Source organism: Papio anubis, chromosome 9 (genome assembly GCF_008728515.1).
Source record: "Papio anubis isolate 15944 chromosome 9, Panubis1.0, whole genome shotgun sequence".
Classification (NCBI taxonomy): Eukaryota; Metazoa; Chordata; class Mammalia; order Primates; family Cercopithecidae; genus Papio; species Papio anubis.
Window position 1 is genome coordinate 113,249,342 of NC_044984.1, and position 282,412 is coordinate 113,531,753.

The 282,412-nt window shown below is 44.0% G+C and overlaps 2 protein-coding genes and 1 long non-coding RNA gene across 4 annotated transcripts; 2 read left to right on the top strand and 1 right to left on the bottom strand.

The window, feature by feature from the left end:
- Positions 1 to 22,606: 22,606 nt before the first annotated feature.
- On the bottom strand, positions 22,607 to 39,651 carry LOC103876107. Of its 2 annotated transcripts, none has more exons than XR_635195.4 (4): positions 37,845 to 39,651; positions 37,662 to 37,750; positions 35,159 to 35,239; positions 22,607 to 23,932 (listed from the first exon to the last, which is right to left on the bottom strand). It is a non-coding gene; the product is annotated as an uncharacterized LOC103876107 (long non-coding RNA). The 2 variants fall into 2 exon arrangements; XR_001893177.3 differs by lacking the exons at positions 22,607 to 23,932; positions 35,159 to 35,239 and adding exons at positions 35,574 to 36,971; positions 37,384 to 37,469.
- A 23,706-nt stretch (positions 39,652 to 63,357) lies between these two features.
- On the top strand, positions 63,358 to 243,581 carry SRRM4 (serine/arginine repetitive matrix 4). The gene is made up of 13 exons (XM_003907233.5): positions 63,358 to 63,912; positions 185,318 to 185,464; positions 197,450 to 197,536; positions 199,789 to 199,860; positions 203,137 to 203,163; positions 204,965 to 205,015; positions 208,053 to 208,151; positions 212,607 to 212,763; positions 227,338 to 227,642; positions 232,717 to 232,920; positions 234,122 to 234,232; positions 234,839 to 234,979; positions 237,061 to 243,581. Exons 1-13 carry the CDS (start codon positions 63,782 to 63,784, stop codon positions 237,380 to 237,382), a joined length of 1,854 nt encoding a protein of 617 aa, XP_003907282.2. The 5' UTR covers positions 63,358 to 63,781; the 3' UTR covers positions 237,383 to 243,581.
- A 15,660-nt stretch (positions 243,582 to 259,241) lies between these two features.
- On the top strand, positions 259,242 to 277,743 carry HSPB8 (heat shock protein family B (small) member 8). Its single transcript, XM_003907234.4, has 3 exons — positions 259,242 to 260,260; positions 267,614 to 267,677; positions 276,701 to 277,743. Exons 1-3 carry the CDS (start codon positions 259,894 to 259,896, stop codon positions 276,858 to 276,860), a joined length of 591 nt encoding a protein of 196 aa, XP_003907283.1. The 5' UTR covers positions 259,242 to 259,893; the 3' UTR covers positions 276,861 to 277,743.
- Positions 277,744 to 282,412: the final 4,669 nt, after the last annotated feature.

A 282,412-nucleotide genomic window follows, 5' to 3' on the forward strand; every position in this document is an offset into this window, starting at 1 on the left:
AATGTGAGACATATAACATGCTCCAGGCACCAGAGGCTATTTTAGACAGATCCATTTCTGGCTTGAAAGCTAGGGTCAGAGAAAATAGGGATTAGTTCACATATTCTCCTCGATCTTTGTGGCTGGATTTCCTTTGTTTCAGTTGGATTCTTTCAGTTGCAAGACACAGACTCCTTCAAGTTACCGTTTTAAAAAGCAGTTTATTATTAGGAGCTGTGAACCGTAATTAGAACTGGAAAGTTGTCAGCACCTACGGCTGTTTTAGGAACCAGTCTCTCTTTCATTCTCTCTCTCTTGTCCTCTCTAATTATTTGTTCGATTCTCCTTTCTCTCGATTATGTTTTCCCTCATATTCTTCTTTTTGGCTTATGTAGAAATTCGTTTTATTCATGATTTTGCCTGCCATGCCTCAAGGTGTCTTTCCATCCTCAGCCCTTATGCTATCTCAGTTTCCCAGCTTAATAATGCTCAGTACTCCAGAGGAATCTGATTGGCTAAAGAGATCTTTTCATCCCAGATGATACAGGTCCTAAGCCATTGGCCACAGGTTGGATCCATCATACTTGGGTCACAGAGTCCATACAATGCCCCAATTGGCTGGCAAGGTGAGAGGAGGTTGCTGAAGCCATAGGGGATGTGAGAGAGTTTCCTTAAATGGGTGTATGGGAATAAGCACTGACTGACATCCCTATTCCTCTCTTTGCTCCTTCTTGTTCCTTTTTATAGACTCTGCCTAATAATGGATTCAGAAACAGAACTTCTTACCTTTGTGGCATGTGAGTGTTGTCAATTAAAGGTAGAAGACAAATTTTACAAGCCTCCAATTTGTTTCCTGACTTGTGGGCCATTGGAAAGTCACGGGATTTTCAGACACGGTATCCCTGCAATATCTATGAGGTTTCCTCTCCATGTCGCTTGTGACGTTGGGCCAGTCTATAGAGATAAGGGGTGGGGGGACTTGTGACTGAGCACCCAGGCCCCCTGGGAAATGAGACAGAGAAACTGGGTTCTAGGAGGACTTGTATCAGGAAGGTCTTTTGAGAGCTGTTAGACATGCAGGATCTCTACCTCCCTACTGGAGGTTAAATTTGTTGGAACCTTTTATTTTACTGGAGGCTGAAGGGGAAAAATCATTATCTAAAAGACACAAGCATACGCATGTTTATAGCAACACAATTCACAGTAGCAAAGATATGGAAACAACCTAAGTGCCCATCAACCAATGAGTGGATAAGTAAAATGTGCCATATCTACACCATGGAATACTATTCAGCCACAAAAAGGAGCAAAATAATGTCTTTTACAGCAACTCAGATGGAGCTGGAGGCCATTTTTCTAAGTGAAATAACGTAGAAATGGAAAACCAAAGATCATATGTTCTCACGTATAAGTGAGAGCTAAGCTATGCGGATGCGAAGGCATAAGAATAATGTAATGAACTTTGTGGACTCAGGGGGAAGGGTTGGAAGAGAGTGAGGGATAAAAGGCTACACATTAGGTACAGTGTACCCTGCTCAAGTGACAGATGCACTAAAATCTTAGAAATTATCCATAAAAACTTATCCATATAACTAAAAACCACCTGAACTCCCCCAAAACTATTGGAATTAAAATTAAAATAAAAAATATATATATTTTACTTGAGGCTGAAGCCAATCAAAAGAGGCACAGAATTTGTTTCCTTTGGCAGCTCTCTCCAGTTGGCTTTTCACCACCTCTAGGGCTTGTCATCTTCATGATTCTACACTGAAATTTCTCCCCCTCCTTTTTCTCACTAGGCATTACATTCGTTTGGGTTCTTTTCCTTGGAAGAATCTAAGTAATAAGTGTGATAAATTATCTGTCACTGGAAGAGAGTTTGAAAGCCCAGGTGACGTTCACCTCTTGCCTTACCTCTTGCTCCTCAATTCAACAGCATCAATTAGAGATCCTGTAAGCTAATCGAGAAACAGATTCAGGCTAATTTAAGCAGAAAGTGAACTTATTAGAATGATATTAGAAGGATATTGGATCACAGAATCAATGAGAAGGCTGGAAAACCGCGTGCAGAAGAAGAAAGGAATGCTCTGATATTGGCAGTGTAAAGTGGACCACTTTCTTGAAAGGGTGTCACTCTGGAAGAAGTGGTGTCAACTGCCTTTTCCTCCTTATGACACTACACTCGAGATCCACAAAAGCTACATCGGGAAAGGGCTGATTGGTCACCCTTGGGCTATAGACTCTTGGGTGGGGGAGGAAAATTGCCTTGACTTTCGGTATCATTAAGACTACACACATCAAAGGAGAGGAAATTCTCCCAAAAGAAACTGTAAAACTATTATGAAAGCCAGAGGCAATGGATGTGGGGCGGAGGTGGGGGGCATACCAAAAGCCAACAAATGTTCTCTTCTCTAAACCAGAGACTGTAACAGTGGGGATCTCAAACAACAGAGGTGATGACAGAAGGATGGCAGAAGGCCGCCCCATTCAGATCACATCTTATCAGCATCAGATCGCATTTTGTCAGACACTTCACACATTTTAAGAATTGAGTGGTGTTCTTTGCTCCTAAGACAGTTTCTGTTCACTGAAGTCAGTCCAGCATGTAATCGGAGCAGATAGACATCTACAAGCTGCGGTTTGGTGAATTCTTAGGAGCACCCCCCAACACTATCCTTTTTGCCTCTGGTCACTTCTTGATGCCTGGAATCACACTACACTTGAACCATCTCTTTAGATTCAGTAGTGCAATCTCCAATCCCTGTATTCAAATGGCAGATGCCTCTAAGAAGAGCAGGATTAAGAGTCCCTAACATCTGAGATTGGACACATTTTTAGCTCAAAAGCATTAAATCAATTCAAGAGAACAAATATTGATCATCTACTGTATACCAGACACTATGATGTGTGCTGGCATTTAATGGCAAACAAGATAGGAGTCCCTGAACTCACTGACCTTATGAACTAGCAGAAAGGATAGACACATCAAAATGCAAGGATAATACAGTGATAAGAGCTTTGAGAGCACAGTTTCCTGGGGAAAAAGAGGGGAGTCAGAACAGAAGAGGCAGGAGAAGAAAGGGGGAGTTTTGTGACTTTTTTGGAGTGAGATGAAGCTCTCTCCAAAAAAGTTCACTGCCCTACCGTCTGCTAAGCACTCTCCAGGGTGCTGAAACACCTCAGCAGGGCTGTTTTTCATCTTCCCCTTCTATTGGAGCTCAGTGTAAGAATCTCAGCACAATCTCAGACCTGACACCTGCAATTAGCACTTTTGGCAGAGCCATGTGTTTAAAGACAAGTAAGAAAACCCTTGCTTATTCCAGAGGCTGCCTACCAGCATGGGGTACGATGACCCAGGCTGTTTTACCCAGCTGTTTCCTCTATATCTTGCAATCAAAGATTACTTTAATATCTTTTTCCTTCTACCAGATCATTAATTCTCATTATTTTGGCATCTAAACATTTTTTCATGAGCATCAGACACTGGGTTTTAGAGCGAGTGGCTTCAAAGAATGAATCTGTCAAGGCTATGATATATGAGCTTAAATCATTTCTTGCCTGTATTTTTTAAAGGAACCCATTTCCCCCTTTTCATATTCCTCAAAGCACGAGGCTAATGTGGTTACAATAACAAAATTAGCTCATCACTTACTAACTGTTAATTTAATTTTTAATTGTCCATTAAATCAGGCTCTGAGCTGTTTATATTTTAATTTTTAATGTCAGGGAGTTAAATTGCTTTCCAAATGAGGGTTACAAGAGAAGGCTATTTCTGACTCTCAAAACAAGTGAAATCATGTGAAGTCATAAACATGATGCTGCTATTTTCTGGGGAACAAGGCAGAGTGTGGACAAAGCATGAGGAATTAAGATAATCATAAGTATTTATTGAATACTCACTATGTGCCAAACTCTGTGCTAAGTGCTTTAGATGCATTACCTCATTGATTCCTTAATAAATTATATGATGTAGCTTTTATTCTTACTGTCATTATATATATGGGAGAGCTGAGGCTCAGAGAGGGTAAGACATGAACTTAAGATTCACAGCTAGTAACTAGTTGAGCAAGGAACTGATCCAGTCTCTCTTAATCAGATTCTAGAACTTTGAACTAGAATGCTATACTACCTTGTTTGAAGATGTTGCACTGAGGAAAGGATGGGAAAAGACATGAGGGTGGGAAGATAGTGTAGAATAATGGGAAGAGTGAGACCTGAGAGGGATACTTATGGACTCCCCAAAGCCAACTCTCTGGGTCTCAGATTAAGAATTTCAGCCAGGCTCAGTGGCTCAAACCTGTAATCCCAGCACTTTGGGAGGCCAAAGCAGGAGGATTGCTTGACCCCAGGAGTTTGAGAGCAGCCTGGGAGAGATAGCAAGACCCTGTCTCCACAAAAACCAAATACATAATAGCCAGGTGTGGTGGTGCCTGTCTGTCATCCCAGTTACTTGGGAGGCTGAGGTGTGAGGATCACCTGAACCCAGGAGTTTGAGGCTGAAGCGGTCTGTGATTGCGTGCTGTACTTCAGCCTGAGTGACAGAGCAAGGCACTGTCAAAAACAAATTCAGGCAAGATAATCTAACAAGTCTATTTAGGCTATTGCATTCTCAAATTCTGTAACATTTCACCTGTAGCCAAGTGCTATTACTAGCTGAAGTTCTCGTGGCCAGAGAAGAGGTTGGAGCTGTGGGCATCCCTGCTGTCAAAACCAGAGAAGCCAAAGTGATGCCTCCTCCTTGGTCCTTCCTCTAGTTCTTTGTGGGACAGAAAAGAATGGTGGAAGATGAGGTCCTATTGCCTAGCTACTTGTACAAACAGTGTTGTGTAAGCCTGTGTGTGTGTATGTGTTTGTGTGTGTGCATGTGTGTGTGTGTGCTGAAGTTCAACAATAAATACGGGATGTGGAAAGCCAGAAAAAATATTGCAGAGGAAAGAGGCAGAGTGGGCAAAACCTACATCAGCTTCTGAAACTATTATTTCTTTTGAGAGTGCCTCTCAGGTAAACTTTGAGAGTATCTCTAAACATCCCTAGGAGGGGCAACAATTCAAGCTAACCCACAACTGGGAATTAGATGAAGGCTAGCTGAAAACTAAATAAATAGCTTCTCTCTCTGTCTCTGTCTCTCTGTCTCTGTCTCTCTCTGTCTCTCTCTGTCTCTCTCTCTCTCTCTCTCTCCCCCCCCCCCCCCCCCCCGCCATTTTCCTCTCTTTTTTCTTTCATGCTTCCTTTTTCTAACAAACACTGGGCATTCTCTAATTTAGGCACTGCGTTCAATGCTGTGGATACAGTGGTGCAAAGGGTAGCTCTATTCCTGCATATTGGGAATTTACAGTTTAGAAGTTACTCAAGAACAAGGCCAGGCATGGTGGCTCATGCTTGTAATCCCAGCACTTTGGGAGGCTGAAGCAGGTGAATTACTTGAGGTCAGGAATTCGAGACCAGCTTGGCCAATGTGGTGAAACCCCATCTCTACCAAAACAAAAAACCAAAACAAACAAACAAACAAAAAATGAGCTGGGCATGGTGGTGCCTGCCTGTAATCCCAGTTCCTTGGGAGGCTGAGGTGGGAGAATTGCTTGAACCCAGGAGGCAGAGGCCGCAGTGAGCTGAGATTGCATCACTGTACTCCAGCCTGGGCAACAGGGTCTTCGCCCTCTCATCCTGAGTGAGTCAAAACTGAAAGAGAAAGTATATCATTGCCAGAGAGATGTCATCAGTTTCACAGCTTTTCCAAGATCTGATTCTTACATGACATCTTAGGAGCATCACAGCACAGAGGTGAAGCGTATGGACTCTGGCGGCAGACTCCGGGGGCCAACCCTGTCTGCCCTCTTTCCTTCAAGCTCTTGGACTTTGGGTAAGTTACTTAATCTCTCTGTGCCTCAGTTTCTTTGTCTGTGAAATAGAGATAATAATAGCTTATACCTCTGAAGGTTGTTTTGGCATTAAATAAGTTGATATTTACAAAGTGCTTAGAAAAGTGTCTGGCATGTCATAAATGCTAGGCCAATGTCTGCTAACTAGATAACTGTTCTTTTGCATATCCCTACATAGATTGTGGATTAATAACCAAGCCTACACTTAGTTGAATTCCTTTTGGACTTTCTTACATGCTGGAGGATCTAAAAATAAGAAGGAAGTAGGGCTTTCAAGCTAACTTCTGTTTTTCTTCCCTGACCCATTATAAGCAGGCTCCAGCCACGACCAGCCTTACTCTGTACCATTAGTGCCCAAGGATATTTGTTTCTCAGAATTCTTGGAAACATTACTGGACAGTCAGGTTGCCTGGGTGACATGGATCATTTCCTCGTATGCTTGATACCCTTGGCCCAGATTTTACCTTCTGGGAATGAAATGTTTATGCCCTAAACCATGCCCTAAATGAAGAAGTTATATGTATGTAGCTCGTACATGTTCAGGAATATTAGTCTAGTGGCAAGCCTGCCTGGGACCCCAGATGTCTCCAGCTGTCTCTGTCCTTAGGAGAACATTAGGAAAGGTCTAAAGGAATAAAAGGACAGAATAAAGCCAATATTCTGACCCTGTCTCCTAGAGCACTTTCAGGCCCATCCAATGGCTTCTGATAAACAAGTGAGCCCTAATAAGAAACAAGAGGAGCAGTCAATGAAGCTTGGAGGTGTTGGCTAAATTCCCACTGTGATTAAATTTTATATTTTACCCTGGGCTGGGATGGTTTCCAGAGATCAGTTTGTGAAAACAGCTATATTGAGCCAACTCTGTTTTCCTAAATAACCGAAATTCAGAGCTCTCTTCTGAGTTGGCAGGGGCTGAGAGAAGAAAGGTCTCTCCTTGGTGAAAAACATCTTGGGGTCTGATACCATTTAGTTTTCCAGATTATTAACAGAAGATGTGCAGAAAAAGACATGTGCTCAAACCAGAATGATCTAAAAGAGGGACCATGGATTTAGGGCTGAGACATCCTGAGTTTGAGTGCTGGCTCTGTCATTTGTTAGGTGAGTGTCTTGGGCAAGTCACTCATCTCTTTAAGCCTTATATTCCTCATCTGTAAAATGGGTATGTTAGTTAGCATAAGCTAGTTATGCTATGGTAACAAAGAGCACCTCCACCCCCAAACCTTGGTGGTTTACAGAAACAAATATTTATTTCTCACTCATATCATATTCTGGCTATAAAGCAGAGCTCAGCTATGGTTCTGTGGCTCCTTTCCATGTAGATTTTCATTCTGGGGTCCAGGATGCAGAAGCACCTGCTTGCTATCTTGGCTTTGAGACTAGGGGATAAAGGGTGATGGCAGAGTCATGCAAGATCTCTTAAGCTTTTGCTCGGATATACTCTGTAATCACCAGTGCTCATATTCTATTTGCCTTGGGGTTAGGAATGTTACACTTTTCCCACAGAAAGGCAGTGTAAGTTACATGGAAGTTAGGGGTCCTATACCAACTCTCTTACAGAGAAGACAGCAAATAATTTAGAACAATAATATGGCCTACCCCAGTGGAAATAATAATACTTCTTCTTCACAGGGTACTTATGAAACCCAAATGAAATCATGCATATGAAAGTTTATTACAAACTATAAAGTTCGCTGTTCACGCCACTCATTCTCTTTAATGCCAAGCTATCCATGGGTCTCATAAAGGCTGATTGGAGACATATTGTGTGTATATCTCTATTTGTATGGAAATCTATTTGTTTTCAAATATACTTCCCATTTATTTTGAGGTGATTATCTCAGTATCAATTTCACTCCACATAGCCCTCCTTATAATGGCCCAGAATCCAAAGAGTTTAGTTTTGTATGAAGATGAGTGTTGAGCCCAATATTTCAGAAATTTGTGATAGAGAATTTTGGCATTGCCTGGCTTTGTGTCACTAAGAATGACAGACTCTCCTAAAGGGAACCAGGCTTTGTTAGTTGGAATTTGACTCTTCATTGCCAACTACTCATTGATAGACTCTTTGTTCTTACCACTGGAGAAGACATTTACAGAATCATGTCAGAGACTGGCACAAATCCCCATGGACAATTGAAGACCTGGAAACTGGAGACCTGGAAATTTAAGAAGAGGATTGAGAAACATGATAACACTAGGAAAAAACTCATTTTGACATATCAGAAGACTTCATTAGTTGATGAATATACCCAATAAATTATATTGCCTGTCTGCTATCTGCTAGGCAGTTGGTATTCAAATAATTTGTTTATTAATTTGCTCATTTATTTATTTGACAAATATTTTATGAACATCTGCTGTGTGCCAGGCACTGTTGTAGGCACTGGGACTATATCAATGAATAGAACACTCAAAACTCTTGCCATTAGGGAGCTGATCTTCTGGGGATAGAGGATTCGGGATACACACAATGAATAAAACAAATAAACAAGGAAAATATGTGGTATAATGCCATACAATTAAGAAAATAAGAAAAGAGGATAGGAAATGTTGAAAAGGGGGCTGAAACTTTAAATACGGTACCCAAAAAGGGCTGGCTGAAAGAGTGCTATTTGCAAAAAGACCTGGAGGAGACGAAGAAGGAAGCCTTGTGAAAGAACAATCCAGGCAGAGGGAATAGTGAATGTGTACTCTCTGAGGCAGGAGCATGACCCTGGCATGCCTGAGGAACCGTAGGGAGGCCACTGGGGCTGGCATGGCATGAGCTGGGAATAGAGTAGTAAACGATGATTTGAGGAAGAAACAGGTGGCCATATCATATAAAGCCTTGTAGGCCATTTTAGAAACTTCAATCTTTTTCCAAGTAAATGAGAAGCCAAATGTAAGGTTTTGAGAAGAGGATTAACATGAACTGAATTACGTTTTAAAAGGTTGCTGGCTGCCATTTTGCTATGGATTTAAGGGTGGCCAGGACAGAATCAAGGAGGTCTTGTTACAAGGCTGATGCAATAACATAAGTGGTAGATGATGGTGGCTTAGACAATATTAGTAAATGGTGGTGATATTGGGTGGTTAGATTTGGAGTATGTTCTAAAAGTTTTAAAAGTACAGCTGCCAATATTTGCACATGAATTAGATGTGAGTTGTGAGAGAAAGACAAATAAAACAGAGCTCTTCTCTTCATGGGGTAATAGGCACCCAAGCATACAATCATAAAGCAGATAGAAGTGTAGGGATAGAGGTACATACAATTCCTTCTGAGGTACCTAACATAGAACTGAAGAAGGTATCTCAGCCGGATTTTAATGGATGAGTGGGATGTTCCCAAGAGAAGAGGCTCTAAAAATGGTGTTGTGGTTTGAATGTGCCCCCTCCAAAACCCGTGTGTTGAAACTCAATGGCCAATATGATAGGATTAATAGGTGGGACATTTTAGAAGTGATTAGGTCATGAGGGCTCTTTCCCCTCACTCATGAAGGGGTCTAGGTGTCCTCATAAAAAGGGCTTGACAGAGGGGGTTTACTCTCTCTTGCCTTTTTGCCTTCTGCCATGTAAGGACACAGCAAGAAGGCCTTCACCAGATGCCAACACCCTGATCTTGGAGTTCTTTGCCTCCAGAACTGTGAGGAAATAAATTTCTGTTCTTTATAAATTACAGAGTCTGTGGTATTTTGACATAGCAACACAAATAGAGTAGGACAAATGGTATGTACAGAGAAGTAGAAGCCACTCAATGTTGGTGAAGGGAAAACTGTGGTTTAGAGGGTGCTAAGCCATGAGGCTAGAACAGTGGTCAGAATCCAAACTTTGGAGGATTCTATAGGCTAACTTGAAGAACTAGGACCCCTGGTTGCAGATGTTACACTTTTGTCTTAGCAACAAGTGACCTGGTCAGATTTGAGTTCTCAAAGGGTCCTCTGCTGCAGTGTGAATAGTAGATTGGAGGTGGTGGCAAAAGGGGAGGCAGGGATGCAAGTAAGAAGGGGGAGTGAGGTTTGACTCAAGGAAGAATTGTGTTGAAAGACTTTGACATCCAGTTCTCAAAGGGATCACAGCCCTGAGAAGGAGCAGGATAGGGTTTTGAGGCAGGGCTCCAACGACTGTACTTACTGGCTACACGACTTCCTCCCATGTAGTAGAGGCTTCCCGCCCTTTTCAAGAACTTATAGTGAGGTTTTGCAGCATTCACGTGAATGTTGGAGAAAGTGACCATTTTGGAGGGCAAGGGACAGAAACCCAACTTAAGCTATAATAGCAAGCAGCATGAAAGAATACTGGAGCAGTCCCATGTCCATTTCTTTCAGTTGCTTACCCACAGTAAGAAAAGCATTAACTTTCTCCAAATATCTCTTCATAAAAAGCAAAGATAAGACATGATTGGCTGTGTTTGGGTCACATGCCTACCCCTAGACCAATCATAGTAATTAGGAAAACATAGAATGTGATTGGCTTAGACTGCATCTTATGATAACCCCTGTGGACCTGGAAAAAGTGTCCTTTCAAAGAGAAAGAGGGATAAGGAAGCTTACCGGGTAGACACAAAACAGCAGCATCCATATAGTTTGAAGAAAGCTCTCAGGAAGGATGTTGAGGGAGAAGAGATGACCTGTGATTGAGGAGTCAACACTAGCTCCACGGTTCCTCATCTCTTGGCTGACCGTGTAGGCTGTATTAAAATCACGCAACTATCATTCAATTCCAAATTAAGCAATGAGCTCTCAAACTGTACAGACTTTCTTAGGTAATTCTCTATGCCAGAATAACCTGCCCTTCTCAAACTTGGCCTCATCCTCAACATAAATGTCTTCTCCTTTATGAAATGTTTCTGTCATAATCAAGGCAGATTGATTCTCTCTCTCCTCTGTGTTCCTATGGCAGTTCATTATACCTCTGCTATAACATCTGGGATGTTGCATTGTACTTGGCTGCTTACTGTCTGTCTACAAGCTTTGCCTTCTAGACTGTGAACTCCTGCAAGATGATGACTGTGCCTCATTCATCTTTGTATCCGAGTTCCATGAACAGTAACAGGCACATAATAGACACTCAAAAAAGATAGCTCAAAATGGTGATTTTCTTTTTGTGTGTTGGGACTGGGTTTGTGCAAAGTCAGCATTACTTACTGGGCATGTAAGATGGAATGTTAAATATTCAGAGTGAATACATGGTGTCTGTCATCAACTCTTCTTTTGGAGAAATGCCTTGCTTCCTCTTCTCTGCTTAATTTATTTTCACCTGACTAATCATACCACTGCATACCCCTGGCCACAAAGATTGAATCAGACATGAGTCCATGACTCCAAATGGGTAAATTGGGGAAAATATTTTCTTTCTCTGTATCATATATTGCAAGCTTGAGATTTCTGTGGAGCAATATTGCTGTCAACTGCAAAAGCCAATAATGAAGCCAGACAGAGAAAAGCTGTTTCAATAGAAGAGGAGAGAGAATAGAGAGAACAGGAGGAAGGTGAAGGGAAGTTGAGGGAAAGAGTTAACTGGATCCAGCTAGCCTAAAGCATATGCAACCCTAGGACTTAGAGTTACATGAACAAATAAATACTCTTTTTGCTAAAGCTGAATTCATTTGGGTTTCTACCGTTTGCAACTGAAAATGTCATAATTAATACAGTATTACATCTGCTTCTTAGAGAGGCACAAGTCCTTTGGCAATATAAAAGGCTCTGTCAAGTCCTGCAGGAAGGAAACTGATGTTACCTTGTTTTCATTGAACCAAGTATCTCCCAAATTTGTTTGATCACTAATTCCTTTTTTCTAGTAACAAGTATTAATATCTGCAGGGTCTACTACTTTTACATTTTGTGAAATATTGGCTAAAACATTGGCTACTTTAGATTAAGAGAGCATACACTTAATAATGTAAAATGAAGTGAACTAGTGTTCACAAGGTGTAGATTCATAACTTAGATCAGCTTAATTGGGAGAGCTGATATCCTGAATTAGGGGAAATCCTCTGTCCCCAGAATTATTTGTAACGCTTAAGTTTATAATGGTAGTAATGAAGTAATAGTAGTATTAGTAATTATTACTGCTAATTAATTGCTACTCTAGTAATTAAAACAACTAATATTTGTCAAGCACTTACTATGTGCCAGACACAGTGCTAAGAAATTTACACCAATTATCTCATTTAGTCCTCACCTGTAAGGCTGGCATTATTATATTTTACCCATGAAGCAAACAGGTCAGAAAAGTTGAATAACTTACCCAATGTCATAAAATCAGGACGTGAAGGGACCAGTGTTTGAACTCAGGTCTGGTTGATATTGGAACCCATGATCTTTGTCATTGCATGTTCATGCCTGTGAGCTTGAAAATAAGTCATCTAACTAGATGCACTGGTCATCTCTGATAACTGTTGCTTAATTGGCACACATACATTTCCACCAAGGAACCTAGTCAAAGAAACTCCTCACATTTTAACATGCACATTTTACACTACTCACTGGCCAAAGCAACTCATGTGGATTATAAATAGGGGCTGCTAACATTATATTATGATTTGTCTCCGTGCTCTTTTAATAGACCTAGTGTTTGCAGCTCTATAGAGATGCAGAACAAATGAGAAATTTTGAAACAACAACAAACTCGGCTACTGTCTGAACACTGCTATTTGGAGGGTGAGGCTGTGTTATGAGCACAGGAACTGACATAGCTGGATTTCTTATCTGTCGATAGATGCCGATTTGCTAACATTGCACTATGGCATTGCAGTAAAAGCCCCCACTTGCAGCACAAGAATCATCACTCAACCCTGACACTGACGAATGACCGTCAGAGCTTAGTGTGACTGCTTCCTGGTGTGGGAAGGTCGCTACCTGATACTACCAGTCACTACCAGCCACAGTGAGGAGCCAGGTGCACCTAGACAAGCAGAAAGGGAGGCTGTGTGTGTATTAGGGATACAGCATTTAAAGGGAAGGACCCTGGATGAGAAGTCTAGGACTTGGAATCCTGGCTCTGTCATCTGCAAGTTGAGTGACTTTACTGAGTAATCACCTAATGTCTCTGGGCTGTAGATTTCTCCTCTGGAAATGGAGAAACAGAGTTTGCATTTGCCATCTGAGAAGGCACTTGTTGTCAGAGTGATAAAAAATGTGTTATGTGAAAGCACTTTTTTTTTTTTTTTAAGACAGAGTTTTGTTCTGTCACCCAGGCTGGAGTGTAGTGGCACAATCTTGGCTCATTGCAACCTCCGCCTCCCAGTCTCAAATTATCCTCCTGCCTCAGGTTCCTGGGTAACTGGGACTACAGGCGCATGCCACCACACCTGGCTAATTATTGTATTATTATTATTATTATTTTTTTTTTTTTTTTTTTTTTGAGACGGAGTCTCGCTCTGTCGCCCAGGCTGGAGTGCAGTGGCGCGATCTCCACTCACTGCAAGCTCCGCCTCCTGGGTTCAAGCCATTCTTCTGCCTCAGCCTCCCGAGTAGCTGGGACTACAGGCGCCCGCCACCGCGCCTGGCTACTTTTTGTATTTTTTTAGTAGAGATGGGGTTTCACCATGTTGGCCAGGCCAGGGTGGTCTTGAACTCCTGACCTCAAGCGATCCGCCTGCCTCGGCCTCCCAAAGTGCTGGGACTACAGGCATGAGCTACCGTGTCTGGCCTGTGAAAGCACTTTTAAAACTCTTAAGTGTCTATAAGGTATAAGGTGGTCACACACTACATTATTGATAACAGTTATCTGGGGGAAGGGCAGGGAGGTGTAGTGAGATGTTAAGAATCTTTAAAAAGACTAAAAAAGATAAGATTTTTTAAGTCAGCTGTAAAAAATACATCATAATATGATGCCATTTACATAAAATATAGATATGTGTGTAGAAAAATATACGGGAGAATATTTTCCAAAATACTAGCAGTTTTAGGTGGCATTTACCTTTTTCCATTTACTTTTCTATGTTCTCATTTTTACAATGGACATGGATTATTTATATGGCCAGGAACAAAAAAAGAAAGTAAAACACCTCTTTTCATTTAGGAGTTGCGGCAGACACAGAGATACATTGCTCAGATCTCCCTCAGAGAAAGCACTGGCTGCCGAGTTGTAAGAAGTGTGGTTAGCTAACAGCCTTCCACTGTTAACTCCTTCAGCATTTGAACCAAGGTCCTGTCCTTCGAGAGGGAAGCTCAAGCCAATGGCTAAACATGAGAAGGATAATAGGTCCCAGCTATTTCCATTCAAGGTAGACTCATCTTTAAAAAAAACAAAAAAAAAGCTTTATTGAGATATAATTAATATATAAAAACATGCACATATTTAATATACAACTTGATGAATTTGGACATATGCATATGCCCATGAAACCATCAGCACCATCAAGGTAATAGGCATATCCAATACCTCCAAAAGTTTCCTTGTGTTCCACTGATTTCTTTTTCTTTTTTTCTCCCTTGAGACTTAGTATATAACTCAATTGGAGCATGCATCACCTTGTATTAGATTATCTGCTTTAGTGTTTGCCTCTATTTCACTAGGTGGTAAATGACTTAAGGGTAAGAACATGTTTTATTTGTATTTGTACCACCAGCCCTCATTTATAGCTCAGAGTGTGGCACATAAAAATTGCACAGTAAAATTTTGCTGGATGATTCTGACCTCATAAGTTATATATATGGGCTGGGTGTGGTGGCTCACGTCTGTAATCCTAGCATTTTGGGAGGCCAAGGCAGGAGGATTGCTTGAGGCCATGACTTCAAAAGCAGCCTTGGCAACATAGTGAGACCCCATCTGTACAAAAAGCAAAAAGAAAATAATTAGCCAGGCCTGGTGGTATGCACCTGTAGCCTCAGCTACTTGGGAGGCTGAGGCAGGAGGATCACTTGAGCTGAGGAGGTCAAGGTTTCAGTGAGCCATGATCATGCTACCACCCTCCAGCCTGGCTGACAGAGCACAACACTGTCTCTAATAACAACAACAACAACAACAAACTATATACATGCCTTAGCAGAAGCTTGGAGTTTTTTTAAAGAGTGAAACCTAGCTTGAAGAGATAAAACTGTATTCGCTCATATAAATACAAAATTTAGATGAAAATAACTTCAGAAACAGCTGAATATACCCGTACAAACAAAATCATCTGCACTCAGTCTTTCTCTCCATCTTTCAGCCCTGTTTTGTTCTCTGTTGTCTTCATTCTCAGGTGGGCTCTCCAAGGACATATGCTGCCTTAGGTATATGTCCCTCCAGTCAACCAATCGCAAGAGAAAAAGAATAAATATTGTGTACTATCCCCTTTCACAGTACTATAAAGAACTGTCTGAGACTGGATAATTTGTAAAGAAAAGAGGTTTAATTGACTCACAGTTCAGCATAGCTGGGGAGGCCTCAGGAAACTTATAATCATGGCAGAAGGCAAAGAGGAAGCAAGGTGCCTTCTTCACAAAGCAGCAGGAAGGAGAAGTGCAAGCAGAAGAAATGCCAGACACTCATAAAACCATCAGATCTTGTGAAAACTCACTCCTTATCATGAGAACAATATTGCGGGAAACCACCGCATGATCCAATCACCTCCCTCCAAGTCTCTCCCTAGACACATGGGGATTATGGGGATTACAATACAAGATGAGATTTGGGTGGGGACACAAAACCTAACCATATCATCTTTATTGATGGTCCCAGTAAAATTCCAGAGTCGAATCTCATTGAACCAGCCTGGGTCACATACCCATCTCTGAATCAATCATGATGGCCAGTGAGAATATGCTGACTGGCCACACCTGGGTCTTGCATTCATCCTTGGAAAGCAAAGGGGTATGAACCCTAACAGAATCACAACCTGAGGATAGGAAAGAGGGTGGATTACCAATGCTCTCATCAGAAGAAGGGGAATGAATACAGGTCAGGCCAAACAACAGATGTCCGTGGTACATGTTAGGATTCCACACTGGGGATACCAGCAAAGAAAAGACAGGTGTGATCCATTGAGGAAAATGCTACAGGCAAACACCAGATGCTGGAAGCCAGATAAACAGGGGAGTGAATCTTCTTTTTGCAAAATTAATCCAACAGTTTTCCCCATCCTTTTCTTGTACAGTGCTCTATTACATTTTTGTGTTTACCTTCAAATTATCAAATGCATATCTGTATATGAAGACATATATTCCTATGCCTTGGGGAAGTAGGTAAGGTATTAAGTGAAATTTCTTTTAAAGTAAAGTCACTATTCTATAGTGACACCATGCTCTTTGTTTCCTGTCTGATTTACCTAGTAGGAATACAATGGGGACATGCAAATCCCGCCCCTCAGCCCAGGAAGGGACAGGATAACTGACTCCATTGTAGCACAATATTTATAAGATTAATCAAGAGAGGATTTGCATGATCAAAGTTCGAGACACTGAATTCAACAAAGTTCAGTAGGCATCTTTCCTGTAGGACTTCTCAGATACTTTAATATGCTAATCATCATTGAGATATTCCAGGAGGGACACTGGGGATGGCAGAATTTCCCGACTTTATTATTTTTTTTTCCCAGCACTGAACACTTTCTGAAAAGTGCATATCACAGGGTATGTGTTACGAGGAAAACATTTTGGGTTGGCTCTATAATACCATTATTTTAAACATTTTCAAAATTCTAATGATAGAATTTGATCATTATATAGAACTGTTAAAAACTAAAAATGACTTATATTTTGTATGTGGCAGACCATTGAACGTACATAGGCACAGCTATTAAACAATACCTCTATTTTAAAAGAAATTTCATTGGGTTTATATGGGCATAAACATAACCTCAAAAGGTGGAAAATCCCTTCTTCTTGCCAGATTCCTTATCTGGGAATGTGTCATTAAATCCTTTCCAATCATACCCCAGCCTTATTAAGTTCCAATCTCCTCTTCATTCTCCTTCCCATCCCAAAACACTGATATTTCCATTCTTTGCCTTTTTCCTACCTGTTCTTGCTTCCAGGCCTTTGCTCCTCAGTTTCCCCAGCCTGAATTGCCTTTATCTCCAGTCCATTATATCACACCAAATAGTCTACAATCCACTCCTCTATCCTTCCCCACCTTGGCTCCTGTATGCCAGATTATAGCTGTGTGGGCAGGGGGCACAGCTACTAGAGAAGTGTCTAACTGTATGTGTATGTGTTGGGATGGTTCATGCTTGGGAGTCGAATCCAGTTGCAGGAAGGTCAGGAAGAGAATGGCTCATAGGGTTCTGCTTCCTCTCTCATACTCCTTTCTCTGGCTGGGGAGACACTGAAACAGCCTGGGGAAGCAATGAGCTATAAGAGGAATGGATAGGTGATATGGTTTTGCTGTGTCCCCACCCAAATCTCACCTTGAATTGTAAGAATCCCCATGTGCCAAGGTTGGGGGACAAGTGGAGATAATTGAATCATGGGGACAATTTCCCTCATACTGTTCTCATGGTAGTGAATATATCTCATGAGAACCGATGATTTCATATATGGAAGTTTCCTGCACAAATTCTCTTGCCTGCTGCCATGTAAGACATTACTTTGCTCTTCATTTGCCTTCCGCCATGATTGTGAAGCCTCCCCTGCCATATGGAACTATGAGTCAATTAAATCTCTTTTCTTTATAAGTTACCCAGTCTTGGGTTTGACTTTATTAGTAGGGTGAGAACAGACTAATACTATAGGGACTGCAAAGTGTGTGAACTCTAGTCTTACTCTTCTGCCTCTTCCTGAATATGTGACTTGGGGTGAATTGTTTTCCTCTGTGGGCCTTCAGTTTTTCCCTCAGTAAAATGACAGATTTGGGATAGACCAGTGATTCCCATACCTAGTTGATCACTGGCATCATCTGGAAAGCTGGTTAAAAATATATTTTTTCTGGGCTCTAATCCCTGACTTTGGGTGATGACTGGGAATCTGAACTTTAACAAACTCATCCAGGTGTAGGTAACATTAGACTAGATTATTTCTAAGACCTTTTTCCCAAACAAAGCATTGATAAATATCCTGTCTATCTTGGGGTAGTGGAAGTCTCTCTTGCCATCCTCTCTACTACTGTGGTTCTGATGAAACTGTCAGTCACAGAACTCTATTGATGATACAAACCTGTCCAATCATAGGACTATACTCCTCTGGTCACTGGAAAGGACCCATGAGAGTCAAGTGACCAAGAAAAGTCAATCAGAGCTTTTCCCTAGCACTTTTTACTTGGAGCTGCAGGAGAAATAGCCTATTGGCTAAGGTCATGGAACTCAAGGGGTATTATCCAGAGCTTTCAGGTGGCATATGCCCTGCCAAGTGGAGAAAGCCTTTCAGCAGCAGTAAAGAGTGAGGCTGAGCAGAGAAAAGTTGAAATAAGATGGATAGAGTCAGACAATCCTAGGAACCTTCAGTTTCTCATGTCCTGAGAACTTCCCTAATTTCTATGATCTGTTCTGTGAGTTACTCCCTATTCTGTGAACCAGTAAAGCCTCTTTCTGCTTACATCAACTAAGTTTGGTGTCTTTCACTTGCAACTAAGGATTCTGTGGCAAAATCAGGATTATATCTGAGTCTGACTCCAAAGTCTGTATTTCTAACCATTGTCCTATCTTGTACTCTTCCATGGGAACAAACATAACAAATTTCACAGATGTCCCTCCATTCCCTGCAAAAAGTCCCATGCCCTGCAAACAGCTTCAATGATGTTTAAGGTCTTAACCCTCCTGCATGAATCTACTGCACTCTTTTCCTCCTCCTTTTTGCTCTTATAACACTTTTTTTTTTTTTTTTTAACAACTCTTTTGCTAATAGTCATTTACTGCAGTGGACCATAATTTCTCATATCTGTATTAAACCTTTGTTTAAACTTTTTTATTTTGTCTCCTCCATTAAATTATAACTTCCTGAGGGCGGAGACCATGAATTGTATCTTTGAAAACAGATTTTTGGTTGGGCAAAGTGGTTCACACCTGTAATCCCAGCACTTTGAGAGGCCGAGGGGAGTGGATCACTTGAGTTCGAGACAAGCCTGGCCATCAAGGCGAAACCCCATCTCTACCACAACTACAAAAATTAGCTGGATGTGGTGGCACACACCTGTAGTCCCAGTTGCTTGGGAGGCTGAGGCAGGAGAATTGCTTGAACCTGAGAGGCAGAGGTTGTAGTGAGCTGAGATCTCACCACTGCACTCCAGCCTGGGCGACAGAGCGAGACTCTGTCTCAAAAATTAATTAATTAAAATAAAAAATAAATTAAAAAAACCAGACTCTTCACCATTATAAGCACAGGTGTGATCAAGAGTGTTTTGAATAAGACACAAGGGCTTCGGTTCTAATCTGTTGTGCCAATTCGTGAATGGGATTTGAACCCAAGAAGGGAGGTCCTCAGAGCTTGTGTGAGTTTGTACTATGTCATCCAAAGCCACAGATGTGATGGATTGGGGACCCCAAGGAGAGAACACCCAGAGAAACCTGCCTGTTGATTTGGGATGATTTGAAGGAAGTCACTTTCCTCTGCAAAAGCAGCCACATCTTCCAGCAGCAGGCAGGATTCCCCAAGGAAACAGAGACCTAATTTATACATCTGGCAGACAAGATGTTAGTGGAAGTACTTAACCTTGATTCCCTTGCCTCACTTCCCTAGAACGTCGGGAGTGATGGAAGCTGCCCTCCCAAGATCCAGAGCTCAGACCCCCAAATGATGTGCGTCTCACAGCCATCCAGAGCCACTGCTCAGGGGGAATCACTCAGCCTGACTCTCCTCTCCAGTCAGAGATGAACCCTCATTCCGGGAGTCAGAAACAGAGACCCCAACAAGCCAGGGACCTGGTCCCTGTCCTCAGCAAGTCTAGGATCTATTTGAGGACACAGTTGACATCTGCACATGAAAACCAATTTGGAATATTTATAAGGCTGCCCAGTATGCTGTGTAATCAAGCAGTGCATGCTGAGTACTGATAAAGACACCCCAGTCTTAGAGCAGGAAGAAATCTTACACATTTGCCAGTCCAGGATCTCTGAATGGTGGCTCATGGGCTGAATTTGACCTGTAGATGGGTGTGTTTGAGTTATACTGTGGTTTTTTTTTTTTTCTTTTCTTTTTTTTCAATTTTACTATTCTTTAAACAGGCTTTTAAACTTGGAGAGAATTTATATAAAATACAGATTTGAGCTTCTCTTTAAAATTAGGTGATCTGGCAGCTTTACAGGCTTACGTTCCTGCATGGTCACATCTGGCTAGAGCTAAGCAGAAGGTGCCCTCTCAAGAAAGAATACACTCTACAATTTGCCAGAGTCCTCACCAGTCCCTACTGCCTCCCCGATTCTGAGGCTCAGTGTCATCTGTTACGTGTTGTTGCATGTGCACTATTGTTTTTCTTATAGTTAAAAAAAATCACTCTCTATACTCATTTCCTACCCAAGAGAGAACAACCTCAAGTTTATCAAGAGGATTGCACTTAGCTTGTTTCTCTTGCATAAATAAACCTCCTTGTGCATTAAGCTCCTGAATGTGTGGTCCCTGGTTTCTCCCAAACCCTATATTTGAAGAAAATGAGGTTGAGAAAGAGGAAGAGACTGAAGTTTGGCATCATGGAATGAGCTCTGAGCTCAGTTCAAGTCAAGAGGACTGGAAGCCTTGGTCTAAAACCCATCAGTAAGCATGTGATGACTATATATACCTGGAAAGTTTGTAGGCTTACATTCTCTCTGAGCCTCAGTTGGTCCATCCATAAAGTGGACTCAAGAATAACCATCCTGCTATAACAAGATTTCTTAGAAAAAAAGAATAACCATCCTATGGGGTTATTCTGAGGATTGAAAGATGTAAATCTATAAGTACTTTACAGACTATAAAAGTGTAAGGAACAAGAATAGTGTGCCCATCAGTGCTCTGAATGTTCTACTTTTATAGTTTGTGTTTAATTTGGGTCCCACAGCTCCTGCCATTGGTTTACCTAAATCCTTGCAATTCTGAAAAGAACTTTTAGTCTTTAAGACTTTTATTTGCTTCATCTTCTTTATGGGTAATAGAAAAGTTGTATTCTTGGATCTGCATCATCTGTGTTATTACTTACATACACAGATGTTTTTGATGCCTCTTCCAGGGAATATTTTTGTAGATATTTCCTGAGTTATTGAATCAGAGGAAAAAGCAAATGATCTCTTTCTATGGCTCAAAATAAGAATGATAGGTGATAGTTCCAGAGCTGTTACTATAGGCCAGGCATCATACAAGACAGACTCTTCACATTCATTTGAACTTCACAGTGGCCATATGAGGTGTGTCTACCAGGAATTCATTGCTGAGTAACTAAGTAACCAAAATTTAGCAACTTAAAAATTGCAATAAATTTGTAGTGCCTCATATATAGTTTCTGTTGGTCAGGAATTCGGGAGTGATTTCACTGAGTGATTCTAGCTCAGGCTATCTCATTTGGTTGACATCATCTGAAGGTTTGACTGGGGCTGGAGGATCCACTTCCAAGGTGTTTCACTCACATGGCTGGCAAGTTGGAGCTGGCTATTGGCAGGAGGCCTCGGTTCCTTGCCATGTGGACCTCTCCATAGGCCTTCTTGAATATGCTCCTGACATAGTGGCTGGCTTCCCCCAGACTAAGTGATCCAAGAGAGAGTGAGGCTAAGGCTGCAGTGTCCCTTATGGAAATCTCAGAAGTCACACTCCATCATGGCAGCAACATCCTACTGGCTGTGTAGTTCAGCCCTATTCATTTTCAAAGAAGATTACATAAGAACTGAACTTTCAGGAGAAGGAATTAATGGAGGCTATCTTTGAGGCTGGCTAGCACAGTCTATTATTCTCATATTTAAAAGACAGAGTAACTAAGGTTTAGAAAGATTATGTAACTTGTCCAAGATCACATGGATAGTACTGGCAGAGCTGGGATTCAAATCCAGATTTGTCTATTTGAAACTAGGCAAATGGAAGCCCTGAACCACTCAGCTCTACTGCATCCCAGATATTTTCAAAACTGTAAAGCACTATGCAAATAATTCTGCTATTTGATAGAATATTCCAGGAACAGGTATGATTTCATTGGTAAGTGAGAGATCATTCATTTACCTACTCATTCATTCATTTTTCCATTTAACAAACATCCATGGAATGTTTCATTTTTGCTAGGATCTGAGATAAATGACTTGGCTAAAATCACATAGCTGACAAATGGCAGAGTAGGTCACAAACCCAGGTCTGTATGACCCATAGTACTGTGTTCCTTCACCACCTAGATGGTTGCTTTGAACTTATTTTATGTCTTCAGAGCATCTTGGTGAAGTCCAGAGAAGTGAAGTGACTTCTCACAGTCTAAGAGAATAGGCTTTAGCAAATACCGGATTTCTGCCTCAAAAGAGCTCTATGCCCTAGAGCAGAGAAACATTCAGACCTGCAAGAAAAACTCAGCTGTTGTCATGATTCAGATCTCACATTGTTTGTTTAATGGGAATTAGGTCTGAATCTCAACATATTTGATATGGTCTGGACGTTTTGTCCCCACCAAATCTCAGGTTGAAATGTGACCTCCAATATTAGAGGTGGGGCCTGGTGGGAGGTGTTTGGGTCATGGGGGTGGATCCCTCATGAATAGCTTGGTATGTTCCTCATGGTGATGATGAGTTCTTTCTCTGAGTTCAAGCAAGATGTGGTTATTTAAAAGACTGTGGCACCTCCCTCTTCTCTCTCTTGCTCCCTCTCTCACCATGTGACACACCTGCTCCCCCCTTCGCCTTCCACCATGACTGGAAGCTTCCTGAGGCCCTCACCAGGAGTGGCTTCTGGCGCCATGCTTCTTGTACAGTCTGCAGAACTGTGGGCCAAATAAACCTCTTTCTTTTATAATTTGCCTAGTCTTAAGTACTTCTTTATAGCAATGCAAAATGGACTAACACAATGTTCCAGGCACTAAGCAAAAATATTATCATGTTAGTGTTTAATGGGTATAGAGTTTCAGTTTTGCAAGCTGAAAAGCATCCTGGAGATAGACGGTAGTGATGGTTGCACAACAATGTGAAGGTACTTAATATCGCTAAACTGTACACTTAAAAATGGTTAAGATGGTAATTGTATGTTATGTGTATTTTACTACAATTTAAAAAATATATTGTTGCATTATCTAATTATGTCTTGAAGACAGCCCCAGATGACAACATGTCTTTTGGAAGAAGAAATCAAGGCTCAGAGATGCTAAGTCACTTGCTCAGTATCAAATAGCTGAGAACCAGAGCTGGAGAATTGAAACCTAAATCCTTTCTACTAAAATACATAGTGCCCTTTTCTCTTGCTCCTGGTTTTGCAGCCAAAGGGAGGCCAGGTAACCATTTCACCATTGCTAGGGCAGCAATTTATCAGTCACTGAACGCCTTGGGAGGCAATTGGCCTTTATGGTCTGCAATCAAGCTGGGGAGAAAGAGCTGAGGCTCTGGGCTCCTTGACCAGGGACAGCTGACTTCAGAGCAGCAGTCTGCAATGAGCTAGTTCTCGCAAAAACATCCCAGGTGTGCCTTGGCTGCACAGCTGGTATAATTAGCTAGCCTGGGAACACCACAAAAGATATTTACAGGTCCAACTGCTGTTCTCAAATATTTTCCTGCACCAGCTAGGCCAGATATTGTCAGTTTTTAAAACTCCCTGAGATTCTGGGATTATTTTTGTCTAACTCGTGTGTGGGAAGGGGTTGCATGTGGCAGTACCATTACGGGCCCAGGCAAGGAGCTGGGAGCTGACTCGGGGCTGTCCCAGTCTCCCTCCCTTGCCTTCCGAGCTCGGTGCTTGTACTTTCCACCTGTAGTCTCTTGCTGGGAAAAGTGACACTTTAATTCAGAACAAGTGAAAAGGAGGCTCCACTTGGCTTAATGGGAAGTGACCAGGGAACACATTGGATTAACCAAGGGAGATTGTAAAGTGCTGTGTAAATATCAACTGCTGGACCACTGTGGGTGCGAAGGCATTTGAGTCCGTCTGGAAGAGGCACCAGCTTCCCGAGGTGAGGCTGAGTTAGCAGCTTTGCAACCTGCTGAAGTTTGGGACTTGCTAGGTGTTGTCTGAAACAGGCAGGCTCATTCTGAAAAGAGTTTTCTAGCCTTTCTGGGCCCTGCAGGCGCTTCTTAGTGATTTGCAGGAGTAGGAACCCTGATCAAGAAAGAGAAGAAGAAAGTTTTATTTGGGGAAGACCTATCAGGAGCCAGGGCTTGTGCTGTGTGCTGTCACACAGAGGTGGCTAACAGCTTCAGAGCTGCACGTGCCCACCTTTGAACCCTGCTTCTGTGTCTTGCTAGGTCACCGAACTTGCGTTTACCACTTAACCTCTCTGTGCCTCAAGTTCATCATGTATAAAAGGGGGTTAATAACATCTACCTGATGAGTTTGTTGGGGGAATTCGAGAGGATTAGCCTTATGCCTCACACATAGTCAACACCCAGTGCACGGAATTTGTTATTTCCATTGTTTATATTGTCATCTCCTGGGGTCATGATTCCAGTGTTTATGGGGAATAACCAGTCACCAGTAGATCTAGAGAGATGCATGCAAGGTGGGTAATTTTCAATATTGATCACCTCTTTTTTTCTCCTACAGCAAGAGCCAGCAAACTTTTTCTGTAAAGGGTCGTATATTAAACATTTCTGGCTTTATGGGCCAGATGGTCTCTGTAGCAACTACTCGGCTCAAAAGCAGCTACAGGCTGGGTGCATTGGCTCACGCCTGTAATCCTAGCACTTTGGGAGGCCGAGGTGGGTGGATCACCTGAGGTTAGGAATTTGAGACCAGCCTGGCCACCATGGTGAAACCCCGTCTCTACTAAAAATACAAAAAGTATCTGGGCATGGTGGTGCATGCCTGTAATCCCAGCTACTCTGAAGGCTGAGGCAGGAGAATTGCTTGAACCCGGGAGGCTGAGGTGGCAGCAAGCCGAGATCACACCACTGCACTCCAGCCTGGGCGACAGAATGAGACTCCATCTCAAAAAAAAAAAAAGGCCGGGCGCGGTGGCTCAAGCCTGTAATCCCAGCACTTTGGGAGGCCAAGATGGGCGGGTCACGAGGTCAGGAGATCGAGACCATCCTGGCTAACACGGTGAAACCCCGTCTCTACTAAAAAATACAAAAAACTTAGCCAGGCGTGGTAGCAGGCGCCTGTAGTCCCAGCTACTCGGGAGGCTGAGGCAGGAGAATGGCGTGAACCTGGGAGGCGGAGCTTGCAGTGAGCCGAGATCGCGCCACTGCACTCCAGCTTGGAGGACAGAGCGAGACTCCATCTCCAAAAAAAACAAAAAAAGGCAGCCTGCTGGGTTTGGCCTGTAGGTCATAGTTTGCAGACTCTGGTCTTACAGTGATTTATTGGACTCTTAATACCTGATCACTTTTCATTTTATTTTACAGCTAGTGGTAAATGTGCTTGATGTTTCATTTGAACACAAGCTCCTTGAAGTCAGCATGTGTTCCACAATGTCTCTCTCTCTCTCTCTCTCATTTCTTTTTTTTTTTTTTTTTTTAACAGTCAGGGTCTTGCTCTGTCACCCAGGCTGGAGTCCAGTGTTATGATCATAGCTCACTGCAACCTCATCCCCCTGGACTCAAGTGATCCTTCCACTTTAGCCTACCAAGTAGCTAGGACTACAAGCATGTGCCACTGTACCCAGCTAATTTGTTTTTTAATTTTTTTTTTTTTGTAGAGGCAGGGTCTTGCTATGTTGCCCAGGCTGGTCTTAACTTCTTTGCTCAAGCAGTCCTCCCACCTCAGCCTCCCAAGGTGCTGGGATTACAGGCATGAGGCTTTGAACCTGGCCCATAATTGGTTTTGTGTGTTTCTGATTTTCTCTAAATGAGGAACTCAATACATGCTTCCTCATTGGATTATCACTGTGGGAGGCTTCAGGACAGTGAAGTGGTTAAGATCACAGGAGTCAAAGTCATAAATGCCTAGGTTCAAATTTTGGTGACTTTGGTCAAATGACTTCACTTCTCTGAATCTCCAGAAGAATTTTTGTAGTTCTCCAACTATAAAAATGGAGATGCACAGAGTACCTATTCCACTGGGTTGTTGGAAAGATTGACTGAGATGATGAATATAAGATTCTTAGCGATGTGCCTGGCAAGTAAGCAAATACTTAATAAGTGTTAGCAGAAGGGACAAATTCCTGAACCAGAACAAACATACGCCAGATACTCAGTAAGTATTTGTACAATGCCATTTATGAAGCCTAGGGGAAAGTCTCTCTCTTTCTCTGGGCCTCAGTATCCTCATTTGTGGACTGGTGATAAGAAGTTGTACTGTGGGGCCAGAGTGAAGATGTAGTGAGACGGTGTGGTTGAGAACACTTAGCAAATCATACAGGTTCTCTGATGACACAGCTACTTTTACGGGTATTGTCTGCAGTATCCTCTGTCTCCTTTTTATCTCCTTAGTAACCTCCAGCCCTCAGCTCTCCCTCCCCTAATTCTTTTTGACAACGGTTTATCTACCTTGGTGCTATTGACATTTTGGGCTGGAGATTTGTCTGTTGTTTGGGGCTGTCCTGCGCACTGTAGGATGCTGAGCAGCATCCCTGACCTTTACCCACTCGATGCCAGAAGCACCCTCTACCTCCACCAGTTATGACAACCAAAACTGTCTTTAGACGTTGCCAAATATGCCTGGAGGGAGGTCAGAAATGCCCTCTGCTCTGGTTAAAAGCCATTCCTTTAGTACAAGCCTAATGCATATAGCAAGGCAAAATTTGGAAGGAGGAAGAGGTGTCTGGGGCCTTCTGTGCTGCAGAGATACATGGAGAAATGATTACTCCATCTGCAGGGACTTTGCAAAGTGTGGCCTCGGACAAGTGTCTTAACCTTAGACAAGTGTCTTAACCTCTGCAAGCCTCAGTTTCCTCATCAGTACATTGGAGTAAAAATTCCCACACCCCAGGCGTTGTGGTGAGGACCCAGTGGAAGAGTATAATCACAATGAAGACTGAATAAATCATAACTATTCCTTTTATTGTGTCTTTTGTTATGGTTATTGAGGTATGATAAAGTTTCCCTCTGCTTCTTGAATTTCAGATTTCATTTCAGCATTCATAGCACAGTTTGCAAACTGAAATGAATAAACTGGATTTGACCTTCAGATATGTTTTATTTGGCCTTCGATGTGATTAAAAAATGTTTGAATTCTTAGCTTACATTTAAATGTTGGGAGATTTTTGTCTAGAATTCCAGATTTGGGGCTTTTCCTAAAGAAGTGGGGAATTGGCCAGGGCTGGAGCTGGTACGTGCCACCCCCTTTAGATAAGGTGTGTGCTCTCCTGTTCCTCCAAAGCCTCGCCAAGCTCATTTCAACTTAACTCTATGGCATTTTCCTTTTGATTCCTACAGGTATTTGAGTTTGCAATCCCTCAAAATGTTTTTGGAGAATTTTTTCCAAGGCCCTCAGAGTTGGTGATTCTTATCCAGGTTTTTCTATTTCTTTCTTTAAAGCTGAGCCACTTGTGAGGTAAGGGCATGTCACTTTCGATGCTCCACCTAACCTCAATGTTCCTTTGACTTTCTGACTCTTGACAGGGAGCCAAGGTGGGACCATCTCCAAACCATCCCTTCAGTCTGGGGTGCTGTGCGGGGATTTGAGTCTCTGCCACCCCCATTCTGTTATATGTTCCCATTTTCCTGACCCAAGTCCTCCCCCAATCCAATCTTCACCCAGCGAAACCAGAACTGTCAGCTTCTCAACAACCGTTTATCAGACGCAAGGAAATAACAGCTTTTAACCACGCTTGAAGACTGTGATCAAATTCTGAACCATTTCCAGAAGTGCCCCTTGGGACCCAGGGGGAGACGTGGTTTCCATGATAACAAACTCTTTGCTGTCTCCCGTCTCTGGCCTCTAGGAAGGGAAGCAGATCTTACCTCCCTACGGTGCTAGAGGAAATTTAACTACAGAAGCTGGCAGAGGTGACATATACAGAAACAACAGCATCACCTTGATGGAGACCTGTAATCAAATGTGCTGTCCATGACGGCAGATATAATGGAGAGTCTTGCAGCCCCCTTCCCTCCAGACACGTCTTCCAGGTTTGCCTGGGCCAGCGTCCAAAATGGAGAGATGGGGGAGCTATGACTGGAAGAAAGACTCAAGTTCTTTCCCGACAGGATTATAGCCTCTCCTTCACGCGATCTTGGGACTTAAGTACTTTCCTGAGAATTATTTAAAAACTAAGTAGACAAAAGAAAAAACAGAAAATGAAACTAGGAAAGGCTTGGGAGGTAGGGAAGAGGCTTCCTTCATTTAAAAAAGATGATACATGCAAATTACTTACAGGCTCTGATATCAAGAAAGCACTCCACGTTTGTGATATTTATTATCCTCTGATTGGCTGTGCCTCAGAGGCTACAGTGATAACCATGTCAAACTTCTACTGAGTTCTTAATTTATGTTCATGATCATTTTTAATTCTCACAACAATCTTATCTGGGCATTGTTATGGCCATCTCAGAGATAAACTGAGTCTCAGACTGGTTAAGCTTGCTGAGGTCACAAAACCTATTAGCAGCAGAATTTGGTCCCAACTCCAGTCTGTCTAATTCCAAAGTCCACGGTCCTATTCTACCACATTACACTGTATGTCCTTATCATAGTCTGAGTAGAATCAGTGTTAAGTCTGCAGGGAAGTGTAGAAGAGCCTGTGAACTTCTGAAGTCAATGGCTATATCTACCTTATCTGTCATTTTATCTCTCAAGCCTAGTGTAGCACCCAGAAACATAGAAGGTGCTCAATAAATATTCATGGGATTAACGAAAGAGCAATGATTAATTCAAATAGATGTATTTTTATCGGTGGGCTTTCAGGCAGGGTAAAGAGATGTGTTTGTATTGTAATTGTCTGTTTAATTGTCTTTCTCTGCCTCTTAATTGTGAACACCTGTTTCTGTGATGGTGTCTGAATTCATTTGTTAGGGCTGCCATAACAGAATATCACAGACTGGGTGGCTTAAACAACACAAATCTATTTTCTCACAGTTTTGGAGGCTGGAAATCTGAGATCAAGGTAACAACAGTTTCATTTCTTCTGAGACCTTTCTCAGAAGTCAAATACTTACCTTGTAAGATGGTGATAAGTGCTAAAGAGAGAGCGAGAAGAAAAGCAGATATCTTTGGTAGAAACATGTTTCAAATTTGAATGTAAGATGATGTTATAAAAGCATGGGTCCCTGTCCAGTGATGAGATCTTGGAGGGAGGCCTCCAACTATGGTGAACCACCACACTCCAGATCTACCTATATACACACCCACCCATCCACTCATCTGTCTACCTGTCATCTATCCATCATTGATCCATCCATCTATCCCCTCATCCACCCATCTATTCATCCATCCAAGTATTTTACTCCTTGACTGGAGACAGCCATCTTCTCACTGTGTGCTCACATGGTTATCTCTCTGCACTTGAATGTATCTGGTGTCTCTGTCTGTGTCCTAATCTTCTCTTCTTATAAGGACACCAGTCATTTTTAATTAAGGCCCACCCTAATGACCCCAACTTGAACTTAATTACTCTTTAAAGACCCTGTCTCCAAACACAGTCACATTCTGAGGTACTGTGGGTTAGGGCTTTTAAATTGGAATTAGGGGAATATAGTATATAATTCAGCCCATAACAATGTCTGTTTTGTTCACTTTCATATTTCTAGAACTTCACAGAGGGTCAAGTGCACACAGTTGGATAAGTAGGTTTAATTAATGAATGAAGGAAAGCATAGAAGACAGAAAAATGGATACGGAGGATGGACAGGTGTCATATGGATGGATGAATAGATGGGTAGATGAGGGGATAGATGGATGGACTGATGATAGATAGATGACAGTAGACAGATGGGCGGATGGGTGTGTGTATGTATGGATAGATCTGGAGTGTGATGGTTCACTGTAGTTGGAGGCCTCCCTCCAAGATCTCACCAATGGACAGGGACCCATGTTCGTATAATACCATCTTACATTCAAATTCGAAACATGTTTCTACCAAAGATATCTGCTTTTTTTTTTCTCTTTAGCACTTATTACCATCTTACAAGGTAAGTATTTTACTTATATATTTTGTTTATTGCCTGTCTCTCCCAACTAAATCCATGAGGACAGGCAGGAGCTTTTTTCTCTCTTAAGTTCAGTGTAAACATTTTTATTATTTGCTTATTTATTTATTAGAGACAGGGTCTCACTCTGTCACCCAGGCTGGCGGGAGTGCAGTGGCACAATCATAGCTCACTGCAGCTTTGAACTCCTGGGCTCAACTCCTCCTGCCTCAGCCTCCTAAGTAGCTAGAACTGTAGGCATGCCCAGTTGTCTGTCTTTTGTACTGTTCTATTCTTAGAACCTAGAACAAATTAGTCACACAAGATGTATTCAGTAAATATTTGGTAAATGAATGCATGAATAAGTTAACCTCCTCCTATGGCCCCCATCTGGATACTTCAAGAGCCAGTGGAAGACTTTCCTTTCCGAGAGGCCTTTTCTGACGACCCAGTTTGCAGTAATCCTCATGCTTCCCCAGAGGTGGGAAGTGTGTTGGGCTATTCTCATCAGGTACTAATTATTCATTTACATCATTAATGTGCCTTGATTGGTAAAACAGCTTGTATAACTACAAAATACAGATTCAATCCCACCCCAAAATGGACTAAATCTAAGTATCTAGGTGCAGGACCCTGTATAGTCCTCCCCCAGAATATTCTAAATTACATGGTTCTCTAATCAACTTTGAGAAACTGTGTAATGGGGAACCTGAGGTCATAACTGCTTGAGAATTTAGTCAAGTTTTCTGTCTTTATTTCTTGCAAACAGCCACCTGGTAACTTTCCCTCTATTTGTCTTAGAAGGATTTGATTTCCTCTCATAGACATGTACAAACTATGTCACATGGAGACCTTTTCTGATTACTGACAGTGGAGTGGGAAAGGGAGTTGAGCCCCCACAGATTTTGAGAAAGTCCACATCCTTTGGTGCTTCTGTTACAAGGTCTCAAGTGTGGGAGCTGTTACCTTATAACAGAAGTGAACAGGAGACCAGGTTCTCAGGGCAAAGGTTGCAGATCCAAGGGCAAAGGCCCCAGGGTCCAGCTGATTTATGTCCTTGCTTTTATTAACACATTCCCTCTCTTCCCCACCCCCTACCCATGGGTTTACAAAGTGGGTGGTTGTGGTATTATGTTGGGAAGAGGTTAGGGAATCTTTCACTGGGGAAATAGCACTTTTTCTTCTTTGTTGTCTTAGATGTGTTTGGAAACTGACTGGGAGCTCTTATTTCCCTCTTTCTCCTCCTCCTCTGTCTCTTCTTTTTCTGTCTCCTCTTCCTTCATCTCCTCCTTCTCCTTCCAACAGCTACCATATATCGAGCACTTAGCATAGGCCTGCCTCTATATCAAAAGTTTTACAAGTATTGTTCCATTGAATCCTTAGGACAATCATTTGAGGTACAATTATGACCTTCCCCACTTCCCTTTGTTGTTGTTGTTGTTGTTTTGTTTATTGAGACTGAGTCTCGCTCTGTTGCCCGGGCTGGAGTGCAGTGACACGAACGTGGCTCACTGCAACCTCTGCCTCCCAGGTTCAAGTGATTCTCCTGCCTCAGCCTCCCAAGTAGCTAGGATTACAGATGTGCACCGCCACGCCCAGCTAATGTTTTGTATTCTTAGTAGAGATGGGGTTTCATCATGTTGACCAGGCTGGTCTTGAACTCCTAACCTCAAGTGATCCACCCGCCTCGGCCTCCCAAATTGGTGGGATTACAGGCGTGAGACATCGCACCTGCCCCCACTTTGCTTTTAAGGAAGCTGAGGTTCTGAAAGGTGAAGTCACTTGCTTAAGTTTACACAGCTTGTTACAAGGCAGAAATGGGATTCAAACTCAGTTTGTTGATGCTAAGCAAAGCTTATGCCTATAACTGTGACACAAAGACAAATAAATCCAAATGCCTACATGAGATGCTTAGATGACAAGGAGTGGTGGAGACTGTGGCCAACTGAAGAATTCCTACCTTGGGTAAAGGAGGCTTTTGCTACCCATCTCCATCTGAATATTGCCAGGTGCATGGGGTTGGGGGCAGTCTTCTGATTTTTCAAGATTAGCTGGAAATCCAAATCTTTATGCAAAAATCTCTTGCATAAAGATTTTTTTCTCTTTTAAATGTCAGCAACTAATTGATTTTTTAATTGTGTAAGTCAAACATGCCTACAGATGGAATTTAGCTTGAAAATTACCAATCTGTGACCACTGCTTGAAACAACCACTAGAGTGCAGCTCCCATGGGCATGGAGCTACAATCCGTGACATCCATCCATTGGCCCCAGCTTCTGAGAGTCAGATTAATCTTTGTCTTCTTGTATGTTATCTGCTGACTCACAAAGAGCTATGGCTTCTGTAAAAGGAGAAGACCCAGATACTCTCAAAATAATATCTTGTGGAGCTGCATTGTCCAGTATAGCAGCCATCAGTTACACGTGGCTGTTTATATTTAAATTAATTGAAATTAAATAAAGGATAACATCCCATTTCCTAATGTCACTAGCCACATTTCATGTGGTTTGTGGCCACTACGTCAGGCAGCACAAATCAAACACATTTTCATCATCACAGAATGCCTTACTGGATGGACAACCCTATTGAGAATCAAACTCTGGACCCATCCCTTTTCTCTGCCTTTTATCTCCCATAAAATACCTCTGCAGCCTGGGCACTGTGGCTTGTGCCTGTAATTCCAGCACTGTAGGAGGCCTAGGCAGGTGGATCACGAGGTCAGGAGTTCAAGATCAGCCTGGCCAATATGGTGAAACCCCATCTCCACTAAACATACAAAAATTAGCTGGGCATGGTGGCACACACCTATAATCCCAGCTACTCGGAAGGCTGAGGCAGCAGAATTGCTTGAACCCGGGAGGCGGAGTTTGCAGTGAGGTGAGATCATGCCACTGCACTCCAGCCTGGGTGACAGAGTGAGACTCTGTCTCAAAAACAAACAAACAAACAAAAGCACCTCTGCATGCCCCACCCTCCCAGGGAAATATCTGCTAGTGACAAAGTAACTCACCTGGAAAGAGAAAAGGAAATAATCTCATATATGTTAATGGGAGAAAGCTAGTTGATCAGTCCACCTTCCTCTCATAGTAAATATGGACATTATTAGTGTCCTTCTGGAGACTTTTTCCTGTGCCTCATTAGTTCAGAAGAGTAATTCTTGGAAAGCATTTCAGAACAGACAGATGAGCAGCAAGCCCTTGGAAATGATTTTTGAGGGTGCACAGTGCCAGCTCTCTACCCTTGGGAACTCCCACCCTCATGCTGTGTCTACTGCTGCTTCTGCAAGGACATCAGTGTAGTAAGTTAGTCCATGTTAGTCCTAGCTCAGTGATGGCAAGGAAAATTAAATGGAGGCTCTCAAATGCATCAAAGAGGAAAGAGTTCTTGGTGGGAATGTAGAACAGCTAATAAAAGAAGACAAGCTTGAAATTAATGATGATTCAAAAATGCCAGAGTTACCAAGGCTTTTTTAAGTAGTCAACGAGAAAGACAAAGTGCAGAAATTGGAACATTTACCAGACATGAAGAAATTGCAAGAATAGTTATCAGCCAAGAAGTAATTAGAAAAGACTTGGATGAGCTGGGGCATCTGCAAGGTTGGCAGAGAGTAAGGCATGGATATAAAGTGAAACTGCCAAATTGCCCCATGATTCAGGACCTGGTGGGTGGGGAGCCAGAATATTAGGGGAAAAGGAAGCCAGAGGAAGGGCTATCTTTGCAGAAAGTTTTCTTAGGATAGTTATCTGGAATTGTAACAAGAAGACTTAATGAAGAATTGAAGTGAGCAACATAGAGAAGTAAACCTTTTCAGAGTGGTACAAAACTAATTACAGGAGACACGGAAGACTCAGTCAGATGGAGATCAAAGTGTCACCTTTATTATTGATAAAAAAGCTCTGCTGGAGGACACAGCTTGTGAATACTCTCCTGAATTGAATTTATCCCTCACTCCAACTTCATCCAGACCAGTAGGACAATGCCTGATCGTCTAACCTCAGAATGCACACTTTCTGCAGGCAAGTGGATCCCAAGAGAGTGATGACTTAGATGAGTGCTTTCAGTTTCTTCTTCCAGATGCACCAAACAAGTGGGGCAAGAGGTCAGGAATGTCACTCTATTGGAGGTCCCTCTATAGAGAAACATAAGGAATGGGGAATAAATTCCTCCTGTTCCATCCCCTCCCCCAACAACATCAGATTGTTTCAAGAAAATGGTATATTGAATATGAGAAAATAGAAATTGTGAAGTCATCAGAATTTGAGGAAAATATGTAGGGCTGCCTGCCTGCCTGGAGTAGTCAGTCTCTCTCTCTCTCTCTCTCTCTCTCTCTCTCTCTCTCTTTCTCACTATCTCCCCCCTTACTCTTTTATTTCCTCATTACTAGATTTTTACGTGAGTGGACTTTACACTGAGGTCCTGACTCAATCAACTTCTTACTGCATCTGCTTTTCTTAGATTATCACATTGACTCTATGAGTTAGGTACTATTATCTCTCCATTTTACTGATGGGAAAACTGAGGCTTAGGGATATTAAATATCTTGTCTAAGTCACTCAGCTAGTAGGTGGAAGAGCCAGGATTTGAACCCAGGCTTGTGCCCTTGTCCACTCCACTCCACTGCTGCCTCGGGACAGACAGAGAACCTGACTGGTTCAGCCTCTTTTTTGTTTGTTTGTTTTCATATCAGACCATGAGAAAAATGTGTGGGTCCACAGGTATTTGGAGACTTGTCCTATTCAGTGGCAACTAAAAGCCCCTCCCTTTCTGTGTTGCCTGTTACAGACACAATACAGGCATTGGATGTATAATACAGACACAATACAGGCATTGGATGTATAATACAGACACAATACAGGCATTGGATGTATAATACAGACACAATACAGGCATTGGATGTATAATACAGACGTAATACAGGCATTGGATGGTCGAGAGAGCAGCTCTAAAGTCAGACATATCAACATTCAAATTCAAGCTTAGCCAGTGACTTGCTATGTGACCTTGAGCAAGTCACTTCTACTCTTTGGGACTCAATTTCTTTGCCTATAAAAGGGCATTTTTCCCATTTATAAGAATTCAGTGAGCTACTGAGTGTTAATATTTAGCAGAGCAAATGTGGAATGAATGCATTTTGTTGTTGTTGTTGCACAGGAATCAGAATAAGGAAGGTTAAACTTTCCATTGTTTGCCCAATTAGGACAAACCTCTTTGGGCTGCTGTGTTTTCACCTATGGTGTTCCTCTTACCTACACTGTTCTTCCCTACCCCCGCCAACTCCCCCAGTTTGATGACCTCCCACTTGTCCTTCAAGACCACTCACCTTTCTGGAGCCTCCTTAGACTCTCCCAAGCAGAATAAGATGCTCCTTGTACACATCTCTGCTAGGTCCTTCTTCCTTTTCCTATTAAATATTATGATGAGCTGGTAACTTGCCTCTCTTCCCAACTCCCAACTAGGCTAGAGCTTTTAAAAACTCGACTAGGTCTTTCTTCTTTTTCCTATTAGAGTTTCTTTGGTTTTGGCTTTTTTTTCTTTTTTCTTTTTTTGAGATAGAGTCTTATTCTGTCACCCCGGCTAGAGTGCAATGGCATGATCTTGGCTCACTGCAACCTCTGTCGTCTGGGTTGGAGCAATTCTCCTGCCTCAGCCTCCCAAGTAGCTAGGATTTATAGGCATGTGCCACCACACCTGGCTAATTTTTGTATTTTTAGTAGAGAGAGGGTTTCGCCATGTTGGCCAGGCTGGTCTTGAACTCCTGATTTCAGGTGATCCACCCACCTTGGCCTCCCAGAGTGTTGGGTGTGAGCCACTGTGCCCGGCCTAGAGTTCTTAAAGTATGATTTTACAATAATATCACAACTTTTCTGTCTCCCCAGTTTCCAACTAGGCTAGCTAGAGCTTTTCAAAACTAAAGAACCATGTCTAGTTCACCCAAGTGTTCCCTCATTTCACTTGGGCAACGTGTTAAATGCTCAAAAAATGTTTGAGTAAATGGATACTTAATGTATTAGTTATCTATTTCTGGTTAACAAATCATCCTCTAAGACAACATACTTCTGATCTCACACTCTGTGGGTAAAAAGTCTGGGTATGTTTTAGCTGAGTCCTCTGGTTCTGGGTCTCTCACAAGACTCAGCTGGGAAAGATCCACTTCACAGACTCTCTTATGTGGTTGCTGGCAGGACACGGTTCCATGTGGTTGCTGGACTGAGACCTCAATTCTCAGTTGAATTGTTGGCTAGAAGCCTTCCTTGATTCTTTGTGATATGGGTCTCTCCACAGAGCATTTTACAACATGGAAGCTGCCTTCAACAGACTGAGAGCAAGAGAAAGGACAAGAAAGAGTGGCTGCCAAGAGAGTGCTAAACAAAAGAGAGTCATGTTTCTTGTAACCTCATCGTGGAAGTCACGTGCTATTACCTTTGTCGTACCCTGTTCATTAGAAGCAAGTCACTATGTTCACCCTGCATCAGTGGGAAAGGATTGCCCAAGGTTGCAAATATCATGAGGCAGGGATCACTGGGAGCCACATTGGCAGCTGCCTGCCATGCTTAGCAAAGCAGAGGGTAACCAAAAGGAGAAAGAAGAAGGAAAGGAAATACCAAAGGGAGGGGATGAGGAGGGAACGAGGAAGAAGAAATAGTGTTATCCACACAATGGGTGGGTTCTAGCACTTGTTGGGTGATGGCCCAACGACCACAATCAAAGAGGATTTAGCAAGGGGGTTTTATTACTTGCAGTAATAAAACAGTAAATAAAGAAAACAGGGGTGATAGCTCCCAAAGCAGTGCCTTCCTGAGCTGGGGGCTGAGTCAGGTTTCATAAGGATAGGGTAATGAGATGTGATCTGATTGGATCTTGCAATGAGGTGATGCCAAGAGGAATGATCTGACTGGCTTCCACCATGGGGTGATTCCAGAGCTCGATCTGATTGGATCTTGGATTCTGCCACGTGGTGTCCATGTCTTAATTCAGTCCCTGCTCCTTGGTCTGAGCACTTAGGTTCCCCTTGTGGTTGCATACTTGGTTTATCCAGGCATGCTAATGTTATGTGACCTTCAATCTGGGAGTCCATGGCAGCTAAAAAGAAATGACTCTACACCTTTGTTACATAACAGTTGACTCAGATTGGTCTAGTGCAGTTACAGTAAGAAGAAAGAAGAGAAAGGAAGCAGCAAGAAGGAGATCAGTCATAAAATACTATGCATTTGCTGTGTTTCCAGTAAGGTGATTTGAGACACAGGTGCCATGACATGGCCCCACCCCATGGGTGTCTGTCAAGATGAGAAGCCAGAAAACACACATAAGGGATGATTATTGGCAACTCAGGGTCATGGGTGGGGAACACTACATGGTTCACCAAACCTTAAATGTTATGAGATTAAGATTAGGGTGAACTTATTGGGCCTGGTGTGCTAAGAAAGCTGAAACTTGAACTGGGGCTTGTAACATGAGTATATTTGGGATAGAAAAACAGAGTGAGGAACAATGTGGGAGACTGCTTAGAGGTAAAAGACTTCTTAAAGAAAGGGGACTCCAAAATACCTGCCATGGAGGATTCTAGGAGGCTTCCATTGGGAGATGAGATTGCAGAAGCAGATGGAGATCAGGCTTTGAAGGCTCTTGAGAGTCTATGAGATAATTTTGAACTCATTTGGTGGACAGCTAGGAGACTGTGAAGGTGGTTTGTGAGATAATTTTGAACTCATTTGGTGGACAGCTAGGAGACTGCGAAGGTGGTTGAGTGGAGGCAGCGTGAGGCAAGGTTAAGCACAGAAATTTGGAATCAGGAACACTGGCTTTCCAATCCCTCTGCCACTTACCGGGTGTGAGAAGCTCTTTGGTCAATGTAAGTTCTCCAAGCCTCAGTGTCTTCATCTGCAACATACTAATGTCTCCTTCATGGGTTTTTCTGAGGATTTAATAAATAATGTATGTAAAGTGCTTAGCGTAGTGCCTGTCACCCGATGAGCTCTCAATGACAATAATAAAGTTATTATTGTTACCATTATTATTATTTCTGAGTTGGGAATGGGACACATGGAGAGAGATGGAGAATTTTTTAAATGTCAAAGTCTTCCTCTTAGTGGCAGACCATTCATCTGGCCCCTTCCCTTGTCTCTTCTTGGTTGTGCACCATGACAGATGAGCAATAGGGACTTAAAAGTGACAGATGTGTCCGTCCAGGACAAAGAGGGGAGGGCCAGAGGGAGGTAGGGTTGAGGAATGACCTCACAATGCCTGGAATCATGGTCAATGGAGCTGCAGAGGTTGAAGGAACTGTCTTCACAGAAATGTAATTCTGAGGCCAAGCCAAGGGCAGAGTTCCCAGAATTTGCTTGGGGCACTGGTCCCGCAGTTCTCATTTGGAGGGAGTGGTCTGATGTGGATTCTAAAGACAGGAGGGTCCTTGGAGGTCAATGGGATGGACATCCCTCCTTGTACTGTATTGTTATTCTTTGAAGGAGGTTGCTGACCTGAGCAACTGGATTAGGGACAGTTGGGAGGGCCTTGGACTCAAGTAAATTAAGTTTTTGAGCTCTGTGATGGTGAGGTTCAGTCCTAGGTGAGCTGGGAAGTAGAAAAAGTTTGTTTTCTTTTTAAATTCCTCGTTTTGCACCCCCAAACACCTTTTTATTCAGATAAAATATCTTTCCAGCTATGTCTCATGCTGTAATTCTTTCCTCTCTTCTTCTTCCAGTGAAAATTTACCAACCCTGGATTACATTCCCTGCAATTCTGCTTTTTACTCATTTCATAAAGCAGTGGCTCTCAGACTTGTGAATTTCAAGAACTAGTGCATTTTTCGTGTTGAAACTTCCACATTGAAATATAGAGAGACAGTGATATAGGGACAGATACAGAGATGTGGATGTAGCTCAATGTAGAGATTGCCAACTCCTTATTCTTTCAAATACCTTTAAAAATTGTTCCATAAATGACATGGTTTTTATTTAAAAAACTCTAAACAAATAAGAATAGTCTCAAATAAAAGGCAATCCTTTAAATATAATAATTTTAGCGTTGTAAGAAACTCTCTTACATCGACTTTATTTTTTTGCACCACGGACTATCATTTAGAAACTGCCGTCATAGATAATTTATGCCAAGGTGTTAATGGCTTGATAACATGTTCATTTAGGAAATATCCAGCTCCTCCTATGTGTCAAGCCCTGTGTTAAATGCTGAACCTGTGGAGATGGAGAAAACTGGGTATCTTGAGGTAAAAAAAATTTAGTCTGGTTGGGAAAACATTTATAAACACTGATGCTGATACCAATGCAATACCTCAGAGTGTGTGGGCTTTTCTAACAGTTTAGACAACATTCTTTAAGTGTTCGGGAGGGCAAGATGCAGGAAGCCTCATGACTAAGTAGGAGTTGAGGGAGGGCACTGCAGGCAGAAGGAACTGCCTGCTAGAGAGTGTATGTCAAGGGCTGTCATTTATCCAGGAGTTACAGTGTGCTGGGTGCTTTAATGTCACCTCATTTCAACTCAGCAACAACTGTATAAGTTGGATAGTAAGACTCTCATTTTATCATAAAGAAGGTTTAGGAGGGGGAAGTCACTTGCTGAAGATCATGTAGTAAGAGACAGGCATGGGGTTTGAATCTAGCCCTTCCTGATGTTAAAACCTATGTATCAAACCACCCCAGTGATGTCCTCCAAAAGCTTTAAACGGCTCTCTGATCTTATCCATACCCACCTGTACTGCTGCATCCCCCATACTGTTTACAAGAAAACGAAACAGGAAATGAGAGATGTAGTTAAATTGTCAGTAGGTAAGGTTGCCAAACAAAATATAAGATGCTCGTTTAAATTTGAATTTCAGACAAACAATGAGTACTTTTTTTTTTTTTTTTTTTTTTTTGAGACCGAGTCTCACTCTGTTGCCCAAGCTGAAGGGCAGTGGCACGATCTCAGCTCACCACAAACTCCGCCTCCCTGGTGCAAGTGATTCTCCTGCCTCAGCCTCCTGAGTAGCTGGGATTACAAGTGTGTGCCACTATGCCCGGCTAATTTTTGTATTTTTAGTAGAGACGGGATTTCACCATGTTGGCCAGGCTGGTCTGGAATTTGTAACCTCAAGTGATCCTCTCACCTAGGCCTCCAAAAGTGCTGGGATTACAGCGTGAACCACCGTGCCCAGCCAAGTACTTTCTGTTTTTTAGAGTAAGGATATTCCAAATGTTACATGGGATATACTACACTTTTAAAAATAATCCTAGTTCACCTGAAATCTAAATTTAACGGGTGTCCTATATTTTTATTTGCTACATCTGTCCACCTTTTCAACAGGACAACACCTTTGCCTTTATATTCCAACCAGAACTTTCAAAACCTAAGAGTAATTTACACAAAAAAGTTTCTGCCGCCCACGAAAACCCAAGTTCTCACATTGCCAAACTGAAGCTGAATTTCAGTGAAGCAAGATGGACTTAGGTTTGACCCCTCCTCCAGACTCTCAAAAGTCTTTCTGAGCAGTTTATTCATTTTGTTCAAGAATATGACTTGCTGTATGGAGAATGTCATGGAACAGACTGGTTTCCAATGTCGCGATATCCATGGAAGAAAAATGGGGGAGAGCACACGAGTTTTCAACCTTCCCAACTTGAGAATTCCACAGTCCTATGGGGGCTTTTCAGGGTCTGTCATCCCCATCCCATTTTCTCTCCTAGTCTAAGAAGCTGAAGTCCAGCATTGCCTCCCAGCTTGAGAATCGCTTTGTAGGCACTGGCACACCTGACCCATTGAGAACGGGGAGGGAGTGCACTTTTAGAGCACTTAACAGTGACAAGAGCTTTCCTTTATTCTCTTCTCCCTGCTATTTGACAAACAAAAGAGTTGTTTAATCACAGAAAGCAGACAAGTAGAGTTTGTTTTTATCTTGAGCCATTCACTAACGGGATCAAATTTGGGTTGCCTTTGAAGAAATGAAAAAGAGTGGCTTCTTTTCCTTCTTCTTTCCTGTTCCATCAGCTTCGAAAAAAAATAAAAAAGTCAGCAATTATTTGAAGAAAAGATGCTTACGGACATAGAAAGTTCCCTATTGGTTAGAGATGCAAAATCAAACCTTTGGGCTAATGCTATCCAAGAAGCTGTTCAATATGGTTTTATTCTTCTTCTTCTTTGTTCTACTATGTTTTTGCAAGCCCTCTGATGCAGGGCTTCACATTTTTTGCCATCTGTCTTCCTGGGGCTGCCTAGAATGGGGGGGTTCAACAGCTAGGTTAATCTAAAGGTTTCTTGGAAGTGTAGGCTAGTGTATAGTGAGAAGGAAATATAGTGACAGAAACTTTGCATATGTTGCCTCATGTAATCCTCACAATAATACTAACAGATAAATATTGTTCTCAGCACTTTATAGATTAGGAGACAGGCTCATGAAAGTTCAGGCAAGATGAGGTAACATGAAGATTTTGGGGAGTCTTGGCCTTTGGGTGAGAGTTAGAACAAGCAGGCTGATTCTGCTAATTTGACATCCACTGAAATACTCCATTGACTCACCCTAGTTGAACTCTTTGCCTTCAGAATTACTCATCCTTACTCTAACAATATTAAACCCCAAGCTGCTACTGTAATGTGGGTAGTTTTTTTTCTCTTCTCTTCACATGGGATGATGTAGAACAAACGAAAGTCTTCCCACCTTCCTGACAGCTCAGAAAGAATAAGCAAAATAGAGCAACATGTTCATTGAAAAATAGATATCAGGTTCTCCAAGAAAAAAAAAAAAAAGGAGAGAATAACATACTGGTGCTGGTCAATGATGGGGTTCACTGACCACTTTGGAAAAGTCCCAGGATTCTAGCACATGGAGTGCACCTGCTCACTAAGTGATTGAAAACATCCATATAAAGCCACCAAGGCAGGTTTCAGAAACCTGCCCAGTACAGTCAATTCCCTTCTGCAATTCTTTTCCACCGTACTATGGGCAACAACCTACTGGTCTACAAGGGTCATATCCTCAGATACAAAATGACAAGTTGGATCGGGAGTAAGATTAAGGTTGAGGTGGAGACAATTCAGGTGGTAATGATCAGCTGTGTGAATCCACGTTTTTATTCAAATATTCATGTAATCACTCAGTAATATTTATTCAGGCCCCACCATGTGCCTGAACCTGTTTAGTGTGTTGAGATTATAGCTATGAACAAGACAGATGTTATCTGCCCACAAGGAGTGTTTACTAGTAGATGAGGGGAGTGCAGATAGCTTTGAGTGATGAATTACATTATGTATTATATAATTATAACATGTGACAGTTGTTTCAAAGCAGCTCTGGGTGTGTGTAATGGGAGGGGGGCCGATGTCACGGGGGAGTCAAGCTAGTCTTTTTCTAAGGGGGCAGATTTTGAATTGAGATCTGAAGGATGAGTAAGAATTAGCTAGGTGAGATGTGGGTGGCAGTGGGGGTGAGAATGAACATCCCAGGCAGAGACAACTGCTGTGCAAAGATTCAAGGGGGAAGAAAACAAAAGCGTGGTGAGCTCTTCTTCTATCACTGCACCTTCTACCCCAGTGTTGTGATATTCTGTTGCCTGCACAGAATGAGCCTAACAATGGAGACTCCCAGGGGTTCTTATCTATTTGGGGATCTAAAGTCCCTTGGAGAGTCTGATGAAAACGCAATGGTTTTATCCCAGGATAATGCACATAGACATATAAGCACAATCTTTTCAGGGAGTTTATTGACCCCATAGACCTCGGGCTTCAAAACGAAGTACACATGCCTGAGTGGGACATTTGAGCCCCTTATACTTCTCCAGACTCTTCTCTGGCTGCATCCCCATTTCCAACACTCAGGAACTGAGCTACTTCTGGGAAGAGGCTCTGTTCTCTCTGACTCTTGTGTTAGCTGCCTATTCTCTCTCCTCTGCCTGAGACCCCCTCTGCTTCCAGCCACTCTTCTGGGGCTCATACTTATCTTTAAAGGCTCAGCTCAGCCATCGCTTCCTCCAAGAATTATTTCATAACTCCCTCAGACTGGGCCAAGGATCCCCCTCAAAGGCTTCCCCCACTAAAGTGATCCCTCGGTATTCTGCGTTTCACCTGTTTTATGGTTTGTCCCCCTCCTACAGGACTGTGAACTCCTTGAAGGCAGGGGCTGTGGTTATAACTAGACCCTCAGTGCCTAGTATAACACTGTGCCCTAAGAGATGCTCAGTAAATATTTCCTGAACGAATGAATGGAGTGTGCTAATTCTTATCCCCAAACATTCACTTCCTAGTCCCAAAGCTTGGATTCCTACGTGACCCAAACCCCCCTGCAATGTGAGAACTGAGCCTCCAGCTGACTCCCCATCAACGGTCTCTAGTTCACGATGATCGTTATTCTTAGGCCTTCTATTCCCATCTCTCTGAGCAACAGGAGCTACTGTGAAGTTATTTGCATCAACTAAAGTCCACGCTACAGCAACAGGCCCTTTGCCTCTTGTAGGAAACTTTGTAGGTTTACTTCTGTTATTGGATCACTCCCTTTACTCCAGCACCCAGTGGACATCTTAAACATTAACATCTAAGGACATTATTACTTCTTACTGACATCTACCACACACTTAATCCAGATCCGACCAGCCCTGGGGTAGTCTTTTTAAAAAACTTTGTTCCTCAAAGTGTGGCTTTGGCACCAGCACACCCTGGGAGCTGGCTAGAAATATGGAATCTCTGGCCCCACCTCTGGCCTGCTGAACCAGAAATTACATTCTAATAAGATTCCCAGGTGATTCTTGGAAAGCACTAGAACACACTGTTTCTCAAATTTGATGCACCTTGGAATCATCTTGGGCGCTTAAAAAAAGAGGGGGGACAGGCACGATCTCAGACCAAGTGAATCAGACTCTTTGGGTGTGGAGGTCATGCATCAGTGACTTTAAAACTGTCTAGGTGATCGAATGCGCCACCAGGGTCCAGAAGCATTGGGATGAGATGATCTATCAGCATCAGCAGCATCAGCACCATTATGATATCAATTCCTATGAGATAGGTACTATTATTGCCCCATTTGACAGATATGTAAACTGAGGCTCAGAGAGGGGTTAACTCTTACCATAAGCGACAAAGTTGATAAGTGGAAGAGCCAGGAATTTGCACCCAGGTTTGCAGCCTCCATCCCAAATCCACACTCTTCACAAGCAAGTTTTTCTACCTCCTGCTGTACTAAGGCTCGAGCTTGTATCATGGGTGGGCATCTTATTCCTCCAAATTTTGCTTTTCAGCTATTTAGAAGCAGGCCTTTCTTTCCTAGGACTAGCCCAGAATTCTGAAGTCAGAACATTCTCATCAATTTTCATTGCTTCTTAACTTCTCCCAAGACGTAGGTGCCTTCCCTCAAGCACTTGAGCAAAAGTGTTCTAATTTTATTCCTATCCATTTCTGGACTTATTTCTTCCACACTACTCTGCCCACCCAGTCTCTTAGGTTGGCAGTTGTAGAGACATGAACATTTTTGTGCTTGGTCCAGTATTGGAAAAACTGACTGCAGAAAAAGACTCTTGCCCAGGGGATACCCAGCGCCTGTCACTGGCCTTGATCGTGACTCTCTGGTTTCTCCCCTCTATCTGTTATTATCCACTGAGATTGACAGAAAGTCCAGGAGTCCTGTTACAACTCTGCTGCCTCCTCAATGCTGTGTGACCTGAGAAAGATCCTGCACCCACTCCAGGCTTCAATTTCTTGACAGTTAAAAAGAGGGTTCAGTTCTTCAAAATGTTAACCATAGAATTACCACATGATCCCACAATCTCACTCTTAAAAGAATTGGAAGCAGGGACTCAAACAGATATTTGTACACCAATGCTCAGAATAGCATTGTTTACACTAGTCAAAAGGTGGAAGCAACTCGAGTGTTCATCAACTAATATACAGATAGGCAGAATGTGGTATATCTATACAATGGAGTATTATTTAGCCACAGAAAGGAATCAAGTGCTGAGACATACTACGGTGTGGATGAATCTCAAAAACATTAATTTTGGTAAAGTAAGCCAGACACAAAAGGACAAATATTGTATGACTCCACTTACATGAAGCACCAAGAATTTTAAAAAAATTATAGAAAGGGAACATAGAATACAGGTTACCAAGATCTGCGGCAGTGGGTGCTTGGAAGAGAGGGGAGTTATTATTTAATGATAGCTTGTTTTGCATAATGAAGAAGTTCTGGAAATGGAACTGGTGATGACTGCACAATGTTATGAACATATTTAATGCCCTAGAGTTATACACTTAAAAATAATTAAAATGGTAAATTTTATGTCACATATATTTTACCACAACAAAAGATGCAAGTATAAAGATTAAATAGGTGAGTCTATAAGGTTAGTGATCCTGTAAAGTTAACTTCAACTTTCTAGGCCTAGGTAAGAAGCCACTGATTTTGCTATTCATTTCTATTTTTATTTTATTTTAATTTATTAATTACTTTTGAGATACGGTCTCACTCTGTTACTCAGGCTGGAGTGCAGTGGCATGAACACAACTCACTGCAGCCTCCACCTCCTGGGCTCAAACAATCCTCCCGCCTCAGCCTCCTGTGTATCTGGGACCACAGGCACGTGCCACCATGCTGGAGTAAATTTTTTATTTTTTGTAGAGATGGGGTTTCATTTTGTTACCCAAACTGGTCTCAAATTCCTGGGCTCAAGCAATCCTCCAGCCTCAGCCTCCCAAATTGCTGGGATTACAGGCGTGAGCCATTATGCCCAGCTTTGTTTTAAATATACTTACTCAGTCCTCACCCCGCCTCCTTCTGGGGCTGGCTGTATCACATCCAAGGCAGTGTTCCAAATGCTTACCTCTGTTCCAATGTGGGTCTTTCTCACCAATCTGTGGCAACGGGAGGAAAACACAGTATGGACAATGCTGGGAGCTTGTCAGCAAATGAGATTTAGCCCATTTAGGAGCAAAGTCTTTAATTCTGAGATAATGTCTTTCACTTCCCTACATTTTGGGTTTAAAACGTATTTCCTTTTGTGAAATGATCATGATAATTTATGACAGTTGATTCTCCCAAAAAAATTGTCTATGCTTGACAGAAAAAGTGACAGCCTCTATTTATTTAATGTATTTACATTTAAAAAGTTATGCTTGTTTGTGGAAACCCAATATCCAGGGACATTCGTTCTAACTTAGAAAGAGTCAATATCCTGAGAAGGATGGATGGACTGAGGGACAGAAAGTTCAATGAGACTTTGAGCAATGGCCAAGGAGAAAGAGTTCGTTACTAGTCTCTAAGTTTATGAGGCTCCCCGCAAATCATACCTGCCTTCCTGCTCCCCACCCACCTTCTTCATCATTCTCCTTCCGTGGTTTGTCTTTACACACTTAATCTACTTGGGTTGCCTGCCTTCTACTTGCTGGTTTTGACCTCTGAGTTCATTTTGAGTCTACTTTCTGAATTACTTCTTCCCTTCTCCTTTTTACCTCACCTTATTGTCCTGGAAAAAAAAAAAAATTCAATGCCTGCCTCTTTCTGGAAGACATCCCAGGTAACCCCCCTGGTCCAGAGCATCTATTTTGATGACCATTGTGGGAATTCCATGGTGAGAGTTGCTGTGGGCTTTGTGCTTCCTTTATTCACTGAGTTTGCTGACTGAAAGCACCTACTATGTGCAGAGTACTGCGCTAGGGAAGTGGTGATACATAGGGTGAGCAAGGCAGACTGTTTTCCTCCTTTGTCGAGTTATGATTTAGTAGAGGGAGACAGGCAACAAATACATACTAAACAGGAAGATTGCAGGTGTGGATAAGAGCTATAAGAATAAACCAAGCTGATGGGAGAGGGAAGCAGAAGGACCACTTATTGTGGGGTGATCAGAGGAAGTACCATTTGAACTCAATAAAGAGGAGTTCATATTTTAAAAATCTGGAGGTAGAATGTTTCAGGCAAATGCAACAGCAAACACAAAGGCTTAGAAGTAGTAACAAGCTCAGCAATTTTGAGGAACACTTATGAAGCAAAAATCCAAGTGTCATGTCACTGCTCGTATTAAAGTTCCTCCAAAGCACATTACACTAAAGATAAAATTTCAATCACATCAGGCTTCTCACGATCTGGTTCCTCCTCTTCTCTCCAACCACACTTCTGACCACTCAACCATGAAATTCTGTACTCAGTGTTTTTCAAGCTTAAACTTGAATTAGAGCCACCTGGAGAGCCTGTCAAAACACAGATTGCTGGGTTCCATCTGTAGTTTCTTTTGCTGTGCAGAAGCTCTTAAGTCAATAAGGCTACGGTAGCGCCTCGGAATTTGCATTGTCACCAAGTTCCCAGGAGACATTGATGCTGCCAGCCCCGACTCCACTTCAAGAAACACAGCATTACTGTAAGCAAAGTGAGTTCTGTTTTACCTCTGGGTCTTTGTACATGGTGAGCTCTCTCCCTGAGGTGCCTGCACCCTTTCCCTGCCTCTTTGGCTTGGATCACTCATACTTTGGGTCTTAATTTTCCCTGATTGCACCAATACAGAGAAGAATTCTTTTTTCGTGCATCTCCTCAGCCTTCTAAGTTTAGCACTTAATATCACAGATTACTCCACCCACACCCTGGATTGGAGGCAGAGATCTTTTCCTACTGCTTTGTTGAAACCTCAACACTTGGTATAATGCCTGGCACTTAGTCTGTGCCCAATAAATTTTGTCAGTGTGTTATAATAATTAGAAAGGGCACGTGATTTGAGTTACTTTTTTTAGCAGTCAGCCACACTCTGTCCGTGGTTTGGGGCCAGAGCCATATTAAGTGATCCACTTAATATTAAGTCGGGCTTCACTCAACTCATGTGGAAACCTACCGATCTATCTTTCCAGGTCAATGCCATCTTCCTTTCTTATTTATAAGTTTCTGCAAGCAGGGAGTCTAGCCATCGTTTCTGAATTTCCCAACCTCCTCATCTCCCAGGAGACCCCATCCAGCCCCAGAATCACCTGGTCTTCCGGCCCTCTGGTCACTGTCACATTCTTCATGTTTCTCAGACAAAGGCTCTTTTTTTTGTTTGTTTGTTTGTTTTTAAATTATACTTTAAGTTCTGGAATACTCGTGCAGAACACGCAGATTTGTTACACAGGTATACATGTGCCATGTTGGTTTGCTGCACTCATCAACCCGTCATCTACATTAGGTATTTCTCCTAATGCTATCCCTCCCCTAGCCCCCCACTCCCCGACAGGCCCCAGTGTGTGATGTTCCCCTCCTTGTGTCCATGGGTTCTCAATGTTCGACTCCCACTTATGAGTGAGAACATGTCGTGTTTGGTTTTCTGCTCCTGTGTTAGTTTGCTTAGAATGGTGATTTCCAGCTTCATCCATGTCCCTGAAAAGGACATGAATTCATCCTTTTTTTATGGCTGCATAATATTCCATGGTGCATATGTGTCACATTTTCTTTATCCAGCCTATCATTGGTGGACATTTGGGTTGGTTCCAAGTCTTTGCTATTGTGAATAGCACTGCAATAAACACACCTGTGCATGTGTCTTTATAGTAACATGATTTATAATCCTTTGGGTATATACCCAGTAATGGGATTGCTGGGTGAAATGGTATTTCTGGTTCTAGATCCTTGAGGAATCATCACACTGTCTTCCACACTGGTTGAACTAATTTACATTCCCACCAACAGTGTAAAAGTGTTCCTATTTTGCCACATCCTCTCCAGTATCTGCTGTTTCCTGACTTTTTAATGATTGCCATTCTAACTGGTGTGAGATGGTATCTCATTGTAGTTTTGATTTGCATTTCTCTAATGATCAGTGATGATGAGCTTTTTTTAATATGATTTTTGGCCACATAAATGTCTTCTTTTGAGAAGTATCTGTTCCTATCCTTTGCCCACTTTTTGATGGAGTTATTTTTTTCTTGTACATGTGTTTAAGTTCCTTGTAGATTCTGGATATTAGCCCTCTGTCAGACAGATAGATTGCAAAAGTTTTCTCCCATTCTGTGGGTTGCCTGTTCACTCTGATGAGAGTTTCTTTTGATGTGCAGAAGCTCTTTAGTTTAATTAGATCCCATTTGCCAATTTTGGCTTATGTTGTATTGCTTTTCGTGTTTTAGTCATGAAGTCTTTGCCCATGCCTATGTCCTGAATGGTATTGTGTAGGTTTTCTTCTAGGGTTTTTATGATTTTAGGTCTTATGTTTAAGTCTTTAATCCATCTTTAATTAATTTTTGTATAAGGTGTAAGGAAGGAGTCCAATTTCAGTTTTCTGTATATGGCTAGCCAGTTTTCCCAACACCATTTGTTAAATAGGGAATCTTTTCCCCATTTCTTGTTTTTGTCAGGTTTGTCAAAGATCAGATGGTTGCAGATGTGTGGTGTTATTTCTGAGGCCTCTGTTCTGTTCCATTGGTCTATATCTCTGTTTTGGTACTAGTACCATGCTGTTTTGGTTACTGTAGCTTTGTAGTATAGTTTGAAGTCAGGTAGCATGTTGCCTCCAGCTTTGTTCTTTTTGCTTTGTATTCTCTTGGCTATATGGGCTCTTTTTTGGTTCCGCATGAAATTTAAAGTAGTTTTTTCGACTTCTGTGAAGGAAGTCAATGATAGCTTGACGGGGATAGCACTGAATCTATAAATTACTTTGGGCAGTATGGTCATTTTTATGATATTGATTCTTTCTATCCATGAGCATGGAATGTTTTTCCATTTGTTTGTGTCCTCTCTTATTTCCCTGAGCAGTGGTTTGTAGTTCTCCTTGAAGAGATCCTTGTAAGTTGTATTTCTAGGTATTTTATTCTCTTTGTAGCAATTGTGAATGGGTGTTCACTCATGATTTGGCTCTATTTGTCTATTATTGATGTATAGGAATGCTTGTGAGTTTTGCATATTGATTTTGTATACTGAGACTTTGCTGAAGTTGCTCATCAGCTTAAGGAGTTTAGGGCTGAGACGATGGGGTTTTCTAAATATATAATCATGTCATCTGCAGACAGAGACAATTTGACTTCCTCTGCTCTTATTTGAATACCCTTTATTTCTTTCTCTTGCCTGATTGCTCTGGCCAGAACTTCAAATACTATGTTGAATAGGAGTGGTGAGAGAGGGCATCCTTGTCTTGTGCCATTTTTCAAAGGGAATGCTTTCAGCTTTTCCCCATTCAGTAGGATATTAGCTATGGGTTTGTCATAAATGGCTCTTATTATTTTGAGATACGTTCCATCAATACCTAGTTAATTGAGAGTTTTTAGCATGAAGAGGTGTTGAATTTTATCAAAGGCCTTTTCTGAATCTATTGAGATAATCATGTGGTTTTTGTTATTGATTCTGTTTACGTGATGGATTATGTTTATTGATTTGCATATGTTGAACCAACCTTGCATTCCAGGGATGAAGCTGACTTGATCATGGCAGATAAGCTTTTTTATGTGCTGCTGGATTCAGTTTGCCAGTATTGTATTGAAGATTTTTGCCTTGATGTTCATCAGGCATATTGGCCTGAAATTTTCTTTTTTTGTTGTGTTTCTGCCAGTTTTGGTATCAGGATGATGCTGGCCTCATAAAATGGGTTAGGGAAGAGTCCCTCCTTTTATATTGTTTGGAATAGTTTCAGAAGGAATGGTACCAACTCCTCTTTGTACCTCTGGTAGAATTCAGCTGTGAATCTGTCTGGTCCTGAGCTTGTTTTGGTTGGTAGGCTATTAATTACTGCCTCAATTTCAGAACTTGTTATTGGTCTATTCAGGGATTCTACTTCCTCCTGGTTTAGTCTTGGAAGGGTGTATGTGCCCAGGAATTTATCCATTTCTTCTAGATTTTCTAGTTTATATACATAGAGGTATTTATAGTATTATCTGATAGCAGTTTGTATTTCTGTGGGATCAGTGGTGATATCCCCTTTATCATATTTTATTGTATCTATTGGATTCTTCTCTCTTTTCTTCTTTATTAGTCTGGCGAGTAGTCTATTTACTTAATCTTTTCAAAACACCAGCTCCTGTATTCATCGATTTTTTGAAGGGTTTTTCACATCTCTATCTCCTTTAGTCCTGCTGTAATCTTAATTATTTCTTGTTTTCTGCTAGCTTTTGAATTTGTTTGCTCTTGCTTCTCGAATTCTTTTAATTGTGATGTTAGGGTGTCGATTTTAGATCTTTCCTGCTTTCTCCTGTGGGTATTTAGTGCTATAAATTTCCCTCTTAACACTGCTCTAGCTGTGTCCCAGAGATTCTGGTACGTTGTGTCAGATGTAGGTCCTTAAGACACCACAGACGACTTCTACTCAGCATGACAAACGGCAGGTGGGATGGTTAGGAGCTGGACACTCAGCCAGAGAGCTCGGTTCAGTCGCACTGGATGTTGAATATAGCAATACTCCAATTTAACTTGGTAAATAGCTTCTCCTACGATCTCACTCCAGTGCCCACCCGCTCTGCATGACCTGGCCACTGCAACCACTTCCCTGGGACGCCAGCTGTCCTATACCCAATATCCATCTGATGGGTCAGAGCCATGCCATATGAGTTTGTTTGTTTTATTTTGTTGAGACAGTCTCATTCTGCAGCCCAGGCTGGAGTGCAGTGGTACGATCTTGGCTCACTGCAACCTCCACCTCCCGGGTTTAAGAAATTCTTCTGCCTCAGCCTTCTGAGTAGCTGGGATTATAGGCACACACCACTGCACCCAGCTAATTTTTGTATTTTTAGTAGAGGCAGGGTTTCACCATGTTGGCCAGGCTGGTCTTGAACTCCTGACCTCAAGTGATCCTCCCACCTCTGCCTCCCAATGTGCTGGGATTACAGACGTGAGCCACTGCACCTGGCCCATATGAGTTGTTAAGTGCTTTGAATATTACTCCTGGATAAGAGCATGGGCTTTGGGCTCAGAAAGACCAAGATTTAAATTCCAGCTTTTCTATCTACCACCACTGCGTGACCTTAAACAGACATTTTATCTCGCTGAGTCTCAGCTTCATCATACACAAAGGATGGATTCCAATAAGAGCTCCCTCACTGCATTGGTATCAGAAGGGAATGAGATGACATTTGTACTTAGTTCCAATGCGAGGCACATAGGAATCATTCAACAAATGCTAATTTCTGCTGTTATTAAAATTATTGTTATGAATATTCTCAGGAAAGAAAAATACAAAGAAGCTACAGAATGTCATTCCTAAGAGGATCCTCAGGCCCAGGAATTGCAATGGTCAAGACGGAAAATATATATGCATAAAAAAGCCTGGATGAAATGCAATTAGGAGTGGTGGGGTCTGTGGCAAAAGGTGAACATTTTCCATACCTATAGTCATTCATATTCTCTATTCTTAAATACATTGTGGCCATCAAACAAAAAACACATCTGTAAGCCAGGTTCATACTCTGGGTTGCCAGTTGGAGACCTCTGAGAGCCTAACCCTTTAATTGTACAGATGGCAAAACTGAGACCCAGACTTAGCAGTAAGAATTGCCTAAGTTCAATGAGGACCAGAATGCTGGTCCTTCAAGCCTTCAATGCATTGCCCAGCCTCTCTAAAGTCCCCCTTGAAGGAGATTAGATTGGTAGTTATGGCTTGTTGCTCATATTCCTGAATAAATAGATCTAGGGAATCCTTCATAAAGTCTAATTGAAAGAGATATTTTTTAAAAAGCATTTATCACCTTTCTAAAGACAAAATTCTATGGTACTTTCATTATAATCACGAATACATCCTCCTCCTCCCCTGCCATGGAAAAATAAAAGAGAAATGCACTCTAGACGTTTTGGCTGTCTGACCTCAGACAAGTCCCTTCACTTCTTACAGAGACTGCTTCAAAGGGTCACAGTGAGAATTAAATGCGAATATGTACATAAAGCGCTAATACCAAAGAGGAAAGATTAAACGCTCCAGAAGTTATTCTGGGTTTTTGGGTTGTCAGGAGCTTACATAGAATCTGGTCTGCCTGTAAGGCAAACCAAGTTTCCAGGAGGAAAATGATGCATTAACAGTCGTGGTCACATCACAACACTAACTATCGATTTGTTCACTAATTACTTCTGCAACATCCAATCTGGGGGCAAGGCGAAAGCGAGGGTGCTGCCGCAGAGAGCTTTCTCCCAAAGCCCCTGGATGCAGAAGACACTCGTTTTCAGTTCTGCCTCCACATCTTCTGTGTACAAGGGCATATGAACAGGCTTGATTTTCTCTTCCTTGTCCTTTTTTTTTTTTTTTCTCCCAAACCAAAGGTCAGTTGCCTTTGTCTTCTGCTTCAAAGCATTCCAGGAGAGAATTCTGTACTCCTTTCAGTAGAAAAGAGTAACAGACAAGACAAAGCAAGCACATTCAAAAGTTGCAGCCTGTCTTTAAAGGCAGAAGGCACTTGGGGCTATATATAATATAGACACACAACACACACGCACACACAGACACACACACACACACACACACACACACACACAAATAAGACGAGCCATGACAGATAGAGAGATGCTTTTAGATATAAAACTGGATTCTTTTAGGCAAGTTTTTTTTCCACCTTCCTGTTTATAGGAACAGAGATTTGCACATCCATATTTGACTATTACAGCAGCTTCATACAACAGGTGAGATGCTCACAGTGTGCGTATGTCACATACATGTTGTTTGTAAGTAAAGGAACTAAGCTACGCACCTCTACACAAAAAGGTTGTCGAGTCAAATGCTAGAAGCACCCTTTCTAGCCTGGGCAAAGGAAATCTCAGGCTATTACAGATAGGTAACAGGGTGCACACAAATGTTAATGGCTCTAATACTGCTGTAGGGTCTCCATAGTATCTTTCTGTCACTGATGCTCTTATATACTACTTATGCTTTTAAAAAATGGAACAATTCTGAATGAGGAATATTTTTAAGTGAAAAGATAAACCACAAAAAATGTTTAAAATTACCTGAGGAGAGGAAGAAAATAGGGTAGACGGGAAAGCATGTGCAGGCTTGTCTAAATATACCTTCTTAGTAGTTTTGACTTCAGAGCCATGTAAATATTTTACATTTAAAGAAATAAAGTTATATTGAAAAGTAATCCTTAAAAATCAAAAGTAAACAAATAAACTTCAATGCAATCCCATTCCAGTTGACTTTAATACACAGTCCTTTGAATATACATCCAAATAAGAGGCAAAAAAGAAAAAAAACCACTTTTAACTGAATTCAGTAATCATATTATGGAGGTAGGATAAGTATAATTGTCCTAAAATACGTGTGTGTGTGTGCACGCGCACGCGTGTGTGTGCTGTGGGATAAAGAAATGAGTAATTATGTGGGTGTCACTAAATGTAGATTGTGAGCATATCAGAAAAGAGACACAGAGGTACAATTTATGAGGTTAAAAAGAAACCCTTAGCCCTTATTTTAACTAGAAATACAAGTTAAAACTCATGATATAGTTTTGGTCTTAAAATAAAATTTCCTAGGTCTGTATGCTAAAAAAATCCTAGAAACACTGACCAACTAATCCAGTAATGATGAGAAACTCTGACACCTGTTGAAAGGAATCATTGCATTTTGGAGAAATGGCTGATTTCTGGTCTGGGTCAGGAAATGTACAAGTTGAGCTTGGAACAGCTTGACATATCAGAAAGTGAGAAAGCCACTGAAAACCTTCTAGGTCATATCAAAGGATTCAGGACCCAATTGAATAGGCTCTCCTGGCTAAAGGTGGAACAATTAAAGCATCAATAAGAATAACAGCAATTTATTGAAGCACATACAATTTATTCAAATCCGAGTTCATTATAAGGATTAAAAATGGCAACAGCAAATAACCAATCAACTCAGTAGTACCTTAGAAGGATACTAGTAGCCCAACCCGTTATTTTATAAACTAGAAAATAAAAGGGAAAGAGTCAAATATCTATTCTGCCATTTCTATAGTAATGGTGCTCTGAGGTAACCAAATAGTTGATGAGAGATATTTCTTTATAGGAGTATTCCAGCTAATACATTAAAGATAAATGATAGATTAGAATATCACTCTTTTGCAACCACTAGTAAATTAATAAATTAAGCAGTGATCTTCGGTGTCAGCTAGCATCACAAGAAAAGAGAAAACCATACATTATTAATCTCCTGGTAGATTTTCTTTTGAACCTAAATCTGATTAAGCCTCTAGCTTACCACCACTTAAAAAAAAAAAAAAAAAAAAAAAAAAAAGGATGCAGAGAAACATATTATCAATGTCACAGACTTGCAAAATCAGCAAAATACAGATTATGGAAAACTCTGCTAGGCAAATAATCAAGTTTCTTATGAAAAATAAAGAAGACGGAGGTAGAATGTTTGTGTGCATGTTGGCAGTGGCAGAGAACCTAGGAATTAAAAGATACTTTAGGAGATCTATCACCCAACCATGAGGAATGGGTCCTATTTGAATTCCAATTCACACAAACGAGCCAATGAACAATAAGCAAACACTTAAAAGGCAATTGGGAATGGAGGATATTGACTGGATACTTGATGATATTCAGAAATTATTGTTAATTTTGTTTTGTGTGATGATATTGCAGTTATGCTTTTAAAAGGGAGTTCCTATTTTTTAGAGATGCACCTTGTATTTACAACTGGGGATAATGCAATGTCTTAGACTTGCTTCAAAATAATTTAGTAGTGTGGAAAGTGGGTGAGGGTACCAATGAAACAAAACTGACTCTGTATTGATCAGTGTTGAAATTAGACAGTGGGGACATAGGGGCTCATTATGCTAGTCTCTTTATTTTTATGTATGTTTTAAATTTTTTATAATAAAAAAGTTTTTTAAAACTGATTTACTTCATTACTTAACAAATTTTAGCTAAAGAGGACATTTCAGAAATGAAAAACCAGTATCACATGCCAGTGATGAAAAATAACTATAGAAATAAATTCAGTGAAAGCAAATCAAGGTTATTAAATTGTAGTTGTCCAAACCTCTGAATCTGAAGTCACTTTCTTGTTGAAAACTAAGTTCTAAGACAGGTTCAAGACATTTCAAGAAAATCAAGATGTGAAGATTTACTTCTGGAGGTAACCCAATGGCTAGAAAAGAGAATTGAAAAAGAAATAACTTTCTCACATTATGATCATGTATTCCAATGTTATTTGGTGTGCTTGATCTGCCTGGATATCACCTAAAACATGCTTGGGGCAGGGGGACACCACTAGGGTTCCAAGGCTCCTTCCTTTGAGAAATAATGATATAAAATAATTGGCTTTTAAAACTGGGTGTAGTAATGGTGATTCTCTCGTTTTGCATTTGAAAGAAAGATGAGCCTCATTTAAAAGGAAAATGAGACTCAGAGAGTATAATTTCACTGCATGCAGCACAATTCCAACATTCTGCCTCCATTTTTTTCATCCCTGTGTTCTCTGGGCTTCAGCCTCTCCATTAAGTGCACCCAACTCTTTCCCAAGGTGTGGTCTTTGTGCATACTGAACTCTTCTGAAATGCTGTCTCCCTTCTTCACTTGGCAAATGCCTCTTAGTCTTAGTTGAAACTTAAATGCAACTGTCTTGGACAGACTTTACCTCTTCACACTCAGTAAATTCTCTTTACACTTAGTAAATTCTCCAGCTATCCAGTTTTACATCGTCTTCTTTGAGGCATGGTTAAATTCTCCAGCTATCCAGTTTTACATCGTCTTCTTTGAGGCATGGTTTTTTTTTTTTTTTTTTTTTTTTTTTCACAATGTGTAACGTAACTAACACCACCCTCAACTGGACTGAAGAGTTCAGGAGAGGAGGACCCATTTTTGTCCCTGTCCAGTTGCTATGCCTAATACACACTTGCACATTGAATGAATGTCACTTCAGGATATAAAAAATCATATTAGAGGCAGTATATAAGAATGATGAAGGGCTCTGCAAGTCAGACTAACTGAATTCATATGTTGGTTCCACCTTTTACTAACTGTGTGTCCCTGGGTAAGTTACTTAAACTCTCTGTGTTTCAGCTTATAAAATGTGGTTAATAGTAGGGCCTAATCCATAGGGTTTTGGTTATTAACTCATTGAGCATTCAATGAGTTAATATTTGTAAAGTACTTAGAAAAATGCCTGGCACTGAGTACTGTGTAACTATATAAACATATATTATTATAATTGCATATTATTACTGTTATACATACTACATAGAATATACATAAAATACAGTGTTTTTCTCTCACCAATTCACAGTTAAGTGAATATATACAATATCAGTAAGCACAGTGTGAATACTATATTGTCATGGGTAATATGAGTATAAAATCATGCCTCATTTCCTGCGGGACTGGGTAACTTGAACATTAGTATAGTTTCATACTGCATAGGGAATCTACTCGTTAACACTGGCATTTATTGAACTTCTACTAGGTGCCAATTCTATACTAGGCATTGGTGACTCAAATAAGAAATAGACATAGTCTGTTCTTTCAAGGATCACCCAGTCAATACTATGACAAGTAACTCTAAATAAATCATAAAGTATACCCATGACTCAAAGGAGGGACAAGAGAGGAAGATTTTATTATGGATATGGAAGGCTAGCAATGCATCTGTTAAGATTTCTGAAATAATGTGACTATGAAGTATCAAAAAAGAATAGGGCATTTTCAAAAGGACAGAGATGTCAGAGGGGTTTGTTTTGCCTGATTTGGAGAGTTATGGAGTAGAACGGGGTATAAAGAGACACGATGAGCATTGTGAAATAACTGGAGGGTGAAGTTCAAGGACAGACAGAAGGCAAGCACCAGATCATGAGAGCTGTAATGCAGAGGGGTTAGCACTTACCCTACTAATTTGGGGGAGTCAGTGCAAGGTTTTCAAGAGAAGGAAATTATAAACCAGCCCTGAATTTGAAGGAAAAAAAAATTACCTAGAGAGAAGAAGTATAAAGGATGGTGAATTGCGGAAGGTGAATTCTTGCAGCAGGAAGGCAGATTAGGTGGCTGGTACAATTGTTCTGGGAAGGAATGGTCCCTTTATTCCAGTGTTGATTTTGAGCATCTCTCTCCTTCTCCTCCCACTGAGATTCTTCAGTTTGGTTTTCTTCAACAAAATCAATATGGTAGCCTTGGAGACTCATGTCTTGTCCTGCCAACTACCTATAAAATACCAGATTGCCCATATTAGCGTAGTACCAGGCAAGTACTCTTTACTGTTGTGTAGGAAGAAGGTGGAGGCTCTGAAAATAACATCCTTGGTAGCATAAATAGATATGCAGACCAAAGGGCAGATCTACACATGGACACAATATATAGACAGGATGGATACATTTGTACACTCACCTAATGTTACACTTTTCTTATAGTGTTTCTGGAGGTCAGTATAGCCTATACTTTAGATTAAGACATATCTGAATTTGAAAGCAGACTCCTCTACTTGCTAGCTATGTAACTCTGGGCAAGTGATTCTACCATTCAGAGACTCAGTTTCCAAATCTGCAAAATTTGGATGATGACGGTTCCTTTATCATAGAGCTGTTGTGAGAATTAAGTGAGACAATGTTTATCAAGGGTTTAAGCACATGTTGTGACTAGAACATAGTAACATATATCTGATAAGTGTAGCAATTATTATTGTCAGAGACAGCAATGAATCCATCTGTCTTGTAGAATCTTGAGATCTATGCAGTCAGAAGGAGGCTTTCTGGTTTATCTATATTAGTCCAGGAGTATATGAAGTAGTGTACATGTGTGTTCCGGAAGAGGAATGGACAATACACAACAGAGGTGGGATTCAGGTTAGACATAAGGTAAAACTTTCAAGAAGTGAGGATGAAAGGAAGAAGTCAAATTGGGAACGAAGAAGACAAGAAGTCAGGATTGATCAACCTTGAGTAGTGCAATCATATTTTTCTCCCCAAATAAAGAATCTTGTAATTTGGATGGTTTAGCACGATCTTGTTTAAAGACATAAAGACAGATGAATTGGTCTCATTATTATATTTCCCATCATCTCAGTAATTATTTGAATCTTTCACTGTTCCCTGGACTTTTAGAAATGGGTACAGACTGTCAAGTTCTCTGACGCTGGTAAATAATGGTTGGCTCCATTGTCCTCAGAGAAATTGTGGACACCGAAAGATTAAGAGATTTACCCAAGGTATCATGGTAATGTTAGTGAGGTGGGATTTGAACTGCCTCAGGAGAAGGGGTAGCTAGTTCTCTGAGCTGGAGGTGCTGTATCTTTGGATCACTAGGGAGAATGATGCATAAGAATCTTCTTAGTTCCTGCTCTAGAGTGCCTGGGTTTGCAAATTTTAGAATCATTTCTCCCTGCTGTCCCCTTTTTCAAATGAAAGAAAAATAACAATCAGGTAAACAAACATTCTCTAGACATGGATGGCAAATTGATTTTATCTGGAATGCCAAGGCCAACCTATTAGTAGTGGCTATCTAGAAACTGTGTGTTGAGAAGGATTCTGAGGGTCAGTCTGAGAAAGAGTATTGTGAAGGATCAGTGATGCCTACCATCAGTAAAGCACAGTGGGTAAGAAATAATTGTGCCGTAAGTTTATATTCTTTAACCAGCATATTAATAAGTCCTTGTTTATGGGGTGGGCTGGCTTGCATCTGGGGACACAGAAAGCAATACCATGAAGGAATGAGACACAAGATAGTTCTATTTTAATAAAGTGATGGAGGAACTGGAGTTCACGTTATATTGGAGAAGCTGGACCTAAAGTAGAAGTCACTGTGATAAGATGGAAAGGGGACAAGTGTTAGTCAGTGAGGGCCCAGAAGGTGAATTAGGCTGCGAACTGCTTCAGGGAAGGGACTATGTCTGGTTTGTCCTCGAGCCCTCCATGCCTGGGACGGTGCCTGGCCAAGATGCAAGATTGGGCATCAGTTAATGATTATTGAACTGAACATGGGCTGACTTAACATACTAAGAGGTGATTATTCAAAGATCATCAGCAAGAAGAGCTACCATTGAATGGTCACTTGCTATAAAGTGGACAATTTGTTAAGTCCTTTACAGGTAATATTTCATTTAATCTTCCCAACCACTGTGTGGTATCTCCATTTTTGCAAATGGGGAAACAATGGCAGGGGTTAGTTATTAGCCCAAGCTCATCCAGCTAAAAAGTGGCAGAGCTAGGCTTCATTTTCTCTAAATCCTTAGGCTGGGCTTTTAACCACTTGAGTAATTGATATTTTTGAGTAAAATGTGTTTCAGACACCATTCTATAAACTGTATGTATGTTAATTCCTTCAATCCTCACAGCTAGTTCATCTAAACATATTATTTATAATCTTTATAGAATCTTCATGAAACCCCATCTCTAAAAATACAAAAAATTAGCTGGGCTGTGGTGGCAGGTGCCTGCAATCCCAGCTACTAGGGAGACTGAGACAAGAGAATGCCTTGAACCCGGGAGGCGGAGGTTGGTTGCAGTGAGCCGAGATCACGCCACCGCACTCCAGCCTGGGCGACAGAGCGAGACTCTATCTCAAAAAACAAAAAAATCTTCATAGCATTGATAAAGAAACTGTGACATAAGCAAGTGAAGTCTCTCCTCCAACATCACACAGCTAGGAAATGGCAGAGCTGGAAGTTGAAGCCAGGCATTCTGGATTCCAGGTCCTGAACTGATTACTGCAGACTCCCAATTTAGGAGCCTCAACCCCAAGTGCTTCTAAATATGTGGCTCAATGTTATCTGATTTATTTTTAAATGCAACTCCATCCTGATATGCATAGTATCCCACTCCGTCCTCCACTCCACCAAGCAAAAACAGAAACTGTATTTTTCACAGATTTCCTTTGCTTCCTACAGGATCACCCCAGGGAAGTCACTTGGTCATCCTCAACTTCTTCATCTTTAAAATAGAGTAAGATCGAATAGCAGGTCTACGTTTTTTAACTTTTATTTTAAGTTCAGGGGTACAAGCGCAGGTTTGTTACATATGGAAACTTGTGTCATGGGGGTTTGTCGAACAAATTATTTCATCACCCAGGTATTTAGCCTAGTACTAATTAGTTATTTCTCCTGATCCCTCCTCCCAACTTCCACCCTCCAAAAGACCCCAGTGTGTGTTGTACCCATCTATGTGTTCATGTGTTCTCATCATTTAGCTCCCATTTATAAGTGAGAACATGTGGTATCAGGTTTTCTGTTCCTGTGTTAGTTTGCTGAGGATAATGACTTCCAGCTCCACCCATGTCCCTGCAAAGGACATGATATTCGTTTTATGACTGCATAGTATTCCATGGTGTAAATGTGCCACAATTTCTTTATCCAGGCTATCACTGATGGGCATTTAGTTTGATTCCATGTCTTTGCTATTGTGAATAGTGCTGCAGTGAACATACACATGCATGTGTCTTTATAAAAGAATGAGCAGGTCTACTTTTAGTTCTTTGAGAAATCTTCACACTGTTTTCCTTAGTTGTTGTACGAATTTACATCCCCACCAACAGTGTATAAGTGTTCCCTTTTCACTGCATCACTGCATCTACACCATCTATTTTTTTTTTTTTTTTTTTACTTTTTAATAATGGTCTCTTGGGGGTAAGGTACTATTTGGGTGACAGGTATGTAAAAGCCCAGACTTCACCACTATATACAATTCCTCCATGTAACCAGAAAACACTTGCACCCTTAAAGCTATTGAAGTAAGATAAATAAATAAAATGGAATAAGAGCAGCTTTCTCTCCCACCTCACCTGGCTACTATGGGATTTTAAAAAGGCAATGTCTTGCAAATGGGAGCTCTATCAACATTTTAGGGATTAGGAGCAGGAACACAGCTGGAAGATGTTGATTGATCTTGTGGGAGTAGGACCCCACCTACCTCTCTCCTGCAGGTGACTCAGTTCATACCCTAAATGTCATGACTAGGGTTAGTTTTAAAGATGCCAGGCTACTTAAGAAGCCAGCTCTAGATTGCATTGACAATGATACCAACTTCTGGATGGGAAATGGGGGTCGAGCCCAATCGGGGAATGGGGCATTTGGGGTGCAAGGTAAGAGGGAGAGGGAGGGAAGGGGCTAGCCTAGTCTCCACTTTGCTTCACCTCCAACCTTCCCAGGCCTGACCCCATCTCTGGGCCCTCTCCCCCGGCAACCCACTTAAGAAGCCAGCAAATGCACCTCTCGTCGTTGACCAGAAGGGGTCACTGCAGAGCGAGCAGCGCTCTCAGGCACTCAGATAAGCGAACGTAGGCATATCTAACACACACGCTTCAAATGTAGATACTCTTTGGGACGGGTATTCATTTACTCCAAGGATCTTTCTTCTCCTGCCCCATCTTATCCTCTCTGTCGGCCTCTTTCTCTTCACCTCCTAGTTACCTCCTGTTCCTCTTCAGAGAATTTCTGGAGTTCTCATTGTTCCCCCGACCCCCTCGCCTCCCCCCCTACCCTGCCCTCATTGGGTCCCCATTGCTATCTGCATTAGCAAAGAGCAGGAGTTTATTCTCGCTGTGACTGGAACCCAGCACCAGGGGCTTGAAGGCCTTTAAGACTGATTGAGGCCTCTTTCCAGGAATTGACAACCTGGAAAGTGGAAGCCGGGGTGGGGCGGCGTTAGGTGGGAGATGGGGGAGTAGCAACTCTGCTAAGATTAAAAGTCTTCCAGGAAGGCAAGGGCTGAGGGGTCCCGCCACAATATCTTTTTTTATAATGAAAACCCTGGGGGGGAAACAAGAGTCATTCTAACCAGATCCTGTGTGTCTGGGGTTGATCTGGGATTCTAAACCTCCACTTGCTTGGGATTACGATTGAAATGTGAGGCGGTAAGAAGATGGGGAGGAGAGAACGAAAAGTAACTATCCCCTTGCTAATCCTCGAGATTTTCCTCTCCAACCCTCCCATTAAGCGCTTTCTTTTCCAAAACGTGCTCCTTTCCCGAGACTAGCGGCATTAGGAAAAGTGGCTGCAGGCGGATTCCCCAGGAGTGGATGGGGCTGGGGTGGGGTGGGAGGGGAACTCTTTCCTTTGGACGGGGTTGGCGGCGGGGGCGCTGGGCAGGCCGGCTGTGAAACACAAAAGAGGTACCCTTGACAGCTCCGCATGCACAGATGTAACGCTGCGCCCCTTGGCGGGCGGGGGCCCGGCTCGGCAGATGGCGAGAAGCCGAACTGGTGAGGGATTGTCGATCAAATGGCACTTTCTGGGTGGTGAAGACCTTGCTAACCCCTGGCTCAAAGAGGAACGCTCTGTACCGGCCTAGGCCGTCTCTGCCAAAAGTGAGGGTCCGGTGGGGGCCGGCCGGGGTGGATAAATTAAGTTTTTTACCCCCTTCCCCCCGCCCCCCCCCCCCCCCCCACCCCCGGCAGAAGATCAGCTACAAGACTTGTGAAGGGGCTGGGAAGAAAGGTGGCCTGGCCCCAAGGGCACCCAAGAAAGGACTGAGGAAGGCCGGCGATGATGGGAGAGAAGAGGGGCCTGGGAAGCAGGATCTCCTGCCTGGCGCAGATTGGGGTGCCAGGATGGCTTCTCAGAGGGGTCAGCGCTGCAACTCGGTCGCTGCGGGGCCCTGGTGACAGGCGCACGCCCCGCCCTTTCTCCTTCCAAGACCTGCGGGCTTTTGTTATGCAGATGGCGGCAGGAGGCTGAGCCTGAGGAGGAGGGGGTTGGTGGGGAGGAGGAGAAACGGAGAAGGGGGAGGAAAGTGCAGCTCGCGCGACCAGCCTCCTCTTCCAACGTCACATTGTGCGAGAGACAAAACCCGGGCGCGCCGGAGCTCACACGCGCACGCACACACATCCGACCCCGTCGCCTCTTCTCTCCTGGCGCTGCCCAGAAAGCCAGCCCTCCCTTCCCTTCTTGGGGCGCAGAGGCTCAGCCAGCTCAGAGCGCAGCCAGGAGCCGACCCAGAAGGGCGAAGAAAACCCGGCGGACGAGCCTCCTTTCTCTGCTGCCTGCTCGGACTGGGGCGTCCCATCCCCCGCCCTGAACTCCGATCTCTCCCACCCCACCCCTCTCTGGGTTTCACCCGGACAGAGCCCGGAGCTGGGTGTCGCCCCCGTTCGGAATCCACGTTTCAGCACTTCGGACAGCGCCCCGGGCGCCCCGGCCCCTTTGGGTTGGCGATGGCGAGCGTTCAGCAAGGCGAGAAGCAGCTTTTTGAGAAGTTCTGGCGAGGAACCTTCAAAGCGGTGGCCACCCCCCGTCCCGAGAGCATCATTGTCGCCAGTATCACGGCCCGCAAGCCGCTGCCAAGGTAATGATCTCCTTCTTAAAAGGGGGGATCCCGAAGGTCCCCCTTTCTGGCCTGTGCCCTATAGCCCGGAGGGGTGGATGCAGGCAGTCGGGCCAGGGCGCCTGTCTTTTCCCGTCACTACTCGGCGGCTCCCGCTGAAACATGGGAACTCATTGCTTGTGTGAGGTGGAAGATGGTGAGAAGGGACAGGAATTCTTTGTGGGGGGAGCAACGCTCAACGGAACCCCGTAGCTCCTATTCAAGAGGTTTTGCTACCTGAGGGTGGACAGTGCAGGTGGGGTACGACTTGACTGAAAAACTTTTATTGGTGTCACAGAGTCCAGAGGGCAGGTGGGCCAAAGAATGGTGGATTTGAGGAGTTTGGGGGGTGTTGTACCAGAAAAGGAGAATTAAGCCAGCTCAAGCAGCGTTCAGAGATAGCACACATTTCCATCCTCGGCTCGGAAGCTAGCGAGCTTTGAACATTTTTGACAAAAGCCCATATGCTGTTGCCTCAAATACACCCAAAACAGCACCCTCCTCCATGCCTTTCTGGCGGCTGCTGCTGAATTCTCTCCTCTCCAGCATCCAAAACCAAGACTCTGAGCTCAGGAGTCAGGGAGGAGCCTTCCAAGATCGTGAAGATGATCTTGGAAGAGTTTTATTTTGTTTTTCTTTTTTGTTTTTTTTTTCCAAAAAGAATCTGATTGCTTTGAACTCAGGGATGAGAACAGATCCTTGGATGGTGGTAGACATGGTGCTGATGGAAGGAAGAATAAGGGAAAAAATGAAAGAAAGAGGGGAACAGGAGGTGGGGTGAGAGGGAGAGGAGGTTGGGGGAAAATAGAAGCATTCCGAGACAGAGAAAAATCCAATTCTTTTCATAAATCATTCAATTTAGAGGAGTTTGAGAATGAAAGGAAGAAGGCTGTGCCTTCTGTCAGGGAAAATCAAGGCAGTATGAAAACTCATCTTTTGCTGGTGTTGGATGAGTGGTTTAGTGGGAGAAAGGAAAGAAGTTGACCAGGGGGACCACTTGGAAGATTTATTAATCCTGGCAGTCTGCATTAGGGAGCAGATTGAAAACATGTCTGCAAAAGTGATTCGGACAGACTGAACGTCTGTTCTGGCACAACTGATTCTGAACTTTCCAGTGGGTGTGAGGTGGAAGACGTATGGGGAATTACACCTGAAGAATCAAAGCCAGACTGGAGAAGTTTTCCTCTTCACCGTCTTGTAGAGGATCACACAGGTCTTTAGAGAAATGGGTGTCCCATTTTAGGAATGGGTGGACAAGCAACACAACAGGCCAGTAGCGTGTAGCAGGCTGCAAGCTGAAGCAGCACCAGCCAGTGTTTGCAGATGGGAAGGAGGGGACACCCACCCACCCACCGACACAGGCTGGAGAAGGGGAACAACAATACCAAATGCCGTTAAAAGCTGATGCTTCTCTGCTTCAAGGAAGGTTCTTTGTATAGAGTTTTGACGTCAGTGGTTTTATCTTCCTGGGTTTCTGCTATCTATTCCACCTTTGGAATGTACCTACTGTTGGCTAATCAGGTGCTGCACTGGCCAAAGAAAATGCCCTTGTAGAAGGAACTAGAGGAAATTTCACTGGAAACTAGAAGTATGGCATTTAGTCCAGAGTCTTCCATCTATTTTAGGGGTACGGGGAGAGGAAAGCGGATTCCTGGTGGTGTTTTGATTCAAGAAAGCACACCTAATGTCCACCTTGCTTGGTACTTTCCACTTTTGTCTGTCTGTCTGTTACTTTCCTGCCCTTTTCTTGGTCATATTTGCAATCACATGAATGGCGCACAAGGTCTTTCAACCCTCACGCTTTCTGCAGCTTTTTGCTAATTCTAATGTAATCCTTTTGAGACTTTTATAATACTCCACTCCCCCTCTGCAACCAGTATCATTTCGCTCTTGGTGCCTTTTCATGTCGTGGGTCTTCTTTGCCGTAGAAACCACCCCTGGGGTGAAAGCCTGAGCCATAAGCCCTCGATTTATTTCATGCTAGGAGAATCCTGTGTAATACTTCTGTAATAGGCGTGGCCTCTCTGTAGAACAGATTCCAGTTTTATAACTGTTACTCCCGGTTTGGGGTAGAGAGTGAGAAGGGAACATTTGTTTCCAAGTCCTCAGGAAAGGTTGGATTGGAGTTGTCTTTTAACAGACCAGATAAAACCTGAATCATCCCCATTCTCACCCAAGGCAGCCACATCCAGTGACATTCAATTTCCACTTCCTTTTCAACATTCCACACTTACTTAAGGGTGAAAGTACCATGTTTCCAAAGCTGAGTTCTCAAGAGGAAAGAAGATAGAGGCATTGGCACAATATCAGCTGTGTTTTGGTGGCTTCCTCTAGAGGCAATCTGGGGACTTGGTCTCATCAGAAATGTTGTTTAGTTCCATGAGTCAAGCCCAGATCACAGTCGGCAGACCAACACATGTAGCAGTCTGCAGGGGGATGGCAGAGAGTGAGTGGAGGAACAACTAGTCAGTCCTGTTGGTGACACACTTAATATTTATTTATAGATGAAGGCCACCCCCCTAAATAAACTTCCTCAGGATATTTTAAGTCTATCTCTGAAGGTAATTTAGCACCAGGATAGAAACATGTATTCAATTCATTGATTTCATAGCAATATGCATACATCATGCAACTGCAATCCAAGCAACCCCCTGCTTAGTCTCTCTTTCTCCTCTCCCCCTCTGTGAGGCATACGTGGTGAGGCAATATCTTTATAATGTATCAAATTGCAACCAGATGTCTGCCTCAAATGTCAGAACAGTATAGCAGAGTGGGAAGCAGTATATCACAGTGGTTAAGAGCTCAGACTTGAGTATAAGACAACCTGGATTCATGTCCTGGTTCTATCATTTACTAGTTGTGTATCCCAATCAAGTAGTTTACCACACTGAGCTTGAAAATAGAAATAATAACAGTAGCCCCTCAGACAGCAGGTTGTAAGGATTGAGTTAGGTAAAGCTCTACCCCTGTGTGTGGTACATGGTGTTGTTTAGTAGACGTTGACTCTGGAGCAAAGCGTATAGTGGCCAAAAGGAAAGCAACAACTCCTCATCGTTGGATTCTCCATGCCTACCCATGTCTCCCCCAAGTAATGCTGACAATTTTTATTGGGATTTCAACTCCTGATGGACAATTACATTCAGATGAACACACATGAGGCAGGGTAGAGAGTGGTCCCATAATCCTCGTCTCTGAGAAAAAGTTAGTTGCTTTCTGATCTGACTGTTTCAGTTAGGGAGTTGGGGATAGTACATAATTATCTGGATTCAGAATTGATTTGGTATAACATTTCCATAGAGCATTCTGCTGGTTTGTATAGAGAAGATCAGGTACTGTCAGTCTAAAGAAAGCTCAAACTCCTTGAAAAATCATAATTTTAATCCCATGGTTTCATCAAATCTACAGTGACTGTGTGATTTATAGTTTATATCAAAATGTCTTTAAGAATGAAAGAGGGTGTCATTAGTAATTATTCTAGGATGGAAGATCTAACAGAGATAATCCCAGGCAAACCAGGATGTAGAGTGGTCCTTGTCAAACTTTATCTTCCAGCAGGCAGGGAACCAGCATGAATTGCTAAGACATGTGAATCTCTAAAGTGTAGAGAGCCACCTCCCTTTTATCCCCACCCAAGAAGGGTAGTCGTTTTGCCTGGCGTTAACTTGTTTCTCTTTTGTAATTGCTTAGTCTAGAAAAGTTTGTACCTAAGAAGTTTCAGCTCGGCAAAAACCTAGTGCTTAAGGCTAGATCAAACCACAATATGATTTCATATCACCATATCGACAAATAGTAGCAGCTAAAGACTTAATGAACATGTAAAAATCATTTGAAATTAGCATATCAATTGTTTGTGGATGCATGAGTGTTAGTAAAGGACTAGAAAAGAGATCCTCTTAAATAGAATGCACATTTTCCTTACAATTCTTTTAGCAAGCTATTAATTTTCTTCGAAAATCCTTTCTACGCAGAATAGACCAGAAGCAGACTTCAGCCCAAGCCCTGTCCAAAGGGCCATAAATTCCAAACTATTGGAGATTTTACTGCATAAAGGGAAACTGTAAGGTGGAAAAAAAAAATGCCTTTGAACCATTTAATTCAAGGCTCCCCTTGGTGCCAAGAGATCAGTTAGCATGTTTGTGCTGACTTGATCACCAGGAGCAGAGTGAGGGGCTGTTGAGAGGTGATTTTCTGACAGCAGCCTGTGGTTAAGAGCCAATGTACTGAGGGTCACAGAAAATGCTTGCCCTGGTGGTGAACAAGCGTTTTTCTCTAGGAAGGGAGCGTTATTGTTTGGGTCAAACCTTTCGCCTTTTGAAAGGCGAAATTTGTTGAATGGGATGCAGGGGTTGGTTGCAGGGGTCATTTCTGACATTCTGCTGTGTTCACCTGGCAAACGTGCTATCTTAGAGAAGCAGGATGTGGTAGATGTTCAGCGAATGTTGGATGCATTAATTAGATGAGTGTGCATGGTTCAAACCCAGCAACAGATTAGCTCTCTCCCCACCCCACCTCCAATTCTGAGACACTGAGGCTTCTGATCAATGCAACTTGAAAGACACACACACTACAAATAGATTTGACTCTCCCTGGTGTCAGAATGAGGTTCCCTAGATAGAGGCATCTGTCTGGCTGGGCAAGTAGACATGTTAGCCAGTATGAGGGCAGGAGGTTGGACTAAATGCCACTTGGATGTGCTTTCCAGGCCTGTGAGTCTCCATTACCTCCACCCCTGCTCCAGGCCACCATAAAAAGGGAACACCCCTAAAACCCTAACTCTTTTAATAGGGAAGGAAGCCCGGGTCATGTGCCTTCTTCTCCACGAACACTTCAGGTGTGCTGCAGAAGAACAATACATTAAAAAAAAAAAAAAAATCCCATTTTTTTTTTTCAGAGTGGCTGGATTTACCTTCCTGTGAAGTGGAAGAATTCACAGGGGCTTAGCAAAACTAGAGCTCTTTAATTGCTTGTTCCTAAGACTTTCGCTGAAGTGTGAGATGAAGAATGATGAAGAGTTTGAACTCTGAAGTCAAATCTATCCAGGCTCAAATCTTTCTTTGCTACGTGCAAACTCTAGGACCTGCTAGTCACTTCACCTCTTTGTGCCTCAGCCTTCCCACCTGTGAAATACTCCTCTGTTGGGGTTGTAGTGAGGAGTGAATGAGATAATTTATATAAAGAGCATGGCACTGTGCCTGATACAAACCCAGCTCTGCATAAAGCAGATGCCCTTGTGTACTATGCCGGGGTTACCCAACGAGATGCAGAGAGGGGAGATGCTAAAGCCCCTTACTACCTCAGCTGTGCTTGTTCAGTAGTGATGCTTGGGTTCTGTGGATGGACTCCTGAGCACTCCAGTGCTCTGTATTCACTTTTAAATGTGGTTTTGGGGCTCCCTAAAGAGCCACTGGAGATCGGTAGAGCTGTTTAAAACATTTGACAGACCCCAAGGGCACACTAATCAGAGGAAGTGTTTTATTTTATTGGTTGCAAATGCTTACAGGCTATGAGACTTGGCAAGCAGCTTGACCTTCTCAATCTCAGTTTTCTCATCCGTAAAATGGGGCTAATAATAGCAGCTCCCTCCAAGAGCTGCTGTGAGGACTGGATGAGCTAATTTATGGAAAGTGCTACTTGGCACCCAGTCAGGGCTCCATCAGTGTTGGCTCTTGCTATTAATAATAAATGATAGGTTTTTTCATTACTATTTGCCAGGCCCACTGGGGAGAAAAATGTTGAACGTCCTCCTGTGAGGGCCTCAGAGTTTAGTTGCAAAGGTAGATACAACGTAAGTACATATTTCATAAGGCAGATAGTCTTCTTAGTTTTTAAAATTTGTTTTTACATAGTAACTCCATATATTTGGGGGGTACATAGTGATGTTGTGATACATATAATGTACAGTGATCAGCTCAGTGTAATTAACATATCCATCATCTCAAACATTTATAATTTCTTTCATTAGAAACATTCAGTATTTTCCTTCTAGTTATTTGAAACTGTGAAACATATTATTGTCTTAAGTACGATAATGTAGAGAGAAATAAAGACAGAAGAATGTAAAAAAAAAAAACAAACAGCGGAGGGAGAGACGCTTGATGAAGCTTGGAGTCCCTTGCTTATAGTCACACAGTTATTTTTAGTTATCTGATCTGCAAAATGGGGATGATTCTTCTATTTCATTAACTTTATCTACAAATGCAAGGGATGATCAGAAAAAATCAGACCTTTGCCCCCAGCAGGGTCCTGAAGACCATTTCTTTTCCCAGGAGAAAAAGCAGGCTAAACTCTCTGAGAGGAACATTAACTGCTAGGGAATAGTAAACGCTAGCGGAGGGGAGCCGTGGAAGGGAGCTGCTCATATAACATAAATTTTCCAGCTCAGGATGCAGTCTCTGGCGTGGACTATTAGGCTTCTTGTCCTTCATGGACTAGCTCTGGCTAATAGGAAATCCAGTCTGCATTCCACAAACAACCACCAGTGATGGGGGGATTATAGCGAGCCTGCAACTGTTGAAGATAAAATTAATCACAGGGGAATTAATACACAAAGTGGAAGAAGCTGCACGTTGGCTAAAAAAAAATTAAGTTGTACTTTCATTCATTTATTCAGTCATTCAACATTTTTATTGAACCACTACTCAACGTAACAGTGAACGAACACGGGAACTCCCTATTCCCATGGAGGAGAAAGACAATGAATGAAGAACCAAATAAATAAATGAGAGCTGGTGGTAATGCATTCTATAAAGAAGAATAAAGCCAAGGAAAGGAATAGAGGGTAAGGGAAGGAGCTGCTTTGTTGGACAGCATGATTAGGGACCCAAATGGAGAGGTGAGCTGGGAGAATAAGTGACAGAAAATTGTTTGAGGCAGAGGGAACAGCAAGTGCAAAGGCCCTGAGGTAGAAGGATGTTTGGTGTATTTGAAAAATAGCAAGGAAGTCACTGTGGCTGGAGCAGAGTGAGTGAATGGGAGAGTGACAGAAGATGATTCCCAGGATGCAGGCAGAAAACAGATCAAGTGGGGCCTTGTAAGCCAGTTTAGGAAATTCCGAGGTCCTACGCTGGGGGCAGAAGGTGGTCCCAGTGGGGGGTTCTTGCCGTAGGCAGAGTTCCAGGTCTGATCTGCTTCTCTTGACTCATCTTTCCTGACTCTGATGCAGCCAGTGATGACTTTGAACAGCAGTATCAGAAGCATGTCTGGGCCCCTCCATGTGTTATGGACAAGCATGAAATTACAGTCTCTTGACTGTGATCAATCAGATCAGGAAACTTTACAGACGCTGTTTAGACTTCCAAATAGCAGTGACAGATTTTGTTCCCACAGTGCAAGGGTTTGGTCTCTCATATTCATGCATGCAAACCTAGACTATCCCTTGGACCCAGTAGCCCCCTCCACTGCACACACTGAAGCTACAGTCTGCTTTTTCTCTCTCTCTCTCCCTCTGTGTATCTCTCCCCGGCACCCATCTCCCTACACCTTCCAGCCCTCCACTCCATTTGAAATTTTGCTGAGGGAGCTCCCTTATGCTACAGCCAGTGTGCGAAGCTCCGTGAAATAGAACACTGAATTAAGATGTCATAGAGACAAAGCCAAAACAAATACAGGAACAATGCTGAACCCTAAAACAGTCATTAAGTAATTCATGTCTACATGTGTCTGTTCAAAACAAATATTAAGATCTTCCGGACGCAAATATTTCTCATTCGGAGAATCCCCTGGTTGCTGGATTCCCAGAGCTTAGATGCCGCTGTCGGACAGCTTTGCTGAGTACAAACACCAACAGATCACTGTTCTCTGGCTTCATTAAAAGTTAAGCTTAGGCAACTGAGCAGGAATTTAGAAGACAGTTGCCACTTCTGCAGAAAGAAAGGTGCCATTTGGGCCTGAAGCGTGCATCCTCATGGTGTGTGTGCATGCTCGCTTTTGGTGGGAATGTGTGTGCTGAGAGCCTGGTGTTACTATGTGCCTCGCCCTGTACTGAACATATTTCCTCTCTTATCCAGTTCTATCCTTATAATAATTCCAGAATAGAGGTGTCTTCAAGACCCTATTTTACGGATGAGAAAACGGAGGCTCTCAGAGTAGACATGACCTGCTCACAGACGCATGGCTGGTAAGAGTCAGAACAGGAATGAGAACCAGAGCTCTTAATCAACATGTTTATAGGATAAGACACTTTGCAGAGGAGGAAAAAATGATATGAGAGAGTGGAGGTAAGCCCTGGGAATCCAGCAACCAGAGGAGTCTCTAGATGAGAAACCTTTGCATCTGGAGGATCTTGTTATTTGTTTTGAACAGGCACATGTAGATGTGAATGGCTTAATGACTGTGTCAGGGTTCGGCATTGTTCTATTTGGTTTGGCTTTGTCTCTACGTCATCTTAATTCAGTGTGTGCCCACGATCACACGGTATGTAAGTGATGAAAGCAGGAGCTGAATTCAGGTCCGTCTGATTGCAAGTATATTCTTCTTTCCTGGCTGGACTTCCTGTCACTGTGGTTTGGGTTTTAAGGTTGGGGGTGTTTTTGTTTTATTTTGCTCATCTTGTTTTATGTTCAATCAGCTTAGGTGATTGCCATTGTTATAATCCCATCTTATACCACTTACAGCAATACTGCTTTCCTCTCTCCTTGCCCCTGTTATCTGTTATCCACATAGACCCAGAAGAACCTCTTTGAAAAGCACATCAGACCATATAAGCCCTCTCTCACTCCATCTAAAGCCCTCTATCACTTTCTCATGTTTGTGTTTTTTTGGTTTGTTTTTGTTTTGAGACGGAGTCTTGCTATGTCGCCCAGGCTGGAGTGCAGTGGTGTGAACTCAGCTCACTGCAACCTCTGCCTCCCAGGTTCAAGGAATTATCCTGCCTCAGCCTCCCAAGTAGCTGGGATTACAGGCACCCATCACCACATCCAGCTAATTTTTGTGGTTTTTTTTTTTTTAGTAGAGACAGGGTTTCACCATGTCGGCCAGGCTGGTCTCGAACTCCTGACCTCAGGTGATCCACCCTCCTCAACCTCCCAAAGTACTGAGATTACAGATGTGAGCCACCATGCCTGGCCCCATGTTTAAGTATACTGAACCAGCTCCCTGCCATGGCCTCTAGCCTCTTCATGGTCCAGTTCCTGCCCACCTCCCTGAGACCATTTCTAAAATGCCACCTCTCACTTCCTCTGGTTTAGTTGTATCTTATTCCTTTTAGTTACTCACATTTCCCAGGCTCCTTCCTGCCATGGAGCCTTTGCACATGCTGCTAGGAAAGCTCTTCCTCTCCCCTGGTGCCTGATTTATACCTACTCCACTTTCCCGAGCTCAGAGCAAATGCTATTTCTTTGGGGAATCCTTCCACAATGCTGCATTCGAAGTCATACCCCTCATTACAGACATTATTTTCTTATCACCATTTTCAACATGTTTGTAATTGTATGTGGACTTGGGTGATCATTGGCTAAAGTATGCCTCTCCTAATGGTCGAGGCATCGTGAGGAGAGGGACTGTGACTATGAGCTCCTTGCTGAATGAATCTCTTTCCCCAGAGGCACGACAGGGGCCAAACACATGTTGGTAGAATGCATGAACTGTAGCACTTTCCCCTCAAATCACTTTCGCACCTAATAGTCTGAACCATATGGAATTGCCAGTATTCAAAACCAGCAATGTTATTTCCTCTGATTCATAGGAGAATTGTTTGAACCACTGGGGCTGGAGACCGTGCCTGTCTCATTCCTTGTGGTATCCCAGCACCTAGTACAAGTGGCTCAAGGTTGGTAATCTTTAAATATTTGTTGAATAAATTGTTAATGAGGACAATACGACCATAAGCACACCGTACAGATGAGAAAACTCAGAGACCTACAGAGGTGTAGTATTAGAATCGTAGAACTAACAGGACCTTAGGGATCACCCAATCTCATTTTACACGTGGAGGGCTGAAGGATAGGTTTGATAACATGTTTAATATATTGGAACCATAGTGCGCACATGTAATTTGTAAACAAATACACATGTATTGAGGTTTTGTTTTCAGCATTTCTCACTGAGAGAGATACGAGATAAAAGAAACTTTGGGGTCCATTGATCTAATTCAGCTCCTCTTTTAGCAGAAAGCAACACGAAGCCTGCAAAAAGAGAGAGATTTGCCTAAGGTCTGTAGCCTGTAGGTGAGCTCTGGATTCAGAGAAGTGATGTTTGCCCAGCGTCAGGGCTCTTGTTTGAACCTCTCTGCTGCAACCAGGTGACCAGACACTGGTTCTCTCTGGTGACCTCACCCACGCTGTGAGACATGACATCCCTCCCCCTCAGGGTCTCCTGCAGCACCTGCTGCCCACCCACTGGTCTAGGGATCCTGTCCATCCGCACCCAGCCTGTGCCTAGCAGAGCAGGTGAGCAGCTCTGGGTGTTTCTGGAATCAGATTTCAGAGCTTCCAGCTGATAAGGGGCTTTTGTTTGGCCAGTGTTTTGCCCCAACCTCCTGTCCACAGCCAGGTGGCAGGTGATTCTGGGACCCAGCCCACACCCGGAAGGGGTAGGTATCTGAGCAGTGGTGCAGGATTTATCATATGGATGGTTGTTTGCTGCAGGAATGAGAGGCCATAATCATTATAGCACCTTTCAATGGTCAGTTCTCTATAAATCCTCATTGCCTCACTGTGGCACTCAGTCTACTGTCAGGATGAGAGGGCAGCCGGAGGGGACCTTCAGAACTCAAATATAGCATCTTCATTTGATAGATGGGGAGACTGAGGCACAGAAAGAGCACAGGGCATTCCACATTGCATCAGAAAATTAGTGCCAAAGCTGTAGCTAAAATATGGGCTGCTTGGCACCCAGTCCCAAGACACCACACTGCTCAGAGTTCTCTGGGGAAACAAGACAGAAAAATCAATTTATTCACATTTTACAAATGGACTAATGAGGCTCAGAGATGTGAAATGATTTTCCTAAAGTCACGCCATGAAATAATGATATATCATTATTATTGTCACTGTTAAACAGTTACTATTGATCTTGTTTGATCCTCAGTAAGTACCAGTGTTATGTCCATTTTAAAGACGAAGAAACTGAGGCTTAAGTTCTTATAAAGACCTGGAATAAGCTCCAGATCTCTTGACTCCAAGTTCAGTGCCCTCATGCCACTGTGGGGCAAGATTTCTGACCCCCAAGAGGTTGTGCACTGAGCGGGGATCACCAGGCAAGGGTGGGAACGGTGTGACTGTCTTTAATCACTGACCCAGGCTGCACTGCCTTAAGCAATCCCATTCAATCCCTCTCATTTCTGTTCACCCACAGAGTGTGCCAGCATCACGCCTTCTTCAACTGCTCTCTATATACTGTATCTTTTTCCTGCATGGAGAGTCTCTTAGAATGACATTCCTCTTAATGGCCTCGGGGGCATGGAGGGATTGGAGTGGGCCCCCAAAATCGAAAGGGGAACCCAGAGATCAGTAGCCTTAGGAAGAAACACCATGTACCCCATTATGGAAGGGACAAGACTGAGGCAGAACAGGCCCCAAACTGCAGAGGGAAGAGTGCATGCGGGTCAGGAAACCTTCTTTCCATGGTGGGTGCTGGTTATATGTGGCCCCCAAAGAAAAGACACTTTGACAACTAGAAGAAGTAGGGGTGGCCTCAAGATTGCTGTAGCCCAACCCTCCCTAACTCTTCATTTTACAGAAGGAATCTGGCCCAGAGTAGTCAAGTCACTTGCCTAAAGTCTCACAAGCAATCAATGCCATTGACAATAGGTTCATTGTAGGGCACTTGGGGGTTTTTGGAAAGAGAAAAACTAGTATGATTGCTTTCTGCTGGGTGCTATAACACATGCCTGCAGCCCCAGCTACTCAAGAGGTTGACACAGAGGATCCATCCCTTGAGCCTAGGAGTTCTGGGCTGAAGTGTCCTATGCCCATGGGGTGTCTGCACTAAGTTTGGCATCAATATGGTGACCTCCCAGGGGCTGGAAACCACCAGGTTGCCTAAGGGAGGCTAAACCGGCCTAGGTCAGAAACAGAGCAGATCTAAACTCCCAGGCTGATCAGTAGTGGGATCGTGCCTGTGAATAGCTACTGCATTCCAGCCTGGGCAACATAGCAAGACCCCAACTCTAAAAAAAAAAAATAGTAAAAATAAATAAAAACTAAAAACGATTGCTTTTCACTGACCACTCCTATCCACACCCCAGAACACCGGCCGTTCCACCTTGGCTCTATAGCATTTATGTCCTTTTAACAAATCAACTGTCTAACTGTCCCCACATAGTGGTTTGAATGCAGGAGCTAGAGGCTATGATCTAAGTGCTCCTAGATGCTTTTAATGTTTTCCAGGGAAGCTCAGGCTGAGGCTTCCACCACAGAGACTCCCAGCTTGCGACGTGGGCAAGATGCCATTTCAGCCACCCTGATGTTTACTATCCTTACTCCAGTTCTTAAAAGCCTTTTGCCTTTCCCCTCCCTGGAAAATAGTGTGCTCTGCATTCCCACCCCTCCAATCCTCCAACCTAAGGAAAGCATCAACTCCCAGTCACCAAGCAAATGTTAGTTCTGACGCATGCCAAGGGAGGGGTGTTGTGTAGTTAGAAGAGTTCTGGCTTTGCAGTTAATGTGCTTGGGCTTGAATTCTACTCCATCACCTAGTAGCCGTGTGACCTTCGGCAAATCCCTTCACTATCCTGAGCCTCAGTGCCCTCCTCTGTAATATGGGGACAAAAGTTCTTAACTCGAGTGGTTGCTGATTCCTGGTATGACTGAGTATTTGGAATGGTTGCCTTTGGCCACTCAGGCTCATGTTCAAAAGCGAGTCAGTTTGATGGTGGTGGTGGAGTGAGAAAAGACACTGGGATTATACCCCTGATGAAGAAGACTAAACCTCACAGTACATGGGTTCCATTCTCTGTTATGCAGATGGAGAGAAAGCCTCAGAGAGGGAAAGGCATTTGCCCAAAGTCATACAGTGAATGGGAATCCAGGTCTCCTCACCCCCAGAGTTCACTTCTCTGCCTCGGTGACCTCATAAATGTCAATTTTTCAACTTCTTCATCTGTCAAAAGGATTAAAAATAGTTACTAACAATAGTTTCTGACTACTTACTATATACCCAGCACTGAGAAAAGTGCTTTGTCTGCAATATGTCACTTAATCTGCTCAACCACCTTTTGAGGTAGATACTGTGACAATATCCATTTTGTAGATGAGAAAATTAAGGATCAGAGAGGTAAGTGATTTGTCTAACTTACACAACTACGTAATGTCAGAGCCAGAATTTGAATCCTATGCTGCTAACTCTCACTAACTCTTCCTGGGAACACCTGTTCTGCCAATCTCCTGAGATAAGGAGAGATGATAAAACTTAGGAGCACCATATGGAAACTAGGAAATTCTTGACAAGCTGTTTACATCTTCCAATATGTGGCTCCATTCTGCTCCATCCCAGTGCCACAGTGGCACATCAGAGAGAATGTGGCTCAGGATGTCTGTCCACTTGCAATGCCCTATAGTTCTATTTTGGGACTTGCCAGTTTGATGCTACATTAATGTAGAACCCTTTCCGGAAACAAGTTTCTCTAGGAATGAGAAAAAGACAAGGAGAATAAGTGTTTCTTGAGTGAGAAATTTGGGACTTCTAATTGCAGTGCTTACCCCAGGCTGACCCAGTTAGGTGCAGCCATTATGCAATCATGGTTATTCTTCAGATGCACAATACTTTATGTTTGCTGAGAACTTGATTCATGCATCTACCCATCCGCCCATCCATTTATCATGCATTTACTCATCATCTATTCCTGCATCCATTTGTTTATCCACCACCACCTATTCATCCATCCATCCACCCTTTATCCATCCATCAGTCAAGCAACAATTGAGGCATTTATTATTTCATTCACCCATCCATCCATTTTCCAACGTTTTGTCTATTCATCCATTCTACAACTATTTTCTTTTTCCTTTTCCCATTCATCTACCCATCCATCTACCCATCCATCCACCTCTGCATCCAACCAACATTTATGGAGCATCTAATTTGTGCCTTTCTTCACCATTTCCCCATCTTTATGGTAAAGTTAGATTTATTCATTTCATTCAACTGACAGTAGAAACTAACTACCAGCTCAAATTATTTTTTTCAAGACCACACAGGGATAGTTAAACCTGATCTTGCAGTCCTAGTTCTCTCCAAAACACCTATAAAACATTGTGGGTCCAAAGAACCACAGGAATCTTGGGTTTGTTTTTCTTCTCTGAGGTCTTTTGCTGTGCATATTTAAATAATCATGCATATTCATTTATATCAGAAACAAAGGATCACAACAAATGCTGTGACCCTTTTTCACTTGTGCAAAAAGATTTCACATATGCAAAGCACAAAAAATAAAATTTTCTGTATTCTCAACTTGCTTTCATTTAGGTATGGGAGACATGTTTATGAATAGTGACTAGAAAGCAGGGCAGGAGTTAATAGTATCAAAAAGAAAATTAAGGCCTAGGCAGGTAAAGTGACTTGCCCAAGGTCATAAAAGTTAATATAAATGCTGTGTAATTTAAAATAACTTCAATTCCTAAACTAAGCTCTCTGTTAGGCAATTTATAGACAGATTTCACTGAATCCTCACCCCAACTCTATGTAATAGGTATCATTGTCTCCATTTTAGGGATGGTAGATGTGAGACTCAGACAGTCTAAGCAACTTGGTCAAGGTTATCACTTCGTAAGGGTCAGAGTTAGCACAGGCGTGCTTGCTTCCACAGTTTTCTCTTTCATAAAACTTTTCCCAGAGTCAAGGTATGGAGTAGAAAATGTCACCTGTGAGGCCCAACTGTTCTCCTGCTTCTGAGTTTCTAGGTGATTACTTCAGTGGAAGTCCATCCCAAGACGGGTTCAGATAGAGGAGGAAGGTTCTGCACAGAGATGAGGTGGACCTCAAGGGGATGAATGGGGCAGTGGTGGAGTAGCGATGGTCCCAGCCTGCACTGGGCAATCATTCAGAAGAATCAACCAGCCAGGAAGTGTCTTCTCAGCAGGAAGGTTATCCATGAAGAGGAAAAACCCTTCAAGACAAGGAAACAAGAGATATTAGTTAACCACACGTGCTCTTGACCACAGCTCAACTCAAAGGTGGCACCCCAGAGGGGCATGAACTGAGTCGCTGGAAATGAGGAAGGTGTTGGGAGGAGTGGGGTAAACATTCTCTAAGCACCAGATTTGGTAGGGATTTCCACTTCTTTATACTCACTTGTGGAGTGATTGAAAAGAGCCTTGTAATGTAAAGGAGAACACAAGCCCAGTGAGGTTGTTTTATTTACCCAGGGCTGCCCAACTTGGCAGAGCTCTGACTGCTGGCCATCAGTCTACACACGTTACTGTGGAAGCGTCCATGATCCCTGCCATGTGGCACCTTTCTTGTCTTATGGGTCTCTCTCTCTCTCTCTCTCTCTCCCCCCCCCTTCTTTCCAGCCTGAAGGCAATCTCTTTCTATTCTGAAGAAATCTTTCTTCCTTTGTGTTTCTTCATGATTCTCTCCTCAGTCCATAAATCCCTTCCCCTAAGGGCTTTGACTTTTCCAAAAAGCAAAAGTGAAAACACTCTCATATTCTTTCTGTTTTCAGCCTGACACATGCCTCGCTGAGGCAATAAGAGTAGAACCCATGGCCTGCTTAAATGGTGAAAAAGAAAAGGGGAACATATAGGGAGAGGAAAAAAAATCCACATAGATCAAGGTCTCAAAATATTGTCCCATTGCACATGCAACATCTCCTTTAAGCTGCTTAAGCTTCTGAGGTGGATACTGTCATTATCTCCAGTTTTCAGAGGAGGAAGCTGAAGTGTGGGGACATTATGTGCCTTCTCCAAGGTGACACAGCTAGGAAGTGGATCCAGGATTCAAACTCAGGCTTGTAAGGCACTAATTGTCAAGTTTTTAACTACCATATCCTACTGACACACTACCTGTGTGGAAAAAATATGTATCAAAACTGTTCCCTAAGGAAAATTGACTTGCCCAAGATTGTTTGACAAGTCAGTAGAATGGGAGCCAAGCTTGCTGATCAGAGGCACATCCATCAGGATCTACATTTAATGGACACTATCTGCATACGTCTGGGTCTAAGGGTCACGTGGCTTGGTCTCTTAGGAGGCTACATTCAACAACCAAAAAAAAAAATGTTCAGAAAGGGAAGAGATATTTCTTAGAGTGCCAGCCAAGCTCCGGAACTGTGCAACTGAGTGGATAAGAGCAATATGGCAAAAAGAAAAAAAAAAATCACCGAGTGTCAACATCTCTAACTAATTGGTAATGGTTGTCTGGAGCACGGTGTTGAAATGGACTCTAGGGCTATATCTGAGATCAGTAGCAAAGAGTGCTTGGATCAATTAGTAATGTCTGTCATTCTTGCAGGAATGGGAGGTTGTAGCATGCATACTATGTATTTATCTTTCCTGCACCTGGAAGGGGATGCTACAGCTTTTGGAAGAATCAGATCAAGTGCTAACTATTGAACATTTACTATGCTGTTGGTGCCATGCTCATCACATTCACTATTTCACTTAATGTTATCACTGGATTCCCTCTCCTGACACATTTTGCAAAGGAGAAAACAGAATGTCAGAAAGATGAAGTTACTTGCCCAAGGCTAAAGAAGCTGGTCCATGGCTAACCAGCTATGATAATTACTGTGCAATACATAAACAATTAGGTTGATCAATAGAAATGTCAATACAGAAACAATCCCAGAACCTGTTAATTGGTGTTTGAATGTATATCTTTGGCCAGAGGGCTTTGGCTTCTTTATCTCTCTATTCCCAGTGACTAGCACAGGGCTCTGGACACAAGTGATGCCCAATTCATATTTATTTAGAACTGTGAACAGGCACTGCGCAAGACAGTGTTTCGGAGTGTAAAGAGATTTGGTTATACATATAATGGGAAAGTGTCTAGTTTAAGGTTGGGCATGACTAAGTACACAATAAATATTTGTATAATCCAAGAGTGATAGAGGAGTTGGCTACTGGGTGGGATCAGGAAGACAAAATGAAGATAATCTTGGTGAAGACAGGACAAAGGTATTCTTTACCCTATCTGGAAGGATGTGAGGGGCCCAAGGACCAGCCCCCACACTGCTGATTGCTAGGATACCAAGCGATGCAGGCACATTTCATGATACCATCAGGCAAGTCCAGGAGGGAGAGTCCTGCACCTGGGGAGCTATTTCTGGCCATGTGTTCTGCCAGCAGTGTGCTGGGAGGCTGCAGGAGCCGGATCTGCTGCTGGGGCTCTGGAACTCAGAGTCAGGACAATGCCAGCTTTGTCTTGCCAGGGGCACGTGAATGTCATGGCAGGAGGGGAAGGCAGCAGGGAGGGGCGGCCTCAGGGAGCCCAATCTTATTCCGCCACATCTTTTCCCAGCTGTGTCCCGCCTGTGTTAAGTTTGAGGGTGATTTATGTTATCTGCAGCATTGGCATATTGCATTTTAAAGAGTCTCAAATTACGAAATCACTGTGAGATTGGAAGAATTATTTTTTTCCATTTCATAGATGAAACAACTAAAACTAACACAGTTATTTATAATAACAACAGTAACAATAGTGTATGTTAGGCATTATACTAAGCATTTCATATACTGTAACTTATTAAAGCCTTAGAATGCCCTGTAAGACAGGGAATATTCTTATAGCTATTTTGCAGCTGAGGAAATTGAAGCTCAGAGAGGTCAAAACTTTATCAAATCGAGTCCCATATGATTCCAGAGCCCATAGTCTTAACCTCTATCCTATGCTACCTCTGTGTCAATCAACTCATTAACTTGTTAATTAATACTTTGCATGTATATAGTGCTTTAAATTTCCCAAACACTTTATGTATATTTGTGCCTTAGAGTGGTGCTCTAATACTAGGCACTAAGTAGAACAAGTACTATGTTTTGTTCACATCCCTTGACACATCAAAAATAATGCCAGAAGCTGGGAAGGTACTTACTGCTCTGCACTGTACTTTGTACAGTATTAAGATACATGATATTTTGTATTTTGTACAGAACACACTACACAATATATTTTGTACAGTACAGAAAAGTAACCCCTGTAGTATACTATATTTCACTTCCCCAAGCCTCAACTTTGTCATCTATAAAATGGGGAAAATAACTTTTTCCCAAGGCCTGTGACCACTGGAGATGATAAATGGGAAAAGTGCCCGGCACACCTCACACGTCAAAGGAGTGCAATGTGCTATAGCTGCCAGCCACACACCTCGGAGTCGTTTTACAGAAGTGAGCAGATATTTCTCTTGCTGAAGTGAACAAGGTGACTGGCTAAAATAAGCCTACTCATCTGTAACTGAGGCATAACACAAGTTTATTCTTAGCATCCCCTTTGCACTCCCAGTCTCTGGAAAAGAAGGGACTCAGACCAAGGAGCCGTGAACTTTCCAATACATTTGACACCAGTGGACCCTGTGTTTCTTGTGACTGGCCCTGTACTAAAGACCTCAGTGTTCTTGGTCTCCATTTAGGCAAGGTCAGACCAGAGCTTTAGTCAGAGTTGGTTTAAACTATTTCCAGGTGCAAGAGGCATCTCTGGGAAAAGAGGCAAAAGGGACAGAGAAAATATGTTTACCATCGGAACATAGATTTTGTGAGTACAAGTCATCTAGCCATGCACAGCCCTGTCCTTGGGCTATAATTATATTCGTTCTGAGTTTTCTCAAGAAACAGCTAGAAAGGGAGGCATTCTGCCAGAGCCTAACCTAAATGAAAGCTTATCACTCGTAGTCACAGGATCATTTGGCCAATGGGGGAACCTGGGAGGAAGGTGAGAATTTCCTTTCATTTCCTCTCTTCTTTCCTATGAATCGCTCAGCCCAGCACCATTTTTCTGCTAAGGAAAGTGGTCTCTGGCCATGAGGAAGTGTCTATTGTCTGCACACACCATTTGGGCTCAAAGAATAAGCAGAATAGCACCATCTCAGATTGTTATAAAAAGGCCATTAAATGAGGGTGGTATAGTTAGGGTAGGCAAGATTAGCAGCTAAAACCGATGAGCTCTGGGATCTCAGTGGCTTCATTGATACATTCATTTCTTGCTCTTGCTCTTGTCTTAGTCCTTCCTATGTTAGTTGAAGGAGAGATTGCTTCTCGTGGCATACAGGGACCCACCCTTATGGCATAACTTCAAAGTTATGTGACGTGGTGGTACAGCTAGAAGATGAGGAAAGTGAACAAAGGGGGAGAGGTCCCACCTACTCTTGACTGCCTCTGCTGGAAGTGAATCAACACTCCTCTTTAAATTTCATTGGTGAAAGCTTGTCACAATGTCCCCTGGGTGCTAAGATAACTGGGAAAGGCAGTCTCATAGCATGTCTGAGTGGGAAGGGAAGGAAGTTTAGTACCAACCTCTCTCAAGGAAGGAATTGCCTTTCAGGCCAGGAATCACATATTAATGTGAGCATCTCAGGCTTCTCTGATAAGTTATTTCTCTGTATGAGTGGAAGAGGGCAGGAAAAATAACGGTTACTATTTATTGAACAATTGCTAAGGATCAGGCACTATGTTGAAATTTCCCAAGCCTTACTATGTTTCATATATAAACCCTGTCATGCATGTATTGTTATTTCCATATTATAGATAAGGAAAACCCCCATAAGAGAAAGTAACTTGATCAGCATCACACAGCTAGGTGGGAGTAGTGGCTTATGCCTGTAATCCCAGCACTTTGGGAGGGCGAGGCAGGCAGATTGCTTGAGCCCAGGAACTTGAAACCAGCCTGGGCAACATGGCAAAACCCCGCCTCTATAAAATAAACAAAAATTAACCAGGTGTGATGGCTCATGTCTGTAGTCCCAGCTACCTGGGAGGCTGAGATAGGAGGATCCCTTGGGATCCTGGGAGGTGGAGGTTGCAGTGAGCTGTGATCACACGACTCCACTCCAGCCTGGGTGACAGAGTGAGACCCTGTCTAAAAAAAAAAAAAAAAAAAAAAAAAAAAAAAATCACACAGCTAGAAAATGCTGGAGCCATGATCTATTCTGATTCTGATTATAGGTCTGATTCTATAGCCTGTGTTCTTACTCATTATACCACACTGCCTACGTGAAATACAGCTTTCAGTGTGGCCCTGAGGGATTAAACATGATGATAGACGAAGTGCTTAGCCCAGTTGCCTGACATGCCATTAGTCCTCATTAGATGCTGATTATGAAAAGAAAACAAGCAAAAAAAAAAAAAAATTCAGGTTTCTCTTTGATCTTTGAGGAGTTATCTGCTCTGATGGTTTTTTCCCTTGCAAACTGGTTCCCATTTATTCATTTGCACATTGAGTTAATGTATCTACTCAACGTGTTCTATGGGCTTATAGTGCTAGGCACTTGGTTTGTGAAGATGAGCCAGATATGGTACCTCCGCCCACGGAACAGAGTGAGGGTGTGGGATGGAATCATTCTCTCCAAATTCTTCTGGATTCTGAGAAATGGCACTGGGGTTGTCAGAAACCTGGGGTCTGATTGGACAGTTGGGACAGGATGAAAATCTAATTGATTAGAAGTGTTTATTTTCCATTTGCGGGGCAAACCAAGTAAGAAGGTAGATAAAAGGAACTGTAATATTTTTATTTAGTTCTCTCCAGAAAGATTTTCCTGTCTGATACCGCCTTATTTCTATCCAACTTAGGGCCACAATAGACACCATTACAGTTCTCGGTTACCCTATGTACTGTGTTTGGTGCAGGACTAACATATGATACTAGGAGAGCCAATCTCAGCCCTTCCCTGGGGCTAAGTACAGAGGAGAGTGACTATCACTAGGCTCTGGTGGTGACAAAGGCCATGCTGGACAGGAAGGATCACAGTAACACTCAGCATCTATTAGGCATCTACACCAAGGCCAGTGTTTACACCATGCTGCTGAACGCTGCATTTGAATGAAATTGCTTTAACCTCACAACCACCCTTCAAGGCGGGTACCTTTTCATTATCCTTATTTTACAGTTGAGAAACCTGGAGCTCAGAGGGGTGACAACACTCATTCAAGGTCCCACAACTAGTAAGGGATCAAGCAGGGGTTTGAATCCCACAACCTGTGCTCACAGTCACCATACCATATTGCTACCAGTTATCTCTATGTAGCTACCTCTGGGTCCCAGCAAGGAAGGGCATATGGGAAGATGGCTAGGCTTGGGCTGCAACCTATGTTCAAAGACCAGGGGCAAGTAGATTTAACCCAGCCATTTGGACTGTGCTGTCTCTACTCCCCCTCGTCCTCCGACACCAGCGTCATCCAATCTAAGACCCAAACTGAATAGCTCTGAGCCTTCACAGTTTCCGGCATATCCTGAGCCCCAGCCCCCAGGGCTCTGTAGCATCCTTGATTTTTTATTCTTTCAGGGACATGCTATAAAAGATTGAAGTCAGCAACTGCGTAGATTGCTATCAAAAATGAGGGCAATTTTATACATGTTTTCAGTTCCTATTTCCCCTCCTTGCTTTCCTCCAAGGATTTGAGATTGTTAAGCAGGAGAGCTGGTAGAGGTTCCGAGGGGAGGTCACCAACTGGAAATGAGGCACCTGCCAGATAGAGAAAACTACACATGGCTAAGATACCACACCAAGATCAGCTTCAAAAGCAAGCCCTCCTAATGGGCAGCAGAAAGATCAGAGGGGCACTGGAAGGTCTTGTCACCCCCAGTTCCCCAAGGGCTTGCTGCAGTGGCTTGAGTTCAGTCCTTTCCATGTATCTCCTCCATCTTCATATCTCAGTGGAAACCTTAGACTTCTTATCTTCATGGCTTCTTTTTCCCCAAAGTTCTCTTAAGCAAACCATCACAGAGAAAATGCTGAATTATTCTTTTATTCTCTCTATAGATGATATTACTAAATTGTCATATGAAGAGATGATCAGAATATGAAGGCAAAAAGTACAGGGAATAGAGTATGATAGAGATGTTTCAGGCTGTTAATTATTAATGAATTTTTAATTGATCAGTTATTTAATTAATAAATATATGTTCTAGTCTGGATTTCGGATGTTTGTGGGTTTTCTCAGCTTTTAAAAATGAGTCATGTGTTATGATCATCTTATTCTAAATATCCACCTTGGTACCAAACTCTATTTGAAAATGTGATCTTCTTTTTCTTAAAGAGGGCCTCCAAAATTGTGTAAACTGCAGGTCCCACACCCCTGGTTATGCGCCTGGTTCTAAGATTCTGACCATAAGATTCATGGTTTATATATTCCCCGGATCCAAGGTTTGTCATCTCCTGATCCCTTTAGGGTCACTCCCAACCATTGCGTCCTGTGGGATATTGTTCATTAGAACATCCGATTCCTAGACTTCACAATCCTGGAAGTTTTCTGTTTGTCTCCCAAACATTTGAAGACAAGGACTGCAAGGTCCAAGGGGTTTAGGAAAGTACAGTAGCTTCTGAAGGCAGCTGCTCCTGAGAGGGGGATGGGAGCCTACAGCAGAGAGCTTCTGAGGAGGCCTGGTTTTGTTCAGATTTCTCCATTCATTTGGTTTCCTCCATTTTTCATCCTGCGGCTCACAGGCGGATTGAGAGAAATAGCCTCTAGGTAGCAAAGGGTGGATCACAATAAGGGCTCCAACCCCCTTCTTTTACAGGCAAGGAAATTGATCAGAATATGGCAGCCCATTCAACAAGTCAGCCCAGCTGATAGCTAAGACTCCTTTTCTCTCCCCTCGGCTCGCCCAGACTCAGAAAAGAGGACAAGCACTGAGAAGGCACTTTACTTCCTGCCGAGAAAGAAGTGGGGAATGATTTTAAAGGCAGAAGCAAAGACGATGTCCAGTGTCTGAGAAATAAAAATCTCCGTTGCCAACAAACCACAGACCCTTATTCCAGGATCCATTTTCCTTTGTTCCCTTGGCGGAACCCGAGGCTCCCTGCTCCACTATTATTTCACTCAATTTCGGGGGCACCCAACTGCTTCACCCAGAAAAGATTAAAACAGGCTGCTAGCAGCATCACAGTTCCTGTGGCTTCAGATTTTGGTGTTTCTGATTGCACAAAAACCTATCTGAAATAAACATAATAAAACTTTTACAACAGGCTCACTATAGGCCCCCAAACTCTGGCTGACTCTGAGGGAAAGGAGGAGAAGGGACAGTCAGGAACAGACTGCTTCTGGAGCTCTCAGCTCAAAGCACTCAGGCATTAACGCTTTCCTGTCCCAACCCTGGAAAGGATGGATTCTAGTCTGTCAAAACAGAAGGGGCCCCATTTTATAGACAGGGAAACTCAGCTGTCCCACAGCTTCTCTGAGACGATCAATGGAACAGTCTTTGAGGAGCGTGTGGTACAGTGGTTCTCAAACTTGGAGGCTCATTGGAATCAACTGGGAATCTTTAAAAAAGTACTGACACCTGGGCACCACTTCCAGACATTCTTATTTAATTAATTTGGGAAGAGACCTGGACATTGGGATTTTCTTAACCGCTCCTTAGGTGATCCTAATGTGCACCACTGTGGGAAACTGCTGGTGTGGTGGAGAAGGGAGAGGTGTATATTTACATCTCTGTCCACTGTTTCATAACTGTATCCTTCAGCAATCACGTGGGCTTCAGTCTCCTTCCCCTGTAAATTAAAGCTAACAGTGAAACCTACCTCATCCAGGGTCCAAGTGGGAATTAAATGAAATGATACGCATTAATTGTTTAAAGCAGTGCCTATCACAGAGTAATTGATCAGTACATGTTTGCATTATTGTTACTGATGTCACTGTTGTTACTTATCACTAATGTCATCATTTCAAGGTCTCAGGATGGGAAATGGGGGAATATAATTCCCACATCCATTGATGGTTGAATTAGGATTTGGGAGATCTGATTTCCTTTTTGACTGTTCTGAGAACAAGCTGTGTGGCCTTGGGCAAAGCTCTTAACCTCTCTGAGTTTAGTTACCACATCTTACCAGACGGGTCTCACAGCCCCTGGCCATCTATTGTCCAGGAAGCTGTGAGATTCCAATAAGATAATGGATTTGAATGAGATTTGAAAACAGGAATGCACCAGAGGAATTTGAGATATGATTATGACGCCCATTGCATCCCCCCTGTGCCCAGGCTGGCCCATCTGTTCTGAGAGCTTTCCGTTCTCTCTCTGCCTCCTTTGGCCGCCAGTCCTGAGCTGCTCTATCTGACATTTGGGCAGTTTCCAGGGAGGATTCTGTCCCTCTTCCATCTGCCTCTCAACTTAACTCTTTCTCTCCCCTCTTTTGGTCTACCAGGATCTGATGCCACGGTGTGAGGTGATGGTGTGTGAGAAGAGACACTAGGGAGTGACTACTTCTTCTTTTCCTGGTGTCAGGAAGCGGCCAGTTATCTTGGATTTCCCACCATGGAAAAGTTGAAAAGTCCCTATGAAACCTTTTAGATAGACAAGGAGATGAGGTAGAGTGGGAGGCAGAGATGGGATTTGAACCCAGCTTCCTGGACTCTCAGACAGTGTCTTTCTGCTCCCCACTCCACACTCCATTCCATTGCCCTGAGCTCTTGGGGATGGGCTCTGCAATATGGGATCCCTCCTGGCTCCTCAATTTCTCTTGGAGAAGTTACTGCCTGTGGGAGAATATCAGGGCATGGGAGTTTGCTGCTTCCGTCAGGAGCCTGAGCTGTCTCCCAAGGAGAATTTGTGTCCTTGGCCGGGTCATAGAGCTTCTGCAAGACTCAGTTTCCTCTGCTATTAATGGGAAAACCCACCACTGCTTCTATTGGTCAAATGCGACCACAAGCAAGAAAGAATTTGCAACCTCTATTGCGTGAAATACCAATGCTCCTGCTGGAGATGGGCATGGAGGTGGGTTGAATCTGCCAGGCTGATCTCCCCTGGCTGGAGACCGAGGCCAAGGCAGAGGCATCTGGGCTGCTCCGAGCTGTGTGGGCTGGGAGGAGCCTGCAAGAAGGCAGGGCCTGCTTGGGATTGGCAGCTGCGGGCCTGCTGGCAGATGGTCTCCTAAGTGGGCCACCTCAGGGTCAGCTTTATGGATTTGCACATTAACCCTTCCCTCCCCAGCAGCCCCATAGCTGCTGGTTCTTTTTGACTTTGGCCTCACTGAGCTGTAGACTACACCCTGCCCACATCTTATCACTCCCCAGCCCTCTCTGAAGACACGAACCATCCGTTGCTCATGGAGTGCAATTTAAAAGTGGGCAGAGTCAGATTCTGAAAACTCGTGACACTCAGAGCTGGGCAAGATTGAGAAGAGAACGTCCTTTTAATATTCATCACTTGTATTAATACCCAGTTTTGTAAATACTGATGTACAAAAAAAGAAAATATCACTGCACAGGATAACCAACAGAAATATTTTGGAGTTTATCCTTCTAGACTCACTAACTTACTCTTACTTTATCTCTCTTTTTTCTCGTCTCTCCCTCGCTCTCCCCCTTTACCAATATGAGATAATATTGGACGTGTTTTTTTTTATTCCACACTTTTTAACAAATTTAGCAATAGAGTCTGAGTACCTTGCCATGTAAATATCCATCCATCTCATCATTTTTATGCCTTTATAATGTTCTATTATAGGCATCTATCAAAAGAAATTCACCCATCTGCTATTGTTGGATGACCTCATTAGAGAATGAGGAAACAAACTCAGAAAGGTTCAGTGACTTGCCCAAGGTCACACAGCTTGGAAATAACAACTGGAACTTGAATTTGGGTCTTGGGACTTGAAATATGGTTCTCTTTTTTAGGTTAGAAGGAGTGAGGGTTTAGCAGCACTGCTCCTGTAAAACAATACGGACCAATCCCACTCCAAGAGGGGCTCAGACGAGTGTTGCTTTTTGATTGTTGTTTGGCTCGGTTCTGGGTTTGAATATCAGCCCCATCTTGATTGGCTGTGTGCGTTTGGGTAGCCTGATTGATTCCCCTGTTTAGTGGGGAGGCCTCTTTGGAGCCTCAATTTCTTCTTCCATAAAATGAGACTATTAAGATCTAACTTGTCAGGCCATTAAGGGAAATTGTTAGAGAAGAAATTGTCCAGGTATGTGGCACATAGTGGGTGCTCAGTGGTGAGGCTAATACTCTTCCATTGCTGCTAGAATTTTTGGTGTTATAAGAATATGAATAGGCCTGGAGCAGTGGCTCATGCCTGTAATCCCGGCACTTCGGGAGGCTGAGGCGAGCAGATTGCTTGAGCCCAGGAGTTCAAGACACGACAAAAACCCCATCTCTACAAAAAATACAAAAATTAGCCAGGTGTGGTGGTGCATGCCTGTAGTCCCAGCTACTTGAGAGGCTGAACCCAGGAAATCAAGGCTATAGTGAGCTGATATCGCACCACTGCACTCCAGCCACAGTGAGATCCTGTCTCAAAAAAACAAAACAAAAGAATGAAAAGATTAATGTTATCTAATATCTATTCATATTTTCTGATCTGTACTCTTACCTAGTGTTATGTAACAGCTAATCATGTTAGAGCTTAACGGTAGTAGTAGCCCCAGTCCTTAGCCAGTCTCCTTACCATGCCTCAGTTTGCCCACCTATGAAAGTAGGCTACTACCTTTGATTGTTTCTGAAGGTGATCCTTCTCCTCACCTCCAGCTCCCGGTGAGAACGCACGTTTATCTCCTGATGGGCACAGGCCTGATCTTGAAACCCCTCCCTCATCAGCACTTTCTTTCCCCTCCCCCACCAGTCAGAGCCAACGGGCTGCCCCTTCCCCCACCAGCTCTCAGGCCTTTGACACTAATTGATACGGAGTTTCCCCCTCTAATCCTGCCTCTGCCTGGGGCCCTTGTTCCTAGGGCATCTGCTTGGTGAGAGGAGGAGGAGGCAGGGCCGACCGCCACCCGCCTGTCTGCCATCTGGTCCCCTTCCCCTCCCTCCTCTCAGCGCCACCAAGGGAAATCTGTAATGAATCCGTGGCCCCCCGCCCAAAGGGGTGGGGTAAGACCGGTCACACGCTGGCGGTCTACACACACGCGCACACACATACTCACATACACACACTCACTCGCGCACGCAGCTTGTAGACACAATCATTAGCAAAGCTTTTGTGCGGCCCTCCCAGGCCCGCTCCAGCTGAACAGCTGCTGGGAGGGCTCCGGAGCGAGATGCTAACAGGAGGGGAACTTTAATTATCCCACCGAATGGCATCTTTGGCAGACCCCGGGGACTGGACAAGATGGGGAAGAGGGAGGAGAGTAGGGGAGAGAAAGACAATTAAACTACAGAATCCCGGGCAAGAAAGGGATGGGATGCACAAGCCGATGGGGAAGAGATGGTAGAAGTTCACCTCTGCTCCCTGTCTCAGAGGGCCACATCTCTCCCACCCAGGGGCGTCCTAAGACAAGACTTGGGAAAATGACCACTTTCTTCTCCTTTTCTGATTGGGGTTACTCCACATGACTTTCTCTGCCTCAGCCATCAGGGTTGCCTTCTAAAAGCTTGGCATCAAGAGCAAGGCTTTGAACTCTGCACACCTGGGTCTAATTTAGTTTTGCTCCTTGCCAGCTGTGTGACCTTGGGCCAACTACTTCACCTCTCTGAGGCTTGGAGGTCTTCTGTGTAGAATGGAGATCACAGCAATACCTACTCACCGGGTTGCCAAATCAGTTAATATCATAATTTCAAACAGCAAATGTCCACTGAGTGCCTGCTGTATACAGGTACTGTGCTAGGAGTCAGGGATACAAGAGAATATATGATGGGGGCTGGGAGTGCCGACAATAAACAAGGGAACCAACTAACTACAGAAAGGGTATTGTGCGTAGGGCCCAAATACCAATTGCTTCAAGCAACTGTTTCAGATGTTCCCCCTTCGACTCCCGTCAGAATTATTTTTCCCCTTTCTTCCTTAATTCTGTAGCTGATGTTCATTACTGCTGTAACCGGATCCCATAATATTCCACGAGTGTTTGCCAGCAGGAGTGTATTTTCTATGGGAAGTTCAGTGCTTGGCACATAGTAGGCTCTCAGAAAATATTTTCTTTTCCTGAGATGGAGTCTCACTCTGTCACCCAGGGTGGAATGCAGTAGCACAATCTTGGCTCGCTTCAACCTCCACCTCCCGGGTTCAAGCAATTTTCAGGCCTCAGCCTCCCAAGTAGCTGGGATTACAGGTGCCCACCACCATGCCCGGCTAATTTTTGGATCTTTAGTAGAAACAAGGTTTTGCCATGTTGGCCAGACTGGTTGTGAACTCCTGGCATCAAGTAATCCGCCCGCCTCAGCCTCCCAGAGTGCCGGGAGTACAGGCATGAGCCACTGCGCCCAGCCTCAGAAAATACTTTCTGAGATGAATCATTGCAAACCACACATATATTAAGTGGTTGAAGATGAAAGTGCCAGCCCTTACATGGGAGGCCAACAAGGGATTTGTCCACTTTGAGAGTTCTCTTTGTTCAGTCAGGGTTTAAACTACACATTTTGTACTCTCCAGATCAGTTAAAACAAAAACAGTGTGGTAATATCACATTTTGGCCAAGATGTCGGGGAACAGATACACTCATACATTGCTGTTGGGAGTGTAAACTGTTGCAACCTTTTGGGAATATGATATTTCAGCATTTATCAAAAATTTCTAAAAATTCACCTACTCCATGACCAGCTCTTGATGTCAATACTAAAGCAAAAAGGACGTGAGTTCAAGAGTGTTTATTGCAGCCATGTTTTTTATCAAGAAGAATCTGCAAACAACCCAGATGCTCTTAATTAGGAAAATAGCTAAATAAATTATGAAATATGCATAATTATGGAATACAATACAACAGTTGAAAAAAATGTAGTAAATTCATGTGTATTGACATAGATCTCTAAGTGATTGTGACAGGAAAAAGCAAACTGTGGGATGACACACAAGTTGTAATGTTATTTTATATAATATGTGTAGAAAAAAGCATTCTTGCTATCTATATATACAAAAGAACACTATGTACTGTATATAAATATATATGTGTAGAAAAATACTTCAAAGGATGTACACCAAACTGTCAATGACAGCATCACGTATGAAGAAGAGGGGGATATTTTAGCTTTATCTCTGTGACTACATATTTAATAAAAAATGTTTTCGTCATTCACAAGCTTTCCTCCTGTGTTAGTTATGTATATAAACATGAATTTGAAAAAAAAGGAAGAGTAGGTGGAAGACATATAAATGGCAAAAAGCAAATAAACAAAGTCCTATGAAGAAGATTAGATTTCCATAGTCAGGTTTTTCAACCTTGGCACTACTGACATTTAGGGCCAGCCAGATAATACTTCCATGTGGGGAGCTGTCCTGTGCACTACAATGTTTAGCAGCATCTCTGGCCTCTACCCACTAGATGTCATTGGCACCACCCTCCCTTTAGGCTGTGACAATCAAACATGTCTCTAGACCTTGCCAAATGTCCCCTGGGGAGCAAAGTTGCCACTAGTTGAGAATCACTGATCTAGAGATACATTTCCATCTACCCCTAGAGGATCTAGTCAGAAAAAATCTGAAATGCTGAAAACATCAGGACCATTAAGACAACGTTTGCAAATCAAGAGATGTCTAAGACTTTGGAAATTAAAAAATAAAATAAAAGCCACATTGGTTTGTGTCTCCTGCCTTCCCATGGGTTTGGGGAGTGCCAGAGCTGCACAGTGAAAGGAGGAGCCTGTGACTGGAGTCTGACAGTGCTAAACTCCCTGAGTCTGTCCCTCCTATAAAATAGGGAGACTAGTGCCATTGCCGAGTGTCAGTTGTGGGCATCTTAGGGTACATAGCTTGAGCCTTGGAATTGAAAGACCTGGTTGCCAATCCCAACTGGGCAACATTGGGCAGGCCACTTTGCCTTCCTAAGCTCTAAGCTCACCTGTAAAATGGGGATGATGGTAGTATCCACTTCATAGGTTGAATTTGAGGATTAAGTAAGGTAACATCTGCAAGCATTTAGAACTGTCCTGATATCTAGTTAAGTGCTCAGTAAATGGTAGCCATCATGCTCTTGGTGACAATGTTTGTAAATTGTATATTAGACAGTGTCCTGATATAAATCAATAGTTTTTACATGGAAAAAGAGGACCAGAGCTTTTCTTTTTCACCTCCCTGGGATCATCATCTGGGAATTCAGATGTGTGCCCTGAAGTGAAAGGCCACCATTCATCCATTGGTGCAGCAAGGGTTTATAATTTGCTAACCAAGGGCCACTTCCTTAAGATAGGGATGAATGAGTCCTACCCATGGGGGGATGGAAACACTGCATCGTGACCTAGTATCTGAACTGGACCCACCTGGTTGTCTTTTTCATCAAGGTTGCCGTGATATATCTCCCAAGAGGATATCCCCTGACTTAGCAACATTCCTCAGAGACAAAGCTTTCTGTGAGCTCTGTGGATTCTTCTCTTCTGGCCACGTTCCCTGCCCCCATACTCAGTCTTTCCCCACTTTGGAATTGTAGGGCAAATTGATAACAATCATAAGAACACAGTTTTCTCTTGCTGTTCTTACTCTTCTACTTGTCTGTTATTTTCTTTCTCAACTAACAAACTCCCCCAGGATGATCTTTGTCTGCCACGGAGTCCCACTCTCTTTCTTCAAGGGCAGTTCTGCTCACTGAGCCGACTTCTTCCTTCAGCCACATGTGGGCTCCATCCTTGTTCTTTAACCCATGATTCTTTGATACTTCTCTGCAAAGACCCTACAATGTTCCTTTATTTTTATGTGGTCAGATACTTCTCACCTGTGCATTTCTGCTTTTCTTGTCCCTATTGATACTTCCTCTTTTTGGTGATTTTCTCTGTTGATATTTACTACATCTCCATTGACTCCTACCCAAGACATAGACAGACCCAATTACCTTCTAAACCTTAGGGAAGGCGCCAAAGAAAAATCTCACCAGGTGTTTTACATCAACCTGGGAGGTAACGCTATTTACTCTCTGCACGCACTAGGCCACAGGTGGAATTAACAGAAGGAAAGGTGAATGCTGGATCACCCTCTAGCATCTCCAGATATGCCTTCACAGTGGGGAAACATCATTATTGTTTCCTTAGCTAAGTAAGTGACATGATCTTCAAGAGTACTAGATCAATGTTTGCACATGAGTAACAAGCAAAATTTTGGAGTCAATCAGGCTGTTTCCTTTCTGTACCATTTTGCCCCTCCTGTAGCATAAAGAACATCAACAACAACAAATCTGTAGCATTTCCAGTTCAGTGACGAGAAAATCAGGCCCACAGAGGCTGAGCAACTAACTCAGTGTAACACAGCCAAAACAGAACATGAACCAGGGTTAAGATTCAAATGATCTGATTTTCAGATTTTAAGTTCAGTACTGAATGATCTGCTTTCTTCTAAATAATTTGTAAATGAGTTTTAATCATAAAAGTTACACATGACAATGGTTTATAAAAAGTACTGCAGAAGTACAAAAAAAAAAAAAGTTCCTTCGTCTTTGTATTCCTTTCTTTTAGACACAACTACTATTGCACTTTCTTTCTTTCTTTTTTTTATTATTATACTTTAAGTTCTAGGGTACATGTGCACAACATGCAGGTTTGTTACATATGTATACCTGTGCCATGTTGGTGTGCTGCACCCATCAACTCGTCAGCACCCATCAACTCGTCATTTACATCAGTTGTAACTCCCAGTGCAATCCCTCCCCACTCCCCCCTCCCCATAATAGGCCCCGGTGTGTGATGTTCCTCTTCCCAAGTCCAAGTGATCTCATTGTTCAGTTCCAACCTATGAGTGAGAACATGCGGTGTTTGGTTTTCTGTTCTTGTGATAGTTTGCTGAGAATGATGGTTTCCAGCTGCACCCATGTCCCTACAAAGGACACAAACTCATCCCTTTTTATGGCTGCATAGTATTCCATGGTGTATATGTGCCACATTTTCTTAATCCAGTCTGTCACTGATGGACATTTGGGTTGATTCCAAGTCTTTGCTATTGTGAATGGTGCCACAATGAACATACGTGTGCATGTGTCTTTATAGCAGCATGATTTACAATCCTTTGGGTATATCACAGTAATGGGATGGCTGGGTCATATGGTACTTCTAGCTCTAGATCCTTGAGGAATCGCCATACTGTTTTCCATAATGGTTGAACTAGTTTACAATCCCACCAACAGTGTAAAAGTGTTCCTATTTCTCCACATCTATTGTGCTTTCTAATGTATTTTTTCAGAAATATTTTATATGAAAATACAATGTATTATGCTGGGAAACTTGCCTTTTCTTCTTAACTTTGTATTTTGGATTTTTAAAAGATATGGCTACATTTAGAACTACCCTGTTATTTTTTTAATGACTGCATCGTATTTGATTATATAGATGCATCATTTATTTAATCAATATCCTATTGATTTATAATCAGGTTGTTTTCAGGATTTTTGCTATAACAAACAATACTACAGTAAACATTTTGGTACATTTATTTTGGCCCACCTTGAAGGGTATATCGATACTATAAATTCCTAGAAACGGAATTGTTAGAAATGTCCAGAAAATGATACTGTCTCATTGCCCACCCCAAAGTGTGCATGCTACCCTCCCCTTCTTCCCAACCCACAGTATAAGAATCATTTTATTTGACCATTACTTGATCATTACTTGATAAGTTGGGGAATTATCAAGGTCTTTCATCTATCTCATTCTGAGAGTTAGAAAGTAGTGTATACTTGTTTTTATTTCTCTTTCTTTAATGAGTGAGGGCACACGTCTTGGCATGTTTGTTGACAATTTTATATTTTGCTATGATTACCTTCATGTCTTTCATCCATTTAATAGAATTTGATTATTCCTTTTTTTTAATTTGTAAGAGCTCTTTGCATATTAAAGGAATTATTCTTCTGTCATGTGTGTTGCCTCAAACTCTTTGTTTGTTTCCAATGAGTACAGAGATTTAGAACAGACAAAAAAAAATTATAGGTAGCTTTTGGAGAAGGGATAGGAATTAAAATGGGATTTTATCTCCCTCCCCAGTCCCCTCCTCCAACCCCTCTACCAATAATGACTTGCTGTAACAGATGGAGAGCTATGAGTCAGAACAGGTATGAGGCTCTAATCTCTCCTCCTGTGGACCTGGGTTCAAAGGAAGGCAGGTATTAGAGGAAAGAAAAACTGTCTGCAAGGAGGCTTGGGCTATTTCCCAGATCCAAGCTGCAGTTGGCAACCTGATCCCCATTCCCAAAATGCCACTCCATGTTTTTAAAGACTAGACACAAGGTAGCATATGGCCTACAGGAACCCTGTAATTTTTAAATTTAGGAAGGCACAGGAAGTGAGGAGGTGAGAAGGGAGGTACAGCGGGCTCCTCTGGGGCTGTTTCGCTTCAGAGGGTTGGGAAGGGATGGGCTTTTTCTGCTTCATAAGAGACCAGCTCATCCCTGGCCACTGAAACCATGGGAATATCTTATGATTACATACAATTCCGTTAAAGTGAAAGTACCCTGCAACCCAACTACACCCCTTCTAGCTTGGAGAAACCCTCAGATGTGCCCAAATGCTGTTCAAGAAACTTTTGATGAATTGAGTGATTGGATTGATGTTTATGGAAGCATTGCTGTAACTGTGAGAAATTAAAAACAACTGAAGTATCCAACAAAAGGGGAATTAATAAATGCTAGATTGTGATCTGCCAATAAGAGGGAATGCAATGAAGCAGTCAAAATGAATGAGGCTGAACTATAAGTGTCGATATGAGAAGTTGACCAAGGTGTTTGTTGAGTGAAAAATGGTAGCGCAGGTAGATGTGGAGAGAGTATAACACTAAGGACTCCAGGATCATCCTCTGCCTCCCCAGCATATAATCAATCCACCAACAGGTCTATCACTTATAAATAAAGCCGGGATCCCTTTTTCTCTGTCTCCAGTGCTACCGAATTAGTCAGAGCAGCCATCACCTCTCAACCAGACTTACAGGGACTGTCTTCCAAAAACCCCACTGCTGTTAACATTGTTTACTCCCCTCCAAGCTGTGCTGAATGCAATAGCCACAGTGATCAATTATAAACCAAACCAGTCCCACATCGCTCCTCTGCTCAAAACCTGTGCTGCTGTGCTCTAAATAAAACCCCAAGCTCCTGTCAAAGCCCCCCCACCCACTTTCCTTCCTCCTTTGGCCTCACTCACCCATCTACATGCTGCTGCCTTTTCTTTTTGACTTTGTATTTTGAATTTTTAAAATATATGACTGCATTTAGAACTACCCTGTTATTTTCTTAATGGCTGCATCATATTTGATTGTATAGATGCATCATTTAATCAATATCCTATTGATTTATAATCAGGTTGTTTTCAGGATTTTTGCTATAACAAACAATACTCAAATTCCTCAGACACACCATCCTCATCCTAGGCTTAGAGTCCTCACACTTCACCCTGGACTGTCCTTCCCCCTGATTTGTGCATGGTCAAGTCCTCCTCGTTCTTCATATTTCAGCACAATTATTGCATTCTTGGAAAGGCCATCTCTGACGACCTGTAGTGGTCATCAGACCATGCAAATTCATGCCCACCAAGAACCTTTGAATGCAGTCTTATTTGGAAACATCGTCATTGCAGATGTCATTAGTTAAGATGAGGTCACACTAGAATAGGATGGGCACTTAATCCAATACAACTGGTGTCCTTATGATGAGAGAAGACACAGATGCAGAGGGAAGACGAAGGTGAAGGCAGAGGCTGGAATGATGCTGCCACAAACCTAGGAATGCCAGAGCCACCAGAAGCTGGAAGAAGTAAAGCAGAATCTTTTCCTAGAGTCTTTGGGGGAAGCGTGGTCCTAACAACACATTGATTTTGGATTTCTAGCCTCCATAACTGTGAGAAAATATATGTCAGTTGTTTTAAGCCACTCAGCATGTGGTACTTTATTATGGCAGTCCTAGGAAATGAACACACTCCCCCCAGCCCCCATTCAGTAAACACCTTTCACATCACACTCGATGAGGAGACTCTTCCTGAAAATGAACAAGGTGTGGTATTTGCCCTCCAGAGTTCAGGATTCAATTAGATGTAATTGTTTTTGAAAAAGAAAAAATAGACTGTTGCACTTCCCCAGAAGAACTTTTTTCTAATAAAGAATTATGAAAACCATATAATGTAGACTTTGTATTTTCCCTTTGTCTACCAGGAGACTCAAATACAAATTTATGGTTCAACACTCGTCACCCTGGGAAAGGTTAGACCTTGCAGATCCCTGTTCCATGTTCTCCTCCATCACCTTGGCTACTGACTGCCATTTATTTTTTCTTAATTCTGACTTTGCATTGTTTGTTTGTTTGTATTTTTACCTCTTTTACTATGTTTTGAGGGGCTTATTGGTAGCTTTCATTTTTGTTTTACAATGTCATGCTATGGAAGAGCTTGGGAAAGGCAGGGTAGCACACTGCAGACAAGGTAGGCTGACTCTGAACCCCTGCTCTGCCAGTTTCTGTTGTGCAACCGTAGTCAAGTCACTTCATGTTTCTGTACCTCAGTTTTCTCATCTGTAGAATAGGGATTAAATACTACCTACTTCATAGGATTGTTGTCATAATTAAATGATATTTATAAATACTACGGGGTCTGCAATATGAAAAGTACTATCATGCTTGTTAAATAAATAGCAAACTTTAATATCTGCATGGATTATAAGACTTTTTAAGGTGGAGTTCATATCACCACAGCCTAGTCTGTAAATCCCCTGAGGTTGTTTTATTCCATTTTTAATCTCCAGCTTCTATGATTGGCACAGGGTGGCTGATTGATAAATCTTCCTTGGATGAGTGAATGAATGAAACCTATCAAGTACATGGTGGTAGAAAAGTCACTTTCCCTTTTTGGACTTTACTGTTCTCATCTTGAAACTGACACACCCTTATACTTTCTTCCAGTTCTAAACTTCCCTGATGCTATGCATGGAAAGGCACATCAGCATCCCGTTTCCTTGGGCTAGGCATTTCCCTTTTTCTGGATATTTACCTCTGGAGCTTTGACTAAGCCCCCTCAAGACTGTGGGCTCGTGTGTCTGGGCTGAGGACTCAGTGTATACTAAGTGGGCAGATGGATGCTGCATTCCGTGGGCTGAGGAAGATAGGAAGCAGGAGGAGGCTGTGGAGGAGTGTAAGGGGGTAGAGGGAGCGGGAGCAGGGGAGGAGACATGGGTGGGTGCAGCTATGCAGATGAAAGTGGAAGACTAGCATCTTGGGGACGTGAAGAGGAACAACAAAGAGTGGAGTCTGTGGCAGGGGGCAGTCGAGAGTGAAGGTTTCTGGCATCCTTTGGGGAGGGGTCCATCTCATCTTTGCTCTAGCAGAGATCCCCCCCTCACTCGCTTTGAATCTTCTATAGACTCATTACACCACAGTGAACTCATTCTGCTTCATTCCTCTCAGTTTATCTGCTCCCACCCACCTGCTTGCTGGTAGTTCCACACTGCTCATCTTCTAAATTCAGGCTGACCTGAGTTCAATCCTGATTCTACCACATATGGGATATGTTGACTTGGGTAGGTTGCTTAACCCATCTGAACCCCAACTTCGTCATCACTAACATGGGGCAGAATAATTTAGCGGGATCATTGTGAATATTAAATAAAACAAACTCAATAAAAGGCTCAGTACAGTGTTGTTGTCAAGCAAAAGGGGCTCACTGCCCCCATGTGCTATGAGCCAATACTATGACACTGGGTTTTTGAGAAAAGAAAAGCTTTACACTGAAAGTCGACTCCCAAGGAGACAGGAGTCAAACTCAAATCTGTCTCTCTGTGCTGGCTTTAAGGCAATATTTGCATTAGAAAAGCCTACGAGGATAGATTCTGAAACTAGTAGGTGATTGGTGGAAGAAAAGAGGGGTTTTGGAAAGTCCTTGGGCATACACAGTTATCTCTGTGTGCTACTTCATGGGTTGTGTGTGCAAATTTGAGGGGAGTTAGTATGAAACATGCTGAGGAAATTCAGCACAAACTCCAGTCGGCCATCTTGGTTCCAACTGACTTCAGCCATTTTTTTAAAAAAATCTCATTAATGAAGGAAGTTTCAGTGTTTCAGCAAGTTGTTCCTTTTCTTAACTGACATCTTGCAAACTCAAGAATCTTTTTTGTTAGTCATTGATTTCTTTAACTCTTTGAGTCACAGTTTCAGTGTTAGGATGTAGTACGAGTTCAAAACATTCCAGCTGTTGCAATTATTACAAGAAAAAGAGAAGAGAGAGAGGTAGAGAGAAAAGCATTTTTTCAAGTACCTGAAGAACAAGAACAGGAAGAAATGGGTTTAATTGAGAATGCTGGGTGGCCACTCGTATTGAGAAAGAGTCCAATGGCTGATACTCTAGAGTAATGGAAAGAATTACTCTACCTAATTTGTTTTGTTGTAAGTTAGAAATTTTGTATCCTCAGTTTTGTAAAAAGTAGGGTATACCTACTCTCAAGTACCCTAGGAATCATAAAGACACCACTGAAAATTCTAGGGAATCAGTTCTGCAATCACTCACCCCCAGGAGTGGCTGAAGTTTGTGAGTCTCCCTTCAGAATGATTCGGTTGCAAAAATCTCAAACTTAATGAAGCTCAAGTGGAAAGAAAGAGATTTATTCCAGGGAACTTTCCCAGAACTGAACTTCTCCAGAATGACAGGTATGGTCCCCAACCCTTCATAACCTTCCTGGTCCACTCCCCAGAGCTGACAGACTGAATCTCCTTGCCACAATGCCACCTTTCCTGCCGACAGGATCTGGTCGGTAAAGGTGATGTGTAAATCAATGTGACATAAATCAAATTCTAATTCAAATGCTCTGGGGGCCAGCTACTTAAATATTTAACGGAGGCTTTAAAAAGTTGAGCCCCAAATCCTTTGTGCAATGTGAACAATCAAATCCTAATCAAAGACATGTCAACCATCCCTGGGTTGAAATAATGGGTGTTCAGCAGATGGGGGCTGCCTACAAATCTGAGCCTGCTGTCTCATTTCCTCTAGTCAACATGGGTAGAAAGGGGATTTCAGTAAGTCCCTGAAGCTTTCCAGCGCTTGAATTCCTGCCCCCCCGCCCCCCGCCCCCCACACCGAGCATTTCCCCTGTACCCACTCACTCCAGCTGTGTTTGTTTTAATTTTTTGCTCTCAGCCTGAGATCTCAGACAACAGCAGTTCCTTGCCTTCTCTGTTGGCAACTGCTCATGCACCCTGTTACCTTCCGAAATTACATAGTTTATTAACTTGTTACCCTAACCTACACCACCCTTCGTAAGAACTCCCTTCTCTGCCCATGAACATCCCGCCACAGTGTCCCTGGAATTAAACTGCTTCTCTGAGAAATGAAACCATTGCCCAGCCCAACATCCCCTTTCCTGCTATTTTATTTGAGGAGTAGGGCTCTGTGGTTATTGATCACTTGAGAGGTAGAAGGAGGATGTTTGAAGGGAAAGGAAACATCAAGAAAACTTACAGAGTGGCAGGGAAGCCTGAGAGATCTCATAAACTAGTGACTTTGAAGCCTTCATGGGGACTCAGATGCTTTGAGAAGCTGGAAAGCTCTGGACAGTTTCCCCCCACCCCACAAAAAAAAAAATCACACACATGCAACAGCACCCAGGCTGCTGCTTAACCGTACAGCACCTTTGTAGGAATTAGGGAAGGGGGTTGCTTTCTCTGGGCGGCAAAGTGTGGTCAATGGAGTAGGGTAAACTCCAGCCCTCACTTACCTTCTCAACAGGGCATCCTCGTGCGCATCACAACTTGCACCACCGGGGTGGTGGTGCTGCATGGACCCCTCACAAGTTTCCCCCTCTCTGACTTAGTTCACATCCCCTTTATCATACTGATGGGACCCTGAAGCCCAGAGGGGGGAAGTGACACTCTCAAGGTTGCGAAGTGTGTTATTTGTCCTTGCTATTTTATTTCCCCGTACCCTGCACAGACCGTCTCACCTGCCTGCTCATTAAATAGCCCATTGATTATGCTCACTGTACTAAAAGGCAATACGACCAGTATGGTAGATAAAAATCTGTTGTCTAAATATCTAAATTAAATCCTTGTAGAAGATGCTTACATCCAAGTGTTGGTAAACCCAGTGGCCCCGGGCAGGGAGGAGCTATTCGTCTTATCAGCAACTGTCTGGGTAGAATGATCCATTTCAAACAGCGCAAGGAATGAAATCATGAAAAGGATAAGAGTCCTGACGAAGGGCGGGTGAGTCGGAGCTGGTGGCATTGAAAAGTGTAGCTCAGAGCCAGCAGGCTGTCCTGAAGAGGATCATTCAGGTGTGTTAAAGACAGGCCCGGTGTGAAAGCGCAAATGAATCGCTCAACATAGATGAGATTTCTCTCCGTGGTAATTGCAGGAGGAGCTGGCGAGAGGTTTTATATCGAAATCACAGAAAGGAAAGAGCTGGGGAAATAAAGAGGATTTTATTTTGGAACCGAGAATGAGGCAGGACTTTTACAAAGAAAGCTGGGAGAGGGTGTTCCCTTCCAATGAGAGAAAAGCCCTATGGGTAGACAGGAAAATGAGATGCCTTCTCGCCCGTAGAGGGCGCTGTAGAGGCAGCGGGAAAGTGAGTCTTAGAGACGGTGGCGAGGAGGCGCTGTGTTCTACTGGTTGCCTGGGTGACTTTACCTGTGATTCCTTTTTCTGAGTCTTAGTTTCCTCAAAACCCAGACAAAACACATCTAGACATCAGGAAAGTCAGGGAAAGGAGGTGAGAGAATCACTGGAAGTGAGTGCGAGATGGGTGACGGGGTGCTTCTGGACATTGGGAATATTTTGTTTTCCAATCTGGTAGAAATTGATCGAGTTCTCCCTTGATCATTTGGACACTCTTCTGTAAGTATATTCCAGTTTATTTAAAAGTTTACTTAAGAAAAAAAAAAAAAGAAGTGATCCTATGGTCATAGTGTCTCAGAAGAGATGGAACCTGTAGTTCAAGGCAGAAGATAAAACCATATGGAAAAGAGGCAGAATGACTAACAGAAGAGATTGGCTGACTTGAAGCTATGGAAGGCTGTGCTTTCGTCAGGTTATGGGTTCAGAGAATAAGAACACGTAGGACTCCTTAAGTCAGATAGGCAGGCAGGAAGCTGAGCAGACTAGAACTTTCCAAGGACCCAACATGTCTGTGTGCACACGGGTATGCACCAACTACCCCCATTATTATTGCCAGATGTGCATTTTGAGGAGGTGCCTTCTCATAGATGGCTGAAAATTCCAGCTTTTGCCCCCTCCCACTGGGGACCCCACCCCTGAACTAAAGTTAGCAGAAATAGATGTGCTTGCAACTTCATCGAAAGAGAAGAACGCTTGCTGAGGATGAGGCTTCCAGCTTCATCCTTGCCTCTGCCAAGGACATGATCTTGTTCCTTTTTGTGGCTGCATAGTGTTCCATAGTGTATATGTGTTACATTTTCTTTATCTAGTCTATCATTGATGGGCATTTGGGTTGATTCCATGTCTTTGCTATTGTGAATAGTACTGCAGTAAGCATACATGTGCATGTAACCTTATAAAAGAATGACTTATATTCCTTTGGATATATACCTGGTAATGGGATTGCTGGGTCAAATGGTATTTCTTATTCTAGATCCTTGACACAGGGAGGGGAACAACACACACTGGGGCCTGTTGGAGAGGCGGGGGGAGGGCAAAGCATCAGGATAAATAGTTAATGCATGTGGGGCTTAATACCTAGGTGATGGGTTGATAGGTGCAGCAAACCACCATGGCGCATGTTTACCTATGTAACAAACCTGCACATTCTGCACATATCCTGGAACTTAAAACAAAATAAAATTAAAAAAAGAAAGAGGAGAATGCTTATTTTCTTTCTCTAATAGACAAGCCTACACATGACTCTGATGATTTCACATTTTTTGGTTACTTAAAACAAACAAAAAAAAACCTTTTGTCAAGACCCACTCTGCAGAGCACTGGTCTAGATGCTGAGGATCCAATCACAACCATGGTTATTACTTGGTGGGGCCACAATTCTAGGTAGTGATTTAAGGCAAAGAGATGATCTCCACCAGCCTTCCTTCACAGGGGGATCATCCCCAAAGCAGCAATAGAAATGTAAGCCAGATGCCAAGAAGAACTTCCTGACTGCAATGTTAGTTGATTGTCTACCTGATGTGAAGGAAGGAAGCTTTACTAGACATAGATTTCAGGTACCCTGGAGCTGAGTTTCTAGCTATATCTTATCTAACATTGGCAGAGGGATTGTGCAGTTTTGTCACACGGTCACATATATCTCAGTGTTATCGCATATATCTCAAATGGAGCATGGTCACATATATCTCAAACTGAGGACCAGAGAACCTTTACCAATTGAAGTGTTTTCAGCTGCAATTTCCAGAAAACACAATAATCAGGGAAATGCATTCTCCTACTTCATAGAAGTCCAGAGGCAGCGTTGGTTAATTCAGCAACTCAACTAGACTTCAGGTTTGGCTCTGCCATTCTTAGGGTGTTAATGATGTTCCCCCTCACCACTGCAAGAGAGCTGCAGTGTCTCCAGCTATTGAATGCAGACACAATGAGCAGAGCATCTCTTTTTGTGTCTTTTTGAGAACAACGAAAGTCCTCCCTTGAAGCCCCCCAGAATTATACTCCATACTTTTACCTACGCCCGTCATGATAAGAAGAAGGTACTTTCCATGGCTGGCTTCCGTCAGTTCATTCTCTGGGGCTGAGGGAGAGCTTGGTCTCCTCTGATGAGGTACACTGTCTTTGCCCCAATTCAAATGCTTGAACAGGAGCAGGATTGTGGCTAGCAATTCCTTGCTCCCCTCGCAGAGGAAAGTATCTGCTGGGTGGATAATGATGTGTCTCAGTGACAAATTAGAAACCATGAACTAATCCCTAGGTCACAAAATGGAGATGAAACTGGGTGATTTTGCATAGAGGTGAGCACTGGGAACAGCTTAGTGCCTGAGTGAGACAGTTAGTTCTGTTTATCCTTTCTTCCTCCTCTACCTCGTTTCCTTTAGGTGAGGGTGACTGTGGAAGCCAAGTTCCCAAAAAACACAGCATGTCCTTTGGTCCCTATCAAGAGCCAAATGATAAAGAAAGAGGTTGCAGGGCTCTAGTCACATAGCCAAGGGCTAATTGTTGTGTCCTAGGCCAGCAGAGCTTGAGCAGTCCTTACCATCAGGCTCTGGTCTCCCAAAAACAGCCAGTGTGACCTTCCCAACATGCAAACCAGATTATGTCACACAGCTGCTTAAAACATTCCAACATCTTTTCATTACTCTCAGGAGAAAACTCCAAATTCTTATCTTGCTATCCAAGGTCTTGAATGATCTGGTCACTGCCTGCACCTTCTACATAAACTCATCCCATTTTCCCTCCCATTTCTTTGTTCCTGCCTCAATGAGCCCTTTCCTTGTCTTCATTGTTTCAGACCCCAGCACATAATAGGCGCTCAATACATATTCCAATAGATAAATACTGTTCCTCAGCCAAATATCTTACTTACCCCTTCCCCTAAACCCCACATTTTAATTAACTCCTTCTCATGCTTTGACCTTAACAAGACTTTCTCTTCTTGCAGATGAGACCCTTCCTATAATTCTCTCTCACTGTACTCTTGGCTTTTCTGCATGTTACCTATCACATTTATTTTTATTTATTGATGTGATTATTTGTTGAATGCCTACTTTCCCCATCTATTCATGTTTTTCAAGAGGATTGTTTGACTTTCTTGTCCTCAGCTATATATGCAGTGTTTAAACCCAGCTCCTGGCCCATCACAGGGGCTCAAAAATTGTACCTAAAGTCCCAAGAAGGAGGTGCTCTGCCTGATGTCATCCAACATGTTGAGGCTGACAAGGGCCAGAACTCAAACTCTGCTGACCCCCAGAGTCCAAGTTTTTCCCCAGAGTCCAGCCTGTCCTCACCGAAGCTCACTGCTAGCTTGCAGCATATCTCTGTGTAGTTACCAAAGATGCCCTCTCTGTGTTGTTGAATTCTTGCCAATGAAGCCCCACTGCAGGGCACACAGGGTGGTAGAGGGAATGTGGGCTGGGTTTTAGCCCCTACAAGCCCCCTAGTCTGGGTGCCTTTGTGTAACTCATCAACACACACACATAGAAGCCCTGCTCTTCATAAGCCCATTCTGTGTTTCTATTCTACTCAACACATCTCCTGTATGTCCTGGGTGCCCCCTCCCCTAACAGGCAGCTTGTCAGCTTTGATCTTTTAATCCAGGATTCTCCAGAGTTTGATTGACGTGCATTTAAACTGAGCTTCCCTGGGGCTGAGAACTGCTCCTGTCTAAACTCAAGGATGGCCAGGCTGGCCAGGCCTCTAAGCTTGATCTTAGTGCCTTAGGATCTTTTCCAATCCCTTTACGTCCAACCCAGGCTGATGCTGGGAGTGAGTGTAACATGAATGTTTTTCAGGACACTCTATCCTGAAAAACAAGGATTCTCTGTGTCTCCCCTAGCCATGTATGGGGACAATAGGAGGAGAAGGAGACCATCAGGCCACAAGCACTTACTGTGTGCCAGGGCCTGTTCTGGGGATTGGACAAATGGGGAGTGAGAGGATACAGTGCTGCCTTATATAGAGCCTCATTCTATGTGGGGAAGCACTCAAGTCAGAAATTGCAGCATAGATGGATGGGTGCTTTGATGGAGGTTGGAAGAGCATTCTGGGCATTCAGTGCAGAGACACGTAACCCTGGTGGGTGAGTGTTAGGGTGTGTGTGTGTGTGTTTGTGTGTAGGGAAAGGGAGAATAAAGAATTCCAGGAGAAAGAACACTTACATTGAGATGTTAGCCAAACATGGAGTGTAGGGGGCAATGGTATTGGGGCAGAGAATCAGGGAATGCAAACACCAGTATGTAAGGGGAGGCTGTCTGCATTTCAGGGGGGTTGGAGTATATGGTGCAAGGAGTATGCATGGGACATGAGGCTGGACAGTCAGGCAGAGTCTGGATCATGGAGGTTTGTTAATCCAGGCCTGCTTAGATGTGGGTGTCGACAAGATTGCTCACATATGGATTTTTTTTTTTTTTTTTTGAGATGGAGTTTCGCTCTTGTTGCCCAGGCTGGAGTGCAATGGCATGATCTTGGCTCACTACAACCTCCGCCTCCTGGGTTGAAGCAATTCTCCTGCCTCAGCCTCCCAAGTAGCTAGAATTATAGGCATGTGCCACCATGCCCAGCTAATTTTGTATTTTTTAGTAGAGACAGGGTTTTTCCATACTGGTCAGGCTGGTCTCAAACTCCTGACCTCAGGTGATCCGCCCACCTTGGCCTCCCAAAGTACTGGGATCACAGGCATGAGCCACTGTGCCTGGCCTCATATACGGATTTTACTAGGGGAATTGCCCAAAGGAGAAATGGGGAGGGAGGCTGAGAAAGCATCAGACCTCCATGCAAATGATCAGACCTTGATCCAAAGAAAAAGGGGAGGAAGAAAGATTGGGAAAAAAAGCATCTTAGCCTGCTGTGCAGTTTGAGAAAGATTTGGCAAGGCACTTTGGAAGCCCTTAAACCAAAGTTGGCCATCAGGGGAGTCCTGTGTGTCCCTGCCTTAGAGTCATGGCCACCGAGCCATTGGCTGGTGGTTTGACCTTCCACAAGGTCAGGGCTCCACGTTGGAGGTCCTCGTGCCCTCTGTGGTTGAAGATCCGGGCGGTAGATTCTCATGGCTCCCACATCTGGGTTTGGTTTTATTCTAGGGAGAATGGGAAGCCACAGAAGATTTTAAGCAATTTATGTTATGAAAAGAATCACTCTGTGGCTGTGGAGGAGATAAGTAGGAAGAGTTCAATAATGAAATTAAAAAAGAAATTGTGAGGTGGAGCTGCTGGAGAGGTTCAGGAAAGAGAGAATGTTGACCTAGACTTGGAAGGTGATAGGATCACATAGAGAAATGGACAATTTGAAGTTATATTAAGGAGGCAAAATGCACAGAACTTGTTGCCTGTGTGTGAGTGGTAAGAAAAAGGACTCGAAGAGGAAGTAACAGAGGACAAGGACCACATCTGTAACTGTCACTTGTGTGCTAGACAAAGTGTAGGTACAATGATCTCATTTTATCACCACAATGATCCTTTTTCTAAATTAATTAAATTTTTTAATTTTAATTTTTATTTATTTATATTTGAGATAGAGTCTTGCTCTGTCACCCAGGCTAGTGTGCAATGGCGTACCCTCGGCTCACCACAACCTCCACCTCCCAGGTTCAAGTGATTCTCGTGCCTCAGCCTCTTCAGTAGCAGGGATTACCAGTGTACACCACCTCACCTGGCTAATTTTTCATATTTTTCATAGAGACGGGGTTTCAACAGAGGTTAGACAGAGATTAGCCAGGCTGACCTCAAGTGATCCGCCCCCCTCAGCCTCCCAAAGTGCTGGGATTACAGGCGTGAACCACTTTGCCAGGCCCGCAATGATCCTTTAAATTTGGTTCTAGGCATAGCATTGGAGAACCCCCAGTTTATCCACAACACCTCAAGTGATCAGTATAAACTAACCATGCTAATCCCATTCTCACACCTGCAAATGTTTTAGGAATGGGAGACGTCTGCTCGAGAGTCTTTGGGGAAATATTTCTCCTTCTGAAGAAAGAGTCACATTTAGGTGGTTCCTTTATTCCTCTGGACATTGATGTCTGGGTGTGATGGCTGGGACTGCCTGGCATCTTGGAATCCCGAGGGGAGCAGCTGAGAGCACAGCCCTCCATCAAGAACAGGAGAGAAAAAGAGATGGGAGGAGTCTGGGCCCCAAATGACATCATGGAGCACCAACTAAACCAACACTGGATCACCCACCCACCCAACCAGACTCCTGGGAATTGAGATCCTGTATTTCTTTATGGTTTGCACCAATGCGAGTTAGGGCTTTCTGTTTCTAAACTCATATTAAAGTATCACCCCATTTTATAGACAAAGAAATGGAATCTTAAAGTCACAGAATGGGTAGGTGGCAGAGGAGGGACACAATCTTAGGTCTTCCTGAAAGATCACGTCCCTTTTCAACGGCAATTTTCTTTCATGATGTCAACTCAAGTCACCTGACCATGAGAATGCTAGTGATCTTATCTTATAAGATATTAATATATGGTGCAATGAGAGTCAGATCTACAAGCATTCATTGTGCCCTTGCATGCTGCAAATGAGCTACATATAAGCCCTGCTCATGAAGAATTTATGATATAACTGAGGTGAGATGAACACAATTGGAGACTATAATAATAGATAACTTGCGGGGGCACTCATTATTCATTAGACAGTGGGCAAGTATTCTACATGTCTTGTTAGGTTTTACTCCCCACAACAAACAACAGTATTTATTATTACTATCCCTGTCTGTCTCCATATTACAGGTATGTAGACACAGAAAGGGTATGAACTCTCCCGAGACCACAAAGCTGGTATAAATGGAATTTAAAGCAGTCTGAGTTTGACTTCGGAGCCTGTACTTTTATAACCACTATGTTTTTTTGCATCCCCATATAGAGATTAATTAATGCAAGACAGCATCAACCCAAGTGGAGTATGCACAGGATAATAATAGCAAAGATTCTTAAACATATACATGCAGGTGCTTTGCACGTGTTGTTGCTAGTCCTTAGTGGGTCTCAAACTTCAGCATGAATAGGAATCACCTGGAGGGCTTGTTAAAGCACAGATCGCTGGGCACCACCCCTAGACGTTCCAGCAGATTTGGGGTGGTGGTCTTAGGGTTTGCATTTGTGACAAGTTCTCAGGTGGTATTTGTTCTAGGGATCCCATTTGGAGAGCCACTGCCTTAAAATAACTCTGCGAAGGAAGGGTGATTACCCCCATTAAACAGATGTGAAAAGTGGCTTAGTATAGGCAGCTGATATGGTTTGGCTGTGTCCCCACCCAAATCTCATCTTGAATTGCAGCGCCCACAATTCCCATGTGTTGTGGGAGAGGCCTGGTGGGAGGTAATTGAATCGTGGGGTCAGGTCTTTCCCGTGCTAGTCTCATGATAGTGAATAAGCCTCACAAGATCTGATGGTTTTATAAAGGGCAGTTCCCCTGCACAAGTTCTCTTCTCTTGTCTGCCACCATGTGAGACATGGCTTTCACCTTCTGCCATGATTGTGAGGCCTCCCCAGCAACATGGAACTTGAGTGCATTAAACCTCTTTCTTTTGTAAATTCCTCAGTCTCAGGTACATCTTTATCAGCAGCACGAAAACGGACTAATACAGCAACTCATCTGTACATACCTACAATGGACAAATTCCAGAGCCAGGATTTGAACCTGGGTCACCCTGGCTCCAAAGTCCATGCTGGTTTATTGTACCATGCTGTCCCCAGATATAAATGCACCACAAATTTGGGAGGAGAGACAACAGTGGGCTGCACATGCAGGAGAGACTTTTGGAAGAAAAGGCCTTGAAGGAAAATAAATTTGAATCGGTGATCCCAGGCTATAGGCAAGATGCAAGAAACACTGGACTTGCCAAGTTATAGCTGATAGACACTTTGCCAGAGGTTTCTACGTAACAGGAGGGATTATGGTGAGGACACACAGTCGGGATTGCTCCATAACAGGCAGCAGGAAAATAGCAGGGATCTTAGAGACAGAAAGGGACAACGAAGAATGCCACCACTGCAAAAAGTACACAGGTGGGAAAATACTATGCCCTATATGCAAAGGTGAGAAATAACTTACAATATCTTTTTTCATGAGAGGGATGGGTAGGCATTACACCAACCCCATTCCCTCAAGGAAGAAGGAGGAGCATGGCTTACATATACTCCCACCAGAACCTGCTCCCTTATTCCCATTCTAATTTCCTTAATCAAAGCAAAGGACAAGGACAGTGATTTCTCCTTTGTCTCTGAGTGGAAAATGATACTATTCTAAGAGTGATTGAAGGCACTGGCTATGTTAAGCCCTGATGAAGACATGAAGACGCAAGCATGTGAGCAAACAGAGGAGAGAAGGTTTGTGCTGTGTGATTGCCAAGATAAGAAGTTGGACCAATAGGTGAAAATTCCAAGCTAATAATGTGCTAGAAATTCTTCATGTCATCCATTCAACAAGCATTGAGTCATTCAACAACCACTGAGGCATTCAACAACCAGTCATTAGGAGCCCTCTGTGTGCCAGGGACTGTCATAGATGTCTGGTGAGTCAAACAGAAGTGATCCTTGTCTTCCTGGTTGGCCTAAATCCATCTCGTTACAACCTAGACTTACTTTGAAGTTGAAGTATTTTAAGACCTTTCTCAGTGAAAGAAAATCTAGAGTCACCAACTCACTCTTCTCCTACACGTTCGTTTCTTCCTGCAGTGATAAAACATGTTTTGATGGTGATGGGACTTGCCAAATATGCCAAAATCACATCACACAGATCCCTTTCTCCTCCAGCTAGTGGGAGCCTTGGATTAAATGCAGACATGGCACGGTCAGAGACACAGTAGGCAGACAGCACCAGGTAAATCTGGTAGGAGCGAATTTTAATGTAGGGGAATAGGTTTCTCGGTGAAGATGACCTTCCAGCTAATGGCCCATCCCTGGGGACCCATGCAGCTGTCCCAAGGCATTTCTGGAGTCCGAGAGAGAAAAATCCATCAGCCATTCTTGACTAAGCTGGGGAACATTTCAGCTTTCTAATAGGGTCATTAGCTGGGTAACAGATGAAACGGAACAGCAACAGAAGGGCAGAGGTAACTGAAATGAGGGAGAAAAATGCATAGTGATTTTCCACATTCTTTCAGCACACATGTTTTCCTCAAAATTCCCTCTACTGCCCAGCATTGTGAAATGTCAGGAACCAAGGGATTTGGAGAGAGCAACTCAAAGAACCAAGGGTATGACACAGGATGGGAAGAACCTCCCCACAAGGGAGGATAACAGATTTCCATAAGGCAGAGAAGTAATCCGGTAGAGCTGTTGATGATATCACAGGGCACCTCTAAACACACTCTCAGGGATTCTGTAAGCCCAGGAAATCAGGCAGAGTGATTTGTGAGCAACAAGGGACAGTGTTACAAACAGAGAGTTCCAAACAGTGTTCTAAACAGAGAGCTCAGGAATTCATTCCATTGTTGACTTGTATTAATTAATCTTGCTTTTTGATTACAAAAAAATATACATGTCTGTTGTAGGGAGTACAGAAAAAAAGAATGTAAAAATTACCCCAAATTCTATAATTTGAAGGTAAACATTGTTCACTTTTTGTTGGTATATCTGCAGTCTTTTTCTCTATGCATATCTGTATATCTCTCTTGCAAAATTGCAATCATATTTTCATTGTTTTATAAACCATTTTTCTCACTTAACAATATATCCGAAATTTTATGATGTTCCCCCATATTGTATTTTTCATAAATACTATTTTCATGTCTGTATCATATGAATGCATTAGGTTGAAACACATAAAATTTGTGCTATTTGACCTTTTTTAACCTGCAAAAATGATTTCATATGGTTCATCTATATTATAATTGATTTCTCCAGCGTTATATTCATTTATATTTAGGCTATTTCCAAAGGTTCTCAATTATTTAAAAATTTGCAGTGCAGGTCTTTGTGTTTAGGTCTTTGCACACATCCATGATTATTTTCTTCTGGTAAATCCTTATGCACTAGTTATGTATTGCCGGGTAATAAGTTTCCACAAATTTAGCAGTTTAAACAACACGCATTTTATGTTACAGTTTCCATGGATCAGGTTAAGCTGGTTGCTCTGCTTCAAGGTTTCTCTTAGGGCTGCAACCTAGGTGCAGGTGAGCACTGAGTCTCATCTGAAGACTCAACTGGGGAAGGGTCTGCTTTCAAGTTCTTTCAGTTGGTTGTTAGCAGGATTCAGTTTCTTGCTGGCTGTTAATCTGAGACCTCCCCCAATTCCTTGCCAAGTGGGCTCCTTCATAGAACAGCTCACAGAATGGCAGCTGTCTTCATTAAAGCTAGCAATGGAAAGAGTCAGATAGTAAGATGAATGTTGCAATCTTATGTAACTTAACTACAGACATGATAGCCCATCACCCTTACCATATTCTATTAGATAGAAGGAAGCCCTAGGTCTTGCCCACACTCAAGAGGAGGAGATTATACAAGAATGCAAACACCAGAAAGAAGGAATTATCAGGGATCATCTTGGAGTATGCCTACTACATTCTAGAAGTGGAATTGCTAGACAAAATGATGTGAACGTTTTTAGGGTTTTGAGATTTACTGATAAGTTGACCCCTGGGATAGCCACAGAAGTTCATCTTCCTACTAGGAGTGAATGAAAAAACCTAGCTGCCTAAAGTGTCATCATATTTAAAGTCTTTTCAATTTGATGGGAAAACCATGATATCCTGTTTTTATTTGCATTTCTTTGAGAGCTCATTTATTTCTTCCTTTGCAAATTGCTAATTCATAATTTTTGCCCGTTAAAAACAGCTGTTCAAAGTTTTAATAGAATAAAGATGTTATTAACCATTTGTCTTTAATACATATCTTAGATATTTTTTTCTGATTTTACCATTTGTTTTAAAGTCTTGATGGCAAAATTTACAAAAATACTTAATTTTTAAATAGTCAAACCCAGCAATATTTTACTTTATAATTTCTTCTTTTGTTTTTTTTCCTTAAAAAAACCATCACTCCCAAATTAGATAGATTACTATCTAAAGTTCATTTTTTAATAGCAATTAGTAATTTTGTTGTTTCATTATTTATCTGTAACTCTTTAATCCACAGTTCATCTTTTCCTCACCCTTCTCACCTGAGCAATGAGTGATGGTGTAATAATATCTCATAGTGTGTATCCTGGCTGGGAATGAGGGGTTCCCTCTCAAGAAGGGATATTAGAATCTGTCTTGTTGGTATGGAAGGGAAGGATGGTGTGTGGAAATACCAACTGTATTATTTCAGTTTTTTGCATTAATTAGAACTTCTGAGGGAAATTGTAAAATAAAAAAGACAGTAGTGAGTGTCTTTTTCAAGAATGTCCCCAGTGTTTCACCACTAAGCATGATGTTCTATGTAATATATATTCTTGATCAAATTTGTTTCTTATGCAGAGACATTTCAAATACATCTGTAATGAGTATTGACTTTGGAGCAGAGAGTATTAATTTAAAAGATCCCAGTATTTTTTTCTTATTTGACTTTTTGGAATAAATCTCATTGGTTGTGGCCCATTTCTCTCTTTAAAAACTTCTGCTTTCCATCTGGTAATAGTTTATTAATAATTTTGACACTTGTATTTAAAGTGAGATTGATTGCTTATTTATCAAGATTAGGGTTATGCTAATCTCAAATACTTTGGGAAGCTTTCTCCTTTCTCTATGTCTTGATATAATTTATGAAGTATGATATTGCTGGTTCTTGGAGGTTGGAAAGATCTTACTCTAGAGTGACCAAGGCCCAAGACTTTTAACAGAGTTAACCATGTAACAATCCTTCAGATTATTTATCATTAATCGTCTCACCAATTTTCTATCTCTTATGTTAATATGGTAATTTATGTTTCCCCTGCAAATTGTCCATTTTGTTGAGAATTTAAAATTTATCAGCTAAAAGTTATAATAGTCCCATAATATTTAAATCTAACTTTTGATCTGTAATTATATTCCTAATGATATGTATTCTTTGGTTCTTGCTTTACCCTTGGTTAGATATGATGAATCACCTCTTTTATTGCTGATTATTTTCAAGATCCAGTTTTTATACGTATATATCCATTCCATTAGCTTTCAATTTTTAAAAACTTCATTAATGTCCTCACTTTTTTTTTTATTCCTTCCTCCTCTGTTTTAATTTTTTATGAAAATGTTCATACTAAAAATTAGGGCAAATAATATAATGTATGCTTCCTTATAGATCCATGAGCAATATACAACAAATACCAACATTTTGCCACATTTGCTTCATCTTTTTCTCTTTTCTTTGTATTATTTGCCGAAATGTTTTAAATAAAACCCTAGAGATTATGTTATTTCATCCCTACACACCTCAGAGTGCATCTCTAAAAAATACTTTTCTCAACCGGGTGTGGTGACTCACACCTGTAATCCCAGCACTTTGGGAGACTGAGGCGGGCAGATCACGAGGTCAAGAGATCAAGGCCATCCTGGCCCACATGGTGAAATCCCATCTCTACTAAAAATACAAAAATTAGCTGAGCATGGTGGCATGCGCCTATAGTCCCAGATACTCCAGAGTCTGAGGCAGGAGAATCGCTTGAACCCAAGAGGCGGAGGTTGCAGTGAGGGGAGAATACTCCACTGCACTCCAGCCTGGCGACAGAGTGAGACTCCATGTCAAAAAAAAAATACTTTTCTCACCTTCTTAGACATGTTTTGTGTTTCTTTCTCCGCCTTACTGGATTGATTTTTCTTGGTTTATTGATTTTTCATTCTGTCTTTTATAATAAGAAAGCATTTAACCCTATGAATTTTCTACTGAGTATAGAATTAGCAGCACATATTAATAAACTTGATATGTAATTTTCCCAATGTCAACATGTTCGAAGTTGGCTACAGTTAAAGTTTTCAGTCTTCTTCTAGTAACTATATAGAAGAAACACATACACTCATATATATCCTTCTGGTGTTTTTGCTTAAGTATTTTGGAAACAACTCTAACATTAGTTTGTTTCACAGGTTGGGTTGTCTGGACAGTAGGGTCTGAGATGGAAATTAGCATGCAGGGGACTTAGAAGCAAGGGGCCTTGGGGTCAAGTGACACTTGTGGAAGGAAAGGAAAGGGGATAGGACTGGACAGAGGGAGAAGTTGAGCTGCAACGAGATCTCAGTGGAAGACTCAGCCCACCCCACAGAGAGCGCTGAAGGATCTTTTCAAGTTGTCTGGAGCTGAGAACAAGAGGACAGGCCTTTATTCCCCACACCAATCATTGAATACAGGCTGCCCCAGGAAGGGGACATGGCTTTGGGCTCTTCAGTGGGAACAGACTCTGAAGAGGGCTGACAGTTGAGTGCTGTCTGCTGGAAGGACTCTCAGTGGCTGGGAGGGTCCACTCTTCCTTGTTGAAGATGAATCTGGGTGGGGCATCCCAGTCTCCATCACAGTTGCAGAATTTCTAAGTTTGGGGATTTGTTTGTTTAGTGTTCAAGAATCATGTGTATTCTTCCGCAGTCTAAAAATCTAATGCATGCATATTACTCAAACTCACTAATTTTAACTACTTGGTTTATTGAAGAATGTTAAAGTAGTCTAATAAAATTATGATTTGGCTGTTTATCCTTGTATTTTTATTTTTCATAGTTTTTCCTTTATACGTTTTGAAGCTGTGCCATTCAATACAGAAATGTCGACAGTATCGCATCTTCCTTATGGCTCGAATCTGCTGCCCCTGCAAAGCACCCTCTCTGAATATTGTTTTCTCTTGCCTTGAATTCTTTGTTTGTGGACATTTTCATCCCTGGTTCTTTTGGTGTGCCTGATAGATCTTTAGCTATACTTTTATTCCTAATCATTTTTTTGTCATTTTAAAGGTGCATCCCTTATAAAAAGCATATAATAGACTTGGATTTTTATTTTTTACTCACTACTGAGAATTTTGGTGGTTGGAACTGAAATTTAGCCCCTTTATAACTACAGTCATGACCAATATAACATCTTGTTTTATGAGGCAAAATTTTCAGGCTTCTTTAAATTTTACTTCATTCCCTGTCTCTCACTATACGAACTATATAATTCTTTATTTTGATTAATTTATTACTTGACTACAGTATATTCTTGAATAATTTTTTCAGAGTGTATAAATTAAAAAATTAACTCTTGCATTTAAAATAATGTGGCTTTTCTCCTCTTCAGTTGGAATATTACCTTCATTAACTGTGTAATTCTTGGGTCACAATTTTTTCCCGTGAAAACTGCACTGTTTGTATTGTAGAGAAGAAATTTGGGGCTTGCCTAGTTTCCTGTTTCTTAGCAGTAGTAATTCTCCCCTGCTTTGCTGATAGAATTGCTTCTTTGTAATTGAAACTGAAGAAGTTTGACGAATGTATTTAAGGGCTTGTTGCTTCTCATCATTTTTTCCTTGAGCTTAGTAGGTGCATTTAGTTTGCATATAGAAGTAATTATTCAGCCAAGCAAAGTTTTCTTTACTATTTCCTGGTACTCTTGCCTCTCCTTCCCACTCTACAATTTTGGGTGTTGTGAATCCATGTTCTGTATGTTTTATTTTTCCTTTTTCATTTCCATGTTTCTAAGTTTTCTTAACCTTATTTTTCTTTTTTAAAAATTGATCCTTTATTATTTTCAATATACTATTTAATGCTTCTATTGCAATTTTATTTTTAATTGGGTCGTTTTTCATTTCCGTGGCATTTTCCAGATTTCATAGGTGCCCCTCTCTGATTATCCCCTCTGGTTACAGAGATGTGATACCCTGTTTCCATCTTATCAGGAACATTTCTAAACCTTTCTGCTTGTAGTAACTCTATATTGTTAAGTCTCCTTCTTTATCCCCTTCTTCCGTACTTTGAGTCTTTTCATATGGCTAAATGTCTTTATCTGCTGGCCCCTGGCTTACAGAGTGAAGTCCTTGCTTCTAATAAATTGGAGGCCTACATGTATTCTAAGAGGGGCTTAGTTGATTTCTGATTGGATATTTCAGGCCACATGAAGGGAAAAGGGAAAATTCTTATTGTCATTTTTCTTTTCCTTTTCAAAGAGTCAGCTGCTTGGAGAGATAAGAGAGATAGACGGAGCCAACGATATCTTTGGCAAGGAGTTTTGCCTGCATGGAAAAATTTCTTTTTCTTGTTTGTGAGGAAGCTAGAAGTGGTGTCAGACTTCAGTCAGCAAAGTCTCAGCAGTGTCCCACATCTTCACACTTCAAGCGCTCTATGAACCAGTGCCACAGGCTCCACTTGGTGTGGCCATCGGCTCCGCTTTGCTTTTCAAAGATACCAGTGGATTCCAAAATTTGATCTCACTGTCTTTGATAGCCCACTCTGGCTCCCAGGCAGGTGTTTGTAAGGCTCAGTCAGGGTCTCTTCCATTTGCTTCCAGGCCCATCGTTCTCAGCATACGGTGGCTTGCAGCTGAGTTTGGGCCTCCTTCCGCGGTCACTCTGACAACCCCGTACCCTGCTGCTATTTTCCAGTGTGTCTTTGGCTGTGAGTTTCCCTTCCTCAGCTTCCAGCAGAAACAGAGTGTCTTGAGGTTGAATAAAGGAATAAGACAGGTTTCCCTCTATGTGTGCACTTCACTCATCATCTCAGTGGCAGTTTGAGGACCACCAGGAGAGGGAGATGGATGACACCCTTGAGGAGTTCTTGCTTGCCAGTTAGATTTCAAATAATGTCCCAGGGAATAATGGTCCAGGTTTAAGGGAGAAGGAAAGGGGAAAAGATGCAGTGAGCGCAGAAAAGACAAGAAAAGGAAGAAGACCCTGGACAGAAAGGAAAACGGTCCCGCCAAGTGTTCTGTGATGCCCATATGTGCCTTATGAAATCACCCACTGCTTGAGCCAGCTGTGTGCAGGGTTCCTAGGGCAGTCCCACCACCCCAGCTCGTGCTTCAGGGATATGATGACGTTAAGGATGCTGTTCCGGGTAGGCTCCTTGTCCATTCTCTTCATTTTAGCCACTCACGATTCTGGGGAAAGAGGACACACAAAGAAATTTCTATCCCATTCCGGAAAAGTCTTAGAAATGGATTGTGGTGGAAACTAATAGGTTATATCAAAGACAAGACCAAGAGAGGTCCACGCCCCCTGCTGGTGAAAGCAATAAATAGCTCCACCATTTTTTCTGCGCGTGGTTCCACGCGGTTCTTGGGTAGGTGGATGGATGGTTGGTTTGGTCTGTTTTGCTCAAATGGTGATGGGGGTTTGGGAGAAAGGGAGTCCGTGGGAGAGAGAGATCTATCAGAATAAATGACACCCAGACTGCAAAATACCATACCATGTGAGGGGGAAAATGCCCCAGGAGTTAAGGATCGTCATCAGAAAATAGATTTTTCTGTCCAGAATGCAAAACAGATAGCAGGACCTTGTGGGTGGAGCTGGTGGGGAGGCTGGGAGGCAGGGGGAGAGACAGGGTGTCACCAGCCCTTCAGAATGAGGATTGGATTTCTGTTGAATTTTTTATGGATGCCTGTAAGCCTCCCCATCACATTATAGTCTGGATGAAAAATTATCCACCAAGGAAAATAGATCTGTGTGAATCAAGATTTCATTGCCAAGGGCCAGGTTATCACATGGAATTTCTTTGTGGGTCAACATGGCTGATTTATTTATATGTGTACCCTGTGGGTGTCTATTAGGCCTCCCAGACTGTGATCACCATGGGGACGGCTGGCTTATATGTATGTGTTGCTGGGCATGTGGTGGAACTGAAGCTGAACGTTCGCCAAAGAGAAGGGGAAGGAAGACACGGAAATGTATTTGGGCTGCTTCTAAGCAGTCAAGGCCAGAGCCCAGATCTAGGACTTGAAATATCTGGGTTCTCTTTCTAATTCCATTGATTGCTGGATATGTAAATTTGAATAATAGCATCACCTTGCTGAATTTCAGTTTCCTCAACCATAAAATGAGGATAGTAATATTCTCTGCTGAGCCAGCAGGTCAATGAAGTATGACGGTGGCTGAAATACTACAGGAATGACTAACTTGGGTAGGGATTAATAATGCTATTATATCTATTTATTTAGTCATTCAACAACCATTCATTGAGCAACTACTATGGGTCATGCACTTTGCTAGGTGCTGGGGACACAGCAAAGATCAAGTGGGCACTGCCTCTGCTTTCTTTGTGTTGACAGTCCAGTGGCAGAACAGATAAGTCATCCTCCTCTGCCTTGCTAATACACTTGATTCTTTATTCTTGAAATTAAAAACTTTTACCAAGATTTCTAGGTGTTTATCTTTTCGCATTATTTGTTCCTGGAACTTGCTATGTCTGTTTGACTTGCAGATAGAAGTTGTTCTCAACTCAGCAAAGTTTGCTTCATCATTTCTGTGTGCTCTTTTGTCTCCTTCTTATCAGACAGTATCAAGTGTTCTGGATTCATGCTCCACGTTTTTTCATGTTTCCTCTTCATTTTTATGTCTTCATGGGATGCTACAAGGGGATTCTGTCCTCAGGAATTTGCTAGTGGTATTCTTGCTGCCCTGTTAGATCCGACGTATTATCAGCGATTTGTAGAAAGCCATTATGATTCTCCCTCACTGTCTCTCATCCTCCAAAAAATGTACTGTTATTATGGGAGCCAGAGGGGTGCAATTGAGGAGCTGAACTGGCCTGAAGAGGTCCAGCTGATCCCTTGAGGTGTAACACCACCTACTAAGAGCAGATCTTGTCTACTTCAGTTCCACATTTCAATGCTCAAAATGCAAGGGTACTGAACAGGGAGCTGAAGAAATAAAGAAAACCTGGGATGGGACTGGGTTCAAACACAACAAGCATCATCTCAGCTCTTACTTTTTGGAACATGCTAAGAGTTGGATCAAATCAGCTCTTATCACCAAAATGGGGCACCAACACCCCATGTCCTGCCATAGGGCTTATCCCTGCTTTCATAGGGGAAAAGGTCACAAGCCAAACTCAATGATGTTGCAGTCAGGGTTGACACACTGCGCAGCACACCAAGAAAGCACCATGTATGTGATAGCCTATGTAAATGGCGTGCTCTTGAGTACACACAAGGGTGTCTCCTGGAGGGCCTGGCTGGGGTGGTCCCTGAATGATGGAATTATGGGTGATATCAACTGTTTTCTTCTCTATTTTATTCCTGGGTATTTCAAATGTCCTATTATTTTCACATTTTTCCACTAGTACTACTGTTTCTATACTATTATTATTTGTTTGTTTAAGGAGTTTAGTAAATCACTCATCACTTCAAAGTTTGAACCAATATGCAGGGTGACCACCTCATCCCTGTTGGGGTAGGACTTCCCCAGTTTCAGCACTGAAATCTCCACATCCCAGGACACCCCTCAGTTTTAGATAAACTAAGATTGTTGGACACCTTACCGAGGTGGTATATAAACCACATGGCAGATTAATAACCAAACAAAAAGCACAAAGTGTTATCACAAATATTCAGTGCTGAACTTGAGAAGGCTGCAGTAGAAAATGTGACCTGGTTCTGAGGCTGAATTAGGACATTTGCCTTTGATACCTGAACTAAATCCTGAAACCTGAGACCCACATTTGCAGATGTGGCTGGAGAGAGAGAGAGAGCTTTCCTCAGCCACCCATACACCAGGGCAGGAAACAGCAGGTGAAGCACACACATTGCCCCACACACCAATAAAGCCTGTCCCAATTATTTCCATTCTCTGACCATTTGGATGCCAGCTTTCACACAGACGGGAGTGAATATGGGGAGGGCAGAAGATCAAAAATGTTAGTTATATGTAACTTTCCCAATATGGAGAAAGAGTGGATAGAAGTCACCTCCCCTAAGGGACAAGACATGTATGTGAGGAAAGGAGGAAAAAAGGCACCTGTCCCAACATTAATAACAATAAGAACAATAATAGTATAGCAGCTACCTTTTATTTTATTTATTTTCTTTTTCCATAAGTTATTGGGGTACAGGTGGTATTTGATTACATGAGTAAGTTCTTTAGTGGTGATTTGTGAGATCCTGGTGGTCCTGTGAGATCCATCAACCAAGCAGTATACACTGCACCATGTTTGTTGTCTCCCTTTTCTCCCTTCCACTCTTCCCCACAAGTCCCCAAAGTCCATTGTATCATTCTTATGCCTTTGTGTCCTCATAGCTTAGCTCCCACATATCAGTGAGAACATACGATGTTTGGTTTTCCATTCCTGAGTTATTTCACTTAGAATAATAATCTCCAGTCTCATCCAGATCATTGCAAATGCTGTTAATTCATTCCTTTTTATGGCTGAGTAGTATTCCATTGTATATTTATATACCACAATTTCTTTATCCACACATTGATTGATGGGCATTTGGGTTGGTTCCATGATTTTGCAATTGTGAATTGTGCTGCTATAAACATGCGTGTGCAAGTATCTTTTTTGAATAATGACTTCTTTTCCTCAGGGTAGATACCCAGTAGTGGGATTGTTGGATCAAATGAGCTACCTTTTTTTATTTTTATTTTTGGGGGGACGGAGTCTCACTCACTCTTTTGCCCAGGCTGGAGTGCATGACATGATCTCAGCTCACTGCAACTTCTGCCTCCTGGGTTCAAGCAATTCTCCTGCCTCAGCCTCCTGAGAAGCTGGAATTACAGGCAAGTGCCACAACCCTCGGCTAATTTTTGTATTTTTTAAAAGTAATGGTGGAGTTTCACCATGCTGGCCAGGATGGTCTTGAACTCCTGACCTCAAGTGATCCACCCGCCTCAGCCTCCCAAAGTACTAGGATTACAGGCATGAGTCACCATGCCTGGTGGCTGACTACTTTGTTGACTACTCATTATATGCAGCCATCAGGTTACGTTTCTTACATATATAAGCTTAATTGATCATTAATAATTCTATGAAAGGCACTTACATTACCCCTGTCCTTCAGATGAGGAAACTGAGGCACAGAGCGGTCAAGCCATTTGCCTAAGATACCCAGCTAATAAGTGCAGAGCTGAGATTAAAATCCAGTTCCACGTGGGTCTAATTAGATGGTAGGTTGGAGTCACACCTCTAAATTAATATGACTTTGATTGGGCCCCTTAACTTGTGGATGCCTCAGTTTCCCCATTTGTCCAGTGAGGATAACAGGCCTTCATTAATCTTACAGAGATATTCTGAAGATTCAGTGAAATGGTGAGTAGGAAAGTACTTCTCACAACTTACCCATATAAATCATTTTTTACATAAGTTACATAATATCAATGGCATTTCAATTTCAAGAATAAAACGATGAGCCCTGCAGGTTTAAATGACAGCCCTGCAATATGGATCCCATGGACATTTCAAAGTTGCATTCTGTATTGAAAAGCAGAGTCAGGTGATAAGGTGAGGCCTGTATCCAGACCAAGATCTCTGATTTCTTTAGCTTTTGTAGGATGTCATTGTATTTTTAGAGAGATCTGCTGTGGAATGGGTACAAATGGAGAACAACCAGTGCCCCACTTGAGTTTTGATTGGAAATCAGGTAGCGTTGAGACTCCTGCTTTTAGAGAGGGAATAGTAGGACAGAGGTGATTAGATGCTCTGGATAGTGGTCAGAGAGTGATGAGGATTCTCAGTGAAAGCGGGAGGATGCCTGCTGTCTACAAATAACAATCTGAGCTCAATCTTCTCAGCACGGCTTCTTCCTACCAGGGGCGTTGCTTTAAGGTGGTGGGGAGAGGGTGGCAACAAATCTCTCCAGGGCCCTGTGTCTCTTGGGAACTTTAATGTCATTTGTGGCCATGGAACCAACTTCACGAGCTAAGAATGACCTTGGAAATCACTCAGTTCAATGCCTCCATTTGGCAGATGACAAGAGTCTCAGAAAGACTCCAAGACTTTCCCAAGAACACGCAGTCAGTGGCAGAGCTAAGAACAAGAACTCAAGTCTCCAGACTCCCAGGTCAGTGTTCTTTTCATCTGACTAACTGCCCTATAATGCAGTTTGAATCCCAGGTTGAGGAAGCAGGTTGTACAGTGAGGTGGGTGGGCTAAAGAAAGCTGTAGGCAGACCTGGTGGGACAGGAAAGGAGGAGGGGTCAGAGGGTGGGCAAAAAAGAAAAAGAGGAGAAAGAGGAGACACGTGGAAGGAACGGAGAGGCAGCGACAGAGAAACAAGATTTGCAATAAATAGGAGAAATGCTGTGGAAATTACTTGGTGAATGGTATTTAACTGGTTTATTAGTGTAATTCAGTTGCAGTTTGATTTGATTCAAACTTCTAATGTGTGTGATCCACCATCCACCAAGGACACTTCCAGCCTTACACAAGCAGCAGAAAATGGCAGATCTGAGAGGAAGACGGGGTGGTAGACAACGGAAGATGAAAGATAAGGAGAAAAGAGGAGAGAGCAAGAGGGTATGAGAGGAGAAAGGGAAAGAAAGAGAAAAGAAAGAAGAGGAAAGAAGGGCAGGAAGAGGGAGGGAAGGAAGTGAGAATGGCGGACAGGAGATTGGAGATGGAGAAAGAGAAGAGAGGAGAAAGAAACGAGGAGGAAAAGAAGATAAGGAACAAGAAAGAGAGCCAGAAATGGGGGCATGTGATAGAGTGACTATGAGAGGCATGAGAGGGAAAGCAGGGAGCCAGGAGAGATCGAGAGAGATGAGGGAAAGTATAAATACAGCAAAGAGGCTGGCGAGGCTGCAGAGAAATAAGAACGCTTTTACACTGTTGGTGGGAGTGTAAATTAGTTCCACCATTGTGGGAGACAGTGTGGCGATTCCTCAAAGATCTAGAGACAGAAATACCATTTGACCCAGCAATCCCATTACTGGGTATATATCCAAAGGAATATAAATCATTCTATATAAAGATACGTGCATGTGTATGTTCATTGCAGCACAATTCACAATAGCAAAGACAGAGAATGAACCCAAATGCCCATCAATGATAGACTGGATAAAGCAAATGTGTACATATACACCACAGAACACTATGCAGCCTTAAAAAGGAATGAGATCATGTCTTTTGCAGGGCTGTGGATGGAGCTGGGAGCCATTATCCTCAGCAAACTCATGCAAGAACAGAAAACCAAACACCTCGTGTTCTCACTTCTAAGTGGGAGCTGAACAATGAGAACACGTGGACACAGGGAGGGGAACAACATACGCTGGGGCCTGTTGGGGTGGGGGAGGGAGAGCAGCAGGATAAATAGCTAATGTATGCAGGGCTTAATATCTAGGTGATGGGTTGATCTTTGCAGCAAGTCACCAAGGCATATGTTTACCTATGTAACAAAACTGCATGTCCTGCACATGTATCCCAGGACTTAATATAATAAAATAAAATTTAAAAATAAATAAATATACAAATACAGCAAAAAGAAGTTTAGGAAGACCTGGGAGACCAAGGAAGTCAGCAGGGCACAGAGCAATAGATGTGGAGAGACAAAAACAAAGAAGGGACAAAGGAAAAAGAAAGGGCATGGGGAGAGAAGAAAAGAGCATAGGGGAACAATGAGTCGCAAACACATACACGCACACGCATACACACACACACACACACATCCTGGGCATCTTCTCCTGATGCCCTTGAGGACCCATTGGCTGAACATTCCCTGGACTTTTTTTTTTTTTTTTTTTTTTCAGTAGATACGGGGTTTCTCCATGTTGGTCAGGCTGGTCTCGAACTTCTGACATCAGGTAATCCACCTGCTTTGGCCTCCCAAAATGCTGGGATTACTGGCGTGAGCCACTGCACCTGACCCATTCCCTGTACTTATAACACTAGGGTGGCACCAGGACCCCGCCACCCTCCAGGTTATTTTCCAACCCAGGAAGACTTTCCACGTCAGTGGTGCTATTCCCTCCTCAAACCCTCTGGTGACAGGGGCGGTCCTTAGACGCAGCTCCTGATGGGTACCTTGGGAGATGAGGAGGGTGGGCTTCAGCAGGTACAGACAGTAGCATTTCAGAGCTGCACAGGCCCAGAGTTTTTATTAAAGCTAATCCTCTTCCTTTCACAGACAGGGAGACAGGACTCTGGGGAGGAGAATGGAGTTAGAGGCAGGGCTTCCTAAGCCATATGTCCTGCCTCCCAAAGCCCCCACAGCAAGCTCTTGGTATAGTGCCATGCCATGGTTATAGGCACAAGCTTTAGACCCAAACAGATCCAGCTGTGTAGACTTGGCCAAGTCCTTTAGGCTCTCTGAGCCTCACTTTCTGCAAAATGTAGATTGAGACAGTTCTTAGGTCATAGGGCTGCTGGGAGGAACCAGAGAGATAAAAATATGTGGAAAATATCTAGAAAAAAAAAGCCTGGCACATACAAAGTGCTTGATATATTATGATTTTTACTATTAATAAAAGAAGGCACCTGAGAGCCCCAATGGAGATGGAGGCGGAGTTCTCCTCAGCTAAAATTTGGAAAGGGCAATGGGGGCATAGTGGATATGAATGTGAACTCTAGGCATCAGAATGCCTGGGTTTGGTTCCCAGCTCTGCCACCGAGTGACCTTGAACAAGTTAATGACCTTGCTGTGCTTCAGTTTCTTCAGCTGTGAAATGAGAATGAATCTAATTCCTACCTCACTGGATTGTTCACAAGAATCAATTAATACATACTTAGAATGGGGTCTGACACCCAGTAGGTGTTAGATGCACGGTAGCTGTCACTGTTAGTACCATCACTGGGCTCAGCTATATGGATGTGGAGACCGAGATCCAAAAGGTGGACACGCCCAAGGTCACATGCAGTTAGTGCAAAGCTGGGATTTGAACTCAGATCTACTTGTAGGCTCAAGACTTCCCAAGACTACAGAATCCCCGTTCAGAAATCTTTCCACATTGCCACACTTTCCCAAGAGGAAGACCCACCCCCGCCCCTTCCCCACAGCCAACACCACACATCTTGTTCCTTCTGACTTAAATTTTAACCGTATCTTTGATGAAAATGTCTCCCTTCCATAAGGAGAAAGGGCAGAGTGTGTTATAATCAAGACTTAGGAACTCCCAGGGCTTTGTCTCTGCCCCTACGCCCCACACTCCCCTTCCCCACCCCGACCCCCTATACACACCCTGCTTCTCCGTCTGTAATTACAGAAGCCAACTCCATGTGACTGGTGGTAATTGGTTGGGAACCCTGGCTAGATTTGTCTCTAATGCCGATTCCAGGGACCTGTAATTTTCATCAGCATCGCGTGATTTTTTATGGAACCGTAAGATGCATGGCACAGCTAACGAGTTGTAATTCTGAAGAGCTTCTGCCTTGATTGGGACTAATTATTTTTATAAAGAAAATAATTAGGCCAGGCACGATGGCTCACACCTGTAATCCCAGCACTTCGGGAGGCCAAGGTGGGCGAATCACGAGGTCAGCAGATCAAGACCTGCCTGGCCAATATGGTGAAACCCCCTCTCTACTAAAATACAAAAAATTAGCCAGGCGTGGTGGCGTGCACTTGTAGTCCCAGCTACTTGGGAGGCTGAGGCAGGGGAATCGCTTGAACGAGGAAGGCGGAGGTTGCACTGAGCCAAGATTGCTCCGCTGCACTCCAGCCTGGTGACAGAGTGAGACTCCATCTCAAAATAATAATAATAAAATTAATAATAATAATAATAATAATAATAATAAATTAACAATTCCAGCGACCCACCGATGGGGAAAGGAGGCCTGCTTTGTGCACCATTGTATCCCAGGGCTGGTTTTCAGAACCTTTTGATCTCTTCTCAGCCTGGGACTGAGCAGAGTGAAGAGGAGCAGTGGTGCCGTCTTCACCCTCATCAAAGAGCTTTTGCAATGGGCACCTAGGAGCAGGAGGAGGAAAGTCCAAGTCTGACCTCAGCCAAGAAAAAGAGATCTCTTGGCCTCTATCCACACTGAAACTCACCCAGATAATCTGGGAGCTAGAAGGGACCCTGGAGCTCTGAAATAAGTCTGGCAGTCTGGGTTTGGATTCCAACTATCTAACCTTGACTTCTCTGCATTTTGGGTTGTTAGCAGGCCCTGGAAGAATTTTGTATGGATTAAATGAGAAAACCTGTGAAAGAAACATCTAGAGCTTAATGGAGACATCTGGTAAATGATTTTTATACATGATTCACAGTTTAACGTCCTCAAAAATGCCCAGAGAAGGGAGAGCGTTTAACTAAGGACACACAGTTTGTAGCAAAACCAGAATCAGAACCCAGGTATTTTGAGGCCTCTGTGTTGCTATTTTGTGTTTGTGTGTTTGCTTTCAATTTCACCATGGTGAACTCTCCATTATCCAATCTCTCTGAAATATCTTGAACACTGATGATATGGCCCTTATTTAGCCTGAATTATCTGGATACAATTTGGTCTTCCATTTCACAGGTGTAAGGAAGCAGCACAGTCTGGAGCATAAAAATGTGTGGACTCTGTCTTCACACAGTTCAGTGTTTTATGGCTTAGCTACACCATTTCCTTGCTGGATAATCTTGGGAAAATCTCTGAAACAGTGCTCAGTTTCCTTATCTTTAAAATAGAAATAATAATGAAATTTGCCACAAATTTTTTAAGATAATGAGCATAAAGTGACATTTAACAAGCATGTACATTTGTCAGCTAATGCCACAATAATGCTGTGTAACAAACCACATCCAAACTCAATGTTTTAAAAGATTAATCATTTATTTTATTATTAACTTTTTAATTTTTTTTTAATTTCAATAGGTTTTTGGGGAGCAGGTGGGTGTTTGGTTACATGAATAAGTTCTTTAGCAGTGACTTCTGAGATTTTGGTGCACCCATCACAGGAGCCGTGTACACTGTATCCAACATGTAGTCTTTTATCCCTCACCCACCTCCCACCCTTTCTCCCCAAGTCCCCAAAGTCCATTGTATCATTCTTATGCCTTTGTGTCCTCATAGTTAAGCTCGCATTTATGAGTTAAAACATTTATCATTTATTCTCACTTGTGCAACTGCAGTTAGTTTATCTAAGCTGAGCCCAGCTGGACTTTGGTTTAGATCTGTTTTAAATGCACTCATTTCCTTGGTCCAGTGGTGACCCGGACAAGTTCCAGTGTAATGGTAGAAGTGCAGAACAGGCAAGTGGGAAAACACAATCTTTCTTACGGCCTAAACCTGGAGCTGGCACACTGTCATTCTTTCCCTTCTGCATTGGCTGGAGCAGGTCACATGATCAACCCCAATACTGATGGGTGGACAAATAAGCCTATCCCTAGTAGGAAGAACTGCAAAGTCATATGACAAAGGGCATGGAAGACATATGACAAGGAAGCAGAACAAAGAACCATAATGCAACCTGCTACAATACACAATCGATGCTAGCAGTTCTTATAAGAGACAAATGTTGCAACTCTAGATCTTGAGATAGAATTCTGCCTTCTGTGTGCATGCTACTTGGCAGTTTTCAGAGTTTCCCTCTCTCAAATATTCTTTTATGTTGTCCCCACTGCAACCCTCTGAAGCAAGAATTAGAACCCCTGTTTTACAGTGGGGACACTGGATCTCAGGGTGATAATGGAGCTTGCTCCAGACCACAGCTGGAGAGGGTGGTAAAGCCAAGACCCGGCTCTGGGTCTCCCTAACCCAGTCCCAAATCAGGGGTGAGTCCATGAGTCCAAATGAAAGGAAATAATTCTTGGTGGCCTTTGCCTTTCTTCTTCTTCCTAAAATCAAATCATCAAGACATATTTAGCGAGCCCATGTGATGGAGGTGAAGGAGCTAGATAACACAGTGAGAATAAACATAAATTGTGAGCTCTGGGAAATATTCTCATCACTTGCCTGGGGTAGAGTTTTCCGAGTCCTTCCTAGTGTTTAAGAGCATGGGGAACCTGAGGCAGGGAAAACCGGGTTCAAATCCTGCCACCAGCTCCCATTCATTGTTTACACCTGGACGTTTGAATTCTCTGAGCCTTGGTTTCCTTACCTGTAAAATAAGGATAATAATAGTAGCAATTGCAGGCTGGGTGCAGTGGCCTGTAATCTCAGCACTTTGGGAGGCCGAGGTAGGGCTGATCGCTTGAGGTCAGGAGTTCGAGACCAGCCTGGCCAACATGGAGAAACCCTTTCTCTATTAAAAATACAAAAATTAGTCTGGCATGGTAGCGCTTGCCTGTAGTCTGAGTACTCAGGAGGCTGAGGCAAGAGAATCACTTGAACCCAGGAGGCAGAGGCTGCAGTGAGCTGAGATCACACCACTGTGCTCCAGCCTGGGTGACAGAGTGAGACTCTGTCTCAATAATAATAATAATAACAGCAATTGCATCAAGAAGTTATGAGGACAGATTCATTCATTCAAGACATATTTATTGGATACCTACGTGTGCCAGACACTGTTCTAGGTGCTATAGATGTAGCAGTAAATACAGGAAAGCCTTTGCACTTATGAAGCTTAAATTTTTGTGGAAGAAGACAGGCTATAGACAGATACACAAGCAAATACACAGGAGAAAAATGACACATGGTAAGGGGGATAGGGAAAGCCTGGCATTGGGCAGGGGTCCCAGGTTATTTTTTTACATCTGGTGTTTAAGAATCTCACTGATGAAGTCGCGCTTGAGCAAAGAGTCAAAAGAAGTGTGGAAACAATCCAGGGGACATCTGGGCGAAGAGTATCCCAGGCACATGCAAAAGCCTGGTGGTGGGTGTATACTTGGCCTGTGTCATTGGAGCAATTTGAGAGAAGAGGAAAGTGATAAAATGAAATTAGAGAAATAACAGGGAGCCAATTCGTACAGCAATTTTTTTCGCTATGAGCAGGCCTTGGCTTTGTAATTTGAGTGAGATAGGAAGCCTCGGTTTGAGAAGAGGACTGACATGATCCGACTTCCGTTTGAAAGGATCACTCTGGCTATGGGGCAGAGAGTAGCTTTAAGGGAACTAGGGTATGAATTTAAGGAGATAATGCATGTGGAGTCTTAATACCGAGTCTGATCAGTAGTGTATTCATCTTCTAGAACTACCATGACAAAATGCCACAGACTGAGTATCTTAAACAGTAACAATTTATTTTCTCATTGTTTTGAAGCCTGGAAGTTCAAGGTCAAGGTGTCAGTAGGTTTGGTTTCTTCTGAGGTCTCTTTGGCTTACAGATGGCTGCCTCACTCTAGGTCTTTACATCATCTTCTTTTTATACATATCTGTGTTCTAATCTCCTACTGCATTAGGGCCCACTCATAGGACCTCATTCTACCTCAATTAACTTTTCAAAGGTCCTATTTTCAAATACAATCATATTCTGAGGTACTGAGGGTTAGGACTTCAATATATGAATTTTGGAGAGACAGAATTCAGCCCCAAACAAGTAGTAATCTAATTATTATTGTCATTATTATCCTTATGCTCCATCTAGGAGCTCTCTTGTCTGAGCCAATCGTGCACTCTTCATACGTGAACAATACCTCCCAGACAGTGACAGCAACCCTCTCCCACAATCTTTAGTCAACAATTATTTATTAAGCACGTACTCTGTGCCAGGTACTGAGCAAGGACAGCAAGGACGCTCACTTGTCCTTGGCATGACACAGTTTTCAGCACCTTCACCATATTTAACAGAGTTCTGGATCTGTTCTGGATTTGTTTGATCTCCTTTCAAGAAGTAGTTGTGATCACCTACATGTGCCGGGTTCTAGTGACGATAATGATGAACAAGACAGGGCTCTGCTTTCAAGGGGTTCTTGGGGATTTTGCTCAGCATAGCATAACATAGCATAAACAAACAAAAAAACCCCACATAAACAAATCCATCCTGATGCATCAGTGAGTGTTCATAAATTTTCCTCTTGAGGTAATACGTGTGCCTTTTAGAGACCTTGCAGTTCAATGGGGTGCATGTGGTGGAACTTGCAGCAGAGTGACAGGCCTTTAGGGGAGGTATCTTTTGTTGTGAAAACTCAAAGCACACATTGCCTTGTATCCTAGCTTACTTGCTAGTGTCTAACAGTTTGGTGAGAACAAGAGCCATGTCTGCCACTTTCCACTGTATATCCAGTGTGTGGGATCTTGGTTGGCACCTAATAGGTATTCAACAAACATTTGTTGACTGAATAGATGGACCTCAGACTATGTTATCTAGAACTGTGCTGTCCAATATGGTACCCATCTGTGGCTATTTATAAATTAAATATTTATTATTAAATGTATTATTTATTTAATATTAATTTATTATTAACATTTAAAATTAATTTTCTAAGTCGCCCTAGCCACATCCCAACTGCTCAGTAGCCACCTGTGGCTCCCATATTGGACAGACAGATACAAGACGCAGACTATCTCTATCATCATAGAAAGGTTGCAGAGCCAGAACAGTGGTTCTCAACCAGGAGCAATTTTTTCCTCCAAGAGAATTTGGTAGTGGTTGGAGGTGTTTTTGGTTGTCACAACTGAGGGATTGCTACTGGTGTCTGCTGGATAGAAGCTAGGGATGCTACTAAACATCTACAGTGCACAGGACAGACCCCCAATAGTGCCATGGTTGAAAAACTATGTTGTAGATGATCAGCCTCCAGGAGAGCCCAAGGATTTCTACCTGAAGCAATTGGTATTTACATAAGGCTGTGATGCTATTTTGTGGGTGACAGCTCACATATTTACAACACTCAACAGTTCACAAAGTTGAGCCATCCAACGTAATCCTCCCAACACTGGGAGAAAAGTAAACTCCTACTCTACCGGGGAAAAGAAGCAAGGCTCAGAGATGAGTCTTAGAGGGCGCTGAAATGGAACTCAAGTGTGCAAGTTACAGGGAAGCTGCTTTTTTTCTTAGTTAAGGAAGAATTTTTCCAAATATTAGAGATTTCTGAAAGTGGAGGGAATGAATCTTCTCTTATTGAAAGTACTCTAAGATTATTCCATGGGGCTGTATTTCTCGGCTCACTGCAAGCTCCACCTCCCGGGTTCACACCATTCTCCTGCCTCAGCCTCCCGAGTAGCTGGGACTACAGGCGCCCACCACCACGCCTGGCTAATTTTTTGTATTTTTAGTAGAGACGGGGTTTCACCGTGTTAGCCAGGATGGTCTCGATCTCCTGACTTCGTGATCCGCCCGCTTTGGCCTCCCAAAGTGCTGGGATTACAGGCGTGAGCCACTGCGCCCGGCCAGGGGCTGTATTTCTCAAAGTACCCACTAGATTACAAAAGAAAAGTTCCATGAGCCCAAATGTCTAAGAAAGACTACACAATACTTTCCCTTCCTTGGCCTTCATGTTGCACTGAATGTATTAAAGGAACTAATAAGTCCTGCAGCAGCAAAGTTTGGTTCTTTTGTTTAATCCCATGTTTCTTAATCTCATTTGAGTACACAATCCCATCCCCACTCCATGATAGAGGAGCAAGCAATGATTAACGTATGGTAGAACTGATGTTTGGTGGAGCACATTGTGGTAAATGCTGCTTTACAGCATCGTCAGACATGGCAGGTAATATCAAACAATCTTTCTGTCTTCTTGGCCCATCTGCACTTCCATTACTATCTAGGTAACCACGGGCAAGTTTTGGTATTTGGTGAGAAACATTTAGAGTGTCTGGATTTGAGCTAAATGACTTACCCATGGCCACACAGCTAGAGTGGACCATTTTAGAGTTTCGCTGGCATTTATTTATCATTTTCCTCTTCCTACCTCTTGGGAATCTATTTGGATCAGTGTGAAGTCTTTCTCCTCAAGAGGCTGAATCAGATGCAATGCGCCCAATTCATCTGCTTGATGCCACACTCCGAAGGGGAATTACATCACCTGCTGTGTTTAGAATAATCACCATGGCAACTATGGCTGCTCTGGTGGATGTGGATGGTTCCCATGTAGCCGTGATGGGTGCTGGCTCATACGAGAGAGAGACGGGTAGTGGGTTTCCACTGCTAAGGACCCTTAGTTTTCATGTATGTCTGTCTGGTGATAATTGGGTGGGTGGATATGTCAACGTGCAATTTGGTGTTTCCAAGACTCACCTGGGAAAGACATATGTAAACTGTAAACTTTTCCAACCAAGTACCAGCATAGAGATTACCTAGGATGTTTAACTGTTTGTTTGTTTGTTTGTTTTGAGACTGAGTCTCGCCAGGCTGGAGTGCCGTGGCGCAATCTTGGCTCACTGCAAGCTCTGCCTCCCAGGTTCATGCCATTCTCCTGCTTCAGCCTCCCAAGTAGCTGGGACTACAGGTGCCCGCCACCACGCCCAGCTAATTTTTTGTATTTTTAGTAGAGACGCGGTTTCACCGTGTTAGCCAGGATGGTCTCGATCTCCTGACCTTGTGATAGGCCCGCCTCAGCCTCCTAAAGTTCTTGGATTACAGGTGTGAGCCACCGCACCCAGCCTAGGATGTTTAACTGTTGAGAGACAGAGGGGACATAGTGTGGCATAGGAAAAGAAGGTCCTTCGGTAATAAATAAATTGGAGATTGAAGTGCTATGTTTTTCAAATTTCTGTATCCAAATTATTATTTGCCTGAGAGATTTGAGGTGGCAGCACAGAAACAGAATGAAATTTCGTGGAATCTCATGGTGAGAAAGTGATTGTGCTTTCAATTCACTTTCTCTCCTTCCAGTTGTCAGAGTTGTCTCAGTTTGGGGCTACGATGTTTTTAACACCTCTCAACACCTGCTAATCATCCCTTTTTTTAACAAAAGAGGGAGCAGCTGTCAGGCTCAGAGACTGGGGTGACTAGCAGTGTATAGCTGAAATTTAATAATGTTCTCTTGTTTTCATTTGTATCTATTTTAAGGCCTTCATCTATTTGTAAATAGGACACTTATTTTCCATTTACAATTGTAATACGAAGCTTCCTTTCTAAGTATATGCATTAAGTTAAAAAGTAAGCCAATTGCAAAAATAATAATAAGCAAATAATAGTATAGGAGACACATGCATAAATGCACAGCAATCATTATTGGTCTTGTGTGGGCAGCTGAGGCTTAAGAAACATTCTGTGGGAGACATGGCTTAGGAGGAAGGAGACCTGGGTTAAAAGCCAGCTCTATCATGCACTGTGTTGCCTTGAGAAAGGCTTGTGACTCTCTGAGTCTGTTTTGGTATCAATTAAATGCAGATAATAAATTTCCTATCTTATCACATAATCAATGTGAAATAATTATATAAAGCACATAGTAGGGACTCAACAAGTGAAAACACCCGCTGTGCGCATTTTGTGACTAACATATCCATTTGTACAAATGGCGCCTCTAAGGGTCCCATGTTTGGGGTAAAACAGCCTTCCTTGTGATCAAAATCCCAACAGTAGTTTTTTTCTTCAACTTTTGTGGGTATGTAGTAGGAGTATATGTTTATGAGATATTTTGATACAGACATGCAAAGCGTAATTATCACATCATGGAGAATGCAGTATCCATTCCCTTAAGCATTTATGCTTTGTGTTACAAACTATCCAATTAAACTCTTTTATTTTTAAATGTACCATTAAGTTAATATTGGCTATAGTCACCCCATTGTGCTGTCAAATAGTAGATCTCATTCATTCTTTCTATTTTTTGTACCCATTAACCACCCCCACCTCCCCACTACCAACCTCCCCACTACCTTTCCCATCTGCTGGTAACCATCCTTCTACTCTCTATGTCCATGAGTTCAATTGTGTTTACTTTTAGATCTCACAAACAAGCGAGAACATGCAGTTTGTCTTTCTGTGCCTGACTTATTTCACTTAACTTGATGATCTCCAGTTCCATTTATGTTGTGGCAATGATGGAATCTCATTCTTTTTATGGTTTAATAGTATTCCTTCGTGTATATGTACCACATTTTATTTACCCATCCATGTAACAGTAACACTTTCTGAGCACTCACTCTGTGCCAGATGCTGTTATAATCTTTAGATATGTACATTATCTCATTTAACATCCTCGGTGATTCAGTGAGGTGGGGAATATTATTATCCCACTTCACAGATGAGGCAGAGGGAGCTAGGGTAACTTACCAAAATCAAACAACTGGAAAGTGGAAAAGGCAGACCTCAAATTAAGTCTGTCAAATTCCAGTGTGCATGCACTTAACCATTCTCAGAAACCAGACTTTCCTACATTTTGTAGACCTACAGCAAAGTTTGGTTGTTGATGATGGGTGTGATTGTATTAGTTAGGAGTCCTTTACATACCAGGGATATAAGCCACACAAAGCTGGATCCAATAATAAAGGGGATGTATTGGTTCTCATACACGAAAAGTTGAATGGCTTTAGGTCCAGATAGATCCAGGAGCTTGAGCAATGTCATCCCTGTATCCATTTCTTGACACTTTTCTCCATGGTGTTGATTCCCTTCTTAGGCAGCTGTCCCTTGGGGTGGCAAGAGTGCTACCAGAGCACCACACTTTTATCCTTTTTTAGCAACCTGTAGCAAAGGATAGTGATAGTTTCTTCCTAACGGTTTCAATACAAGTTCCAGAATTGAGCCTCACTGTCTCTGGTTGTCCTGGCTTTGATAGGTGCTCATCTCTGAACCAACCACTGTGGCCAGGTGCATGTGATGCTTAAAATGACCAGGGTGGGGTCATGCCCCTCTCTGGAACTGGGGTAAAGCCACCTCTGCTTGCATCAGATAGACTGAAAGTAGAGAAGGGGCTGGTTCCTCAGAGAAGAATCTGCTGCTTGTCATAACAAGACAGAATGGATGCTCAGCAGGGAAATTCATGCCCTCTGTGAAATCTTATTTTTAATCTTCATTGAGAAGATTCATGGGCTACACAGGAGGGAACAGACTGGAGTTTCGTCACTTCTCTCCTACTGGTTTGCTCTGTGACAGACAACCCAATAAACTCTAGTGGGTCTCAGTGTCTTCAGCTGCTACATGGGGCCAGTAACTCCTTCCCCACATGCTTCACAAGACTATTCTAAAAAGCACATGTCAATGATGTTATTTATAAATGTAATTAACATTGTGGCTTTTTTCCCCTCCAGAGTTTCCATAAGAAACATATTTTAGTTCAGGGTTTTTTTCCTAGTGGCAAGTACCACTCTCAAAATCCCAGTTTAGTCAGCCTCTGCTGGATTTTGAAGACCTGCCTTTATTCCTCCCCGCAAGACTGAAATGCCACACATTTGGTATGGACTCAATAGCAGTTTCAAAGACGGTATGCTATACGCCAAGCACTGTGCTGGATATTCTTATATGCCACCTCATTTAGTGGTCAGATGACCCTGTTCTGTCATGAGTAATAACAGGGAGAGAGAATAACACAGGACAATTAACTCTGGAAAGCTGAGTTCAAATCCTGATTCTGCCTTGAGTAGCAGTGGGACCATGGCAAGTCACTTAACCTCCCTGAGCTTCAGTTTCCTCACCTGTGAAATGGGAGCAACACAGAAGCTATGTCATAAAGTTGTTGGGAGGATACAAGGACCTAATGAATGTAGTGGGCATCTGCCCAAGGTCACAGAACAGGTGTAGGTGCCTGCCCTTTCTGCTTCTAGAACCCATGCTGTACTGCCTAACAATAGAACCAGATCTCTTCTGGGGCCATGTAGGGACGTCCTTTAGCTTCCACCAACTGCAGGGTCTCTGGGCCCCTCCAGTCTATCCAGATTTGCTCTGTACACCCTGGCTACAATTGCCTGCTGCAATGTCTTGAAATAACTCTGCTCTTCCGGCCAGCCCCCCTCTCAGCCTCCCTCCCACAAGGCCCAGAATAGCCATGTACATCCTGGCTCCAAAACAGCCTGCATGATGCTCCCTCCCCTTTGATAATAGCTCAGCTTTGTCTAAGTTCTGGCATCTCCAGGACCACAGTGCCTGGTGCAGCCACAGTGAGGCTTAAGTATGCTATGCTATCATGTGGAGATGTCCTTTGATGTCAGCTACAAGGAGATGTCACCTCATCATTTTACCTGGGTGGTTGGGGAGGCAGGAAATATGATGTTACCTCACTTTGCTGATGGAGAAACCAAAAGACTAGTGATAGGTCCATCGTGATGGTCTCATGTAACATTCCGGTGAAGCTTTACCATTGATTAAGAGAGCTTACATTTCTGTCTCACTTAGAATCTCTTTGCTGTGACCTGCAGAGACCCGGTGCCTGCCCACCTCTCTGATCTTACCTTCTGCCTCTCTTCTCCTTTCCCATTTTTCTCAAGTCTTTCTCGCCTCTTTTCAGTTTTTCAAACCCACTAAGCTTTCTGTCCCGCCTCAGGGCCTTTGCACATGCTGTTCTCTCGGCCTCGCTTGTTCTCATTCAACCTTCTCATGGCTATTTTTTCTTGCCATTCAGATTTCAAGCAATTCCTTCCCATTTGCTCACCCCTTCTTCCTTTGCTGCACATATCACAAATATAATTACACATATTTTTTCCCAGAACACTTATTTATTGAATGTCTGTCTCCCATGCTAAATTGTGAGCTCCATTATGGTAGAGACCTACCTGTCATGTTCATTAAGTCTCTGCAGAGCCCACTACAGTACCTAAATCTTGGAATCTTTCTGGCAGTAAATATTTTTTAAGGAAGGAGAGATAGGTTTGCAACAATGTTATTTGGTAACCAACATCACTCCCATTCAACAGTTGGTAAGATATAGGCACAGAATATCCAGGGATTTTCCTAGATCACCTCAAGGCTAAGAACATAAAAGAAATGAAACCCACATCCTCAGACACTTTTTCCATGGTATTCTTTCTTTCTTTCTTTTTTTTTTAATAATTAGGTGAAGAAAGAAATAGTTGGGTTTTGTCTTCATTTTTTATTTTAAGTTTTGGAATACATGTGCAGGATGTGCAGGTTTGTTACATAGGTAAATGTGTGCCATAGTGGTTTGCTACAAAGATCAACTCATCACCTAGGTATTAACCCCAGTGCCTGGCATCCACTAGCTATTCTTCCTGATGCTCTCCCTCACCCAACCCCCTGACAGACCCCAGCATGTGTTGTTCCCTTCCACGTGTCTATGTGTTGTCATCATTCAGCTCCCACTTAGAAGTGAGAACGTGCAGTGTGTGGTTTTCTGTTCCTGTGTTAGTTTGCTGAGGATAACAGCTTCCAGCTCCAACCATGTCCCTGCAAAGGACATTATCTTGTTCCATTTTATGACTACATAGTATTCCATGGTGTATATGTACCACATTTTCTTTATCCAGTCTATCATTGATGGGCATTTGGGTTCATTCCATGTCTTTGCTATTGTGAACAGTGCTGCAGTGAACATACGTGTGCATGTATCTTTATAACAGAATGATTTATATTCCTTTGGCCATATACCCAGTAATAGGATTGCTAGGCTGAATTGTATTTCTGTTTCTAGATCTTTGAGGAATCACTGTACTGTCTTCCACAATGGCTGGGCCAATTTACATTCTCACCAACAGTGTAAAAGTGTTCCTTTTTCTCTGCAACCTTGTCAACATCTGATGTTTCTGGACTTTTTAGTAATTGCCATTGGTCCAGGGTTTTTTCTATCCCTCACAGCTGCTTTCAGAACAAAGGCACAAAACCATGATCTTCCCCAAGGGATGACAGGAAGGACATCTTCTGGAAAATAGACTCTTTGGGCGGATTCTTGACCTATAGATAAAAAAAATCACTGGGAAAGAAGATGGGGAAGGGAGTTCCCAGAAGAGGGAACAGTAGGTGCAAAGCGTGTAACTGCCTCATTGCAAGCACTGGGCATATAATAAATCTTTTCTTGATTTACTCATTTGTTCATTCATTTATTTGTATGATATTTATTCGATATCTACTAGGTATTATACATTTTGGGACATACTAAAATACATAAATAATAACATTTAACATTAATAATACTAAGTATTAATGAAGTCACTAATAAATAAAAAGGATTAACATGTTGTTAACAAATAGTAAAGATTAACAAAAATTAGTCAATCTTTACTGAGTCCATATTGTGCCTCAGACACTGTATTCAGTGCCTTGTAACAATGAGATAGATATTCCCTGAGACTGGTATGGGAGTTGTCCCCATTTTACCGAAAGGAAGACTGAGGCTTGAAGAGGTTAAATAGCTTTCTCATATTACTCAGCCCAAAGGTGGCAAAGCTAGAAATGGAATTCAGGTACTTTGAGTCAAAAGTCCAAGTTCACAATCTATTGGTCACCCTGCTCTTCCTATAGCCCTTCTATGGTACAGGATCTAGCATACTATAAAATATTTCCAGTGAAAATGACACCAGCATTCCTTAGAAGTGTCAGCTACTATCAGAAATCTTTCCCCCTTCCCCACTTCTTTTGATGCTTCCTGGAGTGGAGACAAGCCAGTTACTGTCTGGTCTCCCTAGAGGACACACTCCAGCTCCATTCCCCTGCCTCTCTTCCTCTTTCTCCTCCCTTTTTCTTTCAGAGCCATTGTTCTCTTAACATATTTTGCCTTCCCTCTAAGGCTTCCCCTGCCGATAGCAGCTATGTTTGGTGCCATCCACCCCACTTTGCAATGGTGTGTGTGAGTCCTGCAGTGAAGAGGTCTGTGATCACAACCCCGCCCGCAGCAGAACCAGATGGAAAAAGTTGCCTTCAAATCCTGCAATTACCTCTCCTTAGATTGCAGCTATTTATCTGGAGACATCTCCACCCAGCCCTCCTCTGTGCCCAGCAAGCTCAAGGTCTGTGAACAACAGAGCAGCAATTCAGGGCCTCCAGAGCAGTTCTCAGCCCTGTAACCACTTCTATTTGGATCTTAGCTTAAGAAATATTGATTCTGCCAATTAAATATCCCCTTCCCTACCCACTCTGTCTCTTTCTACTTTACATTCAACCCCTTGACAACTATGTTGAAAAGACTCAGAGTGTTGTTTTTATTCATTCATTCATTCATTTGTTCATTTTGTATGTATGACAGGTGCTGTGCCAACCAGATACAGATACCAGTTAATGACATACCTGTCTGTCTTTCCATATGTAGTGGGGTTACAGAAGAGGCACATTTATCAAGGACTTGGGGAGCCAGAAGAAGCTTACACAGAAAGTACTGATTAAGATAAAACTTAAGGCATGTGCAGTCACTGGTCATGACCAGGAAAGAAGAGAGGAGCAGTGTCCCCAGTATGTGTGAAGAGTGATGTGAAAGAGGACCTGGCCCACCTAGGAAAATGTCTCCCTGGCTACAGTATAGGGTGAAAGTTGAGAATTGAAAGGGTGGAAGCTGGGGAGGTGGAAAGGGATCAGATTCTGCTGTGCAACAGTGCAACATAAGGGACATGATCTTATGTTAAAGGCAGTGGGAGCCACAGAAGGTTTTAGGCAATTGCATCTTCTCCATATCTCACATCACTGCTACCCTGGCTCTTGACTACTCTTCTATATCTTTCTACCAAGAAATTTTTATCCATTACCAAGTCATATCCTCTTAGTCCAGGACTATCTATCCCTCAAGAAAACCAGATTTCAAGACTGAAATGTCCAGAATCTCTGGGGAAAGGAGAGAGGGTGCAGAGTCCCTTCATGTTGGGGGTCAGTGGAAGATTTGTGTTGACTGGTTCATCAGCCAGTTCTCTGCTTCGTGTCAATCCAATCTTCTGTATGCTGAGGAACCAAGATTAGTAGAGTGAAAGCCCTAGGGTAGAAGTTGAAAGTCTGGACTAGGCACTGCCCTGACTTTGAGTAGATTTAACCCACTTTTCTAGATCTCAGTCCCTCCATCTATAAAATGAAGTGATTAGAGGCCCTCTCAGCTTTGATATTTCATGAACCAATGGGTATCCAGGAAGAGCAAAATGATATCTGAGAAAACAATTACCTGAAAATACCTGCATATTAATATATGATGCACAAACTCTTCTCCTTGGAATTACTCACTTTGGTGGACAGATGAACAAAACAGGAGAAAATAAAATAAAGTGTCCAGGAGAGCCATGGATCCAAAGTGGAAATATCTATTGATATGCCGCTCCTATCCCACACTGTTGAACATGGGTGGGCATTTTCACATGTATCCATGTGAGCATTCCCACACATTTAGGTGACATGGATAACTACATGTGTGTACATCAACACGCATGCATATACACATTCGCACTCATTTACACTCTCACCCATTTACCTAAATGTACTGAGGATCTTTCAGTATCTCAAGTGTTCTTTATGGGAGTCAGGTCTCTGAGTGTCCTGTAGGAATTAGTAGAGTTTGTGTATTATCTGTGACTTCTTTCACAAGACCGCCTCCCAAGTATGGCCCAAAAGAACAAAAGAATGAGGACCGGGACTTCAACCTTGTAACATTCAGCTTCTCATTCCATCTTTAGCCCTGGAGAATTTCTCCCATATGCTGGATCCTCTGCATTTTACATTCCAGGTTTTCTAGTTCCCAAAGGACATAATGACCTCTGAAGACAGCTTCTGGGATGAGATCAGCTCATGCCTGCTCTTATCAAACATCTTATCAACCTAACTCATAGTGTGAGATGAAAGGAGGATCATAATCCCTACTTGCCAATTAAATCCTGGTCACTGGCTAGTTTGCTTTAAGAATAGAGCCCTATATGCTACCACATCCCTTCCCCACCTCCTCCTGTAGGACACTGGAGTGTTACTTTCTGTTCTCATCTGAACATGCCTACTCCCTCCGTGCACCTCTTAGTATGGAATGTGTGTGTGTGTGCGTGTGTGTGCATGTGTGCGCATGTGCACATGCAACAGCATTGTGACAAGGCTGTGTACTCAGCAGCAGAAAAGTCCTTGAAGGTGGAAGGAATGAATAATGGAAGGAAAACAATCACCACCCTGTCAAGCCCCAGACCAAAAATTCTTCAAGATGGACTCAAAAACAGCAATGTTTCCCGCATGTTAATTTTCTTGTTCCAAGGGTGGGGGCAGAGTGTCCTTGAGATGTGGTTAGAAAAGAAAAAAAGATGTAGCCCTGCGTGTGCACTTGGGTGTGTTGGCAGAACTTCCGCTTAAATCTAGGGGCTTTGCCGATTCATGTTTCCTAGAGCCTGACGGTGGTTCAGCACCAGGGACAGCGACCGCTGATTAAATAACAGGCTGCAGTGAATCCAACCATGAAAGCACTACCTGGCTGTTGCAGTCGTCCTTGCCTATTGAACCTGCTAGTTACATTACTTTTCAGGTGTCTCTCACTTTTACGGAATGTGTGCTATTGAAAGATTTGTGTAAATCTATATTTTATAATGTGATCAATCTTGAAACACATTTATTTATTTCCAAACAATCTTCCAAGGGGTTGAGGCAGGAAGCTAGAAGCTTTTGTCCCCCTCATTTCTGAAAAGATAGATGTGTCCTTTAACTTAGTAGTTAAAAGTGTGTAGGATATACCAGAATTTCTTGGCAATACTGACATTTGGGGCTGGATAATTATTTGGGTGACTGCTCTGTGCATCCTAAGATACTTGCAGCTTCCCTGGCCTCTACACACTAGATTCTTATTGTATTTCCCCAGTTGTGACAACCAAAAGTGTCTCCAGATATTTTTAAATGCCCCCAGAGGGAAAAAATATCCCACCTCCATTGAAAAATCTATGGATAGACGTGCAGTCATGTGTCACTTATGGATGGGAATACATTCTGAAGTATGCATTGTTACGCACATATCATAGAGTGTACTTACACTCTATGATAGCCTACTTCACACTAGGCTGTATCAGTTTGCTGCACCTAGGCTACAAACCTGCACAGCACCTTACTATACTGAATTCTGTAGGCAACTGTAACACAATGGTAAGTGTGTATACAGGCATATCTAAATGCAGAAAAGGTACATTAAAATACAGTATAAAAGATTTTAAAAAATGGTTTATCTGTATAGGGCACTCACTGGAGCTTTCAGGGCTGGGAGTTGCTCCTGGTGAGCCAGGGAGAGAGTGGTGAGTGAATGTGAAGAACTAGGACATTACTGTATGCTACTGTAGACTTCATAAATGCTGTAAACTGAAGCTGCACTCAATTTATTTTTTAAATAATTTTCTTTCTGCAATAATAGATTAACTTTAGCTTACTTGTGCTTTTTGGACTTTATAAACTTTTTCATTTATTTAAGTTTTTGATTATTTTATAGTAGCACTTAAACGCAAACACACTGCGCAGCCATACAAAAAATATTTTCTATCTTTACATCCTTATTCCTCTCGCTTTTTTCTGTTTAAATTTTTTTTTTTTTTACTTTTAAACTTTATTCAGTTTAAACAATTTAAACCTTTAAACTGTTTTAAACTTTCAAATTGTCTTAAAAACTAAGACACAAACACACACTTTAGCCTAAGCCTATATCAAGGTAAGGGTATCAAGACATCACTAGGCGATAAGAATTTTTCATCTTCGTTATAATCGCATGGGACCACCATCTATGTACAGCTTACCATTAACCAAAAGATTGTTATGCAGTGCACAGCCATATCTGGATTTGAATCCTGGCTCTGCCACTTATTAGTGGCCCTAGGCAATGGGCCTACCTGATTCATGGCTTTAGTTTCTCATATGCAAAATGAGGGCAACATTAATATTACCTTATGGGGTTACTGTGAGGACTGAATAAGATATTGTTTGTCAACTTATTTAGCAAAGTGCTAGGCACATAGTAAGCCTTCAATAGATGCCAGTGTCATGAATCAGGTTGTTTTTGTCATCCTCATCATCATTATCATCTCAGCCATTTAACTTCAATAGTTTACACTGTCATATTTCTAAATAATTCATTTAGAAAACATTACTGGTATCTACTAAATACCTGGTACTCTGCTAGGCAATAGATGTTCAAAGATGAACGAGCCACAGTCTCTTTCCCCAAATAATTAGTAAGTTCCAGATTTAATGTCATGGTTATCAATGCACATGATTCCCATGGCCATGTATGCATGAGACTTCATCCAGCATGTATTAGTAAGGATGGGCTTGGTTGTGCTGTAGTAACAACCAACCCCCAAATGTCAGGGGCTTAAAACAACAAAGGTTCCTTTTCATGCTTATACTACATGTTCGTAATGGGCTGACCAGAGGCCCTGCTCCATGTTTTCCTCTCTCAAGAGCCAAAACTGAATGAACCATCTAGAATGTCTGTAGTTACTAAGGCAGAGGAAAAGGGAAGAAGGTGAAACACACTCTTGTCTTAAAACTTCTAGCCAGAATTTTCACTCATCAATTACATCCACACTTTACCTGTCAAAGAAAGCCATGGCACCATGGTGCCTAAATTCAAGGGGAAGAGTAAATGCAATCCTCCTACGTGTCTGGAAGAAGAACCAAGATATTAATTAACAGCCTTAATAACTACCACACAACAATTTTACAAATGCTAGACACTGGTCTCTGGGAAATATTATGATAAGAGTGAAAGAGTGAATCTTGTGAGTAAGAGTAAAACCCTTCCCACTAATAGAAACAATTCAGTAGTTTCATCCTCTGTTAATGAGTAAGGAATATCATCACACACAAAATATAGTATCCTATGCTCTTGAGAATGAAGATGGGAGAGACAGAAACAGAGAGAGATAGGGAAATTGAAATCAGTGGAGCCTCTCCTCTCCATTCCTAAACCCACGTAAGAGCCCCAGGCTTTAACATACCGTGGTCCTGGGCTATATGCTAACAACATAAGAAGAGCTCATACTTTCAGAAAGAAAACAAGAACCAAAAAGTACCCCCATATCTGGTTGATGTTATTATCTTCTGAAAATAATTAACAAGAAAATTTTAATGGAAGCAGGGTGAGATAACTCCATTGATTTACAACTCAAATAGGAATAACCTGCATCGAGGGCCTGTTACAGCCCATTTCGGCTGGCTTCAAGAAGTCCCATTATTGGTGAGGCTGAAGTGGCTCAAGCCTGTAATCCCAGCACTTTGGGAGGCCGAGGCAGGCCGGATCACGAGGTCAGGAGGTCGAGACCATCCTGGCTAACAGGGTAGGGAAACCCCGTCTCTACTAAAAGATACAAAAAACTAGCCCGGTGGTGGCGAGCCTGTAGTCCCAGCTACTCCGGACTGAGGCAGTAGAATGTGAACCCGGGAGGCGGAGCTTGCAGTGAGCGAGATGGACCCACTGCAATCCAACCTGGGCTGAGCAGAGACTCCGTCTCAAAAAAAGTCCATTATTAATTCATTTCTAAAGTGATCTCTCGTTTCCCAAAGTTATGTATGAGCCAACTACGTGCTTACAGCACTCTATTTGATTAAAATTTAACAAGCTATGTTATTGGCAAATAAACTATTTATTTCAGTGCTGTTGCCAATGCCAAAAGGAATGTTTCAAACAAAGGAATGAAATTGACACACTAAAGAGATTGTCATTAATAATTTACAATAGCCAAAAAATGCACACATATAATTTTTTTAGTGATGGCATTGGAGTATGAAAAGCCAGAGGAGTCAGCCAAAGTCCTCTGGTTTCCTATTTATTAAAAGGGGAAAACCAAAAACTTGAACTTAGGTTGGCATGTGGTGTAGTGAAAAGAACATTTCAGAAAACTAGCTATAACCCTGCTATTAACCTGCTGTGTGACCTGAGGCAAGCCACTTAACCTCCTCATTTCCTTCTTTTCAAAATGAGGCTAAGAAAAATCTTGCTTATTTAAAGCTTAGGGTTTTGTCAGGATAAACTGAGAGAAAAGATATAAACGTACTTTGGAATGCAGAAACTGCTTTATAAATGTATTATATTGATAAGTGCTTCTCTTCCTTGCTCCTCAAACCAGACACCAATTTACCTAGCATAAATTTGTGGAAAGGGGGGAAAAAAGGTTTTCTCTAGCATCTTTTTTGGATGTGTATTGTCAGGAAAAGCCCCAAGTAAAGTTCAGCTTCAGTTGATAATGAAGACATTGGTCTGAGCAAAGTGCCCCCATCAATCCTTAATTCCCCTGCTTTAATGATAACAATATTAGTTATGATTTGTTTAGCATTTAACTAACATACACTAGGAATCATGCTAACCTATATATATATATATATATATACACACACACACACACACACACATACATATAATGTATTATCTCACAACCACTTCAATGAGGTGGGTACTATCAACATTCTCATTTTCTAGGGAAGAAAATTGAGGCTCACAGATGTAGGTTACTTGTCCAAGGCCATCCAGCTAATAAGGGGTAGGACCAGCAATCAGGAACCTCCCTCAGATCTGTCTGGCTCCAGAGCCTCAACTCTAAATCTCCCGTCTCCTTTGGTTCTCACATTGGTTGAGAACACACTGTTCTGAGTTGACCCCTGCCCACCTCCATCAAAAATGTGGACAGCTCCAGGTGAGTCAGACCCCCTGACTGAAACAGGGAAATATCAGCCAATTTGAATACCAGGCCCACTTGACCAAGGGTTGTTTCCAATGAACTACATAGGACCTAACACAGTTGATATCCCAGAGTAGGAGTTTAAAAAAATCCATGGGTGGCCAGGTGCGGTGGCTCATGCTTGTAATCCCAGCACTTTGGGAGGCTGAGGCAGGAAGATCACAAGGTCAGGCATTTGAGACCAGCCTGGCCAACACAGTAAAACCCTGTCTCTACTAAAAATACAAAAATTAGCCGGGCATGGTGGCGTGCGCCTGTAGTCCCAGCTGCTTAGGAGACTGAAGCAGGAGAATCGCTTGAACCCGGGAGGCAGAGGTTGCAGGGAGGCAAAGCTTGCAGTGAGCTGAGATTGTGCCACTGCACTCCAGCTTGGGCAACAAAGCAAGACTCTGTCTCAAAATAAAATAAAATAAAATAATCCATGGGTAGGTAGTTGGATGGATGGACAGATGGATAGATAGATGGATGGGTGGATGGATGGACGGATGGATGGATGGATGGATGGATGGATGGATGGATGGCTAAATGGGTGGATGGGTGGGTGAGTAGATAGATGAAAAAATGGTAAGTGGGTGAATTAATGAAGGTATTTTCCACTTAATAGAAGAATAAATAGACAAGCTGATTTAGCAGCCATGATAAAAATAGTCACCAACTCCTGTCTGCCTTTGAAGTCTTGCCTGACAAAGAATAACCCCTCAATATGCCTTACAGAATTTTTATTATTATTCACCAATATTAGCTACTTGTCACTTTACTGGTTTCATGCTTTGTGTACTCACTGAAGATATCATTTTTAGTCTCAGTGCTAATGTGTCATTGACCAAGTGCTGCTTTAAGCTTTTTCTCTGGGTAATAATAGCAATGGCTATTATTTATTGAGCTTCTGTTATGTCCCAAGTACTGCAATAAACCTTACATTTGATTTACTGTAAATACACAACAAACTCACAGTGTTGACATTACCAATCCCATTTATAGATGGAAAGAAAAAACCTGAATGAGGTCATCTAATTCTGCCCAGCTTAAAGAGGGAAAGAAACTGGATTCAGCTCTCAGTGAATGGGGTTGCAAATTGAGTATGTTTTACTCTACACTACTGGGTCTGAAAATGTGGTCCCCACGTCAGCAGAATCAGCATCATTTGGGAGCTTGTTAGAAATGTGAATCCTTGGGTCTCAGCCCAGACATACCAAATCAGAAGCTTCGGAAGTGGGGCTGGGCAATCTATGCCATATAACAAGCCCTCTAGGCGTTTCTGATGCACATTCCGGTTTGACAACCACTGCTCTAGTCTAGAAATGTTGCTTCCTTAGGCTGCAAGGATGCATTTATACTAAATCATCTACAGCCCTTCACCTGATGTTCCTTGTTACCAGCAACATTGCCTGGAGTTAGGAAGGAAACTTTTGCTGGAGAACGAGTTACATAGTTCCTCCATCTTTTTTGTAAATCCACCATCAACTTTTGTCACGATGGTGAATTCCTGCAAAAGCCTCCTACCAGTCTTCCTGCTAATGACTCCAGCTCCCCCCCACACATGATTCTTAGGTGCACACACACATCCATTCATTCTATCCATATATCTACTAAAGCCAGGACTCTGTTTCCAAAGAGTGGACCTCAGTATGTGACTCTCCTGCCTAATAACCATCAATGGCTCCCTGCTTCTGTCAGGTAAAGTCTAATCACTATGCATGGCCTCCAGGCTCTGCCCTTCTAGTCTCATCTCACAGTTCTGTCACTCACTCACTCTCTGCTCCAGTCACTGCTTTTGGTGTCCACCCCAAATTATCCACTTTCCTTCATTTTTTTGCATAATCATGCACCTTGTATATCTCCATCAAATTAAAACTTCTATGAGGGCAGAAACCATATCTGTTTTTCTTAACATCATATCCCCAGCACCTAGCACCATGTCTGACACAAAGTAAGTGCTCAGTAAGCATTTCTGCAAATAACACCTGGAAGCCCATTGCTTCTTATCATATTTCTTATTGTAACAATCCTAGTATGGTTCGTTATCTTTTCATGAGTCTATCAGGTAAGATCTTGGGCTCTAAAAGTCAATAAGCCTCGGCTGGGCGCAGTGGCTCACTCCTGTAATCCTAGCACTCTGGGAGGCCAAGGTGGGCAGATTACCTGAGGTCAAGAGTTCAAGACCAGTCTGGCCAACATGGTGAAATCCCATCTCTACTAAAAATACAAAAAATTAGCTGGGTGCAGTAGTACGCACCTGTAATCCCAGCTACTGAGGAGGCTGAGGCAGGAGAATCACTTGAACCCGGGAGGTGGAGGTTGTGGTGAGCTGAGATCATGCCACTGCACTCCAGCCTGGGTGACAGAACGAAGAACGGGACTTCGTCTCAAAAAAAAAAAAAGGTAAACAAGCCTGGATTGGAATCCCAGCTCCTCCACCTACACACTATGTGGCCTTGGGCATGTGATTTAATCTCTCTGAACCTCAGTTTCCTTATCTGTAAAATGGAGGTAATACAGTAGGTTGAGAGATTAAATTAGATAATGCACATAAAGCTCTTAGCACTCTGCCTGGCATCTCAGGGTTAATGATTCGTTTTTATTAAATCTGGCCTCCCCATCTATATTGCAAGTTCTTCAAATGGTTGCTGGCACACACCTCACCTAGCAGATGTTCACAGAATGCAAGTCCACTAGGAATGTCCAAGCAGGGACAGAGCCCAGGACCGTGGCAGCATAACCTGGTGTTTAAATACCGGGCTTCAGATTCAGACTGAGAAATATCTGGCTCCTTCTCGTCTTGGCTTTGTGAGCTTGGACAAATTTCTGATCTTCCCTATGCTTCATTTTTCTCATCTGTGATAGCAGTGGTAACTTAGGGCCTTTGTCATAGCAGTTGTGAGACTCAAATGTATGGAGAGCACGTAGAACCATGTTCAGCTGGAGCCAGCACGTGGAAGGTGCTGAACACCTGTTAGCTGTCATCACTGTCATAGCCATCATCATCACTCTTGTGACCCAGCCTGGGAGCTGCAGGACAAAAAGGGAGCCAAGGCAGTCTTTGAGCCGACTGCTTCTGCCACCAGCCTAATTTCTTTCTCTTTCTCTCTCTTTCTGACTTGGTCCCTTCAGCAAGCAAAGAGAAGGGCTGGGCAGCTGCAGTGAGGGTGGGGGCCTCATCCCAACTCCACTTTCTTCTCCTTCTGTGCATATGCAAAATCACCTTGAAGGGCCGCTGTTTCCATGGCTTGGGGAGTTTTAGATATTTATCTCCCATGCCGCAGACCCCTGGGCACAGGAATCCACACTGGCATGCCACAGAGCTGCTATCGCTCCTGCTCATGACTCATTCTTTCCAACCCCCTCCATCAAGGTGTCAGAAACAGCTGATGGATTTCCAAAGCCAAGAGATAAAACCACACGTATTCCCATTAATTGATCTTAAAAGGAAGGTGAGGCTTAGAAACAGAGAGGAGGGGGATGGCAAGGAGGAAGAAACAAGAAAGTCTGGAGTCTGAGAGGAATCCCTACATGAGGCGTGGGGAGGGGAGGGTGATGAGCGATGATTTGGGGTTTCTCTGATTCTTATTTTAAACCCTTCCCCCAAAGATACTGTTCTGGGGTGCCCTTTTTCCTGCCTGTGTAGCTCCAGGGAACAGGGAATTTGGGATTCTGCACTAAGCCCACAGATCTAATTCAAGGTGGCTGAGGAAGAAAATCAAGAAAAAAGCCATCAGGCTTAGGGAGTTATCCTTGAAGGAAGTTCAAGGTAAGGCAAAAATAGAAACAGGAGAGCCCCAAATAGTAAAGTCAACATTTAAGGGAATGGAAAGCAAACGGTGGAACAAAGTGAGCGGTTTAGCCTGTTATCGCCGGTTCCCGCCCCTGGCTGGGCACGAGAACCTCCGGGAGAGCTTTTTATAAATACAGATGCTGGAGTCCACCCCTCCTTCACCACGACCAATTAGATCAGAATCCCCAAGGGTGGGGCCAAGGAATCCATGTTTATGGGAAGTGCCTTCCGTGATTCTGAAGTAGCTCGACCAGCACGGGGTGTGGACACACGTTGGGAGGCCATGGATTCAGATGATTAAAATATAATCCTCGCAGTTGGAGCCCACAGCATCAGCTGCATGGCACTCTCTAAATCTGACTGGAGCTGAGCCAACATTTTAGAACCTGGGAACAAAGACCTCCGTGTACAAAAGGAGAAAATGGGTGGCTGGGTGCATCCTCCCTACAAGCAACTAGAGGATGTGGGTGCTGACCTGTGTGAGAAATTCCTGGAGCACCCTCAGCCAATGAGATGTAAATCCACGCTCTTGCTTCTTGGTTGAAAGTAATAGAAAAGAATGAATTTTTCCGTTTTCTGGGCCAGTTTCACATAGGCCACCTTATTTCTTAGATGGTGCCTAGAATCAGAAAACCACCACCAGGTTACCCCCTATCACTTAAGCTATGACTTATGGCAAGCGTAGACCCCGGCATGGCTAGCTAGGCATGGCTAGCTCTGTGCATTTCCAACACTTTGAAGGATAACAGAAGAAACTAGCCTTTAAACCAGGGAATCTCAAAATTAAATACCTACCAGGGTCATATAGATACCATAAATGGGTAGAGTGAGCCAGGTGGGGACTAACGTGAGTTGTGAATTGCAGGGAGGTGTTAGGGGCGGGGGGCACTGCTAACTAGATCCAGCCGATGGTTGCTTTGGGAGAGGAATGCAGGTCCCTTGCCTCCAATCTTGATCCTTCTTAAAATTAAAATTTGTACATGAAGTACCTGATGTTGAAATGTTGGCAATGAATTTGAGTTTATGAAAAGTACTCTACAGTATTAGCAAATGTGTCTGCAGCCACCTTCCTTCCAGAAGCTTCTTCACACAGGGGAGAAAAAAAAAAATCTAGCCACTTTCCACCTGTCCACTAAATGAACAGGCCTTTCAAGCATACGCTCATTCAATATCTGTTTATTAGGCCAAGCACTGTTCTAAGCATGAGGGATTCAGTTGTGAACAGCACAGACCACAGCCCACAGCCCTCTAAGTTATAGATCCCCAGATTTTAGAGTAGGGGCGTCTTAGAGTTCACCCATGTCTGCAGTTTCCAAACTATATTCTGTGGAACTATTTCAGCTTTTGCCTTGAGGAGCAAAGAGAAGGTTGAGTGCCCAGATCTCCAAATTACCACCCCCTGCCTCACACAGAAGAGCTCTATTTTTATCTGTCTTATATGGGGAGGTTTTAGGTGACCACCAAGTCTATAAATAGGAAAACTAAGGAACAAGAAGGTGGCATGAAATGTCCTAGGTCACATACAAGTGGTTGGTCACCAAACCAGCATGAGAAACCATTTTCCTGGCTTCATAAAAGAACAGACTAAGAAACTGCTGCTTTCATTCCTATTCAGTTCATCCCATTTTATGGTCCAAAGTCAACCATTCCACTATTCCCCCCGAGCCTGACTGGGCCATGACTCCCTGACACCTGGAATGAAACCAGATGACAGCAGACTTCGTGGTGAGGGTCCTGGGACTTGTCCCCACTGGCCTGATTTCAGAAATGCCAGATCTGCCCCCTCTTTACTCCACTGACTCTGAGGTTCAGAGATTAAACAGAGCGGGGAGGTGCCAGGAGTGGCTATGAGCTGATGAAGCTGGATGCTTGGGTGTGACCTCTCTCGGGGAGAGGAGTGAGGGAATTAGCTGTGTCTTCCCCAGAACTCAGGTTCTCCATGGCAGGCCATATTATACTGTGATATGATCAATCACTTATACATTTTTCCTCCCACAAGCCTGGTAGCTTCTTTAGTTCAAAGTCCGGGGTATACTTCAGTCACATGATTCCAAATGTAGCCCTAGTGTCCAGCACAACTAAACATTGAATGGCTGAGAGATAAATAAATGAATATAAATGAATCTTAGTATGAGAACGATAACAAATGGGAGGCAGGATACAGCAGTGGTTGGGAGCACAGATTTTCGTGTAAGACACAGATGTGTGTTGGAATCTTGGCTTTGGCCTTTTCTAGCTGTGTGATCTTGGGCAAGTTGCTTAGCCTCTCTGAGCCTCAATAATGCGGTTGTGAGAATTTAATCTGTCTATGCTTGTAACGGCTCAGCACGTATGAAGCACACATAAACAGCTGCCGTCATTGTAATTTGTTTGCTTTCTAATTTTTTTTTGGCAACATTTTAGGGGGAATTTACATATAATAAAGTAAGTATGCAATACCAATACCATGAGTTTGCACAAATGCAAGCTCCTGGAACTCACCCTCCATTAAGACATAAGACACTTTGTCACCTAAAAAAAAAATTCCTTCAGGCCTCTCCTTAATCAGTCCCTAGTCCCCAGAACTAATGACTGTTGCCTGTTTTAGAACTTCACAAAAATGGAATCCCACCTCTTATGTGTGGCTTCTTTTGCACAGCATGGCAACTGTGAGATTCATCATGCCACATGCCATTGTCACTGTTGTTACTTTTCAGCAAAGATCTTGGCACACATCCGCTCCATCAGACTTTGACCTCTCTGAAGGTGGGCTGCATGTGTTTAGAACTTTGCCTTCCTGGCACCTAGCCAGTATCTGGCACACAGTCCATGCTCATGAATTATTTGATGAGTGAATGGCTGAGTCTTAGGTGAGAAATACGAGTTCATGTTTCAGAGTAAAGCTCTGCAGCATTTGATCATCGCCTCTGCCACTTACCAACTGGGAAGTTGTCAGCTTCTCCAAGGCTCAGTTTCTTCATCTGTATAATGGGTACTAATAATAGTATTACCTTCCTCACAGTGTTGTCATGAGGACAAAAAGAGATAATGCCTTTGCAGACACAATAATAAGAATTCAGTGAAAGATGACTGTGAGCATCCGGTATTACCGTTCTATCTGGACATCCTATTTTAATAAATGGGGTTCCTTTCCCCCTACTTATTCACTCCAGACTCAAGCAGAAACCAGATTTATAAGGGGAAGGGCCGTGGCAGCTGTCACAGAACCTCAGAGGTAGTTGACCTAAAAATAGCCCCTTCCTCTCATCTTCCTTCCCTACCTGCTCCCCAGGCAGCCATTTGCCCAGGCACTATTAGTCCTCATTTCTCATTTGAGGGAAGGATGAGGAAAGGGGGCAGGGAGGGAAGATCTATTTTTTTCCCCAGGCTGTTAGGGAAGGGAGGGTGAAGCTGCTCTCTCTGAGTTGATTGATGTTGCGCTTGGGGATCTAAATTCTCTGATGTAATTACACTGTGTGCTCTGTGCGATAAGGAGATTAATCAGTCCATTACGCAGGGGCTGTTTTACCCACAGATGGAGGTAATTGAACAGAGACGTCGGACACCACCAGGTCCTAGCTGGCCAGTCAGTCTGCTCCAGTTATAGACAGGTGGCCGGCCTCTGGGCAGATAGGCTATCTTCTCCAAATAGGAACAACTTCTGTTGCTGCCACTACTAACTAGCTTTTTTGAGCTTCGCTGAGGTTCCAGGCACTTCACATGCATGAAATCTCACAATTGCACTGTGAGTTGGCCATGACTCCTACCCCCATTGTACAGAAGGAGTAACTGGGGCTCAGCTACTTTAAGATGTCTGTCCAAAGGTCACAGAGTCTGTCAAAGCTCAGATTTGAATTTAACTCAGGTGAATTCAAAAGTGCTCACATCATCATCGCCTCCAAAAGAGAAAAGAGAAATGAGATAGGGCCAATATAGCTAACAGCCAAGTTGTCCACTACTGGTGATTTGAGTAAGCAGGCAAGACAAGAGGCATGTGTAACACATGAAAAGCAAAAAAAAAAAAAAAAAAAAAAGTGACACTCCAAGGAAATAATTGAGTCTGGGAGCTAGATTGCCAAATGAATTGCCTGGTCTGGGGGAAAACAGGGAAGTGTAGTGATGTATATGAGGCAAGTGGTTAAAAATATCAGATTTGATCCTGGCATTACTACTTACTTGCTGTGTGACCTTGAACAAGTGACATAACTTCTTGGAGTCTCTATTTCTCTCTCTCTCTTTTTGTTTGTTTGTTTGTTTGTTTGAGACAGAGTCTCACTCTGTTGCCCAGACTGGAGTGTAGTGCAATGGCGGGATCATGGCTCACTGCAACCTTTGCCTCCTGGATTCAAGCGATTCTCCTGTCTCCAGATTTATAAGGGGAAGGGCTGTGGTAGCTGGGATTACAGGCACCTGCCATGCCCGGCTAATTTTTGTATTTTTAGTAGAGATGGGGTTTTGACATGTTGGCCAGCCTGGTCTCAAACTCCTTACTTCAAGTGATCTGCCTACCTCAACTTCCCAAAGTTCTGGGATTCCAAACGTGAGCCACGGCGCCCAGACTCTCTCTTTTTTGAGACAAAGTCTCACTCTGTTGCTCAGGCTGGAGTGTAGTGGCACCATCATAGCCTACTGCAGCCTTGAACCCCTGGACTCAAGCAACCCTCTCACCTGAGACTCCAGAGTAGCTGGGACCACAGGAATACCCACTATGCCCTACTAATTTAAAAAATTTTAATAGATAGACATAGGTCTCACTATGCTGCCCAGGCTGGCTTCTAACTCTTGGGCTCAAGAAACCCTACTGCCTTGGCCTCCCAAAGTGCTGGGATTATAGGCAAGAGTCACTGCACCCAGTCAGAGTCTCTATTTCTCATCTGAAAACTGCATTATAATACCTGCCTGATAGGGTTGCCATTGACTTAAATAAGATAATATATGTAAAGTGTTTTTAAAAGAGCCGGGCACAGAGTTGGAGCTTATTATTAATAATGCTGTTGCCGATGGTGGTGGTGGTGATGGCAAGGGGATGGCAGTTTCAGGTATTATGAAAATCTCCTTCTTAGGCTTAATACTGTTTCTTATCTTCCCTTCCTCTGAATGCTTACCAATGGACTTAGGAAAGGGAAACTGTGAAAAAAAAATCACATTTACTGGGTATTTCTGATGTGATGTTCCTGTCCCCATGTAGGCCCCTTTACCCACATTTATCTCATTCAGTGCTTACCATAACTAGCTCCAAATAATAGATGTTCTTTTCAGTGTACAGACAGAGCAACTGAGATTCTGAGAGGTTAAATGGGGCAGAAGCACCATCTTTGTGAGCCAACGAGGGTCATGGTGTTTAGTATAAAAGATTATTGCCCAACTTAATAAATATTTATTAAGTGCCTATAAGCCCTGTGGTAAGGCTACAGATACAAAGGCAAATATATGACTCGTACCTAATGGGCTTCCAGTCAGGTGGGCTTGAAAATCATATATACATATGAAGAGTAAAAGAATAGGTATCACCTCTGGCTCTATATTAGAATAAATTGCTGAGAGAAAGATGATGCTTCTAAAAAGTACCAGCACCTTATCCCCTGCCCTAGAGATTCTGTTTTGTTAATCTGAAATGACATCAATCAAAGACAGCCTACACAATGACATTTTTTAAACCACTGCCCCCACCCTGTGATTCTTATAGAAGCCACTGGTCTAGGGGCTTAGGAGATTATTTAAAAGCATTACACAATCCTACAAATAAGCCAACTAATTCGCCCCATCACATACATATGATGCACTAACTACAAGGCAAGTTGCAGTCCTTGCCCTCATGATATATTAGACACTCTCTTGTGCCTCACCTTTCTTGGTAAGAAAAATGAATTCCTACGAGATGGAAGAGAAAATCTATGAGGCCAAACAATGTGGAAGAAGCTCACAGAAAGTGGGATTGAGAACTCCAAGGAAGTGGGGATTTGAGTGAGCCCTGATGGATAAGCAGTGATAGAGGCCAGTGTCCCTCCTGTAAGATCTGATGAATCAGGTGAAAGTCAAAAAACCAGTGGTCACCATCCCTAAGCTCCAATTGAAGTAAATGTTAATTGGTTCAAAACTTTGAATTAGGTTCATCATTTTGGATCTTTCTTATTGATTCACAAAACTTCTAACAAATATTTTGACACAATGTGCCAAACATTGTTTCTTCTTGTTTAAAAAAATGAGCAAAGTAAAAAATAATAATAATAATTTTCTGATATTAATAACTACTTATTGCATCAGCATGGGATCTGGATTGGATGATGATGATAATGACGGTAATGATGGTGAGGCTGATGATGATGATAATGGTGAGAGTGATGATGGTGGTGATGATGATGGTAATGATGATGATGGTGATGATGATGGTGATGATAATGGTGATGATGGTCATGATGATGATGGTGCTGATGGTGATGATGATGTTGATGATGGTGGTGATGGTGATGATGACCGTGGTAATCATGATGGTGATGATGGTAACAATGATGATGATGATGATGGTCATGATAATGGTGATGATGGTGAGGGTGGATGATGGAAAGATGATGATGATGGTGGTGGATGGTGGATGATGGATGGAATCAAGGATGGTGGATGGATGGAATGATGGATGGATGGATGGATGGTGGATAATGGTGGTGGATGGTGGGAGGGGTGGATGATGATAATGATGGTGGAGGAAGGAATATGGATGGATGGATGGATGGTGGATGGCAGGATGGTGGGAGGGAGGATGGTGGATGGATGGAAGGATGGTGGAAGGATGGTGGAGGATGGATGGTAGTGGATGGATGTGGTGGTACGATGATTTACGGCGATGGTAAATAATGATGGTGATGATGGTGATGATGATGGTGATGGTGGTGGTGATGGTGATGATAATGATGGTGATGATGGTGATGGTGCAATGGTGATGATAGTAATAGTGATGGTAATGATAACAATGATGATGGTGATGAGGATAGTGACAATGAATGATGATGATGACAGTAGGCATAATGAGGATGATGATGGCAATGATGATGATAATGATAGTGATGATAATGACAGTTGCCATTTATTGAGGGTTTACTATATACCAGCCACTGTGCTTAGCATTTTGCATGGATTAACTCATTTAATTCTCACAATCACCCTTTGAAGTGGACAGTATTATTATACCCGTTTTACAGAAGAAAAAAAAAATGGCTTTGAGAGGGTTATTTGCCTAAACTTGTAAGCTAATAGGTAATGGGGATCAGAATTCCAGGAGATGGAAGCATGGTATCAGGAGAACCCTGCATTCAGACACAGGATGCCTAGGCTTCTCCCTGCTGTTCACATGGCTTTGTCACTTCAGGCAAGTTTCTCTCTTTTCTCTGCTTCAGTTTCCTCATCTGTGAATTAAGTCTTTGAACTTCTCATATATTAAAATGGTATCAAAGTTGTAAAGTAAGAAATGTAATAAAAGTATTTGAGGAGAAAGAAGTAAGGGCTGGTCACACTGAGTAGAAAATTTATTTGGGGAAGTTGTCAAGATCTGATATTCAACCACCCCAAGGAAGTGCAAGAGTACAGCTGGTGCTTTGCTGATTCAGAGGAACCGCTGTCAGGGAGGTGGAAGCCAAACACACAGAATCTCTGTAATCAGAGAAAATGTCTCCATGATTTGCCATTATAATTCTTGATAACAAACTCTGGGGCTCCAGCATCAATACTAATAACTTGTAGGAGGTGGGGTTAGGAATGAATTAAGAATTTTTAAAAGCTGGTTTTTGGTAAAGCACTGGGAAATGTTCTGGACTTCTAAATTTAAAGGGGGTATTTTTAGCACCTGTAATCAAACTGACTTGCGTAAACACATCTGCTGGAGTACTGGCATCAAAATGCCTTTGGTGTCTTTGTTGTATATCTCTTGCAGTTCTCCTGAGACCAAGGGAGAGTTTCACTGATTTTCTTCCTTGCAGTATGTTTTTTCAAATCAGCCGAGTGATAAAGTCAAATGTGATATTTCTTTTATGTTGAAAGCTGCTGGGTCCCTACCTACAGAATGGCAATAAAATTTTCAAACTTTAGAAAGTGTAAGAATCACCTGGGAATGTTGTATAAATGCAGATTCCTGTGCCTTGCCTTCAGATCCTGTGGTCTGATGTGGGCACAGCAGTTTTCATTTCACGCAATTGTCCTAGGTGATTCTGATATAAGTGATCCATGAGCCACACGGAGAAATACTGGACTTGGAATGAAGGCACTTACGATTCTGGCTCCATCATGTACCAGCTGTTGACCTTGGGCAAGTTATTTTATCTTTTTGAACATCAATCATCTCATCTGTAAAGCGGGATATTAATGGTACCTACCTCACAACTTCATTGAGAGGATTAAATTTGTCATATTAGCTTAGCACAGTGCCGGGCATGTAATAAATGACCCACAAATGTCAACTATTATCATTATTATTAATTATAACTAGCTGGGCAAGTTATTTTCCTTTCTGACTTCTGGTTCTGCATCTGCAACATGGTAGCAATTATAATAATATCTTAAAATCAACTTTAATTCAAGGGTCATGTATTAAGTGAGAAAATGTCTGCAGAGCTCTTAGTATCCTATCTGGCACACAGTAGCTATCCCATAAATATTTGTTCAATGAGTCAACAAATGAAGGAATGAATTTAATGAGTGGTCCAAAAATTACCTTCCATAAACTACAGACAATAAGAATGATTTTAGGGGAAGTTTCTCTCTCCCCAACACTGGAAAGTGGACCTTTTCGAGATGCCCAATGTATAGGGTTCTTGATCTCTCAACCTTCACTTCATGGAGTCACTTTGCCTCTCACTAGCTTAAATCCTAGCCTCAACCATGCTCAAATGCATCCAGACATATCCAGCTGAGGTCTTATTCACTGGGTCTGCCTATGGGTGGTTCTGAAGACCTTCCCCTACCCAAAGACAACATAAGCAGCTTGAGGGGTGGCAGGTGGGATGTACGTTATTCACACGTCTACTGGATATCATTTTCGTGACTTTGGGAAAACCATAGCATATAGCCTCAGCCCCCTCCTCTATGAAAGGAATCATTGAGGGACTCTATTCATCCCTTATGTCCTGGTATTATAAGCATCCATTTGCCCCCTAGTTGTGTACCGAGTTATGACTTATTGTGAGGCAGAGATACCACCTTAGTCAGCTCTCTGAAACCCACATGCCCAGTTTGATGCTGGGCAATTACAGGTGCACAAGTAATGGGAGCAGGAAGTCTGAATGACTGGATAACTGAATCAATGGTGTTCATTTCTAAGAGCCCTAGTCACTGCTGCACGTATCCTTAAAGGGCCAGAGGAATAAGGAGACAGTGAGCCTAATCACACTCATTCATAGTCAAAAAGGCAAGAAAGCATCCTGAGAGAAAGATGGTGTTGCTGATGCCTCATCTTGCAAGGGGGAGGCTATACGTCATCCAGTATCACTGGCAAATCTACAGTCATTCATTCCACAAAGTCTTTAAGCTGGGCATGATGGCTCATGCCTGTAATCCCAGCACTTTGGGAGGCCAAGGAAGGAGGATTGCTTGAGCCCAGAAGTTTGAGACAAGCCTGGGCAATGTAGTGAGACCCCGTCTCTACAAAAAAATTAAAAATTCAAAAATTAGCCAAGTATAGTGGCATGTACCCGTAGTCCCAGCTACTCAAGAGGCTGAGGCAGGAGGATCACTCAAGTCCAGGAGTTTGAGGCTGCATTGAGTTATGACCACACCACTGCACTCCAGCCAGGGCAACAGAGTGAGACTTGTATTAAAAAAAAAAAAGGTGAAAAACAAAGTACATCTTTAAGGATGCACTCTGGGCTGGATACTGTGTTAGATTCTGTGGACAAAGCAGACCAAAAGCACAGGAGAGGGGCTGCAAACCCAGCCAGGTGAGGGGGTGGCCCAGGAGGATGTGATGCAGGCATAAGTGAGTTAGGGATGGGAGGGAAAGATGTTGCAGGTGGAGGAACTTCATATGTGAAGACATGAAATCATGACAGCAAGAAAGGTTTGGGGTGGCACCATCAGGTTGGTATTCTTGGAACCAAGGATACAGAAGAAGGAAACAAGAACTGCAGAAATGATGGGCTGAGATGGATCGTGTCTGGCCTCCTGGGCCACAGTTGGGAGTCTGAACTATTCTCTCAAGAGGAATCCAAAGGATTTTAATCATGAAAGTGACTCAGTGAGGTATGCTTTATAAAGACGGTCCTAGCTGCAGTGGACAAGAAAGATTGGCAGGGGAGAGACGGGAGACAGAGAGACCAATTAGAAGGCTACAGTCCAAGATCTGAATAGCAGGGATACTTGTCAGAGCAATTTCTTTGAGGCATTTGGTCTCTGATTGCCAGTGATCTTGCCCAGCCTCGTGTGTTTGCAATGACTCTAAACTGTGCAGAGAAAAGCCATTTAATCATGTTCGCCTGCTGCATTGCACACTTAGTCCTGCCCGGTGGTCGCACACTTTGTCGGGAGACTTGAGTTGTACTGTAAAGGAAAGAGGACCTTGGGGGTCAGCTACCTCTCTGTAAACCCCCAAAGCATCCTGTGTTGTCACATCCTTAAAAAGTACTGGCTATTATGCCCAATCCTTTCCACCCATGAAACTGTTGGGATCGCCTAGTCAATTACTAGTCAAGTGGGGTAATGTGCATTTCATTAGAAGCCTCTCATTTCAGATACACAAGGCCGTATATGAAATGAAATGTTCTGAAGTTATTTTTTTTTTCAGCCAGTGATTAGGCATTGTAATTAAGAAGGCATTGTGCCTGATTTCCAATCTTTTCTCTTTATTTAAATTTAATTGATTTTCTCCTTGATTTAATCAACTCGAATTCAGCTACCTGGCGCCCCTCTCCACTCAAATGCTCAGGAGAACTCTGATTCTTAAAGATGTACATCCACACCTGGAGAACGTGGGGTGTCAGCCAGTCTTAACCCCTAACCTTTGTTAGCTGATATGAGAGGTGTCAGGATCTCTGGGACCTTGGTGGTTCTATTTAGGGAGGAAAGAGGAAGTGTTGGTTTTATATCTTTGAAACCTGGCTTTGCTGTGTAACCTCAGGTGAATTCCTTAACTACACTGTGCCTCTGTTTCCTCATCTTTAAAATAGGAGAAAAAATATTGTCTTCATAGCATCGTGATGAGCACTAAATTATGTATAATTATATAATTAACATATATATTGCACTTAGAATAATGACTAGAATATAAGTACTAAGGTATTAGCTGTTATTATTTCCACACCATTGTCTATGTGGTAACTCATTTAATTCTCACAACAACAGTCTTAGGTTATAAACATTTAAGGTTATGAAACAGAAACTCACAGATAGTAAGTGGCTGGACTCAAGTCCTGATGTTAATTCCAAAGCTCACACTAACGTGTGTCACCTCTCCCACCATGTGGCTCTTTCTTCCCAAGTTATGCATGGGAAAAACAGAAGTTTCTGAAGTTAAGTTCCTTAGTCAAAATCACTCAGCTAGGGGTGGCAGAGCCAGGACCTAAGCCAAAAGCATTCTGGGAGCAATTACCATTGCATTATTCCTCAGCTATCTCTCAGAGAGAGGGCAGGCAACTGCTTCAAAGCCACACAGCAACGAAGGCTGTGAAGTACCCTCAATCTACTCATTCATTAATCCTATTATTCTCAATCTTTTTTTCAAGAGTCCAGATGTATACCAGGTGATATTTACATACATAGCATAGCCCTATGCATAAACCCAAGAACACATGTTAACATTCTGAGCACACAAGCTCCAATCCGCACCTTTCTTTCCTGTTCAAGAAAGCATAATAGAACACAACTGACGGTAAGGAGCTTTATCATAGAAGGAATTTGGAATCTGTTTGCTTGTTCATTTAACAAATATTAATTGAGCCTTTACTGTATCCCAGGCACTATTCAAAGATCTGAGAAATAGCTGTGAATGAAACAGACCCAAAACCCCTACCCTCATGAAACTTAGACTCTAGTGGGAGTAAGGGGCACATCCAATAAACAACATAAATATGTAAATGATTATATTATATTACAGGGTAATAAATACTATAGAGAGAAATAAAGCAGAAGGAGAGACACGTACAATGGGGAGGGAGTACCATTTTAAATCACGTTTGTATAGGGTTGTCAGGGAAGACGTATCATTGAGAAGGTGATATTTATTTGAGCAAAGACTTGAAGAAAATAAGGAAGGAAGTTGTAGCTATTTGGAGAGTGTTCTAGGCAGTGGGAACAGCCCGTGCAAAGCTCCTGAGGCAGGAGTGTAATTGGTGCATGAGGGAACAGCAAAGAGACCTGTGGGACCAGAGTGGAGAGAACAAGGGGAAAGGAGCAGGAAGTGAGGTCAGAGTGGTAACAGGGGCTGGACTGTGTAGACCTTGTAGCTACTTTGGCTTTAGGGAAGTGATCAGAGGGCTTTGACGGGAGCAGCACCATGATGTGGCTTAATTTTAGTAGGATCCTTCCAGCCACCTTCTGGGGAACACGATGTAGGAAGGCAAGAAGCAGGGAGACCTATTAGGAGGCCTTTGCAATAATGCAGGTGCAAGATGATGGGGGCTTGGACCAGGGCACTAGCCAGGTACAGGAGAGAAGTGATTGGATTCTGAACGTACTTTGAAGTTAGCATCTAGATTGGCTGATAGGTCAGAACTGGGGTCTGAAAGAGAGAAGTCAAGGACAACGCCAAGGTTACCACCAGAACAGTTAACAGGAGCTGCCATTAATGGAGATGATGAAGATTCATGTATTTATACCTTTACTTTAATTGGAAACCATTCTCAAATTTTAGTCTTTAATAATCATTAGTAGCAAAGCCATGACAGGGCTGACAATTGATCATGACGGATCTGCATGCCACACCGTGGCTGACAGCCCCCGGGCTGTTCCGCAGGGAGACGTTGTCTCTCGAGTTTGTAGCATTCCTGGCTCGGACTTGTGGGTCCCAGGATGGGCCTCGTTATTTGGCAGGAGTTATTGAGAGTGGGCTGAACTCCCAGCAGGGGTCTCTAAAGGGCTCAGTAGCTCCTTTGAACATGAGCCAAGACCCTCCACAAAAAGAGGAAGTCCCACACCCTGTCCAGCCTCTGTCCCTCCTCCTCCTCCATTAGATGTAAAGCCACCCCCGACCCCTGCCACCACCACGCTGGCCTCATCCCTTCTTTCTTAGCATCTCCCATCTTCCTTTCAGCCAATGTAATTTGGGAGAATGTGGACCTGTAGGGGTTTGGCAGAAAACATTTGATTGATCTCAAATGGGCTGCTCTCTAGCGAGAAGGAGAATGTGCTCATGAATCCGCTCCCCCCACCCCCCCCACCTTCTTTTAAATTGCAACAAAAGGCAAAATCCTATTTTCTTCCTCAGACTGTTGCAGCGCATAAGGATGCATTTGAATGCTGAGCCAAGCCAGCCTAGCTGGTGATTCAGCCCCAGGGTACTGTGATGGGATGAAGGCTTCACTTGCTGCCAGCCCTGCACCCAGCAGCCCCTTTTAACCTCCTCATCCTGGAGCCAGCCCCACCCCGGGCCTGCAGCCAGGGGAAGCAGTTCTGGCAGACTGAGCAGTGATGGAGTTTCCAGAAGAGCCCTCCAGAGTAGCCTGAAGCACAAGATGTCAGAAAAGCAGGGGTCTGCTTGCTACTCTGCCACTCACTGGCTATATGACCCAGAGCAGGTCAGGTCCCTTCTCTGAGCCTTACAGGGAGAAGGGATTGGACTTGGGGACTTTAGCATTCTGCCTGATCTTTATGCTCTAAGACTGCTTAGCAGAGCAGAAGCTCAAGAAAGATCCGAGGAAGGAGAGAAAGAACATAGGAAGGAAAGCGGGGAAGGAGAGGAGGATTTGATCAAGGGAGTGAAGTCTGGTGTTTCCTTGAATTCAGGACCCCCTCGTGAAAGCTCCAGGGCAGTTGGGCAGTTGATCTTTTTTTCTGGAGCACAGCCATGGGCTGCAGCCCTTCAAACCCTACTCAGTGCCTAGGCACAGCCAAAGCAGCCAATGTTGTCACTGACCTGCCCATTTCCCCCTACCACCCACCATTTCTGAGCACATCAGCTTGACTTCTAACTCATGAGACCTGCAACTCCTTACCTGAATGTACACTGGTCATGGAGCATTTTCATTTTGCCTCCTTCAGCTTCATCACCTCCTGTCCATTTTTCAGATTTTAACATAGGCATCACTTCTTCCAGGAAGTCTTCCCTGATTTCTGCCATACACGAGGCAGGAATTAATGTCTCTTTGGAGCAGCTTTCAACCAATGACTGATGGGAGCTGGTGTATAAATATTCCAGCTCCCTGGTGCTTAGGTGGAACAGCTCTGAGGTCTATGGCCTACACAGGTTCCCAGGATTCCCCAGAGATGTTAAGCTCCAGTCACCTGCAGCAGTAACTGGCTTTCTTCCCTGTTTCTCTTCCCAACGTCCTTACCGGAGCATCCTAGGATCATGTCGCAAATAAATTACCTGCCCCAGAATTCTTATCTCTAATGCTGCATATAAGGGAATGGTCCCATTCCCCAGATGGCCAGGGACATTTGCTGGTCAGCTGGTACTTTGGAAAATGGACTCAGAACTATTGTGCTCAGAGCTGAGCTGACAGTGCAGCTGCCCAGAACATTGCTAGGTGCCTACAGTGAGCTTGGATTTAGCTAGAGGAGATAACAGCAGCTGGGCATCTAAATACACAGAGGAGATCCAATCAATAGGACTTGGCCATGCAGAGACATAGGGAGAAGGTGTTAGAAGTGAGCAGAACAGCATGGAGAAGACACAGAATTTGGGATTATTATTTTTTACATCCTGCAAAGCATCACTGAGCTATTGCCTTAAGCCATGTGCATTACAAAGTGCATCACCTCACTGAATCCTCACCACAGCCCTACAAAGCAGGTGCTATTACACTTCCCATTTTACAGGTGCAGGAACTGAGGTAAGGCGAGGGACATTCATTTGCCCAAGGTCACATAGCAAGTCTGTGGCACAGCTGGCATTTGAACCCAGCCCTCTGAGTTCAGAGAGTCTGACTGCTGTAGCAGGTGAATATTGGAGGAGAGGAGAGGGAGGAGGGCAGGGGAAGGGAACTCCTGAACACCAAACAGAGTGATTCTGTTGTCCTCTGCACCCTGGAACTGAGGAGCTACCTCTTCTGGAAGGTGGGAGGGGAAGGCAGGCAAACAACTCGACATCATAGCAGGATATGGGAACTGGAGTCATGCACTCTTTCTGTGTGCAGCATCCTCGGGGGAAACCCATCTGCCCTTCAGTACCTGCCTATCTTGTAGAAATATCTATTACAGATCCCAGTGTACTGGGATTCAGGAATTGCCTCCGGTGGACTATGTGTAGCTACATTGATAGTGAGATACACTGCCATCTGCTGCCTGCACCCTTAGTTAACCTCTCCCTTGCTGGTTTGATTGGGCTATTTCTCTAGTTGGTTCTCTCATTCAACCAATGTTTACTGAAGACGCATGGTGGGGCTATCATTTTCTTAGGTGCCGAGGATAAAATGGAGCAGAAGTCTTGGACTATGCCTCAAAATTATCATAGTCCGGTGGGGGAAAATAGAGAATTAAACAAACAATTGCAATGGAGGGAATTGTGCACACAGAGAAAGGACACAACAGGCCTAGTAGTCAGGGGAGGCTTCCTGAAAGAGGTGACATCTGAATTGAAATCTGAAAAATGGACAGGAGATGATCAAGTTGAAGGAGGCAAGGTAAATGATGCCAGTTTTTGAAAATAATTATTGATTGATTGATTGATTGATTGAGACAGAGTTTTGCTCTTTGTTGCCCATGCTGGAATGCAGTGGTGCGATCTCTGTTCACTGCAACCTCTGCCTCCTGGGTTCAAGCGATTCTACTGTCTCAGCCTCCCGAGTAGCTGGGATTACAGCTGCCCATTACCACGCCAGGCTAATTTTTGTATTTTTAGTAGAGATGAGGTTTCACCATGTTGGTCAGGCTGGTCTCAAACTCCTGACCTCAGGTGATCCGCCTGCCTCGGCCTCCCAAAGTGCTGGAATTACAGGTGTGAACCACCACGCCTGGCCGATGCCATATTTTAATTAGCAAACACAGAGTACTTACTATTTCCAGCACTATTCCAACAGCTTTACATATTTTCACCATTAATTATTGCAATAACCCTATGAGGTAGGTACTATTATTACCCTTGATGACCTGAAGCCCAGAGAGGTAGTCAATTGCTCAAGGTCACAGAGTGGCAGCATTGGGGTTTGAACCCAGTAGTCTGGCTCCAGGCCATGCCCTTGAGTTTCATGCTCTACTCCATCTAGCAGAAAGAACAAAGACAGCCAAGATGCTGGGGCTTTTCAGGGCACTGTAAGGCCTTCAGATGGTTTGAGCATGGTGAGTGAGAAGCAGCTGAGAATGACAAACCTGGAGAAGTAGCTGGGGCCAGAAATTGAAGACGCATGGAAGCCATGCTGAGAAGTTTGGACCTGCTTTTGGGGGCTCTGCACAAGAGAATAACATGATCCAATCTTCACTTTGGAAAGACAGCTTTGCCTCCTGCATGGACATCAGGCTGGGGAGGGTCAGGGTGAAAGCTAAAAGCTGCTCTGGAGGCTGCTGCAATTGTCTGGGCGAGAGACGGTGGTGGCTTGGACCAGGAGGTGGCAATGCAGTGGGAGGCTGAGATGCTTTGGAGTCAGAATGAGCAAGAAAGTGAGAGAAAGAGGATGGAGGGTGGTGCCCAGGCTGCTGCTTGGATGAGTAGGAAGCGGGTAGAGCTAGAGAACACTTTGTAGGGGAGGTGACAGGTTGACGTTTGGTTACATTAAGTTTGAGGTGCCTGTGGGACTTTCAAATGGAGAGGTAGAAAGAATACTCAAGCCTATTCAGGAAAACGGGATGACCAGGAGGGCCACACACACCTGAGCACTTATTGTCAACACACTTTTTGTTCCCCAAAGCATCCCAGTTCGGACAATGGATTACATGGCCACCCTTGACATAACTAATCTGCCTGTATGACACACCTGGATATTAAAAACATCTGGGTCCAGGCTCCACCTCCCTCATACACACACACACATCTGGATACATCCTATATACTCATTTGGATATTCTTAGTTGGGTGCAGGTAAAAATATGGCCATGAATATGGAGTTCCTAGACAGGCAGTTTCATTGTGGCTGAGAGATGTCTGATTGGTCTAAAGTGCTTTGCTTCCATCCTGTCCCCCCAACCCTTGTCTCAGCCACAGGTCCCACCACCAGGGGCTGAGAAATTTGTACAGGGAAACAAGACTCTGTCTTCACCCCACCAGCCAAATAGGTAACTGGTGGAATCAAGCCATAGCCATGAATTTTTCTGAATGTTATGGCCTTTTATATTCAAACTGTACTCTAAAGCAACCAGAGTGGTTGATGTTTCCCTGCCTGAAAAGGAGGACGCCGTAGTGTACATCCACAGAGGCAAGTGCACTCTGGGCTTATGCAGAAGGATGCAGTAGGGCCCCTTCACAGGGAAGGGGGAGTGGGATGGTGCATAGCTTTCTGGCTGTGTATTTCTTATCTGTATCGGCCATATAGATCAAAATAGTTGTAGGAAGAAGCCAGAGCTTTGGCTAGATGGTTGACCCCTAAGAGCGACAAATACCCCCAGAGTTTTGAGCCTGGTAAAGATCCTTCTCAAAGTCCTTGCCACTGGTTTCTTTTGAAAGATCTCACTCAGCAGTGTCCATTGTGACTGAAGTCTGGAGACAGAGTTCACAACCCTGACTGTAAATACCAATCTCACAGCTGTAGAAGGACACAAAGCTTTCTTGCCCCAGTATGTGATGCTCTCAGATGCCCAAGGTGGGAGGAAGTTTTGCTGGGGCTGGAGGATCTACAGGTGGTTCCCATGGTGCCCAGCCCAAGAGGTGAAAGGGTTAAAACCATGGACTCTGGAGTCAGATTGTCTGGGTTAAATTCCATCTCTACAACCTTTTAGTGGGATCTCCTATGATCTGTTTCTTCACTGGTAAATCAGGATTGATCATTGTACCAGCCTCTAATAATTGTCATGAGAATGACAAGATCAACCATATGCAAAGCACTTAGAACAGTACCCAGCACATGGCTGGTGCTCCACGAATATCCACTGTAACTAGTGGTAATATCAGCATTGACAATGGTGCTGTCACTCGTAAAATCCAACCATAGAGATAGATGCAGGTAAAAGAAGCCAGGAGAAGGAACGAGGAGGAAAGGAGTGGAAACAGGGCCTTTTGCCTGCCAGGGCCTGACTCAGAAGCTCCCAGGGGTCCGTGTAATGACGTTTCATTCAGACATTTTTTTTTTTATTGGAATGAGAAATGCAAGTTCTGTGTCAGAAATCATTCCAAATTCCAAATTAGTGAGGTTTCATGGTCCCCGGAAAGGTGCTGGAGGGAAAATTGGTCGACGGGGTGTTTTTTAGCTGTTGGAGCAAGCTGGCTGATTGATTGAGTGTCTCAGTCTATAGACTGTGCTGACAGCAGCCAGGGAACTGGGCGTAGGAGAGGAAATAGGGAGAAGATGGAACAGCAGTCAGCATGGGGGATGCAGAAACATGATCCGCAGTGGAAAGAGACATAATTACACCAAAAGCTGTGTAGACATAGGTCTTTCTGGATTGGGGAGCCATGCTCAGTCTGGAGACCAAGTACACCCAGCCACTGTTCCTTGAGAACACTGGGCTCTCTCACTTGCTCACTGTGTGTCCTCAGGCAAGCCACTGCACCTCTCTGAGCCTGTTTTCTCATCTAAAAATGACCCTTACAATACCCACCTTAAGAGTTTACTATGGGACTTAAATGAAATAATGGGTTTTAATTGTCTGATGAGGTGTTTAGTACATACTAGGTGCTCAATAAATGTGAGGTCCCTTTACTCTGACACAGTGAGTTGGAGAAGTCGGTAGACCCACGCTTCAGCCTTTGAACGTAATTGCTGTGTTTGGAGATGACAGCTTTCATCCTTAAATTGGGGGCTCATGGACCCTACTGTGCTGCCCCACACTGGTAGGTTCTGGGCCCTACTGTGCTGTCCCAGAGTGATTCAGAAGGAGATGAATGATGGGGAGGACTTCCATCCAGAGAAGAATCTGACTTACAAAAGTCCTGGAACTGGACAGGTTAATCAGAGGCCATTGGGGCCAGTCCCCTGATTTCAGGTTCCCCAAAGGGTTCTAGGCAAATTAAAAGTCACGCACCCCCTCAAATATGACTGGGAAAGAATAATCCACAGGGCTCCTCACCAAGCAGAAATTATTTCTTATATTGGAGTTACTGAGCGTCTTTCAATAATAATTGCAATGCTAAATATAATAATAAAACAGTGTGCTTAGTTGGATGTATATTTCCCATAGCTACTGCAATACATAAGGTATTATCATGCCCATCTTTAAAATGAGAAAACCGAGACTTAAATAGATGAAGGACTTTGCCCAAGGCCACCAGTGATGTCTCGGAAGGATTCACAAAGAGATGCTGGAACATAGTGCAGTAAAGAATTGATTCCTGTTTGGGGGTGCAGGGGGTGGGTAATAAGTGGGGGACCACAAAAGGAGGTTGGGATAGTTGAGCTGAGATATGAAGGATGAGTGAGGCTTCTCCTGACAGACAAGGGTAGAGAAGGCACTCTGGGCAGAGGGATCAGCTTGAACAAAGACAGGGAGGTTGGAAGACTAGGTCCCAAAGGCTATTTACAATGAATAATTACAATTACAGTGACAGCTAATGTTGATTAAGTGCTTACTCTGCACAAGGAATTGTGTTAAGCACTTTGGGTGCATCATCTCTATGAGCTGGACACTATCGTTATCCCAGTTTTGCAGAAGAGAGATGAAGTGACTCGCCCAGGATCGTAGCTTGAAAGCAGCAGGATCAGCTTTTCAGCTAGAGTCTGCCTGATTCCCAAGCCCCTGGTGTCTCCTAGTTGTTCCGTCCCTGTCCCTCGTCAACAGCGAAGCCATGTAGTTTAAAGAGAGCCTATGTGAGGCCGGGCGTGGTGGCTCAAACCTGTAATCCCAGCACTTTGGGAGGCCGAGACGGGTGGATCACGAGGTCAGGAGATCGAGACCATCCTGGCTAACATTGTGAAACCCCGTCTCTACTAAAAAATACAAAAAACTAGGCGGGCGAGGTGGCAGGTGCCTGTAGTCCCAGCTACTCGGGAGGCTGAGGCAGGAGAATGGCGTGAACCCGGGAGGCGGAGCTTGCAGTGAGCTGAGATCCGGCCACTGCACTCCAGCCTGGGCCACAGAGTGAGACTCCGTCTCAAAAAAAAAAAAAAAAAAAGAGAACCCATGTGAGAGCCCATATTAGCACAGACCCTCTGTCCATGTGGTTGGGAGGGTGCTGTGCTAAGTTGACCTAGGTGCTGTGCTAAGTTGACCTAGTCTGTTTTTGCCACAACCCACCGCACCACCCCAAGTCCTCTTGGAGCCACGGGGAGCCCACCAATTGGTAGGAGATAATCACGAAGCTGACTGCCTAATAAAGATAAAGCTCTCTAATAAAACCACAGTCCTGAGGTAATGGGTTTGACTTTTAAAAGGCAGATAAAAGTCCCAACAGAAGGACAGACATTTCCTATCAACTCCTTATTCAGAATCACTGTGGAGGAGGCATTTCCTACAGGTGGGAACAGCTGGATGCCTGGGTTGGCATTGAGAAATGGCCACTTTTGCATAAAGCCAGACACCTCCTCTCTCCAGAGCTCCCTCTCTCCCACGGAGAATCCTTTGTCAGAGAAGAATGATGATGACAAAGGATGGAGCCTACGGAATAAGCCTAAAGGAGGAATGGAAAGGGTGGGTTTGAGAGCTTGCTGATGATTGGTGCTGGAGCTGCAGAGGTGGAGTCTTCTGAGAGCTTTGTGCTGACTGGTGGGGTTGCTATAGACGACCCTCTCTATTCATCCTGCCCTCATCCTCAATATCATCATCATCATCATCATCACCATTATCACCATTATCACCATCACTGTCATCATCAGTAGCATTATCACCATCTTCACCATCACCATCATCATCATCAAACATATATTGAGCATTTATTAGGCAACCAGAAAATATGCATTTTACAACTGCCTTATGAAGCAGGTAATATTAACATCTCTGATAACATTTCCCATTCTCAGTCAGGAAAACTAAGTCTTGATAATATTAAAGAACTTCCTGTGGATCACACTGCCAGGAAGCAGCAAAGCAGAATTCAAACCCAGGTCTATTTGACTCCAGATAATACAATCTGGCTTCTCTGTTGACAAGGGAATGATGTTAACCATCATTTTGCATTTAGTATTAATAGTTTGATAGAGGAAAACATGGTCTGGGTCTGTGTCTTAGATGGAATTCACAAGAAAGGAAGCCTGGGATAGGGGTCTGGGTGCATGTGACTTATTGAGAGAGGAGAAAGGGAGTGAGGAAGCAGAGTAGGACAGGGGAAGACAGCTGAGAAAAGATGTAGTTTCAACTGGACTCAAGCCTCAGCCTGATCCTAAGGGGAGCTCTGGAATGTGGATTCCCCCATCGAATTGGTCTGACCTTGAGGCAAGGGGGCAGGTCTTTTGTACTCCTATGTCAGCTAGTCATTGGCTCTGGGCCTCCCTCCCCACATCCCACCAGGAGTGGGCAAAATCTTCTGGAGGGAGCATCCCTCAGGCATTTGCAGCTAACATTCCACCAATCTGGAAAGAGATCTAGGATCTGACCAACAACATCCACTATGCTGCAGACAAAGAGAGCTGATGGTCCTTCCTCAGCCTCTAACTCACCAAGTGCCCTTGAGTGTAGCACTCACCCCTACTGGACCTCAGTTTCTCCAGGCTTGGACTCAATGCTCCCCAAGGGCTGGCCCAGCTCTGACAAGTTCTCACTTTGATCTGGCAACAATGCAACTGACCAAGCTGGCAATCTCAGTTTCTGTAACCCAGGAGGAGAGACAAGGAGACCCCTCTGGTGGCCCCAACAGTGTGAAGCAAGGTGTCTGACAGCTTCTCCCACTGAAGCCCTTTATCTCACCTCTTGCTGTGTTATTTTAAAACTAACAAGCCCAGACCACAGGAGCTCACAGCCTGCCATGAAGATTTGTGGCTTGTCTGGTCTGCCCTTTCTGCAGATTTCAGCAGCAGCTTACTCTTTGCTTGTTAGGAATTTTCTCCCAAGCCTCAGCCTCTGGCATGAGTGTGTGTGTGTGTGTCTGCAGGAGCGCAAGGTCCTAACTGAGCCATCCTCTCAGAAGCCCCCTGTCTGCAGTTCTAGCTGATGAGAGGATCCTGTGAGGGACCCTGCAGTGGAGGGAGAGACAAATTTATCCCTGCACTGGAGAGAGAGAAGCCTGAACTCAGCAGGAATTGGGTTCTTGTAGCATTTCTAGGTTCCAACAGCATTTCTAGGTTCTGAAGTAGCCACTCAGTTTGGTGGTAGGAAGCCAAGACCTCAGTGTAGGAGGATCTCCTGGGACCCTCAAGGGCATTTCAACCTCCCGTCCCTCTCCTTCCCAGAATCCCTTGCCTTGGCTGTTTGAGGAAAGGTAATCAGAGTCACAGTGAGTGGGTCCCCAGAGGCAAGCTTTGCAACTGAGGCTGGAGACCAGTGTCGTCTGTTCTTGGAAAATGTGGCTGATATTCAAAGTACCACCATGTGCCAGATACTGTCTAAGTGCTGGACATGCGTCATCTCATTTCATTCTTGCAGCAGCCTCGTAAAGTGATTGCAACTTATGGTTTCACCAGGGACGTGAAAGGACTTGCCCAAGGTCACCCAGCTGGTGAGTGGTCAGGCAGAGTCTATCCGACGGCTCTACTCACTATGCATGCCCAACTCTCCCAGATTAGTAACTCTGTCCCTTCTGTGCAGCTTGCCTTGTATCCTCTGAGCACACATGCCTTTCCCCAGTCAGGATGTCTCCTTTCTCAGCCACTTACACCCCATACACCTATATGAGAGTTTCTAATGTACCTGCTGCATCCCTTCCTCTGGACTGTGCACTTGAAGGAGAGGCTCATGTTTGGGTCATCTTGAAACAACGCTCCTCAGGAGGCAAATGATGCTTAGCAGATGAGTGAGTGAATGAATAGCTGAGGAATGAATGGATGAATAAATGCGCAAACAATAAATGAATCACTGGGTCTAGATAAATAACTTGGAGCTGTCGGTCACTTTATATTTTAAGAGCCAGTCTACCAGGCTGGGGCACTTTTATTGAGCCATCTTGTTATTTAAAACCCCACTGGTAGAATGCCATGGGAGCTTACCTCCCTCCTCAACTTTCACCCTTAATGTAGTTAGTTACTAGCCTGGTGTTCCATCTTACTCCCAGAAGATCCAGTCTCCTGGCTTTAAACACTGTCCAAATGCTATCATCTCTCAAACGTGTTTCCCTAGCTCTGATCTCTTCTCTGAACTCCAGACTCATGTACCCACTTGCCCACCTGCCATCTCAACATAGATGTCTAATTGGCATCTCAAAATCTAATTGGCATCTCAAAAACTGAGCTTTAGAAGACTCTTCCAAAACACGCTTCCCCGTCTGCAGTTGTTCCAGCTCAGTGATTGGCAGCAAGATCCTCCCAGTTGCTCAGACCCAGAACCTTGGAGTCATCCTTGGCCCCTCTCTTTCACACTCCATAGCCAATCCATGCAACAACTACATTGATTCTACCTTCAATAAAAGTCCATAATCTGACCACCTCTCAACACTACTGCAGAAAAAACATTGACCCCAGCCACCATCTTCTCTCATACGGATTGTTGTAGTCATTTCTTCACTGGTCTTCCTGTATCTATTCCAGATCCCTTGCCATATATGCTCAGCAAGACGCCAGAGGGATCCTTTAAAACCTAAGTCAGAACATATCTATCCAATGAAGCCTTCAGTGGCTTCTCATCTCACCGAGAGGAAAAAGCCAAGTCCCTGTGAAAGCCCACCGGATTCTTATACCTGATCCCTCATTACCTCTCTGACTTTACCTCCTACTAATCTCCCCCTTGCTCCCTCAGCTCCAGTCACACTGCTAATTCTTCAGTGCATTTCGTATGTTCCTACCTCAGAGCCTTTGCACTGGCTGCAGTCTGCCTGTTATATTCTCCTGGGTATGCTCAAGGCTCACCCCCTCATCACTTTCAAGTATTTGCTCAAATCTCACCTTCTCAATGAGGGCTTCTCTGATTACCCAGTTTAAAATTGCAAGTCCATCCCAGTAGTATTCCATCTCCCTTATCCCACTCTGTATCTTTTCTCCATAGCACTCATTACTTTCTAAGATTTACCACTTAATTATGTTTATTTTCTGCTCTCTTCCTACCTCCACCCATTGCAGTACAATGCAAGCTCCACCAAGCAAGGTTTTTTTTCTCTATCTTGTTCCCAGTGCCTGCACATAATAGGTGCTCAATAAATACCTGTTGAATGAAGAATAAGTGAATGGTCCCTGCAAGCACCTCTTGGGACTAGTTTACACTCTCCTAGATCTCGTACCAAGGTTCCTCCTTTCCTTGGTTGGAGGTTTCCTCTTAAGCTGAGGGCTTCTTCCCACTTTCTAGTTTCCTCTTGCTTGCTTTGTCTTTCTTCTAATAGTGGTTGTGATGATCCCCAAAAGGGACTCACTTGTCCTGTGGCAAGAAAACATAATTAGCAACTCACCCTCCCCAGAGAAATTCTAACTCTGTCTGCAATTCCAGCTGATGCCCAGGGGGCCCTGGGCTGGAAGAAGAGGTGTTATTCTTGCCCATGGTGACACAACTTAGCAGAATCAGGACTTGAACTCAGGTCAGCAGGACTCCAGACCCCATGCACTTTCCCAGAATCACCTAATTACCTTTTGCACACCCTGCTCAAGTGGAAAACTATGACATTTTGGAATTCAGTCCCTTCCATAGTTGGAGGCAGCCTGCATTTTAGGCAGTCTCAACAATCGAATCCAATCCACTTCTCAGCAGTTTTATCTCTCATGAAGCAAATAGGCAATCGACAGGCCAGCCTGTGGAGGGAGAAATGACAGGGTGGATGTGGGGTTGATTGGAGGGCAGTGGATGGATATGTTCTGTGATGACAGTTCAAACCCTAGGCAGGTTGGGTGCCTGACCTGCTTGGCTGAGCTGGGCAAAAAATGCTGAGCTGATTTTTCTCCAGATGGTTCTTTTGTCCTTTGACCTGAACTTGAGAGCCAAGCAATTCTTGATATACAATAGTGTTTACCACACACTCATAAGCACATATACTCACACACGTCCACACACTTACACACTTGCTATCAGCCCTGAGAACTGGACTAAGCCATTCTCATCCATTGCCTGTGGAGAGGCAGTGGTAGGGAGCTGTGCTTGTCTGTGTTGCTCCGCCCTCAGGATCAAGTTCAAATTCCTTGTAGAATCTACAACCCAGATACTCAGAGCATGGTTCGTGGAGCAGCAGCCTCACCTGGGAATTGGTTAGAAATACAGACACTCAGGCCCTCCCCAAGACCTACTGAAGAATCAGCATCTGTAGTCTGACAAGATCCCCAGGTGACCCGTGCACATGAAGGCTTGAAAAGCACCTGTCTACATGGCCCTGAAGAATCTAGCCCCTTTCTTCCTTCCTAGACTCAAGTCTTGCCTCCCACCCTCCACCTTCACTATCTGTCCTAACTTACTGCATCCCCTGAAGTCACATGAAGGTCCACTGCTGTGTCTTGGTGCTGGACCTTTGCACTTGCTCTTCTTCCTTTTTCCTCCACTTTCCTGACCACTTTCTATTCATCTGGTAGGAACACTTCTGTGATCACCTGCCCACATTCCCCAGGTTGGGTTAGGTGCCCTCTCTGTGGGTCCACTGCTCCCCTAAGCCTCTGTCTATCAGATAACTTATTATACACCACGTTGTAATTCCTGGTTTAGGGATCTGTCTCCCCTTCCAGGGTGAGAAGTCCTGCAGGGCAGAAACAATGTCTTGGTTACTTTTGGGTCCTTGAAATCCAATACTAAGTAAGTGTTCAGTAAACAACTGTTGAGTAATGAATGAAATAATGAGAGAAATGACAGCCTCATAAAACTTCCTTTCATTTTTCATTTAATTTCTACTAAGATGAACATTACTGCCCCTGTATCCAAATGATGTCTCCCACAGCAGTGCTGTGCAATCCCCAGTTTTCCTCCAAGCTCTATTGCTTTTTCCAGCCACAACGACAAAGCTCAAAGGGTCACAGCTCCTGAAGATTACCCCCATCCAGGCTTAATGAACTGAATTCACATTGAAAACGACTCGGAATGCCAAGACTGCAGGCCAGAACATTATTAACACAGCCCAGACTGAGGTCCCAGGAGCCAAGGCACAAATTGGCCAACTTCATCTTGTCTGTGGGCTAGGTCAGCCCCATGATAACTCTTGGACTTTCTGGTGAGCATTTAAGCACAAGAGTCTAGGCTTACATTCTCTGTCAAAACAGGCAGAGTGTGGGTATCTGGCAAGTGTGGGCACAAGGATGGACCATTCACAGCCCTGGATGCAAGGGCAGAACAAGTATCTGAGCCATGAGCCCTGGATGGAAGCAAGTCCTTTTGCCTCTCCAGGTTTCAGTCCCTTCAGCTATGCAAGGGAAGGAGGTTCACCACGCTGCTGCTGCACACCCCACAGAGGGTTATAGGAATCAATTGAGACACTAGATTAGTAAGTCCTCTATACACAGAAAGAGCTATTTGTGGAATGGAGGCAATAAATGTCAAAGATGTCTCCAATCTCCTGGCCAACTGCCATTTCTGTTTGTGGAATATAAGATTCAGACCAAACCTTGAGATACAGATCCTCTCCAAACACATAAGACCATTCCTATCTTACAACGTAATTACCACGATTCCCCCTGTACCTCCACTTATCATTTCCTATATTTTCAAAATGTTTTCTACTAAAAATGCAAAAATTAGCCAAGCGTGATGACGGGTGCCTGTAATCCCAGCTACTCAGGAAGCTGAAGCAGAAGAATCACTTGAACTCGGGAGGCAGATGTTGCAGTGAGCTGAGATCACGCCACTGCACTCCACCCTGGGCGATAGAGCGAGATGTAGTCTCAAAAAAAAAAAAAAATGTTTTCCAGAGTCGTCTTCTTTTTGTTCTCAGTTGATTTTTTTTTTTTTTTTTTTTTTGGAGACAGAATCTCACTTTGTGGCCCAGGCTGGAGTGCAGTGGTGTGATCTCGGCTCACTGTGAGCTCTGTCTGCCTCCCGGGTTCACGCCACTCTCCTGCCTCAGCCTCCCAAGTAGCTGGGACTATAGGTGCCCACCACCACGCCTGGCTATTTATTTATTTATTTATTTATTTTTAGTAGTGACAGAGTTTCACTGTGTTAGCCAGGATAATCTCGATCTCCTGACCTCGAGATCCGCCCGCCTCAGCCTCCCAAAGTGCTGGGATTATAGGCATGAGCAACCAAGCCTGGCCTCTCAGTTGATTCTTATAAACAGGCAGGGCAGCCGCTGATGTTCTTGCCAGGTAATATCTCAGAGTCCCAGTTTGTTCTTCACAGTAGGGATGGTAATGCTGGCTCGTGGGTTTCTTTGAAAGCTTCAATGAGAAGATAAGTGAGAAGTGTTTAGTTAGCTCAGTGCCTGGTATGCAGGAGGTGCTTGATAAATACTAGCTGCTGTGATGATAGAGTGATGTGGAGAGAGCACTGGGCTGGGAGTCAAAAGGTGGCAATTCTACTAGCCAGAGCTATGATATGAGTCACTATTTGCCTTGGGCAAGTCCCCTTGGCTCTTGGGCCTCCGTTTCTCCACTCTGTACAGAGCTGAGCTGGAGCTGGGGTTCTTCCTGCTCCATCATTGTTGGTCTCTGATTCCCCAAACAGTGTTTAACTCGAAACCTAGTGCTTGGGGCATGAGGATCTGCACCCCACGCTGGGTCAAATGAGCACTTTGTTGGGAGCAGCTGACTGATCGGCTCAGTGAGCAAGAGCTTTGATGGGAAGCAGGGAAGCAGCTAGGGAGCCAGGCCTCTTGAGGAGTTTTGCAGAAAAGTTCAGCCCTGACTCTTATCGGAGCCTTGGAATCTGCCGGTTGCCATGACGACAGAGACAGCATCTAAGCTCCAGGTCTCTGATTAGCAGGAACAGAGCCGGGAGGCCTTGAGGAATTCGGCACTCATGGCTCCCTCCCTCCCTCTGTGAAGTGGAGTGTGCCGGCCCTTGACTCCACTGTTTTAGCTGTCCCCAAAGATTTCGCCTTCTTTTGAGTATTTTTTTAATGCGATATAGAAGGAAAATGAGGCAACTGCCGGTACTCCTCAGCAAGGATGGAACACAGAATTTTTCATAAGGACCTGCAAAGATGCAAGGCTGGAGACAGGGAGGGGAGATGGGTGGGGCTGTGGAGGGCTGAGGCTGTGGCTGAAGCCTGATTCCACTGCAGCGTTGAGTGACCTCAGACTCTTTATTTGTACCTCTGCTTCTTTATTTGTAAGGAGAATTAGGATCTGATCTGTGGTTCCCACATGAGATCGGTAATCACAATTCATTTGTTCACCCATCCAAGTATTCATTTGTTCATTCAATAAATGTTCATTGAGCAGTAAGCTACACGACGTCAGGCACTGCATCTCTGGGGATTCAGGGGTGAGGAAAGAGACGAGTTCCCTCTCATAAAGCTTACATTCTAGTCCAGAAGACAATCATTTGGCAAATAGACACATAAAATGATCATTTCAAACACTAAAAAATTCGGTGAAGAAAGACACCACAGGTTACCGTGATTCCCATCACAGGTGGAGCAGAGAGCGCGGGAGTCAGGGAGGGCCTCTCTGAAAAGGTGACTTTTGAATAGAAAGAGGGCGCTGGCCATGCAAAGAGCTGGAGGAACAGCATACCAGATGGAGGGAACAGAAAGCGCAAAGGCTCTGAGCATTTGAGGAGAAGCAATGATGTCATGTGGCTAGAACAGAGTGAGATACGAAGAGGAGTAGGAGATGGGTAGAAGAGGGATTGAAAGCAGGGTCACAGGCCAGATTGTGCCAAGTGTTTCAGTCTGGACTGTCAGTTTGGATTTTATTCCTGATCCAATAGGAGGCTGAATTGCCTGCGATGTGTCTTTAAGATGCAGATTCCTGGATGCCACCCCTTAGAGACTCTGATTTACTACAACTAGGATGGGACCTAAGAATCCATATTTTTAAAAGCTCCTTAAAGGCCTCTGATATTGTGCCAGTCATGGAAAACCCTCAGCTACATGCTGTCTGAGTCTCTTTAAGTTTTAAGAAAGCTGAGAAGCAGCCTCTTGGAATATTTTGAAAAAAAGACTTTAAATGTTATGGTATATTACAGAGAATTTCCTTCTTCCTCCCCTTAGCACTTCCTGTCTGCCTGACAGAATTCATTTTATTTCTGTTGGTTTTATTGCAAAATTCCAGGTGGGGTACCCAACACCAGGAAGGTGAAACCAGTACTATTGGAGAAAAAGAAAAATCTACCACATCAGAGAGTAAAAGTTACATAAATTCCTGCAACTCCATTGTGTCCTTCCTCACCAAATCATCTTCAAGATTTCCCCATATCTGATTCCTAACCCCTATTGCTGACAATGATGGATGAGGCACTGTCCTCACCCGAAGCCTTACACCCCAGGGCTCTGGCAGTAGCATCCACCAGCTTCTCCTATACTTCAGATAACTCACGCCTCTACTCTCTCCATTAGACAAGTCACTGAGACCTCCCACCCAATGCCAGCACACTCATCATGTGTTTATTCACTGCCAAATTCCTCACAGCTCTCAGCTTTTGCCTATCATGGGATTGCTTGTGGTATCAATTTATTTTCTACAATGCCCCAGAGAGTTCAAAATTGTATTCTTATGTGTCTCCACCTTGACATAGCAATAATGTCTGACTTGCAAGAATTGGTCACAAAAGGCAGCTTCTGCCTTGCTCTCTTAGATTGATCATTGTCAGGGAAGCCAGCCGCCATATTGTGAGGATGCTCAAGCAGCCATACGGAGAGGCCCATGTGAAGAAGTAAGGCCTCTGCCCACAGCCAGCACCAGCTTGCTAGTAGTATGAGTGAGCCACCTGGGAAGTGAACTACCTTATGTGTCAAGGCTTTGCTGGACAATGCACACAAATCAATAAGCTCACTGATCTTTTCTAAAAGAAATATGAGGTTGAACAGAGAAGACATGGATTGAGCAGTCTGAGTAGACTGAGGCATTGGCTGAGTTATGGACCCTTTCTGAGATTCCATTCCCACCAACTATAACATCAGGAAATTAGTCCAAAGCATCTCAAAAGCACTTTCTAACTTTTTGAAACAATGTTCTCTTTGGCTAATTTGTTACTGCTTTTATTGATTCATTGAAAAAATATTGCTGAGTGCTCGCTAAGCAGCAGGCTCTGGGGCAGTAAGACCCAGTCTTGCTCACAGGGAGCTCACAGTCCAGTTTGATAGAAGACAATCAAATGACAACAACATATTATTAAGAGTTGCTGGTAGGGGAGCAAAGGCATACCACGTCTTAGAAAAGAGGATAGATCTTCCCAAAAGCTTTCTCCCTACTTTACTTTCTCCATCTCCTCAATGTTGACGCCATCCTTCCAGTTGCTCAGGCTCAAAACCTTGACGTCATCCTTGACTCCTCCTCCTGTCTGACTCTCTTACTTTTCACATTTAGTCAGCAGCAAATCATGTCAGTACTACTTTCAAAATTCGTTATAATCAGACCACATCTCATCCCCCACTCCACTCTGCTACTACACTGATCAGAGCCTGGACTATTGCAACCATTTCCCCATCTCTGCCCTTCTCTCCCTTCAGCCTTGTGTCCCTCAACCACTAGAGTGATCTTTCTCAAATGTAATCATGCTTGTTCCAAAGACTCCTCTCCCATCTCAGCTGCAGAGAGCCTCAAAGGTCTTCCCACGACCTGATCTCTGATCTCACCTCTTGCCACTCTAGCCCTTGCTTGCTGTTTATTATTATTGTTGTTGTTATTATTATTATTATTAGAGACAGAATCTCATTCTGTCACCCTGGCTGGAGTGCAGTGGCATGATCTCAGCTCACTGCAACCTCTGCCTCCTGGGGTCAAGCGATTCTCCCGCCTCAGCCTCCTGAGTAGCTGGGATTACAGACGTGCACCACCACAACAGCTAATTCTTTTATTTTTAGTAGAGACAGGGTTTTACCATATTGGCCAGGCTGGTCTCAAACTCCTTACCTCAAGTTATCCACTTGCCTCGGTCTGCCAAAGTGCTGGGATTACAGGCATGAGCCACTGTGCCCGGCCGCTCTTCCTTATAATACGCTAACAATTTTTGAACTTGCTATTCCTTCTGCCTAGGGCACACTTCTTACTTCCAGCAGTGTAGAAGCTTCTACCTGTGTAGAAGCTATATATAACTGTAACAAATTATTCCAAATCTTTTGGCTGAAAACAACAACAAACAGTTATTATGGTTCATAGTTTCTGTGACTCAGGAATTTGACTGAGTGGTTCTAACTCACCATCTCTCATGAAGCTGTGGTTAGATGTCAACCAGGTTTGCAGTCTCATGGTGAGGCTTGACTGGAGCTGGAGAATCCACTTCCAAGGCGGCTCACTCATAGGGCTAAGTTGGTGCTGACTGTCGGCAGGAGGCCTCAGTTCTTCTTCACATAGGCCCCTCCATGTGACTGCTTGAATGTCCTCACAACACGGCTTCTGCCAGAATTATCAACCCAAGAGAAGAAGGCAGAAGCTCCCTTTTGTGACCAAGTCTTGAAGGTCATACATTATTACTTCTACTACATTCTGTTCATTAAATGTGAGTCACTAAGCCCATCCAATATTCAAAGGGAGATAAATTAAGTTCCATCTTTTGATCTTTTGATGACAAGAGTGTCAAATAATCTAATACATTCTAAACTGCCCAAACTTTAAGATTAGTCCTGAGTCCTTCAAGTCTCCACTCCCTTGTTACTCCTCCGGAAGGACTTCCCTGATTATTATATACAAAGTAGCAGCCATTCCTCCCATTTCTTAGCTCTGTCAGCTGAAAATGGTGGCTCACACCTGTAATCCTAGCACTTTGGGAGGCCATGTCAGGAGGTCTTGAGTCCAGGAGTTCAAGACCAGTTTGAGCAATATAGTGGAACCCTGTCTCTACAAAAAAAAAAAAAAAAAAAGGTGAGTATGGTGGTGTGTGCCTGTGGTCCCAGCTACTTGGGAGGTTGAGGCCAGAGGATCACTTGAGCCAGGGAGTTCAAGGCTGCAGTGAGCTGTGATTATGCCACTGCACTCCATCCTGGACAACACAGTGAGACTCTGTCTCAAAAAAAAAAAATGTGTTACCATTCAACAAGCCACATTTTTACTTGCTATGTGTTTATTATCTATTCCTCCATCTAGAATGTAAACATTCCATAATCACAGGAGATATCACTGTCTTGTTCACTGTATCTCCACACCTGAAACTGACCTGGATACAATGAAGGCACTCAGGAAATTGGAGTTAATGAATGCGGGTTACCCTAGGCCAGGACAAGCGTGGGAAGAGGCAAGCCTTGCTGGGTGTTAGGCAGAAAACAGAAGCTTTGTTGTCAGACAGCAGACAGGGCAGCATTCCTCAGGGATAAATGGGCAGAAGTAAAGGCATGGAAAGGTAACCCCCATAGTAGGGAGGTTTAGGGAAAACTGAGGCTGAGCAGGACGGAAGGGAGTTCTGAAAGCACAGAGTTGGCAGTGAGAAGGGCTGAGAAGCCCTAATTAGAATCTCCATCCCTCCAGGGCTTGCAGTTCTACCAGCTCTGCTTCTAAAGATGCACTCATAAGTGGCTGACAGAGATGGATGTGTTTTGCTGCCCTTCCTTCAATATCGACTGGGCTTGGCTTGCTCTCTTAGAAGCCCTAAGGAGCAGGGGGCTTGTCAGACACATTCATCCTGAGTCATGAAACCAACCTGGATGCACCGATGCAGGAGCCTGGTGCATGAGACATGCTAATGCCTTTGATCAATGCTTGTCATGGGGTCTGAAGGCAGGGTGAGCAGGGAGGGACGCTCTCTACGTGTCACCAAATACACCTGTTTCTCTCAAACTCCTGACTCTTCCTAGTTACGAGGCAGGAACTTGAGTGACAGTCTCTTCAAAAGCTGATTAACCAGGCAACTTCTTTGCCCTCTCAGGAACTCCCATAAAGAAGTAGGACTCATAGGCGACTCCTCAGTATTCTCTGCAGCCTTTGTCAGTTGCAGAGGAGGGGGCTGCAGGACTGCAGGCCTTCATGGGGACTGCTGTCCCAAGTGGGTGGTTCATACCAATGAAAGACCTCAGATTGGAGATTTGGTTTACAAGGAAGTAAAACCAAAGAAAACTGACACTTTTGAGGCCTTTCTGCTTGTATATTTTATCTCATTTTATATTCACAATAGATCAGCAATATATGAATTGATACTATTCACTATTTTATAACTGAAGAAACTGCAACTCAGAGATGTTGTGACTGGCCCCAGATACTATAGCTACTACATAGTTAAGACTATTTGAATCTACATATATGTGGTCCATACAGAAATAAGGCAGAGAAATGGAATAGAAATGGCAAAGTGGGGTTTACACTAATCTTATCATGCTTTGGCCTCCCATTATGTCTTGAGAAAGGAAATGAAATGCTGGTTTCCAGCATCTCTCTGTGATTTAGTCCAAATAGAATAAGCTATGCTGCTGTGACAAATAAACCTACATCAAAGTGGTTTAACCTAATTTCAGTTTATTTCTCTCTTGCAAAATCTGATGTGGTACAGGCATCTTTCCTCCATCAAATAGTTTCAACCTTCAGAATGTGTGGACTCTAAAGTCACTATGACAGAGGAAGGGGGAGCTGGAGAAGGCACACGGATCTTGATTGCCTTGAACTGGAAATTACATGTGTTCCCTCCTGCTTAGAGACCATTGGCCAAAGATAATCTCATGGGCTCCACCTAACTGCAAGGGAAGCTGGGAAATACTAGGAATTCTATGAATATTTAATGAACATTAAGTGTCTCTGTATATTCTAACACTTTTGTGTCCTTATTTCTTCCTCTGTAGGACAGAGCCCCAGAATAGCCCCGTTGTCCCAGCTCGGGATGGACCCTCAGAAAAGCTGGGTCAGCATCTGGCCACTGACCCTTTGGGCACCAACAGCTGGGAGAGAGACAAGGCCTGTCGGGAACTGAGTGCCGCCAGAGGACACAGGTGAGAGCCAGTGAGGACGTTCAAGTTGAAGACACAGAAATAAAGTCTGCCTGTCTGGTCATGGCTCACCTCTCTCTTATGCAAGTTCCTCTTTCAAACCCTTAAATCAAGGGTTAGTAAATATTTACCGTGGAGGAACAAATCATAAATATTTTAAGTTTGTAGACCCAGTGGTTTCTGTCACAACTACTCCTCTCTGCCACTGTAGTGCAAAAACAGCCCTAGGTATTATGCAAACAAAAAAGCATATCTGTATTCCAATAAAATTGTATTTATAAAAGCAGGAAGCAGGCTAAATTGGCCCACTGGCTGTAGTTCGGCAAGCCCTACCTTAAATGATAGAGTTCCTTTCCATTTTAATGGCTCCATGAGCCGCTGATTCCCAAATCATAGTTTCAGCCCAGACCTGTCTCAGGAGTTTCAGGTCTTTGTATTTTTTCTTTTACTCAGTTATTTAACTAATACTTCTTGAGCACCCACTGTGTGATGGGCACTGTGCTAGCACACATATACAGAGAGCATACTCCAGAAAAATACTGTATACTCAGCATTTTACTGAGGCTGGGAGAGGTAAAATGAGTTCCCCAGAATACAATAGCCAATAAGTGGCAGAGCGAAGTTTTGAACTCCAGTCTCTCTGATCTTAAACCCTTGGCTAAAACCCACTCCATTATCCTATGGATGCTACTGAAAAAAAAAAAAAATTATCCCCTGCCTCCTATTTTCGGCATACACTTACAAAGCCTGACCCAGGCTTTGTAAGGCCTCTGGAAAATCTATTTCTAGAAGATGTGATTACTGAATTTTGGAGAAGTGGCTTGGGAAACTGGAGTCATTTTTTTCTTTTAAATTTTTATTTCATTATTATTTTCTAACTTTTATTTTAGGTTTGGGGTTACATGTGAATGTTTGTTGCATAGGTAAACACGTGTCACAGGGGTTTGTTGTATACATTATCACCCAAGTATCAAGCCCATTACCCAACAGTTATCTTTCCTGCTCCTCTCCCTCCACCCATCCTCTCTCATCAAGCAGAGCCCCAGTGTCTGTTGTTTCCTTCTTTGTGTTCATAAGTTCTTATAAGTGGGAGTTAAGTGGAGTAATTTTCAAAAATGAAGTCTTCCCCACCACCTAGGCTGCCCTCTCAGGTACAGGCTTTAGTTACGCTGCAATTTCAAGGAGAGAGAAACAGTTAAGCCCTATCAACTTAGAGAAGTAAAGTTCAACCACATGTCTAGAGAGTTCACTCCAGGAAACAGGAAGAAAGTAGTTTCCATGATAGGCAGAGGGAGATAAAGAGAGAAGTGAGAAGGAAGGGAATTTCCCTACTTTTAAAACTTTGGGCCAGGCATGGTGGCTCACGCCTGTAATCCCAACACTTTGGGAGGCCGAGGTGGGAGGATCACCTGAGGTCGGGAGTTGGAGACCAGCCTGGACAACATGGTGAAACCCCTGTCTCTGCTAAAAATATAAAAATTAGCCAAGTGTGGTGGTGAGCACCTGTAATTCCAGCTACTCTGGAGGCTGAGGCAGGAGAATTGCTTGAACCCAGGAGGAGGAGGTTGCAGTGAGCCGAGATCGTGCCACCACACTCCAGCCTGGGTGACAGAGTAAGACTCCGTTTCAAAATAAAAAATAAAAAATATTGTCTCCTACATGGAATCTGTGTGTACGAATCTGGACCCTGTCACTTACGAATCGGGCAGCCTTGGGCAAGTTTCTTTTCCTCCGTGGGCCTCAGTTTCACAGCTATAAAATGGAAATGTTGAGATGTAATTCTCAAGGTCAGGATGAGGATTAAGTTAGACCAGGCATGTACAGATTGTGGCAGTGAGGCTACAGCATAGGAAATCCTAAGATATGTTAGTGAGAGTTTCATGAAGCCAGAAGACAAGATTCTGGTCATGAAAATCTGAAAAAAAATGATGCCGTGTCGTACAGCGTCTCTATTGTAGAGCCGTTGTACTCTAATGTACAGCGTGTGGGCCTCTTGCTCCCTTCTGTCTGTGACTGACCCTCTGATGTGACAAAACCATAATAATGATGATAATAATAACAGTGATAATACAAGTAATCATAATTATAGTAATATTATATAATAAATGTATAATATAACAATTAATTATAATTATAACAGAAACCCCTTATACTGTCCTCTTACTCTATGCCAGACCAGGGCACATTACCTAAGTCAGCTCCTTTATTCCTGGAATCAAACTTAGGACACAGGTACCATGTTTCTTCCCACCTCGTTGATGATCAAGATGAGACTCAGAGAGGTCTCTGAGCCCTGTTGGAAGTAAAAGAGTTAGACTTTAAATCTAGTTTGTCAGCTTCTGAGCCAGCATTCCTTACTGCTGCATACTTTACTGCATATGTAACCACTGTGTTTTGAACCACTGCATACTTAACCACTGCATGTTTAATCGATGCATGTTTAACCACTGTGTACTGCTGCATACTTTACTGCATAGGTAACCTCTGCATATGTAACCACTGTGTTGGAACCACTGTGTACTTAACCACTGCATTTTTTAAAACTTTTTTATTATACTTTAAGGTCTAGGGTACATGTGCACAAAGTGCAGGTTTGTTACATATGTATACATGTGCCATGTTGGTGTGCTGCACCCATTAACTAGTCATTTACATTAGGTATATCTCCTAATGCTATCCCTCCCGCCTCCCCTCACCCCACAACAGGCCCCAGAGTGTGATGTTCCCCATTCTGTGTCTAAGTGTTCTCATTGTTCAGTTCCCATCTATGAGTGAAAACATGTGGTATTTGGTTTTCTGTCCTTGTGATAGTTTGCTCAGAATGATGGTTTCCAGCTTCATCCAGGTCCCTACAAAGGACATGAACTCATTCTTTTTTATGGCTGCATAATATTCCATGGTTATATGTGCCACATTTTCTTAATCCAGTCTGTCATTGATGGACATTTGGGTTGGTTCCAAGTCTTTGCTATCGTGAATAGTGCTGCAATAAACGTATATGTGCACGTGTCTTTATAGCAGCATGATTTATAATCCTTTGGGTATATACCCAGTAATGGGATGGCTGGGTCAAATGGTATTTCTAGTTCTAGATCCTTGTGGAATCGCCACACTGTCTTCCTTAATGGTTGAACTAGTTTACAGTCCCACCAATATGTAAAAGTGTTCCTATTTCTCCACATCATCTCCAGCACCTGTTGTTTCCTGAATTTTTAGTGATCGCCATTGTAACTGGTGTGAGATGGTGTCTCATTGTGGTTTTGATTTGCATTTCTCTGACGGCCAGTGATGATGAGCACTTTTTCATGTGTCTGTTGGCTGCATAAATGTCTTCTTTTGAGAAGTGTCTGTTCATATCTTTCACCCACTTTTTGACGGGGTTATTTGATTTTTTCTTGTAAATTTGTTTAAGTTCTTTGTAGATTCTGGATATTAGCCCTTTGTCAGATGGGTAAACTGTAAAAATTTTCTCCCATTCTGTAAGTTGCCTGTTCACTCTGATTGTAGCTTCTTTTGTTGTGCAGAAGCTCCTTAGTTTAATTAGATCCCATTTGTCTATTTTGGCTTTTGTTGCCATTGTTTTTGGTGTTTTAGTCATGAAGTCCTTGCCCATGCCAATGGCCTGAATGGTATTGCCTAGGTTTTCTTCTAGGGTTTTTACGGTTTTAGGTCTAACTTTTAAGTCTTTAATCCATCTTGAATTAATTTTTGTAATAGGTGTAAGGAAGTGATCCAGTTTCAACTTTCTACATATGGCTAGCCAGGTTCCCAGCACCATTTATTAAATAGTGAATCCTTTCCCCATTTCTTGTTTTTGTCAGTTTTGTCAAAGATCAGATGGTTGTAGATGTGTGGTATTATTTCTGAGGGCTCTGTTCTGTTCCATTGGTCTATATTTCTGTTTTGGTACCAGTACCATGCTGTTTTGGTTACTGTAGCCTTGTGGTATAGTTTGAAGTCAGGTAGTGTGATGCCTCCAGCTTTGTTCTTTTTGCTTAGGATTGTCTTGGCAATACGGGTGCTTTTTTGGTTCCATGTGAACTTTAAAGTAGTTTTTTCCAATTCTGTGAAGAAAGTCATTGGTAGCTTGATGGGGATGGCATTGAATCTATAAATTACCTTGGGCAGTATGGCCATTTTCACGATATTGATTCTTCCTATCCATGAGCATGGAATGTTCTTCTATTTGTTTGTGTCCTCTTTTATTTCATTGAGCAGTGGTTTGTAGTTCTCCTTGAAGAGGTCCTTCACATCCCTTGTAAGTTGGATTCCTAGGTATTTTATTCTCTTTGAGGCAATTGTGAATGGGAGTTCACTCATGATTTGACTCTCTGTTCGTCTGTTATTGGTGTATAGGAATGCTTGTGATTTTTGCACATTGATTTTGTATCCTGAGACTTTGCTGAAGTTGCTTATCAGCTTAAGGAGATTTTGGGCTGAGACAATAGGGTTTTCTAAATATACAGTCATTTCATCTGCAAACAGGAACAATTTGACTTCCTCTTTTCCTAATTGAATACCCTTTATTTCTTTGTCCTGCCTGATTGCCCTGGCCAGAACTTCCAACACTATGTTGAATAGGAGTGGTGAGAGAGGGCATCCCTCTCTTGTGCCAGTTTTCAGAGGGAGTGCTTCCAGTTTTTGCCCATTCAGTATGTTATTGGCTATGGGTTTGTCATAAGCAGCTCTTATTATTTTGAGATACATCCCATCATTACCTAGTTTATTGAGAGTTTTTAGCATGAAGGAGTGTTGAATTTTGTCGAAAGCCTTTTCTGCATCTATTGAGATAATCATGTGGTTTTTGTCTTTGGTTCTGTTTATATGATGGATTACATTTATTGATTTGCATATGTTGAACCAGCCTTGATTCCCAGGGATGAAGCCCATTTGATCATGGTGGATAAGCTTTTTGATGTGCTGCTGGATTTGGTTTGCCAGTGTTTTATTGAGGATTATTACATTGATGTTCATCAGGGATACTGGTCTAAAGTTTTCTTTTTTTGTTGTGTCTCTGCCAGATTTTGGTATCATGATGATGTTGGCCTCATAAAATGAGTTAGGGAGGATTCCCTCTTTTTCTATTGATTGGAATAATTTCAGAAGGAATGGTACCAGCTCCTCTTTGTACCTCTGGTAGAATTCAGCTGTGAATCTGTCTGGTCCTGGACTTTTTTTGGTTGGTAGGCCTCAATTTCAGAGCCTGTTATTGGTCTATTTAGGGATTCAACTTTTTCCTGGTTTAGTCTTGGGAGGGTGTGTGTGTCCAGGAATTTATCCATTTCTTCTAGATTTTCTAGTTGATTTGTGTAGAGTGTTTATAGTATTCCTGATGGTAGTTTGTATTTCTGTGGGATTGGTGGTGATATCCCCTTTATCACTTTTTATTGCGTCTATTTGATTCTTCTCTCTTTTCTTCTTTATTAGTCTTGCTAGCGGTCTGTCAATTTTGTTGATCTTTCCAAAAAATCAGCTCCTGGATTTATTGATTTTTTGAAGGGTTTTTTGTGTCTCTATCTCTTTCAGTTCTGCTCTGATCTTAGTTATTTCTTGCCTTCTGCTAGCTTTTGAATGTGTTTGCTCTTGCTTCTCTAGTTCTTTTCATTGTGATGTTAGGGCATCAATTTTAGATCTTTCCTGCTTTCTCTTGTGGGCATTTAGTGTTATAAATTTCCCTCCACACACTGCTTGAAATGTGTCCCAGAGATTCTGGTATGTTGTGTCTTTGTTCTCATTGGTTTCAAAGAACATCTTTATTTCTGCCTTCATTTTGTTATGTACCCAGTAGTCATTCAGGAGCAGGTTGTTCAGTTTCCATGTAGTTGAGCGGTTTTGAGTGAGTTTCTTAATCCTGAGTTCTAATTTGATTGCACTGTTGTCTGAGAGGCAGTTTGTTATAATTTCTGTTCTTTTACATTTGCTGAAGAGTGCTTTACTTCCAACTATGTGGTCTATTTTGGAATAAGTGTGATGTGGTGCTGAGAAGAATGTATGTTTCTGTTGATTTGGGGTGAAGAGTTCTATAGATGTCTATTAGGTCTGCTTGGTGCAGAGCTGAGTTCAATTCCTGAATATCCTTGTTAACTTTCTGTCTCATTGATCTGTCTAATGATGACAGTGGGGTGTTAAAGTCTCCCATTATTATTGTGTGGGAATCTAAGTCTCTTTGTAGGTCTCTAAGGACTTGCTTTATGAATCTGGGTGCTCCTGTATTGGGTGCATATATATTTATGATAGTCAGGTCTTCTTGTTATATTGATCCTTTTACCATTATGTAATGGCCTTCTTTGTCTCTTTTGATCTTTGTTGGTTTAGAGTCTGTTTTATCAGAGACTAGAATTGCACCCCTGCATTTTTTTGATTTCCATTTGTTTGGTAGATCTTCCTCCATCCCTTTATTTTGAGCCTGTGTGTTTCTCTACGCATGAGATGGGTCTCCTGAATACAGCACACTGATGGGTCTTGACTCTTTATCCAATTTACCAGTCTGTGTCTTTTAATTGGAGCATTTAGCCCATTTACATTTAAGGTTAATATTGTTATGTGTGAATTTGATCCTGTCATTATGATGTTAGCTGGTTATTTTGTTCAGTAGTTGATGCAATTTTTTCCTAGCATCGATGGTTTTTACAATTTGCCTTGTTCCTTTCCTTGTTTTGTGCTTCCTACAGGAGCTCCTGTAAGGGAGGCCTGGTGGTGAAAATCTCTCAACATTTGCTTGTCTGTAAAGGATTTTATTTCTCCTTCACTTATGAAGCTTAGTTTGGCTGGATATGAAGTTCTGGTTTGAAAACTCTTTTCTTTAAGAATGTTGAATATTGGCCCCTACTCTCTTCTGGCTTGTAGAGTTTCTGCCAAGAGATCCGCTGTTAGTCTGATGGGCTTCTCTTTGTGGATAACCCGACTTTCTCTCTGGCTGCGCTTAATGTTTTTTCCTTCATTTCAACTTTGGTGAATCTGATAATTATGTGTCTTGGAGTTGCTCTTCTCGAGGAGTATCTTTGTGGCATTCTCTGTATTTCCTGAATATGAATGTTGGCCTGCCTTGCTAGGTTGGGGAAGTTCTCCTGGATAATATCCTGAAGAGTGTTTTACAGCTTGGTTCCATTCTCCCTGTCACTTTCAGGTACACCAATCAGATGTAGATTTGGTCTTTTCACATAGTCCCATATTTCTTGGAGGCTTTGTTCATTTCTTTTTACTCTTTTTTCTCTAAACTTCTCTTCTCACCTTCTCACTTCATTTCATTCATTTGATCTTCAATCACTGATACCCTTTCTTCCACTTGATTGAATCCACTACTGAAGCTTGTGTATGTGTCACGTAGTTCTCGTGCCTTGGTTTTCGGCTCTTCAGGTTATTTAAGGTCTTCTCTATACTGTTTATTCTAGTTAGCCATTTGTCTAATCTTTTTTCAAGGTTTTTAGCTTCTTTGCGATGGGTTCAAACATCCTCCTTTAGCTCGAAGAAGTTTATTATTACTGATCGTCTGAAGCCTTCTTCTCTCAACTCATCAAAGTCATTCTCCATCCAGCTTTGTTCCATTGCTGGCGAGGAGCTGTGTTCCTTTGGAGAAGAAGAGGTACTCTGATTTTTAGAATTTTCAGCTTTTTTGCTCTGGTTTCTCCCCATCTTTGTGGTTTTATCTACCTTTGGTCTTTGATGATGGTGACATACAGATGGGGTTTTAGTGTGGATGTCCTTTCTGTTTGTTAGTTTTCCTTCTAACAGTCAGGACCCTCAGCTGCAGGTCTATTGGAGTTTGCTGGAGGTCCGCTCCAGACCCTGTTTGCCAGGGTATCACCAGCGGAGGCTGAAGAACAGCAAATATTGCAGAACGGCAAATGTTGCTGCCTGATTCTTTCTCTGGAAGCTTCATCTCAGAGGGGCATCCGGCTGTATGAGGTGTCAGTCGGCCCCTACTGGGAAGTGTCTCCTAGTTAGGCTACTCGGGGGTCAGGGACCCAGTTGAGGAGGCAGTCTGTCTGTTTTCAGATCTCAAACTCCATGCTGGGAGAACCACTACTCTCTTCAAAGCTGTCAGACAGGGACATTTAAGTCTGTAGAAGTTTCTGCTGCCTTTTGTTCAGCTATGCCCTGCCCCAGAGGTGGAGTTTACAGAGGCAGGCAGGCTTCCTTAAGCTGCAGTTGGCTCCACCCAGTTCAAACTTCCTGACCGCTTTGTTTACCTACTCAAGCCTCAGCAATGGCGGACATCCCTCCCCCAGCCTCACTGCTGCCTTGCAGTTCAATCTCAGACTGCTGTGCTAGCAGTGAGCGAAGTTCCATGGGCGTGGTACCCTCTGAGCCAGGCACGGGATATAATCTCCTAGTGTGCTGTTTGCTAAGACCGTTGGAGAAGCGCAGTATTAGGGTGGGAGTGTCCTGATTTTCCAGGTACTGTCTGTCATGGCTTCCCTTGGTTAGAAAAGGGAATTCCCTGACCCCATGCACTTCTCAGGTGAGGCAATGCCCCGCCCTGCTTCAGCTCATGCTCTGCGGGCTGCACCCACTGTCCAACAAGCCCCCATGAGATGAACCTGGTACCTCAGTTGGAAATGCAGAAGTCACCCATCTTCTGTGTCACTCATGCTGGGAGCTGTAGACTAGAGCTGTTCCTATTCAGCCATCTTGGAACCTCCTCACCACTGCATATTTACTCGATGCATGTTTAACCACTGTGTACATAACCCCTGAGCAGTTAACCACCGCATAGTTAACCTCTGCTACTTCCCCAAGGTGTATTTAACTACCACTTGTTTAACCCCTACAGACTTAACTGCTGCACATCGAACCACTGCATACTCAACTGATGCTTACTGAATTGTTGTGTATTTCATCACTGTATTTAGCCTTGCATATGTAACCACAGCATACACAAGCATTATGTACTTAACCTCTGCATGCATATCCTGGGTACACTTACCCACTATTCTGCCCCTTCCTGACTCTCTATGATGGCACACGTAGAACGAGTGTAGGGAAAAATAGGGGGTAGAAGAAATGTAGACCTACCTGGGTAAAGGCTTTTGGGATTTACTGAGGGAGTTGATGATCTCCATCTCACACACCTCAAATGTCTCCAAATTCAAGCGCTTTCTGAGTTTTACCCCATTACTTAAATGTGAATCAAGGACATTGTTCCCAAATCATGCTCCCCTGGGACCCTAGGATTCCAGAAGTTATAGCTGACTGAAACAATAGGCTGTTTCCTCATTTTGTAAGACACACTTTTAAAAGGTTGTGGGTTTTTTTTCCTCTCTCAAGTATTTCTCCTTTCATGTTTTCCCAGTTTAAATTCCCAGTAGTTGTTGCACTGGGAAGTGTTTACATGAAACAAGATGATTTAACAAGAAGCTCAATTATTTCATTCATTTATTCCCTCTTTTGGTCACTCAACAAATATTGATTAGGCTTTTGCTCTATGACAAGCACTCTTTAAGGAAAGAATTTGGTGGCCAGGCACCATGGCTCATGCCTGTAATCCCAGCATTTTGGGAGGCTGAAGCAGGTGGATCACCTAGGATCAGGAGTTCGAGACCAGCCTGACCAACATAGTGAAACCCTGTCTCTACTTTAAAAATACAAAAATTAGCCTGGCGTGGTGGTGGGTGCCTGTCGTCCTAGCTACTAGGGAAGCTGAGGCAGGAGAATTGCTTGAACCCAGGAGATGGAGGTTGCAGTGAACTGAGATCATGCCACTGCACTCCAGCCTAGGCAACAGAGTGAAACCCTGTCTCAAAAAATAATAATAATAAAAAGAATTTGGAAGTAGCCCATCCTGTTTACACAACCATCCTGTTTGCTTCCCGGACATGCATACTGTGCCTTGTGCTTTATAACATATAAGTGTAGTTAAGTAGCAAGGTAATTAATTCCTGTGATGTTTATTTTTAACCTGCTAAAAGGGACCCTCTTAGAAATGCAGATCAAAACCACAATGAGATGCCATCTCACGCCAGTCAGAATGGCAATTATTAAAAAGTCAAGAAACAACAGATATGCTGGTGAGGTTGTGCAGAAATAGGAATGCTTTTACACTATTGGTGGGAATGTAAATTAGTTCAACCATTGTGGAAGACAGTGGTTCCTCAAAGACCTAGAACCAGAAATACCATTTGACCCAGCAATGCCATTACTGGGTATATACCCAAAGGAATATAAGTCATCCTATTATAAAGATACATGCACGCATATGTTCATTGCAGCACTATTAACAATAGCAAAGACATGAAATGAACCCAATTCCCATCGATGATAGACTGGATAAAGGAAATCTGGTATATATACACCATGGAATACCGTGCAGTATTCCATACTGTGAACAAGATCATGTCCTTTGCAGGAACATGAATGAAGCTGGAAGCTATTATCCTCTGCCAACCGCTGCAAGAACAGAAAACCAAACACTGCATGTTCTCACTTATAAGTAGGAGCTGAACATTGAGAACACATGGACACAGGGAGGGGAACACCACACACTGGGGCCTGTTGGGGGAGAGAGGGGGCTGAGGAAGAGCATTAGGGAAAAGGGCTAATGCATGCTGGGCTTACTGTCTAGGTAATGGGTTGATAGGTGCAGAAAACCACCATGGCACACGTTTATCTGTGTAACAAACCAGCACATCCTGCAAGTGCACCCTGGAATGTACAAAATTAAAATTAAAAAAAAAAAATAGCACATCACAAGTTCCACATTCAGGAAAGCAAATTAGTAGAAAAGCTCAATAAGATAAATAGTCTCTCCTCCAGCTGTTTAAATAAAAAGACATCTGATAAATTTTTTTAAGTGACTCTCTTGAAAGTATTATAAATATTGCTATATGATTCTTATTTGCTGGAGATAGAGACCCTGACATATATTCTAGCCATTTTATCATTCTTTCTACTAATCATAATGATCCAGATTCTTAAAATGGAATTAAATACCACAGTATTTTATGATGTTCTATAAAAAGTTGGGTAATTTTCAGATGATTGGCCACATGAACAAGTTTGAGAAGGCAGCTGGTTTTGTGGGGAAAATCTCAGGGTAGGAATCACACAGGCCTTGATTCAAATCCTAGCCCGGACACATTCTAATTGTCTAGCCATCAGCAAGTTAATTAAACTTTCTGAGCCTCAGTTTCTTTACCTATAAAATAAGATAGTAAAAGTCATACCATTCTCAAAGTGTTTGTATCCTAATATATTAAAATCTTGGCACATAGCAAGTGCATAAATGCTAGTTGTGTCACTGCTAAAATAATGACAGTAGTATTAGTAGTAAGATTATGTTTTCCCCGTAAGGTTCCACTAGGTTGGCATGTTTCAATTCCCAAGCAGTTTTTCATCTAAAACCATCTTCCTTTGCCATGGGATAGTGTTTTTTAAAAAAATCCCTGGAGCCTGCCCCAATTATAAAAGAAGATAACTTGACTTCATTTAACTGCAGCCTCAGCATTTGAATTTAATTGAACGGGAAATAATTATTCTTGAAGAACGGAGGTTTTTGAGGTTCTGCGAGGCAATATAAGATATGTATCTTGTTACATTAGACCTTGGCAAATATACTTTTAATAATCAGCTGCTACTTAACATACCTTCCGTCTCCTATTAAATTTCCAGCAGGAACTACAGACACGATGTATTGGGGAGGGAGGGGGCTGAATGGCTGATGAATTATTTAAAAAGTGATTTTTTACCAAGGCAAGCCATTTGCAAATTCAATAATACATCTATTAAGGAGTAGTTAACCTCTATAACCCTGTTTTTAATAATCAATTGGTGTTTGGGTGACGTGCAACGTCTGTCTCATTAAGTCGGTATTAAGTCCTTATTTAGGTACTTAGTCTGAAGTGTGACCCAATCAGCCATGAGGTGGTAATGAGGCACTGGCTATGGGTCCTTGATCATCCAAGGACCTGGGTCCTTCCCTGGCTGCACCAGCTCTGGTTGGGGAGTTGGAGACCATGAGTTCTCTAATGCTCCTCTCTTTGCTCCTCACAGTGCCTCTCATGACAAAGACTTGACACCACCACCTTCCTCCAGGGGAAAGAAGAAAAAGAAGAAATCCACTCGGAAGAAGAGAAGGAGGTAAGAGCACCAAGAAGGAGACAAAACCTGTAAGACGCAGGCAGGGGCAAAATATGGGTTTCAAAGTCAGACAGTGACTCCCTCTTGGGATCAAATCCCCTCTCTGATGCTTAACTAGCTGTGTGACCTTAGGCACGTCACTTTACCTCTCTGTTCCTGTTTTTATTATACTTCTCCAAAATAGTGATAATATCTACCTTTTGAGTTTTCACGAAAACTAAAAGAAAAATTAGTGTGGAAGCAGCTGTCACAGTACCTGGCACGTAGTAAATGACTGACTAATAGGAAGCATAGTCTTTAGCATGAATATTGAATTATTTTTTGAGAGCTTACTAGATGCAGAGGTCTACACTAAGCACTGTGATCTTCAATATCTCTTTTATCCCTGACCATTGTCTACCAGGAAAGCATTATTATCCCCATTTTAGAGATGAGAAAATAAAGGCTCACAGAGGGCGTGACAGGATCTACAGGGGCTTGATCCCAGGTCCTCGGCTGGTTCTACTACACCCACCTACCTAGTTAAATGTCTAGGATAATAGGTGGGTTTTTGAGGGTTTTTTTGTTTGTTTGCCAGCTATTGACTCTTTGATATCCTATGAATTTTTTTCTATTTCCAATTCCTTTAAAAAATTTTATATTTAAAATGATTTCCAGATTTGCTTGTAGGCTGCCACTAACTAGACTAAAAGCATCTCTAGTGTGCCATCCCCAGAGGGGCAGGCTTAACTCTTAGGGCTGCCAACTGAGAATCACAGCAAAGCGCTGAGGCAGTATTTATAGAAACCTGTAGGGGGCAGCAGAGAGAAGCATCTGATGACTTGGGCTTCAACTCCAGATTTTCTGGAACCTTGTTTCACAGACACCTCTTAGCCTCATTCTAAAAGGACAGGCTCAAACAGGACCCGGGGGAAATATGAATGAAGACTCTGAGTCCTAGCCGTTGTAGGGCAGGAGATGAAATTGGGGCAAGTGCTTTGGCTTTCCCATTTGAGGGGTGGGCCAGAGAATACTTCAAAAAAGGAAACCTCAGATACTAAGATTCACTAATTGACTCGTTCATCCGATGAATGTTCACTGAGCGTGTGTCTGGGGACAAACATTATGATTCCTTGAAGGCTGAATTGTTTCTCAGTCATTCCCTTCTGCAGACATGTTTCATTTGACCTGCAAAGTCATTTGATTTTTTTTTTTTTTTTTTTAATTGATGGTCAACATTTCCAAATGGAAAGATTTCATACTAAAATATGGAGTTTTGGAGGCTCCCTTAAAAAAGGCAGGTGCTTTAGAAGCCCAGACCTGCATTCCTACACAGGATCTTCGGCTAATCTGAGAAGCAGATCCCCCTCCAGCCAGAACCCCTCTGGTTCCCCACAGTCCTCACTACTCCCTACAGTCTTCCACCCAGCCTGCCTCATCCATTCACGTTATCTGAGAGGGCCCTGTTGGCATTGAATTTGTAACCTCTCATCTGTTTCAACCCTGGTCTTTTGTCAGCGGGGAAATAAGAGACTTAGAGATGAGCCTTGACATGCCCAAGGTGGCTCTGTGAGTTAGTAGTAGAGTCAAGATTGGAGCTTAGGTCACCTAAGCCTCAGTCTTGAGTCATCACCATGGACTTAGAGTAGCTCTGTTTCTCAGGTAACACTTTGATGGCACTATCCGTGCAGCCACAGCCTGGCAAGATATCCTTCAGGGGCTCAGTCTTACCAGGGAGACAAAGGATGGGGCAAAGGAGAGACCCTGACACTTTGAGAGGAGGGTTATAGCTTGAAGGGAGAACAGCAGACAGAAGGAAGCCTTTCCAGCTTGACCAGGCAGGCAGCTATGAGGTGCTGTGGTGACTGAGAGCAAAAACCACTGGGATCCCAGCTCATCTACTTCCTGGCTGTGTGTCTTTGGGCCAGTCGCTTCACCCCTCTGAACTTCATTTTCTTTGTCTGAAAAGGGAGGGTAGCAATTGTACCTACCTAAGAAGTGTGTGGAAGGATTGAATGGGATAATGTTTACAAAACACAAGGTAATGGTTTACAGTAACTTGTTAAAAATTAAAATCAAATGAAAAGTAAAATTAAATTTGTGAGCAATTAAAAATTGCTTACAAATGCAAGCTAATATCAGCATGGATATTATCCTTGATGTGTGTTCCTGAAAGAGCTAAAGCCCTGTATAGGGACTGGGGAAGGTTCTTTTTGAAACCACCTTGGCCTTTAAGAGCCTCCTTCTGAAGTGTGTCTTCTCGGCCCTGGCAGGTCCTCATCCTATAGCCCATCGCCTGTCAAGAAAAAGAAGAAGAAAAGTTCCAAGAAACATAAGCGACGCAGGTATTGTCCTTTTTCTCTGCAAACAAGGCCTCCCCAGGTGGGGTGGGGAGGACAGTTGATGGCACCAAAAGGTCATCTGGAAGCATATCATGTCATTTATGTAAAATAATTATCTATGTCTTTTTACGTATTTGTGTCTTGTATAAGCTGGGACTGTGGCTGCGAAGACTAGAGGTCCACATGCTAACTGAGGCCAGAGGAGGACTTGATTATGAAGAAGCAGGAGTGACTCAGGGACCAACTAGGCCTGAGCAAGGGGCTAGAACAAGGAGTGGAAAGCTGATAGGACCCACTTGGGACCTGAAGTGCCCGCTGTCTCCTGGTCCCAATGAGGGACATGACTGCACCCTGCCCCATCTCTCCATGTTGCAGGCCAAGTTACAAGGAGACACGGAATCTCTCTGTCTTGTTCCTTATTCCATATTCCCAAGGAAAGGCCCCTCTTGTCAGTACATTGCATGCTAGAGAATGGAATAATGTTGAAAAACATGGCTATGCTGAGATTGCCCACGCTGGTGCATGCGGATGCAGGGACGGTAGTTACAGGATGTTATGAACTGGGCCCGTGTTCCTGGTGTTCACTATGCACACACACACACACACACACACACACACACGTGTATGTTTACAGGGGAAGGAAAAGACTAAAAGGATACTGTAGTCCCAGCACTTTGGGAGACTGAGGCAGGCAGATCACGAGGTCAGGAGGTCGAGACCATCCCGGCCAACGTGATGAAACCCTGTCTCTACTAAAAATACAAAAATGAGCTGGGCATGGTGGCATGTGCCTGTAATCCCAGCTATTCGGGAGGCTGGGGCAGGAGAATCACTTGAACCAGGAAGTCTGAGGTTGCAGTGAGCCGAGATCGCTCCACTGCACTCCAGCCTGGCGGCAGAGCGAGACTCTGTCTAAAAAACAAACAAACGAACAAAAGATACACAACAGAGGGTTCAAGTGTGTGGTTTATGACCTAAACCAACATGTTATGATTGGAAGATTTTGCAATACAGAAATTCAGTTTTCTAGTTCCTCTGTACATCAGAAGGTCTGTCTTCTCTGGGCCTGTTTTCCCATGAACAGCCGTGCCCTGGAGCTGAGGAGTTGCCATGCATTTAGACAGAGTAGGTACTTGTGCTCTAGTTGGTCTCAGGACCTGTCCAGCCTGCTCTACCCACTTACAAAGCCTGCTTGGCCCCTGGAGGCAGGAAGTTTGAAATTCCCTATACAAGTTATTTGCTGTAGTGAGCTGCGGATAATGGGAAAAGTGTGATTTATGTTTTATTTTTGCTTATCTGTATCGTCCAATTTTCCTACATTCATTGTAGATTACTCGTGCAATTAACAACAGAATGAATGAGAGCTAAGAGGTTGTTTGGGGTTTCCCCCTGCATCTCAAGTCCAGTTCAAAGTTGCACCAATGTGACTTTTCCCAATCCAGGGATGTGACCACATCTCAGGGCTGGTTGCTAGAATGACCTCAGACTCAGTTTGCTCTCACTGGTTATGTCAACCACCTGCCCAGACTTCCTGACTGATGTTATCTGGGTTTGTGTTTACTACAAGGCATGGGCAAACTAATTAGTGAAATGTTGTTAATTTGGTGTCAGAAATATTTCCCAACGTGGAGTCCTTTGTAGAAACAATGACCCACACTTATGATTCTAGATGGCCACCTTATCACCTTCCTTTGTTAAGCAGCTCCTCCCAATTTGGGGGTTTGCTGGGGAAAGTGGAACAATTTTCTCATATTTGGGTTCTGGAAGCCAGGTGGCTTCTCACTCACAGGTTCCTTCTTATGAGAAAGACACTGACAGACAGTCAAAAACAGGCTTTTCCTGCTCTGTCAGCCCAGGTCTTAGAGCTTCACAGAGTAGGGCTCATATGAGGGAGATGATTAGGAGGGGAAATTCTGTTGCTGTTGCTTCCCAAACCCTGACCTCCTGAGCACCATCCTACTCCTGATCCAGCCTCTCCAAGCTCTTGAAATGTTTGGTTAATGATAGCTGTCAGTTTTGGAGATGGGAGGTAGGGGTAGCAAAAGCACTGAGATTCTTTTTTTTTTTTTTTTTTTTTTTTTTGTCTCCTCACTTAGCAAGGCTTCTGAGTTTTAAAAATTTTTTCGTTGTTCTGGCTAATGCATGCTGCACTTTAATACCTAGTGACGGGTTGATAGGTTCAGAAAACCACCGTGGCACACATTTACATGTAACAAACCTGTACAAACCTGTACAAACCATATGTACCCCAGAACTTGGATCAAAAATTAAAAAATTTTAAAAATTGTTTTTCACATCTATTTATTGAACACCCATTATGTATCATGAATGAGGATTCTGAGTCCCAGAAAAGAAACCAAAACTCAGTCCCTGCCCTCCAATTTCTCACATTCTAGGGGGGGAAATAGGTCACTCGAATATGGAGAGGTCTGTACCCTGCTGATGATAAGCTCAGAGGCTCACCCAGAGCTTGGGGGAGTAGACGGGAGGCACCAACCAGCCTGAGGGACTCAGAAAATGTTACGAGGAGAAGATGGCCTCCAACTGGAGCACTGAAGAATGAGAAGCAGCTACATGGGTGATGCTGTTTGACTCTGAGCAACTTAATCAACTTCTCTGATCTTCAATGTCTTTGTAAAATGGTTGTTAATAGTACTCCACAGGGCTTGGGGAAGATTGAATGAGATTGTGTGTGACAGGTGCTAAGTACAGAACCTGGCACACAGTAAAAGTTCCACATGTGGAAGCTGACTGTGTCATGATGATGATGGTAATGACGAGGATGAGGAGGAGGAGGAATCCACAACAAGGGAGAGAGAAGACGAGATGGAGAATGGAGGAGGGGAAAGGCAGGAAAGGCAGAAGACCCTCTCTTATGTTTTCCCTATCCAGCTTCATCCAGGACAGATTTACTGACAATTTTTGGGGAGGACTGAAGCACTGGTAGGCTTTGATCTGGAAATTCAGAATGCAAACCAGTATCTCCCATACAATTTTCTTAGTCTCTGAAATCTAAGAGAGGAGGAGGATTAGCTAGGTGTCCTGACCCCCTGTCACATGATCACAAACACACTGATACCTTCATACCAGGAAAAAAAAAAAAAAATTTCAAACTCACCTATATTTACTTTCTCCCCTTCCTCCCTTCCTTCTCCCTCCCTCCCTTTCTTCCTTCCTCCTTTCTCTCTTTCTCTCCCTCTCTCCATCTCTTTCTCTCCCTCTCTCTCTGCCTTTTTTTCTTTCATTCTTTTTTCATTTTTTTTCTTTCTTTCTTTTCAGGTCTTTCTCCAAGAAGAGAAGGCACAGGTAAGACTCTGGTTCTCTGACTGCCTGTTGAACTTTCTGCTTTCTCAGCAGCTTTAGGCAGCTTCTAGGTCAGCCCTCAGTTTCCATCTGTGCTCTTAGGCATGACCCCTTCGTCTTCCTGGGCCTCAGTTTCCTCCAAAATGAAGGTCTGAGCTGTTTTTTTCTGAGCATTCCAAGCCAATTTTTGACTTCCATCAGGCCAGGTGGCTGCTCTTGGACCAGCCCTATCGATACCTCGACCCCAGAATGTCTCGTTACCCCTGCCACTGGTTGGAATCCTGAACTGGGGCACATAGGGAAACATCGGTCCTGTCACACCACCAAAACCTTCCCAGATCCGGCCAAGGAACAGGGCCAAGTCCTCCTATACTGGACACATTAGGGTGAACACAAATAGTTATTACTTACAGAGTCCTCACTCCAAACTGGATCCTGAGCTACGTCCCTTCCATGTGTGCATGTGTTTAATTCTCATTAATCCCTACCACAACCTTGCACAGTGGATATGTTTATTGTTCGCATTTGACAGATGAGGAAACTGAGACTAAGACAGATTGTAACAGGAATGTCCACAGATAGAACCAGAAGGCATCGGAGCCGAAATTCAAACCCAAATCTGTAGACAGAGGATAAGGAGAGCGACGATGGCTTCTTAAAGAACAATAACCACACCTACAGCAATTTGCAAAATGCAAAGCCCTGTCATTTATTCACTTAATAAGTAGATACTGGTTGCCAATTTCGTCTGTCCACTCAGCTCTGCAGCTTCAGTAATGGCCCCATTGCACGGTTGAAGAAACCAGGTTTTAGAGAGGACGGGTAACTACCCTGATGTCACACAGCAGCTAAGAAGCAGAGGCAGATCTTGGGTCCAATTGAATTCAGATCTGTCAGCAAGGTCCTTAGCTCTCCCACTGCCTGGGGTGAGTCTCGACATGAAGATAGACCCTGTGGCTAGCTTCAAGGTGTAAGATAGTTAGATGAAATAAAATTTCCCCTTCCCAGGTCCTGGGCCAGTAATAGGTTCTTGGTGACCCTCTGCAAACCAGTCTAGCTTAAACTACCAAATAGTGTGTTCACCCTCCCTGATCTCTATTTGATTACACTGAGACCCCAAGTCATTCTTATCCATTGTACTCAGACCCCCACCCTATGACTCAAAAAAATAATTTAAACCTGGATACTTGAATATGCATGGGCAGACCATTTCAGAATCTACCAAGCTCCATGAGAGTTCAAATATCTTCCTGGATATTCCATTCACTTCTCTTATAAATTGATTGAACAGCAGTCAAGAGCAGGGACTCTAGGGACGCATGATCTTGGATCCATGGCCACATCCTAGATCACTTGTGCAATCCTAACCAAGTTTCTTTGCCCATCTGAGGTTCACCTTAGAATGAGCACTTGTTAAATTGTGCCTCCACCCTTAGGTCGCGGAGAGAATAAAATGAAGTTGTTGACAGCAGGTATTCAACAGAATGCCTAGCCTATAATTAAAGCCTCAAAAAATAGCAGACATTGTTATTACTACCTTTATTGCTGCCATTATTATTAACCTAGCAAAGCTGAACTTGGCATCCTCCACACTCCATTCTCAACATATGTATGTGCGTCGGTATCCCTAGCCGAACTTGCTGCATGAAAATGTTGTTGGCAGTGAATTTTCCAGTCTGAGGCAATGATCGGTGTCCATTCCAAAACTGCCTGGATCTCACACTGTGTGTTAAGCATTTTAACTACTTGTTTATCTTTAACTAGAATTCTGCATCTTTCAATTAATTGACCATTTCTTGTTTAGCTCCTCTAGTCCAAAAAGCAAAAGAAGAGATGAGAAGAGGCACAAGAAACAGTAAGTAGATACTACCTGGAATGTACTCATCAGGTTTGAGGTATGTATGGGGGTTCTGGGTCATGTCTATATAAAGCCAGTATGTCTTATGCATGCTTGACAAATGAAACAGGGAAAGTGTGCATGTGAGAGGGTGAGCAGGTCCCTTGTGAGTATATCTTGTATGTACATTGTGTGTATATTTATACGCAATATGTATATATCTAGTGTGCACATTGTCGACATCTGCACATTTTTACATTTTTGTACACTGTGTGTACAAATGTATACAGTATGGGAACATTGTGTGGTCTATATTTGTGCCTACACCAGTGCATTTGTGTGTCTGTGCTTGTGTGAGCATGAACATGAATGGTGTACACAGGGCACACTGAATTCTATGCACTGTGTGTGTGCACTGTGGAAGTACCTCTGTACATTTTGTGCACAGGGGTTGTATGGGGGTTTTTACCTGTGCATGGGTGGTCATGGGGGTGTGATCACATGGGTGCACATGTGTGAGCATGTGTATGAATTCACATCCTGACTGCTGGATTTTCAGTGTGGAGATGTCAATGAAGCTCCTAGCTCCAGTCTTGGGGCCCCAGCTGTTTCACAGTTTATAGCTGGTAGTAGAAATTCAAATCAGCCACTGCTGCCTGTGGAGTTCAGTTCCCAGCCAAATTAAAAGTAAATTTGGTTACAACCTACCTACTTTATATCCTGCAAATGTTAGTGTGTGTGTTTTCCAATCAACTAATATTTTATCTCCCGCCAAGAAGCTTCTAAAGAGAGGATCAAAGACAATAAGATGAAAGGTAGTCGCCTGCCAGGGAGAAAAAAGAGGAGGCAGGAATGCAGAGGGAAGGTGCCCAGCTTTGCTGCCCCAAACGGTCTTTTCACCCAAGGTCAGCACGAAGGAGGGTATTTCAGCCACCACCACAGAGACCTGGGGAATGCTCCAGAAGAAAGCAGTAGATCCTTGAGTTAGCTCAGGGAAGAACTTCCTTATCATCGAATTTGTTCAGCTCAAGTCAAGAAATAATTATTGGCCACATGTATTGAATGTGCTTTCACACTAAGCACAGATAGAGTACGCGTTCTCAGCAATCTCGGTGTCACTTGACCAGTGGGGCCCCAGGGTAGGCAGCCACAGAGTCAGGGGCTAGGCCCAGACATCAAAAGCGCTAGGAAGGACCATCACTGAGACAAGGACTGCCTCCGTAAGGGCAGCAAGGTGGCCACCCTCCCCGATGGCAAGAGCTGGATAAGTCCCAGAAATTGCTAGCAGGGCATCAGAAAGCTTGTGCAAGCCAAAAGACAAGAGGCAGGAGAGAAAAAAGCAAGAATAAGGCATCCTCAAGATAAACGATGGCTTATTCTTGCTAAGTCCATGGTCAGGGCTGCTTCCAGGCAAGTGGCTGCTGGAGTGAGTCAGCTTCCTTTCATTCCACATCCCTTAATGAGTGAGGCCCTACTAGGTGACTGCCCCTGTGCTGGGCCCAAGGACAAAGATGAGCCAGACACTGTCCTGGCCTTGAAGAGCTCACAGGAGCCAGATGTAGGGCTGGTCACAGCACAGCAGATGAAACCCTGGGCGTTGTGGGAACACAGGCACTGGAAAAAGGGCTTGGTGGCCTCCCATGGGAGGCAGCGTCTAAGCCACGGGTGAGGATGGGAAGTAACCATTCTAGGCTACAAGTTAAGCAGGTTGTTTAAACTCTCTGTGCCTCAGTTTCTTCATCTGTAAAATGGGAATAATAAGAGAACCTACTTCGTAGGTTGTTATGAGGAATAGATGAATCCCTTTAAGAAAAATGCTTAGAATACAGTGCCTGGCATGAAATATGTGTTAGATGCGGGTTACCTGTCGTCATCACCATCGTTATCATCATCATCCCTAAGACATCATGAACTGGAAATGTGTGAGCCAGCATACATACAGTTCAGAGCTGCTTTAGCCCACCAGGCCAGGGCAGAAGAAGACAAGCAGTGAGGCCAGAGAACTAGGCCAGGGCTAGCTCCTGAAGCTGCCTGAGATTCAGGATCAGAGTTTGGACTCAATATGAGAGCAATGGGAAAATTTTAAGCAGGGAAGGGATATGGTCTGATGATTACATTAGAAGAATCCCTGAGTCCTTTGTTGAGATAATCAAGTTACGTCCCAATAGAATCATCTCTAACTCCCACTGGCTTTCTTGTTTGGCCCAAACCATTGACGTCCTTTATATATCCTCAGTTACCACTACCACTGCCACTACTATTTCTGAATTATTACTACTTAGAAGTAGCTGAAGTAACCTGTAGTAACACCATTGTTAGTGGTAGCGGTAGTAATTGTTGTTGTTCTAATTTTTGTTTTTGATGAGGTTTGTAGCCCATCCTGAAAGGCTTTTGATTCCACGCTAAGAACCTGGATTTAATTTTCCAGGTCTGAGGTTATAAATTGGCAGCCTGAAGGCCTGATTTACTCTGCAAATGTGTTTCATTTGCCCAAAAAGTGCCTTTAAAAAAAGAGCTTCCGTTTAAAATAAGAATATTTTACCTAAAAATCTGTATTTCCACATTCACTTGAAAAATTAGAGGATCACCACACAAATATTCTGGAGGCAAAGCAGCTCCTTCTGTTTTAACTCAAGCCTCCGCTTGATATTGTGTTAGTGTTTGGCTGATTCACACATTTATGCTCCCTGAATGACCCCTGAAGCTCTGTGACACTGAGGTGCCTACCATGAGTGATGCAGAGGAGATATAGGGAAGTGACTTTCTGCCAAGGGTGTCATCTGGGGAGCGGGGAGGACCCTGAGTCATCCACACTCCCTCCAGAGGACCCCTCTCTGCTCACCGCGTTCAGCGCCATTGGTTAGGGAACCCTCCACCCCACACCCAGGCAGGAAGCTGGACTAACGCATGGGGTCGAGGGAGATGGAGAACTTCGGGAGGGATGGTGACTTGAGTGCAAGGGAAAAACAAGTGTCACAAGATCAAATCTCTCTCTCTTTCCCTTTTTTACTCTCTCTCTCCTCTCCTCTGACTCGTTCCTTCTCATCCCCCCAAGATCTCGAAGCCGGCCCCGAAAATCTCACCGCCACCGCCACCACCGCTGCCCCTCACGGTCCCAGAGCTCGGAGTCCCGCCCCTCAAGCTGTGAGAGCAGGTAACCCCTCGCCCCAGGATCCTCTTCTGTCAGCCACAGCCGAGCCCAGGCTAAGACACTGTGAACACTAGCTTTGCCTCCACACTTCCAGCACAGGGTTTGGCCCCCTTCCTCTCACGCAGCAGCTGGCACCACTTCCCTGTAGAGACAGGGCTGGAGAGGCCGGGTGCAATGGCTCATGCCTGTAATCCCAGCACTTTGGGAGGCCGAGGTGGGTGAATTACGAGATTAGAAGTTTGAGACCAGCCTGGCCAACATGGTGAAACTCCGTCTCTACTAAAAATACAAAAAATTAGCTGGGTGTCGTGGCGGGCACCTGTAATTCCAGCTACTCCGGAGGCTGAGGCAGGAGAATCACTTGAACCCAGGAGACAGTGGTTGCAGTGAGCCGAGATCATGCCGCTGCATTCCAGCCTGGGTGACAGGGCAAGACTCCGTCTCAAAAAAAAAAAAAGTTTTTTACAAAGGGCTTTCTTAAGTGTCCTCAGGTGATCCGCCTGCCTCAGCCTCCCAAACTGTTAGAATTACAGGCATGAGCCACCATGCCGGGCCCTAGCTGCTCCTTGTGCATCCACTTGCAGGATCCTCTCTACAACCCTAAGAAGTGGGCATTATTGTTATCCCCATTTTAAATATGAGAAAACTGAGGCATGGGGGGGTGGTTAAGGAATTTGCTAGTCTCTTGGCAACTAAGTGACAGGATTGAAATCAGGGAGCGTGGCTCTAGACTTCGCACTCTCACTAAGGGACCACTCTAAGCACAGAGAAGTTAAGCAAATTATGTAAAACCAAACAGTGCAAAGTAGCAGATTCATTCTAATGCCTTTTCAAGTCCGTTTTCTCCTAACCTGGACCTTCTCTATGCTAATACATTGGTCGTCCCAACCTGAGAAGGCATCTTGTTGATGAGAAGAAGCAGGAAGGGAAGGAGAAGAGCAAGAATAAGAACTGGGGCTTTGTTGGTGTTTGGAATTGTTGATATTCAGTGGGGACACTGAGACCTCCAGTTTCCAGACATGAGGGGCTGCTTTTTTCTTTCTCAAATGCATCTCACACTTGACTCTCTGTTCACGTCACCAGGGAAGATTTAAAATTTCATTGCCCTGGCCATACTTTTCCCAAATAAAGCAGAATGTCTATAGAACAAGGGAGGAAGGGCCAGGTGCAATGGTTCACGTCTGTAATCCCAGCACTTTGGGGGGCCAAGGTGGGTGTATCGCCTGAGGTCAGGAGTTTGTGATCAGCCTGGCCAACATAGTGAAACCTCGTCTCTATTAAAAATACAAAAAATAGCCAGGTGTGGTGGTAGGTGCCTGTAATCCCAGCTACTCGGGAGACTGAGGCAGGAGAATCACTTGAACCCAGGAGATGGAGGTTGCAGTGAGCCGAGATCTGCCGTTAGACTCCAGCCTGGGTGACAAGAGTGAAAGTCTGTCTCAAAAAAAAAAAAAAAAGAAAAGAAAAGAAAAAGGGAGAAGGAGAAGGTAGAAGGGGGAGAAGGAGAAAGAGGAGGCAGGAGAGGAATATTTACCCAAATCCTGCTCTGTGTCAGACACTGTGCTAAGAGTTTCAATACATTTTCTCTCTTATCATTCTGATAACACCATGTGCTATGCCAGTGCTTCTCTACTTCAGCTGCCCTTTTCAATCACTTGGGAAGTTTTAAAAGATGCCAATGTCTGGATCCCACCCTCTAAACATTCTGATTTAATCCAGATGAGATGGAGACCAGAACAGTGAGATTTTTAAATCTCCCCAGGCAATGTGTGGGAAGCATTTCAGAAAGAGGTCCCTGGTACCTACTATCAAGATTAGACCTTGGTGTTTCTGCTGAACATCAACAATTTCCAAGAATATCACCATCCAACAAGGCCACTCTGCAGACCTGATTGCTCAAGACAAAACTAAGCCCCCTCTGTAATCAAGTCTGAGCCCAGATGAGAACACTGCACAAAACACAAAAGTGACCAAGCATCTCTCTACCCTGCCTAATATGAGTGACTGCTGCTTCCTCAGCAGTCAGCCTTAGCCTTGGTCTAGTCCTCACTCTTTCTAGATAAGATTGATGAAGACACCCAATCAGAATTACCCCCACTTCCTGGCAGCATCCAATTCCGAACAAAGCTCCAGGTCTGTAAATGCTCCCCAGACCACCTATCACCAGCCCAAAGCCTATAATAGATTCTTTCTAACACCCTCTTACAGAGACACCTGAAACTTCCCTATGGTATCAAGGAGTGACAACAACGTTTGTTCAACCCCAGGTGGACTCCTGGTGGCCTCTTTCTGGAGGACGTTGTCCAAATGAGCTAAACCACATCTCTGATCTGTTACAGCAGAGACAACTGCCTTTTGGTGGGCAAAGGGATCTGAGCGAGGTCACATAGCTAGGAAGTGTCTGGCAGTGCTGGAATAGGCGCCAAGTTGGTGTGACTCAGCCTGAGCACTTCACCTACACCCCAGGCTGAACTGTCTCTCAGCAGCTAAGCCCTACTGGCCTGGGCCAGAGAATCATACAAGGCTCTAGCAACTTACCTGTTAGATAAATGGTTAACATCACACACACTACCCCAGGCCTCCTCTGCTGTCCCATCTCCTCCTGATGGTGTTGGCATCTGAGCTCCCAATGCCAATGAGCTGAGGAGCTTCCTAGCAGAAATGGAAGCAAACTGAGAGCTGGCACACAGGTTACACATTCAGTAGAAACGTGATTTTCAAGCCACAGAGCAGTCAGAGGCACTCCAGGGCATGAACCAGAGGCACTAGTTCCTAGAGGGCCAAAAAACTTCCCTGACCCTTGCTCTGCCGCTTTCAGGCTGTTTGACCTCAGGCAGATCCCTAAACATCTCTGAGTTTTGGCTCCCTCATCTGTAAAATGGGAAAGTAATACCTTGCCCTGTCTATGTCTTCAAGTTGTAGGGAAAACTATGAAACTGCTTTAAGACAGGTTTATACACACCGTGCAAATCCATAATGTGCTATTTTTATTACTCCTGTGGCTCAGAGAACTAATGAGATATGCAGAGTCCAAACATACCCTTTCTAAGAAGTCAGACATGCCTTTGGTTTTCACTGCAGACCAAGCAGCCAGATCTAGACGTGATAAACTTGCAGAAGGCATCTCTGTCATTTTTGTCAGCCATTTTTTTTCACCAAAGTTTTGGGTGACAGTCAACAGGATGTCTTTATTTCACAGATGGCGAAGTCACATACACAAAGACACACAGTTATACACAGTTACATTTATAGACAAACACATGGAAACACAGATGGACACACCCAGACATACACACAGTCACATGACAGACAATCAGGGAGGCACACAAGTGACATTAAACTGAATAACTAATCTGGATGGAGACCTTTTCTGGTTTTAAAGCTGCATCCTCAGACCCCAAAGCAGTTCCAGATACGTGAAGTAGTATTTGCAAATGAACAAGTTAGAGAATGAATAAATAAAGGAATGAATAGATGGATGGATAGGTGGATAAATGGATGAATAGATTGTTGGTTAGGTAGATGGATGGATGAATGGCTGAATAGTTAGATGGATGGATGAATGGATGAATGGTTATGTGGACAAACGGATGGATGGATGGATGGTTAGTTGAATGGATGAACAGACGATGGATGGACAGATGGATAGATGGATGGTTGGTTGGTTGGTTAGTTGGTTGGTTGGTTGGTTGGTTAGTTAGTTGGATGGATAAATGGATGGATGGATAGATGGATGGTTGGATGGTTGGATGATTGGATGGATGGATGGATGGATGGATGGATGGATGGATGGATGGATGAATAGTTAGAAGGATGGATAGATGGGTGGATGGATGGATGGATTGGATCATGGTTAGATGGATGGATAGATGGTTGCTTAGATGGATGGATGGATGATTGGATGGATGGATGAATAGATGGATGGATGGATGGATGGATGGATGGATGGATGGATGGATGGATGGATGGATGGTTGGATAGATAGATGGTTGTCTGGATGGATGGATGGATGGATGGATGGATGGATGGATGGATGGATGGTTTCTTAGACAAATGAAAGGATGGAGGGATGGGTAATACATGGTTGGTTGGACTGATGGATGGATGATGGACAGATGGTTGGTTAGATGGATGAATAGATGGCTGCTTAGACAAACGGATGGCTAAATGTCTGGTTGGATGGATGGATGGATGGATGGATGGATGGATGGATGGATGGATGGGTGGATGAATGAATGGATGGATGGTTAAATGGATGAATTAATGAATAAATGGATATACATACAGTCCAGCTTTCATACGCACACATGCAGACATACCCAGGAACAAAATCACATATGAACATATACAAACACCCCCAAACACACTTTATCCTCCTCAGATCCTGTTGGTCCCGCATCCATCTCCCTACCATGCTCCCCTTCAAAAGACCCTCAGGTCTCTCTCCCCTATCCCCAGGCACCGTGGCCGGTCCCCTGAGGAAGGGCAGAAGTCCCGCCGAAGGCACTCCCGCCGCTGCTCCAAGACCCTCTGCAAGGACAGCCCTGAGGCCCAGTCCAGTCGCCCGCCCAATCAACCCCTCCAGATGCTTGGCTACCTGTCAGCCAGGGGTGTAGTAAGTATTCTTCACAGCCTCCTCTGCCAGCCTTGGCCACGACACTTGGGGGAGATGGAGGCACAAGTTCAGGGCAGTATATGATACATTTTAATTCAATTTCTGACAAAATATCCCACTGGCTACAGACCTCATTAATGATGAACCAAATGATCATTCACCAGACTTTGGCAACACTGGCTTGGGGATTTGGGGGGGAAGGGGGAGAAAAACTGAATACCCAGTCTTTTATCAGGGGAATGTTGACAAATAAATACTTGTCTCCAGAGTGATATCTGCAGGAAGACATGTTTAAGATACCATAGGAGGATTTTCTGTTTGTTTGTTTGTTTGTTTGTTTGTTTGTTTGTTTTTGGGAGAGAAAGGAAAAGAAGGGCTCTTTGACATAACAGAGGCACTCCAGCTTTTACATGAAGTCTGCATCTTTTATGCCAGCTGGATGGCAACATTGGTTGGCAGCTGGGATTTCATTTCACCTATAAACATGACCTTGAATTTATATGACAGTTTTCTTCCAAGGAGGTCATAGCTCTTGACCTGCATCCTCTCATGTAGCCACACAAGGTCTTGGGAGTTGAGGTCACAGCTGTTCTCACTAGTCCCTTCTACAGATGGGAAAGAAGAATTAAGGCTCAGAGAGGTTAAGGGCTAGGGTAAAGCCCCAAAGCAAGGCAAGAGTTAATCCAATTTAGCAACAGAGCATTGAATAGAATTAAGCGGTGCTGCCCCAAGTCAACAAGGACAAGCTGGAATTTTGACTTCAGATAGTTTGACACCATGAGCAAGAGACTTAGAAATGGATCTGAATTCAGTTCTAGTGTAGCCACTTCCTGGCTGTGTGACTTTGGGCAAATTACTTAATCTCCATTTTCTCATTGGTAAACTTGAAGTAAATACCACTTCCATATGTGATTGTTGGGAATATCCAATAAGATAAAGTACATGAAGGCCTTTTGTAGACTCTAAAGAGACAGACAGATTAACAGGAAGAGAGTCAACATTGATAGAGTCTACAATTGCAGCAAACAGCTGTGAAAGGGACTGTCTTCTCTAGCTACATGTGAACTTGAAAATTTCAGGTAGATGCTCCCTAAGGAAGGATGAGGTGGAAGCAAGGAAAAGTTCAGGGGTCCTTGTGGGGATGTCAAGAAAGGGAAAGCAATGACAACAGTTGGGCCTGGTTGACACAATAATTATCTGCAGTGCATTCCAGGAAACTTCTTTACCAGTCAAGATACCCAGCATCACCAAGGTCTAGTTTTACCCAAATCCTCTGCCTACCTGGAACCATCTGCAACTGTCCCCAGACCCCTTCTTGGTAGAGATGTCTGTGGTTACTGAGTCCTTGCAGATGGCAAATGCCCACCTGTGTACTCTCTCACACACAAATATCCTAAAAAGGTGTCTTCCCAGCATGACAAAGTCTAGAGGCTTGGATTTGAGTCTTGTTTTGGCTGGACTTGTCATTTCACCCCTCTCAACCTCAGCTTTCTCACCTGAGAAATGGGCATGATTATCCCACTTGTCTCCCAGGAGGATTGTGGCAAAGGTAAAGATAAATTTGAAATATGAGCATGAAGAGGTAGAGGAATGTTTTTAAGTTAGTAAAGGATGCCTAATCTCCCTGATCATGGTATTCGTGGTGGTCCATCTGGAGGTCCCAATTGACCCTAGCTAAAAAGTGCCATTGGAAGCAACTGGCTTATACTTTCTTACAGGTCTGGGATGGTTTTCCAACAAGACATGTCTGTCAAGATGTTACAAAAAGCTAGGTCTGTCCACCCACACAAGCTGGGGAGGTTACCAGATTGGCTATTGGTAGTTTGCTTTCCTAAAACACACGGGTTCTTGATGGCTTTGAGGTACAATGCCTCATTGTTCTTCATGAGCCTGGCCCTATCAGAAGAGCTAAAAGCCAGGGTTCACCTGTACCTATAAGAGAGGCCTTAAGAGCTCAGCTAGTGTAATGCTCTGATTACTAAGAAAGGAAACTGAGATTCACAGAAGGGAGATGATTTACATGGGCTATGGCAAGGCAGAGTTGTTTAAAAACATGGGATTATGAATTTGTGGTCACATCATATCCCTGAGATAGGAGTAATTACTTAAATATTTCTGAGCTGTAGTTTCCTCATCTGTAAAAAATAATAATAGTAATAATAGAGATAATAACAGTCTCTTCTTCAAAAGGCAGCTGTTGAGCCCAGTACTTGACACAGGTGCAAAACTTGACAAAAAATATGATGACAACATTCCAGATCTTGGCTGTGCTTACCAGCTGTGGCTCCTTGAGCAAGTTTCTGTGTCTCAGTTTCCTCAAAAACTGCAAAACAAGGATAGCAATAAGACCTACCTCATAAGAATGTTATGAGAATTCAATGACACAATGTAAGTAAAAGTTTTAGAGTATAACAGGCAAGAAGTAAATGCTGCATAATGCTTACTGCTTGTGATAGTAACAGCAGTAGAAGTAATAGTGGAAATAGTGGTGATAGTAGTGGTGGCAATAGTAGTGGTGATAGTAGTAGCCACAATAGTAGTAGCAGTGGTAATAGCAGTGGTAGTAGTAGTAGTAATAGTAGTATAGTTCCAGGCACAAGCTAGGCTGCGACTTGAGCCAGGGCCCCTGCTTCCCAGACCAATTTCTTTCCATTCTAAATGGTAGCTGTAGCCCAAACGGCTACCCTGCCCCACTCAAGGTTGCCTGGCTCCCGGAAGAATCACATGGCCCTGGATCTGGTTCTTTGAGTGCTCCTCATGCATGGCCCTTTCTCATCTTCTCCATTACAAAAGCAGAGATGGAAGAAATTTCCAGATTGGATCAAAGGTTTTCCAAGGGTCCTGGCCCCAAGTTTTTCTCTCTGTTAAAGCTAACAGTACATTTTCATTGAATCACCTGTCTGATCATTCATTTATGTCTACAAACACCTATGGAACATCTACAAAGGGTCAAGCTCTGACTTATCTCAGGATCCAATTACTAAGAAAAAAATAGCCTGTGCCTTCCAATGAAGGGAGACAGACAAGTTAAAAACAGTTAAAGGCAATGCACAACAATTGATGCTCAGATGCTTAATTGGGGTACAAGGTTAGCAGACAGGGGAGGGAACTGGGATTAGGGTTAGGGTTGGGCAGAGAAGGTAACAATTACCAGAAAAGCTAAGGGTGAGCCAATGAAGGGGAAAATAAAGATTAGAATTGAGAGTTGAGATAAAATTCCAGGGCAAGATATGGGCTCTGGAGGTAAAGAGGAGCCCAAGCATGAAGGATTGTCTATGCCATATTTGATTACAGGTATTTCACATGCACAGCTCTTTTAAAAAATCAAGGACAGTTGCATAATATCAAGGGACTTATTTACATATATGAATATGAAAATTTGGGGGTTGGTTCTTAATGGAAATCTTAGTTGGTGAGCTTAAGGTAACCTGAAGCTCTCTTGCTTGGTCAGCACCCAAATCCAAATAGAGAATCCCAAGACAGTTTAGAGACCCCTCACAGCCTCACACATGGTCCTTATCTTCACTCCACAATCTCTGTTCAAGGCACTGGGGAGACAGATAGATTGTAAAAAAGAAAAGAAAAATACTACTCTTCCTGAACTCCAGGGGCTCACAGTCTAGTAGTCAGAAGAATGCTGCAATATAGTGTGATTGTTTTGTAGTTAGGGCTGGGATTGAGTCAGGAGTACCAGTACCTTCTCCAGTTGTTAAAATATTCAAATATTTTCATGCCAGTTGGTAAATAGGCCTTGTCATTACCTTACCCAACCCCAGTCAACCTAGCCATCCCTCCTCTTCCTTGGCACTTTCTGGATCTTCTCAGAATCCTGAAACTGAAAAGTGACAACTACTTCCCTTCAGCGTCAAAGCCAGCTTCCTTTGGCAGTACCCACAACCAACTAGTTATTGAATATTGTGAATGTCACTCCTGGCAGTGATGAAAGCAACTACAATGTGTCATGGAAGCACAGAGTAAGGGCCAGACAATGTTGTCTTGATGTCTGAGAAGACTTTACCAATAAAGGATTATTTGAACCGGGCTTTGAAGGATGCATAGGAGTTCATTGGGTTGCAATGGTTGATGGACAGAGGGAGGGGAAAACACCACTATGTGTCAGGCACTGTCACATACTTTACATAATTTTTGCCTCATTTGATACCTAAAACAGTTATTTGAAGTAGGTGCAATTATTATCATCATTTCGAAGATGGGAAAATAGGCCCTGTGAGGTGTTGGTACCTAGGAATGTAACCAAATTGGGAGAAAGGGCAACTGTTATGAGTTGTGGTTTGTGCCTTGAAAGCTTACCCTGATAGCTGGCATGGAGGGTGGACTGGATGATGGGAGGGTGGATTGGATGATGGAGGGACTCTTGGCTCCAAGGATTAGCCAAGCCCTTTCCCTGTGGTATAGGGCTCTCTATCAAGTCTATCATAAGCAGAGAGGGAATCTAGAAGGAGGCTGATCAAGACTGGAGCTGGGCCAAAGACAATGGCAGGTTTCTTGTTTCCTCCTCTTGCCTTCAGCCTGGGCCAATAGTTGCTAATGCCTGTCAACAAAAACCTGTACAGATGTCGAAACCAAAAATAATAAGAATAAAAGCAGAACTCAGAGTCCATAAAAGAGGATCTCATGAAATGTGTAAACTGGAAGAGGCAATGTGATTAAGACATGAGCTTTGGAGTACATCTGGGCACCCTGGAGTTCTTGATCTCTCCCTGTGAGACTCTGGGTGACAGCAATAACTAATGCCTACTAAGCACCTACTATGCACCAGGTGCTAGGCCGATTGTTTACATGTATCATCATCATTGCATTTATTTTTACAATAGCTTTTCAATGGAGCTTCCCCGAATACCTCCACTTTATGATAAGGAAACCCCAGTCCAAAAAAAATTAAGTAAAAGGCAGCTATTCAACAGAGAAGCTAGGGTTTGAATCCAGGGTCCATGTTGACCTCAGAGTCCTGTGTTTAATTACATGACCTCCTCTGTGCCATTTCATGTCTTTGGGCCTCAGTATCCTTATCTGTGCCTTGAGCTAATAATAATCATACCTACTTATAAGATTGTTATGAGGATGGAGTAAGATAAGGTATCCATTCATTTCAAAAATAAACATTAAGCATCTACTCTCCTGCCCTCATGTGGCTTATGCTCTATGTGAAAAAATTTATCCCAATGCTTGGGACACAACCCTCAATGTATGCTAGTTGCCGTAATATTTTTTGTCATCATAGCAGCTTTACTAAACTTATCCCAGATAAACCCAGATATGATGTTCTCAGAGTATCTCTAGCTTCAAAAAGCTGAATCCATCCAAGATCTCAGGTGAACTTCACACCAACCCCAGGAGAAAGGCAAGATGGGAATATGCTTCCCACTTTGTAGACAGGGAAAACGGGGCTGAGGGAGAATCTGGATGGCCCAGGCCTTCTGACCCCTGGTCCAGGTGCTTGCACGTTCTGCAAAGCCTTTGAGCTCTTGCCCAGCTGGGAGACTCAACATCCAACGTTTAATACCATCATCATAGTTGAGAGAAGAGAGGAACCAAAGTACAGAACGTGGATGAGATGAGATTTGGGGATTTTCTGAGCCATTGGTTTTTTGTTTGTTTGTTTTTGTTTTGTTTTGTTTTGCTTTGTTTTGTTTAATGGGAGGTGACATAGCTTTGTCAACTTTTACTTTTGCTAAGGAAGGACAGAAAAAGAAAACGACTATTTTCTATCACTGAAGGGAGATTTTACTACTAGAACAAGTAGGAAAGACATGACCTTGGAAGAAAAAAATGAGTCTTTAAATCGAAAGTATTTAGCAGGATGAAAAACTAATTACATTGAACTTATTTGTTTTTGTTTCAATTTGGGCTGGTGAAAATGTGTCTAACTGGGTCCAGGTGGGGATTTCTGAGAACAGGTGGGCAGGGTGTCCTCAGGAGAGGCTTCGAAGAAAGGGTGAGCCTGAAGCTGTCATTCCCTCTGGCTCCTGCTTAAGGAAAAGAATAAGGAGGCCAGACCACCTCTGCCTACCAAAGGTTCGATGCAGTGTACAGCCCCATGGCATAGCCCCAGCCCTAAAGGACTTTGTCATCTTCCCATAATGCCCGGCACGTCTCCTTTCTCTTTCTCCATCTCCTCCTCCTCCCAAATGAACTCCCACCAGGTCAATGAATCCATTCTTTTGCTGTCTTCCTAATTAGTGCACTAAGGAAGATGAACAACAGAAAGGAAAATAAACTTAATGTCTTTGTGAAACAAAAGCTTAAGCTTTTTTTTTTTTTTTTAGGAACAACCAGAACCCTCTAGCTAAAAGCTCTGCCATACAGCTCCATACTCACATGAGAATTTCCAGTCCCCCATATGGCAGGGAAGAACAAAAAAATGTATAGCCGTCTCTCTCCATGGGGCCATTTGAAGCTCAGTAAATGGACTTGTTCAGTTTAATTGGAATTCTCTTCTTGATTGTATTTTTGTAACCTATTAGGCCGTGCTGCCTCTTGATCTTGGAATTCAGCTGAAATTAAATTTTGAAGTGTAAGTGAGAGGTTGCCTTTTTTCCCCGTTCTTGATTAAATAATGATTTGAAACAAAAACAATAAATAACAGTGCCGGCTTCCCCGGAGGGCTGAGAGAGACTCCCAGTGAAACGCCAGGGAGCTGGAGTTCGTGGTGGGGGGATTTAATTACTTATTAGAAAAACCTGAATGTGAACACTGAGTATATTAAGGAACAAGGAGATGAGGCGAGCTTTGGAGTAGAGAGAGAGAGAGAGAGAGAGAGAGGAGATACTGGAGCTTCACATTGGAGGGGGTTGAGAGAGTAAAAAGGGAAATATTTGCTCACTTCCCCCCAATGGCCTTGAGTTCATGAAAAGCATTCTGTATTTAAAATTTTTTTAGACAAATTTTAAAAAGTCTGAGACTGACTACCCTGATCCAGAAAGAAGGAGTTTATAATAACTCTGAGGTCTGGATATGGTTCAATGGATCTGGTCTCCCGGTTCCTTTCACTGACGAAAGTCCAGGAGGGATTAAACAGATCAAGATGGGAGAGATGGAGCAATTCACTTCACAGATCTGGAGGGAAGACATGAAACATACAAAATGTACCGGGTTTATGTTGCTTACAGTGGGATCAGAGTAGCAACAAACTTTTAAAACAGAGGGTCTCCAACTTAGATGTCTTGGTGGCCAGGCAGCTAATAGATATGAGTACAATGATCTCGTGGGTTTGGGGTCAGGAGATCTCATGCCCCATCTAAAAGGGGAAGCTGTAATTACTCTCAGCTGATTCTTGCCAGTCAGGGATTCGGGCCCAATGTTGCCAGATCTTATTTTTCAACAGAAACTGGAAATGGGGTTGTTATGTGAAACCTCCCTATTCTACCAACGTTGGCAGTTAATTCCAATTTACTTTCGACATACTAAGGGAGCTAAAGAAAGCATGTCTGAAACAAAGCATAACTCGGCTCACCGGTTTCGGCTCACCGGTTTTCCAGTGTTGATCTGGGGTATTGAAGCAGATAGTGTCCATATATAGATCCTCACCCTCTGCACTTTGGGGCACATGGCTGACTTCCAGCTTCCAGATGGTATTCTCTGCTGCCAAAACCTATTTTCTCTGCCTGTTTGGCAGTCTGGACATACTAGAGAATTTATGCTCCAGTGTTCAACATTCAACCTGTGAGTGATGGGGAACTGGTGTATAAATATCCCAGCTCCCTCACTCCTTGGTTGAGGTTAACTCTGGGGTGCGTGTTCTACACTGGTTCCCAGGGTGTCATCACCAAAATTAAGCATCTGCTGCCCACTGTAATACCTGGTTTGATAATGCATCGTTTTTTGGCTCCCTCTCTCCTCTACATCATTTCCACACTCCACTAGAGAGGTTCCTTCCCCTCTCAAGTTATTGGCACTCATTTTCCATCTCGACTTCTAAGAATCCAGATTAGACAGGCATTATTTCACTTGATCATTAAGTAGATCTTGTAGAAGCTGGATTTTCATGCCATAACCCCAAGAGTAGGCTTTTATGTAGACATCATGGAGGGTGAGGGCTGAGATGGAAGAAGAGGTAAAATTTGACCAAAGAAGAGAACCCTGGTGTGAGGGCTCCAGCTCTTAAAAGGGGGTCCTGGGTGCCTGGAGGGCATTATTACCAGATGACAGAGGATCTGGAGTGGTTCTTGCTAACAAGTGTCTTGGGGACAAAGAGCAGTTGCATGCACAGACAGAAACTCCCAATGCATGAAGAGGAGCTCTCCAAAGATGAATTATGAGAGGCCTATTACATAAATAAGGAGGCAGAAAGAAGCAAAGGAGAACCATCCTGTTGTATCAGTGTCGGAGGGCGGTGACTCTTTGCACCTTACATGCCAGAGAGAGTAGCTGACTAGGAAGGCAATACCCAGGGATGGAAGGGCAGAGGCAAGACCATGAGAGGCCCCTATTGTCAGCCCATCAGAAGCTCACAACTCTAATGTCTCCTCTGCACTTTCATGGTCAGACCTCTCCCATCCTGTCTTGGGCTTCCCTCAGGTATGTCTTCCTTCCTCCTCTTCATGTGGAGTGAATGGAGAGCTCTGGAGAAGGCGGAGTCTGGGGTTTAGGAGACCATTAAACTATCTGAACATCTCTGCTGATGACTTTGTGAAAATGCTGCTACCACCTGGAAGGATAAACAGAGCCCAGCGAGACTTGTAAAGACAATACCAAGTAGAGTTCAGCTGAAAAGAAGGAGGAATGAATGTCTTCAGGTTACCACCTCCTCTGTGCCAGAGGAATCTTCTAAGCAGGCCAGGTGGAGTGAGATGATTTGCTCATTCCAGATGTACCTGCTAGGGACATGATGTCATGCTGGTTGTGCTCTTTGAGAGGGTAACCAGCATGGAGAGCAACTGGGAGATCCAAACCCCCTGCTCTCCATTTACCAAGCTCTGAATACAGATTCAAGACTGCTGCAGCCCAGAAAAAGGTGTACCATCTCTTTTCTAATCTGTCTGGCCAGAAAAGGCACCTTTTTCTAATTCTTAATCCATAAGGAGCACCTTTTTTGTTTTTTCCTTTAAAAAATGTAATTCTTACGTATATATTTCCAAACATGTATTTCAAAACATATGTGATGTTTTGATACAGGCTTACACTGTGTAAGGATCAAATCAGGGTAATTGTGTATCCATCACCTCAAGCATGTATCATTTCTTTGTGTTACAAACATTCCAATTATACTCTTTTAGTTATTTTAAAATATAAGATAAATTATTGCTCATTCTGCCGGGTGCGGTGGCTCATGCCTGTAATCCCAGCACTTTGGGAGGCTGAGGTGAAACAGATCACCTGAGGTCAGGAGTTTGAGACCAGCCTGGCCAACATGGCAAAACCCTGTCTCTACTAAAAATACAAAAAACAATTACCCGGGCTTGGTGACAGGCACCTGTAATCCCAGCTACCTGGGAGGCTGAAGAAGGAGAATTGCTTGAACCTAGGAGGCGAAGGCTGCAGTGAGCCGAGATCGTGCCACTGCACTCCAGCCTGGGTGACAGAGTGAGACTCTGTCTCAAAAAAAAAAAAAAAAAATTATTGTTAACTATAGTCGTCCTGATGTGCTACCAAATACTAGATCTCATTTATTCTCTCTAATTGCATTTTTGTACCCAGCAACCATGCCTATTTTATACTCCACTTCCCACGACCCTTCCCAGTCGCTAGTAACCATCGTTCCAATCTCTATAGGAGTACCTTTTCCTAATGGGAACAAAGTCACTATGCAGGCTGGCAGCCTTGCTACATGCAGATGACCGAACTCAGTCCGTCTTTGAACTTGAGCTCCCATAGTAGCAGAGAGTGGAATAAGAAGTAAGAAGACCCAGCACAGCTTGTTTCATCTGGAAGGTTTTGCAGGTCTGAAATTTCTCGCCTGAATCCTGGAGCTTATGCTGTTGAGAATCTGTACAGAGCCTCTGTGTGCTTCCTCTCAGGGTCCTGGGTCTGAGGAGTATCGGGGGAATGAGAGAAAGAACAGGGAGCATTCTTTCTCTCTGCCAGGGGTCTGGACCCCAAACTGTCTTCTAAGACCTTCTGTTCAACAGCACAGTAGAGTGGCTCTAGTAAACAATAATCTACTGTATATTTCAAAGTAACTAGAAGAGAATAATTTTTTTTTTTGGCTCAGGCTGGAGTGCAGTGGTGTGATCTTGGTTCACTGTAGCCTCCACCTCCCAGGTTCAAGTGACTCTCCCACCTCAGCCTCCCAAGTAGCTAGGACTACAGGCATGTGCCACTACACTCGACTAATTTTTTTAGTTTTTGGTAGAGGCAGGGTGTCGCCATGTTGGCCATCCTGGTCTCGAACTCCTGACCTCAAGTAATCTGCCCACTTTGGCCTCCCAAAGTGCTGGAATTACAGGCATCAGTCACCGCACTCGGCCTTAGAAGAGAATAATTTGAATGCTCCTAGCATAAAGAAAAGATAAATGTTTAAGGTGATGGATATCTATCTCTATTATCCTGATCTGATCATTACACGTTATGTGAATGTATCAAAATATCACATATATTCCAAAAATATGTACATCTATTATATATCAATAAAAATAAATGTTTGATTCTAGAGGTTGTCTCAAGCTCACACACCCAGCCAAGCTGGTCTTGAGACCCCAAGCTTCAGGGGTTCCCAAGTTTCCTAGAATGATTCTCAGTGTGATGGAGGCTGATTTCTTCTCAAATTCCCAAAGCTGGCAGACACCCAGCTGAATCCCACCTGGGCCTGATCACCCAGTTGTCTCTACAATAAATTAAGTCAGGCAGGCCCACAGAGGCTTCCGAGTGACCTGAGCGCAAACTTGTTCATTAGACAAAATTTACTGAGTGCCTACTCTGTGCCAGGCACTGGTGAATGCTGGGGAGCAACATTGAACCAGTCATGGCCCTGCTGTCAGCAAGCTCCAAACCCAGTCGGAGAGACGGCCAATAAAATAAGCAACTACTCTACTAAGGCAGTGGCACACAAATGACATTCATTTTTGAATGAGTGAGTGAATTCAAGTTCAGTGAATGACTGAAGTACAGAGTATTGTGCTATCCTGGTCTGGAGGATGACAGAAGGCTTTCTAGAAGAGGTGATGGTACACCTGGAGGATGAATAAATTGAGCCATGTGAAGTGGGGAAGAGAGGAGTATTCTAGGCAGAGGAAATGGCAAGTGCACATGGCCTGGGGTTAGAACAAGATGGGATGGCAGAACCAAGAAAACTCAAATCTGAATCAGTCAGCTTGTTATGGGGGCTGGGGTGGGATGGTGTGGAAGAGATGCTATTTGTGAAGCAGGCAGGGCTGGGGTATAAAAAACACTCTCATCCATGTCAAAGAGTTTAGATCCATTCGAAGAAATGGGACTTTTAAACATGCGGAGAAGTTGGTATTTTCAGGCACCAAATTTAACCCAATGAGAACATTTCAATAGTGCCTTTATCCCTGTTTTCTGGTGATGATGGAAAAGTATGATGCCTTGTAGATTTATCAGTTCTGACCACACAAGTTACATGTAGATAAGTCACAGACAGGTGGTAATACTCTGAAAGTATCCCTGTGAGCTCAGGGCATGGGGTTGAGAAGATGAACCAGGCCAGATCCCCTTCTATATCCACTAGCCTGGAGGGGCCTCACATTCAAGAAATCTTTGCCTACGGGGATCCATGGTGCACCAGGAAAAATGAAATTCGTAGTCAAGACTAGGAACAAGTACCTGGGAGAGAAAGGCCCAGCCTGGCAGCCTCCAGGTAGCAAACCACAAGATAATGAAAATTATTGTACTCACAGGCCCCTGTCCTTGAGTTCTTCCAGCCTAGCTCCCTCCAAGACGGGCTTGCTGGATTCACTTGTAACACCCTGGCTACCAACCATTCACCATCTCTGGGGCAAAGATTCCATGATCCCATTCTTGTACCAAGCCCAAGCCAGAGATCACAGATCTCAGGGTCTAGTTGCCTGGCATGATACATTCCTGACAGGGGTGGTGGAGATACATGTATTACCACTGAACTCCAGAGTTGAGAAAGATGTGGCATCCAAAATGCAAAACAAGAAGACAAATAAATAGGAGGACTGAATGGGAACAGGGCCTTTACATGGTTGTTTTAAAAGTCTCACTCTAAAAAATTCCACCAGAGCAAACTTATTTTGAGGTCCCTTCTCCCAAAGCAAAGCGATCCAAGGTGCCATGCAGGTAAAATGGCAGCTGTGGTGGACAGAACTTGCTAAAGCTAGACTATCACCTTGCCTGTGTGCAAAGCCTCCTGGGAGAATCTACAAAGGAATCCCTGCTTCCCCGGCCCCAGGAGCTGACACCCTGAGCGCTGGAGTTATGCTATTCTCATAGTTCCACTGTGTCTGTGTTCCACCCACATGACCAATTGCTGAGAAGGCAGAAATGGTTCTTAAGAAATTCCAGAAGTCCCCCCTCCTTTAGGGCCAAGATGCACAAGATAAAGTTGGGAGAAAGAGTAGGCTCTTTATGGTGAAGCCTGCCCTAACGTTTGTGACGTCAGAGCAAAGTTATAGAAGAAGATCCGTATATTAGATGTCTAAATGGTCATAAATAAGTCAGCAAACTTAATAAAATATGTTCTGTTATCTTGGTAAACATACCTTCAAAATGATCTGAAAGTTAGTTATGATTTTAGAATCTTGGACCATTTCAGAGTGCCAGGATGTGACATAGCAGTTGGGGGAGAATCTGGCCCCGGAACTATCCCTTTCTCTCCCTGAATCTGGCACATCCAGCACCATGATGGGGCTTACACACATGCATATAGACCTCTCAGCCTGAACATCCAAGTTCTGTCCAAATAGCTACCCTTGGACCTAGGAGTGTGGATACTTGAAGCATGCTCTCCCTGCAGGAGAATGGATCCATGGATGAGGCCTACAGAGACCTGGAAAGGGGCATAGGAGTCATTTAAACAGAGAATTCTGGGATCTCAGGTATCCAGAGAGTGGTTGAGGCAGGCAGTAGTCTTAAGGGGGTGCCTTCTTGGTCCCCCAGATTTCTCATCCCATAGGGATGGTTATCTCTGGAGGAGGCCCAGGGCAGGGGTCCCTCCCATCCGCAGCTAAGCGTGGTACTGCTGGCAGAGGCCAGCATCAAACTTACTGTGTCATCCCAGCCACAACAGGACTGAATATTTAAAGAAACCGCCCCTTCCCCCCCTCCACCACCATCCTGCTTCTAAAAGTGTGCTCACCTTCCCAAGTGCTGGCTTTCCGTCGCCTCCTTTACTCCTTCATTGGTCCTAGATCAGCCCTAGACAGGGTTCTGGGGGCCCCTCTTTATTCCCAGTCACCCCAAAGCCCAATCTCCAAGCCCGTTCCAAAGCCCTCTGTTTCGCATCCTCCCTCCCTCGTGCCCCCTCGATATTCACACCTAGGTAGTAGATGCAATACTCTAGCTGCCATTGGCATATTCCACAAGGGTTTCCTGCTCCAACTTGGGCCCTAAGGGATTGATTAGGTTGGCTAGGTTAGGTCCCCTTTATGACAAAACCAAACAGAATTGATGCCCCCACCTGTCAAGGGCACTGAAAAAACCAAAACTCAAAGTTCAGGGCCAAGTTTGAGGATGTGCAGAAAGGTGTGTGTTTTTTCTTGTCAATTGCGACTCTAATGATGGACTCACGTTGCCCGCTCTTCCCTTTCTCTTACACCTTACCTACCTACTAAAGGAGGAGTTCTTGCTTGGTAAGTGGATATAATCCGCAAAGACATGAGAGAATTTATTAGAAGCCACTCAAGAACCTTAGCTACCTTCTACAAGGGGAAAAGGACACACACAAATATCTATAGAGACCCCTTTTTTCATTTATTTTTGGTCAGACTATTTGACTTCCATTTTTTTTTTGTCCCCTCCTTTCTTTTCCCCTTTAGTTGAAAACTGCTAAAATGTCAGTTTGCGACCTTGACTTTATATTTAAAAAAACAAAAACAAACTCTCATCTTTATTTCATTTCTTTTCCCCATGTGATATTTGTTTAGGGTTCTATTCAGGCAACTTTTTCTTTTCAAAACCAAAAATTGTTAAATTAATTGAGGATTTGGTTGAAGTTTAAAATTTTGGCTTTACCTGCTTTTATTTTTGATTTCCAAGATATATTTTTTCAGGCCCATAGTTCCATTTCTTTTTCCCCTTCCCTTTCCTTTATTTTTTATTATTGTTTTAGGTTGAGTTAAGGGTGTTTACACCCCCTTTCTATTGAGTTGACTCTTTTGTTTAATTCATTAGAAATTAAATTTTGTATAATTTCCTTTTTCTTTTGTTTAACCTGAATCGCATGCTTTTTCTCTGCATGATACCTAAATCTTCCAGTTATTCTAGCAGGGGGTAAAAAAAAAAAAAAATTCTCCTTTCTGTGGTATTCTTTCAGGAATTTGTGCTTTTGTTTTTTGGCGTCTCTTCTTTCTTCTCCTCTCTCTCTCTTTCCTTTCGTTACAGTGCATCATGACGGTAAACATTTCTTGGTTATTTAGACACAGCCCATGGGCCCAGCGCTCAGCAGTGTCCAACGGGTCTTTTTGCTTTCAGATCACTGGGTCGGGGTCTGCTGCTGACCTCTTTACCAAAACAGCCAGCCCGCTCACCACCTCGCGAGGACGTTCCCAGGAGTACGACTCAGGCAATGACACGTCCTCACCACCCTCCACGCAAACCAGCTCAGCCCGGTCTCGGGGCCAGGAGAAGGGGAGCCCCAGCGGGGGTTTGAGCAAGAGCCGGGAGCTCAACAGTGGCAACACCTCTGATTCAGGGAACTCCTTCACCACCTCCTCACCCCAGAACAAGGGGGCCATGTTGGAGAATCTCTCCCCAACCAGCAGGGGCAGAGAGTCAAGGTCAGTGCACCGCACGGGGTGGGGGATAGAGAGTCTCCCACCTTGGCTCCACCTTCTCATGCTCTCATCCCAGCCTCCCCCACTCCACCCCCAAGATTCTTTTATTTGTAACAGAGAGAAAACTTAACTCAGACTGGCTTAATTGTTTTAAAATGCTAGTGGCACTAGCTTCAGGTACAGCTGGATTCAGGGGCTCAAAAATATGTTGCTGGAAATCTGTCTTTCTCATTACATCTCTTATTCTGCTTCCTCATTCTACTGGCCTTATTCTCAAGCAGATCCTCACAAAACATTGTCAAATATGCCAAGCAGCTAACATTCTATCGGTTTAGCCAGCCAAAAGGAGAACAGTGCTTCTTTCTCAAAGATTTCAGCAAAACACCAGGGCAGGTGCTCATTGGTTCTGTTTGGCCCGGTTTAGGTCATCTGCCCATCACTGTCCCAGGGGATGATATGCTCTTGGCCAGAATGTGTCACATGCCATCACTAGGGCTAATGAGTAGAACCTTCCCACATTCCTCTACAGGAAAAGCCAGGTTATTGGTATCAGAAGAGATGGAGGCTAGGCAGGCAGAAAAGCAGATGACAATTTTACTAATAATCTTAGAAGAAAGTCTAACATTGGCAGGGCGTGGTGGCTCGTGCCTGTAATCCCAGCACTTTGGGAGGCCGAGGCGGGCAGATCACCTGAGGTCGGGAGTTCGAGACCAGCGTGATCAGCATGGAGAAACCCCGTCTCTATTAAAAATACAAAATTAGCCGGGTGTGATGGCGCATGCCTGTAATCCCAGCTACTCGGGAGGCTGAGGCAGGAGAATTGCTTGAACCCTGGAGGCGGAGGTGGCAGTGAGCCAAGATTATACCATTGCACTCCAGCCTGGGCAACAAGAGTGAAACTCCATCTCAAAAGAAAAAAAGAAAGAAAGAAAGTCTAACATTAAATTCACTGTAAGTCACTGTCATTTAAGAACATATCACAGTATTTACCCAAATGAATTGAAAACTTATCTCCACATAAAAACCTGCACTTGGATGTTACAACAGCTTTATTCGTAATTGCTAAAACTTGGAAGCAACCAGGATATCCTTCAGTAGGTGAGTGAATACATAAATTGTGATATGTCCAGACAATGGAATGCTATTCAGTGCTCGGAAGATATGAGGTACCACGCTATGAAAAGACATGGAGGAAACGTAAATGCATATTACTAAGTGAAAGAAGCCAATGTGAAAAGGTGGCACACTGCATGGCTCCAACTGTATGACATTCTGGAAAAGGCAAAACTATGGAGAAAGTAAAAAGATCAGTGGTTGCCAGAGGGTGAGGGGAGGGAGGGATGAATAGGCAGAGCACAGAGGATTTTTAGGGCAGTGGAACTACTCTGTGTGATACTACAATGGTGGATAACTGTCATTATACATTTGTCCAAATCCATAGAATGTATAACACCAACAGGGTACTCTGATGTAAACTATAGACTCTGGGTGATAATGATGTGTCAGCGGAGGTTCATCGATTGTAGCAAATGGAGCACGTTGGTGGAGGATGCAGAGAGTGGGGAATAAGGCTGTGTGTGTGTAGCAGCAAGAAATGTATGGGAGCTCCCTGTGCTTTCCATTCAATTGTGCTATGAAACTAAAACTGCTCTAAAAAATAAAGTTTATTAATTATAGATACAGATATACCATAGTATAATTTATCAACATATCAGAGAACATTGAGACTTCTCCATTTTTTTTACCCATCTTAACACACTCACTAGATAGTTTTCCTGCAGAAAACTCTTCCATACAGTTGCATATGAGCCAGTTGTAATTCTACTTCGTCACCCGCTTACTCTCTCACTCAAGAAATCACAACAAAATGCTAATTACTGAGGGTACTGTCATCATAATAGCTACTAAAATTTACTGATCACTTAGTCTGTACCATTCATTCTGTTATTTATTCCTCAAGTTGTTTATCAGGCAAGTCTTCTCTACCAGACACTCAGCCTGGTGCTGGGGATATAAAATGGAACAGTCTCCTTTTTCTCAGGAGCTTATAATTAATGGGGCAGATGGGTGCAGGTGCAGGATGGGTGGAAAAGCTTTGCTGATGCCCTCTGTCATGCTAACGGTGAGGTTTTTCTACTTCTGAGGGTGGGAGTTTGCCTTTGTTCCATGTAGCCAAGATTTTCAAAAGATGACTAAAGCCTTAGCGCTGAAGCAGCTAACAGCTTCTTCAAAGACAGAGTACTCTTTGTCCCTAACACATACCCCACTTCAGTCCTGGACAAACAGCTTGACATTCACATGCAGAACAGTCTTCCCTTTTGCCTGCCCCAGGTCATCCCTGGCCTCAGCCCACACCCATGCTTGGCTGAGAACCTGAGCTGGGCCAGAGCGAATATCAGTGTCTCCAAGAACAGGCAGTGAAGTTCCCAGAAGGGAGGAGGAGGACACATGTTTACTGATATACTGCAGTGCTATTATGCAGGAAAAGTTGAAATAGCAGTAACAACGACAATAATAACGGCAGTTCATATTCATTGAGCCCAAATCACATGCTAGGTACACTGCCAAATGCTTTCCAGAAATAATCTTCCTCAGCTCCTCAAAACTTTTATGGGATAGTACTATTTGTAACCCTTTTTTTACCTGATGGGGAAACTGAGGCTCAGAGTGGTTGAGAAACTCAGTTAATAAGTGGCAGCACCAGGATTCAAATACAAATAAATCCCTCAAAAAGGAACTAAAGCCTGAGAGACATCTAGCAGTTACCTGTTTAATTTGATCTCCATGGACAGCCAAATTAAATAATTTAGACCCAGCCTTTCACTTTGAAATATAAATGATGGTTGAGTCCACAGCTATTTATGTCATGCCACTTATGAGCAGAGAGGGCTCAATAAATATGGACTGAGTGGAAGAGACATCAGCTCTAAATCAAAGGAACCATAGGCACTGAAGGTAGGGAGCTGGTGAGGTGGGAGGGATGTGGGCTCTGGAGCTGCACAGATCAGGGTTTGGGGCTCTGGGTGGTGTTGAGCAAATAACAAACCCTTCTGATACTTCTCTGTAAATTTGGGGGTAATAATAGCGTTGGTTGCTGGGTACAGTGGCTCACACCTGTAATCCCAGCACTTTGGGAGGCTGAGGCAGGTGGATCATGAGGTCAAGAGATCAAGGCCATCCTGGCCAACATGGTGAAATCCCATTTCTACTAAAAATACAAAAACTAGCTGAGTGTGGTGGTGCGCACCTGTAGTCCCAGCCACTCGGGAGACTGAGGCAGGAGAATTGCTTGAACCCAGGAGGTGGAGGTTGCAGTCAGCCGAGATCATGTCACTGTACTCCAGCCTGGCGACAGAGTGAGACTGTCTCAAAAATTAAATAAATAAATAATAGCGTCAACTTCAGAAGGTTGTTGGGAATGAAATGACACTTGTGAAATTCTCTGAACATTGAAAAGGTCCCCAGGGAGTTGTCCCCAAGGAGCTCAATATCTGGGACAGAAGAGACAGCGAACAAGTATAAGACTAAGTAAGTCTATAGGGATGGGGGAAATATAGGAACTAAGGTATGTGGTAACACATTGGAGGTCACCCAACCCAGACAGGGGACAAGGGGTGTCAAGCAAGGTTTTCCAGAAAGGGTGAGGTCAGGTTAAAGCCAGAATCGTAAGTAGGAGTTGCCAGATGAAGAGGGAATGGGAGAGGGTTTGCAGACAGGCAGAATGTTCTGAGGCCGGGAGACAAGGAAGAGAATAGGGATATTTCAGGAGGAACAAGTAGTCTAAGACAGCTGGAATCAGGAGAGGAAAGAGTCAAGACCTGAGATCGGAGGGGTGAGCAGGGGCCAGGTCATCGTGAGCCTTGAAAACCATATTAATGTGATTTGAACTTGATTCTTGGCCCAATCCAAATAAATATGCCTTCACTGAGCACCTAACGGAGGTCAGCCTGGCCCTAGGCAGGGTGGGAGTACAGAAGACAGCACCCTAACCTTCTGATAATCCTGAAGCCTCTGTCTTTTGGGAGGTCTCAAGTCCTCCATCTGCAAAATGAGTGACATCAAAATCTCCCAAAACCAAACCAACAACAAGTCATCTTGATTTTTACCATATCCACGTACTACTGATATTCCTGTTTACTTTAATAAACTCATTTTTTAATATATAAGTAAAAGGAAAATTACATTACTATCTGAAATAGAAAATTAGAATCAAATGTCCTTGACCGGGCACGGGGGCTCACATCTGTAATCCCAGCACTTTGGGAGGCCAAGGCAGGTGGATCATGTGAGGTCAGGAGTTTGAGACCAGTCTGGCCAACAAGGTGAAACCCCATCTCTACTAAAAATACAAAAATTGGCTGGACATGGTGGCACGTGCCTGTAATCTCAGCGACTCGGGAGGCTGAGGCAGGAGAATTGCTTGATCCTGGAAGGCGGAAGTTGCAGTCAGCCGAGATCACGCCATTGCACTACAGCCTGGGTGATAGAGCGAGACTCTGTCTCAAAACAAACAAACAAGCCAAAAAAAAGAATCACATATCCTAAAGAAAAAGTACCTATAAAAATACATATGATTAAAACAATGGATTTAATCCTACTAGTTGCAGTTGCCTACCCAAGGCTGAGTTTGAGGTGTGCTTCTCCCTCTTACAGAGATTACAAAGTGTTAGAGAGGTGTTACAAACTGACTAGCACCCAATGGGGGCTTTCTCATAATGTAATCAGAAGGACAGAAAAAGACTAGACAGGGAATAAATTTCTCACCATGTAAATTGATGTTACTTACCATCATGCCCATGCCTGATGACATCCTAAAATACTCCACTTGTGGCCCCAGTGGTATGTGTTTCACACTTGAGGAAATGTTAACCTGAATTGTCTACTTTTAAGGCATCTTCTCTCTCTACTCCTCTAACATATGTGGCCTGGGAAGTCTTTCCAGAGAGAATAGATGGGAAAAGGGGCAAGGAGGGTTCTATGAGAGCACCACAGCCTAAGCCAAGGTAGGGAGGTATTCACGCAAGATGCTCCCAGAGTAGTGGGCAGTCGGTGCTCATGGACATTTTCCCTCCTGCAGGGGATTTCAGTCACCGTGTCTGGAATGTGCCGAAGTGAAGAAGTCCAGTTTGGTCCCATCCACAGCCCGGGGTTCACCCATGAAAGGGTGCTCCCGCAGCTCCTCCTATGCCAGCACCCGATCCTCCAGTCACTCATCCCGATCCCCAAATCCCAGGGCTTCCCCCAGGTACACTCAAAGCCGATCCACCTCTTCTGAAAAAAGGTGAGTGTGGTTTTGACCTTTGCTCTGCAGCACCTTTCTCCTTAGGAAACTAGTTAATTGCAGAGGTCCTTTGACCAATGGGGGAGAGAAGTCAGATGAACTTAGGTTTGAATACTCATTTTGCCCATTTCTAGCTGGTGGCCTTGGGAAAGTCAGTTAACTTCTCTGAACCTCAGTTTTCCCATCTGCAATATGAAAAAATAGCAATTCTTACCAGAAAGGATTGTTCTGAGGACTATAAGGTACTTAGAACAGTATACAGAACATAATGAGTATCAGTTATTATTGCTGCTATTGGCATGAGAATGAGCTAATGTGTATCAATTAACTTCTGCATAAAAAATTATCCCCAAACTTCGCATCTTTAAAACAAGTGCTTACTTAGTTCCTGATCCTGTGGATCAGCAGTTGGTCTGGGCTCAGCTGGATGGTTTTTCTGATCTCACTGGGCTCACTCATATGCCTTTGATTGGGTTGGCTGGTGGGTTGGCTGGGGGCTGGAGGGTTTGAAAGGCCCCAGCTGACTCATCTCTGCTCCATGTGGTCTCTCTTCCTCAAGCAGGCCTGTCTTGGTTTGTTCACATGGTGTTGGCAGAATTCCAAGAGAGAGCGCAGTATTGTGCAAGGCTTCGAAGTGATTAGCATCCCTTCTGCTATTCTATTAGCATAGCAAGTCACAAGACCAGTACAGATTCAAGGGTATTCCTCTCAGTGAAAGGAGCTGCAAAGTCACATTGCAGGGGATGTGGACACTGGGAGAAGAAAAATTATGGCCATTTTTGCATTCTGCTACCCAGTTTCAATAGCTATTGGTAATTGCTTGACTGCCTCGTGTAGAATAATAACGTAGCAGAATGAGACATGAAATCTCAGAAATTGGAAGATTCTATCCAAACGAATCAGTCCATAAATTCAGGGAGTCCAGCTTTCCTCTGCAAAAAAGAAATTGATAATAGTACCTAACCCTAAGAAAGCTAGTAAGTGGCCAGGATAGTAGGCACAAAATAGAAGTTGTTGGTATTATTATTAACCACCCAGTGGGGAGGAACTTTCATTCTTTGATCGGGGCCCAGTTCCTCTGCCTGGCTTCCAGAAAGAAAAAGGTCACTGCCCAGGGACCCGCCGAATAAATCGGAAGCCGTCTTGGACAACCCAGGCGGACATTCAGCAGGCTCCTCAGAGGCTGTTACCTCTCCCCCAGGTCCTACTCCCGTTCTCCCAGCTATTCCTCCAAGTCTGGCAAGAGGAGCCCGCCCAACAGAAGCTCTCGGTCCCGCCGCAGCCCCAGCTACTCCCGCTACAGCCCCAGCAGGTACCGGCCCCGCCCGGAGGCGCTGGCCCCGCCCCTTAAATTAGGCCCGTCCAAGGCCCCACCCCCTTTGCTCTGATCCTCCTCTCTGGCCCCGCCTCCCCGTTCTCGGGCCTTCCTCCTCTTAGGTCTGACCCTGACTCAGCATTCTTACAGTTCCCTTTGTCCAATCAGGAGTGGCAGCGAGGCACCAAATATACCCTTGTTTCCTAATGTCTCCAGCCCAAACACTCCCACAGACATACCCCAGAATTCATATCCCCAGCTCTCAGCCTCTACCGACCATCCCTATACTCAGTTCTTACCGATGCACCAGGGCCCGCGTAACATTCACGTCCTCACCCCTGCAGCACCTGCACCGCTGTGATGCCCACCTGCAAATGCTGGCACCCCTGCACACCCCCAGTCCCCACCCCTACGGTACTAACAACCCTCGCAGACTCTTCCCGCAGCCCCGTCATCCTCCCTCCGGTCTCCCTTGCGGCAACGTGCAGACCCCATCCCCTGACCCAGTCGGGTGGGAAAGAAAGGGAGTGTCCCTCTCCCACGCGCTCACGCGGAAAATCCAGTCCAGCCCCAGCTCCCCAGTAACCCCCCGCGCCCCTTCAGGGAGCGGGATCCCAAATACAGTGAGAAGGACTCGCAGCAGCGGGAGCGCGAGCGAGCGCGTCGGAGACGTCGGTCCTACTCGCCCATGAGGAAGCGCCGGAGAGACTCTCCAAGCCACCTGGAGGCCCGGAGGATAACCAGGTGAGGCCAGGGGGAAAGCGGGACCCATCTTCACCCTCGTTCCTACTCCCATTCTTCCTCATTCGAGCCTCGGGCTCTCCCTAGGCCTTCTTGGGCTGGGATTCAGGATTGTGCGACTCCCAACCCCAACATCGTTGAAATTATGTCTGTTCAAAGCCTTGGGACTGAGTCTCCCAGCTCAACCAGCAGGACCTGCAAGAAGGAGGCGGGGCCAGCCTTAAGAATCGGGTGTGGCATGGGGGTGTGGCCAAAGCCTGAGGGTGGAGCTGGGGCCGGGGAGGCGGAGCTGGGGGAGAGAGTGGAGTTAGGCCAGGGAATGGAGGTCAAAGCAATGTGGCGGGACGTTGGCCTGGGGGTGGAACCGGAGCAGTGGAGCAGTAGAGACAGATCTCTACCCTCAGACCTGTACACTCAGCTGTCAGGCTTAAATAAACCTATACGTAATTATACCTTGAACCAAGTGTGGAGAGGGCAAATAGGATTGCTTAGGTGCCAAAGGAACCTAGAGGGAGCCACGGTGGATAAGTCGGAGAGCACTGGATGTGGAGTGGAATCCTGGATGTGCCACTTTGCAGTTGATCTAGGAAAGGCTCTTAACTTCCTGAATCTTAGTTTTCTCATCCATGAGGTATTGGAGGAAATAACTCCCAGAAGTATGAGGATGAAATGAAAAGGGGCAAAAAGATATGAACGAGCTTTGTAAACTTAAATGCAGAGCACACTATATGCCATTGTTGATTGGTCAGAATAGGTGGATACCTTTCCTGGAACAGGCAAGGCCTCAGAAGAGAAAAGCTCTAGCAGAGTGAGTGCAAGCAAATTTCTCAGGCCTCGAAAGCTGGGAGAATGGTTGAATGCTACCCTAAGATTGGGTTGGGCTCTTCCTGCTGGTCTTCCAAGCATCTGCCACTGAGTCCAGAGACTGGACTGAGGAATCAGGGATCCTCCCTGGAGATGACCAGGAGGAGGAAAAAGAACGTGTGTCTCAGATAGCAAGACTGGGGTGATGGAGTCCCCTTCTCAAATATCCCACAGGGCACCCTGCCTCAGCTTGTAAAGAATTCCTAAACCCTTGGGAGGCCAAGGCAGGCAGATTGCTGGATCTCAGGAATTTGAGACCTGCCTAGGCAATATGGCAAGACCCTGTCTCTACCAATAATACAAAACACTAGTCAGGCATGGTGGTGTGCACCTGTGGTCCCATCTACTTGGGAGCTGAGGTGGGAGGATCATTTGAGCCGGCGGGGTGGAGGTTGCAGTGAGCTGCGATCGCACCACTGCATTCCAACCTGGGTGACAGAGCGAGACCTTGTCTGAAAAAATGTAATTAATATAATATAATACAATACAATATAATTCCTAGCATAATTTCTAAACCCACTCCCTTGATCCAACGTCACACAGCTAATAAGTGGCCAGGATAATAAGCACAAAATACAAGTTGTTGGTGTTATTATTATCTTTAGGGTCAACTTAGAGGAAAGCTAAGATAGAGAGTGGCATTTCCAAATGGCTGTCTAGTTTCTTTAGTCAATCTCAAATTATTCATCTTGATTAACCCATTCAGTGTTTTCCAATCTTCAGTCATTCACCAGTATCTTGACCACGTATGCCTTGCCTGTTTATCAACCGTACTATTCTTAATTTTCTTTAAATAGATATGACCCTTTTCAAAGGTTCATACATTTATTTCTAAAGGAAACTTGATACAGTACAGTAAATGGAAAATTAGCCTCTTTTGCCATAAATAGATGGTTCTAGTAAAAGTAAAAATAGCTAAACAAAACTATGATTAAAGTTTAGATGTAGATTCTGTTGCAAGCTGGAGGCTGTGAGCTCTAGGCTTGCTTATTGGTGGGAAGAAAAAAGTGAGATAATCATTTTTCAAGATATATTAGCACTAAGCTGAGACTTTTACTTTAATGTGTTCTCAGGACTGCAAGAGAAGTGGAAAGGGAGTATTTTTTCCTAAGGAACTGGGAAAAGGGAGGATACTGGTTTCCCTTGGGACAAGACTGGGGCTCGCTGCGGGGAGGCAGGGAGGGACCGGCCCTCATCCCTCCTCTCGCTGGTCTCTGCAGTGCCCGGAAACGCCCCATCCCCTACTATCGGCCCAGCCCCTCTTCGTCCGGCAGCCTCAGCAGCACCTCCTCCTGGTACAGCAGCAGCAGTAGCCGCTCGGCCAGCCGCAGCTACTCCCGGAGCCGGAGCCGGAGTCGGAGCCGGAGCCGGAGTCGGAGCCGGAGCCGGAGCCGGACCCGCACAAGCAGCAGCTCTAGCTCCCGCAGCCCTAGCCTGGGCTCCCGCAGCCGGAGCCGGAACCGGAGCAGAAGCCGGAGCCGGAGCCGGAGCCGGAGCCGGAGCTACAGCTCAGCAGACAGCTACTCCAGCACGAGGCGCTAAGTGCCCCTGAGCCAGCTGCCCTTGGGGGCCCCTTCGCGCTGCCAGCCTCCCCCAACCACCTGCCCTCACCGCCTTCTCCTTGGTGACAGATAGTGAGGGCTCCTATACCTTGTCCTTCCTGCTTGCCTAGGGGAAGAGGAGAAGAGGGTACGGGGGCTTCACTCTCTAGATCAACCTGCTAGGAGCCTCTACCAGCACCACCCTGGGGCCTAGCTCAGGCCTGGGCATATGGAGAGAACCATCATCTTGTGGCACAAAAAAAGAAAAAAGGAAAGAAAACCTCAAGGTTTTGTAAGAAGCAATGGGTCTGTGACTCAAAAATTGAGCTCTGGCCAGGAAAATGTGGAGACAGTTCTTCTCCTCCACTGCTCACAGGAGGCCCGCGGTAATTCTCTTCACCTCCCCAGATGCTCCCCTCGTCCAACCTCATGGCTGCACGTGGATGGACCCCCATGTCGGGGAGAGGTGAAGGAGGAGACCAATGGCAGTTCAGGTTCAAGATAAGGGGGTCAGGCCTTTAACTTCCTCAAACAGGCCTGAGCAAAGGCGGAAGACACTTGGGTCCTAGAAGAAGGGATATCCTTGAACACCAGACATGGACATTTGACTTGGTGGGAGGTGTCAGGAGATAGGAGATGGTTAAGATGATAGATAGCAAAAAGGAAGGGGTCAGTCTGCTGCTCCCAATATCTCAGCATGGTAAGGGGACAGAGCCCAGCAGATCCCAGCTGTGGAGAGGCCACTGCACGGCTGACACAAAACACCTCTTGGCTGTTCACAGGGGCCCTGCAACCTCACAAGAAAGGAGATAGTGGAAGAGTCAGGGCAGGTTGGTCTCCAGCCCCACTTCCCAAATATGCCTCAGCCCCACTAGCTGGCACCAACTTAATTCCACGGGACCATCTGCTGAACATTCCCCAGTGCCATGGCCAGTTGCCAGGCCCCAGCGCCAGCCAGTCTGGCCTTACCCTCGGGTTGGCGCCTGCCAGCCCCCTCCCCTCTGCCCAGGCTGCCACGCCCTGGATGCCACCCAGTGCAGCCTGGCACCTACCCACCCACCCTTCAGCTTAAGCCACTCCCCTTGCCTCTCAGGAATTTTGCCAGGATGGGGCACAGTGGCTCAGGTTTGGGGGAAAAGACCCGAATCCAGGGTGCCAGGGAAAGGGGCTTGGATGTGCCATGTCTTGGGCTCCTGCTGACTTCTGAGGTTTCTTGTCAGCTTGGGAAAGACCCACCTTTATTTCTGCCCTCACCCCAAGTCCCCCCTGGCTGGGGCTGGGCAGAGAGGGTAAGCTGATCTCCGATACACAAATACCACCAGCTGCTTCATCCACAGAAGGCGCTAAGAACAGGGAGGTGAGGAATAAGATCCTTAAAATAAACTCTTGGGCATCCCCCTCACCAGCTGACTGGCTTTCCGGAGGCTTGTGGGTGAGTTTCAAGTTTGTGGTGGCAACAGCAGCGGGACAGGGCATGGAGGGAGCGAGGGAGAGAGGACCAGTCCCAGCTTTTAGATATTTTGGGTTATGGGGAAGCAGGGGCCAAACATCCACCCCAGGGAAAACATTTGGAAAATAGTCCTTTTTCTTGGAAGCAGTGACATCTCCTCTACCCAATCTTTCCCATCCTATTAATCCATGAGGCTTGAGACTGCAAGGCAACCACCACCACGACAGCCCTTCCTCCATCAGAAGGGAGGAGCGAGGGGCCCGGGCAGCAGTGGACAACCCGGCTTCCCTATACCGGGCCTCTGGCCGAGACCTAAGCCCCGCCCACAAAGACTAATGGATGCCAGTGCTGTCATCACAGAAGGCCAGATGGCAGGTGCCTGGGACAGGGGCAGGTGCCCCGGGGAGGGCATGTACAGCCACTGTAAATAACCCTCATCCCTGCCCAGGAACCCAGACTGGACTTCAGTCTCCCTCCATGGAGACAAAGGCTTCCCAGAGTCACCAAAAATCTTAGCAGGACAGCTGTGAGAGGCATCAGAGCCTCGCGTTCGGACTGCCTTCATCGAGACAACTCTAGGGGACCATTTTGCCTGGGGCTCCTAGCAAACCTTTTTTATTTATTTATTTATCTGTTTATTTATTTATTTATGTGATGACTGTCTCTCTCACCATTAGCAGTATTGAATTATTTATTTATTTATACAGGGGTGTGTGTGTGTGTGTGTGCGTGTGTGAGTGTGTTGGGGGGATCTCCTAAATTATTTTTGTGTATCTCCCTTTTCTGCTGTTTTTATTGATGGGATTTGAGAGGCCAAAGGTGAGTGGGCTATTGGCCTTCTCCCTGAAGGCTCTAAGCCTGGAACACCCTGGAGTTGGCCCAGAAGGAGGCACATCAGTCCCAAAATTCATCACTTAACCCAGTGTCCAGGAGGGTCAGGCACGTGCCCCAGCCTCCTGTCCCCCAGGTACCTCACAGGGGTATCAAAAAGATGCAAACAGCCCCGAGGCTTATGAGCTACGGTGATGAATTGACACAGTGGAGTTGCAACTTAGATGGGGGTTGGAGTCGAAAGTTGGCAAATGGGGCCAAGGCTGCACAAAGTCGAAATCTCTTGTTTACGTCCCTTAGGGAGGCACCAGATTGGAGACAGATGTGCTATCTCCTAGCAGACTGATGAGGCTTCAGTTGAGTACTTACTGAAGTAGTTGTCTTGTATTTTGAGGGCCATGGTGGATAAAAATGACGTCTGGTTTATTACTGGAATTGCACTTGGGGTTGACAAGGTGCTCGCACCATGAGACTGGAGGCAGAAATTGAGCTGACTGAGGAAAGATGCACCTTGATCTCACCCTCACTCCAAGGCACATAGCAAGATCACTCCCTAGCTTCTCTGAGCACACCTAGTTGGTTTCATGTACGTTACACATGCTTCCACTCCACAGTACCTAATTTCTCTGCGTTCCCCTGAGATCTGAAGGCTACCTTGGGAAGAGGCGTCAGCCATCTTGCTTGAGAACCACCAACCCAAAAGCAAAAGCCTTTATCTATGATATCTTGCTGTTCCATCCGGGGAAAGCACAAAGCTATTTCTAAAATTAGAAAAAAAAAAAAAATGGTGGAAGGAGCAGCCAGATGTTCCACAAGACCCTGCCAAGAAGGTCATCTCCAAACCCATCCTGGAAGGGCCCAGGATCCAAAGGTCATCAGTTCTGCTTGTCTGACCAACTGGCAGTGTCTTCTGTCTGCTGGCTGGAGACAGCTCTTGCCCTTTCCAAAGTCACTGTCCACTGCCTTGCAATTGCCAGCTTGTCTGGTCCAGCTTTGGGTTTGGTGAGACTTTTGCAACATCCCTGGTTGTTTCCCTGGCAATGTGACTACCCAGCCCTAACCCAAAGCAAGGGAGTGCCCCTTTCCTGGGGGAAGTTTACAAGAAGGCTGCTTAAATGCCTGCTTCTGGAAAATCTCTCTCTCTCTCTCTCTCTCTCTCTCTGTCTCTCAGTGTATTTCTCTACTTTCTTTTACATTTCCTTTTTTTCTATCCAAAAACAGTGTGCTTGTTGAGGCACTGGTAACCTTGATTAACCAGAACCTCTCATTCGTGGTATTGCTGTTCCTTCGCCCATTTCACCCTCATTACCTTCTGCTTCCAAGGAATATGACAGATCACCAGGATGCTGCTCGTGGGGAGGATTTATCTCAAAAACCAACCTCCAAAATGGGAGGGGGATGAGGCTTGAGGTCAAGGACCATGCATACCAAGCCTTTGACCTTCCTGCTATGGAAGTGCGCTGGATGACAGAAACTGGATATATTGCTCCCTTTCCCCAGGGCAAAGTTCCCACCTCTGTGAAAAGGAGGGGTTTGGGGGATAAAAATTCAAAATGTTGGCCTGAGGCCTGAGAGTGTCCCCGGAGACAGAGGGAGCTTCACTAAGACCCAGAGGGAAAAGGAAAAGAGCCTCAAACATTTTTAGGAGGTTCTCCATTATGAGAGTAAAAACAAAAAGCAAGATTTGATCTCCCCTCAGTTAATTAGGCAATGCTAATTAACTCAAAGCCCCCACTTCGTAACATTCTGGTTCATTGAGGTTTGACCATATTCCTATCTGCTTTCCTTCCCTTCTTTGAAGGACAGTTGATCTTTCAGAAGCAGAATAAAATTAAGATGTTAGAACAAAGGTCTCAGTCTCAGAGAGCCCCATCACTTCATTTGCTCAGAGTCATCCTCTTTTGCAAAAGGGTTTTCTTGGAGAGGCCAAAATTCAGGGTGCTCTCAAAGGCAAAGAAAGCACATTGTCTTCCTTCTCCAGTCCAACTTTCATCTTCTCTTCTGCTGTTTTCTTTTCCCCTCTTCTTTTTCACAAATGTTCAAAATGGTCTCATGCGCATGTGTCTTGCCCCGCTTTCCCCTTTAGCTGAACAGAAAATTTCGTCTTTCGACTTAGTAAAACAAGTCAAAAAACAGGATTCCTCCAAACATGCCTCCTCCCACACCGGCCAACCGAGTCCAGCTGAGAAACTTTTGCTAGATTCAATGTCATTGAGCAATGCTTTATTGAAACCTTGTTCTCACTTCTGCACCAATGAGCCAATGATACTGACGCAAATGTCATCTCTCCTCCATCTGTGGTTGTTGTTTTTGGAGTTAAAGTTTGTGTGTGTGTGTGTGTGTGTGTGTGTGTGTGTTTAGTTCTTTTGATGGCTATTGTTTTGCATTGTAAATACCATGATGGGGGACCCCCATCAGAACATGGTTTATTTAATAATTTATTTCCTATTTATTGAGTAATATTGAGAAAAGAGAAGGACCACCTCTTTCCCTGAATTGCTATTGAGAATTGGTCCATCTCCCAGCTCCGGGTGCTGCTGTCTACAGCAGGGGCATTACTGCCCAGGTAATGAGTGCTAGAATCACCAAGCAAATTGAAGTTGGCAGAAATGGAGGCTTCAGTCACACAAACTAGGCTCCAATGGAACTAAAACACTGGTTATCTCTGAGAAAACCTCATTTAGATGGAAATTAATTGAATAAAATGCTTACACACGAACCAACGTCTATTAAAAAGTCACAACTCCTTGAAAAAAAAATGAACAAAGAAAAATTGTAAACCCTTTTTCTTTCTGGCCAAGAAAAGCTATGCCTCATCTTCTAACGAGCCAAGTCAAAAATACTACAATGGTATTCCTATGTGTTTCTTTGGCCTTTGTGTCAGTCTGAATGAAATTAGAATGGGTCTCTAGCCTCAGTCTCGTCATCTGTAAAATGGGGTTTGTCCTATATATTATCTACAAGATGTAGGAAATGGGGGCCCAAGCTCTGATGCTGTGGACTCCATACTGTTGGATATATTGTCCCTTGTGTCTTCTGCTGACTGTAGATTAAAGGGTGTCAACGAAGGAAGGAAACAAAAAAGTAGGGATTGGACTTCATTTGCAGAGTGAGGTCACAGTTGCTGAGTCCCACAGTCATATATGGGAGACCTCAAGTTGCTGTCACCTTGATAACTCTTGTATACTGGGTTTAAGCCCTCTTATTTAGTTTGAACTTCTCTCCAAGCCCCGTGGTCCAAAGTCATCACGGGAGAGACCAAGATGGGCTTACCTTGCCCTGCTCTAGATTTAACCACTGTTCATTGTCAGGCTATATTTTTGTACAATCATTCAAACAATCCAGTGACATAGGTCATGTTGCCACTTTTCAGAGGAGAAAACTGAGGCCCAGGAGGGGGGAGTTGACATGCCCAAGCTCCCTTGAGCCCAGATTGGCTTGACTCAATGTCCAACGTTCCCTTGGTAGCTTTTTCTCCGGGGTCCTATGCTGTAAGAACTTCCCTCTGCACTGTATATTTTTTCTCCCAATTCTTAGCTATTTCTTCAAGCAATGATTGGCCAAGGACCTAGCATAATCCACCACATTGGCCTAGGGGACGTGGTGCACCCCAAGGCCATTTCTCTACATTGGAGGCTGCGAATCTCCTCTGGAAAATTCCCAACCCGAGGACCCACCATGAGCCCAGCTCAGCCTGACCAGACAGCCTCTGCCTGGAGCATCCACATCAGAGGGAAAGAAGCTGCTGTGTCCTCTAGCATCCTGGGACCCTGTCCTCTGCCCAGTGACACAGCAGCCATGGCTTGCTTGATTTCTGGTCTCCAAAGCTAAGCATAACCTTCCCGGGGTTTCTGGTTTTTCAGCCTGTACGAAACATGTCTCTGTTTAATTAAAAGTCCCATGGTATGGTGTTCTCATGTATGGCTCAGTGTCCTCTGTTTATATGGGGTACTCAGAAGTAAAAAGTGGGGAGGGAGACAAGGAGCTAGAGAAGGCTTAAGTAGCACCTGCTGCATGTCATACATGTTCACACTGCCCAGCTCACATCTTTAATCTTCCAAACAAACGTGTAAGTATTTTGGGTTTTTGGTTGTATGAACAGTATATATACCAAATATATATATATTTTATATATATATATATATATATATGTGTGTGTGTGTGTGTGTGTGTGTGTGTCTGTGTGTGTTAGTAGCATCTATGGGGCGCCTTAGGTGACCTTTTTGGAAACATTTTATGTGTCTTATCTTAGTCTTCAGCAACAACCAACCCTATAAAGTAGGTATTAGGAACTTCTTACGAATAAGGAAACTGAGGCTTAGAAAAGCAAAGTCAGCCAGGCACAGTGGCTCATGCCTGTGATCCCAGCACTTTGGGAGGCTGAGGCGGGCAGATTACCTGAGGTCAGGAGTTCGAGACCAGCCTGGCCAACGTGGTGAAACCCCATCTAAACCCCTACTAAAAATACAAAAATTAGCTGGACATGGTGATGGGCACCTATAGTCCCAGCTACTCAGGAGGCTGAGGTACAAGAATCACTTAAACCCGGGAGGCAGAGGTTGCAGTGAGCTGAGTTCACACCACTGCACTCCAGCCTGGGCCACAGAGAGACAACCCATCTCAAAAAAATAAAAAGAAAACAAGAAAAGCAAAGTCACTTGCCCAAGGACCACAGAATCCAGAATCGATGATAATATCCAGGCAGGCTAACTCCAAAGCCCAGGTTGTCAACTTCTTTGCTCTGTAGCACTCCAGTATGTGTAATGAGTAACCAGAGTTCTTTGGTGGAACTCTTTTTCTCTGGGATCTTCTTCATGGTTGGGAGGAAGGACACAGATTTTGGAGTCCAAAGACTTAGATTCAAATCTAGACCCTGCCATTACCAGCTAGGTGGTATTGCGCAAGCACTATATATCTTGTTGGTGCTTGATTGGTTTGCTCATCTGTAAAATGGGATAGCAACGGCCACCTCCCTGGGCTGCTGTGGGAACTAAATGAGATGGCGGCTTTAAAAAATAATGAGGCACCAAAGGTAGTCAGTGACTGTTAATGACTATTTCCTAAACTGAGACTGAGCTATGGTGGTGAAGATTGAGTAGATAGCCTAAAATAGCCAACTTGGATCTGCAGGAGCCCTGCAAGGCCCTGTGGAAATGTCCTCAATGTGGAATTAAATTGTTTCTTTCCCTCCAGAGCAGGGGCTGAAAACACCCCCCGGGACAGGCAGGTGAGGGAAGCAGACAAGGCTAGAACTGTGGGGAACTGGAGAACTCAATAGATGAATACCAGATCGAAACCTCAGCTCAGAGTTGCCAAATCTTCCCATTTTTCAAGACAGCCTGAATTTTTCCATCTTAAAATCTCCTGATTTTAAAATATTCATAACTCATTGTTTTTTTCAAACACTATGTGGGTCCAAAAAATTATGCACACACACACACCAGTCCACAACCGAGTTGATTATCAACTAGGAGAGAAAGATCAAAGAAAACAGGTGACTGCCACTACTCCCCTTGTATCCTGCCCAGCAGAAATTTCCCTTAGGAGTCATTGGATGGGATAATCTCCTTTGAGTAAATCCATGACTATACACCACACTCCCCAAGTCCCCCCAAACACACTGATTTCTTTCTTCCCAAATAGGTTTGGATAAAGCAACAACCAGTGTCCTCCTCTGAGGCTCCGTCAATAAATAATGGTAATTACTACTAATAATAAACTTTTATGGATCAGTTACCACCTGCCACGCCCTTTGCATGCATTAACTTATCTCCTTTGGGGAGGGTTACCTAACTTTTTTACTTTTAATTTTTTTGGGGTACACACACTTATTTCATTCTCATAACAACATCATTTAGCCCCATTTGACAGAGGACAAAATTGAGGCTGATGGAGGGAAGACCACATAGCTAGTAGGTATTTGAACTTAGGTCTGTGGGCTCCAGGGCCATTTCTGCTACACCTCTTTACCCCTGAGGGTGGGAGCTCCATCAACTCAGAGCTAGCCATCCTTAAGGACCCCTGGTAACTTCTTCCCATAAATTATGGCTGCCAGGAGACTGGAGGATGCCTTCACCTTTCTATCTCCTGCTCCAGCCCCCGGTTACCGGAATCCATGTGTTTGTTTCTCCAGCAATTGCTCTCAACAGGCACTTCTCCCGGCCCAGGTGTCTGCGCTGCAGAGGGTGTTTTCAGCCCCTGCTCTGGAGGGAAAGAAACAATTTAATTCCACATTGAGGACATTTCCACACGGCCTTGCAGGGCTCCTGCAGATCCAAGTTGGCTATTTTAGGCTATCTACTCAATCTTCACCACCATAGCTCAGTCTCAGTTTAGGAAATAGTCATTAACAGTCACTGACTACCTTTGGTGCCTCATTATTTTTTAAAGCCGCCATCTCATTTAGTTCCCAGGCCAGATTAACAGCTGCCCAACGATGGAGCGGAGGTGGCACGCATTCAACACTCCCACCTGGGCAGCCCTGAGGACGCACACAGCCCTTCCATCGGGTGAAAACAAAGGCATAAGCGGAGGGGCGGGAGGAACATCAGAAAACAAATCCTCCTGAGAGCCAGGGACCAAGACTTGCTGCATGGCCCTAAGTAAATCAAGCCCCTCTCTAGGACCTAGTTACTCTACCTGTTAAAAGGGAATGCACTAGACCAGTGGTCCACAACCCTGGCTAGACGTTAAAATCACCTGTGAACTTTACAAAACCACACATGCCGGAGTTCCACTCCACCCCAAATAATAAGAATCTCTGAGGGTGACATTGGTGTTTCTAAAAGGCTCCCTAGAGCATTCTGATACGAAGCCAGGATTGAGAGTCAGTGAATTAGATGGCACCTGAAATGCCATCCAGGTCTGGTGTCCTAGGCATGTTACTAGATGTCATAATGGGGACAATAAAACCAGCACAAAAAGCACCCAACACATACAGGGCCTGCTATGTGCTAGGCATGCTTCTAAGTGCTTCACATATGTGAACATAAATTATATATTCACTGCCACAACATCCTTATAAGGTGGATAGTACAATTTTTGATGCCTATTTTGCGGGTGTGGAAACTGAGGCACAGACAGTTTCCCCCAGGTCACACAGAGAGTAAGGGGTAACTGCTGGATGCTAGGATAAAAGTGAGTCCAAAGAGGCACGTGAAACAGCCTTGTGGGGTCAAAAAGGCATCGCAGAAAAAAACTGACCTCTAGGTTGATCCTGGGAGATGGGTAGGTGTTGGTCAAGCAAAGGAAGGGTTAAAAAAGAGGAGGGAAAGGGCCAAGCACAGTGGCTCATACATGTAATGCCATCTCTTCGGGAGGCAGAGGCAGACGGATCACTTGAGGTCAGGAGTTCAAGATTAGCCTGGCCAACATGTTGAAACCCCATCTCTACTAAAAATACAAAAATTAGCTGGGCATGGTGGTGCATACCTATTATCACAGCTACTCCAGAGGCTGAGACAGGAGAATTGCTTGAACCTGGAAGGAAGAGATTGCAGTGAGCCGAGATCGCAACACTGCACTTCACCCTGGGTGACAGAGCAAGACTGTGTCTCAGAAAAAAAGAAAAAAGAAAAAGAAGAAAAGAAAAGAAAGAGGAAGGAAGGGAGTCATCTCCAACAGGGGCAATTCAGAGTGTACAGGGCCAGAGTCAATGACACCCACCTGCCTCCCCCACATCCCCAGCATATTCCTTCCATGAGGCTTCTTACCACCTATAACCAGTTTGCTTACTTGTTTACTTGTTTACTGCCCATCTCCATGAGGACAGGAGGACAGGAGTCTTGTCCACTTCATTCATCTCTGTACGCCCTGCAGCACATGGCCAGCTGTCAAGTGATTGAATCTGCCTGGAGTGCCAGCCCCGTTCCCTTTCAATACCCATTCATTCTTGGGCTGGTTAATTTTTAGCTTATGTCAGGGACAGAGGGTGGTACTAGGAGGACTGTGGCAAGGCTGTGACATTGTCCCACACAGGGACTCTAAAGATCTCTCATGCACACTCTCTTCCCACCCTGGGAGAGAGAGAAGGCAGCATGCATGGTAGGGTAGACATGAGCACCTACTGCTTGTCCAGCATTGTTCAAAGCACTGGATATATACCCTTAGATGAGAAAATGGCACAATTTTAAAAGGCTGTGGCTTTAAGCAAGAACTTGTGAATCAGACAACCTGGATTGGAGCCTGACTCTGCTACTTCCTCACTGTGTGTCTGTGTGTCAGTGACCTAACCTCTCTGAGCCTCAGGTTCCTTATCTTTCCAATGACTGCTGTGAAGGTTAGTAGAGGTGATGCCTGGAAAGGACTTAGCAAAGTGTCTGACTGAGTGTTAGTTCCATTGTTACTGATCATTTAAAAAAGGGGAGGGGGGCTGGGTGAAGTGGCTCACGCCTGTAATCCCAGCACTTTGGGAGGCCTAGGAGGGCGGATCACGTGAGGTTGGGAGTTCAAGACCAGCCTGGCCAACATGGAAAAACCCCATCTCTACTAAAAATACAAAATTAGCCAGGGGTGGTGGCACATGCCTGTAATCCCAGCTACTCGGGAGGCTGAGGCAGGAGAATCATTTGAACCCGGGAGACGGAGGTTGCCATGAGCCGAGATCATGCCACTGCACTCCAGCCTTGGCAACAAGAGTGAAACTCCACCTCAAAAAAAAAAGGGGGGGTGGTGGGGGTAGATACTCAGTTGCGTATATAAGCTCATGATAATTTCTGGGAGGATTTCAGGTCACCTTGGCAAAAGATAGAACAGTATCTCTTCCCCTTTCATCACCTACAACACGAGATTCTCAAGAGAGGCACTCCCACCTGCCATCCTCCATAAGGATCTCCTCCTCTCAGAAGGATCTAAAGCCTCCTGAGAACTTGGCAATCTTCCTATGTAGATCCCCACCCTGATATTTCATCAACATCTTCCACGCAAGTAGCTCTAGCCTGAACCCATCAGTGGAAAGACACTGGGGCACTGTTCAGGCCTTTCCACCCATAGTGGGTTTACAAAACAGGTTTACCACTCCCTTGGAACGCTGTCACTCCACCATTGTATACCTATGGCCAACCTATAGTCAGATGACTCATGGAAATTTTTCTTTTGGTCTTTTCTTCCCCCTTTGCCATGGAAAATTGTCAAATGTTTTCTGAAGGTTTAACACTGTGTTCCTTTGACAATACACTCTCAAATTGAAAACCAAAATAACACAAATCACATCAAATAGAGTCATATTGCCAAATGGAAAGGGGTTGGAATAGATACACACGCACGCACACACACACACACACACACATATCCCGAGAGAGAGAGAGACAGAGAGAGAGGATTTGTTTTTTCCCTTCAGTCTCTGTCATCTCAAAACCTATTTCTAGATCAAGGTATCTTAATCTAAAGAAAACCATGCCCTCCTGTGCTTAGGCTTCATAGAGTCTGTGAATCATTTGAAATTCCAAGCCAAGTTTTCTGTATTAAAATATCAGCATTTCAGTGCAGAGGAGGTATATATTTCCACCAGTTTTCCAAGGGATTCAACTCAATGAAACCTTCAGGATGCTTCTGCAAAACCCATCTTCACTCTCTTCGGATGTGGTGGTGTTTCTAGTTGCCTCCCAAAAGCCATTCCCCCTTCATCCATAGTAATAAAAAACCCCAATTTATAACTGGGATTATAGCCACCCAGAATAAAGACTGCATCTCCCAGCCTCCTTTGCAGCTAGGGGTGGCCATAGCTGCAAGATGTCTGAGCAATAGACAGAATTCTTGGTGGTAGTGTCCAGAAATTTTTATGAAAGAGATTTGTCATGTGCTTTTTCCTTCTTCATCGCTTCCTTTCTCTTGCTGGCTGGAATGTGGACATTATTGCTGGAATGCAGGTGACTTTCTGATTCATGAGGTGGCTTTGGGAATAGAGCCCATGTGGTTAAAGCACTAAGATAGAAGCGGTCTCCAGCTTGAGAATATGGTGGAGCAGGGACACATATTAGCCTCAGACAGAATCTCTCTGGACTTCAACGTTAAGAAGAAATAAATTTATTCTCTTATTTCAGCCACTCTTATTTTGACTGTCTGTTGTTCACAGCTAAACTTACTCACAACTCAAATTCAGGGTGAAGCTAAGACAGTACCCAGAAGGAATATCTTGTTAATCTCTCCTTCTCCATCTCTATACATCCTCCCCAGCTCCTCCAGTCTTCCTCCTGCTCCCAGAACAAAGCTTGAGAATGCTCTCAGCTGAATGCTACTAAGAGCTGTCACTCCAGACTTAGAAAAAGCTATTTCTAAGTAGTTGTCTGGCAGCAAAGTCAACAACTGGTCAAACCGGATTCTGCTCTGACTGCAGAGGTATCTGGGGAAAGGGCCTCAAGATTACAGACCTTCCAGCTCTCCCTTTTCCAAAGATCTCAGAGCCACCCTCTGTATAAGGTGCTCATGATGGAATTCTTCATAAATGCTCCAAACTGAGAGGAACATGTACCACTTTCCTAGCCAGGCTCTAGACAGAGGAAGCAGAATGATTTACCCCTTAGTATAACTTTAGTACTGGGAAAGTTCTTTTAAAGCAATACCAACAACCACAGAATTACAGAATTCGGAAGACTCTCCATCAGAATAAGCCAGGTTATGCTGCAATAACAAATAAGTCCAAAATTTCAATGCCTTGAAAGAGCAAAGACTTCTTTCTCACCCGTGTCCATTGTTGGCCAGCAGGGTCAGCCTACTTGTTACTGATGTTGACGACTATGATGCTGATGATCACAGGGCAGAGGGAAAAAGAACTCACTCACCCAAGGGTGCTGCCTACACAGAGCCAAGAGGTTCCCATGGGCTCCCAAGGTGCTTTGAACTGGCAGTGATGGACATCATTTCTGCTCACAACTCATCGACCATAACTAGTTATATGACTCCTTCCAACCACGGTGGCATCAGGAAGTGCATTGCTACCTCACAGGGGCCCAGAAAGCAGGAGGAGGAGGAAGAGCAACCAGAAATGTTTGGCAAACAACGCTAGTTACAACCTCAAACCTCCCATTTCATTGAATCCTGACTATGGGTCAGGTACTGCTCTAGGTGGCAATGATACAGCCATGAACAATCAGACATAAGTCCCTGCCCTCTGCCTGCATGGAGCTTACATTCTAGTGGAGGCAGCAGAGAAACAAATAACTAGAGATGTAAAACGTTACTAGTAGTTAATGGTAAGTGCTGTGAGGAAAAGTAAACCAGCTAATGTGAGAGTGTGACTTATTAAGTGGTTAGAGAAGCTTTATCTGAGTAGTTGAAATATAAGTAGAGACACAAATGAATGAAGAGACCTGCCTTATGGAGACCTGGGGGAAGAGTGTTCCAAGCAGTGGAAACAGCAGGCAGGAAGACCTTCAGGCAGGAACATGCCTGATTCTTCCATCTGAGGGTCAGAAATGAGGACCCTTTGATTGAAGCCCATGACCAAGGAGTGGGTATTAGCAGGAAATCCAATGAGAAGGGTAACCAGGAGCCTTCCTTTTTTCTTCATAAAATTTTGTAGTATTGTCACCAGAAATGGGTCCTGATCCAGATCCCAAGAGAGGGTTCTTGGATCTCACACAAGAAAGAATTCCAGGAGAGTCCATACAGTGAGGCCAAAGCAAGTTTATTAAGAAAGTAAAGGAATAAAAGAATGGCTACTCCATAGGCAGAGCAGCCCTGAGGGCCGCTGGTTGCCCATTTATGGTTATTTCTTAATTATATGCCAAACAAGGGGTAGATTATTCATGAGTTTTCTGGGAAGTCAGGGGTAGGGGGGTGGGGGGGTAGGGCAAATTTCTGGAACTGAGGGTTCCTCCCCTTTTTAGACCATGTAGGTGTAAACATAACTTCCTTACATTGCCATGGCATCTGTAAAGTGTGATGGCGCTAGTGGGAGTGTCTTTTAGCATGCTAATGCATTATACTTCGCGAATAATGAGCTGTGATGACCAGAGGTCACTCTCATTGCCATCTTGATTCTGGTGGGTTTTAGCTGGCTTCTTTACGGCAACCTGGAACTTTGTGACCTGTATCTTGTGCCGATCTCCTATCTCATCTCAAAGACCTTGTGACCCAAGGTCTTTGTGACCTGTACCTTGTGCTGACTTCCTATCTCATCCTGTGACAGAATGCCTAACTTAGTGGGAATGCAGCCCAGCAGGTCTCAGTCTTATTTTACCCAGCCCCCATTCACCATGGAGTTGCTCTGGTTCACATGCCACTGACGGTATCTGAAATTCTTTCTATTGTTTATTTATTTTGTGAACCCCAAAAATCTGAAACATGTCTCAGTTAACTTAGAAAGTTTATTTTACCAAGGTTGAGGATACGCCTGTGATACAGCTTCGGGTGGACATGTGCCCAAGGTGGTAGGGGCACAGCTTGGTTTTATACATTTTAGGGAGACAGGAGACATCAATCAATATGTGTAAGATGTACATTGGTTCAGTCCAGAAAGGTGGGACAACGAGAGGAGAAGGCGGGACAACTTGAAGAGGGGCGGGGGCTTCCAGGTCATAGGTAGATAAGAGACAAATGGTTGCATTCTTTCCAGTTTCTGATTAGCCTTTCCAAAGGAGGCAATCAGATGTGCATGTATCTCAGTGAGCAGAGGGGTGACTTTGGATAGAATGGTAGCAGGTTTGTCCTAAACTGTTCCCAGCTTGACTTTTTCCTTTAGCTTAGTGATTTGGGGGCCCCAAGATTTATTTCCCTTTCATAAACTGTTTATTGATACACATGAAAGCAGGGATTTTGCCTCATTTACTGCTTCATCTCTAGCCCCTCAGCTAGTGCTTTCCAAGTGAGAATGTAACAATTATGGAATGAATGAATCCGTGAGTAAATCAACAGACTGTGTCTCCCACTCCCTGCATCTGGCTCCTCCTCACATGTTCACTGAGTGGCACCATCATTCACCCCATTGAAAGGTCTGAAAACCGAGACATGCATTTGACGAAACTTCTCTTCCCCTCTCACCGCAATCAGCAGTCAAAATGCTCCTGCTTCTTTAACGGATCATGATTATATCCACACTTTACCGCTCCTCAGCCAACAACACAGCCAAGGTTGCCATTTCACTGGGACCACTGCAGCAGCCTCCTAGCTGGTCTCCCTAAAGCCCCTGTAAGATCTTCTCCAAAAGCAGACAGTGATTTTCGTGGAACTCAGTTCTCATCACAGCACGCTCCTCCTCCAAAGAGTTCAGTGGTTCTTCAGTGTGCTCAGGACAAAGTCTAACCTCTTAATGGAGTCTGCAAGGTCCAGTGTGATCAAGGGCACACCTTGACTATTTCACCTCTCTGACTATTATATAGTCACCTCCCTGACTATTTTCCCTGATAATCTATGCTGACAGTTACTCAGGGAGATAGGTGTTGAGATCATCTCCATTTTACAGACGACAAGACAGAGGTTCAGAGAGACTAAGTTCCTTGCCCAAAGCAGCAGAGCTAATGGGATTCAAATCCATATCTGGTTGAGTTCCTACCCACTATGTTTTACTGTCTTTCTTTTTTTTTTTTTTTTTTTTTTTTTTTGTGCTGAGACTTTTCCTTTCTCCCCTGCTTTAGCCTCCCAAGTAGCTGGGACTACAGGCGCCCGCTACCACGCCCGGCTAGTTTTTTGTATTTTTAGTAGAGACGGGGTTTCACCATGTTAGCCAGGATAGTCTCGATCTCCTGACCTCGTGATCCACCCGCCTCGGCCTCCCAAAGTGCTGGGATTACAGGCTTGAGCCACCGCGCCCGGCCTTACTGTCTTTCTTAAGTGGGAAATGGCAGCCCGGTCACTTCCTGAAAATTCTGGTTAGTTGATATATTGGTTCCCTGAACCCAGAGGAAGTATTTGAACCATGAAAGATCTCAGAGGCCTTGATTTAGGCTCAGGTGTAAGAAATAGAGTCCCTGAGAGCCTAGTTGCGGATGTCCCTTCTTGAGGATGGGTGGAGAGAGGGCAGGATGATCCTCTCCGTCCCATAGCTGAGCCCTGACTCCCGTCTGTTGGCGGCACCTGCAGCAGAGGGGAGCTCCTATTGAGCTTGTGGGGCCCCCAGCCCTGCCCCAGCTCCAAGTGGCTTTCATTAGGAACACGTAAGGATCCTCTGCTCGACGCACAATAGCTCCTCCCAGGCAGTCGTCACTCTCCCAAATGACAGCGTGTTCCTGATGTCATTTGTTCTTCTGAGAAAGTCTGGAAGGGCTGAAAGAGGTTTCAGAGAGAGAGAAGCCTAGCAAGAAGGTGGGGGAAGAGGTGGTCCAGTGACCTGAAGTTCAGCTGTGTTCTGCTGGTAGATCTGGGTTTGGAAGGCCAGTGCTCTGGCTGGGCATACACCAGGGGTCAGGTGGCACAGGCTCCCTGGGTAGCTGAAGGTACAGGTTTTGCATCCAGTCATCCCGGATCTGACCCTGTGCTTTAGATTGTTCAACTGTAAAATGTGGTTAACAATAGGACTTCTACCTCCAAGGGTTGTTAGGAGGATTAAAAGAGGCACAACATACAGGGCATTTAGCAGAGCTTGGTACATGATAGTTCTCAAATAATGATGGGTATCATTACTTTCATTTTGTAGTTATTATTCACAGAATCACATAGTGGTTAAGAACACAGACTCTGGAGCCGGATTGCCTAGACGTGAATCCCAGCTTTGCCACTTAGTAGCTGTGTGACCTTGGGCAAGTTATTTAACCGTTCTGTGCTTTGATGTTGTCATCTGTGAATGGGGATAATAATACCTACCTTAGAGCAATTCACGTGAGAATTAAATAAGTTGATATATGCGAAGCACTTACAATTGGTACTAAATGTTAAATACGTATTTATTATTATTATTATTACCACTATGATCATTATTTGCAAAGGTGGTCAGGGAAGGCAAATTCCTGGAAAGAATTTTGGAGAAAAATAATAGAAGAAAGCTAGAGCTCCAATAAATAAGTGTTACTTTCCCAGGATTGTGAAGGCGTAGGCTCATTTAGGGAGGGACTCACTGCAGGCTGTTTATTTTATTTTGTTTATTTATTCATTCTTGCCAGGGTGTGCGGCAGAGAAAAGAGGCCTGGGCTTGAAGTTCAGACAAACCTAAGTTCAGAATCCATAAGCTGGAGGCCTCGGGCAGGTCCCTTCATGTCTTGCGCCTCAGTTTCCTTATCTGTAAAAAGGGAATAATGATAGCATAAAATCTCCAGGGGGCGGTGATGAAAATTAAAAAGAGCATGCTTGGGAAGCCTTGGTGCCTGGCACCTTCTGTGGACTGCAGAAATATTAGTTAATATTCTGATGCTGTTACTGCATGTAGAGTCTACCCAGTGGGTGCTAGGCAATTCAGACCCAGGGTTGCTGATATGACATCATCTACTCATCCAAGATATGCTGGGCTTCTACAGGGCAGCAGGTACCCTCTAGGTGCTGGGGATGCCGCTATGAACAGGACATCCAAGGTTCCTGCTGTATGGAGCCAAGTGTGCTGGAAATTCCATTAGTGTCATCGTAGGGGAGTCTGAGAAACGAAAGAAATAAAAAGGCATGAGCATGCTTACTTACTATTTTCTGGAGGATGTGCTGGGATCCAGGGCCACCCAAAAGAACCAACTCTGAGACGGGTCTTCAGACCCTGGGGAGGGGCTGGGGGCTGGGAATCCCCTAGGGGAGGGTGGGAACTTTTGTTTCTTACTACACTGAAAAGAAAAGGCACAGAATCTGGCAGCTGTGTCTTTGTCCTACTTGGTCCTAGCTTCAGACCACCACTTCCCCCCAGTTTTGCACATGCAGGGTGATCTCATCCTCCTCCTGGGCTGTTTTGAGAATTAATAGGGGTATGCCCCATATGAAAGCTCTAAGAGGATGGCATCCAAGAGAACAATGCTCTGGTTCCCAGGATCTAACGTCCGTACCCTGCACCACAGTACCCTCTAAGGTCTCTTCTTCCCTGGTGGAACCAGCTTGGAGGCCCCTCCTTTTCCCGGGCCTCTCCTGAGCCTGGCGTCATATTTTCACCTGATTGGTGACAGCCCATGGAGTTTAGTGACTACTTTCCTCGTGTGTTAGCTGACTCCTCACCAGGTGGCTGAGTTAGCAGGAGCAGCTGCCTCCCTCCTCAGCGTCCTGACATGAAGGGCTGGCTGGATCCAGAAATGCAATGAGAGCCCAAAGGGGAACAGGACACCAGGTAGTGTGGAAGGATCGCTGGGTAAGGCTTGGCCAATATTGTCTCATACCGGTTATTACCGTGCACTCCCAAGTCCCCCCGACTTGGATTCCAATCCTTGGTGGCTTCACCTCTCTGAACCACAAGGATTCCATGAGGTCATGGATAAAACTGTTGATCACAGGGCTGGGTGCATGGTTAGTGTTCAACAAATGTGAGCCATGACTTTGACTTCAGAGGCAGTGTAGCAGATGAGACAAGAACCAAACTGCCCAGGTTCGAATCTCAGCTCTGCCACTGACATAGGCATGTCAGGTAATCTCTCTGTGCCTTAGTTTCCTCATCTCTAAAATGTGTTTAATAAAACATCATTCCTGACAGTCATGGTGGCTCATGCCTGTAATCCCAGCAATTTGGGAGACCGAGGGGGTGGATCACCTGAGGTCCAGAGTTTGAGACCAGCCTGACCAACACGGTGAAACTCCATCTCTACTAAAAATACAAAAATTAGCCAGGTGTGGTGGCAGGTGCCTGTAATCCCAGCTACTCCGGAGGCTGAGGCATGAGAATCACTTGAACCCGGGAGGGAGGCAGAGGTTGCAGTGAGCCGAGATCATGCCATTGCACTCCAGCCTGGGCAACAAGAGTGAAACTCCACCTCTAAATAAATAAATAAATAAATAAATAAATAAAACATCCTTCCTAGTAGGATTGTGGCGAGAAGTACAAGAGTTTTAGGCACATACATTTAAAGTGCTCAGAACAGAAACTGGCATGGGGCAAGTGCCCCATAAATGCTAATGATTGCTATTTCTATTTTCTACCTTTGCATCCTCTCTCTCCTCCCCCTCATCCTTGAAATGAGAAGGTGGATTAGGTCATCACGGTTCAGTTCCCTGCTCCTTCGCCAGGCTTCCCCTCCTTCTGGGTCCCCTGGTACCAACTAAGCCACGTTTTAGGCAGAGGGGTCCTCTGGAGGTTTGGGGATGGCCTGGAAAGGGAGAAGGAGGGGAGTTTCTTCCCGAACATACCCCACCAGCAGACTCGCCAATAAATAAACACAGCCCCATCGGCACATAAACACACACTCACCCCTGCACCCACTCAAATCCACACACAAACTCATTCCACCCTGTCCCACGCACTCAGAAACCTCACCCCAGCCCCTGCCCAGGTCCCAGGTAGGGCCAGGTTTCTCTGGTGCGTCATGCGGCATGCAGTGATTCTCCCCACAACTGGTTTCCAACTCAGCCGGCCCCGCCCAGCTGTAATTACAGAGAAAGTGGAGGCTTCTGTGCCCAGCCATGACGTCAGCCCGAAGCTTCCAGCCTGATGAGCTCACCCCACATCCAGCAGGGGCCCAGTCACTCGGGACATGTCATGCCATGGGGTCCCGACCATTCTTTCTCAGCTGGGGAGGAGGGCAAGGGTCTCTGTCTGTCGGTTAAGCACAGATCCGGGATTCAGAACAACCCAGGTTCCCATCCAGGCTCTGCCACTCCATATCTGTGTGCAAGGGCCAAGGCTCTGTGCCTCTGTTTTTTCACCTGCAAAATGGGGGTGATGATAATAGTGACACTTAACTATTGAGTGAGGGTTTAACTCAGTAATGTCTGAAATATACTAACTCTAAAAGCAGATGCACAGGAGGCAATGGGTGACAGTGATTGTTTTTCTCCATATTATTATTTTTAGCAAACTGCCTCATGCAAACACTGTTTAATATCAAAACAATTTCTCAACCTATGACTCACCGAATTCCTTAATATCCTCAACTTACCCTCATCTCGTGAAGAAGGCAGGGCTGACACCCGAAAGCCCACAGAGGGAAAACGACATGCCGAAAATTGTCTACCTGTTGCGGACAGATCAAAGATTAGAACCAAAGGCGAAGAGGCCTCCGGGCCAAAGGAGGATTTGTAAATTCATTCTTCCAGCTGTGTGGTTAGAGCAGGAAAGTCTAGATTTGGGGCTTTGAGTTTCAGACCAGACATCCTGCTTGAGTATACTACTTTTCAATAATTATCAGTATTAACAGTCATAATAATAACAGAAGCTACTATTCATGAACACTTCTATGGTAGTTTTCTCGTCTGTAAAATGGGATAATACTGGTACTCTTACCTCACAGGATTGCTGCTGAGGATTAAATGAGTTCATATTTATAAAGCCCATAGAGCAGGGCCTGGCATGTAGCAAACATTATGTAATCGATAACTCAAAATGGAAACTACAAAGGTGCCCATCAGACTGCTAGGTGCTGAAAGAGAATTACCTCATGTATTCCTCATGGCACATCTGTGAATTGACTACTGTTACATCCATTTATAAGGAGGAAAACTGACAACTTGGAGGTGCCTGGGAATAATGTTACTGCCTATGAAGATGCTTTGCTTGACCAAACATTAATCAGATTTCTGAATCTTCTCCTAAGCCCATCTGTGAGGTTCCTTATAAAAATTCAGTTTTGGGCCAGGCGAGGAGGCTCATGCCTGTAATCCCAGCACTTTGGGAGGCCGAGGCAGGTGGATCATGAGGTCAGGAGTTCAAGACCAGCCTGGCCAAGATGGTGAAACCCATTTCTACTAAAATATACAAAAATTAGCTGGGCATGATGGCGGGTGCCTGTAATCCCAGCTACTCGGGAGGCTGAGGCAGGAGAATCGCTTGAACCTGGGAGGCAGAGGTTGCAGTGAGCCGAAACAGCACAACTGTACTCTAGCCTAGGGGACAGAGTGAGACTCCATCTCAAAAAAAAAAAAAAAAAAAGAAAGAAAGAAAAATTCAGTTTTGGCGTGAACTCTGCTAAGTCTATTTAGCAGCAATCACCCATCTTCGATTTCTGATCACCCTCCATATCTGATTAGTTTCCTCATCCTCCACCATCCCCCAGGTGACGTCTGAGCACCCTGGCCTGTCTTCAGCAAGCATCCTCTTAGGTTAGCTGAGCCTGAATCCCTCTGATCCCTGGACTTACCTCCTAGCAATTTTCCATTCGCTGATCCCACCCCCACCCCACCTGCTTCTTGCCTACAAATTCCCACTTACCTATGACCTACTGGGAATCAAATCTAATCTTTCTCCCTCACTGCAATATCCCATTGCGGGGGTCCTTCCATCTATGGAGAAGGTTTCCCTGCCCAGTAAAGTCTTGCTTATCATACTTTGACAAGTGTCATATGAATACATATATATATATATGTATAATTTTTTGTTTTTTCTTTACCGCTCTCCCCAGAGGGCGTTGAGGCTTTAGGAGCTTGGCCACCTTGTAACTGGGGATTCCAACCCAGGGACATCCTTCAAATCCACTGGGCTAATGTCTCTCTCTTCCCTTTCTGCAGGTCCCCAGGGGAAAGGCAGGATACGACACGCTCTGGGGAAGGTATTTCCAGAGGGTGACCTGAGCCCTCAGCCAGGCTAGGGGTTATTAATAGCCAGGCCTTAGTGCTCTCCGGGAGGGCGGCTCCAGCGCCGGGAGCAAGCGGAGGGCGGAGCTGAGCGGAGTGGCCAGGGGAGGAGAGAGTGTCCAGAGAGGCTGGTTGAACTTGGACGCGGCCCCTCCCAGATCCCCCCACAGCCCAGCTGTTCCCTCCGCGGATTCTCCGGGGCTGGTTCATCACCTCCGAATATTCCTGTGACAGGAGACGCTTGCAAAACCCGCCTCCAGTCTCCAGCAGCAAATAAATAGAAGGCTTGCAGCCCAGGAGGAGCCAGAAGAAGTTTCTAGGCGCGCGTGCCCTGGGTTTATTAAGCTCCTGGCTCCGCTCTAGACCTCAGCGGCTCTGGCTGCCAGCCTGGGCAGCCTGGGAGGACGGTGGCTTGCTGGTCTGTCGTGAGGCAGTGCGGAGAGGGGCCCTCTGGGATTCTGCTGGACCTGCCAGGGGGTCACCTTTGGGGTCTGGGACCCCAGCCGAGGGGGCACAACCGTCCCTGGCAGTGGTTGGTTCTGCTTCTCCCTGCAGAAAAGCAGCATTTTCGGAAGCTGAAGAATAAGCTAGCCCAGCCACACCACCTTGTTGAGTGACCTTGGGCAGGTGGTTCTGTCTCTCTGAGCCTCTGTTTCCCTCTGAGCTCAGCAGCCACCATGGCTGATGGTCAGATGCCCTTCTCCTGCCACTACCCAAGCCGCCTGCGCCGAGACCCCTTCCGGGACTCTCCCCTCTCCTCTCGCCTGCTGGATGATGGCTTTGGCATGGACCCCTTCCCAGACGACTTGACGGCCTCTTGGCCCGACTGGGCTCTGCCTCGTCTCTCCTCCGCCTGGCCAGGCACCCTAAGGTCTGGCATGGTGCCCCGGGGCCCCACTGCCACCGCCAGGTTTGGGGTACCTGCCGAGGGCCGGACCCCCCCGCCCTTCCCTGGGGAGCCCTGGAAAGTGTGTGTGAATGTGCACAGCTTCAAGCCAGAGGAGTTGATGGTGAAGACCAAAGATGGATACGTGGAGGTGTCTGGTAAGTCAGGGGTAGGAGGTCAGCGGGAGGGCGGGTGGGGCGGGGGAGTAGGCCTCAGCCCTGGGAATAGCCAGGAGAAAAGTTTCCTGAGAGCAGACGCTGGGACAGTGTGACACAGGTGACCTCAGGGCTCAGGAATGCAGCCCGCAAAGTTATCTTTATGGAAAACTTCTCTCCCAGCTCCCAGCAGAGATCTTAACCTGCCTGACTCAGCTACTGGGGCCTTTGGGTGCTGATCAATCAGGGTACAGACAGGAAAATAGAAACCACATTGGGTATTTTGACAGAGGGCATTTCATATAAAGAACAGGTTAAGCAGATATCAAAAAATTAAAAAACAAAGAAAAAATGGGATTTCATGCACTCCAGCATCACCACACAGGGTCTAGAAGTTCACGTTAAGGCTGAGCAATGATAGTGTTAATATCCACAACTGGTTTCCAGTGAAACACCTCTCCTTGTCCCAGACAAGGAAACTGAGGCTTACCAGTAATTGTAGTAACACTAACTGGTAACTCTGAGTGCTAACTATGTGCTCAGCACTTTGCTAAATACTGTTGCCTATCATATCTCAGCTAACACAACCACCAGAGGAGGTGGGTACTGTTTATCTTCTTTTTTTTGCAGATGAGGAAACTGAGGTATGGAGAGATTAATGTAACTTGTTCAAGGCCACCAAAGATTCAGACCCAGGCTGTCTGGGAATTAGGAGGCCAGAAAGAAGGAATGATTTACTGAGCACCTGCTAGGTGCCAAGGGCTGGGCTGACATTCTTATACTTCTTCTCCAAAATCACCCTCAGTCAAGTCCAGAGTAGCAGGGGTGTCTAGGCCCATCTTGCAGTTGAGGAGGCTGAGGCCTAGGTGGGACTTGTTCACAGTCATGCCATGAGTCAGCAATAGGAGTGGAGTAGGGACTGGGCCTATCCACAGCTTTAGGCTCAGGGCTCTCACAGCCACATCCCACCCTGGGAGAAAGAAACATACAAGGGGGAAAGAAAGAGAGAAGACAGGAAGCTCAGCCCCTGTTAAGCTGGGCAGCAGAAAAAGCTTTCTTTTCCTTCCCTCCCGCTCCATTAAAAAGAATGTGTTCCCGGCAGAGGCTTGCCTTCCAGAAAATCAGTCAAAGCCATTGCAAACACAGGCTGGGCAGGAACAAGCCCCGGCAATGTTCAGGGGGAATTTCAAGCCAGTCATGGCAGAATTATAAACATTAGAGGCTCCAGCGGGTGTGGTGGGCTGGGAGACTTGCTGGGGCCACGTGCTGCTGACAGGGTCAGCCAGATCTCTGAGTTGGCTGGGAGCCAGGCACGAGTTCCAAAACTGGCTCCAACTCTAACCAGCAGGATGTGCAAATTACTTTACATCTTTGTGCTTGTTTTGTTTCCTCATCTGGAAATTAGGGTTCAAATGGTTATACCGTAAAGATTGTTGTATTAAATGAGGTGATGCTGTACAATGTGTACCTACCTGTGAACCCAGAAAATCTGAGACATATCTCAGTTCATTTAGGAAGTTTATTTTGCCCAGGCTGAGGACATGCCCATGACACAGCCTCAGGAAGTCCTCCTGTCACATGCCCAAGGTGGTCTGGGCACAGCTCAGTTTTATACATGTTAGAGAGACATGAGACATCAATCAATATATGTAAGAAGTACATTGGTTCGATCTGGAAAGGCAGGACAACTTGAAGCAAAGGCAGGAAGATTTGAAGTAGGGAGAGGCTTTCCAGGTCACAGGTAGCTGAGAGACAAATAGTTCTTTTGAGTTTCTGATTAGCCTTTCCAAAGAAGGCAAGCAGCTATGCATCTATGTCAGTGAGCAGAGGGCTGACTTTGAATAGAATGGGGGGTAGGTTGGCCCTAAACAGTTCCCAGCTTGACTTTTCCCTTTAGCTTAGCGATTTGGGGGCCCCAAGATTTATTTTCCTTTCACATTTCTACGACCTGGAACACAAGGAATTAGTAGTATTATTGCCATCGTTGTTGTTATAATGCCAGGCATCCAGGAAGGCCCCAATAAATAATGAATAATAGATTCTCTTTGAAACCTGGGTTCAGATCCCAGCACTGCTGTTCACTAGCATGATGGATGTGGACAAGAAAGTCTTCTCATCCCTCTGAGCCTCATTTCTCCTATCTGCAGAATGGGGATCATAATACTATCTGTCCTGCAAGAGTGTAGGAAAGATTAAACATATACAGACTATCTATGATCACATATGCAGAGTGTCTATAAAATGGAGCTAATAATAGTGCCTGGCTGGCATTCTGTAAACGGAACGATTATCACCATTCCTTCTGTCCTTGTTTTAATTAGGCTCTTAGATGCTTCCAGCCCAAGTCCAAGGGTCTTCCCTACCCTGTGGCCTCTCTAGGAGACCCTCTGTCCAGCCTGGAGGGCTTTTCACCATCCTCTTTTGTAGGTGCTTCATAACAGGTGGGGTCTGGCAGCTCCATGTTGAGATCTCAGCTAAGTATTTTACTAATCCAGAGGCTTTGGGTGAGTCATGCAGTCTCAGTTTCCGCATCTGTAAAATGGGGTCATTGGGAGCTTACATAAGACTAAGACAAAGCTTTTCAGATGTACAATTAGTGACATCGGCTAGACAGAATCCAAATTCCCTGAGAGTCCATACAAGTGCTTTCAAAGAAGGAGTTTAAAAAAATAAAATTGATATCAGGCGCTCTATTTAAGAAGCAACTTTCGGGTCGAGTGCGGTGGCTCATGCCTGTAATCGCAGCACTTTGGGAGGCCAAGGCGGGAGGATCACTTGAGGTCAGGAGTTTGAGACCAGCCTGGCCAACATGGTGAAACCCTGTTCTACTAAAAACACAAAAATCAGCTGGGCATGGTGGCAGGCACCTGTAATCTCAGCTACTCAGGAGTCTGAGGCAGGAGAATCACTTGAACCCAGGAGGTGGAGGTTGCAGTGAGCCGAGACCATGCCACTGCATTCCAGCCTGGGCAACAAGAAAGAAATTCTGTCTCAAGAGATATAAAAAATAAAAATAAATAAATAGCAATTTTCAAGGGAAGTTGGAAGTCAGATCCACTTTCCCACCCTGTACCACATAATGACAAATCCATTCCTCCACAACAAGTATGTGCTAAAAGCCTACATGTGGTGGCTCAGTGGTTCCTCATAAGGACCTCCTAGGAAGTGTGGGTAGGTTAACCCCATTATGCAGATAAGGAAACCAAGGCCCAGAGAAAGTAACTCACCTGAGATCACCCACTTCTCCCTGGCAGTGTCTGAGATTCAATGTCAGGCCTCTCTGACTGGTTCCGAGCCAGGATGGCTGGATCTACTTCTGGCGGTGTGACCCTGAGCAAATCCCACAGCCTCTGGAGCCTCAGTTTTACTGTTGGTCTTATGAAGAGGTAGACAAGATCAGAATTTACCAAAGCACTTCAAGTGGTTACTAGGCATTTAGAAACAGGAGTAGGAGAGTTCAGAGTCTTATATGGTACCAGTAAAAACAAAATTATAAACAGGTCTTCTCATTGCAGGACTTGTCAGAGCCTTTAAGTCACTAATGTAGTTTATGAATCTCTGAGAGGCAGCCCTGTCTTATCTGACCACATATGAGTGTCTCATTCAAGGAAGTGTTTGGAACATGCTGGACTAGACAATTTCCAGCAAGCCTCAGATTCCCCTGCCCGCATCCTGCAACCACCAGCCAAGAGATGTTCCCTTCATGGGCCACTGGGCCAGACCCTGGCTAAGATAGAGACTGGAAAGCCCCAAGGCCTTATTGCCAGCCCTTCTCCTTAGTCCCAGGGCCTCTGTCTTCCCTGGAAACAGCACCTTCTTTCTTTAGCTGGGCCAATAGTGTTCCACTTACATTTCTCTGAGGCATGTTGAAAAAAAGCATGTCTGCAAGGGGTCTCTGACTCCTAGCCTCTGGATGTATTTTTAAAAATCATAATAATTACTTTTTTCTGTTGACAAAAATAAAATGTCTTCATGATAGAATATGTAGTTAGGAAAGCAAAATAAGAAATTAAAAATCACTCATAATCCTTAAGCTGCCCCAATGGAAGTATGCAAATGACAAGCAAATTGAGTTTCAAGATGATCCTCCTAACAACACTCTCTCTCAACCAGGTTAGCTCCACCTCCAGGCCCCTCTTGTGGAGATCTTGGAGCTTTCCCTGCTCAGAGATCCTCCCTTCCCTCAGCCCAATACCCTATTTTCAGAGCAGACAGAGGCACCTAGTTTCTGAGAAGCAGTCCTTTCCCCAAACATCAAAATAAACCACAAGCGTTTACCCTCACATGGTACTTTTACAACTTCAAAGCCATTCTGTGACTCGCCTGCATTTGCTTCCTACAGTAACCCAATAAGGCAGGTGCTGTCACTCCCATTTCAGAGAAGAATAAACTGAGGCTCAGAGACACTCAGAGATGTGCCAGGAAATGTCAGAGTAGAGACTTAAGTCCAAAACCCACTATTCCAGAACCTATCTGCTTGCTTTTGAATCTTTGCACCAGTCACTTCCAAGCTGTGTGACCTTGGGTACAGCACTTAACCTCTCTGAACTTCAGGTTTCCTATCTACAAAATGATAATAATGAAACTGCCTGCTTATATTATCATTTTACTATTATTATTTAAGGTTGTTGCAAAAATTAAAGGAGTTGATATAGATAAGGTGCTTAGAACAGTGGCTGACACCAAGGAAGCACTATATTACTTTGCTATTATTATTTATATCAGCAGTTATTCTTCCCAGGACACCAGCATGCAGGAGGATTCTCGGATGCAAAAGGGCTGAGTCAGAGGCACTGGCCTGTCCCCAGGGGAAGCAGGTCTCCCGGCGCCCTGGCTATGGGGAGGGTACCAAAGAACAGACAGTGCTCTTCCGGGCACAGGCCTGTGTTAGAGCCAGGCAGCTGGTGGTCACGGAGTTGGCAGCACAGGATAGATTGTTTAAGCGGCCACACATTCGCAGAATAGCATGTTCTGCTTAGCCAGACACTCCAGTTTAAAACGAATTTCTTTTCCTGAGAGCAATTTAGCAATACAGATTAAGCCTTAGAAATTCTGGAAGTTGGATTAGTCTTCAGTTAATCCTAAAGAAGTCACAGGGCCTGGTGTAAAGCTACAAGAATGTTCAGGGCCGTGAAGTTCTCTCCAATGTTGGAAACTCCTCAGTGCCCCAAAGTAGGGGATTGGTTAAATTAGCTCTTATGTATTCCTCAATAGAACACTGCAGCCATTAAAAATTATGTTGTCAAAGAATATTTGGTAATATGGAAAAGTAATTATAATGTGTTAGCAAGAGAAAAAATAAGTTCCAAACATAATGCAGAGAACTATCCCATTTGATAGAATACTGATATACATGGATACTATATAACATTTACACATTTCTGAGAAACATAGAAAAGTCAGAACATATAAAATATATATTAGTAGCTTCCTTGGGGTGACAGGATTATGGGTAGTTTTGATGGCTTTTTTTTTTTTTTAATTTTTTCTGTTGTTGTTGTTGTTGTTGTTGTTGTTAAATTTAGAGACCAGATCTCACTCTCTTGCCCAGGCTGGAGGGCAGTAGTGCATTATAGCTTACTGTAACCTCAGACTCCTGGGCTCAAGCAATCTTCCCACTTCAGCCTCCCAAATAGCTGGGACTACAGGCACGCACCATCACACCTGGATATAATAATAATATTAATTACTATTATTATTATTATTACTATTTTGAGACAGAGTCTCGCCCTGTCACTGGGCTGGAGTGCAGTAGCACGATCTCACCTCACTGCAACCTCCACCTCCCAGGTTCAAGCAATTCTCCTGCCTCAGCCTCCCAAGTAGCTGGGACTATAGGCATGTGCCACCACGTCCAGCTAATTTTTGTATTTTTAGTAGAGACGGAGTTTCACCATGTTGGCCAGGATGATCTCGATCTCTTGACCTCGTGATTCACCTGCTTCGGCCTCCCAAAGTGCTGGGATTACAGGCATAAGCCACCATGCCCTGCCTATTATTATTATTTTTTAGAAACAGCGCCTCTCTATGTTGTCCAGGCTGGTCTCAAACTCCTGGCCTCGAGTGATCCTCCTGTCTCCCAAAGTGCAGACATTATAGGAGTGAGCCACCAGGCCCCGCCTATTTTCTACATTTTCTAACATACACATGCATTATCTTAAAGCACAAAAAAAGCTATCAACAAAGAAGTAATTAAAAGTAATTAGCTATAAGTTGTCAGTTTTAAAAAAATCTGGACTGCTGTATTCAACAAAGTTATTTACATTCTAGATTTCAAGGCCTCTCAGAAGCACCTCCCTGTGTAAATGAGAGTTCTTGTCTCCAGAAGGTGGCCCCACAAATGAGGACTAAAAAGTAACAGCCGAATGGCCCCACTGTTGTACTAATCTTGTTTGTTTAAAGAGAAACTAGAGCCACCCTCTTTATTAAAGAAAAACAGAATGAGGAGAGACTGAGAGAATTAGAAGGTGCTATATACGTTACTAGATCAAAACCAGTTTAGGCCCAAGCCTTCTCCTAATTTCATCTTTCTCCTCCCTAAGGGGGCTGGGAAGCCCTCTCGTCCCGCAGGGTAAGAGGCAGGAGGGCTGGTGGAATTTCACATCCACAGTGCTCTTAGGAGAAGCTGGGCATTTTTGGTAGATTGAAGCATTCTTTTTCCAGGCTGTGCTTTCACTACTGGCTACAGATAATGTGGCTTAAAGAGCTAAGCGGGAGCTGGAACAGACAGAAATTCAAGAGCAGAGGGGCATCAGGCCCTAGAACTTGGCCTAGACCCAGAGAGAGCTGATTTGAAGCTCAGAGCCACCACGGACCTGCTGGGCGACCCCGGATCCATCACCAGGCCTCAGTTTCCATGTCGGAAACAAAGGGAGAACGACGTCTGGGCTCAGAGTTAGGAAAGCACTCTGTTGGCTGTAAAGCAAGCTATGTGGCTGAGTTGCCCTCAGCACGTGACCCCACTTCAAGCCTGCCACCCAGTCTGGGATGTCAGCCCCAGGGTTCTACTGGCAGGTTAGAGAAGAGGAGTCAGGTGGGAGACTGGGAAGATTTGGTACAACACATGGCCCAGCTTCTGTGATTTCCTCAGACTCACCCTTCATTACCTACAAACCACGGTCAACGCCTCCTTTCCATCAATTTCCTTATTTCACCTTCATAGCCAGCCTTGGAGGTGGACTTAAGTGGGTCTGTATGGCAGACAAGGTCCTTGAGGCTTAGAGAACTGGAGTCTCTAGGGTAGACCTAAGCCACACAGCAAGGCAGGTTCAGGTCCAGGATTTGAACCCAAGCCTGAGTCCTGAAGGATGCCCAAGGAACATAGATGCTGACACACCACACTTTTCTTCCTTCCAGGCAAACACGAAGAGAAACAGCAAGAAGGTGGCATCGTTTCTAAGAACTTCACGAAGAAAATCCAGTGAGTAACCTGGAGTCACGGAGCTCAGGGTGGGAGTGGAGGAGGGGGCACACCTGGGACCCATGATCTGGGGTCTCTCCCTCTTGGGCATCTCCCTTTTAAGACACGTCCTTGGGGCAGGGAATTGAACCCTCACACCTAATGAGAAGGAAGTGTCCCAGCAGACCTGTAATAGGGTCCCAGAAGGGGTAGCACATAGATTGCATCATCTCATCTGCTCGGTGCCCTGTGAGGTGGGTATTAAAAACCCCATTTTATTTATTTATTACTTATTTATGTATCTGGAGACCGAGTCTCACTCTGTCACCCAGTCTGGAGTGCAATGGTGTGATCCTGGCTCACTACAACCTCCACCTCCTGGGTTCAAGTGATCCGTGTGCCTCAGCCTCCCGAGTAGTTGGGATTATAGGCATGTGCCACCATGTCCGGCTAATTTTTTGCATTTGTTTAGTATGGATGGGGTTTCGCCATGTTGCCCAGGCTAGTCTCGAACTCCTGGGCTCAAGCGATGCACCCACCACAGCCTCTCAAAGTGCTGGGATTAGAGGCTTGAGCCACTGCATCCGGGGAACAACCCCCTTTTGTAGACTAAGCATCTGAGGGTAAGTGAGACAATGCCTTGTCCATAATCACACAGCCCCTACCCACGGGGCATAGCTGAGGGAGGACCCCTGTCACCAACCAGAAAGACTATCCCCTGATTCCCCCAAATGCTCCAGCAGAATATCTTGCAGGCTGCTTGCTCTGCCTCTGCCCTACCGGGAGAATGAGCACCTTCTCTAGAGCATCCACAAAAATGAAGCTGGAAAGTGTCCTGAGAGCACCGCATACTACCCAGAGGGGTTTGGAGGCTGAGAGATTGGGACAGAGGAAGGGCTATATTGCTGAGCGGAGGGAGTAGAGGGGATTCATGTTTAACAGGGAAAGCTGGGGACCATGAGAGCAGCCAAAGACAGTAGGGCTGAGGCCATGAACCAAAGCTACCATGAGCCCCTAACTGGCAGTACCTATAGGGAGAAGAGCTGCACAGTGTGGTCATGATGGCCGCACTTCAACAACTGCCAGGTGCTTCATACATACCTTCTCTCTAATCAGCAATCAGCGTCACTCCACTGTGTGCATTTCCGGCCCTAAACTCTCTCTCTGTCTCTCTCTCTTTTTTTTTTTTTTTTTTTTTTTTCTTGAGATGGAGCCTCACTCTGTCACCCAGGCAGGAGTGCAGAGGCATGGTCTCAACTCACTGCAACCTCCGTCTCCTGGGTTCAAGCAATTCTGCTGCCTCAACCTCCCGAGTAGCTGGGATTACAGGTGCATGCCACCATGCCTGGCTAATTTTTGTATTTTTAGTAGAGACGGGGTTTCACCATGTTTGACCAGCCTGGTCTTGATCTCCTGACTTCAAGTGATCTGCCCGTCTCTTCCTCCCAAAGTGCTGGGAGTACAGGTGTGAGCCACTGCGCCCGACTCCTAAACTCTTTTCCGAGCCATTGTTGCATTTAGCCTTTGCAGCAAAAGTGTGCATCGGGGAGAACAAACATGACCCTCCTTGCAATACAGGGAAACTAGGTCTCCCACAGGTGAAAGGACATACCCAAGGTCTTTAAAACTAGAATTTAGAAGGGCCCAGAATAGATCCCTGACCTCTGAGTTCCACGCTCAGTCCTTGAGCAACGAATGTTGTGTCCTCATCTGTGAAAGAGATGCTGATTCCAGCCTTGCAGGGTTCCTGGCTGAAAGTGACATGAGGTCACGGCCCAGCGTAGGTCCTCATAAGTGGCAGTTCATTATTACTATTGTTGTTGTTGACGCTTAACTTCTCCATCAGCCTTTGCGAAGACCTTGTGTTTCTGGAGAGATCACACTAGCTGAATTCTGAGGCTTCTTCCAGCTTTGGGATTCTACATTCCTGTCTCTTGCCCCACGTGTCCGTCCCTGGCCCTCCCAGAGCCTCTGCAGCTCTTGGAAGCCTGTGGACACTTCCTGATAAGGCAAACGCCAAACTGTTTGTTCTTCATGTTCACTGGCTTGCCTGACATCTCCGTGCCCCACACCTCTCCCTGGTATAGCAAGCAGATTAAACATTGCTGAAGGGAGAGGAAGGAAGGCGATGGGGAAGCTGATGTCAAGGCTCAAATGAGGTCTCAGGGTGGAGTCACAAGCAGGGCATAGCTGTAAAAGGGAATGAGTGAGAAAGAAGTGAACTAATCATCTTAAAAGGGGTGTGTGTGTGTGTGTGTGTGTGTGTGTATGTGTATTTCACAAGCTCCAAGGCCTTAGGGGAGATAGCTCACTGGAAGTAACCTGATGAGAAATGCCTGAAATTGAAATTGCTCCAGGCTGGTGCTCAGCTGCTGACCTGGGCTAGTTGTTAAAATATTCAGCGGTTCCCAAACTTTTTGGCACCAGGGATCAGTTTCATGGAAGGCAATTTTTCCATGGACTAGGGGATGAAACTGTTCCACCTCAGATCATTGGGCATTAGATTCTCATAAGGAGCGTGCAACCTAGATCCCTCACATACACAGTTCACAATAGGGTTCAAGCTCCTGTGAGAATCTAATGTCACCGCTGATCTGACAGGAGGCGGAGCTCAGGCAGTAATGCTGGTTGAACTGTTGCTCACCTCCTGATGTGCGGCCTGGTTCCTAACAGGCCACAGATGGGTACTGGTCCATGATCCAGGGACCCCTGAATATTGGCTAGCTATTGCCCTGAGCCCTCCCTAGCCAACCCCAGTCACTCTGATCCTGTCCCCAGGACCCTCTAAACCTCTCCACCTTCCAACAACTAAAGGGTCCGAGGACCCTCCTCCATCATTATGACATGCACCCATCCCTTCTGAATGGTCAGTGCCCAGCTGCACCAGTTGTTAAATATTTTGAATCTCAGCTCCGGGTGCAGGGAGTCCTGGCTCCATGAGAAAGTGGGTGGGTAACTTGGGGCAACTTGCTTAACTGCTCTGACCTTCCATTCCTGCATCCCTGCGTCCCTGCATGGAGGGGTTGTGATGGGAGTGAGAGGATGTGTATAATGCATTAAGCATGGAATACAGACTCAGGGCTTGGTCCGTGGGAATTAATATTATGAAAAGGCTTCACAAGGCTGGACTCACACTCCAGCAACTGGGACTCCTGGGAGCTCCTGGCTCTGCCCAGACTCTAGACACCAAGGAGTCGAACTGGAGTCTGGGACACCTCTGGACCAATCTCAGGAGGCCTCATTGCCTCCTCTCCCAGGGAAACCTCCGGTCATTAGAGGACAGGGAGATTTCTTCAGCCAGGCTGAGATCCTTGGAGATTTCCACCCAGGCAGGATGCTGTAGCTGTTTGCCTTAACTATGGCAAGGAAATTCATCCCAACACATCCATCTCTGTGTGAAAGGCCCCATTTGGACTGAATAAGGAGAGGGAGAGGTCTTGGGTTTCCTCTCAGGCTGGGGGCAGGGCAAGGACTGCAGCTGGCCTCTTTTCCACACTCAACCTGGATAAGAGAACAGGAAGACAAGGGTGCAGGAAATTACCAAGGGAGGATGCCTGGAACCAAAGCAAACTTTATTTTCCTGGTTCCACATCTTCCCAGATACCTGTTCTGCCACTTATGACACCTATGACATGCCCAGAACCATGCTAAGAGATTTATAGATTTAATTTTATTTAATCTTTAGAAGAATCCTATTGAGTAGGTTTGTTTTGTTTTGTTTGTTTGTTTTTTAGAGATGGAGCCTGGCTCTGTCACCCGGGCTGGAGTGCAGTGGCGCGATCTCGGCTCACTGAAACCTCCATCTCCCAGGTTCAAGCGATTCTCCTGCCTCAGCCTCCCAAGTAGCTGGAGCTAAAGGCATGTGCCACCACACCCAGCTAAATTTTTTTTGCATTTTTAGTAGAGACGGGGTTTCACCGTGTTGGCCAGGCTGGTCTCAAGCTCCTGACCTTAGGTGATCCACCCGCCTCGGCCTCCCAAAGTGCTGGGATTCCAGGCGTGAGCCACCACACCCAACTAAATTTTTTTTGTATTTTTAGTAGAGACGGGGTTTCACCATGTTGGCCAGGCTGGTCTCAAGCTCCTGACCTTAGGTGATCCGCCCGCCTTGGCCTCCCAAAGTGCTGAGATTCCAGGCATGAGCCACCATGCTTGGCCTTGAATAGGTATTATCAAGCCCATCTTGTGGGTAAAGAGACTGAAGCTCAGAGAAGTAATGGGATTCAACTAAGGTCACACAGCGAGTAAAGAACGGATCTGGAATATAGTATTATTAAGCCTTAAAATAGAAGGAGGCTGGGTGCAGTGGCTCATGCCCGTAATCCCAGCACTTTGGGAGGCCGAGGCGGGCAGGTCACTTGAGGCCAGGAGTTCGAGACCAGCCTGGCCAAGATGGTGAAACCCCATCTCTATTAAAAATACAAAAATTAGGTGGGTGTGGTGGTGCACACCTCTAATCCCAGCTACTCGAGAGGCCGAAGCAGGAGAATCACTTGAACTCAGAGGCAGAGGTTGCAGTGAGGCAAGCTCACACCACTGTACTCTAGCCTGGGTGACAGAGGAAAAAAAAGAAGGAAATACTGCCACTGGCAACAGCATGGATGGAGTGAGGAGATTCTGCTAAGTGAAATAAGAAAGACACAAAAAGAGAAATCCTGCATGATCTCACCATATCTACATATCTAAAATAGTCGAACTCGTAGAAGCAGAGAGTAGGGTGGTGGTTGTCAGAGGCCAGTGTGGCGGGGGAAATGGGGAGATGTTGGTCAAAGGGTACACGGTTTCAGTTTTGCAAGATAAGTAAGTTCTGGGGGGCTAATGTACGGCATGGCAATGATAGTCTATGATACTACATTATATATTCAAAATTTGCAGGTAGCGTTGCAAAATTAATCTTCTTAACTTAAATGTAATCTTCCCGACACACACAGATACACAAAATATATGTTAATTAGCTTGACTCTGGTGATCACTGTATTCACCATGCATATATACATCAAAACATCAAGTTGTATACCATGTATATATAGATATATACAGTTTTATATGCCAATAATATCTCAATAAAGCTGTTTTTTAAAAAAGAGCAGATTGGGACCTGAGCACAGCCCTCAACTTTCAAAGTCCATGACCTTCCTATTTGGTTAGGGGAAACCAAATTACAGTCATTTGCAATACCGTCATTCGCATCCCATCTTCACTATTTTTTGCCTTATATGCTTACATTGCTGTACCATGATTTACTAAAGGTTTATTTTTTCTTTTAGATCAACTCATTTTTGATAAAGTTAAATTCTCATCACTAAAATGTTCACTGACGAAGGCAATCATGAAATAAATCCAATGAAAGCAAAATGTGGTTAAATTCTAACTAGATAATATTTCCTGCCTACGGGCCTCAGTTCTTTCATTGTTAAAAAGGGAAGGTAGCAAGTGATAGAGGCTAAAGGCATTAAAGGCATATTAGTACTTAGCAGAGACATTGCTTCAGATGTAAGTAGAAGCACTGAAAGAGAAATGAAGAGGAATTACTTCCCACCAAGTGGGTTCAACATGCAAGTCACCTGGTGAGAGACCTTGGGCATGTCTATCTCTCTGAGCCTCAGTTTCCCCATAAGTTATATGAGACCATTGTCATGGACAATCAGGAAGATCCCTTGGGACCCTGATACTCTGTGGTCCAATGATACCGCAATTTGTATGATACTCCATCTTGTTGTCAAGATGCCAACATGTAAGGCCAAAGACTGCAATGTAATTCTCACACCACCCTAAGAGGTGGATACTATTATTGCCCCTCTTTTTCTGCAAAGAAATAGGTTCAGAGAGGCAAGATCACCAGCCCCATGCTCTGTGGTCAGGAAGAGTCAGAATTTGAATGCAGGTTGGCCTGCCTGCAAAACCCATGCTCTAGGCCATAGCTACCCTGTCACACTGTACCTAGTGTGCACTGGGTTGGTGTGCACATGGTTAAACAGTCAGCCCATCCCCAGCAGTGGGAGGGAGCTGTAAACTTTTGACCTTGTCTCTGCTTCAAAATCTTGACTTGGCAGCTTTCTAGTTCCCTCTTTTTCTTCCAAATGTGCTTCCCAGAAGCACCATTGTTCATCTCCATGGTTCCAATTTGGCAAGGAATCTCCTGGGTAGATATGGCTCATGTGGCTACAGGATGCTGTACACACAAAAAAAGGAAGGAAAGAAGGAAGGAAGGAAGGAAGGAAGGAAGGAGAGAAGGAAGGAAGGAAGGAAGGAAGGAAGGAAGGAAGGAAGGAAGGAAGGAAGGAAGGAAGGAAGGAAGGAAGGAAGGAAGGAAACTCCCCAGCCCCTCCAGAAGGAGTCCTGCCCATGATCAGGAACGGGCTTACTTCATGCCTTGGTTCTTTCATCGAGACCCTTGTATTTACAATAGGCAGAGCTAACATGGACAAGTGGAAAGATTGAACTTTCCACTTCTTCTGGGCCTTCCTGCCATAGAAGGGCCTTCTATGAACTTTTGATTGAACTTCTGGGCCTTCCTGCCATAGTCCTTCTTTCAAATATCTGGTGCTGGGGGAGGCAGGAGAGCATCACAGTCAGGTACTCTGAGTTTGGAGACCAGGATTCCAGTTCCAGTTCCTTTCTGCCGTTTGCCAGCTGAGCGACCTTGGGCAAAGCAGTTCAGTTCTCTGAGCCTCAATTTCCTCATCTGTAAGATGGGGATAGCAATGGAATCTGCCTGGTGGGATTATTGTTAACACCAAAACGATATGATTCAGCTAAAGTACCTGGCACATAGAAAGTACTCAGAAGGTCATGGATTTCATGATTAAAAAAAATAATGGCACCCCAATGAGACCACTATATGTCCTCACAATTTTAATAGTTTGTTGAAGAAACCAAATTCTCAATAGTCTCATTCACTCAAAGCAATCCGAAAATCATAAAAATACCTTATTAGGGCCGAGGCAGGTGGATCATGAGGTCAGGAGATCGAGACTATCCTGGCTAACACAGTGAAATCCCGTCTCTACTAAAAAGTACAAAAAGTTAGCCGGGCGTGGTGGCGGGTGCCTGTAGTCCCAGCTACTTGGGAGGCTGAGGCAGGAGAATGGTGTGAACCTGGGAGGCGGACTTGCAATGAGCCGAGATCGTGCCGCTGCACTCCAGCCTGGGCGACAGAGTGAGACTCCATCCAAAAAAAAAAAAAAAAAAACTTTATTAGAACTTGGACCAGATTTAGGTTTAGAAATTCCATCTTCAGGCCGGGCGCGGTGGCTCAAGCCTGTAATCCCAGCACTTTGGGAGGCCGAGACGGGCGGATCACGAGGTCAGGAGATCGAGACCATCCTGGCTAACAAGGTGAAACCCCGTCTCTACTAAAAAATACAAAAAACTAGCCGGGCGAAGTGGCGGGCGCCTGTGGTCCCAGCTACTCGGGAGGCTGAGGCAGGAGAATGGCGTGAACCCGGGAGGCGGAGCTTGCAGTGAGCTGAGATCCGGCCACCGCACTCCAGCCTGGGCGACAGAGCCAGACTCCGTCTCAAAAAAAAAAAAAAAAGAAATTCCATCTTCAATGCTTTCTCACTTATTGAGCTTCTCATCTGATTTCCCCCAAGTCTCTGTTCTGTGATCTGTAGAATGGGCATATTAATGCTTACCTCTTAATCATCCTCTTATAATACTCCAACCAGGTATTGTCTATAATTGAGTTTTAAGAACAAGATAATTGGCTAGGCTCGGTGGTTCATGCCTGTAATCCCAGCACTTTGGGAGGCCGAGGTGGGTGGATCACTAGATCAGGAATTCAAGACTAGCCTGGCCAACATGGTAAAACCCCATGTCTACTAAAAATACATAAATTAGCCAGGCGTAGTGGTGGGTTACTGTAATCCCAGCTACTCAGGAGGGTTGAGGCAGAATTGCTTGAACCTGGGAGGCAGAAGTTGCAGTGAGCCAAGATCGTATCACAGCACTTCAGCCTGGGTGACAGAGTGAGCCTCTGTTTAAAAAAAGAAGAAGAAGAAGAAGAAGAAGAAGAAGAAGAAGAAGAAGAAGAAGAAGAGGAAGAGGAAGAGGAAGAGGAAGAGGAAGAAAAAAATACATACATGAGTCTGCGTAAAAAAAAAAAAAAAAAGGTTTAACGGATTCGCAGTTCCATGTGGCTGGGGAGGCCTCACAATCATGGCAGAAGGTGAAAGGCACGTCTTACATGGCAGCAGACAAGAGAGAAAATGAGAACCAAGCAAAAAATCTTATAAAACCATCAGACCTCGTGAGACTTACTCACTACCATGAGACCAGTACAGAGGAAACTGCCCCCCACCCATGATTCAATTATCTCCCATCAGGCCCCTCCCACAACACGTGAGAGCTACAATTCAAGATGAGATCTGGGTGGACATAGCCAAACCACATCAGAGATACTTAGGTTATGAACAAAATCAAGGCTTATTTTGAATACCATAGAGTATTTGAATACCATAGAGTATGTTGCCATCTGAAATCTACGTGTGGCCAGCTTGGCCCCTTTTATCCACCGAGGTGCCTAGTGCTTGCATCACCCATAATGCATTTTGTAGTGAAGCACTCTGCAGCAAGCACACGTCAGATGAAAATGTGTTGCCTGCTATGCATAACACCCTACTTGCGCTCTATAAAGGGATGGTAGTGGTGCCATTTCTACTAGTAATTGTGGTTAGTAGTGGGTATTAAGGTGAAGACTTCAACCTAGGACCCAATATGTGGTCCACAGCTCTCTTTTAAGTTAAGAACTACTGTTCAAACAGCACTTTACCATTTCAAAGCATACTCAGACTCTGAAGTTCAAATACTCTACAAATTCAATATTATTATCCTCATTTTGCAAATGAGAAAACAAGCTCAGAGCAATGGAATAATCTTCCCAAGACCACACAGCTAGAAAGGGGTAAAGCCAGGATTCAAACCCAGCATTATATGTCCCCAAAGCCTAAGCTGTTATCAAAAATATTTCCTCTCAAGTGAATAAAATAATGTTTAAGCTATATTAACAATAATAAATGAATAAAATCATATGTTTCTCCTAGGCTTCCTGCAGAGGTGGATCCTGTGACAGTGTTTGCCTCACTTTCCCCAGAGGGTCTACTGATCATCGAAGCTCCCCAGGTCCCTCCTTATTCAACATTTGGAGAGAGCAGTTTCAACAACGAGCTTCCCCAGGACAGCCAGGAAGTCACCTGTACCTGAGATGCCAGTACTGGCCCATCCTTGTTTTGTCCCCAACCCTAGGGCTTCTCTGATTCCAGGGTACATTACTTTAGCTGAACTCAGATTTAGTGCAAGTAAAATGTTGGGGGGTGCGGGGGTGGGGACTGACCACAGATTCCCTGGATAGTGTAGTGGTAGATTTTTCCACAAGATAGCGCAATTGGCAAACCATGCTTGGTTGCGTTAGGACAAAATCCTAGTTTTTCTTTCTTTACCTTTTCTATCTTGATGAAAATGTTGCACATTCTATAGTTGCAAAACACATAAAAGGGGACTTAACATTTCACGTTGTATCTTACCTTGCAGTGAATGCAAGGGTTACTTTTCTCTGGGGACCTCCCCCATTACCCAGGTTCCTACTCTGGACTCCCAATTCCCATGGCTCCCACACCATGCTGCATGGTTTGGTTAATGAAATCCAGTAGCTAACCCCACTGTACTTCCACATGCCTGGCCTACAAAGGGTGATATACAGGTCTTATATCCCTATACGGAATTTGTCCATCAATCACATAAAAACAAACAGTGCCTTCTGCCCTCTGCCCAGATATTTCCAGCATGTTCCCAAGGTTTCCAAGTTAGCCCTCCCTAAGGACTCTGGGAGCCTCTCAGTTTATGATCTGGCCAAGGTCCCCATTTTCTTCTGTCCCCTATATTTAAGTCGGGATTTTTACAGAGGGAGCTGTCTCCAGACAGCTCCATCAGGAACCAAGCAAAGGCCAGATAGCCTGACAGATAGGCTAGTGGTATTGTGTATACGGGAGGGACGTGTGTGTCATTGTTATTTGAGTTATGCTGTTGTTTAGGGGGAAATAACAGTAAATAATTAATAACAATAATAATAAAGGAGCTGACGTTCTTAGCCTCGTGTGGTTCTTTTAATGAGGAACTAAATGTAATACCACCTAGATATACAACATCAGTTAGCATCTGATATACAACATCTGTGGCTTCAAGTAATGTTTCCTGATGAATAGTGGCTTAAATGATATAAATAGCTGTTTTCTAACTTCACCAAAAGTTTAGAGGTAAGTAGATACAGAGTTGTTTTTTTCAACTGTTATGCCACAAACAGCCCAGGATATTTCCATTTTTTTCTCTGATGTCTCTGACAAGTTTACATAGTCACAGTCTATCCTCATGGTTGCAAGATGGCTGCAGCAGCTCCAGGCATCTCATCCTCATATGACATTGTATGGGAATAGAAGGAAATCATAAAAAGGTATTATCACCTAGCTTCTTTTATCAGTGAGCAGGATATTTTCCAGAAGCTCCCAGCAGACTTCTTTTTCTATCTCATTGGCCAAAAGTGGGTCACATGCCTACTCTCAGACCAATTTCTGGCAAAAGGGAAAAGGATGATCATGACAGGCTTGGATCAACATCTTCTCAGGCCAGGAACACTGCTGCCTGAACAAACCAAGGTTCTGTTAGGAAGGAGGAAAGAGGCCTAGCAGTTCTGAGGGCAATTAACAGTGTTGTGGCTGCCACGAGTTTTGACGCTGCCAGGAACACAGATCCCTGAGTGTAGGGTGGAAGGAAGAAGGGCTCCTGGTAAGTGCCAAGAGACCCAACTCAAACTAATTTAAGCCAAAAGGGGTTTTTATTGCTGCACGTAGCTGAGAAGTCTAGGATAAGAACTGCTTGCTACTACAGCTGGATTCAGGGTACTAAAGATATCAGCAGAACTGTTTCCCTCCATCTGACGTGGCCCTGCAGTGCTGGCTTCATTCCCACTCTCCCTCTTGCCCCCACTTCCCATGCTCCCGGCCCTCCGTGCCCCCATGTCCTCTCACTGGGGCCACAGGTAGCTGCAGTCACTACAGCTCCACATCCACATTCCAGTCCTGAGGGAAAAAAGCCAGTCACCCTAGGAAACAGATGTTGTTATTTTAGCAATGAAGAAGCCTGAGGCCAAGAGAGAAGTAGCTTGGGTAAGTCACATGGTGACAGCAAAACTGGAACCTATATGTTTTCTTATGGAAGAGTTAATAAGGAGCTGCAGGGCTGCTTCTCAAGGGCACATCCAAACCCCAAAAGACAGCAGAATCAGTGACTGAACACCCACTCTGCTGGGACCTGTGCTAGGGGCCAAGGGCATAGCAAACCATGAGTCGCAATCCCAGCCTGCAAAGAGCTCATCGTTCAGTAACAGAGACAGGCAAATAAAAGAATGGCCCTCACTGAATCTTTGATTTGTGCCAGACACCATGCTGCGTGCTTTATGTATATTTAATACATTTAATTGCACTACAATCATATGAGGTAGGCCCAATTTTCTTTCCTTTTCTTTTTTTTTTTTTTTCTCTCACAGAGCCTCACTCTGTCACCCAGGCTGCTGGAGGGCAGTGGCGAGATCTTAGCTCACTGCAACCTCCACCTCCCAGGTTCAAGTGATTCTTGTGCCTCAGCCTCCCCAATAGCTGGAATTACAGGTGCCCGCCACCATGCCTGGCTAATTTTTGTATTTTTAGTAGAGATGGAGTTTCACCATGTTTGCCAGCCTGGTCTCGAGCTCCCGACCTCAAGTGACCTGCCCATCTCAGCCTGCTGAAGTGCTGGGATTACAGGCGTGAGCCACTGTGCCCAGCTGAGGTAGGTCCGGTGTCTATCTCCATTTTTCAGATAAGCAAAAGTGCCCTGTCCCAAATCATATACCCGGCAAGCAACAGGCCCAGGCAGCCTGACTTCAGGACCTTCACTCTTCACTATTACTCTGTTCTGACTTTCTCCTAACAAAGCAAAATATATATGGCTTAAGTGAGTCCATCCAAATTATGGGAGAGGTGAGAAGACAGGTGTTTCAGACTGGGGCTTTGCAGAGCGCAGGGCAATCAGGGGTGTCTTCTTAGAGCAGAGTTCACTCATGGCAGGCTTGAGGCTCAGGCACAGTTATAGGATTTGAGAAAGCAGGGTTTGGGGTAGGGAGGTGCCTCACAGACAGAAGAAAATACATGAGCCAAAGCAAAAGGCATGTTCCTTTTAAAATCCTTTGATGTTACCCATTGCTTACAGGATTGAGTGCAGACTTCTCCGCAAGACTTATTAGGCTGCTGGATCTGTCCCTGAGTGACCTTTTCCCACTACAGCCCAAACCCCCACTCTCTCCCTCCTGCCCCACCTAACTTGCAACCAGACACGCCCTTTCTTGCTATCAGGACTTTGAATACACTACTCTCTCTCTTCCAAAGATTACTGTCCCACCTTCTTCATTGGGTAATTCTTTGGGGCCCCCGCTGGGCCTCCTACCAGGCCGGCCAGAGCCCCCTCTCACTTACCCTCATCCCAACACAACACATCATATTGTAACAGCCTAGGTATTTGTGTAGTAGATAAATAATAATAACAATAAGAAAAATCAAAACTGATTCTAGCTACTCTGCCTTCAAGGAAGGGAGGAGGAATCATTTCAAGCCTAGGGGAAAATCCTTACCCATCTGATATTTGTTCAGCAAATATTTACTGAACACCTACCATGTGCAAGGCACTGGGCTGAGTGTAAGATACTGTTTCTTCCCACTTCAAGAGCCTGGTGAGAGGAGGAAAGTAAGATTGTCATTTCCACGTTCTCTAGTTCTAAGCCACTGAATGGTGAGACCCCAAGCAGGTAGAGTAGAAGCCCATCCATGAGAGGGTTCCGAGCCAAGGGTATGGAGAGCCACACAGATCCGCTCAAGCAAGTGAGCAGGGTCTCTAAAGCAAGGGGGCCTGGCAACGTGTGGGATGGCTGGACTGTCGTGATGTAACCGCCCAGTGGGTTCACCTTGCCTGCTGACTAGACAGAGCTGATTTATCAAGACAGGGGAATTGCAATAGTGAAAGAGTAATTCACGCAGCGCTGGCTGTGCAGGAGACCAGAGTTTTATTATTACTCAAATCAGTCCCTGAGCATTCGAGGATTAGAGTTTTTAAAGATAGTTTGGTGGGTAGGGACTTGGGAAGTGGGGAGTACTGATTGGTCAGGTTGGAAATGGAATCACAGGGCATCAAAGTGAGATTTTCTTCCCTCCCTCCCTCTCTCCCTCCCTACTTCCTTCCTTCCTTCCTTCCTCTCTTTCTCTCTTTCTTTCTTTTTTTCAGAAGGACCCTCTCTCTGTGACCCAGGCTGGAGTGCCGGCTCACTGCACCCCATAGGTTCAAGTGATTCTTCTGCCTCAGCCTCCTGAGTAGCTGGGATTACAGGCGCCTGCCACTGCGCCTAGCTAATTTTTGTATTTTTAGTAGAGACGGGGTTTCATCATGTTGACCAGGCTGGTCTTGAATTCCTGACCTCGTGATCCACCCACCTCGGCCTCCCAAAGTGCTGGGATTACAGGCGTGAGCCACCGCGCCCGGCCGGCAGAGGTTTTCTTAATGTCTTCTGTTCCTGGGTGAGATGGCAGAACTGGTTGGGCCAGATTATCTGGGTGGTGTCAGCTGATCCATCCAGGGCAATGTATGCAAAATATCTCAAGCACTGATTTTAGGTTTTACAGTAGTGACGTTACCCCCAGGAGCAATCTGGGGAGGGTCAGACTCTGGGAACCAGAGCCTGCATGATCCTAAACTGTAATTTCTCATCTTGTAGCTACTTTGTGAGTCCTACAAAGGCAGACTGGTCCCCAGGCAAGAAGGGGTCTTTTCAGGAAAGGGCTGTTGTCAATTTTGTTTCAGCGTCAAACCATGAACTGAATTCCTTCCCAAAGTTAGTTCGGCCTACACCCAGGAATGGACAAGGGCAGCTTAAGGGTTAGAAGCAAGATAGAGTCGGTTAGGTCTGATTTCTTTCACTGTCACAATTTCCTCAGTTATAATTTTGCAAAGCCAGTTTCAGTGAGAGGTGATCAGTGAGGAAGGCCAGGTGGTGGGGAGAATCAGAACCTAAAATATGGTACACAATATTTAATTTTAAATTCTTTGCATTGTAATATAAAACTCATATGCCAGTACAACTTTTAGGGAAGTCTCACACACCCACAGGTGCTTTGTATGAGTGATCTTGGAGGATGAGGATGGATCAAGGTCAAGGATAGTCCCGAGCAAGGTAAATGGAGAGAATTCTTCATGGGCAGGAACTTGGAGACGGAACCACAAGATTGGTCTCCTGAGAGGCTCTTGGAGAGGGTACTTGATAGGGGTATAAGTCATTTTTATTTAAATATCTCAAAAGAGCATGATTTTTTCCAGATACCCTGACAGTTCCCCTGGTAGAGCACAGACAGAGAACACACATTGGTGCTTCTTTGCAGTATCCCTAACTCATAACACAGTGCCTGGTGCAGAGGAAGCATTTCACACTTGCCAGATGCGTAGATGAATGGATTGATTGAACAAATGAAATCCAAACTCCATCCTACTGCCTTCAAATCCCCGTGATCTGGCCCCTGTCCGTCTCCAGCTTCACCTCTTGGCCATCTTTCTGTTCCTCAGACCCCATGGTCCTTCTCACCCCAGGGCCTCTGCATTTTCCTTTTCTTTGGTTGTGAACACTTGGCCCCCAGCTCTTTGGCTGCCTTCTTCCTACCCTAATTTCCCCAGATCTCCCCTCCCCA

Excerpts from the sequence above, each read along its gene's own strand:
- SRRM4 (XM_003907233.5), top strand. The coding sequence starts at position 63,782 with ATGGCGAGCGTTCAGCAAGGCGAGAAGCAGCTTTTTGAGAAGTTCTGG. Across the intron at positions 208,152-212,606 it reads CCCTCAAGCTGTGAGAGCAG|GCACCGTGGCCGGTCCCCTG; the intron begins GTAACCCCTCGC and ends CCCTATCCCCAG. Across the intron at positions 234,233-234,838 it reads TCCCGCTACAGCCCCAGCAG|GGAGCGGGATCCCAAATACA; the intron begins GTACCGGCCCCG and ends GCGCCCCTTCAG.
- HSPB8 (XM_003907234.4), top strand. The coding sequence starts at position 259,894 with ATGGCTGATGGTCAGATGCCCTTCTCCTGCCACTACCCAAGCCGCCTG. Across the intron at positions 260,261-267,613 it reads TGGATACGTGGAGGTGTCTG|GCAAACACGAAGAGAAACAG; the intron begins GTAAGTCAGGGG and ends TCTTCCTTCCAG. Across the intron at positions 267,678-276,700 it reads AACTTCACGAAGAAAATCCA|GCTTCCTGCAGAGGTGGATC; the intron begins GTGAGTAACCTG and ends TGTTTCTCCTAG.